This window comes from Apium graveolens, chromosome 2 (assembly GCF_009905375.1).
Source record: "Apium graveolens cultivar Ventura chromosome 2, ASM990537v1, whole genome shotgun sequence".
In the NCBI taxonomy this organism is placed as follows: Eukaryota; Viridiplantae; Streptophyta; class Magnoliopsida; order Apiales; family Apiaceae; genus Apium; species Apium graveolens.
In genome coordinates, this window is record NC_133648.1 from 175450577 (window position 1) to 175738934 (window position 288358).

At 35.7% G+C, this 288358-nt stretch overlaps 2 protein-coding genes across 5 annotated transcripts; both read left to right on the forward strand.

The window, feature by feature from the left end:
* The first annotated feature begins 21586 nt into the window (after window positions 1-21586).
* On the forward strand, window positions 21587-39069 carry LOC141707997 (plant intracellular Ras-group-related LRR protein 6). 4 transcript variants are annotated; one of them, XR_012569272.1, is made up of 22 exons: window positions 21589-21871; window positions 21975-22038; window positions 23879-24015; window positions 24099-24185; window positions 24356-24431; window positions 26104-26178; window positions 26337-26406; window positions 26538-26615; window positions 26702-26762; window positions 26860-26938; window positions 27133-27223; window positions 28791-28851; window positions 28948-29015; window positions 29202-29272; window positions 29597-29734; window positions 30050-30154; window positions 31005-31129; window positions 31225-31321; window positions 32479-32553; window positions 33054-33109; window positions 37036-37181; window positions 38797-39069. XR_012569272.1 is itself a non-coding variant. In XM_074511463.1 (21 exons), the coding sequence occupies exons 1-21, from the start codon at window positions 21807-21809 to the stop codon at window positions 38870-38872; spliced, it is 1755 nt and encodes a 584-aa protein (XP_074367564.1). In that variant the 5' UTR covers window positions 21592-21806; the 3' UTR covers window positions 38873-39069. The 4 variants fall into 4 exon arrangements, 3 of the variants coding, with proteins under 3 accessions (XP_074367565.1, XP_074367566.1, XP_074367564.1); XM_074511463.1 differs by lacking the exon at window positions 37036-37181 and having other exon boundaries at window positions 21592-21871; XM_074511464.1 differs by lacking the exons at window positions 23879-24015; window positions 37036-37181 and having other exon boundaries at window positions 21587-21871; window positions 24315-24431.
* A 3533-nt stretch (window positions 39070-42602) lies between these two features.
* Window positions 42603-185098, forward strand: LOC141695520 (uncharacterized). The gene is made up of 7 exons (XM_074499760.1): window positions 42603-43043; window positions 43183-43350; window positions 43416-43709; window positions 44264-44609; window positions 44692-44945; window positions 184281-184358; window positions 184727-185098. The coding sequence occupies exons 1-7, from the start codon at window positions 42603-42605 to the stop codon at window positions 185096-185098; spliced, it is 1953 nt and encodes a 650-aa protein (XP_074355861.1).
* The last annotated feature ends 103260 nt before the right edge of the window (window positions 185099-288358 follow it).

The following is a 288358-nucleotide window of genomic DNA, read 5'->3' on the forward strand; positions in this document are numbered from 1 at the left end:
AAATGAGTGTAGAAAGTCAGATTCCAGTAAGAAAAGGTTTGAGTCTGTGGATTATAAGCAAAAATACTTTGATCTACTCAAACAAAAGGAAAGGGCTTTTATTATACAAGAGAATGACTGGGCAGCAGATGGTTTAGATGAAAATGAAGATGTCAGCTATGTCAATCTAGCCCTAATGGCCAAGTCTGATGAAACAGAGACAAGTTCCTCAAGCAATCAGGTAATTACTACAAATCTTGCACATTTATCTAAAGCTGAGTGTAATGATGCCATAAATGACATGTCTACAGAATTATATCATTTGTGTGTTACACTTAAGTCTCTTACTAAAGAAAATGCTAAAATCAAAGAAAACAACTTGTTTTTAAGTGAGAGGAATAATGTGCTTGAGTCTTAGTTTGTTGATTTTGAGAAACTAAGGATTGAGTGTAAGATTGCCAAGGAGGAATTAAATGAGTCCTTGAAAAAGGAAGAGATTTTAAAGAAGCAGCTCGAGCGTGAACAAGAGGTGATTAAAGCATAGAAAACATCCAGGGATGTCCATGCTCAAATCACCAAAGTTCAAGGAATTGAGTCTTTTTGTGATGAAGCCTGGAAAAAGAGTAAAGAGAAACTAGAACCTAATTTGGTAGATGGTTTGCTGACAGATGTAGACTCGACGGATGATGAGGACTATCCGTCGGATAACAAAAAGTGTTATTCGTCGAAAGATGAAAATCCTCATCTGTCGGCTGTGAGCAAGCCCATTAGCAAAGCCAAACTAATCAAGCTAAATGAGAAGTATGGGTCTGTTTCCAAGAACTTTGTTTCAGGAGAGTCAAGTCAAGTTAAGAAAGGAAAAAGGGCTAATGTTGGTCACAAGATTGTCAAACAGCTAAGTGACAGACTTGAGAAAATTGAGATAAAAACAGAGACTAAAAGGAAAAACAACAGGAATGGTAAAGTAGGGATTAACAAACACAATAACTACACACCTGATAAATATGCTCCTAGAAAAATCTGTGTCAAGTGTGGTAGTGTAAATCATTTGTCTGTTAATTGCAAATCTGCCATGCCTACTCCCATGTCTGTTCAGTCTCAATTTCCTAACACGAATGCAATGCCTCCCATGCCTGTTAATGATATGCCTACACAGAACATGAATGCACAGTTTGCTAATATGCCATTTGCACCTAATCCATATTATGCTGCATACAGTATGCCTCAAATGTCATTTAGCATGCCTTACTGGAATAACATGTTTACACCAAGCATGCAATTTCCTGTTAGCCATAATATGCATGATAATTCTGTTGCATTAAATGGTTTCAAAGGCCCAACCCAAATGACTAAGGAAGAATCTGAAATTCCTAAGTCAAATGAGTTAAGACCTAAGAAACAGAAGAAGAAAGATAACAAGGCAGGACCCAAGGAAACTTGGGTACCAAAATCAACTTGATTTGATTTTGATATGTGCAGGGAAACAGAAGGAATCTTTGGTACTTGGACAGTGGTTGTTCAAGACACATGACTGGTGATTCTACCCTGCTCACAGAGTTTAAGGAGAGAGCTGGCCCAAGTATTATTTTTGGAGATGACATCAAGGGTTATACTGTGGGATATGGCTTGATTTTAAAAGACAATGTCATCATTGAGGAGGTTGCCTTAGTGGATGGTCTCAAACACAATCTGTTGAGTATCAGCCAGCTTTGTGATAAAGGTAATTCAGTATCCTTCAACAAAGAAGCTTGTGTTGTGACTAATAATCAAAGCAACAAAGTGGTTCTCGCTGGTGTGAGAAGAGGAAATGTGTACCTAGCTGATTTCAACTCAACTAAAGCAGAATCTGTAACTTGTCTTCTCAGTAAAGCAAGTCAGGATGAAAGTTGGCTATGACACAAGAAGCTATCTCATTTAAACTTCAAGACCATGAATGAGCTGGTAAAGAAAGAAATGGTAAGAGGTATTCCTCTAGTGGAGTTTTCAAAGGATGGACTGTGTGATGCCTACCAAAAAGGGAAGCAGATCAAAGCATCATTCAGGAAGAAACTTGATTCAGCAATTGAAGAGCCTTTACAACTGGTTCACATGGATTTATTTGGACCAGTCAATGTATTGTCCATCTCTAGGAAAAGATTTTGCCTAGTAATTGTAGATGATTTCTCAAAGTTCTCTTGGACATATTTTCTAAAGTCTAAAGATGAGGCTAGTGAAATCATCATCAATCACATAAGGCAAGTCAACAATCATCCTGATTTCCAAGTTAGAAGAATCAGGAGTGACAATGGAACTGAGTTTAAGAATTCCGTCATGAGAGCATTTTGTGAAGAAAATGGGATACTGCATGAGTTTTCAGCAGCAAGGACTCCACAACAGAATGGAGTAGTGGAAAGGAAGAACATATCACTTATTGAAGCTGCAAGGACAATGCTTGAAGAATCTAAACTACCAACATATTTCTGGGCTGAAGCTATAAATACTGCATGCTACACTCAGAACATTTCTCTGATTAATCAAGCAAGATGCATGACTCCCTATCAATTGTTCAAGAACAAGAAGCCAACTCTAAACTTTCTTCATGTCTTTGGCTGCAAATGCTATATCCTGAGAAATCAAACTGATCAAAATGGGAAGTTTGATGCTAAAGCAGATGAAGGAATTTTTGTTGGATATGCTGTTGGTAAAGCATATAGAGTCTACAATCTAAGAACCAACATTGTTGTGGAATCTATACATGTTGTGTTTGATGATAAAAAGATTGAAGGACTGGAAGATGGAGATTACTATGAGAGCCTCAAATTCGACAATGTTGAGATGGTTAGTAATGACAGTGATGATGAGAGTGATCAAGAAATAGTGTCTAACGATATGCAGATAAATCTACCACCAATGAAGCACAAAACTCAACATCCGTCGAGTTGCATAATGCTTCATCCGTCGGAAGGCAATCTGTGTTATCCGTTGGAAGATAACCTGCCTCATCCATCGGTACTTAAAATTCACCATCCGTCGGGTTATCAAAAGGAGCAGGAGGTCAAGACAGATCACCTACAGAAAATTCTCCTTTCTCAAATCAAAGATCCACAAACTCAGGTGGAGTTTCTAGCAATCAAAACTCAATCACACATCAAGACAATCATGAGGTCTCTTCATCTAGAGTTAATCTACCTCATCAAAGGAAATGGACAAAAGATCACCCCTTTGAGCTTATCATTGGTGATGTTTCTTCTATAGTTCAAACAAGAAGAGCAACTCAGGAAGAATGTCTATACAGCAGCTTTCTATCAAAGGAAGAACCAAAGAAGGTAGAAGAAGCTTTGTTGGATCCTGATTGGATCTTAGCTAAGCAGGAGGAGCTAAACCAATTTGAAAGGAATAATGTATGGAAGCTGGTACCCAAGCCTAAAGGAAAGAATCCAATAGACACCAAGTGGGTATTCAGAAACAAGATGGATAAAAATGGCATAATGGTCAGGAACAAAGCAATAATTGGTTGCTAAGGGCTACTGTCAGCAAGAAGGAATAGATATTGATGAGACTTTTACTCATGTTGCAAGACTTGAAGCCATCAGAATCTTCTTAGCCTATGCAGCCCATGCCAATTTCAAGGTCTATCAAATGGATGTCAAAAATGCCTTTCTAAATGGAGATTTGGAGGAAGAAGTGTATGTTAGTCAACCTCCTGGTTTTGAAGATCCAAAATTTTCAAAATATGTCTATTATCTTCTGAAAGCACTTTATGGACTGAAGCAAGCACCTAGAGCCTGATATGACACTTTATCAAAGTTCCTTTTGGAAAATCATTTCACAAGAGGTATTGTAGATAAAACTTTATTTTTCAGAAATGTTAATGGCTCTAGTATACTTGTTCAAATTTATGTAAATGATATTATTTTTGGCTCTACAGATGAGAAACTTTGCAAAAAGTTTGCCAAATTGATGCAAAGTAAGTATGAAATGAGTATGATGGGATAACTAACTTAATTTCTTGGTTTGCAAGTTAAGCAAGTTAGTGATGGAATATTCATTAGTCACACTAAATATATTTTTGATCTTTTAAAGAAGTTTGATCTAATGGATTGCACATCTGCAAAAACTCCCATGGCCATTACAACTAAGCTTGAACTAAACACTACTGAAAAGTCTGTGGATATTTCAAGTTATAGAGGCATGGTTGGCTCACTTCTATACTTAACAGCTAGTAGGCCAGATATAATATTTGCTACATGTTTATGTGCTAGATTTCAGGCTGATCCTAGAGAATCTCACTTAATTGCCATTAAAAGAATTTTCAGATATCTCAAGGGAACACCAAAACTTGGCATTTGGTACCGTAGAGATTCTGGCTTTGATCTAACTGATTATTCAGATGCAGATTATGCAGGTTGTAGAATTGATAGAAAGAGCACAACAGGAACCTGTCAATTTCTAGGAAACAAGCTTGTGTCCTGGTTCAGTAAAAAGCAAAATTCAGTTTCTACTTTTACAGCTGAAGCTGAATATATTGCTGCTGGCAGTTGCTGTGCACAGATTTTATGGATGAAAAATCAATTGCTAGACTATGGTTTGCAAGTTGAAAGGATTCCTATTTTCTGTGATAACACAAGTGCAATTGCCATCACTGAAAATCCAGTGCAACATTTAAGGACAAAGCACATAGACATCAAGTACCATTTCATAAGGGAACATGTAATGAATGGTACTGTGGAGTTACATTTTGTTCCAAGTGAGAAGCAACTTGCAGATATCTTGTAATAACCCCCAAAATTTTCAACTTTTTGTAACCCTTGTGAATAGTGTTTTAGCTGAATGAGAAAATTTTTCACGCCACACTATGTAGGGGTTCTGTTATGGATATTCTGGGATATTATTAGTACTCTATGTAGTATATAAGTGTATGTAAAGATCGTCAGAATCCAATTCCGAACACTTTGGTTTTTCCCAGAAATCCACTAGATACGGAGAGAATTGAGTATAAGGTAACAGGATAAAAAGGATTTAAATTAAAGGATTATGATAGAGGATCATAAAAAGAAATATAATGTATTGAGAAAGGTTAAGGGAACCTAAGTAATAAGATCCCGGGTATGATCCTTCAAACGATAAACGAAAATGAAAGTTAAGCGAACCGTATAACAGATCAACGGTCATTAGGCAAACGATTAGGAAGTTAAGCAAAGGGATTAGAGGGAGTGATGTCACCCAACCAATGAGAGGAGGACAAGGAGGGAAAGATGACATCACAACATGACATAGGCATGACATGGGAAGGAAGGAGGTGTGGTTGAATGAGAACCACACAAATTCAAGGGCAACAAGGTAATTGACTAAATCAAACACAAAAACAAATCAACCAAGCCAAGCAAAATCATTTTTCATCAAAATCAAAAAGAACCAAGGCATTGTTCATCTTTTGCTCTCGGCTTTTTAGCTTTTTAAAGGGCAAGAATTTCAAAATCAAAGATCCATGCTTCCTAAATTGGTAAGATAATTCCCTAATCATCTTCATACTTAGTTAGGGCTATATCATGAGTTTAAGCCATTAATTCCTTCTTAATCTTCTTCATTTAATCAAAGAAGAAGACAATGAATAGTGTTTTCAAGTTTTTAACTTGAAATTTTTCTTGTTTTCCTTGAAGATCCAAGCATTCCTAAGACTTCTCAAAGCTTCTTAAGGCTTCCTAGCTCCTCCCACCACTTCAAGGAAGGTATACCATCTCCAAACCCTAGATTCCTATGTATTATAAGATGATCTTGATTAGTAGGGTGATATTGTAGCTTGTTGTTGTGATTAGAGTTTGGGATTTGAAATGGTAGTGAAATGGAATGGTAAATGTTGTTGTTTTGATTAAAAGAACTTAAGTATGATTAAAGTTAAGCTTAGGCATAAGTATGAATGTTAAAATTGAATTTGTTGGGGTTGTTATGATGTGATAAGGATGGATATTGGTTGTATGTTGGATTTGAGGTTGAATTGGGTTGGTTTTGAATGGTTTAAAATTGGGAAATCGCGTAAACATAGTCGTCGTAACGTCCGATTTTCTTTAGACTGTTTTTGTGCATAACATTAGGACCCGAGAACCCCCTGCTAGATTATGACCATTGCCATGTTTAGATATCTCATGTTACGAGCTTCGTTTTGATATGTAGTTCTTCGATTCCGATGCACGGTTTAGGAGAAACGACCGTTTCATGTAACGGCGTTTCGCGAACGAAATTTTTCCCCTCGCCTTACTTTGAAACATAGGTTAAAGACCAAAAAGGGTTAATTAATGTATGAAACATTTATGGTAAGTGTGTTAGGCAGTTGGTAAGACACTCGCGAAGGAATCGCCTTAAAACTCGTAAAGGTTAAATTATTAAAAATGGTGGAGCCGAGGGTACTCGAGTGACTTAAGAGAATCAGTAAGCGCAGAATAAGCGTTAGAGTCTAAGTTAGTTAAAGTATAGATTTACAAGTGACTTTGGTTTAATTCCAACTTACTTGTTGTTTATAGGTTACCAAACTCGTCCCGAGCCTTTTATCACCCCAAGTCGCTCAGGCAAGTTTTTCTATCCGTTATACTGTTGTTGTGATGTATATGTGTATATGCATTATCTTGCGATAGATGCATGTTGGTTAATTAGCAAATGTTGTTATATATTGAGGCATGCTGCTATGGTATATATATATGCATGCCTATTTCGTATTCTTTCCATATACAATTGTTGATAATACCTATGCTAGAGGATAGCGGTAATTTGCATATACCCTTAGTATAGGGACCCAAAGGTGAAAATATTTTCTAAAACCGGGAGTCAAGGATCCCGAGTAGATTTTGTATATATGGATATAAATATATATATATATATATACTTATATATATATATATATGGTCATAGTTTTCAAAACTATTAATCGAATAAGGTTTATTCGATAACTTTAACTTTATTTTATTAATGAATATTATTTTGAATATTCATTCGAGGGCTTATGACTCAGTTTATATTATTATTGAATATTACTTGGATATTCATTTGAGGATGTATGACTCCTTTATTTTATGAATATTATTTATAGTATTCATTCGAGGTATTATGACTCCGCTTATTACTTAATAATATTCTTTATTGTATTAAAGAATAAGGTGTCGATAATCAAACTTATTTTTGATTATTCAAATAAAGATATTACTTTCGTATAAGTATATCTTTGATTATTTGCTATTCATTCAAGTATAAGTTTTAATACTTCTACTTCAATTATTTTTATAAAGATTATTCTTTATGGGAATATTATTTAAATAATAATATTCAGACATTTTCTAAATATTCTGGGGACTGATTTACTTCATTAAATCAGCTTTACTCCAAACACTCTTTAAAGTATTTTCGAGTCTTCAAAATGATTTTTAAAAGTTAGAGCGGATCCCAAAACTCATTTTTATATTTAAGATCTTCCTTTTTAAGGGGATTTAAATACTCGCTCAAAACCTGAGGGATCCGGCTCTGTGGTGTATTTTATATTCGCAACACGGTTGCAGTTTTGGTAAATGAATTGATTACTTACCTAACGTTCGGGAAGTAAGTCCATCTATTGAGTCGGCATAAGCAACATGGGCTCAGTGGGCGTCCATGATAGTGTAAGTGGCTCAGTGGGAGTCCATCAAATGCATAAGTGGCTGAGTGGCAGTCCAACATAAGGTCCTATTACGACCAGGGTGATGACCAGTGGGGAATTCGTCCATCTACTAGTAGAAAAGGTTACTTATGGGTATCTTTGCCTGATCAGCAAGATATCTAGTTTATGCCAAATTCTTTTCCTTTCCAAATTTATTGGATATTGCAATTCTGTTCATACTTTACATGACAGAAGTTTTCAGGAAATTGTATAAAGAATCAAATTGGTAGATTAGGCACTCTACTTTTGAGAATCAAATTATGTATAATTATAACTTATGGCAGATAATGGCAGTTAACTGTAAATTATCAAGTAATCATTTTGGGTTGTAATAACTTTTAAATTGTGGATTCAAAGACTTGTACTTATTTCAATTTCATCTCTGAGACTATAACGGGTTGTGGTGTGTGTTAGTGTGGGGTCACAGCATAAGGATATTTATTATTAATTAAGTGAAGTGATATTATGGAAAGAAAGACCGTGACGACCCGGATCCCCGACCCCGGATCTGGGGGTGTTACATATCTTTACCAAGCCACTGGATGAATCCACATTTTCAAGGTTGGTAAGTGAGTTAGGTATGCTTAATTACTCTTAAATTTATCTGAGTTATTTTGCAAGTTGGAATGCAGCCAGAAATTTAATTGATCTTTAAATCTTGGATGAAATTTTGGCTAAGTCAAAATTTGCATCTCGACGGATGACCCTTATCCATCGAGTCTAGTCATTCGTCGATATACTACTTGCTAATAAAAGTCAATTATTTTTCTGGAATACTTTATGTCTCGAAGGATATCAGTTTATCCTCATCCGTCGAATTGTCTAAATCTCAGCCATTAATTCCCTGAACATTATCCATCGAGTATACTTACAGTTAGTAAGCATTACACGACGGATAATGGGTGGAATTTTTACAGTTTATTTTTAAACGGCTATTTTAGGCGATTTCTATTGGTTAATTTACTTTACTTTATTATTTTTATCAGTTATTTTTGAGATAGTATAAAAGCTTATTTCATTGTAATTGTTTTCTTTTATCATTCTCAAATTCAACTGCTCTAATTCCATTCTCTCTCAAGCAATTACTCTCCTTCTCTTCAAGCTTTCATTCACTAACAATGGCACCTGTAGTAAAGATTATGTCTCAAACTGGGTTCATTTATGAGAATAACAATTTTACTGCATTGGTCAATAAGGGTATTCAGCAATCAGAGGACTACCACAAGATGATGGACTTCGTGAAGAATTGCAAGCTCAATTACGCCGTGCTGGAATCACCCACAATCTTCTGTGAAGTGGTCGAAGAGATGTGGACCACTGCTATATACAACTCTACTGACAAGACCATCACTTTAACTATCAAAGGTAAAGAATTTTGTATCAATAGTGATGTGATAAAAGCATGTTTTAAAATACCTGATAACAATGTGACTTCACCACACACTGAAACTGATATTATCAATATGCTTAATTCCATTCACTATGCACTTTCCACTTCAAAAATGAGTGATATTAGGAAAATGGGTCTTAGGAAGGAATGGAGTTTCATGTGTGATGTAGTTACTAAGGTCTTCTCTGGAAAAATCAGTAATTTTGATTCAGTGAATATTTCCATGCTTAACATGCTATACATGCTAGTTACAGATAAATTTTACAACTTCAGTGACCTTATCATGTTTGAGTTAGGATACAAATTAGGAGAGCTAAATAAAAGAGGGAAGAATGTTTATTATGCCAGATTTTTTATGTTATTGGCTAACCACCTCTGTGAAGAAATAGTTCTTGAGAACCCTAATAACAAACTGGATTGTTGGGTTCAAGAGAGGAGGATAATTGCAGATCTGAACAGGGCCAACCATCACAGGAATGTGCCAATGTTCTACTTTCCTGTAATGCAGGCACCTCAGGTAAGTGAGGTAAGTTCATCCATCCCTACAACTATTCCAACCTCCACTATTTCTTTGACTTCAGGAGTAGATATGACAACTGTGCCAATAACCAAACAGTTGCCTACCAAAGCCTCCAAACCCTCTATAATTTCCAAATCTAAATCAAAGAAAACCCCTTCTGGTATCTCTCAAAAGATACCAGTTATAAAATCCACAAAAGCAAAAGAGGGGAGTGTGAAGGAGGGAAAGTCAGGTGAGGGAAGGGGTGAACATCAAAGAAACCCCAAGAATAAGGATGGAGAGTTGAGTGAATCCCAGCCTAGCCACACTGTTGTTTCCCAACAAACTGCAGTGCTTAAAAAGGATAAAAGCTCACTTCTAGCTACATCCTCCCAAAAGGATGTAGTTATTGAACAAAGCTCTCAGCCAAGAGCACAGGCCAAAAGGGTTAGGGACACAAGCTCACCCCAAACTTACACAAGAAAGAAGAAATCTAAGACCTTTGGGGATGCACAGGGCACACACACAGTGCAAACTGGTGCTAAAGACACAGTCCCTGCACTCTCTCAAATTCAGTTTGATGTGGCTCCAATAAATGTGGAGTCACAGCCAAAATCTCTAATAATAGAAGCATCTGAAACACCATACTCACCAACAAACTCTCTGGAAATGGATATGATAAACACTTCAATTCCTGATTCCCCTTCGTTAACTCTGTTGGGGAAGCCAAAATCTAGTGCAAGTGAGCATCATCTTTTAGATGATTTGTTGGCTCACTTGCCAATTCTTTCAGATTCTATTGTGACATATGTGCCCCAAATATCTTCAATCAACACAGAGTCAACAATAGTTTCTCTTCCCACCTCATTCATTTTTACTCTCTCGATGGATATTGCTCATCCGTCGAGTAGTGATTATATCCCGACGGATAAGCCTAACAGCAGTTATCCGTCGGATAGCATTACCACTCACTTGACGGATATCACTTATCCGTCGAGTATCTCTGCGCAACTTCAAACCTCAATGATTTCAAGTGCAGAAGATTTAGTGGTTGTACAGTCACTCTTAGGACTGAGAGAGGAGAATGTATTGAGTGAAAGGCTAGGTTGCTCCCAGGCAAAAGAAGAGGAAAAGAGTGAAAATCAGCAATCCATTTATTCAGGATTGGCAAAAGTGAGTGAGAGGAGTCCCACCTTAGTAGGTAAGGGTGTGAGGGTGGGGAGCCAGGGTGAGACCCTGATGCAACAAAAGAGAGATTATGAGAGAAAAGCAGGTACATAAGCTATAAGGGTGGATCCAGCCATTGTTAGTGAGTCAATGATTGTGGATGATGCTGAAAAGGAAAGACAATTTCAGCAACATTACAAAGCTATAATTGATAACATTTCCTTGAATGCTGACACTTTTACTCACCCTGTGTCAGTCTATCAACTGTTGGCTGCTCAGGGCAATGTGGAGGCAGAACAGACTTTGAACTTAGTACACACTTCAGAATCTCTTCAAAGAGATAAAGCTGCTGTCAATAGGATGCCTTCTCAAGCTGGTGAGCCATCTGAAGAATTTGAAGTAAATTCTAATGATGATGACTCTGTTTCTTTGGATGGAAGCATGAACTTAGGGGGAGATGAAGGCCCAAGTTCTGTTCCAAATTTACCTGAATGGGCATATACAAAGGAATCTACACCAGGACAATTTGGTGTATCTTTAGTTAAGCAGGTTATGGCTATTCAAAAGGCCCTTCAGGAAACTTCAGATGCTGGTACCAAGGCTATTCTTCAAGCTCACCTAGACTCTCTACATCTCATGAAGATCCAGCAATTAAGACATAATCTGAGTGTGGATGAACTCAAAAAGGATATAGCTGACTTGAAGACCTACAATTCTGAGAAGATGGATTCAGTCATGCCATATGGTACCATGCAGGATCTATTACTGAGACTGATGAGAGAATCAGATTCTGAAAAGAAGCTGGCCAAGCTGGAAGATAGAGTTCAAATTATTGAGAATTCAGTGGCTACCCTTCTTCAAAATCAACAGTCTCAGACAAATCTTCTCATGCAACTGGCTAAAGCACAAGGCCTAACTCCTCAACTTGATGATAACAAAAAGGGGGAGAGAGAACCAAGTGAGGGGGAGAAACTTCAAGTTCAAATCAGCAAAGTAATTGTACCTTCAATTACTGTCTCCAAGCCACCAGTTGCAGATGGTATAGATCTAATTAAAGCAGCAGCAGCATCAAATTTGAAAGTTGCTGAGAAAGAAAAGTTGAGTTTGATCAACTGGGATAAGATTGATGAGGAGATACAGAAAAAGTTTGAACTTGTTAAGGAGCCAGTTAAGTCAGCCATCCATCACTCTCAAATCAAGCAAATCAGTGTGAATGACATGAGCATGAATTATCTGGAAAGAGGACAATCTTCAAGCATCAAGTCTACAAAGGCTGAAATAATTCTTAAACCAAGGGCAAACTATCCAAAATCATCTTTAAAGAACCCCTTGGACACTGTGTATGAGACACCCAAGCCTGATGAGAAGAAGCTTCTGTCAAGATCAATTGTCTTCTATAAAGATCCAGCTGATTTAGCTTCAAAAAAGAGAATTGCGAAAATATTCAGAAATGGAAAGGAAATTTGTGTGGTAGCTGGACATCCATAATTTGCTCAAGCAAAGAGAGAAGAAAAAGCCAGATTAAAGCAGGAAAAGAAGCAAGCTGCTCTAGATGCAAAGAAGACTAAACAAAAGAAAGAGCAAATTTCTATCTTAGCCAAACTACAGGCTGTGAATTCATCTCAACAAATTCCTTCTCAACCATCTGAAGCTGCTGAATCAAAGAAGAAAATTGAATAACAGAAGAAATCTCCAAGAAAGAAAGAATCGGCTAGAAGAACAAAAAGGAAACTGGATACTGTTGACAAAGGATTGGAAGATCAATTTCCTAAGGTACCCACACCAGTTACAACTCAAGCATCAAAGCCCTCTGTGGTATTTGAAGATATAAGGGTGGTGGATCCCTACAGGAATATTCATGGTGAACCTATTGTGCCCAAGGATGAGCCAATAGAGTGGGATAAAATACCAATTCCTGACTTCAGTTTACCAATCCTTAGCAAGCCAAAAAGGACAAAGTCAAGGGCAGTCAAGAAAGTGAAGCTGTCACCTCTCAAATCCAAATCAGTAGTTAAAGTTCAACCCAAAGTCAATAGGGGAGACTACTTGTACTTGTGTGACATCAAGGAATTTTCTGATCTAAACCTCTATCTGGATGAACTAGATGAAGTGAGGGGAATTGATGCATACAGAAACCTACCTGAAAGGTTACTGTACAAGTACAAAGGAGGAAAGAAGATTGTGTGGCCACTTCACAGGATTCTTCAAGAAAGCCAAGCTGTACCGATTAAAGTTTATTCATCCTTCAAGAAGAACTTTGGGTTCAATGTAATTGCAAGAAGACTAGTATTGAAGAAGATTGAAGAACTAAGGAGTATTATAGCTAAATATGCACTCCCAAAGACTCTAATCATCCCATACACAGGGAGAAGAGTGCCTCTACCGCCCTACTGGCTGATGGAGTTCATAGATGACAAAGGTGTGAGAAGATTCTTCAAGTTAGAAGACCAATTGAGTATCTCTAGCAATGAGACTCTCTTGGAAATGCAAGAAAAGCTAGATCTCTCAGAATCTGATGAACTGGAATTCCACAGGCAGCTCCAAAATCAGATTGATGAAAACAACAGGAAGCTTGGAAGAAGATCCAGACCTTCAAGAAACTAGAAAAATCTGCTCAGGCTAGAGGAGCATCTTGAAATGACTGTGAGCCAAACTTTGTACATTTTGATCAATTGAAACACTTTCAGTATTATCTGCTTATCTTTAAAGCTGTATGTTTAGGATGTTTTGTTATCATCAAGTATCTCATAATTTATGGCTACAATTCCAGTAGACATAAATTGGGGGAGATTGTTGTGCATATGTTGTGTACTTGATGATTTCATAAACAAAACATCTAAGTAGATTTTACTTAGTGAAATAAGTAGCACTCGACGGATAAGAATTATAGTCCCGACGGATAACTCATTATAGTCCCGACGGATGTTAACTTATTATCCATCGAGTGAGTAGATTATGTAATAATGAGTCTGTAGCACAGTTCTGTATACATCTTTGTATAGATTTTGTAGTAGCCTATAAGTCATTTTGACTTTAACTAGATATGCAGAATAGGTTGATTAATTGTATATAAATGATGTCTTGTAATTCTGCATAAGTGAAATGAAGTCAAGTGCCAAAATAGCTACCGACGGATGATTAACAAAGCCATCGACGGATGATCAAATGACTATCAACGGATGTTTAATATAGCAGTCAACGGATGATCAATAAAGCCATCAACGGATGTTCAGAAAGTCGACGGATGATCATATATCCAACGGATATTCATAAAGTCCAACGGATGATCATATAAAGAATTCAAACATCAGTTGAACAGTGAAAACTGAGCACAGCCGTCGAGATGTATACAAATCTATTGTGGAAGCCCATTAACTGGGTAATAGAGGATGAAAAGTAGCAAAGCTTAAGACTGATAGTTTTTATATTTATTTAGTCTTTTTGACTTTGTAATCTTAGTAATATATAAACCAAAAACGTAGCAAATAAAAATATATAACTGAGATACAAAAAAGAGAGAAATCTTTGTAAACAAAATCCTTAGCATTTCCCTGTATTCTCAGTAGTTCGATTTGTAAGCAGCTGTGAGCATTCTTGCACACAGAGTCCTCTCGATATATAATATATATCTATGGTGGAATTGTTTAAATCCACCAGAAAATTTTTAAAGACTCTTGTTTTTAATTACTTATGTTTTGATTCAATTAAGTTTCTATTCCGCATTGTGCTAATCAAAACACTTATATCTATATTCGAGTTGAATATTTTTATTTTGAGAAAAAGGTTCAAGAATTCCATTCAACCCCCCTTCTGTAATTCTTGCTATATTGTTAAGAGACTAACAGAAGGTGTGTATCACCAAGGAAAACTATTTTCGAATAAAACATAATTATCATATATGATGTTTTACATAAGTTATCATACAGTCATTTTCATACTGTACATTATTATGATGGGCATTATAGCTCACACTTGTTTTATTAAATTGACACAACACCATAGTGAATCAAGATGCCTGCCATGAGAACCACAGCCAGGAAACGGGTAGGAAATGGCCAGCTGTTCCGTAGATTATTTGGTGTTGTACCACAGGTAGTCCGAATAAGCTGGATTAGTTTTTAGTTGTTTTTAGTTCGGCTTATTGATAAGTATGACTTATGTAAGATAATAAATAAGAAACGTATATTTGGCCGGAGGACTAGCCTTACTTAAAGGTTACTCCCCGGTAAGACTAAATCACTTTTGGGTTGTAATAATTATCACTTGATGGTTGAAATTACTCTAGTTATGAATGGTTCGTTTCCAAGACAATAACCTAAAGTCTGTGTGTGTGATAAGTGTAGGTTCGTGAAGCGTGAGTATTTATATATTATAGTGTGAGTTGTGTGGTTGTAATAGTTTAGATGGCGTGGCCTCCGAGATTCCTGACCCCGGATTTTGGGACGCCACACCAATGATTATTGAAGGTGATGGAAGAGAAATTCCTATGCTGAAGAATTCTGCTAAGGTGGAAGTTATTCTGAAAGGAAGATGCTTATGTTATAATGAAAACTCTTCACATCCTAAGGTTATCAGACTTGGTGATGGGCTTGAAAGAACATCCATTCAAGCTCTCAGAACAGCCATTTATCAAATTGGTGATAGTAAAGAAGAAGAACTGATGCAGGTCAAAGCACAATTAGCTGAAGTTCTGAAGAAAGCTGAAGATAATCTGATAAGAGATTTTGTTAAGAATCATTATGGATTCAGATTGATTCAGTGATGCTGGTAAAGCTGGATGTTTTATAAGTTGTAATTATTTTTAGTCAAACTCTTATTGCATTTGAACTTAAATATTTATGACATAATCAAATCTATTAACTTGTACATTCTTGCATAATTTACAAGTTGGGGGAGATTGTTGAATATATTTGAGATGTCATGTCTAATATGTTTCATGTTTAGTTCTCAGATCTTAATAAACAGGAAATATCTGCTCTTACTGGAATCAGGACTTACTGGAAGTCAGAACTTAAGGATATCAGAACTTAGATTATCAGAAGATAATATCAGAAGATGGATATCAGAACTTAAGTACTGGAGAACTTACAGTTAAGGAAGGAAGCTGATTTACAGGAAAGAAAAAAGAGACTAATACAAGAAGAAGATATGCAAGGAAAGAGTTCGAGGACTAGAAGAATTATAAGATATCTGGTTAATATATTTTAGGAGACAGAATTATATTCCATATCAACTAGAAGTTATCTTGTAACTGTATGTCTATATAAACACAGACATAAGTTTACTCTATAAGAGTTACGATCATCGATCAGAAAAAAGTTGAGACAAGGTTAGATATATGAGATCACCTTGCAATGATATTTTTATACAGTTATAAACTGGAACTCTGTGTATATTATACATGTTAGAGGATTTCAAAGATTTTGAAAAGTATATATATATGTATACTGAATATTTTGCGACAAGGTCGCGTTAAGATATCAACTTGGTTCATTTCTTCTTGACCAAGACTTTCATGAGTACTATGAGAAGGCTCATATATTGTTTATTACTATACATGTTATTTTGGTGAGCTATTTTGCTCACCCTTGCTTCCTTTCTTCATCACACAATAACAGCTAGACACGATGAATAGGACCAAGCTCCAAATTTGCGAGCGGATAGGAAACGTTCCACAGTTTCCTGTAGGCGTTGATGTTGCTGTAGCTGAGGTAAGAATTACCAGTAGGCTAGGCTTTCAACTTTTGATGTACCAGACTTATGTATATTTATGAATTGTAATAATGGCAAAGAATATATAAATTTATTCAGAAACCCCCTTTTGAGGTGTAATGGCTAATAATTTTGGAATAAAATGACTTGTGTTATTTTTTTGGTATTCATCTCTGAGATTATAACTTGTGGTGTGTGTGTGTGTGTATATTATGGGGTCACAGTACACAACAGTTGGTTGTTTATTAAGATTAAGTGTTATTAATGGAAATGGAACTCGTGACAACCCAGATCCCCGACCCCGGATTTGGGGGTGTTACACCTACTTAACAGGCTGCCACATTCCTTTTGCAAACACCCAACGCATGTGACTGTGTTGTCACTGTCAACAGATATTTGAATTTGATCATCCGTTAGGCCTAGCAGCTCTTGTGATATTTGTTCATCACTGAGAGAGAACAGTTCCATTGTAACAGAGTTTATTATATCAAATACATCTGTTTTCTGTTACTTGTGCTTTAAATCGATTTGATTGTATTCTACACTGTATTCAACCCCCTTCTAGAGTTTTGTGTGACCTAACAGTATAAGTCTTTTGTGGACCTCACTCATTGCACGGTCAAATAAGCATATTTATGTTGTTTTGTGTTAGCAATAAAAGCATGAATCCATGTAAAACTCCAATATAAGAATTGAAGTGTTATAAGTTATTTTGAGTCTAGTTTTTATTCTATTTATAACCCTACGATTGCTTTATTGAGTAGTGAGTCATGATTATTGATCTAGTTATGATAGTATATCTGTAAGCATTTCCACACACGCACGTGTCTGGCTTGTAAGTTGATTTGTGGGGCTTGATTGATCTTTGTGTGAATAACTGCATTTATTGAGATGTTGCTTCTTGATTGGTTTAGTTATTCTATGAGGATAGTTACATTCATATAGTTTGCATTCATGCATTTTTACTTCTTATTCTTTGAGTCTGTTTATGCTTGAGGACAAGCATCGGTTCAAGTTTGGCGGTATGTTGAGTGGAATTTATGACACTTTATAACGCTCCGTAAAGCTTTGAATTGGTGTTCTGTACTCAAGTTGTTAGTGTTTTTAACATGTTTTTGTAGTGTTTTTGCATTTCAAGCATTTATTAGGAATACATGTGAATTAGCATTGTTGGGATGCTAATTTGGTGCTAGGATGATGTCCTGAATAAAAGCTCATGAAAAGACCAACTCAAATCAGCATGAAAAGAAAGAAGGCAGAAATTTCTCCAGAGAGACGGCGCGCCTGCGCTGAAGTAGCGCACGGCCGCGCCCAAAGAGCAGAATGTCAGTACGCCTGCGCTGGTGAAGCGCGCGGTCGCGCCAGGTCGGGAAAATAAAATCCTATTTCTTCTGGAATTTTGATCCGTTGGGCTTCTACTCTGCATGGGCTGCTATATATACATAACTTATGCTCATTTTTCATAATAAGACGTACCAGAGCTTAAGGAGAAGGCGTAAGAAGACCGTAGAGCACAATTCAACCAAGGCGAAAAAGATCTAGTTTATTCTTGTGATTCTTGTTTTAAGTTGTAACTTTGGATGCTAGTTTTCTTATTCGTGAACCTATACTCTTGTTTCGTACTTGGTTTTATTATTTATTCAGTATAAAGACTACGTTTATCATACCATGCTTTAATCAAAACCCACGTTGATGATGAGTCCGATTATGGGATAATCGTTATCGTGGGGTTCTAACGGATTTATTTATGGATTTCTTTAGTTAATTTGTTTCGATACCTTAGTGTGTGGTGATTGTATGATAACCTACTATTGGTTGTGCTTATTTGTCTTATGAGCGTCGCGAACTTATAAGATAATGTGTTAATCTTTAAAGAAGCAAAAGTGAATTTAAGGGTTTAGAACTTGCCATGCTAGCATAGGTTCATTTATGTGATATGCATGATTTGCAGGTAATTTTAACCATCTTACTTGCCCTATGTAATCACGATAGATAACTTGTGCATTAAACCATTATGTTGTCAAATTCTATAGACATATAGGGTCTCAGTATAATTGGTATCTATTCAACTTCTATCTCTTTTGTGGATGTCTGGTAGTATGGTATTCGTACAACGAAAGTTGGCGTTTATCAGTTTCGTGTTATCTGATTAGTGTCATCACCATTACATGCTAAGGTTAAGAACGAAGAGGCTATTGAATGAAGTATTTAATGAAGTTAGAATCCCATGTTTGTGTCATATATTATTCAACTCTCTTTAATCTCCTAGTTTTTGATCTTAGTATAATTCTTAGTTAATCTTGGTTATTAACAACCTCAATTTGTTATTCATCTTAGCATTGGATAATAACCATACTAGTGTTTCATAGATACATTGATTGAAATTAATCTAAACCATTTCCTGTGGGAACGAACTAGAATTTATTCTATATTACTTGGGATCACGTATACTTGCGTGAATATTAGCGCATGTTCTAGCCCTAACAGTACTTTCTATTAAAACCACATTTTCTTTGCGGTTTAGCAAACCTCATCCTTTTAAAGCCTTTCACCAGCATAGCATCCATTTGAACCACTTGGGGATCATCTATTTCAATCTCAGGATCCTCATCAATATCTGTGTCAGGATCTGATGAATTCATCAGTATTTGACTCTTCCGCAATATTCCTTCTTCTTGACCTTTCACTCATCTTTTCCTTTCCTTTATGAGTCTCAATATTTAGAGCCACATCCTTCATCTTCTGACCTTTCCTGTTCTTTCTATGTCGAATTTCCAAGTCATGGGTTTTCAGCATTTCATAGACTTCATCCATTGTCAGTAAATCAAGATCATATTAATGCCTGCTCATTGATGCTTGAGTATCCCATTCTTCAGGAAGAGCTCTTAGAAACTTGGTGTTTGAGTCTTCCCTGTCATACTCTATTTCGACCAATGATAGATCATTCAACGGTGTCAGGAATCTATCATAGATGTCAGTAATTGACTCATCAGCCTTGGTATCAAACTGCTCATACTCTTGCACAAGAATAACTCTTCTATTTTTCTTTATTGCCATTGTACCTTGGCACTGTATTTTCAAAGCATCCCTCAGGAAATCACCCTGTTGTACATCACATTGTCCAAACTGTTGTGCAGAATATTCCTGATTTTTGCATCTTTAAGCATTGCAGCCTTCTCAGGTTCTGACAATTCTGATTTTTCTTTCGTGATATAATATCCAGGAACAGTTGATGTCATAGACACAACCTTCTGAGGATAACGAGGTCCTTTGTTGATAATGTCAATATATGCATATCAATAGCCTCAAGTAACATCAACATCTTTACTCTCCATGTAGAGTAATCATCTTTCTTCAGGATAGGAACTTTCATGCTTTCATACTTACTTCCATACATATTTGATCTTTGCAAATTAACAGTTAATTTGACCGCTATGTTAAAAAACTCTCTCAAGAACAATATTCTTAAGGGCTGTTAGGTTACGAAAATACTCGAATTATGCGCGCCACAAAGTGATAACCTAATCTGTGTTTATATATCACACAACTACAATCAATTTTTATCAATTACAAAATATGTTACAGTATAATTTATTTAGTTTCTATACATATTTAAATCAGCAACCACGATCCTATAAATCAGCAAATTCTAATTTATTCTGTAGTTGTGACTTATCCAATAATATCCTAAAGTCTTTCAATCCTGATGCATATCCTGAATGCATCAGATCCTGACTGTCAGATAGATCTTGATTGGCTACACATCCTAATACCTCTGTCAGATCCTGACTCCTAGGCAGATCTTGATTCCTGACATATGCAATTTTCAACAAAATACTTGTAAAAATAACATATATATTAGCACTAACCCTAAGTTATACATATTTTAATTTTATTTAAAATTTTGAAATGACCGATATTGTATAATAAACACCTTTCATAAAATATTTTAGTTGTTCAAACCAACTCATCCCAATTCAAACCAGCGTACAATGGATCTGGTTAGTTTATAAAATAATCTTTTATGGGTTCGATTAAAAATTTTCAAACCTACATAATTGATTTGGCCCATTTGGGTTACAAAAATGCTTATAATTCGACTAAACCGAGAATGACTCGTTATTTTTAAATTTTAACCATACCATTCTTATTTTCATTGATTTTTTTTTTGAAAAAAGAATAACAAGTATTAAGTACCTCTTTCACGGTTTCACCTAGAGCTGACAATTTTGGTATATGACACGTGAACACGGTACGAAATAACACGAATAATTAGTGGTTGAGTTCGAAAATTTGGTACACAAATACAAAAGTACACGAACACGAAAAAATATGAATATAGTTAGTGACTGTTTTGGATTTTCGATATAGGTAAATGACATGAAATGAAAGTATACAGAATAAATAAATAGTTAAATTTTTTAAAAATATATATTCATACTAAATATCAAATACGAATTTCCTATTCTTATGTAACATATATAAATACTAAAATATATTATATTTTTCCTAGAATATTTAATTATATATTGCATTTTCTATATAACTATCATAGACTATTCAATTATTACACTTTTTAAATATTTTTATATATATATAATTCATGTACTTTGGTATACTAAACGGGTAAATAGAAATACATTAATTTCGAGTTCAGGTTCGGTTTAGGATACAAATGTCACTTTTTGGGATATAATGGCCCCCAATGCCATTTTCTAAAAAATTGGCCCCAAATGTCACTTCAAAATGGGGGTGCATGTTCTGTTTTGAAAAAGTGTTAAAAACGCAATTGCGTCTCCCGTTTAACATATTTTTTAATTTTTTGAAGAGAGAAAACGCAAGTTGAAATTATATTATTTCTTTACTTTTTTTTTAAAAACACAAAACACAACTTAGGATCTTGTTTTGAGGTGTTAAATATAAGTTGAAGTTCCGTTTTTTTGCCCAAAAACTAAAAACGTTATTAAGATCATGTTTTGGCAAAAAAAAACTAAAAAAAAACAAAAAAACAAAATCAATTTACGTTAATTTCAAAAACTAACTTTCATGTTACGTTTTGCCCCACCCTAACATTAATTGAAGTTGCATTTTCAGGTTTTAAAAAAAAAACAAAACGAAACATGTAACTCCATTTTTCAATAAAAAATAAAAACATGACATGAAACTTTTTAAGATGTTTTTGAAAGGGACATTGAGGATGATTTACCATCGAATCTTAGATTTGGGGCCTTTTTTCGTTTAGGATAAACACAAAAGTAAACTAAACGTTTGTCTAGTTTCACCCAACTATAAGGACAGGGACAGATCAAGGAGGGACGGAGGGACGAAGGGAGGGAGAGAGAGGAGGTTTGTGCATCTGTGAATCAGGAGAGATTGTTGTAGTGGTAGTAATAGTAGGCATGGATCGGGTCTTAAAAGCTGCCCGAGCTTCTGGTTCTCTCAACCTTTCCAATAGATCTCTCAAGTTAGTTAGTTACTATATAATTTGAACTAATTTACCATTTATATACTGCCTGCCTGCCTGCTAATTTATATATATATATATATATATGTACTTGTGTTAACAGGGAAGTGCCTGATGATGTTTATAAAAGTTTAGATGCTGTTGCTGAAGGTGAAAATTGGTGGGAGGTACTCCTACTCCTACATACCTTTTCTTTTATGCTTAATGACCTTTTCAACCTTAACGTTTGCACCAGTGTACCCATAAAACCCCGAAATTTGAAAGCGTATCCTTTGAGCCCTCGGGTATCCGAAATCTGCTTTTTTACCCTTGGGCCGAGACGGGTCAGATGACAATATATAATGGCGAGGCTATTTCAGTAATTAACCAGCCGATATTCAGACAAGTTTAAAATGTACCTTTTGAACCTTAAAGTTTGAAATTGTACCATAAGCCCCTAAAGAAATGAAAATGATAGACTTGCACTCCTATATATTGTAATTTGTTTTAAAATTTTAATTAGTTTTAGAGACTCGTTGAATGTATGTTGTGATGGCCCTTCCTTGCATATGTACAAGGATTTGATTCAAACATATATTACTTATATACAGACAATTGACCTAGAAATTAACATTTTTCAACTAGATTAGGTAGTCCAGGTTTTACCCTAGGAGACCCGTGGTGCTGTCTTTCGTCTCTACCTTAGTTTTTCTGTTCCATCTTGCCCGATGACACTTGCAGCATATATCTTTTGGCATGATGCATACAGGCTTCAATTGAAGCTGTTCCTTTATGAAGTAAAGCAGCAGCAATTATTGTCCGGTGTCCGTACCTTTTTAAAAGTTTACTCAACCATCTCTGTCGGGAAGCTTGCAACAAACATGGAAGTAGTGAACATACTTTAAGGTTAGAGATCACTAGGATTTTAGGTGCAGCTTGATATCTGGAAAATGCTAATTTTAAACTTGTATTTCATCATTTGGAAACACTTGTGTTTCATAGAATTTGCTTTAGATGCTCCCATTACCTCAGAGTCATATCAATATTCCCCTGCTTTATGTAATAGCTTGTATTAGCCAGCTGCCCGCAAACGTTTTCCAGTAGCGGTGATTCTAGAACATGGTTCAGCTCGTTTTGAGAAATTACAAATGGGCACATTCACATTTGGATGATGTATATCGCTTTCATCAAAGAAGGCAGCAAGAACCAGAGGTGTATATAGGTTATTCTCTTGAACAAACTTTGCATACCGGGCTATTGTATCCAGGTATATATGGTACCAATGATAAGAAATTCCTAACTATTACACAAATCCCACCAAGTTTTTGATCTGTCTTTCACCCACAATCTTCTCTGTTGCTGCCCTCTACTCCCAACAAAATTACACCTGCAACACCTTGTCGAGATCGTTTCGCGCTTAATTCATCAAATTTACTCACACCACTGTATTATATCACTCAAAAGGGGTCACTGAATCTCCAACACGATCAATTCAAAATCAACGATCCGAAAACATAAGCATACATACCAGGCTAAACTCATACAATACAAACACGATCAATTCAAAATCAAAAATATTGTTCAAGAGTCATACCCGGAGAGTCTCAATGGACCATGATTTCACACCACTACACACTTGTTCAAGCCCAAGATTTTGATTTTGATCCCGATAAAAGAGTGGATGAGAGGAGAGGAGGGGTTAGAGAGTTCGTATATGTGTTCGTATAAATATATTTCATGTCTCTGCTGTTAAATGACTTAAATAACCCTTCTGTTTTGGGCCTTTTTTTTAAAAACTCGGCCCAAGGTTAAAAAGATATATTTTGTATACCCGAGTGGCGAAAAGATACAGTTTTAAACTTCAGTGGCTTATGGGTATACTGGTGTAAACATTAAGGTCGAAAAGGTCATTAAGCCTATCTTTTACATTGCTAATTTTATTTCGATTACTGGTTATTGCTAAATTGATTTATCATTCCTTTTTCTAATTTCGATTATATTGCTGCTTTGTTCCGTCCCTATTTGTAGGCAGTGGAGTTACAAAAGTTAATATTGGCCCATAATGATCTCCAAACTTTAAAACAAGACATTAGAAATTTACCTCAATTAACGGTGCTCAATGTGAGCCATAACAAGCTTTCTCACCTCCCACCCGCTATCGGAGAGTATGTCATTTATTTCATTTTTATGTTTCATTTTTGTTTTCTAGCATTTTTCTGATGATTGTTTCTCAATTTTTATATAACAGACTTCAAATGTTAAAATTGCTGGACGTGTCGTTCAACTTGATACTCCATCTGCCACTAGAAGTTGGATCAGCTGCCTCATTGGTCAAGTAGGTTTCATTTATGGCTTCTTTAACATGCAAATTATAAATATTTTGTCATTTTGTTAAAAGTTTGTAATAATTCAGTGTAATTATTATACTGGTTGTTTTCATATGTCTGATAAACAAATCTTTCAGTTTTGTTATGGTTGCAAGGCCTTATGTTTTTCATACATCAGGCTGGATTGCTCAAGCAACCAATTAACGAGTCTTCCCAGCTCTCTAGGGAATTGCTTGAATTTATCAGAACTCAAGGTATCCCCTATAATCTACTTTGTGAACCTTTTAGTTATCGTTGTTATTATCTAATGAATCTAGAATCAGTATAATTGTTTTCTTCCTTAAGTATGTGGTTTCTGACAGCCTTGAAATTTGTTCGTAAATTTTTGCTTCCAGCTGCACTTTACTTGCCTTTATTATGCACTGATATAATATACCTGTGACATGGATGACATCGGGGGTAATTCCATGGAGACTTTCTTTTTACGCTCTCCTTGTTGATATTGTTGTTTCATGCTTCCAATGGTTACCTTTCAGTTATCATAATTCTATAATTTCTTCAGTACATATTCACACTTTACCAGTGTTATGATGCACACATTTTTAAAAACCAATTTTGAAGTTCAACTTGCGAAGCGCAATTAAGCGAACACCTTTTTGTCGAAAAGAAAACTAGCCACAAATTTAACAGAAGAGACAAAGCCTTCATCAATGACATTCAACATTTAATAAGCTTCTGAATCAGTTAGCTGGATTCCCGGCCCCTCAAATTCTCGCTCTTGCTCCTTATTATCTCGGTCTATTAAATTTGAAGAAAAATATCCATATATAGGTTTGCTTAAAGTCGCATTTAATGTGAAAGACTTGGGATATATGGTTTTTTTTTGCTTTTTTTAATATAGTGGTATATTTGTCTTTTAGGCACTTGTGCACTTCTTTGTGCTTTTTTGCGCTGAAGCTCGCTTCATCCACTTTTATTTGCGAATTTTGAAATTGCACATTTTAGACTCGCAGACCTCGTGCCTAAGCGTGCGCTACAATTAATCGCGCCCTTCAACAACACTCTACTTTACCAAAGGACCTTGATGTATCATGATTCATGAATTTTTTTGTTAATTCTAATCATATAAATTTAATTAGACACCATTCCATGCTGTTGTCAGTAAGCATGCATTAAGCAGAAAAAACAAGAAGATTAGTGTACCTTCATAATAAACGTCTAAACTTCAAATTAAATTTTCATTTTGTCCATTTTATTGCATCATCCACAAAAAAAGATCAATGTTGGCATCTAGATTACTCTGAGTTTTGAACCTTCGATAATTATGGTTTTAAATGCCTCAGATCGTATGAAATGAATATTTAGAAGGTATAAACATTTTATCTTATTCACAGACAGCGCAAACATATAGTGTCACTTTAACTGCTCATATTTTCTGCCACTTAAAGTTATTCATATTGCAAGCCAGTGAAACATTTCCCTGCAACAAAAACTGTGACCCATGTGCAGTAGATTCAGGTGCTGCTCCTATTTTGCAATTTTTTTCCTTTTAATGTGTAGAAATCCTGATAATTTAATGTTAAAGACAGTACGCTTACCCTAAATCTTAACAAGATTAAATATATTGAAAAAGTTCTTTTGCAACAAGTAAAAATGAAAGGGCTCTTTTACTGCCTAGATATCTTTTTGTTTGTTCCTCTTTTGAAATAGTCTGAGTTTCACCTACTCTCGTCATTCGAAAACTGCTGATACCTTTTTCTTTAATTATTTAGTTCCATATGTTACATAGCTATATATTGATTAATGATTATTAGGTAGTGTGGATGTCCTAATAAGCCAATATCCGTTTTAATACATGTATCAGTAAAGACATTACTTTATAAGACTACACTTTCTACAAGTGTTTCATGATTGTTTTCTTCCCAGGCATCAAACAATGGTTTAACCATGTTACCGGAAGATCTTTCCAAATGTTCCAAGATGATGAAATTGGATTTGGAGGTATATGCATTTGCCTTTTTATAATACTTGAGAATCTCTAATACCTGTCACGCAAGGAAGAAATTAAATATATTAAAAGTTGTTTTTGATAGAATAAATGAAATTATTGGAAGTTTCAAGCATCTTCTCTCTCTCTCTATATATATATCTTATGTCAGGGAAACAAGCTTAGTATGCTGTCTGAGAATGTGATTGCATCATGGACCAAGCTAAGTGAACTCAATGCGGGTAAAATTCTCTACTTCTTTTTTAGGATTTATCTTAATGCTTCATAGCTTAAAACATTCTAATATACTTCTTTTTCAACTTATTCCTGAGTAGATTCTTCTTTTCTATTAATTGCATAACTCGTTTTGCAGCGAAAAATTGTCTGAGCAATGTGCCGGAGAGTATAGGAGATCTTTCACGTCTGATTCGTCTTGACCTTCACCAAAACCGTGGGTTTACATATCTGATCATAAGCTGACTCCATTAACTATTGAATTCACTTTGTGTGAATAACTTTTTTGCTTGATGTTTGCAGGAATCTCATCAATCCCAATGTCAATAAAGGGCTGCTCTTCCCTTGCTGAGCTTTACCTGGGGTCATTTCTGTTTACATTGCTGCGAAGCATTTTTAGCTACTTAGTTCCTAATATTTTTCAAATTGTAATCACTTGCATTTTATTCTTCATCATACAGGAATAACTCTTTGTATATATTACCAGCTGAGATAGGGGAACTCTCTCAGCTGGGGACATTTGATCTTCACTCAAATCAGGTGCGGCAATGTATATTCTAAACTTGCTGGAAAATTTGCATGCTCATACTCTCTAATGTTCGTCACTTTTAAGATTCTATCTATAAATTACATGTGTAGAATGTAAACATGGTAAGCGTGATATTTTACTTGGCATACTAGATGCTAATAGTAATAGCCCATATCTGCGATTAATTTTTTAGTTCTGCTCGCAGTTAAAGGAGTACCCTGTGGAGGCATGCAAGTTGCATCTTTCAGTTCTAGATTTATCAAATAATTCATTGTCTGGTTTGCCTAGTGAGATTGGTAAGGGTATCTTCTTATGTTCTGAATCGTTGTTAGGTATTTTTTTTCCTAAATTTATAATTTTAAGTTTGATTTCCTTACAACTAATAAAGGCGCATGTGTATGGTTTGACTTTTGACACGTTCAATTCAATGCTCAACAGCCAAGGCAGCCTGCCTAGTTTGATCAGTTGATCACAAAGACTTAAAAATAACAGTTAGAAGTTAGGACCTATGTTACCCGGACTCGGGTTCGTATCCAAGTGTCGGACTCGGCAATATTCTGAAAAATTTACATGTTTTAGGCCTAAAATAAGTGTCCAAGTGTCCATACCCATGTCCGAGTGTTGAGTGTCCGACACGGCTACTCGAAGCAAAATGAAGAGTCTGGGTAACTAAGGTTAGGACTACAGTACGTATTTCTATCGAAAGAAAATAAGCTAGTAGGTTGAAATATATATGTATATATAAAGTGAGTTAAAATAAGAACCGGAGAACTGAGAACTAAATGTTCTGCACTTGAACACGAAATGCAGAACAGTACACAAAAAAATGAAAAGAAGTGCATAACATGTGGCTTTTCCGGCTCTCTGCTTAAGCCTATTTCATATCAGAGCCTGGTGCTTTATGTAACATATATATATATATATAAATAAATAATATCTTAAAGCAAAGTACTGCTATAACATGTGTCATGTGTGACTTTCTCATCAATTTTTTTCTTCCCTGAATACATTACTAGGCTTTACTATTCTCTTTATGTCACAGGCAGCAAGTTTTTGTACTCTGTTCCTTGAATAAAAGAAGTGAACGTTTTGTTCCATCAAAAAAACTGTCTACGACTATGTATTCAATTAGGAAACATGTTTGTAAAGTTTTATGATTTTTTTTTTAGTTTTTATGCGCATTTTAAAAAAAAAAGAGTTTATTGCCCTCTTTGTGTAACTGATAAATTAAAATAAAAAGAAGTACTTTCCATTATAGTTATAGAAAAAAACTGTATGTGTTTTATTAATTAAATACAAAATACAAAGTTAAGCTGAAATTAAATTCTACTTCAAAGTCAAGAAAGATAACTAGATCTAAAATATATTAGAAAACTAAAAATTCGGTATACAAAAATCGTATAAAGATATACGTGTATACACACACACACACACACACCCCTACGAGTATACAATATAATAGCACATATACGTGTATTATGTGTTCAGGGGAGTAAAATATTTCTTTTGTTAATTGATTTCCATTTTCCTCATTGTCTTCTCTGAATATATTTTTCCCGAACATGAATTATCTACTTTATATTCTTTCCATTTTTTTCTTTTTTTCTTCCTGTTCTCTCAGATCCTTTTTATCTATATCTTCTCTTCGGTGTTGCTAAAAATATAAAATAATAACTATAATTGCACAAAAAAATGTCTCAACCTATATGTATGAGGCTAGTGACATATTCATACATAAAGAAGAACCTGGAGGGAGGGAATAAACGAAAAACATGTACAAATCGTCTATGATGTACTCTGATGTTTGATTAAATGCAGAAAATTGACAGCCTACTAAAGATGTGTTGCAATTTTATTATTTAGGAACAATGACAACATTGCGAAAACTTTTGCTAGCCGGAAATCCAATGAGAACCCTACGAAGGTTGCGAACATTCAATCAGTATCTCAATTTAGTTAATTTAGCAAGGAGCTCATAATCTTTGACAGGGTGTTCTGACTGATGTTTCTACTCACTCAGCTCACTGCTATCTGGACCTACACCGGCTTTGTTGAAGTATCTTCGAAGTAGACTTCCATCTGAAGAAGGTCCGTGGTCATTGATTAAATTTTGTCCGGTCTATTTATGAAATTTCATTTCTGACACAAAGACTCTTTATGAATTAATCTGTATCATCTTTACAACTACACAACCATTCGAATTGAAAACATGTAAAGATGTTAATAGTTACTTTTTTCTTTTGTTCACATGAACCCAAACAAAACTTTATGCAGAGCCTGGATCCAGTTCTGCCAAAAAGGAAGATGTTGTGGATATGGCAGCACGGTTATCTATTAGTTCAAAGGTGTTAAAGTCAGCAGTCATCTCCTCGTTTATTTATATCCTTTTTTTCTTCTTCTTTTAGTAATCTTTCCTCCGTTTCCCATTTTCCTCTTATGTTGCGGTTATTTAGTCAGTCTCACTTCAGGACATTCTCATTGTAGAAAAAAGAGGCCCTACACTTATACCGTGTGTGCAGTTTTTTCTATGTATATTTGAGAAATGCAAATGAAAATATGAAATTAAACAAAATGTTTTTTGCACAATCTTTTATGCTTGTTTGAACTAGATCAAGACTTTTTCTTGCTATCTGAATTCTAATTATGTCAATCTTTAAAAACGAAATCAGGAACTGTCTTTAGGAGGGCTATCTTTGAGTGCTGTCCCTGCAAAAATATGGGAGTCAAGTGGAATAACGAAAATTGATTTATCACGAAACTTAATTGAAGAGTTACCAGTTGAGCTTTCCTCTTGTGTGTCCCTTGAGGTAATAATTCAGTTTACTTTGTTTCTTTGTGATTGTAATAAGTAGTATTAAACTGCAATGCTCATTAACTTAAATGAAAATTTATTGCTATCTCTGGGACCTATTGTTTAATGAATGGAATGTTGTCTTGGGAACTCTTCCTTTCATAAGACAAACCAAAAGGTGCTTTTAGAATTATTCATATACAGTAAATGAATTCCGTTGACTACATCATAGCTGAATCTGAGCTGCCAAAGAAGTGTCTAATTCCTGTTATCAACTTGATGGCTACTTGAAGTTGTGATTTTGATCTTGATTTATATATATCATGTGCAGGTTTTGATTCTATCAAGAAACAAGATTAAAGTCTGGCCAAGTGCAGTTTTGAAGTCACTATCTAATCTCTTATGTCTGAAGCTTGATAATAATCTACTCGGGCAGGTAAACTAATTTTTAATGAGATACCTCAACCCATTCAGAAACTTTATCAGGAATTTATAGAAGCAGCTTTATTCTTAAGAGGCGTCATTTCTTAGTGAGGGTATGATACTATGATCACATAGCTGTAACATTTGTACCTAAATAATTTATGGGATGCGTGAAGATTAGATAGTCTGAATTGTAGTTTATTTTTTCAAACAAAGCATATTTTAGGTTTAGCTCTTCTTTATTGTAGATACAATTGCGTGTTACCTAATGAATATGCTAATTATTCTATCTCCGCGGAAGTTTATTGCATGTTACCAGATTTCATGAAATTCTGCATATCAGTTCTATTTTACTTGGAAAATCATTTTTTTTGTATATATAGCTTGAAGGTTTTTCTTTCTCTGTCGCTAAGTGGTAAGTTTGTTTGAAGGCTTATCACGATGAATATATATAGACGAATTCCATCTCCTTATTGGTTATTTGGCTTCATACTAGTAGAGCCCACCGAGATTTAGCCCAATGCTCCTCTTTGTTACCAGATATGAGCCTCCACAGGTCAGAATGTCTAAACAAAAAATTACCCCAAAAAAAATTCATAACTTTTCAATGAACTCGTTATAGGATTCCAGATTTAGTATGACTATCAGTTTTTAGTTTGATGTGTTTCCTCCTGTCTTTAAATTTTTTTTTTATATGAAACCAACTTGAGTTGAGCATATTGCTTAAATGACATGATTTAAATGGGGATCATATCAAGTTGTTCCCTCAAAATGATCCTCAACTAGTATTCATGAAGTAGATATTAGGTATGTATGTATTGTAGTAATTGATAATTTACACCTAATCGTCTCTTTGATAATAGATTCCAGCAGATGGGTTCCAGGCTATATCCAAGCTGCAAATTCTGGACTTAAGTGCTAATGGGGGTGCTTTACCAGAACGAGCTACATTTTCTAGCTTACCGATGTTGCAAGAGCTTTACTTGAGGTCTTTCAAGAAGAAACAAAAAAATTATCTAATGTTCATATGTAGCTATAATAATTACTTTTCCTTTAACTTGCAATCTTCTTCATGTTGAACAGACGGATGTCAATATCAGAAGTTCCTTCAGATATAACAAGTCTACAGCAGTTAAAAATTCTTGATTTGAGTCAAAATGCCATTCAGTCGGTCCCTGAGGTAATCCTTGATTTTTTAATAACAAAACCACCTCTGTACTGGAAATCCTGCTGGGTATATGTATGCTTATTTAAAGTTAAAAATACCAAACTTGAGTTTGGCACAAAACACAATTACAATGAGTGTTTGCAGATAACTTGATTTTATACTCTTTATATGCTAAAGCAAGTGGATATATATTTCTACAGTATCTACTATGATCAAACTAGTAACTATAGCTATAAGTTGTTGCAGCATCTCGTGCCTCCTTTAATGTAGGGGGTAATGTGGCTTTGGGGGGATATTATGGTACCTGTTTATAAGCGAAAGTGCGAAACAGTTTATTAGCTCTAAAAGCTGGAAGTCCATTGTTATCTAGTAACAAATGAACTACCCTGTTAGCCTGTGTTCAAAGGAAATAAGTTAACAAATTTTCAGGGATTATAAAGAATGAGTTTGCTTCAATCATTATTAAAAACATGTTTTTACCTGTTGATGCAGCACTATATCATATATGTATAATCTTCTCTCAGGGTATCCATCTATAGCCGATGTGATTGCATTTCCACCTCAGCTCTTAAGTCTTAAGTTTTAAGCATAATCCAGTCCACTCTACTGTTATAAAGTAACTGCGTGCAATCTGACATATTATGAGTAAAGCATCTGTTGACTGTTATTTCCAGAAGCCTTAGTTGAGTACCGCAATATTATGTTACCTCGGACACGGGTTCGTATCTAAGTGTCGGACTCGGCAATATTCTGAAAAATTTACATGTTTTTGGCCTAAAATAAGTGTCCAAGTGTCCATACCCTTGTCCGAGTGTCGAGTGTCCGACACGGGTACTTGAAGCAAAATGAAGAGTCTGGGTAACTAAGCTGTAATATCTCCCACTACAAATTTCTGACGTGTTGGTAAATGGGTTGCTGATACTAATGAAAGGTTCAGAAATGACAACTCACGTTTCTAATATATAAAATGCTGTTTGTTTTTAACTTGTATTTTGAACCCAAGTAAAATATAATGCCGATTTGACTTTCCATTCATCACTGTCTATTTGCCTTCAAGTAACTAAAGACGCGATAATATCATGGTTAGACATGAGTATAGTACTACTTACTCGTTCTGGTTAGCTGCAAAAGTTTCCAACTGTTAATGTATTTTTATGATGGCAATGTAGGGTTTTAAACATCTTACTTCTCTCGCGGAGCTGGATCTTACCGACAATAATATTAGTTCACTTCCACCAGAACTGGTTAGAATGCATTAGACTTTCTATGTACAAGTATTTCACATGTGCTGTGGTAATCAGTAACCTGTGATAATAAAATCTGTGGTAATTAGTAACTTGTGATGAAAATTATCTGTCTTGATGGGATATTTTTTACATCATTCTTTATAGTTGATTTGTTACATCATGTGAGTTGAAAAGAGACATGATTTTAACCATTGACAAAGAACAAACATGTTTTAGTCCAATTCTCCAATTTACTGTTGTTTTGTACTTTTAGTAGCTTCTTTTTGCAAGTGTGCTACAAGTAGAACAATGATTCCAGGACTGTAAATTTATATCCAACATTTGACTGGATTGTGTTTCACATTTTCTTATTCTTTTCATGTTGTAGGCCAACTGAACTAGGAACTTCTATCCAAGAGTACCGTCATTGTGACATTGTTTCATATTCTCCTGCTAGAAAATTATATGCATTTAGTACTTTGTTGCTGCTATATTTAACTAGAAACTTGGTCTTGCAGGGCATTCTTGAACCAAGCCTACAGGGGTTAAGACTTGATGGAAACCCATTGAGAAGGTACTATACATAATGTATCATTGTTTTGTTTTGAAGTTTAATTATTAGTTTATAAAAATGAGAGCTTCTTTTGCGAGAACTGATTTAACTTCAGGTTGCTGAAATGATCTATTCTTGAAGAGCATTAAACAAAATTAAATGTAATACCAAATAAGATGTACACGAATCTAACAATAAAAACCTCATTCAATTATTCTGAAGTCATTGGATCATTTTCCTTATTTAGGTCACTTTCCCTTCTTCTCTTTCTTGTTGCTTGTCATTGTAAGAGTCCTACCCCTAGTATTAACTTTGGTTATCCTCAAACCGAAAGCATATTCCCTTTTATTATGCAGTAATAGTGAATTGGTAACAATCCGTAGATTTATTATAAAACAGTCATCAATTAATAATAGTGCTGGTTACAGTTATATATATTAGATATACTAGTACTTGGAAAAAAACTAGGACCTTAATAATAATAAACTAATTCTAATTGATTATTATAATTGGATACTTATCGACTAACATAAAAGTAATTTAAAATTTATCATCTAATCTTAATATTCTTAGAACTACTAAGTAGTTAGAAGTAATTTATATTTACCAATACATATAAAATAATTGACAGTTAAATACTTGATATTGTATTCCACATCATTGTTCAGCATTGGAAAAAAGATGTCCACGAGTTCTTGTAGAAATTAGGAATAAGAAAGCACTAATGGAGAAGAATATTTTTGATTGCAGTTTTGTAGTCCATGCCTAGAATGCATCACTGTAGGAATGAACTTTGAAATCTTTACGACCTAAAGGTTACCGAAACAATAATATCGATATGATCTACCACCATGTTGATCTTAAATCTCTTTCCCATGAACTAACCCATCATCACACTCTCTACCTGTACTCAGATTTCTGCTTACATTACACATCCGAACTATATGGATAGGTTCAGTTTTATCATTTCTTACAACTTTAATGTCCCACCATCCCACTCAAATTGACTTATTTTGACTTTTTTCAGTCAAATTTATCAAAGTTTGACTGCAAATTAAAGTTTAAAATTTCATAATTTCAACTGTACCTTATAATATCTTTGTTGTAATTCATTTATATTACAACAAGTATTAATTGTTGGTCAGGTCTTGGTCAATATGACTGAAAATTCAACATTGTTGGTTTAAGTAGGATGGAGGGAGTAGCTTTTTGCACTACAAGTGTAGCATTGCTGTAGTATCTATTACATTAATCTATTATCTTCTTTGTTAATGACCATGTTTAAGTCGAACCATGTTTGGAAAACAGTTTCGGGAAGGGTTGGGGTTGCGCAGGTTTGACCAAGGGTTGAACATAGTTAAATTGTAAGAAATCCAACACCCCAGATTGCGGTGTCAGGAAAGTTGAAATTTTTGTCACAAACATTTTCACCTACATCTCCTTTTCCCTCCACACCAAATCTCCTCTGTGTTCAACCGTTCTAACGCCGCTCCGCCACCTTGTACACATGCATAATTAATGTAAGGCTGTATAATAATACTATGTATTACTATAATACTGAAATTTACTTGTGTTTTTTGTTTGTTTCTTTATAATTAAAGTTTAATCATGAATGTATTCCATTTTAATTGAAAAAATTTATCTTTGTTATTATGTATTACTAATTTTTTGATTTTTCGATTTCTGGTCACATTATACCATAATCGTTTAATATAATATTTTAAAGTTTAAAGATTTCAATTTTTATTTTAGAACTTAATTTCTATTTAATAATTTTCCTAATCTATTCTTAAACTAATTTTTCTTTTTGTAAATTTCATAATTCCAACCTTACAACATCCTATTGTAACTCGTCATCCATATAAGTTAAATATTGAACTCATCACTCTTGGACCCTTCATTTCACAACCCATCTCAACCCTGTAACCTAACAAAGCCTCGGTAAATGAATATATTAATATTTATACTACTCTAGCCGAGGTCTGAGGTTCGAATTCGTAAATAAAATATCTAAATTAAGAATTTATATCATTAGACATTAGTTGTGAACTATGTTTCCCGGACTCGGGTACGGGTGTCGGACACTGGTGTAGATCCAAGCACCCGGTTCTTCATTTTAAAAAATTTAAGATACTTGGACGTGGATCCGAATTTGGACACAGGTACGGGGACTACCTCGGCATGTAAATATAGCATATGTTTAATATTTTTAGTCTCGATGAATTATCTAAATAATATTATAATTTGGCACTCGAGGCCACTTATATATCAAAATAAAAACACCTATTTAGTTCTTTTTACTTGAAAAAACTCATTTTGAAATAAATTTCCTTTTTTTAATTTTTGCGAATTTTTTTTTATATTCCAGATGTAAATTATGAAATATAAAAATGAGTGCCCATGGAAACAAGTTACAAGTTGCTGATACAAGTACAACTAATAATAATAATAAATTAAAAAAAAAGGGTTACAACTTTACATCTTCGGATCATCCACCGCCTTCTTTATACTTTGTAAACAATATACATACAATATATGTATATATATCTTCTTCGAAGCTTCGATTTTTTCCTCCATCTTCTTAGATCATCAGAAGTCTTTGTAGAGAAAGAATATAGCATGAACATGAAGTGCGTTTAAGCACCAACTTGCCACCTATATAAAATTGGGCTGGCGCATTGAGGTGTCTGATTTCAAATCGACGGAGCGGACACAGATCCTGTACTCACGTCCAGGTCTTGTTGGGTCGATACCAGTATGGGATGAATTTTAAATGGTCCCGTAACTTAGGTTGTAAACAATACATGTCATTAATCATACAACTATAACTATTACCAATAATTCAAAATTCCTAAACCATGCACAGTTATATACAAAAAAACATTATAATATTAAATAAAAATTGTAATATATTAAAAGAAACTCGTGCATTGCACGGGTTATTAGCTAGTATTATTAATATAGAAATTCATATATTTTGTAAAAGCTTGTAAACCCATACAACTCTCTAGCGTACCAACATATTATATTTAGTTTGGGTTTTTCTATTTTATAATCTTAATTTAGAAGTTTAATAAAATTTTAATAGAAGTGGTTTATTGTGAATATGTAATCCTAATATAATTCTAATGTCACAATTAGTTTCTAATTATAATAAAGTATATTGAGTTCAACATATATTTAATCAGGGGCTACTCTCATAGAAACCAATTTTAGAGCAAACTAGAAACTAAATAATATATTTTTTTTAAAATTACTTTGAAATATAACACATATGGTATGCAAATCGATCGTTGAGAGATGGAGAAAAATACAGTGACCGTTTGACGGGAAAATCAAATTAAAAACGGAGGGGAGAAGCTGAGATTGTGCGTGGAAGGGTGCAGATTACTTGGGTGTGGTGCTTTTAGAGGGGTCATTAGATTAGATTGATTTAATGACTTGGATGAGTTTCTAGTTTCTATTTTAAGTTTAGTTTCTATTTGATCATTTGCCTATTTAATTAAACATGAAAAAAAAATATTTGTTGCATTTGTAAATAATTTTGCATTACCCTAATCCTTAAAAGGTTCAATTGAACATTATATATATATATATATATGTATGTATTAAAAGAAGTAAGATTTTGATGACATACCAATTGTTTTTTTTTGAAAAGTTGAGAAATATATCTCATGTCTTATTTTAAAAATAGTTGTATACCGGGCTGATTTGTGTGTCTAAGACATAGCTCCTTCAGTTCATTAGTTGCAACATTTGATAACTTGCAATGGGTGTCCACATGATATGGATCTTAATCGAGCTCAATTATTGATTGACTAAGCCAAGGCCCAAGATCTATTGACTACAAAACTTCTAATGTTTCAGCTTTATTAACATAGTAAAGGTATAACTAAAATTGGGTTTTTTACAAGCCCTTACACTAAACATCTGGATTGAGGTTGTAGGGTGGTGGTTGATGATGGCTGTTAGGTTTGCTGGCTGGTGACTGCTGATGGTTGCTAGCAGGTGTTACAGAGGTTTGAGTGGGTCTAACAACCGGAAATTGGCTTTGATACCACTTGATGTAAGACAGGTTGAAGAGTAAAATAAGGTATTTTACCCTCTATGCGCACAAAATGGGCAAAACACATAACAAATCTGTAAAATTATTGTAAGTTACTCGGCAAATTATATAATACATTCCTAGTAATAGTGATGCTTACAATTGTACATACAGATTTACTAGTACTTGAAAAACAAGTAAGATCCTTAATAATACGGAACTATTTATTAATTGATAACTATAAGTGACGTAGGACAAGGATGGAAAAGAAGGATAGTGGAATAAAAAACAATAAATCCAATCACAGAAGAACCACCACCACCCCTAGGATTGTCAACTGTAGAAGAGAAAAATTCGCATGGTTCCCATTAAAAAAGAGAAAACAATCTCAATTATAATGATTAATGTGTAGTCTTCCAATAATGAAATATTACATCTTATATAGAGGAGTAAATCCCTAAAATTAGCCACCAAGTAAAATCTTAATAGTAAAGGAAACAATTCTTTTTTTATACTGCCAGGTTCTGGAATATCAATATATCATGTGTATATAAGCTTTATTTAAATTACAAATAAACCTTTTCTTAATTAATAAACATAAAATCTTTTCAAACCAAGTTCCCAGTTCTTTGTTCCGCATTAAATATCTAAAGACTTATCCACTATCATGATTAATAATAAAGAGAAGTGCTATTTTAACTTCATATTCTTAAAACTGCTAAATGTTTACAACCAATTGTCTTTTCAAACTAATGTATAGTAGTTGACTACTAAATCCTTGATTTCATGTTCAGCACCACCTAGCAACCATATTCCTTGGTGCATCCATCCATCTCTTTCTGTAACAAACAAAGTTGCAACTAATCTCTTGTTAATTGGAAAACTATTCATTTTTTCAAGATGTGGCTCATCAATGTCACATGGGGTAGTTTCCTTGTACTAAATATATTAGTTTTTCATAAAGCTAGAATATTTAGGTAGTTCGGGTTTTTTTTTTTTTAAAAAACAATTCTCTATATCGTAATGATCCAGTATTGCAGATGTTATGTTTTTGTGCTGTCTATGTTCATATTCCTTTTTTCCCCAATGAATTATAAATTGGTAACAGAACTCTTTAAGGGAGGCCTCAAGTTTGAGCCCTTCTTCTACCCCTGGTAATCTTAAGCAGTAGACAACTTTGTTTGTTGATCCTTGGTGTGATTGGATTGTGCCTTTTAGTGGGTTTGTTATGGTAGTTAGCTCATGCTAGTAAGGGAGAGTGCAAATGTACAAGATATGTATAGTGGCTTCTACTAACACCTTAAGGTTTTGGTCAGCTAGATGGTAACAATATGCTCAATGTGGTTGATGATGTGGCATGTGGTTATAGGGTACATGCTACAATTTCGAACTAGAAAAACCTTTTTTCTTTTGCTGTTTTATTAAAATTTATCTCTGTAAAGACGTGGATCTATATGTCGCATTATATCTTAATGGCATAACTATATCAATTCTTGCCCGCTATTGTGGACACGTTGATATTGGATAGACTTTTTACATTATCTTTAATTGGTTCCAGAATCCGGATTAGGTTAATATTCAGACAGCAGTTAATATTTATACTTCTCATTAATTTTTGAATAAGTGTTTTCACAAGTATCTCGTATATTTTTTCCTATTCTAGCATCCGTAGGACATTCCTGGATCGTGGTACGAAGGCTATTCTGCAATACCTGAAAAACAAAATTGTAGACATTTAGTTCCTAGTGTAACATTAAATTGTTTTGTTGTGAGCTGTACACATCTTGTCATTTATAAAGTGTTTTGTGTTGTACAAAAGCATATATTGGAGAGTTAAATCTTAATGGTGTTGATCTAAGAGTGCGAGTCTTTTGGAGGTATTGATGTATGCCACTCATTTGTTTGATATCAACAAATTTGTTGTACGTTTAACTTCCTTTTCTTGTTGTGAAGAATTGAGTTTGTTTGTAAAAGCAGCAGCTTTGTCAAGTCGATTCATTCTAATTCCCTTTAAGTCGTTTTGGTAATTTTCAATGTTGTTAAAATTAAATAGCATCCTAATCTATATAAATCATAGTGTGGACTTCATTTTGCACCTCCGCTAAAAATCAAAGTAGTATATGTATTTTTAAAAATTGTATTTCACATCTCTATCCTTAATACCAAAACCTGATGCTATTAGAGCAACTTCGAGAATTTAGATATTTGGAGTCTTAAAATACAACTTAAGAATAAAGAAAAAAAATTACTTTAACAGTATCCTAGTTATTATCACTAAAATCTTCTTCCAATTCTTTATCTGTAGCTAATCTTTTCCCTCTTCTAATATTTTTTATTATATATATTTAAAAGAAGTGCTTTTTTTCCTTCACCTTTTGTTATAATGATACTTTTTAATGATAAAATATTATATAAAAAATAGATATAGGAAATGTTGTCATAGGTGAAAATAGATATTGATGTCTTAGTACATCTTGAATGGATAAAAATTCTTAGCTAAAAATGTGTCAAAGATAACATAAATAAATATTATAGAGACTTTGTAGAAATTAATCTACTTCAATGGTGCATTCCTATTAGCTAAAATTTTAGTCAACCTCCCTCCCTATATTGGCAATATTTGTTGAACATTTACACACATTTAGTTACATTACACATAATCTACTTACTATATTGAAATTATACATTCTATTTATAATAACTTAAATTGATAAAAATATACTTTTTTAAAATATAACAAATGATTATAACCAACTCTGCCGGAGTAAATCTACTAATATGTTCGACAAATTTTACATAATCACTATTTAATGTCATTTTAGAGAACCACTTTAGCAACACCATTGGAGATATTCTTAAGAGTAATTCTAAGACCTTAACTATTTGGATTCTTAAAAGTATAATATAAGGAATATGAGAAAAAAAACTACTCCAACACTATTCCAGTGATTTCTTAAATCACTAAGATTTACCAGAATCTTCTTCTAATTCCTTATTTTTAGTCAACTTCTCTCTTCTTCTAACGTTTATTTTATAATATATATTTGAAGGAAATACTTTTTTTTTTCTTCACTTTTTGTAATAATGATACTTTTTAAAGATAAAATATTATATAAGGAATGTATATTTGGAATGTTGTTAAAATTGAAAATAGTTATTGATATCTTAAGTTATTAGGACCTAATATTTTATGTTAAATTTAAAAAATGAATTAAGAAACTCTTAGAAATGCCGTAAGTTGCTAGGATTTAATATTTATATTAAATTTAGGAAATAAACTAAGAAAGTCTGTGGAGATGCTCTTAAATCCCTAGAACAATGGACCAAAATGTCATTTGTGAGTATTAAATGGTCCAAAATGTCACTTTTGAAAATAATGGCCCAAAATGTCACTTCATAACGGTACTTCGTATTACGTTTTTTTAATGCAAAACGGTAGATAGTGTGCCGTTTTGGTACTTTAATTTTTTTATAATGTGCAAAACGTTAGTTGAAGTAGTGTTTTGGCTCAAAACGGTATTTTATCTACCGTTTTACGCATAAAATAAATTTAAAATTTCAAAATGTTACACGAAATACCGTTTTAGGTCTTTTACATAAACGTTCACGATATACCGTTTTGAAATAACATTTAGGACTATTTTTAATTCCAGTGACAAGTGATATTTAGGCCATCAACTGTATACATATTATACATACTCATGGATATATACGTAGCGTATATGAAAGGTTGTTATATAATGTAACAACCTTTCCTAGTTCTTCCGGGGGTATTCCCTACTACGTTTAGGGGAATCTTGATCCCGTTGACAGGGTTGTTGTGGAGGATTATGTTAGCTCTGATGAAGACAGACACTCATCAAGAGTCTCATTTGGAAACTATGGAGCGTTTGTCCGTGAATAGAGCAGCCGAGAAAAATGAAAGAGTAGAACTGATTAATTTGAGGAAAAAATGGATGGCTTTGGACTCTTTTTTCAAGAAAAATGGAATTTCATTAACTGACATAGAAAGAGAAATGATATTGGAGGACGAAAATTTCAATGGTGGTTTGGGTTCTAATGCTGTGTTCCTTAATGGTCGACAAGAGGTTTTTGGGCTTCTGTTTTCAAAGTTAAAGCCAAATGCTTCTAGAGTGTCTGAGATTTTGGCTAATATTTTGCCAAAAACTGGTCAGGTGGACAAGATGTTCTATGAAATGTCCAATCCACTTCTCGGGACAACTGTTGATTCGAGCAAGACGGATGCTGGACACTCTGGGGTAAAAGGTTTTTTCCCACCTTTGTCAAAAGGGGCTGCTAATGTTGGTGTTAATGTTTCAAAGCCTGAGGTCTCTGGCCTAAACGAAGCAAATGCAAAAGGTAATGCAGAATGTGTGGATGAGGGGAAGGGTATTAAATCGTGGTCGAACGTGGTAAAAGGATGCTCCTTCAATGATGAACAACGTGAAATTTGAGAATTTCCCCTTGCTCCTGGTTCGACTATTGTTTCTCCTCTGGATGCGGTTTTTCAAAAAGGAGTTGATAAAATGAAATTCTATGTGGTGGGTACTTTTACTAAAAGGTATCATCCGTTTAAGAGAGTGGTGGAATTGGCAAAGGAAATTTGGCAGAAACAAGGTATTCTTAAGGTTTCTCAAAAGGATTACAGAACTTTTATTTTTAAATTTGATTCTCTGGAGCATAAGTCAGAGGTACTAGCAAAGGGCACTTGGTTTTTTGCTCAATCTCCACTTGTTATTAGTGACTGGGGCACTTCTATTTCGGATCCTGTGAAATGCTTACCTCTTTGGTTTAAACTGAGTCAAGTGCCGGCTTGCTATTGGACAGAGGAGGGTTTGAGTAGTTTGGCTAGTGTTATTGGTACCCCTATTTGTTCTGATGATCTTACAGCTCAACTGGATATTCTTCCTTTCGCTAAGATGTGTACAATTGGGGATCCCCTCCTGGATAAAATCTCAGCTATGGCTTTGGATGCGCGGGGTGTAAAAACACAACTTGAGGTCCTTGTTTCCTACTTTAGTAAACCTTTAGTCTGCCCTGGCTGCAAGAATTTGGGTCACTTGATTTCATCTTGTCCCTCAACTCAGAGAATTTGGGTCCAAAAAATCAAGCCAGCTACCTGTGAGAAGTCTGAGGAGATCAATATCCCGAGTGATGGTAATTTGGATGACCCAGGGGTTTCAAGCCGTGTTTTGGACGAGGTTAAGGTGCAGGCTGAGTTGGAGTCTTTGCCTGTTAGTGCAGGATCACCCAAGAATATTCCATCTGACCCTACTGTTGAGGATGGAGGTGGCTGAACGGAGGTAAAGCGCAAACCTTCTCGCTCGCCTTCCCCCGCTTCCCCTGCTTACTCGGACACTTCTCCAGCACCTTCTAATTCTTTTAAGAATCTCAAAAGGATTGATGAGATAGATCTGGTTGAGAAGAATGATGGCAAGAGGAGCAATTCTAAGAATAAAAAGCACAAAAATGGTAAAGCTGCGGCCTCGAGGGGATCCCCCTCTTAATAATCATAACTTTATGATCATTGATTTTTGTTCCTATAACGTTAGGGGTTTGAATTTAAAACAAACTTCCGTTAAGGATTTTATTTGTGGGAATAAATTGTCTTTGGTGGCTCTTTTGGAGACAAAAGTTAATAAAGATAGAGCAGAGTTCATTGCAGGTAAGATTGCTCTGAGATTCAGTTGGAAGTTTAATTATTCTCATCATCCGGGAGGTTGGATTTGGGTTGGATGGGATAGACTCATTTGGAGACTTGATGTTTTATCTTCTTCTGCTCAACATATGTCCTGTAAGATCACTAATTTGGACAGTAATCTTCCAATGTTTGTCTCTTTTGTTTATGGACATAATACGTATACTGATCGAAAAATGCTTTGGGAGGATCTCATTAATTTCTCTACTATAGTGAAATCTCAAAATATTCCTTGGTGTATTTTGAGAGATTTCAACGCCATCTTATCTTTGGATGAAGCTTCTGGGGGGAACCCTACTTGGGATATTAGCATGACGGAGTTTAATGACTTTGTATATTCGCTGGGTGTAGGATCTCCGTGGGATTGGTTCTTACTTTACCTGGAGGGACAAGAGTCCTAATACTCTGAAATTCAGGAAAATAGATAGAGTTCTTGTTAATGCTAAATGGTTGTCGGATTTTCCTCTATCGTATGCTAATTTTCTTCCTAGAGGAGTCTCTGATCACTGTCCAGCTGCGGTTAGCCTTGGTATCTCAACTCCGAAACTGAAAAGCCTTTTCAATTATTTAACCATGTCATTCAGCATCCTCAATTCATCCCAATTGTCTCTGAAGCTTGGAACTGCAGTATTGAGGGAGACCCGTGGTGGGTTCTGACTAATAAATTGAAAAGGGTTGAATTTGCTTTGATTCGGCTAAATAAGGATATGGGCAATGTTTGTACTGCTTCTCGACCTGCTCACAATGCTCTTTTAGATTTCCAGAATAGCTTGCCTCAGCACCCTTCTTTGTCTCAAATAGAAAATGAAGCTTTGCTTATCTCTAAATATAATGAAGCAAATTGCTTAGAAGAAGAGCTCCTTCGGCAGAAATCTCGGGTAAAATGGCTAGAAAAAGGTGATGGAAATAATAAATTCTTCCACAATTTCTGTAGAGGCAGATGGAATCAGAATAAAATGGTGGGATGAGAAGATGAGCTGGGTAATATCCATACATCTCATGAAGCGATCTCAGAAGTGGCAGTTAATTTTTTTAAAGATACAATTGGCTCGGCTGGCTCGGTAGTGGATTTTCCTGAGGTTCTAGAGCTACGTCATCTTCATCCCAATCAAGCTGAGTATCTCATTGCTCCGATCTCGGACTGAGAGATTGAGAAGGTTTCCAAATCTATGGCAAAGAACCGTAGTCCCAGTCCTGATGGGTTCCCTGTGGAATTTTATGTTACTTCATGGCACATTGTAAATGATGATGTTAGTAAGGCGGTTCAAAGTTTTTCTCTACTTTGCACCTTCCCTGAATAGTGAATTCGACAGCCATAACTCTGATCCCAAAGCAAGATACTCCCGTTAATATGTCTCACTATAGACCGATCTCTTGCTGCAATGTGATATATAAATGCATCTCTAAGCTTCTCGCTACTCGGTTAAAACAGGTGATGGCTTTTATCCCGAAGCGCACTATTGGGGACAATATTATGCTTGCTCAGGCTTTGTGCCGTGATTGTCATCTTCATAGTGGGAAGCCTAGGTGTACTATAAAGCTTGATATTCACAAAGCATTTGACTCTATCAATTGGAATTTTCTGGATAGTATGCTGACTCGTATAGGATTCCCTCACCAATTCAAATCATGGATAATGAGATGTATTACAACATGTATGAGTTTTATTAAGATCAATGGATCTCTGGAGGGGTTTTTTAGCAGCAAATCAGGGCTCCAGCAAGGGGATGCGCTTTCTCCGTATCTGTTTGTGTTGGCTATGGAGGTTTTCTCAGCTTGTGTCAAGAAATCTACTGAGAACCGAGTTTAAAAATCACTGGCAAACTGAAAAACTAAAATGATCTCACATCATTTTTGCAGATGACATTTTGTTATTCTGTAAAGGTGACGCCATCTCTACCAGCATGCTCATGAATGGAGTGACACGTTTTGCCACCATCCCGGGTCTCAGGCCCAGTCTAGAGAAGAGTAATGTGTTCTATGGAAATGTCAATGAAGGTGAAATCCAAAACATCACTGCAGCTACTGGAATTAATAGTGGCACTCTCCCAATTCGATATCTGGGTCTTCCTTTGATTACTGGAAAACTAAATGTTGCACATTGCCAACCATTGGTCTGTAAGCTTTGTTCTCGAGTAGAAACATGGACTTCTTTGTTTCAATCTTATGCAGGTAGACTGCTACTGCTAAAATCGGTTTTATCCAGTATTCAAGAAAACTGGCCGCTTTACATTTTTCTTCCTAAATGTGTGCCGAAGAGAGTCCAGTCTCTTTTCGCTAAATTTCTATGGGGAGGCACAAGGGACACGAAATGTCATTATAAGGTAGCATGGGGTGAGTGCAGTCTTCCAAAACAAGAAGGTGGGTTGGGCATTCGTAATCTAATCGAATGGAACTCCTCTGCTATCTTATTTTATTTGATCAGGACCATATATATATATATATATATATATATATATAGCACATATGGTAAGCAAATTGATCACCGGGAGATGTAGAATATACAGTGAAGTCAAATTTTAAAAAGAAATCACTAATTGAGGAGTACGTGTCGGATGAACCAAATCCTCATTGAATTTTATTTTTCTACATTATATTGATGTAGGATTTAGGTTAGTTTATAGTTTTCATTTTAACGGTCGTTAATATTTGATGATATATATATATATGTGTATATATATAATGGCTAGACAAGGTCTTTTATTCCTATTTAGTAAATTATTTATGTACTTTTATGTAATACACATATAAAAAAATTTAAAGAAATATTTTTGTTGAGAATCAAATCCGTGACTTCAAGTTTAAGAAAAATGATTTTTGGGTGTATCTCAAACCGCTACATCACATGTGCTTTTTGTTAAAACATTAAAAATCATTATTTATATCCACATAAAACCCAATCTTATTTTTAACATTAAATTCATCGAGTGTAATTTGAACCGAATCAATTCGAACTCGACTCAACTCGAACTTGTTATTGAGTTCAAATTTGAATATTTTTTTTAGTTGGTGCAAAACAAAGAGAATCATTTCTTGTAATGTTTTCTCTCTCTGTAAGCCAAACTCAAGAAACTGTTTTTGAGAAGAAGCTAAGAAAAACACCATCGTTTTTTTTGGAACTGTAGCAATGATTTCTTTATATCATATATAAAGTAAATTGACCCAAATCTCTCAGTATTTTACATGCTTTATTTTCTTATACTTTTGATATTTGAGAAACCAAGTTTTAAGTTTCAAAATAGTTTGAAAAGTTTTTGAACTAGTCATTCATCCCCTACCTAGTTTTGAGATCCTTGTTTTCTAACAAGTGCTATCAGAGCAGGCTGTAAACACATATACAGTCAAGGTTCTATTCAAACAATGAGTTGTCAAAACTGAGTAGTATTAAGATCCCAAAATTTTATAGAGAGCATTGTGATCTATGAAAAAAGAAGATGATGTTGTTCATTATAGTTCTAATCCTCCGTATTTGGACATCCTGATATTTGGTCCATTTGTCCCTCAGACAGAGAATGCTGAGTCCACTCAAGGAACAATAGTCATTCCAGCAAGGTCTGTTTCAAAAGATCCATCATAATACAATGAGACCGAAAATGAGAAAGTGGATTTGGATGGATGTCTCCAGGTTATTAACTGTGATTCTACGGATGATCTGGATATGTATGGCATTATTACTCATCTTGACAGTGCTAAGCTTACGTGGAATCACATAGAAGTTCTATGTGAAGGCACTGAGGAAGTGATAATATTTCATGAAGCAGATTTTTGTCTCACCGTATGAAGCCTTCATGGCAAAGCCTAATGAAGGCATCAATAGAGTGTTTGAGAGATTCAATAGGTTGATAAATGATCAGAAGCTTCATGGCAAAATTTATGAGAAAAAAGAGTTGAACGTGAAGTTCTTGTTAACTCTTCCAAATCATTTGGAGAACAGAATCCCTTCACTCAGAGAAAGATATATATCCAGGATAAGCTATAATGTATTGTGGGGTTTTGAAAACCTATGGGCTGGAGTTGTTTCAAAAGAGATCCATATAGTCCAAGCAAGGTATTATATTTAATAATTTTTGTTCATTGTTGGTAGGGAATCCCATCAAAAGGAAAACATAGCATTCAGGAAAAGCAAAAATTGAAGACATTCACAGGGAAGAGTCGATTCTGAAAATGACAAGGGCTGTGAAGAGGAGAATAGTAATGATGAGTTCTACACCATGGAAAAAATTGAGAAGCTGAACAACAAATTCATGATTTTTCATGGCAACAAAATTCTCCAATTTAAATTTAAGAAGAATCAACTATTCAAAGAAAGAGCCGGTGAAGGTGGAAGTGGATACAAGGGGAACAAGTTGGTAAAGAGGTATGAATACAAGACAGGGAATGTTGACAGGTTAAACATCAGGTGCTTCAACTGCAATGAACTGGGCCATTTTTCCACTGAGTGCAAAAATCGAAAACAAGTTAAGAAGGACAAGGCCTATTCGGAAGTAGAAGCTAAGTTTGGAACACTGCTCTAGGAGCTAAAGACTCAGGCCTATATTTTAGAAGGAATGTGTTGGGATGACACTAATGAGAATATGAGTGTGAATATGGGAACTATGCCTTGATGGCGAAGTCAGAAGATGCTGGTGAATCTTCTAGTCACGTACCAATTCTTATTCTATTGACATGTCTCCTTCTGAATATAAGTTTACTGTTGAGAAACTTAGCGTTGAAATGTTTAACATATATACAAGGCTAACTGCTGCTAATGAAGAGAATGTAAAACTGAATGCTTAGAATGTTAAGTTAGTGAAATTGAATGATGAACTTGGTCTAATATTAGTTCAATTTGAGAGCATTAAATAAGAAGTGGAATATCTGAGGAATAAGCTTGAATGTGCTGAAACGATTGAGAAAGCTCTCAGAGAGCAACTTGATACAAACCAACTCATAACTAAGGCCTATAAGAATTCCACTAATCTTGTTAAAGCTTGTTGTGAAATGACTGTGAATGAGGAAGTTGGCATTTGCTTTGATTATTCTGAAACAAAAAAATAAGGGCGCATCCAACAAAAACAAAGGAATTTCTAATGACAAAGAAGTTCCCATTATTTTATAAAAAGTTGAGAAGCCCATCTTCAATAAATCATAAATTGAGTTTGAGGAAGACTCAGTGATCATCAAACAACAAATGACTTGATGAAGATGAGGCCAAAAAGGATGCAACTTTTGTTTATGAGAAAGAGCCAGAAACCAAAAGTAATGCCAAATAATCTGAGATCATACAAAATATTACAACGAAATTCAAGTCTAATAGGAATGGCAAGATGTGAGTCAACAAAAGTAATGACTATACCTATGTGCAAAATGCTCCTAGAAAGTGTCAAAATTGTGGCTTTAAGAACCATTAGACACATAAGTGTAAAATTCCAGCTACTCCCGACATGAATGCAATGTACTGTAAGTCTGCTCACATAAATGTCAACATGCATGATTCTTTGATAAACATAACTTAATGATATGATATGTGACTGCTATTTCTCAATGCATATCTGTTAGACAAAATCTTGATGCCATGTATTTGAATAACTTACACACAAACACACGAAATAATACAAGGGACTTATCCAATATTGGAAATGCTGGAACTTTATCCAAGTCATAGAAAACTATTTTTGAGACTAACAAAAGGATGAAGTACCCTGTGTTAAAGATTGAGCATGATAAAACCGTCTCTAAGAAATATGGACCCAACAGAGTGTGGGTACCAAAACCAACTTGAATGCTACAACATGTGCATGCTAGAAGGAAAGTAAAGAAAGTGATACAACCATGTTATCATAAAGGAAGAGAAGGAAGATGTCCTATATTTAGATCTTGAAGATGACATCAAAAGTCTAACAGGGGAGATGGCTGTTAGTGTTTGTACCTTAGAGACTACACTATAATGTTTTAGTTTAAGACATTTGAATTATTAATTATGTTCTATCGATTATTCCCTTTATAATTTATTATGTCTTAATTTACTGCGATATAAATGTTAGATAAATGTCCTTGGAATATGATGTGATTCTATATCTCTAAGTACGTGACTTAGAAATGAGATCATGAGAATAATATCAATATTCCTAAAGGTCCCTAGTCGAGTATTATTATTAAGGGGCAATTATAAGGCATTAAGACTGGTGTGTTTGTTGACTCATGATCACATCTCATTGATCATAGGTATAATGATATTAAAGTCAAAAACACAGGCAGATGTAAATGTACATGGTGCTGGACAGACCCAATGTGAGATTCCACATGTCTGTTGTGTCATAAGTAATTCTCACTGTGATAATGATGTAATGATCCTTAGACTTGAAATCATTATATTTTTTATACGAGAATTAATGTACTTTGATTACATTAAAAGTTACCTTTGGTCGGGTAATGATAAAAGTGTATTTCGGGTATATTATGAATCATATGAGAAATATGAATGATCTAGAAATGATTTAACCCTCCTAATTTAAGGAGTGATATTATTGGCCTCTTATGTGAGCTAGACTATGAAATGCGTGGCCACGCTCAAATGTTGATTTGATATGATAGTGTACTCATTGATCAAGGAAACTTGTATAACGACTCGTGTATTTTTATTTTTATTTTATACTTGGAAGTGTAATAAAAATTTAAGTAAATAAATAAAAGGTGTGTATTGATTTTGGCAGCGATTACTGATTGTTATTTAATTATTTATGACTTGTTAATATGTAAAATTGGAATTATGTGATTTATTTGCGAGTTATATGATTTTATTTCACTTGTAAAAGTGATTTTATGATAATTTTAATTCCATAAATATTTGGGTTGTCTTTAAAATTGGTTTTCCAATTTTATAATTTCAATAATTATTTTTAGGACTTTATAAAATTGAGAATTCAATATTTTGTTAATTATTTATGTTTAAATGATATTCTGAGTGTGTTAAATGCTAAAATCCATATTTAATTATGGGAATCTTTAAAAATTATGAAACTTATATTTTATTAAGTTCGTATTATTCTGAGAATTTTAGAATTATTTTGGGAATTATCGGAGTTAGTTTCACCCGTGCGTTGATTCGTGTAATTGATAAAAGCGGGTACAAACTGTATTTCAGAATTATTCTAAAATTTCAAAACCTACGTTTTAATTAAGTTCGGGATACGTATAAAACTTTGAAGTGGTTTCAATAAATTTATGAAGTTGTATTCTCGCGAACCCATTGCGTAAATAATAGCTGCGGGGTGTTATAGACCCTGTTCGGCTCGGTGTGGTGGTTATAAGGGAGTGACACGTATCCTAATTAGAAGATACGTGTCAGCAGCTGGTTTTGGGGGATTAAAAACATCAACTCTCATTTGTCTCTCTCTCTCATTTGTCTCTCTCTCGGGCCTCGGCTGTAACTCTCTTCGTTTCTCTTCGATTCTCTCTCGATTATTTCTGTTCTTCCTTCCTTCTTCCTCCTGATTCTTTGTTCGCCGGTTTCTTTCGGTTTTCCGGTGAGTTTCGGTTGTTTTAACTCCCAACTGTAGCTTCGATTTCTTCTGTTGGATGTATATATATATGCACCTGTGTGTATGTATATGTTTGTGCAGTGTTGCCTTAATTATTACAATGAATTCCGGTTGCCGCCGCGTAAATTCCGACTAGGTGGCCGGAAGTGTGTGTGCGCGTCTGTGTTGTGTGTGTGTGCGTCTGTGTTGTGTGTGGTGTGTGGCGGCTTGGCCGTGTGTGGTGGTCGGGGTTTGGCCGTGTTCTGTGCTTCCATGTTTTGCTTGTTTTGGGCTCTGTTGGGCCTGTTCATTCGAGCCTTGGGTTCTTTGTTGGGCCTGGCAGTTGGATTTGACTGTTGGGCCGAATTTCGTTGCAGTGGGTTGATTATTAAAATTTTAATTTCTATTTTCCTTTTTATGCAGGAATTATTTGATTAAGCATTCATGATATTAATAATTTCGTGCGGGAATTATGATTAATCGGTGAAATGCGCGATGGAAACCCGAAGTAGCGGGTACCCGCGAATTTTACCGCCGTCGGCGATGAGCCTCGGTGAGCCGACGGTGGGCGGTGATGACGATGTTCTGAGTCCTAAATTCTATAAATAAATAAAATAAAATAATTATGTAAAATATGTTTGGATTTGAATAATTAATTTTTATTGGTGTTGGGTTGTACATAATAATATTGTGGATGGTTAAGAATTGTTGACGTCGACTATAATCGATGGGTAGTCTTATAAATAAAGAAGTTGCTGCCAAAATTTTCTAAAAATATATTTGTAATTATACATAATTATGTTTTACGTGATATCCCTATTTATGTTCGAGAAATATAATTGCATGATTATGTGTATAATATTAATACGAGTCGGGTTGTCAGATTTGGGTTATTAAGATTTGAGGATATCAAGCATGTCGGTATAACTAATTAGGGTATTCTGTAATTGTAGATCCCAGTCGAGTTGTTCCAGGATCAAAGTCAGCGTGAAAGCTATTAGGGTTTGTAAAGCGTTGCAAGGCAAGTACCCCTGACCATTCTTTTATGGTTCAGTGTATATGAATAGCTAAATGTTTTATTCTCGTGATGGAACATAAATGTTTTAAGTTACGTATCCCCTGTAGTTATAAAATCATTGTTTTTGAATTTTTTTGGGGAAAAGTAACTTCGGAAGGTACCTGTCTCAAATGGAATGATTTGCGAAACGGATTTTATATGTGTGCTGGCTAAATAAATGATTTTGAAAATGAGATAGGTACAAGTGTTTTTGAAAACTGGATAAAACGGTCAGATATGGGATACATTGGGGCCAGAGTAGGCCTATTGAGGTGGCGTAAGAGGCTAGTTCGGTTGCGCGCATTATAAAACCGATTAGTCCAGCAGGTCAGAGACCTAGCTAGTCTCTGAGTTCCGGAACAGGTAAATGGGATGGCAGTTAGAGCCGTCTGGTGTTGATAGCCTGATCAGCTATCTTCACATATCCGCTATGTATCTGATTGGGATTTGTGAATTTTATGAAAGCATGATTGATTGATACAACGATTTTATAAAATGGTTAGCATGCTAAAATTGGACTCTGGTATTACGCAGCACACTATAATGTTGTTTTCACAAAGCATGCTAATTAGTGATATCCAGTTACTTTGATTATCATTATGAAATATTGATATCATGATTACAGCTCTGTTCCCATTATTGTTACATTACTGTTTTAATCTGTTATTCATATTTGGTAATGCTGAGCGATTATGCTCACCCTTGCAAACTGTTAAGTACATTTCGCAGATGCCTAGAAGATCAGTCAGACCGACCCATGTTCCCGCCCCTTCTAGACCCGGCTCCTCTGAGGTAGTTTGTATTAGGCCATGAGGTCTGAGGAGTTGCTGAATAAAGTTAGTGTGTCGTAGATAGTGAATAAAGAGTTTGTAATAATAAGAATCTGAATTATACTTGAACCTGGATCGGATCTTGGTTTGGGGTCAAGTTAATATATTCTAATAATAATTCTGTTGTTTATATTTTTGAGTAATTGTGTTTAGTGACGTCAACTCCTGACCCCGGGGTTGAGGCCGTCACAGTTGGTATCAGAGCTACAGGTTCAAGTCCCTGATTCAGGTTAGGGATTGTGTCAAGTAGGTTATAACGTGAGTCTTTAAGTGTGAGTCAGCAACTCATATAGAGGAGCAGACCTTTAGAGTCAGTCGAGGGTTCCGACGGCGTTACCCTGACATCTATTAAATGTTTTGATAGAATTGCCTTGACCTGGTTGTGTCTTGCCTGTATATTTATTATGTTGGCAGTGGCCTATTGCGATTTCGAGTTCTCCATCTCGGGCTTCTGATTCGGATAGCTCAGATTCGGAGAAACCCCTTAATGCTGTTGCCGAGGAGACCCCTATGCCTCCTCCCCCAGTTCCTTCTTTTATGCCTCGAGACATCTGTAATATCCCATATTTTCAGATATTATTTTTATAATTATTTGGAATTATTTATGTGATTTTTATGTGAATTTTTGGTGAATTATCTGATAAGTGCAATTGATGTTTGGGTGTTTAGATGTGACATTATTTGAGTATTTGAATTTTTATAGGTCCAGAATAAAATATAGATAATTGTGATATTTTTCTGGTAATTTTTGGACTGTTAGATAATTTTATATTGAGTTATGAATTATTAATTATTTTCTGAATAATTACCAAAATTATTTTATAAAGCCGGGAATCGTCCGACTTCAACCGTTTTTGCGTTTTTACAACCCGAAACTCTTCCGAAAACTCCTTTCTAACCTAATCTGGTAATTCCGGACATTTTCCGTGTTTTAACTTTTTCAATCCGGATTACGGTTTGACCCGTGCGCGGCCCGGCGCAAGATTTTCGATACGATAGTTATTCCGGTAATCAATAAAACCCGTATTCTCGAGAGACGGGATATTTTTACGTTATTTTCGTATATAGTATTTTATAAAAAGCTCGATTTTGATAATTATCCAATTCTGGTATTTAATTGTATCGTTTTTATAGTTACTTAGTGGCTAAGTAACTAATTTAACGATCCAAAACGATCCAGAACGATCCAATATTCCATAAATATAAATAGCCTAAATACTCATTTAATTTCATTTTTTTTTATTAAAAACAAAATAGAAAATCATAGTTTTGGGGGTGAAATTTTAAGCTTGGACTTCGATTGATGATTTTGGGAGATTGAATGAATCGTTTCTGATAATTTTTGAACCCAATCAATCCTCTCATCGAGCTCTTTCTATCCATACCAAAATCATGATTTGAGGTGAGATATTTATAAAAATCGAACTTTGGTGTTCTTGTTCATGAACATGGAATTCGGTTTTGGAATTTGAGTAATTGTTTAACGTTTTTGATTGCTGATTATGTTGGTAGAGATGCTAAGGATCATTTTCATACCCGGTTTGATTGATTTGGTATAGTAATTAGTAAAAACCGAAGTTGTTTATTTTCGTTCTATTCGTTTTTTTCATTTTTGATTTTTCAGAATATCTATTAGATGAATGTTGATTGTGATCTTAGGGATAGGTTGTAGGTAATCAGGGCTTTAATTTCATATATAAATCAATGATTTTGGTTAAGGAATGGTCGAATTCTGTTTATCACCGGAACTCGGCGATTTGGCCGGTGTTCTTCATCGATTTGGATCGGAACTTGTGAGGCAGTGATGGTTTGAATGTTGTGACGTTAGAATCGTGTCTGGAAAACTCCCTGGAATCGATTGAGATCAAAACCCGATCGAAACGGTGGTGTTTTGTGGCCGGATGAGGCTGGCCTGAGGTCCGCCGGCGGTGCCGGATTCTGGAATTTCCAGAATTTCCAGTGGCCGTGTTCTTGGCCTTCCGGTCACCTTCCCCACGAAGACCGCCGTTTGATCTGTTGGAACGAGTAATAAAGCTGTAAAACTGTTTCTGCAGAATTCCTTTTATTAATAATTCCAAAAATCTTATTTTAATTCTAAAATCATTATCTTTATTCTAAAAATTAATTTTAATTTGAATTTAAATCCTAATTATTTAATTAATTAATTTTAAGTGATAATTAATTATTTAATTAATCAATTAATTTAATTATTAATTGGTTAATTCATTTAATTAATTATTAAATAATCTTAATTGATTTAATAATTAGATTTAATTATTTATTTTGATTTAAAATTTTGAAAAATAGTTTCGAGCTTTAAAATATTATTTAAATTATTTTCAAGGCTCGAAAATTATTATAAAATTATTTTAAAGTTAGATTAGGGTATTCGAACCCTATTATTTAATTATAAAATGATTCAGACACCGTTTTAATTCCGAAAAATATTCAAAAATTTATAATAAATCAACCGTTCGTCTGTTTAATACGACACGAACGCGTACAGACTCAGAAAAATATTCCGATTTCAATAAAAATACTTTCGAGACCCAAATTCTTTTGTTTCGAAAGGTCTCTTGTTTTACAAATCATTTTGAGTCGATTTTTGATCGATAAATCATATTTTGACCCGATTTCAGTTGTAAATAAATCGAGTCGACCCTTTCGATGAACCGAGTCATATGTGATATGAATTATGTGATACGTGAGTTATAGGTTATTTGTTATGTGAATTACGTCCGTACATGGGTTAAGAGTCTTGTGTTTGACTGTTTTAATTATTGTGCGGGCTATCGTATGGGTAGACAATAGGGTATTGACGCGTAATTCGTCGAGTGATTATCGATTAGACGATTAAAGATTTTAATTATAGATGCGGATCTCTCGAGCTGGTCGGGACAAGACGTTGGATAAAGAATGAGATGGAATGGTATTGGATATTTGACTTCTAGCAATAGCAGGAGCAGCATATCAGTAAAGTGTTGAACTTAAAGGCGGTGATGTCTTGAGACAGAATGTTCGAATAGATGCGTCATTGCGGGTGTGACTAACTGCTAAAACCCAAAGGCAAGTATCCCTATCATCACTTATTGTTCAAGTGATATTTATTTTAAATCCTATTATGCAAGTATTGCTTTCCCTACTTTCAGTTCAGAATAGATAAATGTTTTACATATCACTGAGTTAAATGTTTATTATGCAAGTACTCTTCTGCTATTCTATGTTCAGAATAGTTAAGTAATTTTACTTATCAAATTAATGGATTTATAAATGTTTTGGATTTTGAGAAAAATGAGTTGGTTTTGCGAGTATTCCTGCCCAAGTAAATGGGAGAATAAAAGTTTATAAGGGTGTCGAGTATTATGACCCCTTTTAATAAAATATTTTTTTAAGATTGGATGGTTGCGTAAGAGGCCGTGGCGGAGGTCCAGCGTGAGCTATGTGTTATACGGGATATAACACCTTGCTAGGCCGATATGTGCCTTGGGTATCCCTTTGTTTAGTTGGATATGCTTCGGCATACCGGTGTTGCTCCGCGGCTGATCACCGGCGGCAACACACCGTCGTTCGAGGATTCCAATCTAAATTATTATATTGTTTTTGATAATCTTACAAGGAATAATTTATTAAGTATTTTATTTTCGGATAAAAGATGAAATATGGTTTTGATTCAGTTTCTTATTTTGAGGATACTTAGTTTGTTGTTAAATATCAAAGATGGTATTAGTACAGATGATTGGTGTTGACTTCAGTATGGAATGTTGTGAGCATCAAAGTTCGTAGTGATATCTAATTTGATATGATAACAAAATAAGTATTAATTTCAAGAGTTCGGTTTTGAGTAAAGTTTACGATTCAATCCATAATCATTGTTTCATGTTAGAATTATTTACGATATTTCCGTAAACACTGTTTTACGAGTTTTATTCTCGTCAAGATTCAAAGTAGTGCTGAAGCGTTTCGCTCACAAATATCAAAATGGTTTTGAATACGATTAAGGAATCAATTCTGGGATTCCTCAACTAAAGTTTTATGATTCAGCAATTATGATTTCTAAATGATCTGCACTGATGCAGATGTTAGTTTTTTTTTTATCAAAATGACCCGATATTTACTATAATGAACTTGCTGAGCATTTCTTTCGCTCATACTTGCCTGTTTTTAAATTTAGCCTCCAGTGAGGATTAGCTTGCGCTGTTTAGCTGCATAATTCGAGGAAGCAAAGAAGAAGCTTTTCGAAGGTGGTTGGTCCAGGGTTTGCGGTCTAGTGTAAGTTTTATTGTGTAAAGTTGTTTATATTATATTATATTATAGTTGTGTATTTTATTTGGGCCTAGTATACTTCATTTCGAAGTTATACTAGTGGGTTTAGTTTTGAGCTGGTATTTATTGAAAAGAGTTTTAAAAGAAAGTGAAAAAAATTATTGATGGAATTTGGAATTCTTGTTTCTAGAACTGTAACCTTAAAAGATCTTGGATTAGTTTGGGGTCATTTATGTTAAATACCTTCCGCTGGCATTTATTTATTGATTAAACAGGCTGATTTAGATTGAGGTTTCATAGTGACGACCAAATCCCTTGACCCCGGATTTGGGGGCGTTACAGGTTGGTATCAGAGCTGAGGTTATAGTAAACTAGAAACGAGAGTGTGTAGGAGTGTGTATAGCTATGTGAGGACGTTTGAGCTCATATCGAGTTCCTGTTAGACTAATGGATATAGTACCATCGAATAAGCTAAGATAGGCGCATTCGTTTGAGATGATTATGCTGAGCTGGATGGAACTCCGGGAAGCTGTAAACTTCTATTGTGGAATCTTCCGAGGCTACTACGATTCAACGACGATGAAGATTATAGATATCCTTGGAACATGAAGAAGCATCTAGAATCAGATGGCGAGTCAACTGGAGAGTTCAAATTGAAGATAAATATTAAGACTTTGGCAATACCTTCTTTTTCTATAAATTCTTTTGACTTCCCTTAACAAGAAATATCAGTTAGAAGACATAATCCCTAACACCAGTTTATTCATTTCGTGCCAGAATTTTGTTCTCTGGACTTCATTTCCTTCAGAAATATCAACTTTGAAATCTTTTCAATTTTATTCATTTGATTTTGGAATCCTTTGATATTCCTTTATTCTAACTGAGATGAACAACCTTAACTATAAGGGACACAAGGTATACCTGTCTGTGTGATAGGAGTTGGATGGGACGCCATCACTTGTGTGTGTTGTGAATACATGAAGGTTAACAACCTTTAGTGGTGTCTTAATTTGGGCACGCAATACCAAGTTCGTTTGATCATATTGATCTCTCAGTTATTCTTTTATTTCAACAATATCTTTCTCAAATTCAGATTTTGGTTCCGTTATGGTATCAAATTCTTTTCTTTTAAAATTCCATGATTTTATCATTCTAAATAATCGAAGGTATGCCAATTAAGTTAAGCTGAGTATCCTGGCCAAGTCAAAGTAAGGAGATCTGATGGAATTATGAAGGACGATAGTGGAGTGTAATGCGATTAAACTATCACTGGCATATAGCGAAGTCAATCTGTTCTTTTATTTCTCTCTCTATCTTTCTTTCTTTTCTTCTCTTTATCTTTCTCTCTATTCTTCTTTCTCGCAATCAGTAAAAGCGATTCTATTGAGAAACTGGTCAAAGGATATGGATAGAACAATAATGCGAAGTGAAGCTCACGTGGTAACTGTGTGGTATAAGGAATTGTAGTGTTATTAGAAATTTTGAGAAAAGTTGCGTTTGCAGGATTTGGAAAGTTGGTAACAAGACCCTTAATGCTTTCTTGTGCTGATTCCGAGGACGGAATCCTTATAAGGGGGGTAGATTGTAATATCCCATATTTTCAGATATTATTTTTATAATTATTTGGAATTATTTATGTGATTTTTATGTGAATTTTTGGTGAATTATCTGATAAGTGAAATTGATGTTTGGGTGTTTAGATGTGACATTATTTGAGTATTTGAATTTTTATAGGTCCAGAATAAAATATAGATAATTGTGATATTTTTCTGGTAATTTTTGGACTGTTAGATAATTTTATATTGAGTTATGAATTATTAATTATTTTCTGAATAATTACCAAAATTATTTTATAAAGCCGGGAATCGTCCGACTTCAACCGTTTTTGCGTTTTTACAACCCGAAACTCTTCCGAAAACTCCTTTCTAACCTAATCTGGTAATTCCGGACATTTTCCGTGTTTTAACTTTTTCAATCCGGATTACGGTTTGACCCGTGCGCGGCCCGGCGCAAGATTTTCGATACGATAGTTATTCCGGTAATCAATAAAACCCGTATTCTCGAGAGACGGGATATTTTTACGTTATTTTCGTATATAGTATTTTATAAAAAGCTCGGTTTTGATAATTATCCAATTCTGGTATTTAATTGTATCATTTTTATAGTTACTTAGTGGCTAAGTAACTAATTTAACGATCCAAAACGATCCAGAACGATCCAATATTCCATAAATATAAATAGCCTAAATACTCATTTAATTTCATTTTTTTTATTAAAAACAAAATAGAAAATCATAGTTTTGGGGGTGAAATTTTAAGCTTGGACTTCGATTGATGATTTTGGGAGATTGAATGAATCGTTTCTGATAATTTTTGAACCCAATCAATCCTCTCATCGAGCTCTTTCTATCCATACCAAAATCATGATTTGAGGTGAGATATTTATAAAAATCGAACTTTGGTGTTCTTGTTCATGAACATGGAATTCGGTTTTGGAATTTGAGTAATTGTTTAACGTTTTTGATTGCTGATTATGTTGGTAGAGATGCTAAGGATCATTTTCATACCCGGTTTGATTGATTTGGTATAGTAATTAGTAAAAACCGAAGTTGTTTATTTTCGTTCTATTCGTTTTTTTCATTTTTGATTTTTCAGAATATCTATTAGATGAATGTTGATTGTGATCTTAGGGATAGGTTGTAGGTAATCAGGGCTTTAATTTCATATATAAATCAATGATTTTGGTTAAGGAATGGTCGAATTCTGTTTATCACCGGAACTCGGCGATTTGGCCGGTGTTCTTCATCGATTTGGATCAGAATTTGTGAGGCAGTGATGGTTTGAATGTTGTGACGTTAGAATCGTGTCTGGAAAACTCCCTGGAATCGATTGAGATCAAAACCCGATCGAAACGGTGGTGTTTTGTGGCCGGATGAGGCTGGCCTGAGGTCCGCCGGCGGTGCCGGATTCTGGAATTTCCAGAATTTCCGGTGGCCGTGTTCTTGGCCTTCCGGTCACCTTCCCCACGAAGACCTCCGTTTGATCTGTTGGAACGAGTAATAAAGCTGTAAAACTGTTTCTGCAGAATTCCTTTTATTAATAATTCCAAAAATCTTATTTTAATTCTAAAATCATTATCTTTATTCTAAAAATTAATTTTAATTTGAATTTAAATCCTAATTATTTAATTAATTAATTTTAAGTGATAATTAATTATTTAATTAATCAATTAATTTAATTATTAATTGGTTAATTCATTTAATTAATTATTAAATAATCTTAATTGATTTAATAATTAGATTTAATTATTTATTTTGATTTAAAATTTTGAAAAATAGTTTCGAGCTTTAAAATATTATTTAAATTATTTTCAAGGCTCGAAAATTATTATAAAATTATTTTAAAGTTAGATTAGGGTATTCGAACCCTACTATTTAATTATAAAATGATTCAGACACCGTTTTAATTCCGAAAAATGTTCAAAAATTCATAATAAATCAACCGTTCGTCCGTTTAATACGAAACGAACGCGTACAAACTCAGAAAAAATATTCCGATTTCAATAAAAATACTTTCGAGACCCAAATTCTTTTGGTTCGAAAGGTCTCTTGTTTTATGAATCATTTTGAGTCAATTTTTGATCGATAAATCATATTTTGACCCGATTTCAGTTGTAAACAAATCGAGTCGACCCTTTCGATGAACCGAGTCATATGTGATATGAATTATGTGATATGTGAGTTATAGGTTATGTGTTATGTGAATTACGTGCGTACATGGGTTAAGAGTCTTGTGTTTGACTGTTTTAATTATTGTGCGGGCTATCGTATGGGTAGACGATAGGGTATTGACGCGTAATTCGTCGAGTGATTATCGATTAGACGATTAAAGTTCTATATTTTAATTATAGATGCGGATCTCTCGAGCTGGTCGGGACAAGACGTTGGATAAAGAATGAGATGGAATGGTATTGGATATTTGACTTCTAGCAATAGCAGGAGCAGCATATCAGTAAAGTGTTGAAGTTAAAGGCGGTGATGTCTTGAGACAGAATGTTCGAATAGATGCGTCATTGCGGGTGTGACTAACTGCTAAAACCCAAAGGCAAGTATCCCTATCATCACTTATTATTCAAGTGATATTTATTTTAAATCCTATTATGCAAGTATTGCTTTCCCTACTTTCAGTTCAGAATAGATAAATGTTTTACATATCGCTGAGTTAAATGTTTATTATGCAAGTACTCTTCTGCTATTCTATGTTCAGAATAGTTAAGTGATTTTACTTATCAAATTAATGGATTTATAAATGTTTTGGATTTTGAGAAAAATGAGTTGGTTTTGCGAGTATTCCTGCCCAAGTAAATGGGGGAATAAAAGTTTATAAGGGTGTCGAGTATTATGACCCCTTTTAATAAAATATTTTTTTAAGATTGGATGGTTGCGTAAGAGGCCGTGGCGGAGGTCCAGCGTGAGCTATGTGTTATACGGGATATAACACCTTGCTAGGCCGATATGTACCTTGGGTATCCCTTTGTTTAGTTGGATATGCTTCGGCATACCGGTGTTGCTCCGCGGCTGATCACCGGCGGCAACACACCGTCGTTCGAGGATTCCAATCTAAATTATTATATTGTTTTTGATAATCTTACAAGGAATGATTTATTAAGTATTTTATTTTCGGATAAAAGATGAAATATGGTTTTGATTCAGTTTCTTATTTTGAGGATACTTAGTTTGTTGTTAAATATCAAAGATGGTATTAGTACAGATGATTGGTGTTGACTTCAGTATGGAATGTTGTGAGCATCAAAGTTCGTAGTGATATCTAATTTGATATGATAACAAAATAAGTATTAATTTCAAGAGTTCGGTTTTGAGTAAAGTTTACGATTCAATCCATAATCATTGTTTCATGTTAGAATTGTTTATGATATTTCCATAAACACTGTTTTACGAGTTTTATTGTCGTCAAGATTCAAAGTAGTGCTGAAGCGTTTCGCTCACAAATATCAAAATGGTTTTGAATACGATTAAGGAATCAATTCTGGGATTCCTCAACTAAAGTTTTATGATTCAACAATTATGATTTCTAAATGATCTGCACTGATGCAGATGTTAGTTTTTTTTTTTATCAAAATGACCCGATATTTACTATAATGAACTTGCTGAGCATTTCTTTCGCTCATACTTGCCTGTTTTTAAATTTAACCTCCAGTGAGGATTAGCTTGCGCTGTTTAGCTGCATAATTCGAGGAAGCAAAGAAGAAGCTTTTCGAAGGTGGTTGGTCCAGGGTTTGCGGTCTAGTGTAAGTTTTATTGTGTAAAGTTGTTTAATTATATTATATTATAGTTGTGTATTTTATTTGGGCCTAGTATACTTCATTTCGAAGTTATACTAGTGGGTTTAGTTTTGAGCTGGTATTTATTGAAAAGAGTTTTAAAAGAAAGTGAAAAAAATTATTGATGGAATTTGGAATTCTTGTTTCTAGAACTGTAACCTTAAAAGATCTTGGATTAGTTTGGGGTCATTTATGTTAAATACCTTCCGCTGGCATTTATTTATTGATTAAACAGGCTGATTTAGATTGAGGTTTCATAGTGACGACCAAATCCCTTGACCCCGGATTTGGGGGCGTTACAACATCCCTGGATCTGGTCCTCGTCCCCTTTGGTACGTAGGTCTGTGTCTGCTGTCAGGGATTTCCCTCCCGGCTGCGGTCCCAGTTCTTCCATGATGAGACCTCCGGCACCTCCTGTGGCCCCTAGTGGTATTTCTTCACCGATCCCTTATCATGTGCATAGGGCGGTGAATACTTCTTTTATTAGAGAGCAGAGTCCAGAGTTTGCTGCCCAGTTGGACCAGGTACCTATTGCACCATTTCAGGGTATTTCTGCCCCTTCCCCTGAGGTGCGAGCCCGTGTGAGAGCATTGACCCAGATGGCTGTAGAGAGGGCTAGGTCTGTTGACCGTTTCATTAGTTCAGAGTTCAGAGCTGTGCAGTATGAGGACCTAGTGAACTGGCTAATGTTTGAGCTTGGTTCCATTGGTGGCAGTGGTAGAGACTTGAAAGAGTTGCAGTAGAGGGATGCAGAGCTCAGAGTTGACTTCTAGGAGTTCTGTGATGGTTTTCTTTGTATATGTACATTATGTTGTGATAGTTTGTAGTAGGCGCGGCTGTTATGACAGCCAATTTTGGCGTGTATTCGGATGGTTCTTTGTATTTGGATTTTCAGTTGTACTGGTTGGATTCTGTTGGTTATTGTATTTCAGCTGCTTTATATTATTATTCAGTTTTACATATTGTGTGTTGCTATTATTGTTGTTCATTGTTGATTCTGTTGCTGGCATTTTTAGATTATAATCATTCACTCAGGATGGATCCAATTATAATGGGGGATGAGAATATTGTCTTAGTGGCAACGCTCTCCTGATGCATAAATATAAACTGCTGGAGCAATCCATTTTCTTATATATGACTATTATGTTTCAGGAGATGCCACCAAAGAGAAATTCTCAGCCCAATAACGGATCTGCTGGGGATCCTTCCATGAGTGATTTGATGAACTTGTTGCGTCAGCAGACTGTACAGCTGGCCCAACATCAACAACAATTCCAGCAACAGCAGCAACAATTGCAACAGCAACAACAACAACAACAGCAGCTCATACAGCAACAACAACAGCAAATCCAACAGCAGCAACTACAAATCCAACAGCAGCATGAGATGAGAGGGGAAAATCAAGGTGTTAGTTTTAAGTCTTTTCAAGCAGTGAAGCCCCCAGAGTTTAAAGGAGAGGTAGATCCTGTTGCTGCCTGGATATGGTTAAAGGAAATGGAAAAGGCGTTTGCGCTCACTAAGGTGAGTGAGGATTTAAAGACTGATTATGCTAGTTATTTTCTGAGGAATGATTCGAATTATTGGTGGGAATCTACGCGAGCCCTAGAAGGAGAAGGTCCAGTTCCCTGGGCCAGATTCACAGAATTGTTTTTGGAAAAATACTTTCCAGCCTGTCTCCAAAGTCAAATGGAGATGGAATTTTTGGAGTTAAAACAAGGAAATAGGAGTGTTACAGAATATGAAGCGAAGTTTACGGAGTTGGCCCGTATAGCACCGGAATATGTGAGTTCCGAAGCCCAACGAACGAAGCGGTTTCAACAAGGGTTGAAGCCAGAAATAAGAAGTGGAGTTGTAGCCTTACAACTCAAGACATATATTTCGGTAGTTCAGGCTGCCCTGGTGATAGAGAGTAATCAGAAGTTAGCTGCAAAGGAGCAGGGTGAAAAGAAAAGGAAATTTGAAAGTGGACCTGCAAAGTCAGAATCAGGAATGGCAAGTCGAAGGTTTCAGCGTTGGTTTGGTAGGAATAAGAATAAAAAGTTTAAAGGGCAGAACTTTCCCCAAGTTAAGCCCGGTACAACATCAGTTAACTCTGCCCTGACGAGGATGAGTAAGCCAGTAGTTGATTATAAGACGTGTGGGAAAAAGCACAGTGGTCAGTGTCGAAAGAATGTTAATTGTCTTAAGTGTGGACAGAAAGGTCACTATTCCACGGAGTGTAAGTCTGAGATTCAGGAGTTACTTGTTTTAGTTGCGGCAAAGTGGGACACATAGCTAGGAATTGCAAGTTAGTGACTCAAGGTAATGCGGGAAGGAGTGTGTCTCAAGGACCAACAACCAGTACAGCGAGAGCTAGGACTTTTAAGATGACCCAGAAGTCTCCAGTTCATGATTCTGATGTGGTTGCAGGTACGCTTACTCTAAATTCCGTACCTGTTAACGTTTTGTTTGATTCGGGAGCGTCCAAATCTTTTATATCCGTGAATTGTTTGAGTAAAATGCAATTAATGCTAGAAGATTTAGATGAACTCTTAACTATAGAAGTGGCTAATAAAGATAAAGTACTTGTAAAACAATTTTGTCTTAGTTTTTCCTTAGAGATTTCGGGGTATATGTTCCCTGTTGACTTAATACCCTTCGAGTTGGGAGACTTTGATGTTATTCTAGGTATGGATTGGTTGTCTTGATATATGGAAAATATTGATTGTAAGAAAAAGAGAGTTGTTCTGTACACCTCAGATAATAAAAGGATCAGTTACCAAGGGTAGAGGCAAGATAGGAAGTTTCTCTCAGTGATACAAGCAAGAAAATTGCTGAGACAAGAATGTGAAGCGTACTTGGCTCATGTAGTGGATACGAAGAAAGAGACCCCTATTTTGGAGGACATCCCTGTAGTAAGAGAATTCCCTGATGTTTTTCCAGAAGAATTACCAGGATTGCCACCTGATCGTGAGATAGAGTTTTCTATTGATTTGATACCTGGAGCTGAACCAGTTTCTAAGCCTCCATACAGAATGGCCCCGATTGAAATGAAAGAATTGGCTAAGCAACTTCAGGAGTTATTGGATAAAGGAGTTATTCGACCCAGTGTTTCTCCGTGGGGTGCTCCAGTGTTATTTGTGAAGAAAAAGGATGGAAGTATGAGATTGTATATTGATTACAGAGAGCTGAATAAGTTGACGATAAAGAATAAATATCCTTTATCGCGGATCGATGATTTGTTTGACCAGCTTAAGGGAACATGTTACTTTTCAAAGATTGATTTAAGGTCCGGCTACCACCAATTGAAGATAAAGCCCGAGGATATCCCCAAGACTGCATTTCGAACAAGGTATGGCCATTACGAGTTTCTAGTAATATCATTTAGATTGACGAATGCGCCAGCAGCTTTCATGGATTTGATGAATAGGGTATACAAGGAGTATCTGGATAAGTTTATTATTGTATTTATTGATGACATCCTCATATATTCGAAGAATCCAGAAGATCACGCGGTGCATCTGCAGATTGCCCTTCAAAAGTTAAGAGAAAAGCAATTGTATGCTAAGTTTTCTAAGTGTGAGTTTTGGCTGACGGAGGTACAGTTTCTTGGACATGTGGTGAGTAAGGAAGGTATCAAAGTAGACCCGGTAAAGATTGAAGCCGTATCAAAATGGGAGCAACCGAAGACACCCACGGAAATAAGAAGTTTTCTTGGATTAGCAGGATATTATCGAAGGTTTGTGAAAGATTTCTCAAAGATTGCATCCCCACTAACTAAGTTGACCAGGAAGAATGAGAAGTTTGTTTGGACGGAAAAGTGCGAAGAGAGTTTCCAGGAGTTAAAGCGAAGATTAGTGACGGCTCCAGTGTTAGCATTGCCAGATGAGACGGGAAACTTTGTAATTTATAGTGATGCTTCTCTGAGAGGATTGGGATGTGTGTTAATGCAGCATGACAAAGTGTTTGCGTATGCTTCCAGACAATTAAAGCCTCACGAACAAAAATATCCAGTTCATGACCTTGAATTGGCGGCTATAGTATTTGCTTTAAAGTTATGGCGTCACTACTTGTATGGAGAGAAATGCGATATTTACACCGATCATAAGAGCCTGAAGTACATATTCACGCAGAAAGATCTGAACATGAGACAGAGAAAGTGGTTGGAGTTGATTAAGGACTATGATTGTTCAATTAATTATCACCCAGGTAAAACCAATGTAGTGGCTGATGCCTTGAGTAGAAAGGAAAGGCTGAATATGATTAAGATTGCGGAAGAGTTGGCACAAGACTTAGAAAGAATGGAAATTGAAGTTCGAGTAGCTAATGAAAGTCAGGAGCAGCTATATGAAGTTACTTTCCAGCCAGCATTGATGGAAAAGATCAAAAGGTGTCAAGAAGGAGTTATGGAACAAGAGTTGGATACTTTGACATGAGAAGAGCTGTGTACTCAAAAAGATAGTCAAGGTTTGTATAGATTTTTGTCCAGAGTTTGGATTCCTAATGTAACAGAGTTGAAGAACGAGGTATTGCAGGAAGCACATAACTCTAGGTTTTCTATCCACCCTGGTAGTACCAAGATGTACCAGGATTTGAAGAGAAATTTTTGGTGGCCAGGAATGAAGAAAGATATTGCCAATTGGGTAAGTAAATGTCACGTGTGTCAGACGGTGAAAGCAGAGCATCAACGACCGAGTGGATTGTTACAACCTTTGGAGATTCCCCAATGGAAATGGGAAGATATTGCTATGGATTTTGTAGTGGGATTGCCAAAGACGAGAGCGAATCATGATGCTATTTGGGTAATCATTGATAGATTGACTAAGTCGGCGCATTTTCTTCCGATTAATGAAAGGTATTCATTGGAAAAGTTAGTTAAGTTATACTTGGATGAGATAGTTACCAAACATGGAGTTCCTGTTTCTATAGTGTTAGATCGACACCCGAGATTTAATTCCAGGTTCTGGACTAAATTCCAAGAGTTCCTAGGAACGAAATTGAATATGAGCACCGCTTATCATCCTCAGATGGATGGCCAAAGTGAGAGAATGATTCAGACCATAGAGGATATGTTGAGAGTCTGTGTTTTAGATTTTAAGGGTAATTGGGATGAGCACCTACCTTTGATTGAGTTCTCGTATAATAACAGCTACCATGCCAGTATAGGGATGCCACCTTATGAAGCTTTGTATGACCGAAAGTGTAGGTCACCATTGTACTGGGATGAGGTAGGAGAAAAGAAAGTGTTAGGCCCTGAATTGGTTCAGCAGACTAGAGATGCTATAGTGTTGATTCGGAAAAGATTGGAAGCAGCTCAAGATAGACAAAGAAAATACGCAGATTTGCATAGAAAAGACATGGACTTTGAGATAGGAGCTTTGGTGTTACTAAAAGTATCGCCTTGGAAAGGGTTAGTACGATTTGGTCGGAAGGGTAAACTTAGCCCTAGATTTATAGGACCCTTTGAGGTTTTGAAGAGAGTGGGAAATGTCGCTTATGAGATAGCGTTACCACCGCAGTGGCAGCACATTCATAATATGTTCCATGTATCTATGTTGAAGCCTTATGTCCCTAATTCGAATCAAATTATAGAATATGAACCGATTGAGCTTCAACCAGATTTGTCCTATGTAGAACAACCGGTTCAGATCCTAGACCGTAAGGAACGAGTCCTTAGGAATAAATCAATTCCAATAGTAAAAGTTTTGTGGAGAAATCCTCGAGTAGAAGAGTCTACTTGGGAATTAGAGTCAGACATACTTGATAAATATCCTCATTTGTTTAGATGAGTCAGATTCTGGGGACAGAATCTTTTTAAGGGGGAAGGAATATAACGACTCGTGTATTTTTATTTTTATTTTATACTTGGAAGTGTAATAAAAGTTTAAGTAAATAAATAAAAGGTGTGTATTGATTTTGGCAGCGATTACTAATTGTTATTTAATTATTTATGACTTGTTAATATGTAGAATTGGAATTATGTGATTTATTTGCGAGTTATATGATTTTATTTCGCTTGTAAAAGTGATTTTATGATAATTTTAATTCCATACATATTTGGGTTGTCTTTAAAATTGGTTTTCCAATTTTATAATTTCAATAATTATTTTTAGGACTTTATAAAATTGAGAAATCAATATTTTGTTAATTATTTATGTTTAAATGATTTTCTGAGTGTGTTAAATGCTAAAATCCATATTTAATTATGGGAATCTTTAAAAATTATGAAACTTATATTTTATTATGTTCGTATTATTCTGAGAATTTTAGAATTATTTTGGGAATTATCGGAGTTAGTTTCGCCCGTGCGTTGATTCGTGTAATTGATAAAAGCGGGTACAAACTGTATTTCAGAATTATTCTAAAATTTCAAAACCTATGTTTTAATTAAGTTTGGGATACGTATAAAACTTTGAAGTGGTTTCAATAAATTTATGAAGTTGTTTTCTCGCGAACCCATTGCGTAAATAATAACTGTGGGGTGTTATAGACCCTGTTCGGCTCGGTGTGGTGGTTATAAGGGAGTGACACGTATCCTAATTAGAAGATACGTGTCAGCAGCTGGTTTTGGGGGATTAAAAACATCACCTCTCATTTGTCTCTCTCTCAGGCCTCGGCTGTAACTCTCTTCGTTTCTCTTCGATTCTCTCTCGATTATTTATGTTCTTCCTTCTTCCTCCTGATTCTTTGTTCGCCGGTTTCTTTCAGTTTTCCGCTGAGTTTCGGTTGTTTTAACTCCCAACTGTAGCTTCAATTTCTTCTGTTGGATGTATATATATATGCACCTGTGTGTATGTATATGTTTGTGCAGTGTTGCCTTAATTATTACAATGAATTCCAGTTGCCGCCGCGTAAATTCCGGCTAGGTGGCCGGAAGTGTGTGTGCACGTCTGTGTTGTGTGTGTGCGTCTGTGTTGTGTGTGGTGTGTGGCGGCTTGGCCGTGTGTGGTGGCCGAGGTTTGGCCGTAATCTGTGCTTCCATGTTTTGCTTGTTTTGGGCTCTGTTGGGCCTGTTCATTCGAGCCTTGGGTTCTTTGTTGGGCCTGGCAGTTGGATTTGACTATTGGGCCGAATTTTGTTGCAGTGGGCTGATTATTAAATTTTTAATTTCTATTTTCCTTTTTATGCAGGAATTATTTGATTAAGCATTCATGATATTAATAATTTCGTGCGGGAATTATGATTAATCGGTGAAATGCGCGATGGAAACCCAAAGTAACGGGTACCCGTGAATTTTACCGCCGTCGGCGATGAGCCTCGGCGAGCCGACGGTGGGCGGTGATGACGATGTTCTGAGTCCTAAATTCTATAAATAAATAAAATAAAATAATTATGTAAAATATGTTTGGATTTGAATAATTAATTTTTATTGGTGTTGGGTTGTACAGAATAATATTGTGGATGGTTGAGAATTGTTGACGTCGACTATAATCGACGGGTAGTCTTATAAATAAAGAAGTTGCTGCCAAAATTTTCTAAAAATATATTTATAATTATACATAATTATGTTTTACGTGATATCCCTATTTATGTTTGAGAAATATAATTGCATGATTATGTGTATAATATTAATACGAGTCGGGTTGTCGGATTTGGGTTATTAGGATTTGAGGATATCTAGCATGTCGGTATAACTAATTAGGGTATTCTGTAATTGTAGATCCCAGTCGAGTTGTTCCAGGATCAAAGTCAGCGTGAAAGCTATTAGGGTTTGTAAAGCGTTGCAAGGCAAGTACCCCTGACCATTCTTTTATGGTTCAGTGTATATGAATAGCTAAATGTTTTATTCTCGTGATGGAATAGAAATGTTTTAAGTTACGTATCCCCTGTAGTTATAAAATCATTGTTTTCAAATTGTTTTGGGGAAAAGTAACTTCGAAAGGTACCTGTCTCAAATAGAATGATTTGTGAAACGGATTTTATATGTGTGCTGGCTAAATAAATGATTTTGAAAATGAGATAGGTACAAGTGTTTTTGAAAACTGGATAAAACGGTCAGATATGGGATACATTGGGGCCAGAGTAGGCCTATTGAGGTGGCGTAAGAGGCTAATTCGGTTGCGCGCATTATAAAACCGATTAGTCCAGCAGGTCAGAGACCTAGCTAGTCTCTGAGTTCCGGAACAGGTAAATGGGATGGCAGTTAGAGCCGTCTGGTGTTGATAGCCTGATCAGCTATCTTCACATATCCGCTATGTATCTGATTGGGATTTGTGAATTATATGAAAGCATGATTGATTGATACAGCGGTTTTATAAAATGGTTAGCATGCTAAAATTGGACTCTGGTACTACGCAACACACTATAATGTTGTTTTCATAAAGCATGCTAATTAGTGATATCCAGTTACTTTGATTATCATTATGAAATGTTGATATCATGATTACAGCTCTGTTCCCATTATTGTTACATTACTGTTTTAATCTATTATTCATATTTGGTACTGCTGAGCAATTATGCTCACCCTTACAAACTGTGATGTACATTTCGCAGATTCCTAGAAGATCAGTCAGACCGACCAATGTTCCCGCCCCTTCTGGACCCGGCTCCTCTGAGGTAGTTTGTATCAGGCAATGAGGTCTGAGGAGTTGCTGAATAAAGTTAGTGTGTCGTAGATAGTGAATAAAGAGTTTGTAATAATAAGAATCTGAATTATACTTGAACCTGGATCGGATCTTGGTTTGGGGTCAAGTTAATATATTCTAATAATAATTCTGTTATTTATATTTTTGAGTAATTGTGTTTAGTGACGTCAACTCCTGACCCCGGGGTTGAGGCCGTTACAACCTGGATTAAACTATGATGGGGATGACACATTACATGACTCTAGTTTAATCTATAATATTTGGTTAAAGGGATTATATTACATTGTACATTATCACGAAAGGTTTAATCTAATCATCGATTTAATTAATATAACTTGGGTATCAATGATGTATTACTAGATACCGCTCATTGTTTATAATTTTAATATGAGATATTAAAATTATTGCCAACATAATAATAACTTACAAGGTCACACACAAAGAACGCTAGAAGAAGAAATAATTTAAACTATGAATTTAAATTAATTAAGTAATTTGTTTTATTTATGATATTAATTAAGTATGACTTAATTAATTAAATAAATAAAATAGAGAAATTATTTAAACTAATTCCGAAATAAGTTATTATTTAATTAAGTGTGACTTCATTAAATAATAAATTCGAATTTCAGATTAGTATTAATTATAATTAGATTATAACTAGAAAACTCATTCTTCTCTCTGTATAAACTTTTTGAGGGCTAATTTATATAGAAGGATACATGGTTTACAAAATCCTAGACGTTCAAGAAGAAAGAGGAAGAGAGGTAGAGATGGTGTTTTCGGGTGCTAGTACACATCAATCCTTCAAGAAAAGCGTTCGTGTGGATATCTTAGAGCGTAGATCGCGAGAGCGGGATACACGGTGATTCAAAAAGGTTTGGAACTCCATTAGTCTTCCATTAATGAACTCTGAAAACTTCTTTAAGGTAAATATTCTTACTACAAATTAAATATCTATTTTCTCATGGATCCTGCGTAGGGTTTTGATTTTGTTCTCGTTTAAATTTAATTTTACATCGATTCCGTTGTGTTTATGTGCTCGAAACCCTTCAATGGCATCAGAGCTAGTTACGAAAGTGTTTAATTTGTTTATGTGTTTAACCATTTTGGATATACAAGCATATACGTGATTTTCCATATTTTGATGTTAATACAATATGTTTGTATTTGTATAGTTTGAATAGATGATATTCATGTGAGTTGTATAATCATATAATGATTATATAATCTGTATGTATATACATGATTTATGTTTGTTCTTATTATAAAAATCGTATTAGATACGATTTTGAATAAGATGTTGCAGATTCTCTAAAATCTGGTTCTGGTGTCCGATTTTCACGAACGAATACCCTATTCGATAGGGAATCGAGCGTCTGAACAAAACAGATAGCTAAAGCTATCATCGACACGTCTGTAAGGCGTTTGACGTTTTTTACTACTTGTAAACAATGATTTAATGTTTTCAGAATTTGATTCTGATTTTTCTGATTTTTGCCAAATTTTATTTTTATGATTAGATCATGACGGGTATGATATGTTAAGATCAGATTATGTGTTTTAACATGTTCTTAAGTATTAATTGAGAATGGTGGATGGTTATGGCTTATGACCTTAGGTTAATGGTTTTGGTTTTTTAAATACGGCTTGCATGTCGTTTGATCATGTAATTATTAAATCTCGAATGTAACTCGAGTTATTCTCGTAAGTTCATTAGATTAGCTTTTATATTTTATTAATGTAATGTACATGAAGACTTAAAGATCAAGGAATGGAATTCCCACGGAGGCCATCCAAGGAAGAAATACAAGGAAGAGATAACTCAAGAAAAGAAAGCATGTAATAGTTAGCTTGTATTTACTTATCACCTTAGATTGACCTAGATCTTTGTCATTAGCTTGATGAAGATCACATAGGATAAAGCCATAACCAACCATGTTTACTTTATTGTACTTTACATATATATGCTCATATAACGAATGTATGTGTAAAGTAGTTTAATGATGCATATTTAATTAGATTAATGATGTATGTATTAGATACGCCACTCATGCCATGCTTGCTAAACAAGATAAAATCTGTAATGACTCAAGATTTCAAAATGAACGAACGTTTATGAGATTCTCGTATTTATGAAACACAGAATAAAATATAAATTTTGTTTATTTCCGACATATGGCGGTTTTGTCAAAAGCGGGTTTATAAAACTTGTAAGGTTGTGGTTTTTTAAGAGAGACCGTTGTGACTCCCTCACTACCTGGAAATCAAAGCATTGACGAATATTGATTTGAAGTATTTTGAAAAATTGGAAATATTTTTATGATGGGATCATGATCGTTTTAAAATTAACAAAACCCTAAGTTTAAATATTAAGTTGATTAGATGCCTTCTGTAATAACCCCAATTTTTGAGAAATTTTGAAACCCTTATGAATAGTGTTTTTGCTGAACGAGAAAACTTTTCATGCCACGCTATGTAGGGGTTCTGTTATTGATCTTATGGGATATTATTAGTACTCTATGTGGTATATAAGTGTATGTAAAGATCGTCAGAATCCAATTCCGAACACTTTGGTTTTTCCCGGAAATCCACAAGATACGGAGAGAATTGAGTATAAGGTAACAGGATAAAAAGGATTTAAATTAAAGGATTATAATAGAGGATCATAAAAAGGAATATAATGTATTGAGAAAGGTTAAGGGAACCTAAGTAATAAGATCCCGGGTATGATCCTTCAAACGATAAACGAGAACGAAAGTTAAGCGAACCGTATAACAGATCAGCGGTCATTAGGCAAACGATTAGGAAGTTAATCAAAGGGATTAGTGGGAATGATGTCATCCAACCAATAGAAAGAGGACAAGGAAGGGAGGATGACATCATGAGGATGACATAAGCATGACATGGGAAGGAAGGAGGTGTGGTGGCTTTGTAACCACACAAAATCAAGGGCAACTAGGTAATTTACTAAATCAAACACAAAAAAACCAAGCAACCAAGTCAAGTAAATTCATTCTTCATCAAAAAATCAAAAAGAACCAAGGCATTAGTTCTTCATTGCTCACGACTTTTCACTATTCAAAAGGCAAGAAAAATTCAAAATCAAAGATCCAAGCTTCCTAAATTGGTAAGATAATTCCCTAATGAGGGCAGAAGGAGTGGGGCCTTCCATGACCCCAATTATACCAGTATCAGACCCTCTTCCAGAGGCTCCTGTAGACATCCATGAGGTTCCACCAATTCCTGTTCCCTCCCCTGCACAGAGCCCAGCACATACTGAGGAAATGCCACCTTTATCCCCTGCACCATTGTCACCTGATACCGTGCTTGGTTATCCATTTGGATCTCCTGGGTCTGCACCACCTGCCCCCCATGGACTGCTAGATGCTACCACTCAGGCTTCTCTTATCGCTGATTATCATATGACTTTGGGTGGCCTGTCAGAGGCCCGGAATGTTAGGAGTGATCTGTTGGATCGACTTACTGCACCAAGGATTGAGGGTGGGATACTTCCGGCAGGATTATCGTATAGCATGGAAAGGATTGAGGCTACCACCCGTGTTACAGCTAGGGGCCATCTTGAGGGTCAGGTTGATCCAGCTCTACTTGCGACTATCTTAGACCTCATCACCTCTGCGATGGAGCAGGTTAGGGATGTCGTGCGTGCTCGCATCTCTTAATCCCTGGTAGTGTGCAGAGCCAGAGCAATCAAGCAAGGGTTTTATGTAGCACCGCTTTTGGAGGATTAGCCTAAGTTCTGAATGATTAGTTTTAATGACGAGATGACTATCTATGGTAGTACTTTTGGGATAGGAGCGATAAGTTCATATGATGTAATCCTCTTTAATATGTTCAGTTGTTGTACCCTCGAACAATTGGTTATGTATATATTCGTTAATTTCAGTTCAGATCAGTTTATTTGTGATAAATCACATTGTTAATTGCTCTATTAACACTTAAGAGAGTGTCATGAAGTTTATCGAACTTAAGAATTCATAATTTGCAATCGTGCAAGGACTAAACGAGGGGAAGACTTAAGCAAAGTAAGTAAGACAAATATCCGGAGATTCTCAAAATTTTCCAAGTAATATGCCCCCACAAGGAATAAGATGAAGGGCAAACCTTGAACGTGATAATCAGGGAGGTCGCAATTAAGATATAAAGAACCCGGAATATAATAAAGTGAAAAATGAAGATTTTAAATTAAAAGATGACTCCAATTATGGGGAGTAGGAAGAAATATTAGACTAAGAAAGCAAAAGTCGAGCGAGATAAGGAGATCCGAGACGGTACTCCTATACGGAAATTCATGAACCTGTCTAAACAGAACTTATATTGTATTCCCAACCACCACTTTGAGGAAATAATGTGGTGTGAAATTCTTTCATGACCTTTAAATCACTAAGCTCTCAGAGTTCCAAGGAACAGGCTGACCCAGCCGAGGCAAGAGCCTGGCTAAAGGAAATATAGGAATCATTTGAGATTCAAAATGATTGATGAACCACAAAAGACCGTTTTTATCACTTACCCTCCTAAGAGAGAGACCCCCCGCTGGTGAAAGACCAAGAAAGGCACAGAGCCAGAGGTTAGAATAAACTGATTTAAGTTCAGTCAATTGTTTTCGGGAAAGTAATTCCCAAAGATAAGGAGATAGTGTAAAAGCTTAGAGCTAGAACAAAGGCAGACGAGTATGATGAATTATGAATCTAAGATGTAAAAGTTATCAAGATTCGTTCTGAGGACACGAATCCAGAATGACGGGATGTTTGAAATCAATGCTTATGTTGTGTTGGTTCATGAAATAATGATAAGAGAAAGGAAAATAAAAAGAAATTGAAGTGGAAAGGAATATAAAGGCAACAGAGGTTGAGGAATGATAAGGGAGTTGGGTATGGGGAAACCCTAAAGACTCATATTAATAGAAATAGAAAATTTTATGATCGTCAGGATGAGGGTGATTCACCATGAGTTAAAGTTGATGGTTGAAGGCATACGAGTTATGTACATTTTATCCCCTGTAAGTTGGGAGGATTTGAGGAAACCTTGAGATAATTCGAAGGATAAATAATGAGACGCGAATAGACTGAGGAGACAAGGAAGTAAGAAATTAAGAAAATTGGATGAAGGAAGTGACCTTCAAGAAGGTGAAGTGTAAGACCGGTGGCTTGATACCCAGGAAGGGAGACGCCAGGTATGAAAGATATCCCAACATTGAGGTGACTGTTGAGATAAACAACAAAAGTAAATAAGGAATTATTAAGAAGAAGTTCACGTTGAACACGACCAATATCTTCCAGAACATCCATGTTATCATTACCAGATCAGGAAAGAAAAGCGGATGACCATTGTTATCTTTTGGAAGCCATATTGATTGACCTCAATTTGAATAAGGATGCTATTATGAAGTTAGGTATAGACTATCGAGGTGGGAATGATTGAATAAGACACCCTTATCAGGGATATATGACTTGATTTATCCATGGAAGGATGCAGGTACCTTTTAAAGGTGGAATTAAGAATAGAACATCGGTAACTTAAAATGAATCCTAGGGGAATGCATAAAGGTTAGCATTTCACCCTTAATAGGGACAGTATGAGTTTTGACAGTATGATTGGGAAAGGGTTAAGGTAACAACAACCTTTAAGAATCAGTGGGGAAATTTTGCAGAAGTATATAGACAATGGTTCTACTATTAGTAAATGGTATTGTAATATGCCCTGTATCTAGGGAATACAGGAGGAACGATTGAAGGATAACCTTAGAGGTTTTATAAGGGAAAAGGTAATATTCAAAATTCTCAAGAATAGAAATGTGGATAAAGGAAATATGACGTAATTATAATGATGCCAAGTGGGGCACGTGTTAAACCACGAAAAAGTATGGATCGAACCAGTAATGGTCGAAATTGTTCAGGGCAATTAGGACTTAAGATAAAAAAAAAATGTTCTAAGTATGATTGAGAGTTAGTCTTGACAGTGATTAGCCTCTAAAGACTGAGGCAATAACTTATGGAAAAAAAATGGTGATATTTTTTTTTCCCATCTGATTTTAAGGAAAACATCTTCACTCAAGCAGTGATCGGAAATAAGGTAGAAAATTTATTTGGAGGTGGTTAAAATGACATTGACTGTAAGGAAATTTTACTATCAGGAAAGGCCAAAGAGGTGGCCGACACTTTAAAGGTAAGTGGATAATTATAGGCGCGTGTGCCAAAAGAATACAGTGATGATGGTTAAAAATGTGAAGGTTGAATTATGGTTTGGAAGATTGACATTCCTTCTGATGACTGTGCAATACCCAACCGTAATAGTAGTTGGTAAAGGTTTAATTCATGTAATTGCCATGAACGGGCTATCTATCTTAGAAGGTCCTATCTTGAGATAAGCCAGGACCATGTTTCAAAAAGGACTAGACGAACCTTTGAGCTAAGTCTTCTATTTAAGGCATATGATTAAGAATGGTATTAACCTGCTATCGTTGCTTTGATTGAAACTCTTCTGCACTTTTATCTGCTTCATGTCATGAAAGTACGTCAGAGTTTGGAGTGTTCTTCATGAATTGTGATTGGTGGTTATGTTAACTCCTTAAGAGAATTAGATACGAGATGTATGGACTCCGTATGGTTAGCTATTAAGACTTCATGGAAAATGAATGACTACAGTAGGTCAGTGGTGGACCATAGTAAGGCAGCAATGATTCTGCGAGTAATGAGCTGATTACAACCGTGAGAGTTGTATTGGAATGGGTGTTGAGATTGAGTACCACTAATCGGGTCGTGGTAGTGTATAAGTTATCATTGATAGACTAATTAAGTATAGTATCTACCTATTGAATAATTATTCTTTCTTATCAATAGAGAGTCGTATTACTATACGAGGAAGGTTGCGGTGCAAGCATAGAATTCTAGTAACGATGATGTATAGAATGAGATCCCAGATTCGATTTTCGATGTCGAGGGAGTTTCAAAGGTGATTATGTATAAGCTCGAGGAAGAGTGTGGGTCCATAGAATGATGGACGGGATAGCGAAAATATTTAGGCATGGGAAATACGAGGCTATAATGCTTCATGTTGACTTATATATGTATATGATTTGTTCTCCTATGACAAACCTCTATAGTTCAGAGGTAGGTTCCAAGCCAGATATTTTGTGGCAGTATATTTTTTTCATATATACAATTCTCTTCAGTTCGTTCTTTTCTCTTCTTTTTATTTCATGTAAGCTGAGAAGAACAACCCTTCCAAAAGGGGAGGTATTGCCGAATGACTATCTATCTGTGTGATAGAAGCCGAGTAGGATACCAGCTATTGTTTAATTGCTTGTCAAGTACTAAAGGCTGGCCACCTTCTGTACTAACTATGCGATATAACAAGTGTTCATGATCATAGTGATCTCTCAACAAATTCCTTTACTTCTATTTGATTGATCAAATTTTGGAAAATAGAAACAACTGAAAAAAGGAGTAATAAAGTGGTGGTAGTATGCGGAATGGGAACACATTCGTGATACTAAGGTTGACGTGGTTATTAAAAGGTTATAGAACGCTAACGAGCAAAAGTATAACCCGTATAATATTAGGAGCGGAAGGTAGTAGCGATTACGAACTGGAAAAGAATGGGTATTGAGAAGCAAAAGTTCTAATGATTAGAAGTTATGATGAGAGTCTGTGTAATAGACTTGAAAGAATTTGGAATGATCACTTAATGCGGATTGAGTTATCTTACGACAATAGATCATATGTCATTATCGAGATATCGCCTTATGAGATCCTTGAGGGAAGACAATGTCGATCTCCCTTATGTTAGGATGAAGTTGTAGAGCGCAAGATGCTCGGACCCGCAGTAGCCCAAAGGGCCATGGATATAATAGATCTAATCAGAGGACGGCTGGTAGTAACCCAAGATGGACATAAGAGGTATGCTGATTTGACTCGAAAGGACAAAGAGTATAAAATAGGGGACCTAGTAATGTTATAGGTATCCCTTGGAAAGGATTGATGGGGTTCGGAAAGAAAGGAAAGCTAAGTCTACAATTTGTTGGACCCTTGGATATATTAAGACGTTTGGGAAGTTAGCATATGAGCTAGCCCTAACCCCGAACATGTAGCAGGTCGTAACGTGTTTCACGTATCAATGTTAAGGAAGTGTAATTCAGATGCCAGATAAATAGAGGCATATGAGCGCATAGATATGCAACCCGACGTAACCTATATGGAGCAACCAGGAAGGGTTATAGAGTGAAAAGGAACAAGTGCTTAGGAGAAGGATTATCAAACTAGGCAGAGTTTGGTGGTAGAACCACAATGTGGGAAAATTGACTCGATAGTTAGAAAGTGTAATGCTAAGAAAGTATCCCCATTTGTTTTCTATCTGATTCCGGGACGGAATCCTTTTAAGGAGGGGAGACTGTAATAACCCCAATTTTTGAGAAATTTTGAAACCCTTATGAATAGTGTTTTTGCTGAACGAGAAAACTTTTCATGCCACGCTATGTAGGGGTTCTGTTATTGATCTTATGGGATATTATTAGTACTCTATGTGGTATATAAGTGTATGTAAAGATCGTCAGAATCCAATTCCGAACACTTTGGTTTTTCCCGGAAATCCACAAGATACGGAGAGAATTGAGTATAAGGTAACAGGATAAAAAGGATTTAAATTAAAGGATTATAATAGAGGATCATAAAAAGGAATATAATATATTGAGAAAGGTTAAGGGAACCTAAGTAATAAGATCCCGGGTATGATCCTTCAAACGATAAACGAGAACGAAAGTTAAGCGAACCGTATAACAGATCAGCGGTCATTAGGCAAACGATTAGGAAGTTAATCAAAGGGATTAGTGGGAATGATGTCATCCAACCAATAGAAAGAGGACAAGGAAGGGAGGATGACATCATGAGGATGACATAAGCATGACAATGGAAGGAAGGAGGTGTGGTGGCTTTGTAACCACACAAAATCAAGGGCAACTAGGTAATTTACTAAATCAAACACAAAAAAACCAAGCAACCAAGCCAAGTAAATTCATTCTTTATCAAAAAATCAAAAAGAACCAAGGCATTAGTTCTTCATTGCTCACGGCTTTTCACTATTCAAAAGGCAAGAAAAATTCAAAATCAAAGATCCAAGCTTCCTAAATTGGTAAGATAATTCCCTAATCATCTTCATGCTTAGTTAGGACTATATCATGAGTTTAAGCCATTAATTCCTTCTCAATCTTCTTCATTTAATCAAAGAAGAAGACTATGAATAGTGTTTTCAAGTTTTTAACTTGAAGTTTTTCTTGTTTATCTTGAAGATCCAAGCATTCTTAAGACTTCTCAAAGCTTCTTAAGGCTTCCTAGCTCCTCCCACCACTTCAAGGAAGGTATACCATCTCCAAACCCTAGATTCCTATATAATATAATATGATTTTGATTAGTAGGGTGCTATGGTAGCTTGTTGTTGTGATTAGAGTTTGGGATTTGAAATGGTAGCGAAATGGAATGGTAAATGTTGTGGTTTTGATTAAAAGAACTTAAGTATGATTAAAGTTATGTTTAGGCATAAGTATGAATGATTAAATTGAATTGGTTGGGGTTGTTATGATGTGATAAGGATGGATGTTGGTTGTATGTTGGATTTGAGGTTGGTTTGTGGTTGGTTTTGAATGGCTTAAAATGGGGAAATCGCGTAAACATAGCCGTCGTAACGTCCGATTTTCTTTGGACTGTTTTTGTGCATAGCATTAGGACCCGAGAACCCCCTGCTAGATTATGACCACTGCCATGTTTAGATAGCTCATGTTACGAGCTTCGTTTTGATATATAGTTCGTTCGATTCCGATGCACGGTTTAGGAGAAACGACCGTTTCAAGTAACGGCGTTTCGCGAACGAAACTTTTCCCCTCGCCTTACTTTGAAACATAGGTTAAAGACCAAAAAGGGTTAATTAATGTATGAAACATTTATGGTAAGTGTGTTAGGCAGTTGGTAAGACACCCGCGAAGGAATCGCCTTAAAACTCGTAAAGGTTAAATTATTAAAAATGGTGGAGCCGAGGGTACCCGAGTGACTTAAGCGAATCAGTGAGCGCAAAACAAGCATTAGAGTCTAAGTTAGTTAAAGTATAGATTTACAAGTGATTTTGGTTTAATTCCAACTTACTTGTTGTTTATAGGTTACCAGACTCGTCCCAAGCCTTTTATCACCCCAAGTCGCTCAGGCAAGTTTTCTACCCGTTATACTGTTGTTGTGATGTATATATGTACTTGCATTATCTTGCGATAGATGCATGTTGGTTAATTAGCAAATGTTGCAATATATTGAAGCATGCTGCTATGATATATATATATGCATGCCTGTTTCGTATTCTTGCTATATATATCTGTTGATTCAGTTGATAATACCTATGCTAGAGGATAGCGGTAACTTGCATATACCCTTAGTATAGGGACCCAAAAGGTGGAAATATTTTCTAAAACCGGGAGTCGAGGATCCCGAGTAGATTTTGTATATATGGATATGGATATATATATATATATATATTTATATATATATATGGTTATAGTTTTCCAAACTATTAATCGAATAAGGTTTATTCGATAACTTTAACTTTATTTTATTATTGAATATTATTTCGAATATTATTCGAAGGCGTATGACTCCTTTTATTTATTTATTTGAATATTATTTGAATATTCATTCGAAGGCTTATGACTCAGTTTATATTATTTATTGAATATTATTTGAATATTCATTTGAGGATCTATGACTCCGATTATTTGCTGAGGTATATTCTTTATTTTATTAAAGAATAAGGTGTCAATAATCAAACTTATTTTCGATTATTCAAATAAAGATAATACTTTCATATAAGTATATCTTTGGTTATTTAATACTCGTTTCAAGTATAAGTTTTAATACTTCTACTTCAATTATTTTTATAAAGATTATTCTTTATGGGAATATTATTTAAATAATAATATTCAGTCATTTTCTAAATATTGTGGGGACTGATTTACTTCATTAAATCAGCTTTACTCCAAACACTCTATAAAGTGTTTTCGAGTCTTCAAAATGATTTTTAAAGTTAGAGCGGATCCCAAAATTCATTTTTATATTTAAGATCTTTTTTTTTAAGGGGATTTAAATACTCGCTCAAAACCTGGGGAATCCGGCTCTGTGGTGTATTTTATATTCGCAACGAGGTTGCAGTTTTGATAAATGAATTGATTACTTGCCCAATGTTCGGGAAGTAAGCCCATCTAATTGAGTCGGCATAAGCGACAGGCCGGGGTACGGTCTATTATTGTGTAAGTGGCTGGGTGGCAGTCCATCAACGCGTAAGAGGCCGGGTGGCGGTCCAGCACAAGGTCCTTATGAGGCCAGGGTGATGACCGGTGGGGGATTCATCCATCTACTAGTAGAAAAGGTTACTTATTGGTATCTTTGCCTGATCAGCAAGATATCTGGTTTATGCCAAAATTCTTTTCCTTTCCAAAATTCATTGGATGTTTCAAACTCTGTTCATACTTTACATAACAGAGGTTCCAGGAAATGTTTAAGAGATATATATATATATGGATATATACATATCGGGACTAAATAAAGTATCTCGTAACTTTATTTCATTCAATAATATTTCAAAGATTGAATCTATTCAAATCTTGTCTTGTAGTCTCATCTATGTGATGAACTTTTGAAACTGATTATAACTTGAACGGTGGTAGTTCAAGTAGTATTGGGAAAGATATAAGTATATTGGGGTATTTGGTAACCTCATCTTTTAAACTTATATCTAATTAATAATTGTCTTATGAATGACAAAGATTTTCAGAAAAACGTTGAGACAAGGTTAGATATATGAGATCACCTTGCAACGATATTTTTTTTATATACAGTTATACACTGGGACTTTGTGTATATTATGCATGGAAGAGGACTTCCGATATTTTGAAAAGTATATATGTATATATATACTGAATATTTTGCGACTTCATCGCATTAAGATATCAACTTGGTTCATTTCTTTTGACCAAGACTTTCATGAGTACTAAGAGAAGGCTCATATATTGTTAATCATTATACATATTATTTTGGTGGGCTTGCTGCTCACCCTTGCTTTCTTCTTTCATCACACAACATCAGATAGACAAGATGAACCGGACCAAGCTACCGATTCGCAAGAGGTTAGGAGACGTTCCACAGTTTTCTAGAAGCACTGATGCCGCCATAGCTGAGGTAGGAACTACCAATATGCTAGGCTTTCAACTTTTGATGTATCAGATTATGTATATTTATGAATTGTAATAATGGCAAAGAAATGTAAATTTATTCAGAAACCTGTTTAAGGTGTATGGGCATATAATTGTGGAATAAAACGACTTGTGATTATTTTTGGATATTAATCTCTGAGACTATAACTTGTGGTGTGTGTGTTTATTGTGGGGTCACAGTACAGAGTAGTTGATTATTTATTAAGATTGGGTGTTGTTAAGGGAAATGGAACTCGTGACAACCCGGATCCCCGACCCCGGATCTGGGGGTGTTACAGAAATGGTATCAGAGCTAAGCGTTATAAACCTCAGAGATGATGTGACGTTAAGATAATAAGTTCACTAAGATAATAAGAACTCTTGCCAAGTTCATAGTCGGGCTACCTAACGTAGCACTGACAGTTAAAACCCTTATGGGAACCCTTATAGGTATCGTGATAGTAACATAGTTTGTTCTCGTATAGGGCAGCGGGGCACCAAACCTTGAGGTTCAGGAGCATCAGCATGAGGATGTTTTATTACAAGTTGGAGATCAAATTGTGAATCCGATGGAGTACCCTAATGAGGGACCGGATGAGGTTCAGATAGAGAATGCTGCGGTTGAGGATGTTATTCCGGAAAGGATTGTGGCTGAGGAGGATCTCATGGAGGATCCTGATGAGAATGAAGAGAGGACCGTTGAGGAACAGATGACCGTAGTCAGGGCGACTACCAGAGCAAGAATGGCCGCGAGGGTGGCCCTAGAGGATGAAGAGTTACCAAGGGCACAAAAGTTAATGAGGGCAGAAGGAGTGGGGCCTTCCACGACCCCAATTATACCAGTATCAGACCCTCTTCTAGAGGCTCCTGTAGACATCCATGAGGTTCCACCAATTCCTGTTCCCTCCCCTGCACAGAGCCCAGCACATACTGAGGAAATGCCACCTTTATCCCCTGCACTATTGTCACCTGATACCGTGCTTGGTTATCCATTTGGATCTCCTGGGTCTGCACCACCTGCCCCCCATGGACTGCTAGATGCTACCACTCAGGCTTCTCTTATCGCTGATTATCATATGACTTTGGGTGGCCTGTCAGAGGCCCGGAATGTTAGGAGTGATCTGTTGGATCGACTTACTGCACCAAAGATTGAGGGTGGGATACTTCCGGCAGGATTAGCGTATAGCATGGAAAGGATTGAGGCTACCACCCGTGTTACAGCTAGGGGCCATCTTGAGGGTCAGGTTGATCCAGCTCTACTTGCGACTATCTTAGACCTCATCACCTCTGTGATGGAGCAGGTTAGGGATGTCGTGCGTGCTCGCATCTCTTAATCCCTGGTAGTGTGTAGAGCCAGAGCAATCAAGCAAGGGTTTTATGTAGCACCGCTTTTGGAGGATTAGCCTAAGTTGTGAATGATTAGTTTTAATGACGAGATGACTATCTATGGTAGTACTTTTGGGATAGGAGCGATAAGTTCATATGATGTAATCCTCTTTAATATGTTCAGTTGTTGTACCCTCGAACAATTGGTTATGTATATATTCGTTAATTTCAGTTCAGATCAGTTTATTTGTGATAAATCACATTGTTAATTGCTCTATTAACACTTAAGAGAGTGTCATGAAGTTTATCGAACTTAAGAATTCATAATTTGCAATCGTGCAAGGACTAAACGAGGGGAAGACTTAAGCAAAGTAAGTAAAACAAATATCCGGAGATTCTCAAAATTTTCCAAGTAATATGCCCCCACAAGGAATAAGATGAAGGGCAAACCTTGAACGTGATAATCAGGGAGGTCGCAATTAAGATATAAAGAACCCGGAATATAATAAAGTGAAAAATGAAGATTTTAAATTAAAAGATGACTCCAATTATGGGGAGTAGGAAGAAATATTAGACTAAGAAAGCAAAAGTCGAGCGAGATAAGGAGATCTGAGACGGTACTCCTATACGGAAATTCATGAACCTGTCTAAACAGAACTTATATTGTATTCCCAACCACCACCTTGAGGAAACAATGTGGTGTGAAATTCTTTCATGACCTTTAAATCACTAAGCTCTCAGAGTTCCAAGGAACAGGCTGACCCAGCCGAGGCAAGAGCCTGGCTAAAGGAAATATAGGAATCATTTGAGATTCAAAATGATTGATGAACCACAAAAGACCGTTTTTATCACTTACCCTCCTAAGAGAGAGACCCCCCGCTGGTGAAAGACCAAGAAAGGCACAGAGCCAGAGGTTAGAATAAACTGATTTAAGTTCAGTCAATTGTTTTCGGGAAAGTAATTCCCAAAGATAAGGAGATAGTGTAAAAGCTTAGAGCTAGAACAAAGGCAGACGAGTATGATGAATTATGAATCTAAGATGTAAAAGTTGTCAAGATTCGTTCTGAGGACACGAATCCAGAATGACGGGATGTTTGAAATCAATGCTTATGTTGTGTTGGTTCATGAAATAATGATAAGAGAAAGGAAAATAAAAAGAAATTGAAGTGGAAAGGAATATAAAGGCAACAGAGTTTGAGGAATGATAAGGGAGTTGGGTATGGGGAAACCCTAAAGACTCATATTAATAGAAATAGAAAATTTTATGATCGTCAGGATGCGGGTGATTCACCATGAGTTAAAGTTGATGGTTGAAGGCATACGAGTTATGTACATTTTATCCCCTGTAAGTTGGGAGGATTTGAGGAAACCTTGAGATAATTCGAAGGATAAATAATGAGACGCGAATAGACTGAGGAGACAAGGAAGTAAGAAATTAAGAAAATTGGATGAAGGAAGTGACCTTCAAGAAGGTGAAGTGTAAGACCGGTGGCTTGATACCCAGGAAGGGAGACGCCAGGTATGAAAGATATCCCAACATTGAGGTGACTGTTGAGATAAACAACAAAAGTAAATAAGGAATTATTAAGAAGAAGTTCACGTTGAACACGACCAATATCTTCCAGAACATCCATGTTATCATTACCAGATCAGGAAAGAAAAGCGGATGACCATTGTTATCTTTTGGAAGCCATATTGATTGACCTCAATTTGAATAAGGATGCTATTATGAAGTTAGGTATAGACTATCGAGGTGGGAATGATTGAATAAGACACCCTTATCAGGGATATATGACTTGATTTATCCATGGAAGGATGCAGGTACCTTTTAAAGGTGGAATTAAGAATAGAACATCGGTAACTTAAAATGAATCCTAGGGGAATGCATAAAGGTTGGCATTTCACCCTTAATAGGGACAGTATGAGTTTTGACAGTACGATTGGGAAAGGGTTAAGGTAACAACAACCTTTAAGAATCAGTGGTGAAATTTTGCAGAAGTATATAGACAATGGTTCTACTATTAGTAAATGGTATTGTGATATGCCCTGTATCTAGGGAATACAGGAGGAACGATTGAAGGATAACCTTAGAGGTTTTATAAGGAAAAAGGTAATATTCAAAATTCTCAAGAATAGAAATGTGGATAAAGGAAATATGACGTAATTATAATGATGCCAAGTGGGGCACGTGTTAAACCACGAAAAAGTATGGATCGAACCAGTAATGGTCGAAATTGTTCAGGGCAATTAGGACTTAAGATAAAAAAAAATGTTCTAAGTATGATTGAGAGTCAGTCTTGACAGTGATTAGCCTCTAAAGACTGAGGCAATAACTTATGGAAAAAAAAATGGTGATATTTTTTTTTCCCATCTGATTTTAAGGAAAACATCTTCACTCAAGCAGTGATCGGAAATAAGGTAGAAAATTTATTTGGAGGTGGTTAAAATGACATTGACTGTAAGGAAATTTTACTATCAGGAAAGGCCAAAGAGGTGGCCGACACTTTAAAGGTAAGTGGATAATTATAGGCGCGTGTGCCAAAAGAATACAGTGATGATGGTTAAAAATGTGAAGGTTGAATTATGGTTTGGAAGATTGACATTCCTTCTGATGACTGTGCAATACCCAACCGTAATAGTAGTTGGTAAAGGTTTAATTCATGTAATCGCCATGAACGGGCTATCTATCTTAGAAGGTCCTATCTTGAGATAAGCCAGGACCATGTTTCAAAAAGGACTAGACGAACCTTTGAGCTAAGTCTTCTATTTAAGGCATATGATTAAGAATGGTATTAACCTGCTATCGTTGCTTTGATTGAAACTCTTCTGCACTTTTATCTGCTTCATGTCATGAAAGTACGTCAGAGTTTGGAGTGTTCTTCATGAATTGTGATTGGTGGTTATGTTAACTCCTTAAGAGAATTAGATACGAGATGTATGGACTCCGTATGGTTAGCTATTAAGACTTCATGGAAAATGAATGACTACAGTAGGTCAGTGGTGGACCATAGTAAGGCAACAATGATTCTGCGAGTAATGAGCTGATTACAACCGTGAGAGTTGTATTGGAATGGGTGTTGAGATTGAGTACCACTAATCGGGTCGTGGTAGTGTATAAGTTATCATTGATAGACTAATTAAGTAGAGTATCTACCTATTGAATAATTATTCTTTCTTATCAATAGAGAGTCGTATTACTATACGAGGAAGGTTGCGGTGCAAGCATAGAATTCTAGTAACGATGATGTATAGAATGAGATCCCAGATTCGATTTTCGATGTCGAGGGAGTTTCAAAGGTGATTATGTATAAGCTCGAGGAAGAGTGTGGGTCCATAGAATGATGGACGGGATAGCGAAAATATTTAGGCATGGGAAATACGAGGCTATAATGCTTCATGTTGACTTATATATGTATATGATTTGTTCTCCTATGACAAACCTCTATAGTTCAGAGGTAGGTTCCAAGCCAGATATTTTGTGGCAGTATATTTTTTTCATATATACAATTCTCTTCAGTTCGTTCTTTTCTCTTCTTTTCATTTCATGTAAGCTGAGAAGAACAACCCTTCCAAAAGAGGAGGTATTGCCGAATGACTATCTATCTGTGTGATAGAAGCCGAGTAGGATACCAGCTATTGTTTAATTGCTTGTCAAGTACTAAAGGCTGGCCACCTTCTGTACTAACTATGCGATATAACAAGTGTTCATGATCATAGTGATCTCTCAACAAATTCCTTTACTTCTATTTGATTGATCAAATTTTGGAAAATAGAAACAACTGAAAAAAGGAGTAATAAAGTGGTGGTAGTATGCGGAATGGGAACACATTCGTGATACTAAGGTTGACGTGGTTATTAAAAGGTTATAGAACGCTAACGAGCAAAAGTATAACCCGTATAATATTAGGAGCGGAAGGTAGTAGCGATTAAGAACTGGAAAAGAATGGGTATTGAGAAGCAAAAGTTCTAATGATTAGAAGTTATGATGAGAGTCTGTGTAATAGACTTGAAAGAATTTGGAATGATCACTTAATGCAGATTGAGTTATCTTACGACAATAGATCATATGTCATTATCGAGATATCGCCTTATGAGATCCTTGAGGGAAGACAATGTCGATCTCCCTTATGTTAGGATGAAGTTGTAGAGCGCAAGATGCTCGGACCCGCAGTAGCCCAAAGGGCCATGGATATAATAGATCTAATCAGAGGACGGCTGGTAGTAACCCAAGATGGACATAAGAGGTATGCTGATTTGACTCGAAAGGACAAAGAGTATGAAATAGGGGACCTAGTAATGTTATAGGTATCCCTTGGAAAGGATTGATGAGGTTCGGAAAGAAAGGAAAGCTAAGTCTACAATTTGTTGGACCCTTGGATATATTAAGACGTTTGGGAAGTTAGCATATGAGCTAGCCCTAACCCCGAACATGTAGCAGGTCGTAACGTGTTTCACGTATCAATGTTAAGGAAGTGTAATTCAGATGCCAGATAAATAGAGGCATATGAGCGCATAGATATGCAACCCGACGTAACCTATATGGAGCAACCAGGAAGGGTTATAGAGTGAAAAGGAACAAGTGCTTAGGAGAAGGATTATCAAACTAGGCAGAGTTTGGTGGTAGAACCACAATGTGGGAAAATTGACTCGATAGTTAGAAAGTGTAATGCTAAGAAAGTATCCCCATTTGTTTTCTATCTGATTCCGGGACGGAATCCTTTTAAGGAGGGGAGACTGTAATAACCCCAATTTTTGAGAAATTTTGAAACCCTTATGAATAGTGTTTTTGCTGAACGAGAAAACTTTTCATGCCACGCTATGTAGGGGTTCTGTTATTGATCTTATGGGATATTATTAGTACTCTATGTGGTATATAAGTGTATGTAAAGATCGTCAGAATCCAATTCCGAACACTTTGGTTTTTCCCGGAAATCCACAAGATACGGAGAGAATTGAGTATAAGGTAACAGGATAAAAAGGATTTAAATTAAAGGATTATAATAGAGGATCATAAAAAGGAATATAATGTATTGAGAAAGGTTAAGGGAACCTAAGTAATAAGATCCCGGGTATGATCCTTCAAACGATAAACGAGAACGAAAGTTAAGCGAACCGTATAACAGATCAGCGGTCATTAGGCAAACGATTAGGAAGTTAATCAAAGGGATTAGTGGGAATGATGTCATCCAACCAATAGAAAGAGGACAAGGAAGGGAGGATGACATCATGAGGATGACATAAGCATGACAATGGAAGGAAGGAGGTGTGGTGGCTTTGTAACCACACAAAATCAAGGGCAACTAGGTAATTTACTAAATCAAACACAAAAAAACCAAGCAACCAAGCCAAGTAAATTCATTCTTTATCAAAAAATCAAAAAGAACCAAGGCATTAGTTCTTCATTGCTCACGGCTTTTCACTATTCAAAAGGCAAGAAAAATTCAAAATCAAAGATCCAAGCTTCCTAAATTGGTAAGATAATTCCCTAATCATCTTCATGCTTAGTTAGGACTATATCATGAGTTTAAGCCATTAATTCCTTCTCAATCTTCTTCATTTAATCAAAGAAGAAGACTATGAATAGTGTTTTCAAGTTTTTAACTTGAAGTTTTTCTTGTTTATCTTGAAGATCCAAGCATTCTTAAGACTTCTCAAAGCTTCTTAAGGCTTCCTAGCTCCTCCCACCACTTCAAGGAAGGTATACCATCTCCAAACCCTAGATTCCTATATAATATAAGATGATTTTGATTAGTAGGGTGCTATGGTAGCTTGTTGTTGTGATTAGAGTTTGGGATTTGAAATGGTAGCGAAATGGAATGGTAAATGTTGTGGTTTTGATTAAAAGAACTTAAGTATGATTAAAGTTAAGTTTAGGCATAAGTATGAATGATTAAATTGAATTGGTTGGGGTTGTTATGATGTGATAAGGATGGATGTTGGTTGTATGTTGGATTTGAGGTTGGTTTGTGGTTGGTTTTGAATGGCTTAAAATGGGGAAATCGCGTAAACATAGCCGTCGTAACGTCCGATTTTCTTTGGACTGTTTTTGTGCATAGCATTAGGACCCGAGAACCCCCTGCTAGATTATGACCACTGCCATGTTTAGATAGCTCATGTTACGAGCTTCGTTTTGATATATAGTTCATTCGATTCCGATGCACGGTTTAGGAGAAACGACCGTTTCAAGTAACGGCGTTTCGCGAACGAAACTTTTCCCCTCGCCTTACTTTGAAACATAGGTTAAAGACCAAAAAGGGTTAATTAATGTATGAAACATTTATGGTAAGTGTGTTAGGCAGTTGCTAAGACACCCGCGAAGGAATCGCCTTAAAACTCGTAAAGGTTAAATTATTAAAAATGGTGGAGCCGAGGGTACCCGAGTGACTTAAGCGAATCAGTGAGCGCAAAACAAGCATTAGAGTCTAAGTTAGTTAAAGTATAGATTTACAAGTGATTTTGGTTTAATTCCAACTTACTTGTTGTTTATAGGTTACCAGACTCGTCCCAAGCCTTTTATCACCCCAAGTCGCTCAGGCAAGTTTTCTACCCGTTATACTGTTGTTGTGATGTATATATGTACTTGCATTATCTTGCGATAGATGCATGTTGGTTAATTAGCAAATGTTGCAATATATTGAAGCATGCTGCTATGATATATATATATATATATATATGCATGCCTGTTTCGTATTCTTGCTATATATATCTGTTGATTCAGTTGATAATACCTATGCTAGAGGATAGCGGTAACTTGCATATACCCTTAGTATAGGGACCCAAAAGGTGGAAATATTTTCTAAAACCGGGAGTCGAGGATCCCGAGTAGATTTTGTATATATGGATATGGATATATATATATATTTATATATTTATATGGTTATAGTTTTCCAAACTATTAATCGAATAAGGTTTATTCGATAACTTTAACTTTATTTTATTATTGAATATTATTTCGAATATTATTCGAAGGCGTATGACTCCTTTTATTTATTTATTTGAATATTATTTGAATATTCATTCGAAGGCTTATGACTCAGTTTATATTATTTATTGAATATTATTTGAATATTCATTTGAGGATCTATGACTCCGATTATTTGCTGAGGTATATTCTTTATTTTATTAAAGAATAAGGTGTCAATAATCAAACTTATTTTCGATTATTCAAATAAAGATAATACTTTCATATAAGTATATCTTTGGTTATTTAATACTCGTTTCAAGTATAAGTTTTAATACTTCTACTTCAATTATTTTTATAAAGATTATTCTTTATGGGAATATTATTTAAATAATAATATTCAGTCATTTTCTAAATATTCTGGGGACTGATTTACTTCATTAAATCAGCTTTACTCCAAACACTCTATAAAGTGTTTTCGAGTCTTCAAAATGATTTTTAAAGTTAGAGCGGATCCCAAAATTCATTTTTATATTTAAGATCTTCTTTTTTTTAAGGGGATTTAAGTACTCGCTCAAAACCTGGGGAATCCGGCTCTGTGGTGTATTTTATATTCGCAACGAGGTTGCAGTTTTGGTAAATGAATTGATTACTTGCCCAATGTTCGGGAAGTAAGCCCATCTAATTGTGTCGGCATAAGCGACAGGCCGGGGTACGGTCTATTATTGTGTAAGTGGCTGGGTGGCAGTCCATCAACGCGTAAGAGGCCGGGTGGCGGTCCAGCACAAGGTCCTTATGAGGCCAGGGTGATGACCGGTGGGGGATTCATCCATCTACTAGTAGAAAAGGTTACTTATTGGTATCTTTGCCTGATCAGCAAGATATCTGGTTTATGCCAAAATTCTTTTCCTTTCCAAAATTCATTGGATGTTTCAAACTCTGTTCATACTTTACATAACAGAGGTTCCAGGAAATGTTTAAGAGATATATATATATATATATGGATATATACATATCGGGACTAAATAAAGTATCTCGTAACTTTATTTCATTCAATAATATTTCAAAGATTGAATCTATTCAAATCTTGTCTTGTAGTCTCATCTATGTGATGAACTTTTGAAACTGATTATAACTTGAACGGTGGTAGTTCAAGTAGTATTGGGAAAGATATAAGTATATTGGGGTATTTGGTAACCTCATCTTTTAAACTTATATCTAATTAATAATTGTCTTATGAATGACAAAGATTTTCAGAAAAACGTTGAGACAAGGTTAGATATATGAGATCACCTTGCAACGATATTTTTTTTATATACAGTTATACACTGGGACTTTGTGTATATTATGCATGGAAGAGGACTTCCAATATTTTGAAAAGTATATATGTATATATATATACTGAATATTTTGCGACTTCATCGCATTAAGATATCAACTTGGTTCATTTCTTTTGACCAAGACTTTCATGAGTACTAAGAGAAGGCTCATATATTGTTAATCATTATACATATTATTTTGGTGGGCTTGCTGCTCACCCTTGCTTTCTTCTTTCATCACACAACATCAGATAGACAAGATGAACCGGACCAAGCTACCGATTCGCAAGAGGTTAGGAGACGTTCCACAGTTTTCTAGAAGCACTGATGCCGCCATAGCTGAGGTAGGAACTACCAATAGGCTAGGCTTTCAACTTTTGATGTATCAGATTATGTATATTTATGAATTGTAATAATGGCAAAGAAATGTAAATTTATTCAGAAACCTGTTTAAGGTGTATGGGCATATAATTGTGGAATAAAACGACTTGTGATTATTTTTGAATATTAATCTCTGAGACTATAACTTGTGGTGTGTGTGTTTATTGTGGGGTCACAGTACAGAGTAGTTGATTATTTATTAAGATTGGGTGTTGTTAAGGGAAATGGAACTCGTGACAACCCGGATCCCCGACCCCGGATCTGGGGGTGTTACACCTTCCAATGAGTCCAATGCATTAATCCCTAGATTGATAAGGAGTGGGTTCGCTAAAGCGAAGTACTCCCATCTATCATGGGAGATGTGTTGAAGTATATTGATACTTTTTGACTATTGGGTTTGACTTAATTAAGTTACCACAAGAGGATTGTGAACTTAGAGGCATAGATTTTGGTGAGATTTATTATATAAATATGAACAAATGTTGTTCCACCAAGCTATCCAAAAGTTATATAGTTGATATAATTGACAAATGTTATGTTAGATATATTTGATAATGTCATGTCTAATATGATTTTTGTTTAGGTTTCAGATCTTACTTAAACAGGACAAATCAGTACTTAACTAAAATCAGCACTTATACTAAAGACAAAACTTAAGTTATCAGTACTTAAGGTTCAGGAGATATTTATCAGGAGATAATATCAGGACTTAAAGGAAAATTTCAAATAAGAAAGGCGGCTGATTGAAAGGAAAGAAGATCAAAACAAACGTAAGAAGAGATATGCATGAAGAAGGAATTCTGTGAAGAATAGAATACTTGGAAGAAAAGATAACTGATTGATATATTTTAGGAAGCAGAATTATATTCCATATCAATTAGCGATAATCTTGTAAAATGTAGTATATAAACACAAACATAGGGTTTACACTATAAGTGTTATCATTATCGAGAATATTATTAAATATAACCCTAACAGCTCTCGTGATATTTGTTCATCACTGAGAGAGGACAGTTCTACATTGTAACAGAGTTTAATAAAGTTTGTTTTCTGTTACTTGTGTTCTTTGAATTCGATTTGATTGTGCTATACACTGTATTCAACCCCCTTCTACAATGTGTGTGACCTAACATGTTATCTACTTAAATAATCATATTTTAGGAGAAAAGCCAAAACTGACCTAACGCATGGTGAAATACGGATCTTGACTCACTAGAAATGATATAGAAGATATTCTTTCCGAATTAATAGTTAGGGCTATTGATTTGATAAAAATAGTGGGAGATATATATTGTGAACATATATGAATAATCACTTGAACATATTTTAATGATAATCTGTAGACTAATTCATTTATGCACTTTAACATTGTAGAGATCGAATGACAAATAACACAAATAACTTCTCTATGTAATAGTCCTTGAGAAGGACGAGCTGACATGAAATAATTTTCTCAATTGGCATGGGAACTTGAGGATTGTCCTCAGGTTTAAGGATGTCACTCAAACCTCTCCCTTATTTCTTCTAGATGAGGATGAAACATGTGCTGAACAAAATGTTTACCTGAAGCAAATTGATTATGCAACTGATGTTTCATGTCTCATGCATGTAATTATGAGTGCCGAGCTTTGGAAGCAACAAGAGCATATTGATGCTTATGATGTGATTGAACACCTTCAAAGGATGTTTGAAGGATAGGCTTATCAAGAAAGATTTGACGATAATTAGGCACTATAAATTTGCATAAATGGGAGAATGGGAGAATTTGCCTTGGAGACAAGATGCCAGGGAACTGATTCGATTAAGAAGAACAGGAAGACTATGCTCACTCAAGAGTATAAACACTTTGACTCAAAGCCTAATGAGTCATTGACTGATTTATATGACAGATTTGTCAAACTCTTGAATGATTTATCACTAGTTGATAAGGAGTATGATCTTGAAGATTCAAATCTTAAATTCCTGTTAGCTCTTCCTGAAAGTTGGGATTTGAAGGCCACAATTATAAGAGACAACTATAACCTTGAAGAAACATCTCTTGATGAAATTTATGGGATGCTCAAGACTCATGAACTTGAGATGGAACAGAGAAGCAAGAGGAAAGGAGGAAAGTCAAGGACAATTGCTCTTAAGGCCGAGGAAGAATCCCCCAAAGCAGCCACCTCAAGGAAAGGCAAGGGAAAAGCACTCATCACAAAGTCTAAAACTGAGTCATCAAGTTCTGATAGTGATGATGACTCAGAAACTGAAAGCTTGCCTGAGATGGATGCTGATGAAGAGATGATGAAGCTGTGTGCTCTTATGGTGAAAGGAATCACAAGGATTGCATACAGAAAGTTCAGGAAGGGAAAGAAGTTTTCCAGGAAAGGTGCAAGTTCTGATAAGAAGAGTTTCAGAAAATCTGAAGGCAAAGGAGGGAAGTTTGACAGAGGAGATTACACAAATGTCAAATGCTACAATTGTGGTGAGAAAGGCAACATATCTCCTGATTGCAAGAAAGTGAAGAGCTGGACAGACACTTCAGATTCTGAAAGTGAGGTGAACTATGCCTTGATGGCAAATGCTGATAGCAGTTCTGAAACTGCTGAGTTAAAGGTACCTCAAACTACTTATGCCTTTCATACTGATGACATTAATGAGTTAAGAAGATATCTTAAAACCATGTTCATTAGTTACAGAGATCAAACTTTAACATGTGAAAGATTAACTTCTGAAAATCTTGCTTGTAAAAAGAGGAATCATTATTTAGAAAAAGAGTCAGTCATGTTCCATCAAACTCAGAAAGATAGAGATGATGCTTTCTATGTTAGGGATGAAGTACTTAAAATGAATGAATCTCTAAAAACTGAGTTATAAAAGGAAAGAGAGATTATCAGGACTTGGACTAACTCTGGCTGAACAACTCAAAATTTGTTAAGTAGTGGAAACTGGAAAGAGGGCTTAGGTTATGGAGATGATAAGAATGATAAAGGAACTGTAGAAATTAAGCCTATAGTTGTTAAACAAAAGCCAAAGTTAAAACCTGTTAAGTTTGTAGCTGTAAAGTCTGATACTGAGAAATCAGAAGTTAAAGAGGAATTAACTTCTGACAAACTAAAACAGGAAAAGACAACTGAAGTTAATGTAGGCTTAATGACAAAGAAGCAGCTTAAGCATAAGCTTAAAGATGTTAAGAATGTAAACAAGGTAAAGTCACCTAGGAAAAATAGGAATGGAAAGGAAGGTATGAATAAAAACAATGATTATAAGCCTGTTCCTGATGCTCCTAGAAAAACATGTCATAACTGTGGAAGCTCTAACCATCTGGCTTCTTTTTGCAGGAAGAATAAGAACATAAACTCCTTACCTTCAAAGTCAGGAGTTAAGAGTCAGTCTGTAAGATATAGACCATAAAATCCTTGTTTTCCTTGTGGTAGTTTATGGCATTCCATTTATACTTATAAGGAATATCATAGTTTGTACTATGATTATTATCAAATAAAACCTTCTTTAAAGAAAGTTAGCATTGTTCCTTCTATTGTAAGTTCTGATACAAAGTCTGATAGTGTAAATGCTGATAAGAAAAACGTTAACATAAACTCTGATGCTAAATCCGCTGGAAATGTTAACAAACTTAATAAGGCCAAAGGATCCAAGCAAGTCTGGTTCCTTAAAACTAATCATTAATGGTCTTTGTGATTGCAGGGCAACAGGAAAAATATCCTAGTTCTGGACAGTGGATGTTCAGGACATATGACTGGAAATAAAGCCCTGCTATCAGACTTTGTAGAGAAAGCTGGCCCAAGTGTTTCTTATGGAGATGACAACATTAGAAAAACACTGGGATATGGCAATATCAATCTTGGGAATGTCATCATTAAAGAAGTAGCTCTGGTCTCAGGACTTAAACACAATCTGCTGAGTGTTAGTCAAATCTGTGATAGAGGTTATCATGTGGATTTCTTTGAAGAACACTGTGAAGTTGTAAGCAAATCTACAGGCAAAGTTGTTCTGAAAGGATACAGGCATGGTAACATTTATGAAGCCAAACTTTCAACAAGTACTGTTGGTTCTGCAATCTGTCTGTTGAGTAGAGCATCAATTGAAGAAAGCTGGGATTGGCACAAGAAACTCTCTCATTTAAATTTCAATAATATAAATGAATTAGTCAAGAAAGATCTTGTGAGAGGACTGCCAAAATCAGTATTTGCTCCTGATGGCCTTTGTGATTCATGTTAGAAGGCAAAATAAAGAAAATCTTCTTTCAAGAGCAAGACTGAATCATCAATTCTTGAGCCTTATCACCTACTACATGTAGATCTATTTGGTCCAGTGAATATCATGTCTATTTCAAAGAAGAAATATGCTATGGTCATAGTGGATGACTTCACCAGATACACATGGGTGTATTTCTTGCACACAAAAAGTGAAACTGCATCTATCTTGATTGATCATGTCAAGCAACTGGATAAATTGGTCAGATTCTGTGAAGATCATAAGAAGTGATAATGGCACTGAGTTCAAGAATTTGATCATGGAAGAGTTCTGCAAAGATCATGGAATCAAGCAGGAATTTTCTGCTCCTGGAACTCAACAACAAAATGGAGTTGTTAAAAGAAAGAATAGAACTCTTATTGAAGCTGCATGAACTATGCTTGATGAAGCAAAGCTACCAACCTATTTTTGGGCTGAAGCTGTGCAGACTACTTGTTTTACTCAGAATGCAACACTCATTAATAAGCATGGAAATACACCATATAAGATGGTGAAGAAAAAGAAGCCAAATCTGAAGTATTTTCATGTATTTGGATGCAAGTGTTTTGTTCTTAAGACTCACCCTGAACAGCTATCCAAATTTGATTTAAAAGCTGATGAAGGATTTTTTATTGGATATCCACTTTCCACAAAAGCCTTTAGAGTCTACAATTTAAGAACAAGGGTTGTCATGGAATCTATCAATGTCTCCTTTGATGATAAGAAGATTACTGGACTTGAAGATTTCAATGATCGTGTTCAGCTGAGATTTGAAAATGAAGACTTAAATTCACATACTAAAAATCCTGACAGTCTAAATCCTGATACTGCAAACTATGATGGATTAAACTCTGATGTTATTGAAACTGTGGTGACTACGCCAAAGTAAGATGCACCTGTGCAGGGGGGGCATACTGAAGATACAACCACATCTCAAGAAGCATAAGAACATGAAACTGTCTCTTCAAGTTTTGATTCATCAAGTTCTGATAAGCCAAGTTCTGATAGTTCTGATAACTTAAATTCTGAAGGATCCAACTCAGAGAGCATAGTTTCAGGGGGAGCATCAGAAAATGTTGATGAAGACATCATGGATCATGGAGGATCCTCCAGTTCTAGAGAAAACCTTCCATCTGCAAGGAAGTGGACTAAATCACATACACCTGACTTAATTATTGGAAATCCTGATGCAGGTGTTAGAACTAGAACAACTACTTCAAGTGAATGTCTCTATAATTCTTTTCTTTCTCTGACTGAACCAAAGAAAGTAGAAGAAGCTCTTCAAGATGCTGATTGGGTGCAAGCAATGCAGGAAGAGTTAAATGAATTTGAAAGAAACAAACTCTGGACCCTAGTGCCAAGACCAAAGAATAGATCTGTTGTTGGTACAAAGTGGGGGTTCAGAAACAAAACTGATAGTGATGGCATAATTGCAAGGAATAAAGCAAGGCTGGTTGCAAAAGGATATTCTCAACATGAGGGAATTGATTATGATGAAACATTTGCACCAGTTGCTAGACTGGAAGCTATAAGGATATTTTTGGCTTATGTTGCTCACAAGAAGTTTACTGTCTTTCAAATGGATGTGAAAAGTGCTTTTCTCAATGGAGAATTGGAAGAGGAAGTATATGTTGAACAACCTCCAGGCTTTGTAGATTCCAAATTTCCAAATCATGTCTACAGGCTTGATAAAACACTTTATGGCCTTAAGCAAGCTCCAAGAGCATGGTATGAGACTTTAGCTCAGTTTCTTCTGGAAAGTGGATTTAATAAAGGAACTATTGACAAAACACTGTTCTACCTCAACCATGGAAATGACTTACTTTTGGTGCAGATATATGTTGATGATATCATTTTTGGTTCTACAAATGACATACTTTGCAAGAAGTTTGCCAAATTGATGCAGTCAAGATATCAAATGAGTATGATGGGGGAACTTAGCTATTTTCTGGGCCTTCAAGTCAAGAAGAATGAAGAAGGCACTTTTATTTGTCAAACCAAGTACACCAGAGATTTGCTGAAGAAATTTGGAATGCAAGATTGTTCAACTGCATGCACTTCCATGGCCACTGCAACAAAATTGGATAAGGATACTGGTAAATCAGTAGATATTACTGATTACAGAGGTATGATTGGCTCTCTACTCTATCTAACTGCTAGTAGACCTGATATCATGTATGCTACCTGTCTTTGTACAAGATTTCAAGCAGATCCAAGAGAACCTCACTTAACAGTTGTGAAAAGAATTTTCAAGTATCTTAAGGGAACAACTGATCTGGGATTGTGGTATCCTAGAGAATCAGACTTTAAGCTAATAGGTTACTCAGATACAGATTTTACAGGATGCAAAATTGACAGGAAAAGCACTAGTGGAAGCTGCCAATTTCTTGGAGGCAGATTGGTTTCTTGGTTTAGCAAGAAACAAAAGTCAATTTCCACATCAACTGCAGAAGCAGAGTACATTGCTGCAGGAAGCTGTTGTGCACAGATTCTTTGGATGAAGAATCAATTACTGGATTATGGGCTAACATATTTTAAAATCCCTATTTACTGTGATAATCAAAGTGCTATTGCTATGACAGGTAATCCAGTTCAACACTCAATGACAAAGCACATCAACATTATGTACCACTTCATAAGGGAACATGTGGATGAAGGTACAGTGGAATTGCACTTTGTTCCCACATATCAATAACTAGCAGATATCTTCACAAAACCACTGTGTGAAGCTACTTTTACAAGATTGGTAAATGAACTTGGCATGGTTTCAGGTTCTTTCTCTAAATCTGCTTAGTTTTTGTTCTAATGCATCAGATTTTATGATCAGTATTTACAAATATTACTATCTTTGTGTATTCTGTGCTTAATTGAAAATTACTTAAGTACTGATTGTTGTATGATGTGAATTTCTAAACTCTGATAGTGATATGAATGTTTCTGTGATTATTCAATCCAGTGAGGATAACTATGCTAGATGCTGACCTAGTAGTCTTTAATATACCAACAAATCCCATGTTTGAAGTAATTGTTTATGTGGAAATCCGTTGACACAAGAAAATTTTGATATTGAGCTTAGTTAAGTTTACTTTGTCTATCTTATTACTAAGTCAAAAACTAGAATAATGCTTCTTATCTGTTAAGTTCTGATGTTAGTAAATCTGGTGAATGTACTAAGTGCTGATAAGCCTCACTTATCAAAAGAAAAGGAAAAGAAAAAGAAATAAAAATCAGGTACTCCTTTGAGATCTAGAGTAAAACCTGTGGAAGGGAAGAGCCAAGTGCATTACTGGTATTAAGTAATATGCATCAGAAAAGCAAAATAAATATTTTTCTTGGTGACTTTTCACACTCTATGATTACTGTTGAAATACTCTGATAATAGCATAAATTCTGATAAGCAGTCGTGACTCACTTACACTGAGAAGCCACTGTAAAATGGAATTTCAAAAGATGCATAAAATGAGCACAAAACTGTTGAGGTGGACTCATGCATGAACTCATTCTAAAGTAGACTTCAGAATCATGACAGATTTTGAGTAATGTTCTTAGTTTTGCCTTATTTCTAAGATATACTGAAGTGAATCAGACTTTAATCTTTATCTGATATTTAGCTTACTGCACATACACATACACTCCATATGAATGATGAAAATTACTGTGGTGTTAAATGTTGTTTTAGATGAACGTTTAAGTGCCAGTTGCATAAATTCCGAGGACAAGTAATGATGGAAGTTCTGATGATTAAGTTCTGCAGAAACGAAATCAGAATTTGTGTGAAGAATTACAGAAATGGGCATTCACTTTTCGAGTTAAGGAATTATGTTCTGATGACTGTTAAGTTATGATATAAGTCTAAGTTCTGATATTAAACTCTGATTTTTTACTTGACTTATTTGTGATTAAAATCTGAAACAGTCTTATTTAAAATCAGAATATGTTTGGGTGAGATATTAACAGTCAACATAATTTGGGTTAGTGGTACACGTCTATGCACAGTAATTTTTACTTGTTTCATGTGCGCATTAAATCTTGTTTTAAACTTACAATGGCTGTTATTATTCTCATCAGTCTAGGGAGATGAGGTATAACCATTCAATTTTCCTTGCGTCTCTTGGCATTCTATTGGCTATATAAACCAACACCTCATTCCAGCCAACATATCTCTCATTTTCTCAAACTCTCAAACTCATTTCTTTTTCACTCATCACAACCATGGTTCACTTTAACTTAGTTCTGAACTATGACACTTTTACTATCAATTTGAGGTGTCCTGAATGGCAGCAGGAATGGCATGTCACTACCATTCCTGATGATATCCGGGACTCAGTTCCCCAAGAGGTCCTCACAGACCTCTTGTTCTTCTACATGGACTACCATCGCCATCTTAAGCGTCTGGAAGAGGAACGGAGAGAAGCTCTCCGACAGCAGGAGCGAATCATTCGTCTCGCTGTTCTTTTTATTGAGAGTAGGAAGAAGAAATAATTTCTGCTATCTGTTTCTCTTCACCGTCAGCGCTGTCTGGCTTCTTAGCTTAGGACTAAAGCTGTTGATGTTAGGATTTATAGCTTAGGACAATCTTGTACTTTTCAGCATGTAATTTTAATTTCATGAAATGTATTTGCTCAATATATTAATAAAAATTTATATTTATGCAAGATTTTTTCCCTGAGTCGTTTGATATTCTGATAACATGCTAAATCCTGATACTAACCATATTCTGATGACCTTTTTAGCTCTGATACAAATCAAGTTCTGATTCTGACGTGGCAGTATCTGTTTACGTGGTTTATTAATGGTCATTCTATCATTGGTCATATTTTTACAGAATATTGGTAAAGCAGTAATAATAATTTATTAAGTAGGATCAGTTTTAAAATTTAAAATAAAACTGAACAACCTTGATTAATGGGATTACTTGGTAAGTGGAACGGTTTTTCCTTGAAAAACATGTGATAAGTAATGATTACTGAATACCCGTGCCCATTAATTATCTTTTACTGCTGCATGTCTGACAGGTGTCTCAACGGTTACTTTTTCTACCGTGTATAAGTAAAAGAGAGAAAAGATTGTAATATCTTTTATTTACTTTCATATTTTATCTCTCTCTTTTTACTTTTATTCTCTCTCATCTATTGGCGATTTTTCATACAGACATTTTCTCAAACACCTTACAGGCAATTTTCTTTCTCACAAATTCTCATGGCACCCAAAGACATAATTTTTGATGGAGCTACGTTTGTTCCTAATAACTTCTCTGTTATTCTTAGCAAGTCAGAAGCACCCTCTGAACTTCACTTCATTCAGGACTTTCTTGCTAGTTCTGATATTGAGTATGCTCTGACTGAACCCGAAGCAGTCTCTGGTACTCAAGTACTGGAGTTTTGGAGAAGCGGTGTATATGATGATGGTGGTGCTCAAGGGTCCCCAAGTATTATTTTTTCATCAAGGGAGGATGAGTATGTTGTGACATTGTCTACGGTTCGACAAGCAGTGCAACTACCTGAGAACTGTGTTTATTCTACTGTTGACGAGCCAGTTCTTCAAAACATGATGACAAGTCTGGGATATGAAAGGACATTGGCAAAGCTGGGCCAGTTGAAGAGATCTTTCATAAGGAGGGAATAGAGTTTCTTCTTTGATTGTATAACTAAAGCTTTTGCAAACAAATGTTCCAATTTTGATGCAATTCCCATATTCAGCCAACAAATCGGGTATGCTCTCATAAATCAAACTGATTTTGACTATGCAAGTGCTGTTTTAGGTTTTATTGGGGACATAATGCATGAAGATAGATCTACTGTTTATTTTGCTAGATTTTGTTAGCTTATCTATAGTTTCTGTTGTGATAATAAGCCCCAAAATTATGGTGAATTAATATCAACATTCCGAATAGCTAAAAGAGCTTTTACTAACTTATTATCTACTGATAATAAGAAGGCTGTGTTAAGACCCCTCTTAATTCCTTTATCTGTCAAACAATCCTTAATAACCTATGATCCTGTTAAGTACACTGCACTATATCCTGATGTTCAACCATCTGCACCTCATCCATCAGCACCTACCACTTCTACTCAACCACCTCAACCTTCTCCACCTCAACCTTCAGATCCTATAGTGCAGCCTTCATCTTCCAAACCTAAGAGGACTAAGAAAGTACCTCAAACATAACAGAAGAGAAGGAGATTCACTCTGCGAGATGAATCAGATGCTGAGGAACAGGTTACTATATCAGAACCTGTTATTAGAGAAGCTGAGAAGGTCTCTTCTCAGGAGGATGTTGATATTGGGAGTTCTAGGCCCCTAACAAGGCTTAGAAAGCGTAATTCTGATGATACAACTCCTAAAGTCACCTTAAAAGCTAAAAGATTCAAAACATTGGCAAAAAGGCCTGAAGATTCTGGCAAAGAAATGGAAGCAGCAGCTAAGGAAGGGGATCAGGAATCTCTGATTTCACAAGACTCTGTTGAAGCTCACAATTCTCCTAGTGCTGATCCAGACCCTCATGCAACTCATCACTCTCCACTACATGAGCCAGAAACTACTCATGTTCCTACACCTCTAGTATCTCTAGTACATGCTGATACCCAGGGGCCAAGTGATGAAATTGACTTACATAACTTAGAAGTGCCTCAGGTTTTGTATCTATAAGCTCCACCAACTCAAGTCACTCCACCAACAACACCAATTCCTGATGCTGATTTAATCCAGAATTTCCTACAACACCTTCTCTGCATCTAGATACTGAAGATCAGATTTTAGGTGAGCATCAGAATATGGATGGTGATCCGAACTTAGTTGGAGATCATCCCTTAGAGGATGATGTTGAAGCCTCCATAGCTTCTCATACTGTTCTTTTATTAGAAGATGCTGAAGATGTTGACTCTGTAAGTTCTGATGCTGTAAATGTTGATTATACTGGTAATGCTGCTACAAATTTAGATGCTGATGTAGCTGGTCCTTCTGGACATGCACCTCTACAAGCTCCTTCAAAAGCTGAGATAGTCAAAAAGTTTGTTACAGGGGAAGCACCAGTACCTTGGAGAGAAACTCCTAGAGGACAGGAGTGGACTAAGGAGTGGAACACAATTACCTTTGTTCCTTCTGAAAAGATTCTTGCTGATCACTTGCCAAAAGTTGATGAGATGTTAGTTAATGATGATTTCAAGACACAGCTCAAAGTTACTGCACTAAGTACAAGGCACCTTCAGGGTCAACACTCTGTAACTCAGGCCAAGGTGGACAAGATTCAAGAAACCTTAAATCAGCACGATACAGTTTTCAAGTTGGACAAGAAAAGGTTTTTCAAACCTTCCTTTGACAAAATTACCAACATTGAGAAAACCCAAGAGAAGCAACAGTCTCAGATTGATGAAATTTTGAAAAATCAAGCTTCTCAGCAATCTCAACTCAATGAGATCCAATCCTCAGTGGAATTGCTTCTCTCTCTTCTTTTACCCGCTAATTCCAAAAAAGGGGAGAAAGTAATTAAGTACAAATGCAAATCTGATAAGATGCTGAAGAAAAAGGATGATGGTAATGACCCGGGAAACTCTGGAATGGGTGGAGGTCATGGTCAAGTGGAGGTCTCTCATCAAGTAGAGCTGGAACTACTAGGCATAGCACAAGTTCTGATATTGGGAGAATAATAACTTCTGATACTGGTAAAAGGATAAGTTCTGATGAACTTTTGGAACTTGATGAAGAAATTTCAAGACAGTTATTTCTGAAAGAAAATCCAGGAATGGACTTTGAGAGTCTAATGGAAGAAGAAGCTAGACTTAAGTTAGAAAAGTCAACTCCAAATATGAAGCTTCTGCTGTTAAAAAGAAACTTCCTACGACTAAAGGCATTGTTATAAAAGAAAGGACAAATCCTGTGGCAACCAAAGCCAAATCACAATTGCAGATAGATCCAAGGTCCAAGGGCAAAGAAAAAGTTGGTGAGCTTGTAAAGGTTTATGTGCCTCCTATGGATGAAGAAATTTCTGATGAAGATGCTAATCTTACTCTGACTTCAAGGAAGATTTCTAAGACAACCTCTTACATGGCTCAAGTTGTTCAGAGTTAAGATATAATTAGTTCTGATATAACAATGAAGCAAGCAACCTCTGACATAGCTCAAGTTGGCTTGATATCAGAAGATAAGTCAAAGGAAACCTCTGACATTGCTCATGTTAAATCCTCAAAGTTACTCCTACCAGGATTCACTAAAGCCAAACAGACTCAACCTTTGAAGACTGCAGCAAGTGGTTTTGAAGCAAGAGTGGTTACTGGAAAGGAAGCAAGAGATAAATCTGGATTGGGTAGTGCTGATGAAAGAAGAGTGCAGAACACAACCAATGATCCAACTTCCTTAAGTTAACCAGGTATTGGAGCAACTCCTGAAAGATTGAATCAACTAGAATCTGTACAGATGGTTTACCATACCTTCTTCAAAGAACACATCTTGTTATATTTCATGACAGATGGAAGGGTTTACCATATAAGGGAAAATTCTATACCACTGAAGTATTTTGAGGAACTAGAACATGTTTTATTCTTACTTCAAGTGAAGGACAGAATAACAGAAAGTGTTGTAAATTATTTGAAGACTCAAATTCAGAGACAGAAGAAGCTTTATTCTATGAAGTCTGACAGCACATACTGTCCCAAGTACATAGATCACAAGGGTGATATTGTTGATATGAAGCCTAATACTGCAAAGATCAGAACATATCTTGGTATTAAGGGACTTGAATTCAATCTAGAGTCTGACAAAGCCTATGTCATAAGACTAGATCAGGAGTTGAGAAAAGCAAAAAATTAATGATCTCAGATATGCTATCTTCCAAACTGGTGAAGATACTGCAGAGCTTAAAGATGCTAAAAGGAGGATGATTGATGAACTCAGATATGCTGAGAGATGTTTGTTAAAGAACTATCTCAGAACAACTCCTGACATCGAAGAGATCAGAAAGTGAAACCAAGTCAAGATCTACAACTGCTCAAATTCTGATATGTATACAGACTAAAGTTGTTATCAGAAGTTAAAGTTGGTAAAGCTGTAAGGACTGTAAGTTGTAGTTATCTAGTATCTAGTCAAATTCTCATGCATTTGTACTTAATGTTTTTGACATCATCAAATATCTGTTAAACTTGTATATTATGCTAATTTACAAGTTGGGGGAGATTGTTAGATATATTTGATAATGTCATGTCTAATATGATTTGTGTTTAGTTTTCAGATCTTACTTAAACAGGAGAAATCAGTACTTAACTGAAATCAACACTTATACTGAAGACAGAACTTAAGTTATCAGTCTTTAAGGTTCAGGAGATATTTATTAGGAGATAATATCAGGACATAAAGGAAACTTTCAGATAAGAAAGGCGGCTGATTGAAAGGTAAGAAGATCAAGACAAACGTAAGAAAAGATATGCATGAAGAAGGAATTCTGTGAAGAATGGAATACTTGGAAGAAAAGATAACTAATTGATATATTTTAGGAAGCAGAATTATATTCCATATCAATTAGCGATTATCTTGTAACTGTGTAGTATATAAACACAGACATAGGGTTTACACTATAAGTGTTATCATTATCGAGAATATTATTAATTGTAACCCTAGCAGCTTTCGTGATATTTGTTCATCACTGAGAGAGGACAGTTCTATATTGTAACAGAGTTTAATAAAGTTTATTTTCTGTTACTTGTGTTCTTTGAATTCGATTTGATTGTGCTATACACTGTATTCAACCCCCTTCTACAATGTGTGTGACCTAACATGTTATCTACTTAAATAATCATATTTTAGGAGAAAAGCCAAATCTGACCTAACGCATGGTGAAATACGGATCTTGACTCACTAGAAATGATATAGAAGATATTCTTTCCGAATTAATAGTTAGGGCTATTGATTTGATAAAAATAGTGGGAGATATATATTGTGAATATATATGAATAATCACTTGAACATATTTTAATGATAATCTGTAGACTAATTCATTTATGCACTTTAACATTGTAGACATCGAATGACAAATAACAATAAAAACTTCTCTATGTAATAGTCCTTGAGAAGGTCGAGCTGACATGAAATAATTTTCTCAATTGTCATGGGAACTTGAGGATTGTCCTCAGGTTTAAGGATGTCACTCAAACCTCTTGTAATATCCAATATTTTCAAATATTATTATTACTATTAATTGGAATTAATATGTGATTTTTATGTGAATTTTTGTGAATTATATTATAAGTTGAATTGATGTTTGGGTGTTTATATGTGATATTCCTTGAGTGTTCTAATTTTTATATGTTCAGAATAAAATATTGATAATTGTGATATTTTTCTGGTAATTTTTGGAGTGTTATATGATTTTATAATGATTTATGTATTATTAATTATTTTCTGAATAATTACCAAAATTATTTTATAAAGCCGGGAATCGTCCGACTTCAACCGTTTTGCGTTTTTACAACCCGAAATTTTTCCGAAAACTCCTTCCTAACCTAATCTGGTAATTCCGGACATTTTCCGTGTTTTAATTTTTTCGATCCGGATTACGGTTTGACCCGTGCGCGGCCCGGCGCAAGATTTTCGATACGATAGTTATTTCGGTAATCAATAAAACCCGTATTTTCGAGAGACGGGATATTTTTTTTATATTATTCTCGTATATAATATTTTATAAAAAGCTCGGTTTTGATAATTATCCAATTTTGGTATTAAATCGGATCGTTATTGCAGTTACTTAGCGGCTAAGCAACTAATTTAATGATCCAAAATGATCCAAAATGATCCAGAACGATCCAATATTCCATAAATATAAATAGCCTATTTCTTATTTCGTTTATTCCGTTTATTCATTTGCAACCAGTTAAAACACCGTAAATACAGAGAAAAACTCGAGAAAACCGATACGTTCCCGAGAATCAAACACACGAACGAAGGCGTTATCGAACTCCGATTCGGGCGTGCAGCATATCAAAATGAAGCTCTCGGAATCCTCTATCTGAATCAATCATCAGTTTCCTTCCAGAAATCACAGTAATTTTCTTATTTAATTATTTATATTCGAATTATTTGATAATTAAATTACGAATTTTTGTTCTTGATGTTGTTGATGTGATTTGATGATTCCATGTTGTAGAGCATGTTTTTCTGGTCAATTTGGTATATTATATGTCAAAAATAGAGTTCAATATCATATAGAAATTAAGGTTTGATTTTCTGAAAATTTCTTGAATATGTGATCTTGATGTTCTTGAGAAATTCTGAAAATCAAAGTCAATTTTGAAGGCGTTATTGAACACCAAATTACAAGTATTTGTAACCGTTGTGAAGCCCTTGATCTGTTCTACCTATTTCAACTATCAAATCGTTTAAACGACTGGTAAAATTCAAAGTCGATTTTTAGGGTTTTTATTCGAAAATTAGGGGTTTCTTATTGGGTGATTTTTGGATTATTTTGATGATATTAACTGATTATACATGTCTTAAGCTTCATTTTAAGATGATAATTGTTGAATTTGGTTCAGTAAATAGTAAAATCGTGTTTCGACCGGAAAGAAGTCGACCTCGTCGGATTTTATGGAGGTTCTGGCCGGAATCTTCGAATTTTGAGTCGTTTGTTGCTGTTTAGGGGATAATTGAGATGCTGGGTTGTTAGTGATTCCACCGTGACTGAAAAACAGATGTAATGGAGTGTTTTTGGGGTCGTTCGGAGGTGGCCGGAGGGGCTGCCGGATTTTCTGCAGCTCGCCGGAAACTGCAGATTTTCCGGCGGTTCTTGAACTGTTCTTGAGCGACCCGTTCCTGACCCGTTTTCCAGAAATTCCCGACCCGGTTTTGATTCAAAATGTCCCTTCTCTGTTTTCCCAAACCTGTTTGTGCATTTTCTGATTTAATTAAATCAAAATTCATTTGATTTTCTAAAATTCATTTTTTTTGCAATTTCAAAACTATTTAGTTATTAATTGTGAATTTTAAAAATTTATTTTAATATAAAAATAAATCCAAATGATTTAGTTAATTAATTTTAGTTGATAATTAATTATTTAATTAGTCAATTAATTTAAATATTAATTGATTAATTAATTTAATTAGTTATTAATTAATTTTAATTGATTATTTAATTAGATTTAATTATTTATTTTTGATTTAAAAATTTCGAAAAATAGTTTCGGGCTTTAAAATATTATTTTAAATTATTTTCCAACCTCGATAATTTTTATAAAATTATTTTCGAGTGTTTGAGCCCTATTATTTAATTATTAAATGATTCGGAGATTGTTTTTATTCCGAAAAATGTTCAAAAATTCATAATAAATCAACCGTTCGTCTGTTTAATACGAAACGAAAGCGTACAGACTCAGAAAAATATTCTGCTTTCATTAAAAATACTTTCGAGACCCAAATCCTTTTGTTTCGAAAGGTCGCTTGTTTTACGAATCAATTTGAGTCGATTATTGATCGAAAAATCATATTTTTGACCTGATTTCAGTTTTAAGTGTACCAAGTCGAACCTTTAGACGAACTGAGTTATATGTGATATGAATTATGTGATACGTGGATTATGTGCTTACGTGCTATGTGAATTATGTGCATATGTGGGTCAAGATTCCTGTGTTTGGCTGATATAATTATGTGTGGGCTATCGTATGGGTAGACGATAGGCTTTTGACGCGTAGTTCGTCGAGTGGTTATCGTTTAGACGATTAAAGTTATATCTTTTAATTATAGATGCGGATCTCTCGAGTTGATCAGGACAAGATGTTGGATAAAGAATGAGATGGAATGGTATTGGGCATCTGGCTTCTAGCAATCGCAGGAGCAGCATATCAGTCAAGTGTTGAAAAGAAGTACGGTGATGTTTTAAGACAAAATTTCAGAATAGATGCGTGTTTGCGAGTGTGACTAACTGCTAAAAACCCAAAGGCAAGTACACTAACCTCACTTATCATTCAAGTGACATTTATTTCGATTCATATTATGCAAGTATCCCTATCATCACTTATTGTTCAAGTGATATTTATTTTAAATCTTTTGATGCAAGTATTGCTTTCCCTATTCTCAGTTTAGAATCGATAAATGTTTTACATATCGCTGAATTAAATAATTCTGTTTATGCAAGTATTCTTCTACTGGAATAGCTAAGTGATTTTACTTATCCAATTATCGGATTTATAAATGCTTTGGATTTTGAGAAAAGTGATTTGGTTGCGAATATTCCTACCCAAGAATTGGGGGAATAAAATTATTTCGGGTGTCGATTATTATGACCCCATTTCAATAAAAGGTTTTAAGATTGGATCATAATTGCGTAAGTGACCGGGACGGACGGTCCAGCGGAGGGCTATTTCTAAGTGCCATATGAAATATTATGACACCATTTTGCCACAGGCTAGTTATGCCTTTTTGTTTGAGTACTCGTGTTTTTGGGGTCACGTTTCTATGAATCATGACCTTGTGCTATCACACGGGCTGATCAGCATGTGATAGTACGTCCGTCGGAGAATGATCCTAATCTAAATTATCATATCATTTTTGATATTCATAGAATAAATAATTTATCAACTGATTCTTTTTGGATTAAAAGTACTGATTCTGTTTTGGATTAAAAGTGAATTGTGGCTTTGATTCAGTTTCTGATTTTGTGGATACTTACGTTGTTGTTAAATATCAAAGGTGGTATTAGTATAGATGATTGATGTTGACTTCAGTATGGAATGTTGTGAGCATCAAAGTTCGTATTTATATCTAATTTGATATAACAACAAAATAAGTATTAATTTCAAGAGTTGGTTTTTGAGTAAAGTTTATGATTCATTCCATGATCATTGCTTCTTGTTGTTGTTGTTTACGATATTTCCGTAAACACTGTTTTTACGAGTTTTATTCTCGTCAAGATTCAAAGTAGTGCTGAAGCATTTCGCTTGAAAATATCAAAAAGAGTTTATGATTCAGCAATTATGATTTTAAATGTTCTGCTCTAATGCAGATATCGATTTTATATCAAAAGACCCTATATATGCTATAATGATCTTGCTGAGCATTTCTTCCGCTCATACTTGCCTGTTTTTAAATTTAACCTCCAGTGAGGATTAGCTTGCGCTACTTAGCTGCGAAATTCGAGGAAGCAAAGAAGAAGCTCTTGGAAGGTGGTTGGTCCAGGGTTTGCGGACTAGTGTAAGTTTTATTGTGTAAAGTTATTTATATTAGATTATATTATAGTTGTATATTTTATTTGGGCCTAGTATACTTCATTTCGAAGTTATACTAGTGGGTTTAATTGTGAGTTGGAATTTATTGAAAAGAGTTTTAAAAGAAAGTGAGAAAAATTTATTTGTGGAATTTGGATATCTTGTTTCTAGAACTGTAACCTTAAAAGATCTTGGAGTAGTTTGGGGTCATTTATGATAAATATCTTCCGCTGGCATTTATTATTTGATTTAACAGGTTAGTTTGGATTGAGGTTTCATCGTGACGACCAAATCCCCTGACCCCGGATTTGGGGGCGTTACAGGTTGGTATCAGAGCTGAGGTTATAGTAAACTAGAAACGAGAGTGTGTAGGAGTGTGTATAGCTATGTGAGGACGTTTGAGCTCATATCGAGTTCCTGTTGGACTATTGGATATAGTACCAACGATTAAGTTAAGATAGGCGTATTCGTTTGAGATGGTTGTGTTGAGCTGGACAAAACTCCTGGCAGTTGCAAAACTTCTATTATGGAACCTTTCGAAGCTACTACGTTTTGACGACGGTGAAGATTATCGATATCCTTGGAACATGAAGAAGCGTCTAGAATCAGATGGCGAGTCAACTGGAGAGTCAAATTGAAGATAAATATTAAGACTTTGGCAATACCTTTTCTTTCTATAATTCCTTTTGACATCTCTCAAAAAGAAGTAATTGTTAGAGGATATATTCCCTAACACTCATTTTCAATCATAACTGTGTTTTAAATGTGCCAGAGGTTGTCATGAAGCCTATTTTTTTCAGGTTTTGATAGCTCTGTCAACTTATGGTAATTAATTCCAATTTTCTTATTTGGTGGATAGTTTCTTGATGATGTGACACCATTTGCTCATTTGGTGACATAATTTTGTTATCTGGATTTCATTTCCTTCAGAAATATCAGCTTTGAAATCTTGTCAGCTTTATTCAGTTGATTTTCAATTTCTTTCATATTCTTTTATTCTGACTGAGATGAACAACCCTAACTATAGGGGACACAAGGTATCCCTGTCTGTGTGATAGGAGTTGGATGGGACGCCATCACTTGTGTGTATTGTGAATACATGAAGGTTAACAACCTTTAGTAGTGTCTTAATTTGGGCACGCAATACCAAGTTCATTTGATCATATTGATCTCTCAGTTATTCTTTTATTTCAACAATACTTTTTCTCAAATTCAGATTTTGGTCCCGTTATGGCATCAGATTCTTTTCTTTTTGAAACTCCATAATTTTATCATTCCAAATATTCGAAGGTATGCCAATCAAGTTAAGTTGAGTATCCTGGTCAAGTCAAAGTAAGGCGGTGTGACGGAAAGTTGGTTAGAAAACCCTTAGTACTGTCGTCTGCTGATTCCGAGGACGGAATCCTTATAAGGTGGGTAGATTGTAATATCCAATATTTTCAAATATTATTATTACTATTAATTGGAATTAATATGTGATTTTTATGTGAATTTTTGTGAATTATATGATAAGTGGAATTGATGTTTGGGTGTTTATATGTGATATTCCTTGAGTGTTCTAATTTTTATATGTTCAGAATAAAATATTGATAATTGTGATATTTTTCTGGTAATTTTTGGAGTGTTATATGATTTTATAATGATTTATGTATTATTAATTATTTTCTGAATAATTACCAAAATTATTTTATAAAGCCGGGAATCGTCCGACTTCAACCGTTTTGCGTTTTTACAACCCGAAATTTTTCCGAAAACTCCTTCCTAACCTAATCTGGTAATTCCGGACATTTTCCGTGTTTTAATTTTTTCGATCCGGATTACGGTTTGACCCGTGCGCGGCCCGGCGCAAGATTTTCGATACGATAGTTATTTCGGTAATCAATAAAACCCGTATTTTCGAGAGACGGGATATTTTTTTTATATTATTCTCGTATATAATATTTTATAAAAAGCTCGGTTTTGATAATTATCCAATTTTGGTATTAAATCGGATCGTTATTGCAGTTACTTAGCGGCTAAGCAACTAATTTAATGATCCAAAATGATCCAAAACGATCCAGAACGATCCAATATTCCATAAATATAAATAGCCTATTTCTTATTTCGTTTATTCCGTTTATTCATTTGCAACCAGTTAAAACACCGTAAATACAGAGAAAAACTCGAGAAAACCGATACGTTCCCGAGAATCAAACACACGAACGAAGGCGTTATCGAACTCCGATTCGGGCGTGCAGCATATCAAAACGAAGCTCTCGGAATCCTCTATCTGAATCAATCATCAGTTTCCTTCCAGAAATCACAGTAATTTTCTTATTTAATTATTTATATTCGAATTATTTGATAATTAAATTACGAATTTTTGTTCTTGATGTTGTTGATGTGATTTGATGATTCCATGTTGTAGAGCATGTTTTTCTGGTCAATTTGGTATATTATATGTCAAAAATAGAGTTCAATATCATATAGAAATTAAGGTTTGATTTTCTGAAAATTTCTTGAATATGTGATCTTGATGTTCTTGAGAAATTCTGAAAATCAAAGTCAATTTTGAAGGCGTTATTGAACACCAAATTACAAGTATTTGTAACCGTTGTGAAGCCCTTGATCTGTTCTACCTATTTCAACTATCAAATCGTTTAAACGACTGGTAAAATTCAAAGTCGATTTTTAGGGTTTTTATTCAAAAATTAGGGGTTTCTTATTGGGTGATTTTTGGATTATTTTGATGATATTAACTGATTATACATGTCTTAAGCTTCATTTTAAGATGATAATTGTTGAATTTGGTTCAGTAAATAGTAAAATCGTGTTTCGACCGGAAAGAAGTCGACCTCGTCGGATTTTATGGAGGTTCTGGCCGGAATCTTCGAATTTTGAGTCGTTTGTTGCTGTTTAGGGGATAATTGAGATGCTGGGTTGTTAGTGATTCCACCGTGACTGAAAAACAGATGTAATGGAGTGTTTTTGGGGTCGTTCGGAGGTGGCCGGAGGGGCTGCCGGATTTTCTGCAGCTCGCCGGAAACTGCAGATTTTCCGGCGGTTCTTGAACTGTTCTTGAGCGACCCGTTCCTGACCCGTTTTCCAGAAATTCCCGACCCGGTTTTGATTCAAAATGTCCCTTCTCTGTTTTCCCAAACCTGTTTGTGCATTTTCTGATTTAATTAAATCAAAATTCATTTGATTTTCTAAAATTCATTTTTTTTGCAATTTCAAAACTATTTAGTTATTAATTGTGAATTTTAAAAATTTATTTTAATATAAAAATAAATCCAAATGATTTAGTTAATTAATTTTAGTTGATAATTAATTATTTAATTAGTCAATTAATTTAAATATTAATTGATTAATTAATTTAATTAGTTATTAATTAATTTTAATTGATTATTTAATTAGATTTAATTATTTATTTTTGATTTAAAAATTTCGAAAAATAGTTTCGGGCTTTAAAATATTATTTTAAATTATTTTCCAACCTCGATAATTTTTATAAAATTATTTTCGAGTGTTTGAGCCCTATTATTTAATTATTAAATGATTCGGAGATTGTTTTTATTCCGAAAAATGTTCAAAAATTCATAATAAATCAACCGTTCGTCTGTTTAATACGAAACGAAAGCGTACAGACTCAGAAAAATATTCTGCTTTCATTAAAAATACTTTCGAGACCCAAATCCTTTTGTTTCGAAAGGTCGCTTGTTTTACGAATCAATTTGAGTCGATTATTGATCGAAAAATCATATTTTTGACCTGATTTCAGTTTTAAGTGTACCAAGTCGAACCTTTAGACGAACTGAGTTATATGTGATATGAATTATGTGATACGTGGATTATGTGCTTACGTGCTATGTGAATTATGTGCATATGTGGGTCAAGATTCCTGTGTTTGGCTGATATAATTATGTGTGGGCTATCGTATGGGTAGACGATAGGCTTTTGACGCGTAGTTCGTCGAGTGGTTATCGTTTAGACGATTAAAGTTATATCTTTTAATTATAGATGCGGATCTCTCGAGTTGATCAGGACAAGATGTTGGATAAAGAATGAGATGGAATGGTATTGGGCATCTGGCTTCTAGCAATCGCAGGAGCAGCATATCAGTCAAGTGTTGAAAAGAAGTACGGTGATGTTTTAAGACAAAATTTCAGAATAGATGCGTGTTTGCGAGTGTGACTAACTGCTAAAAACCCAAAGGCAAGTACACTAACCTCACTTATCATTCAAGTGACGTTTATTTCGATTCATATTATGCAAGTATCCCTATCATCACTTATTGTTCAAGTGATATTTATTTTAAATCTTTTGATGCAAGTATTGCTTTCCCTATTCTCAGTTTAGAATCGATAAATGTTTTACATATCGCTGAATTAAATAATTCTGTTTATGCAAGTATTCTTCTGCTGGAATAGCTAAGTGATTTTACTTATCCAATTATCGGATTTATAAATGCTTTGGATTTTGAGAAAAGTGATTTGGTTGCGAATATTCCTACCCAAGAATTGGGGGAATAAAATTATTTCGGGTGTCGATTATTATGACCCCATTTCAATAAAAGGTTTTAAGATTGGATCATAATTGCGTAAGTGACCGGGACGGACGGTCCAGCGGAGGGCTATTTCTAAGTGCCATATGAAATATTATGACACCATTTTGCCACAGGCTAGTTATGCCTTTTTGTTTGAGTACTCGTGTTTTTGGGGTCACGTTTCTATGAATCATGACCTTGTGCTATCACACGGGCTGATCAGCATGTGATAGTACGTCCGTCGGAGAATGATCCTAATCTAAATTATCATATCATTTTTGATATTCATAGAATAAATAATTTATCAACTGATTCTTTTTGGATTAAAAGTACTGATTCTGTTTTGGATTAAAAGTGAATTGTGGCTTTGATTCAGTTTCTGATTTTGTGGATACTTACGTTGTTGTTAAATATCAAAGGTGGTATTAGTATAGATGATTGATGTTGACTTCAGTATGGAATGTTGTGAGCATCAAAGTTCGTATTTATATCTAATTTGATATAACAACAAAATAAGTATTAATTTCAAGAGTTGGTTTTTGAGTAAAGTTTATGATTCATTCCATGATCATTGCTTCTTGTTGTTGTTGTTTACGATATTTCCGTAAACACTGTTTTTACGAGTTTTATTCTCGTCAAGATTCAAAGTAGTGCTGAAGCATTTCGCTTGAAAATATCAAAAAGAGTTTATGATTCAGCAATTATGATTTTAAATGTTCTGCTCTAATGCAGATATCGATTTTATATCAAAAGACCCTATATATGCTATAATGATCTTGCTGAGCATTTCTTCCGCTCATACTTGCCTGTTTTTAAATTTAACCTCCAGTGAGGATTAGCTTGCGCTACTTAGCTGCGAAATTCGAGGAAGCAAAGAAGAAGCTCTTGGAAGGTGGTTGGTCCAGGGTTTGCGGACTAGTGTAAGTTTTATTGTGTAAAGTTATTTATATTAGATTATATTATAGTTGTATATTTTATTTGGGCCTAGTATACTTCATTTCGAAGTTATACTAGTGGGTTTAATTGTGAGTTGGAATTTATTGAAAAGAGTTTTAAAAGAAAGTGAGAAAAATTTATTTGTGGAATTTGGATATCTTGTTTCTAGAACTGTAACCTTAAAAGATCTTGGAGTAGTTTGGGGTCATTTATGATAAATATCTTCCGCTGGCATTTATTATTTGATTTAACAGGTTAGTTTGGATTGAGGTTTCATCGTGACGACCAAATCCCCTGACCCCGGATTTGGGGGCGTTACACCTCTCCCTTATTTCTTCTAGATGAGGATGAAACATGTGCTGAACAAAATGCTTACCTGAAGCAAATTGATTATGCAACTGATGTTTCATGTCTCATGCTTGTAATTATGAGTGCCAAGCTTTGGAAGCAACAAGAGCATATTGATGCTTATGATGTGATTGAACACCTTCAAAGGATGTTTGAAGGATAGGCTTATCAAGAAAGATTTGATGATAATTAGGCACTATAAATTTGCATAAATAGGAGAATGAGATCCGGTTGGACCAATTGTTCTAAAGATGATAGGTATATGTACCTTGATATTTTGGGTTTCAAGATTGCTCTAGAGACTCAGCTTGATTTGATCAAGCAATCTTTGAACAAATTCTATTCTCAGTTTGTTATGAACAAAATGAATGAGATAGAAAAATCATCAATTGAGTTGTGAGGCATGCTTAGAACTGCGGAAAATAACATGGTAAAGGCATGAACCACGTCCATATTGATGGTGTACACATGGAATGCAAATGGAAAAGGTAACTAGACAGACAAGATTAAGATTTGATTTTATTCAGTTCCAAACCAGAGTCCAATGCCAAGGGGGCTTTTGAAGCCTCTTAGCGGTGTTGCTAAAGAAGACAATTGTCACTTCTATGGTAATAAGCAGATGATTGGAAGTTAAACTGTCAAGCTTATTTGGAAGATCTAAAGAAGAAGACCATCAATGGTCAATCTTCATGTATCGGGTTAGAATTGGAGCAAAAGTTGTTGCTCTAGTTGGAGTAACCCGGTACCTAATTTTTCCTATAAGGCGAATTTGAGAACTTGGTAAATCGTTAATACGTGCCCGCCTTTAGCGGAAATATTATATTAATTTTTTGTTAGGACAAGAAAGGTTATTCATTTTAATTAAATAAATAACCTTGTTAATTCTATTTCAATGATAAGGCTTATAATGTTGCACAATTAGTTAACAATTTATATGTTTTAAGATGACTCAAATCAAACATTACCTCTAACATTATCGTTCAAGCCATATTGATGAGAAACACAATTTTTAGTTACAAATAGACGGATACTTAGATAAGTTTAATTTTGAATCATACGAAAGATGCAAAACTTGTCTCATTAGAAAATGACTAAAACTTCTTTTACTTGATAAGGTGAAAGAGCCATCATTCGATTAGGACTTATACATAGTGATGTATGCGTTCCAATGTGGACGATGGCACGGGATGGCTTTTACTACTTCATAACATTTACTGATGTTTTCAGTAGATATGGATATGTATATCTTATGAAGAACAAATTTAATTCTTTTGAAGTGTTCGAAGAATATAAGGCCGGAGTAGAAAAGCAAAAAGGGTAAAAAATAAAAGTTTTATGATCAAATTGTGGGGGAGAATACTTAAGCCTCAAATTCAAGAGTTTTTTGAAGGAGTGTGATATTGTATCACAACTTACTACTTCTGGAAAACCTCAATGGAATAGAGATTCTGAGAGGAGAAATCGTACCTTGTTGGATATGGTGCAATCGATGATGAGTCAAGCGGATTGTCCAATCAGTTTCTGGGGTTATGCTCTAGAAAAGGCTGCATATACACTTAACCGAGTTCCGACAAAAGCGGTTCAAAAGACTCCATATGAGATATGGATAAGAATGGTCGTAGCATGTCATTTATGAAAATTTGGGGACGTGAAGCGTTTGTGAAACGTTTAGCCTTTGACAAGCTTGGACCAAAATTAGATAGATGCTATTTTGTGGGATATCCAAGTGAGACTAAGGGTATAGTTTTTATTATCCTTCCGAGAACAAAGTGTTAGTTTCTCGGATTGCTGTATTTCTTGACGGAGAACTACTTTCTAAGAAAATCAGTGGAAGGATAATACATATTGATGAAGATTGAGAACCACATAATAATATTGAACCGAAGTTGGAACAAGATCGGGATCTACATCAAAATGTTGAAAGTAATCTTGTTCAGGAAACACAGGTTGTTTGTAGATCTAGTAGGATTCACCATGAGCCCGAGAAAAATTATGGATTTTTCTTGACTCAAGATGGTGATGTGATGCTTACGGATAATGTTGAGCCTCTCACCTACCAAGATTCTACGAATAGTCCAGACTCTAAGTGTAACACCCCCAAATCTGGGGTCGGGGATCCGGATTGTCACGAGTTCTATTTCCCTTAATAACACTTAATCTTAATAAACAACGAACTACTACGTACTGTGACCCCACAATATACACACACACCACAAGTTATAGTCTCAGAGATGAATACCAAAAATAACACAAGTCATTTTATTCCACAATTATAAGCCATTACACCTCAAAAGGGTTTCTGAATAAATTTACATTTCTTTGCCATTATTACAATTCATAAATATACATAAATCTGGTACATCAGAAGTTGAAAGCCTAGCCTATTGGTAGATCCTACCTCGGCTATAACGGCATCAACGTCTACAGGAAACTGCGGAAGGTTTCCTAACCGCTTGCGAATCGGGAGCTTGGTCCTGTTCATCTTTTCTATCTGTTGTTGTGTGATGAAAGAAGAAAGCAAGGGTGAGCAACAAGCCCACCAAAATAATATGTATAATGATTAACCATATATGAGCATTCTCATAGTACTCATGAAAGTCTTGGTCAAGAAGAAATGAACCAAGCTGATATCTTAACGCGACCAAGTCGCAAAATATTCAGGATATATATACATATATACTTTTCACAATCTTTGAAATCCTCTGACATGTATAATATACACAGAGTTCCAGTTTATAACTGTATAAAAATATCGTTGCAAGGTGATCTAATATATCTGACCTTGTCTCAACATTTTCCTGAAACCTTTGTCATTCATAAGACAATCATTAACTAGATATAAGTTTAAAAGATGAAGTTACAAGATACTCCAATATACTTATATCTTTTCCGAATACTACTTGAACTACCACCGTTCAATGTATAAATAGTTCATCCCATAGATTAAGCTACAAGACAAAACTTGTATAGATTAAATCTTTGAAGTATTATTGAATGAAATGAAGTTATGATATACTTCATTAAGTCCTGATATATATATCCACATATATATCTCTTTATACATTTCCTGAAAACCTCTGTCATGTAAAGTATGAACAGAGTTTGTAACATCCAATGAATTTTTGGAAAGGAAAAGAATTGTGGCATAAACCTGGTATCTTGCTGATCAGGCAAAGATACCAATAAGTAACCTTTTCTACTAGTAGATGGACGAATTCCCCACTGGTCATCACCCTAGTCGCAATAGGACCTTATGCTGGACTGCCACTCAGCCACTTACGCATTTGATGGACTCCCACTGAGCCACTTACACTTTCATGGACGCCCACTGAGCCCATGTTGCTTATGTCGACTCGATAGATGGACTTACTTCCCGAATGTTGGGTAAGTAATCAATTCATTTACCAAAACAGCAACCTTGTTGCGAATATAAAATACACCACAGAGCCGGATCCCTCCGGTTTTGAGCGAGTATTTAAATCCCCTTTAAAAGGAAGATCTTAAATATATAAAAAAATGAGTTTTGGGATCCGCTCTAACTTTTAAAAATTATTTTAAAGACTCGAAAACACTTTAAAGAGTATTTGGAGTAATGCTGATTTAATAAAGTAAATCAGTCCCAATATATTAGAAAATATCTGAATATTATTATTTAAATAACATTCCCATAAAGAATAATCTTTATAAAAATAATTGAAGTAGAAGTTGTAAAACTTATACTTGAAATGAATAGTAAATAACCAAAGATATACTTATACGAAAGTAATATCTTTATTTGAATAATCAAAAGTAAGTTTGATTATCGACACATTATTCTTTAATAAAATAAAGAATATTATTCAGTAAATAATCGGAGTCATAGGTCCTCAAATGAATATTCAAATAATATTCATTAAATAATATAAACTGAGTCATAAGTCCTCGAATGAATATTCAAGTAATATTCATTAAATAATATAAACTGAGTCATAAGTCGTCGAATGAATATTCAAGTAATATTCATTAAATAATATAAACTTATCGAATAAACCTTATTCGATTAATAGTTTTGAAAACTATATCAATATATATATAATATATATATATATATATATATATATCATATATATGGGAACATCTCCTCCCGGTTTTAGAAAAGGGTTCACCTTTGGGTCCCCTATCCTCAGGGTATACGCAACTACTGCTTATCTCTAGCATAGGTATTATGCAACTATAAGCATTTGAACCAACAGATATATATCAAGATTACGAAACAGACATGCATATATACCATATCACATGCTCCAATATATCACAAGAATTTGCTAATAACAATCATGCATCTATCACAAGATAATGCATATACACATATACATCACAACAACAGTTATACGGGTAGAAAACTTGTCTGAGCGACTGGGGGTTACAAATGGCTTGGGACGAGTCTGGTAACCTATAAACAACATATAAGTTGGAATTAAACCAAAGTCGCTTATGAATCTATACTTTAACCAATTAGACCCTAACGTTCGCTTTTGCGCTTAACGATTCACTTAAGTCGCTCGAGTACCCTTGGCTCCACCATTTTTAATAAATTAACCATTAAGGATTTTAAGGCGATTCTTTCGTGAGTGCTTTACTAACTGCCTAATACACTTTACATAAATGTTTCATACTCCAATTAGTCCATTAAGGTCTTTAACCTATGTTTCAAAGTAAGGCGAGGGGTAATGGTTCGTTCGCGAAACGCCGTTACTTAAAATGGTCATTTCTCCTAAACCGTACATCGGATTCAAACGAACCACATATCAAAGCGAAGCTCGTAACATGAACTATCTAATCATGGCAATGGTTAAAACTTAGTAGTGAGTTCACGGGTCCTAATGTTAAGAACAAAAACAGTCTAAAGTAAATCGGACATTACGCGGCTATGTTTACGCGATTACCAATTTTATTCTACTCCAGACCAACCCACAATCAACTCACAATCAACATCCCAACCAAACTCCATCCATACTTCACCATAACAGCCCCATCAACTCAACATTATCAATTTATACTATTCTCAAACATGAATTTAAACTATACTTAAGTTCATTAATCAATAATCCAAGAATTACAACTCCAAAAACTTCACAAAACCAATTAACCTCTACATACACAACAATCAAGTCTCTTATGAATTATAACAACAAATCTAAACCCAATGCTCAAGTAAAGTTAGGGTTTGGAGGGGTTATACCTTCCTTGGAGAGTGGAGAATTAAGTAATTAGCTTGGAATCACCCTTAAAAGTCCTTATCCAAGCTTAATCTAAACAAAAACTAAAGAACAAAAATTTTAGTTCTTGAAAAACACTATTCACCATCTTCTTCCATGATTTTTAGGAAGAGATTGTGAATGATTTAGGAGCTCAAACTTATAGGATAGCTATATCTATGCATAAGGAGTCCTAGATAATTACCTTGCTAATAAACAAAGCTTGGAACTCGGATTTTGAATTTCTTGCTTTGAAGAAGATGAAAAAGCCGAGAGCTTTGATGAAGAATGGTGAGATAGCTTTTTGTTTTTTGGTGAAAATGAAATGTTTTGGCTTGGTTGGTTGTTTTGGATTTGTTTTGTTTTGTTTTATTACCCTTTACCATGGTAACTTTTGTGTGGTTCTAATTCAACCAACAACACACTTTGCTTGGTCATGCTTATGTCACCATGTGATGTCACCCTCCCACCTTTGTTCTCTTCTTATTGGTTTGGTGACATCATCCCCACTAACCTCTTTGATTAGCTTCTAATTACTTGCCTAATGACCGCTGATCTGTTATACGGTTCGCTTAACTTTCGTTTTCGTTTATCGTTTGAGGGATCATACTCGGGATCTTATTACTTAGGTTTCCTTAACCTTTCTCAATACATTATATTCCTTTTATGATCCTCTCTTATAATCCTTGAATTTAAATCCTTTTTATTCTGTTACCTTATACTCAATTCTTTCTGTGTCTGGTAGATTTCCGAGAAAAATCAAAGTGTTCGGATTTGGATTCTGACGATCTTTACATACACTTATATACCACATAGAGTACTAATAATATCCCACAAGATCAATAAAAGAACCCCTACATACGGTGGCATGAAAAGTTTTCTTATTCAGCATAATCAGCAAAACACTATTCATGAGGGTTTCAAAAATTCCAAAATTTGGGGTTATTACAGTCTCCCCTCCTTAAAAGGATTCCGTCCCGGAATCAGATAGAAAATGAATAGGGATACTTTCTTAGCATTGCGCTTTCTAACTCTCAAGTAAATTTTTCCACATTGTGGTTCTTCCATCAAACTCTGAATAGTTTGATAACCCTTCTCCTAAGCACTTGTTCCTTTTTCAATATATAACCCTTCCTGGTTGCTCCATATAGGTTACGTCTGGTTGCATGTCTATGCGCTCATATGCCCCTATTTATCTGGAATCCGAATTACACTTCCTTAACATTGATACGTGAAACACGTTATGACTTGCTACATGTTCGGGGGTAGGGCTAGCTCGTATGCTTACTTCCCAATACGTCTTAATACCTCAAAGGGTCCAACAATTCGTAGGCTTAGCTTTCCTTTCTTTTTGAACCTCATCAATCATTTCCAAGGGATACCTTTAACATTACTAGGTTCCCTATTTCCTATTCTTTGTCCTTTCATGTCAAATCAACATACTTTTTATGTCCATCTTGGGCTACTACCAGCCGTCCTCTGATTAGATCTATCATACCCTTGGTCCTTTGGACCACTGCTGGTCCGAGCATCTTGCGCTCTGCAACATCATCCTAACATAAGGGAGATCGATATTGTCTTCCCTTAAAGATCTCATAAGGCGATATCTCGATACCTGACATATGATCTATTATTGTGAGAAAACTCAATCCGCGTTAAGTGATCATTCTAAATTCTTTCAAGTCTATTGCACAGACTCTCATTATAGCTTTTAGCATTAGAGCTTTTGCTTCTCAATACCCATTCTTTTCCAGTTCGTAATTGCTACTGCCTTCCGTTCCTAATATTATACTGGTTATACTTTTGCTCGTTAGCGTTCTATAACCTTTTAATAACCATGTCAACCTTAGTATCACTAACGCGTTAGAATCGGAATACCCCCGTACTGATACTACTTCCTTTAGCTGCTTCCATCTTCGAAAGCTTGATCCATCATATAGAAGTAAAAGAATTTGTTGAGAGATCACTATGATCATGAACACTTGTTCTATTGCATAGTTAGTACAGAAGGTGGCCAGCCTTTAGTACTTGACAAGCAATTAAACAACATGTGGTATCATACTAGGCTTCTATCACACAGATAGATAGTCATTCGGCAATACCTCCCCTTCTGGAAGGGTTGTTCTTCTCAGCTTATATGAAATGAAAAGGGGAGAAAAGAACGAATTGAAGAGAATTGTATATATATAAAATATACTGCCACAAAATATCTGGCTTGGAATCTACCCCTGAACTATAGAGGTTTGCCATAGGAGAACAAAACATATTTGTATTTATATCAACATCAAATATTATAGCATCGTATTTCACATGCCTAAATATTTTTCTATTCCATCCATCCTTCTATGGACCCATGCTCTTCCTCGAGCTTATACTCAATCACCTTTGAAACTCCCTCATCATCGAAAATCAAATCCGGGGTCTCATTCCAGACATCATCGTTACTAGAATTCTATGCTTGCATCGCAACCTTCCTCGTATAGTAATGCGACTCTCTATTGATAAGAAGGAATAAATATTCAATAGGTAAATAATTGACCTAGTTTTTCTATCGAAGATAACTTATACGTCAACATGATCCGATTAGTGGTACTCAATCTCAACATCCATTCCAATACAACTCTCACGGTTGTAATCAGCTCATTACTCGCAGAATCATTGCTGCATTACTATGGTCTACCACTGACCTACTGTCGTCATTCACTTTCCATGAAATTTTAATATCTAACCATACGGAGTCCATACATGTCGTATAGAATTCTTCTAAGGAGTTAACATAATCACCAATCATAATTCATGAAGAACACTCCAAATTCTGACGTACTTTCATGGCATGAAGATGATAAAATTATAGAAGAGTTTCAATTAAAACAACGATAGCAGGTTAATACCATTCTTAATCATATGCCTTAAATAGAAGACTTCACTCAAAGGTTCGTCTAGTCCTTTTTGAAACATGGTCCTGGCTTATCTCAAGATAGTACCTTCTGAGACAGATAGCCCGCTCATGGCGATTACACGAATTAAACCTTTACCAACTACTATTACGGTTGGGTATTGCACAGTCATCAGAAGGAATGTCAATCTTCCAAACCATAATACAACCTTTACAGCTTTTACCATCATCACTGTATTCCTTTGGCACAAGCGCCTATAATTATCCTCTTACCTTTAAAGTGTCGGCCACCTCTTTGGCCTTTCCTGATAGTAAAATTTCCTTACAGTCAATGTCATTTTAACCACCTCCAAATAAATTTTCTACCTCATTTCAATCACTGCTTATGTGAAGATATTTTCCTTAAAATCTGATGAGTAAAAAATAAAAAAAAAATCACCATTTTTCCATAAGTTATTGCCTCAGTCTTTAGAGGTTAATCACTATCACGACTGACTCTCAATCATACTTAAAACATCTTTTATCTTAGGTCTTAATTGCCCTGAACAATTTCGACCTTTACTGGTTCGATCCAACTTTCTCGTGGTTTAACACATGCCCCACTTGGCATCATTATAATTACGTCATATTTCCTTTATCAACATTTCTATTCTTGAGAATTTTGAATATTACGTTTCTCCTTGTAAAACCTTTAAGGTTATCCTTGAATCGTTCCTCCTGTATTCCCTAGATACAGGGCATATCAAAATACCATATACTAATACTAGAACCATTGTCTATGTACTTCTGAAAAAATTTCTCTACTGATCTTTAAAGGTTGTTATTACCTTAATCCTTTCCAATTCATACTGTCAAAACTCATACTATCCCTATTAAGGGTGAAATGCCAACCTTTATGCATTCCCCTAGGATTCATTTTAAGTTACCGATGTTCTATCCTTAATTCCACCTTTAAAAAGGTACATGTATCCTTCCATGGATAATCAAATCATATATCCCTGATAAGGGTGTCTTATTCAATCATTCCCACCTCGATAGTATATGCCTAATTTCACAATAACATCTGTATTCAAAATGAGGTCAATCAATATGGCCTCCAAAAGATAACAACGGTTATCCGCTTTTCTTGCCTAATTTGGTAACGATAACAAGGATGTTCTGGAAGATATTGGTTGTGTTCAACGTGAACTTCTTCTTAATAACTCCTTATTTACTTTTGTTGTTTATCTCAACAGTCATCTCAATGTTGGGATATCTTTCATACCTGGCGTCTCCCTTTCTGGGTATCAAGCCACCAGTCTTACACTTCACATTCTTGAAGGTCACTTCCTTCATCCAATTTTCCTAATTTCTTACTTTCTTGTCTCCTTAGTCTATCCGCGTCTCATTATTTATCCTTCGAACTATCTCAAGGTTTCCTCGAATCCTCCCAACTTACAGGGAATAAAATATATATCTCTTATGCCTTCAACCATCAATTTTTAACTCATGGTGAATCACCCTCATCCTGACGATTACATACTTTTCTATTTCTATTGCTACGAGTCTTTAGGGTTTCCTCATACCCAACTCCCTTATCATTCCTCAAACTCTATTGCCTTTATATTCCTTTCCACTTCAATTCCTTTTTATTTTCCTTTCTCTTATCATTATTTCATGAACCAACACAACATAAGCATTGATTTCAAACATCTCGTCATTCTGGATTCGTGTCCTCAGAAGGAATCTTGACAACTTTTACAATCTTAGATTCATAATTCATCATATTCGTCCGCTTTTGTTCTAGCCCCAAAGCTTTTACACTATCTCCTTATCCTTGGGAATGACTTTCCCGAAAATAATTGACTGAACTTTAATCAGTTTATCATAACCTCTGGCTCTGTGTCTTTCTTGGCCTTTCACCAGCGGGTGGCCTCTCTCTTAGGAGGGTAAGTGACAAAAACAGTCTTTTGTGATTCGTCAATCATTTAGAATCTCAAATGATTCCTAAGTTTCCTTTAGCCAGGCTCTTGCCTCGACTGGGTCAGCTTGTTCCTAGGAACTCTGAGAGCTTAGCGACTTAAAGGTCCTGAAAGAATTTCACACCACATTGTTCCTCAAGGTGGTGGTTAGGGGTAAAAGTATAAGTTTTGTTTTAGGCAGGTCCATGGATTGCCCAATAGGAGTACCATCCTGGTTCTTCCTATCTTGCTCGACTTCTGTTTTCTCAGTCTAAATATTTCTTCCTATTCCCCATAATTGGGGTCATCTTTTAATTTAAAATCCTCATTTTCCACTTCATTATATTCTGGGTTCCTTATCTTAATTACGACCTCCCTGATTATCACATTCAAGGTTTGCCCCTAATCTTATTCCTCATGGGGCATAATGCTTGGAAAGAATTTTTTTTTTTTTGAGAATCTCTGGATATTTGTCTTACTTACTTTGCTTAAATCTTTCCCTTGTACAGTCCTTGCATGATTGCAAATTATGAATTCTCAAGTTCTATAAACTTCATGACACTATTAAGTGCTGATAGTGCAACTAACAATATGAACTTATCACAAACAAACTGATCTGAACTGAAAGGAACAAATATATATAACCATTTGTTTGAGGTACAACAACTGAACACATGAAAGAGAATTACATCATTTGGCCTGATCGCTTCTATCCCAAAAGTACTACCACATATAATCATCTAGTCATTAAAAACTAATCATTCATAACTTAGGCTAATCCTCCAAAAGCGGTGCTACATGAAATTCTTGTCAGATTGCCCAGACTCTGCACACTATTATGGATCAAGAAATGCGGGCACGCACGACATCCCTAACCTGCTCCATTAAAGCGATGATGAGGTCTAGGATAGTTGCAAGTAGAGCTGGATCAATCTGACCCTCAAGATGGCCTTTAGCTGTAACATGGGTGGTAGCCTCAATCCTTTCCATGCTATAAGCTAATCCTGCCGGAAGTACCCCACCCTCAATCCTCGGTGCAGTAAGTCGATCCAACAGATCACTCCTAACATTACGGGCCTCAGACAGGCCACCCAAAGCCATATAATAATTGGCGATAAGAGAAGCCTGAGTGGTAGCATCTAGCAGTCCATGGGGCGCAGGTGGTGCAGGCCCAGGGGATCCAAATGGATAACCTAGCACGATATCAGGTGACAATGGTGCAGGAGATAAAGGTGGCATTTCCTCAGTAGGTGCTGGGCTCTGTACAGGGGAGGGAACAGGAATTGGTGGAACCTCATTGATGTCTTCAGGAACCTCTGGAAGAGGGTCTGATACTGCTGTAATTGGTGCCATGGAAGGCCCCACTCCTCCTGCCCTCATTAACCTTTGTGCCCTTGGTAACTCTTTATCCTCTAGTGCCACCCTCGCGGCCATTCTTGCTTTGGTAGTCGCCCTGACTACGGTCATCAATTCCTCAGCGGTCCTCTCTTCATTCTCGCCAGGATCCTCCACGAGATCCTCCTCAGCAACAATCCCTTCTAGGATAACATCCTCAACCGTAACATTCTCAATATGAATCTCATCCGGTCCCTCGTTAGGGTACTCTATCGAATTCACAATTTGATCTCCAACATGTAATAAAACATCCTCATGCTGATGCTCCTGAACCTCAGGGTTCGGTGCCCCGCTGCCCTATACGAGAACGAACTATGTTACTATCATAATATTTATAAGGGTTCCCGTAAGGGTTTTAACTGTCAGTACTACGTTAGGTAGCCCGACTATGAACTTGGCAAGAGTTCTTATTATCTGAGTGAACTTATTATCTTAACGTCACATCATCTCTGAGGTTTACAACGCTTAGCTCTGATACCATTTCTGTAACACCCCAAAATCTGGGGTCGGGGATCCGGGTTGTCACGAGTTCTATTTCCCTTAATAACACTTAATCTTAATAAACAACGAACTACTACGTACTGTGACCCCACAATATACACACACACACCACAAGTTATAGTCTCAGAGATGAATACCAAAAATAACACAAGTCGTTTTATTCCACAATTATAAGCCATTACACCTCAAAAGGGTTTCTGAATAAATTTACATTTCTTTGCCATTATTACAATTCATAAATATACATAAATCTGGTACATCAGAAGTTGAAAGCCTAGCCTATTGGTAGATCCTACCTCGGCTATAACGGCATCAACGCCTACAGGAAACTGCGGAACGTTTCCTAACCGCTTGCGAATCGGGAGCTTGGTCCTGTTCATCTTTTCTATCTGTTGTTGTGTGATGAAAGAAGAAAGCAAGGGTGAGCAAGAAACCCACCAAAATAATATGTATAATGATTAACCATATATGAGCATTCTCATAGTACTCATGAAAGTCTTGGTCAAGAAGAAATGAACCAAGCTGATATCTTAACGCGACCAAGTCGCAAAATATTCAGGATATATATACATATATACTTTTCACAATCTTTGAAATCCTCTGACATGTATAATATACACAGAGTTCCAGTTTATAACTGTATAAAAATATTGTTGCAAGGTGATCTAATATATCTGACCTTGTCTCAACATTTTCCTGAAACCTTTGTCATTCATAAGACAATCATTAACTAGATATAAGTTTAAAAGATGAAGTTACAAGATACTCCAATATACTTATATCTTTTCCGAATACTACTTGAACTACCACCGTTCAATGTATAAATAGTTCATCCCATAGATTAAGCTACAAGACAAAACTTGTATAGATTAAATCTTTGAAGTATTATTGAATGAAATGAAGTTATGATATACTTCATTAAGTCCCGATATATATATCCACATATATATCTCTTTATACATTTCCTGAAAACCTCTGTCATGTAAAGTATGAACAGAGTTTGTAACATCCAATGAATTTTTGGAAAGGAAAAGAATTGTGGCATAAACCCGGTATCTTGCTGATCAGGCAAAGATACCAATAAGTAACCTTTTCTACTAGTAGATGGACGAATTCCCCACTAGTCATCACCCTAGTCGCAATAGGACCTTATGCTGGACTCCCACTCAGCCACTTATGCATTTGATGGACTCCCACTGAGCCACTTACACTTTCATGGACGCCCACTGAGCCCATGTTGCTTATGCCGACTCGATAGATGGACTTCCTTCCCGAATGTTGGGTAAGTAATCAATTCATTTACCAAAACAGCAACCTTGTTGCGAATATAAAATACACCACAGAGTCGGATCCCTCCGGTTTTCAGCGAGTATTTAAATCCCCTTTAAAAGGAAGATCTTAAATATATAAAAAAATGAGTTTTGGGATCCGCTCTAACTTTTAAAAATCATTTTAAAGACTCGAAAACACTTTAAAGAGTGTTTGGAGTAATGCTGATTTATTAAAGTAAATCAGTCCCAATATATTAGAAAATATCTGAATATTATTATTTAAATAACATTCCCATAAAGAATAATCTTTATAAAAATAATTGAAGTAGAAGTTGTAAAACTTATACTTGAAATGAATAGTAAATAACCAAAGATATACTTATACGAAAGTAATATCTTTATTTGAATAATCAAAAGTAAGTTTGATTATCGACATATTATTCTTTAATAAAATAAAGAATATTATTCAGTAAATAATCGGAGTCATAGGTCCTCAAATGAATATTCAAATAATATTCATTAAATAATATAAACTGAGTCATAAGTCCTCGAATGAATATTCAAGTAATATTCATTAAATAATATAAACTGAGTCATAAGTCCTCGAATGAATATTTAAGTAATATTCATTAAATAATATAAACTGAGTCATAAGTCCTCGAATGAATATTCAAGTAATATTCATTAAATAATATAAACTGAGTCATAAGTCCTCGAATGAATATTCAAGTAATATTCATTAAATAATATAAACTTATCGAATAAACCTTATTCGATTAATAGTTTTGAAAACTATATCAATATATATATATATATATAATATATATATCATATATTCAGGAACATCTACTCCCGGTTTTAGAAAAGGGTTCACCTTTGGGTCCCCTATCCTCAGGGTATACGCAACTACTGCTTATCTCTAGCATAGGTATTATACAACTATAAGCATTTGAACCAACAGATATATATATCAAGATTATGAAACAGACATGCATATATACCATATCACATGCTCCAATATATCGCAAGAATTTGCTAATAACAATCATGCATCTATCACAAGATAATGCATATACACATATACATCACAACAACAGTTATACGGGTAGAAAACTTGCCTGAGCGACTGGGGGTTACAAATGGCTTGGGATGAGTCTGGTAACCTATAAACAACATATAAGTTGGAATTAAACCAAAGTCGCTTATGAATCTATACTTTAACCAATTAGACCCTAACGTTCGCATTTGCGCTTAACGATTCACTTAAGTCGCTCGAGTACCCTCGGCTCCACCATTTTTAATAAATTAACCATTAAGGTTTTTAAGGCGATTCTTTCGCGAGTGCCTTACCAACTGCCTAATACACTTTACATAAATGTTTCATACTCCAATTAGTAATTTAAGGTCTTTAACCTATGTTTCAAAGTAAGGCGAGGGGTAATGGTTCATTCGCGAAACACCGTTACTTAAAACGGTCGTTTCTCCTAAACCGTACATCGGATTCAAACGAACCACATATAAAAACGAAGCTCGTAACATGAAATATCTAATCATGGCAATGGTCAAAACCTAGCAGTGAGTTCACGGGTCCTAATGTTAAGAAGAAAAACAGTCTAAAGTAAATCGGACATTACGACGGCTATGTGTACGCGATTACCAAATTTATTCTACTCCAAACCAACCCATAATCAACTCACAATCAACATCCCAACCAAAATCCATCCATAATTCACCATAACAGCCCCAACAACTCAACATTATCAATTTATACTATTCTCAAACATGAATTTAAACTATACTTAAGTTCATTAATCAATAATCCAAGAATTACAACTCCAAAAACTTCACAAAACCAACTAACCTCTACATACACAACAATCAAGTCTCTTATGAATTATAACAACAAAACTAAACCTAATACTCAAGTAAAGTTAAGTTTTGGAGGGGTTATACCTTCCTTGGAGAGTGGAGAATCGAGTAATTAGCTTGGAATCACTCTTAAAACTCCTTATCCAAGTTTAATCTAAACAAAAACTCAAGAACAAAAATTTTAGTTCTTGACAAACACTATTCACCATCTTCTTCCATGATTTTTAGGAAGAGATTGTGAATGATTTAGGAGCTCAAACTTATAGAATAGCTATATCTATGCACAAGGAGTCCTAGATAATTACCTTGCTAATTAACAAAGCTTGGAACTAGGATTTTGAATTTCTTGCTTTGAAGAAGAAGAAAAAGCCGAGAGCTTTGACGAAGAATGGTGAGATAGCTTTTTGTTTTTTGGTGAAAATGAAATGTTTTGTCTTGGTTGGTTGTTTTCAATTTGTTTTGTTTTGTTTTATTACCTTTTACCATGGTAACTTTTGTGTGGTTCTAATTCAACCAACAACACACTTTGCTTGGTCATGCTTATGTCACCATGTGATGTCACCCTCCCAGATTTGTCCTCTTCTTATTGGTTTGGTGACCTCATCCCCACTAACCTCTTTGATTAGCTTCTAATTACTTGCCTAATGACCGCTGATCTGTTATACGGTTCACTTAACTTTCGTTTTCGTTTATCGTTTGAGGGATCATACCCGAGATCTTATTACTTAGGTTTCCTTAACCTTTCTCAATACATTATATTCCTTTTATGATCCTCTCTTATAATACTTGAATTTAAATCCTTTTTATTCTGTTACCTTATACTCAATTCTTTCTGTATCTGGTAGATTTCCGGGAAAAATCAAAGTGTTCGGATTTGGATTCTGACGATCTTTACATACACTTATATACCACATAGAGTACTAATAATATCTCAGAAGATCAATAAAAGAACCCCTACATAGTGTGGCATCAAAAGTTTTCTTATTCAGCATAATCAGCAAAACACTATTCATAAGGTTTTCAAAAATTCCAAAATTTGGGGTTATTACACTAAGTGATGGATGGAGGCCATAAAATCCAAAATGGAATCCATGTAGCAAAATAAAGTATTGACTTTATTTGATCCGCCGAAAGGGGTAAAACCTATAGGGGGAAGTGTTTTTTCAAGAAGAAAACTGAAATGGATGGTAAAGTACAGACCTATAAAGTGCGACTAGCGGAAAAAGGTTTCAAGAAAATTCATGGTATAGACTATGAAGACACCTTTTCACCAGTTCTTAAGGTCAAGTCCATAAGGATTTTGCTAGCAATAGCTGCTTACTTTGACGTTAAGATTCGACAAATGGATGTCAAAACCATTTTCTTAAATGGGAGCCTTGAAGAGGATGTATTTATGATACAACCTGAGGGTTTTGTCGATTCAAAGTTTGCTAAGATGGTCTGTAAGTTGATTCTATCTATTTATAGATTGAAGCAAGCCTCAAGAAGATGGAATATTTATTGTAACGCCCTCCATACCCCGGGTATAAGTCTAGGGGTTACTAACTAATCATCAAACCTGTACAACCTGTATAATAATTAAGCAGATATATATCTAAACCCCTTAACACTAACCAGGATCTTTTTAGGTTGAAGTATAAAAATAAGAACTACTATCTAACTTTATTACAAACCAAATTTAAAATCTTACAAACTCTCTTTATTAGAACCCATTGTCTAACCAGTTTTAAACTAAGTTCATCTTTATTCAAATACACACATTAAATATCTACGCTCCACCTGCTCAGGCAACTCAAAGCTTTCTTCCTGAATTGGGATCAACACCTTGGGTATGAGAGGATCCCATGGTTTGACTCGCTTCTTTATCACTCGAGTCCTAATAGGTTTCAGTTTCCTTCTTAACTGAAAATAATAAGGTGAATAACAACAAGAAAGGGGTGAGCCATAAGTTGCTCAACAAGTCCGCAATATATATAAACAATGTTAGAGTAAGTTAAATGAACCAGTAATCTGGTTACATCTGCAAAGATATAACCTCGCAAGAGAAGAATGAAGGCCATTATCGGTGACTACGAATTAACTAAACTAGACACAAGTTCGCACCTATAGCCTGCTGATCAGCCATGATATAGTGCATATCTATAGCTCACTATATAGATCCAGTCGGGTACCCAGGCTCTACGGCCCATCTCAAGGATCCAGTTAAATTCCGGTCCTTAGGATCAAGTGTAAACCTAATCCCAAACGTCACTATCCAGTCCATAGAGGAGCAACCGGAATAATCGGTATGCTTTGATATATTCCAACACCAGAATATATATCAATATGTCGGTGTAACTATTGAAATATGATTAGAGAATTTAACGGAAAAAAAGAAATTAGGAATCGAAATGAAATATGAACGAAAGAATAACAATTGTGTATTAGTGTTTATGAATAGGAATCAAAAGTGTGCAAGTGTATTAGGAATATGAAGTAATGTCACTATTCTGAAATTAGAATAGGGGAAAAACTTGCCTTTCACACGATTCACTCCAAGTACTTCACCGTCGTCTATCACCGGCTCGACTCAACTTACTGGCTTTGCTTCTATCAAAGAAATATACTAATTTAGTCATCACGTATCTCAATCACGTCTCAAACCGACTTCACATAGCCTTTATCGTCTACCCATAGGCGTATTATTGACTCGTATACTAATTATTAACAAGCAAGACTCGATTGACCACATAATACACATAAGAACATAAGCCACATAGTCATTTTAGGTTTAAAATAATTTTTAGAATCAAAATCGACTCGCTATTCGCTTAACTGATCATTATCTGACTCGTTTCCTACTTTTCCAGGGTTTATCGGACTCGCCCCTATACGCGATAAGGCCTATAATTAAATAAATATCAAAAGTCAACTAGTTTCTAAAAGAAATTAGGTTTTAAAATTATTTTTAATGAAAACAGCTCATTTTTCTGAGTTAAAGGGCTTTCATTTCGCACGAATCGGATAAACGGTTCAATTAATATCAAATAATACAGATAAATTAATTTATTATTCAATATAATTAATTGTTACTAATTATCAAACTCTAAAATATTTTTAAATAATTATTTGGGAAAATCAGAATTAAAAATGATTTTTCTATAATTTTTGGAATTAAAATAAATTTATTATGATTTATTGAAAATAATGTGATTAATTATCAAAATAATTAATCATTTTTAAATAATTAATAAATAATAAATAATTAAAGAAATAAGTAAACCTGATTTTTTTGAAAATATTTCAGATTTATTTATAATATAAATCAATTAATTAAATAATTAATTAATCAATTTATAAAATAAATAAAACTGATTTTTATAATTAATAAAAATAAAAATAAAATTCTAGAAACAATTGGATCAAAACCGGGTTGCAAAACGGGTCACAACCGGGTTAGGATGAACAAAACGGGTTAGGAAGAACTCGCCGGAAAATTCCCAGTTTCCGTGGGTTTTCCCGATTCCGTTTAGTCAAATTCAGGCTAACACAGGTATCGTTTGGTCCTTTTCTCAACGGGGATCGATTCCAAATCAGCTTAACATCTCAAACCCACAATCCAATCATCAGAATCATCTCAGAATCGCAAACTCCGATCAAACCGACTTAAAATCCGGCCAAAAACCGATCTGCTTCATCTATACATGAAACTCGACGTTCTCGAGTATCATTCGACCTAGCAGCTCTCAAGGACATCAGTATTTCTTGAGAGAGTTTTGTAATAGTTTTTATCATATATATAAAAAGCTGTTATATTTTATTACTTGTTCGAAACATTTATACAATTGTATCCAACCCCCCTTAAACAATTATATCTTCACTGGGCAACAATTGATATCAGAGCTCACTGATAAACTTACAATCAGAAACAATCTAAACATGTCTCTGAACAAGTATGAAAGTATTAAAATTCCTATTCTGAAAAAGAATGAATATTCTACATGGAATGTAAAGATGCTCATGCACCTTAAAGCTACAGATCCAGATTATCTAGATGTGATTAATGATGGACCATACATGTCAACAAAACTGGTGCCTGCAACTCCTGCTGTTGCTGAACACTATCAGCTAAAGGAGAAGAGTGAGTGGACACCAGAAGAGAAAGTAGCTATGGTGAAAGATGCAAAGATAAGAAACATTTTGCATAATAGTCTTGATTCTGTAATGTCAAACAGGGTGATAGCCTACAAGACTGCCAAAGAGATCTGTGATGCTCTTGAAACTCAATGTCAAGGAACCATGGCCATTAATAAGAACATAATGGCTGTTCTGATTCAAGAATATGAACACTTTGAGGCCAAGCCTGATGAAAGTCTCACTGAAATTTATGACAGATTTTTGACCTTGCTCAACAATCTGTATTTGGTAGGAAAGGTGTATGATCAAGAGGATTCAAACACCAAGTTTCTGAGAGCCTTAAGTGAAGAATGGGAGACCTAGACTCTAATCATACGACATCAGTATGATTTGGAAATAATTACTCTGGATGAAGTCTATGGCATGCTGAAAACTTATGATTTGGAAGTCCAGCAAAGGAAAGAGATGAAAAGCAGCAAAGGGAAATCTGTTGCTTTGAAAGTAAATGATAAAGTTTCAAAAGAAAAGTCTGTTGGAGTTATAAGAAAGAAGAAAAATTTGTCAGAATCAGATACTGATGACTCATCATCAAATCCTGATGATGATACTGATTCTGAAGTTGATGAGAACATGACAGATTCTGATGTCATGCAAATGGCCGCATTGCTGGTTAAGGGCTTCCGGAGGATGCAATTCAGGAAGTCTAAGAACAATAGAAGCTTCATGAAGAAGTTTACTGGAAGTGAAAGGAAGTCAACTGGAAGAAAAGATGGAAAGGACTCTAAAGCTGGAAAGGTAGACAGGACAAAGATCAAGTGCTACAACTGTGATGAACCTGGTCACTTTGCCACAAAGTGCAAGAAATAAAGCATGATAAAGGGAAGAACAAAGCCCTGATCAAATCAATCAAGAATTGGATAGACTCCTCTGATTCTGAAAATAAAGACACATGCTATGCACTAATGGCTAATCTTGATGATCCTGCCACCTCTGAGTCTAAGGTACCAACTTCCTTCTTCTCTTTTAATACTGAAGATATTTCTGAATTGGAATCTATTCTTAAATTTATGCATGGTAATTTTAAGAATAAGACTCTAGAAAATAATAGACTTATAACTGAAATTGAGATCCTGAAATCTAGGAATGAACAGTTAGAGTCTGACTTAATAAATCAGATAGATTTGAAGAAAGAATGTGAGAGAGCTAAACATACAATAAAAGTTCTTGAGGCTAGATACAATATGTTGGAAATAGATTTAGAAAATAAAAGAAAAACCCTTAAAGCTTGGACTGATGCAGGCAAAAAGGTTCATGAGATGATCTCAAAGAAAAACTTGAAAGAATGCCTAGGCTATAAGGATGGAGTTAAGGATGTGGATACTGAAAATAAAATTTCCCTTAAAACTCTTGTTAAGTTTATTTCTTCAGAAGCTGATGAACCCAAATCCATCTTTGAAAAGGGTTCAACAATAGTATCAAAAGAAAAACTGGTAAGTAATAAATCTCAAAGAAAGGAAAGCAAGGAAACCATTAAGTCTGTTAAGAAAGAAAAGAACATAGGACTTTTGTCAGCAAGACAATTAAAAAAGAAAATATCTGAGTTTACTGAAAAACCTCAAATAAAAAGTCCTAAAAGAAACATGAATGGTAAGCAAGGTATTTCTAAGGATTCAAATTACAAGGTTGTTCCCAATGCTCCTAGAAAAACTTATTTTAACTGTGGAAATACTAATCATCTTGTTATTGATTGCATGAGGAGTAAGAAAATTAAAACTGCTATTCCTGATTCTGATGTTAGGGGTAGATCAGTATTTTATAAACCACAAAATCCTTATTTTCATTATGGTAGTAGTTGACATTCGATTTATACTTGTAGTTCTTTTCATAAGTTGTATCACAATTATTATGAACCTTTGCCTAAGTTTAATAAAGTTGCTTTTGTGCTTAATTCTGTTGGTTTTACTAAATATGCTTCTGACAAGACAAATCCTGACAAAGAAAAAACTGTCAAAAGTACTCCTGACACACAAAGGCTTAAGTTGTCCAAAAAGAGGGCCCAACAAGTGTGGGTCCTTAAAAATCCTTCTAATTGATTATTCTTCTGATTGCAGGGTAACAAGAAAAATACACTTGTCTTGGATAGTGGATGTTCAGGACACATGACTGGAAATAAATCCCTGATGTCAGAATTTGAGAAGAAGGCTGGCCCAGATGTATCTTATGGAGATGGAAATGTAGGACACACTCTTGGATATGGAAACTTAATAATTGGAAAGGTAGCAATAGAGAATGTAGCTCTGGTGGATGGACTGAAGCATAATCTTATGAGCATCAGTCAAATCACTGACAGAGGTTATCATGTGGTATTCTATGACTCACGCTGTGAAGTTGTTCATAACAAGTTAAAGAAAATTGTCTTGATAGGATACATACATGGTAACATATATGAAGCAAGGCTACATGAAAGTATTGAAAAGGAAGCTATTTGCCTTATCTCTAAGGCATCAGTAGATGAAAGCTGGAACTGGCATAAGAAGCTCTCACATCTCAACTTCAATTTAATCAATGAACTTGCCAAGAAAGAGCTTGTAAGAGGATTACCAAACATGCTATACTCAAGTGATGGTCTTTGTGATGCTTTCCAAAAGTCTAAAAAAAGAAGAGTATCTTTCAAAAGCAAAACAAAATTTTCTATCTCTGAGCCATATCACATTTTACACCTGGACCTTTTTGGACCAATGAACATAATGTCCATCAACAAGGAAAGGTACACACTCGCAATTGTTGATCATTTCACTAGATATACTGGGGTTTATTTTCTACACAGGATGGATGAAACTCCAGAAATTCTTCTGGACCACATAAGGCAAATTGAAAATGGATCTACTCATAAAGTGAAAATCCTGAAAAGTGATAATGGCACTGAATTCAAGAACTCAAAAATGGAGGAATTCTGCAAGTACAAAGGCATAGAACAACAATTCTCAGCTCCTGGTACATCTCAGCAAAATGGTATTGTTGAGAGGAAGAATAGAACCTTGATTGAAGCTGGAAAAACTCTGCTAGAAGAAGCAAAACTACCCACTTACTTTTGGGCTGAAGCAGTAAACACAACATGTTATACTCAGAATATCACTCTGATAATTAGACATGGTGTTACTCCTTATCAAATTCTAAAAGAGAAAAAGCCCAGTCTCAAACATCTTCATGTATTTGGATGTAAGTGCTTTGTTTTGAGAACTCATACTGATCAGCTTGGAAAGTTTGAATCAAAGGCTGATGAAGGAATCTTTGTTGGATACTCGCCATCAAGAGCATACAGAGTTTTTAATCTGAGAACAAGCACTGTAATTATCTCCATCAATGTATCTTTTGATGATAAGAAGATTCTTGGTTTTGCAGAAGATACTCATGAAATTCTAATCTTTGCAAATGAAAATGCATTATTGGAATCTGGATCAAACTCCAATGAACTGACAAATCCTAATGATCCAAATCCTAACACTTCTTCGGATCCTGAAGATAATCATTATACTAATGAACCTGCACATATTGAGGGGGAGCAACTGCAATGGTCAGCTGATGGCACTAACACTGAAGAATCATCTCAAGGTTCTTCTCAATCTAATCTCTTAGAATCCAATGCTGATTCAACATCAGATGAACATGAGTCAAGTCCCAATATCTCATCAGGAGATAACATAACAGATTCAGGGGGAGCCTCAAATATATTTGATGAGGCATACAATTCAGGGGGAGCATCTAGCTCCAGAAGGACACTTCCCAGTGCCAGAAAATGGACTAAAGATCATACTCCTAATTTGATCATTGGAAATCCTGATGATGGTGTAAAGACAAGAAGTACAACTCAAAATGAATGTTTATATCATAATCTACTTTCAAAAGAAGAACCAAAGAAAGTAGAAGATATACTTAAGGATGCATATTGGGTCATGGCCATGCAAGAAAAATTGAATGAGTTTGAAAGAAATGAAGTATGGAAGCTGGTGCCTAGACCTAAGAACATGTCAATTGTAGGCACAAAGTGGGTCTTTAGAAATAAGACTGATTCTGATGGAATGATCATCAGAAATAAGGCAAGATTGGTGGCTAAAGGTTATTCCCAACAGGAAGGTATTGACTAAGATGAGACATTTGCTCTTGTTGCTAGGCTAGAAGCAATCAGAATCTTCTTGGCATATGCTGCTCACAAGAAGTTCAAGGTCTTCCAGATGGATGTCAAGAGTGCATTTCTCAATGGAGAACTTGAAGATGAAGTCTATGTTGAACAACTACCAGGGTTTGTGGATTTTAAACATCCTGACTATGTTTACAGACTTGATAAAACACTTTATGGACTGAAGCAATCACCTAGAGTATGGTATGAAACCCTTGCTCAGTTTCTACTTGAAAGTGGATTCAAAAGAGGTACAACAGATAAAACCTTATTTTATCGGAATAAAGGTAAAGATTTGCTTTTAGTTCAAATTTATGTGGATGATATCATTTTTGGGTCAACTAATCAAACACTGTGTGATAAGTTTTCAAAGTTGATGCAATCAAGATATCAGATGAGTATGATGGGAGAGATGAGCTATTTCCTAGGCTTGCAAATTAAATAGACTGATAATGGCATCTATATTAATCAGTCCAAGTACACGAGAAATCTACTGAAGAGGTTTAATATGCAAGAAAGTGCAACTGCAAGACTCCTATGGCAACTGCTACAAAACTTGATCCTCATGAAGGTACAACAGTTGATGTCACAAGCTACAGAGGTATGATTGGTTCTCTTTTATACCTAACTGCTAGTAGGCCAGACATTATGTTTGCCATTTTTTTGTGTGCAAAATTTCAGGCAAATCCAAGGGAGCCACATATTATTGCAGTAAAGAGAATTTTCAGATACCTCAAGGGTACTATTTCACTTGGACTTTGGTATGCAAGGGAAGCTGATTTTGCACTATATGGTTATTCAGATGCTGATTTTGCTGGATACAAAATAGATAGGAAGAGTACATCGGGAAGCTATCAGTTCTTGGGAGGCAGATTAGTCTCATGGTTCAGCAAGAACCAGAAATCTATTTCTACTTCAACTGCTGAGGCTGAATATATTGCAGTGGGAAGTTACCGTGCTCAGTTGTTATGGATGAGGAATCAGCTCATGGACTATGGATTATCATTTTCAAAAATTCCTATTTATTGTGATAATCAAAGTGCTATTTCCATGACAGGAAATCCGGTGCAACACTCTCTTACAATACACATCAATATCAGATATCACTTCATAAGAGAGCATGTCATGGAAGGAACCATAGAACTTCATTTTCTTCCTACTGATCAGCAGCTGGCTGATATCTTCACAAAGCCATTACCTGAAGCAACATTTTATAAAGCTTGTGAATGAACTTGGTATGGTTAATTGGGACAAGTAAATTTATTTCAATTTATATTTGATCAAATCCTGATGTATACTGATCAAATCCTGATATGTCCTAAATGCTATGTTTTTAGATATTAATCAAGAAATATTTGATGTATTTCATTTTTATATGCATTATAAATTAAATGGATTTGTTTGCTAAGTGTGCATGTACGAATAAATATATAATTGTCATCACTGCACATCAGTCTAGGGAGACGCGCCTTCAAAAGATATCTTTTGGTTAATTCATTAAGTTAACTCTTCACTTAATAATTGGTCAATCTCTTAGTCTCTTGATATTCCTTCTCTATCTCTCTCGGTTATTTAAATGACCACTCATCATTAAGATATTTTAACACATCTCTTCACTTTCACTTCTCACACACAATGGCGAATTCTAGTTGGTTCTACTGCTACGGCACAAATAGTGTGACAATTTTTCGAAATGGAATCCAAACTCAATATCCCATCAACAACATTCCACACGACATCTGGATTCAACTTTCAGACATCATCAAAAATGATCTTCTATTTTTCCAAAGAGAATTTCATCTCCACAGCTGAATTCAAAAGTGTGAAAAATACTATCATAGATGTTGTTAAATCTCAACACAGCATGGCCTCTCGAATTTCCTCCTTAGAAGATAAGGTCTCTTCTATAGGTGACAAACTGGATGCTCTGTTTTCTCTTCTTTCAAATACTGATGCCACAAAAGGGGAGAAGATAGTTGCTACAAAATGTACACCATATTCTATCCAGACAAAGGATAAAAATATTGATGATGATGGTGATAAGAATAATATGGTTACAGATGTTCAAATTGCTTCTACTGCTCAACAACCTCAATATTCCAAGAAGACTCATTCTTCAGGACAAAGGAAGGAAGTCTACTGGTACTCACAAAGCCAAACACAAGACTACTGCTGGTGTTCCTGAGGATGATAATATTACAATCTCTAATTTAGCAGATGCTAAAGGATTATTCTTTCCTTACAGGCATAAGGAAACATGTGAAGAGATTGTCTTGTACTACAAAGACAAGAGGTTTGAGAAAAAGACTGCTAGGAGTGCTCTTGGGTATATAACTAAAGAATTTCCTGATCTGACACCTGAAGAAGCGGTTATGCAACAAAAGGAGCTAATGGCTCAGATTGAAGCTGAAGCTAACACTTCTAAGGGAAGAGGAAAAAGAGGTGGTAGATCTACAAGAGCTAGAGGAAGAGGAAGAGGAGGAAGAATTTCTAAATCAAGTCAAGTGACTACATTTAACTCTACTTTTCTGAATTTTCTATCCAGAGAAGGGTATGTTCCTGTATAAGGACATGAAGGACATGAAGAAGATGAAGAAGTTCAGAAGCCAGAAGAGTTGATTATACCAAGGAAGAAAAGATCGGCCACTGACATTGATCAAGCTGATACATCAAATCAGAATATAACTCCTGATGTAGACACACATCCTAAGGTAAAAGCAGATCCTGATGCTATGAACCTGATAACTGATTTTGACTCTGATGAAAAGGTGATCGAAGCATTAAAAGATTCAGCCCTTACTCCAATAGTCACTCCTCATTCTTCAGAGGTTGATGAAAAAGAAAAGGTTGATAGGAGGAACACTGATCAGGCATATAAAAAATATTTGCAGAGAGTTTTAAAATCAAAGAGAGAGCTATGTTATAAAACAAAAGGGAAGATTAATGATTTGTCTACAAGTTATGCTCCTCTCAGCAAGAAGGATAAAAGATGGAAAAATATTTATACATTTGACTATCCTAAAGGATTCAAGCATGTTGAATTTGTGTCAGCAGGGTTAAGAGATTCTATTCCAGAATAGAAAGATGTTGATAAGTCCATCAAGAAACCTTCTTGGGTGGAATACAATGAAAAAATGAAACTTATCAAATTTCGAACCAGAGGAGGGATTGGTCATTCTGATATGGAGATTCTAAGATCTGATCTGCTGGATACAAATACTCTGACAAAGAATCTTGGTGAAAAAGTCTCCTTCACATCTTGAGAAAGTTGAAGTTGTGAAGATCGTCTATAGAAAGATAAATGATAATGATATCAGAGAAGAGATTCTGTACTTTTTTAGGGATGGTAAAGTAAAGAACTTTATATTACAGCAACTCTTAATGAATACTGTGATAGAATTGAAATACATTCACTATCTTCTTAGAGTTGAGAACAATGTCACTAGAAACTGGTCTTCTATGATACTTGAAGTCATCATAAGAAGAGTCATGGCAAAAGATGATAAATACAATGGTGATTATGTTCCTGAGTACAGAACTTATACTGGTCAAGAAATGAAGATGAAAAAGGGAGCTGCAGTGCTACAAATTTTTCTCAACAGTCCTCAGTTATCCTTCAGTTCTGATCATGAAGATGTCAGTTTAAGCTACATGTTGATTGGTGATCTTGAGATAGGCAAAAGCTCAATTTCTAAATTGAGATCAGCTATCTATCAGCTTGGAGAAGACTTTGAAGAGAAGAGAGACTTGAAGAAAAAGCTTGTTAAAGTCCTACGAGATAAGGAGGAAGAAAGATTGAAAAACTTTCTGGAAACAACTGTCAGGTATCTGAAGATACTGAAGTAAGCTTTACTCTTTGTACATTTTGTAGATTGGTTCTAGCATCATTGATAATGAAATTTTTGCTTCATTACATTAAGCATAAATTGGGGGAGATGGTTATATATTGAATTCTCAACGTTTAGAAGAAGGTCGGGATCTGGCTGTTCGGGTGTCATCAGTATCTGATGTGTCATCAGAATTTGACACATCATCAGTATTTGGATGACATCAGTATTTAAAGACAGTCAGCTTATAAGATTTGTTCTGTTCCTTATATTGTGGAGCAGATATCTTTTAAGTCTGAGTTATAGGACTTTATCTATTCAGTTGAAGATATGTGTCAGTTTTAGTTAGCTTTTGATAATGCTTATCTTAGATTGATTTGTTGTAGCTGTGTAGTATATAAACACAATTTAGGTCATCACTTAGTGTATCGATCTCGAGTATCATTCGACCTAGCAGCTCTCAAGAACATCAATATTTCTTGAGAGAGTTTTGTAACAGTTTTTATCAGATATATAAAAAACTGTTATATTTTATTACTTGTTCAAAATATTTATACAATTGTATCCAACCCCCCTTAAACAATTGTATCTTCACTGGGCAACACATTATATTTTTATACGAGAATTAATGTACTTTGCTTAAATTAGAAGCTACCTTTGATCGAGTAATGATAAAAGTGTATTTCGGGTATATTATGAATTTTATGAGAAATATGAATTATCTAGAAAGGATTTAACCCTCCTAATTTAAGGAGTGATATTATTGGCCTCTGTGTGAGCTAGACTATGAAATGTGTGGCCACGCTAAAATGTTGATTTGATATGATAACCTACTCATTGATCAAGAAACTTTGGATTAAACTATGATGAGGATGACACATTACATTCCTCTAGTTTAATCTATAATATTTGGTTAAAGGGATTATATTTCATTGTACATTATCATGAAAGGTTTAATTGAATCACCGATTTAATTATTATTACTTGGGTAAGAATGATGTATTACCGGATGCCGCTCATTGTTTATAATTTTAATATGAGATATTAAAATTATTGTCAACGTAATAATAATCTATAGGGTCACACACAAAGAACACTTGAAGGAGAAATATTTTAAACTATGAATTTTAGTTAAATAAGTAATTTGTTTTATTTATTTAATTAATTAAGTATGACTTAATTAATTAAATAAATGAAATAGAGAAATTATTTAAACTAATTTCGAAATAAGTTTTTAATTAATTAAGCGTGACTTAATTAAATAATAAATTGGGATTTTGGATTAGTATTAATTATAATTAGAAAACTCATTCTTCTTTCTAAATAAACTCTTTAATGGCCGATTTATATAGAATGATATATGATTTACAAAACCCTATCCGTTCAAGAAGAAAGAGGAAGAGATGGAGTTTTCGGGTGCTAGTACACATCAATTCTTCAAGAAAAGCGTTCGTGTGGATACCGTAGAGCGTAGATCGCGAGAGCGGGATACGTGGTGATTCAACAAGGTTTGGAACTCCATTAATACTCCATTGATGAACTCTGAAAGCTTCTTTAAGGTAAAGATTCTTACTACGATTTAAATATTTACTTTCGTATGGATCCTGCGTAGGGTTTTGATTTTATTCTCATTTTAATTTGATTTTACATCATTTTTGTTGCGTTTATGTGCTCAAAATTAATCAATGGCATGATAAGAAGCTGGGAATTGTCATCTTGAAAAGAAGCCAGTCTGCAACTCACCACAAGGCTGCAGACTAGGACATAGTGGAGATTCATCAAAAGAATGACGGTTCTAGAATACTGTGCTTATCCAAATGCTGAAATGGTCGAGAAAATATGAGTGAGATTATAAAAGACTGAAGCTGGAGCCAATCATGAAGGTGCTTGCATGAAAATTTAAAGTATCCAAGGAAATTTAAGAAGAAAACAAAGAAGTCACTACATCATGCGAGTCAGATGGATTTCACCTATGCTCATTCCTAATTAGCATATGGGGATCATTAGATTCAGAGGGAGTATCAACTTAGGGGGAACATCTATCTTAGGGGGAGCCTATTATGCTGAATGATTTAAACATGATTTGTTGCCTCAAAGAAACTTGTGAACCACTACTTCAAGAATGCAGAATAAATGACCAACTTCGTATTCCAGAAGACTAATATGATACTTCGTAATGGAGCAATGATCAACAACAATACTCATTAGTCTTAGAAATTAATGAATATTGGTGAAGATTCATTGAACATCATTTTTTCTCTATGAAACTAGTAGAAAATAATGCCGAGACAATTGTGTTCCACACTTGAGAAAATTTTTGAAGAATTTATTAAGTTACAGAATGAAGACAATCTTCACAGATTGATGAAAAGCTTTATAACAATTCAGTTCTTTATTTTGATTTAGATACATTCATTAAGAAATTTTGTTGTAACAATAGATTTTCACTTGCTTAAATGCTCAATAGTTTTGAGGTTATAATTGGCTAGATTTTGGTTCTTAAATTTTGCATAATTTTTCCGAGATATATAAGAATCATTATCACAAGCTTGGAATTTATTCTGAGGACTTTTATTATGAGTTTTCAGACTACTCGATAATTGTAGTTTTGGAAGTTCACGATATTAGTCAAAATAAAAGAAGGATTGTCAAGAAGTTTTTGGTTGTAAAAATTCATGATATAGGTCAAATCAAGAACCAGTTGATGATATGAACTATGTCGTGAAGTTGACAAACCAACATGATTCGAGTTAATTATTCGATTAATTAATCAATTCTCAAAATTATACTTTGACATTTTTAATTATGAATTATTATGAGTAATCATAATATATTTGTGATAAATAAGAATTCGTTGAATGAGAATTTTGGACTTCTCGACATGGCATATCTGAGTGTACACGAACATGGTACATTGGGACTTCATGGTATAATACATTTTGGACTTCTATTATTTTGAAAAAGTTCACGATATACTAATCTAATATGTTGAACAATTCAAAATTAATAAAATAATTTATTCAGCTCAAGTTTTAGAAAATTCTTAATTTATTTATTCAATATTAATTCAGTACAAATATTTTTCTTGAAAAAATAATATGAATAATCGTAGATTCAAATATTCAATGATTTTCAGATTTATGATATGATTCACTAACAAGTTGTTTAGAAATTGTTTGAGAAAACCTTACAGGGTTGAGAACATAACAAGCCAAAACAAGAAAAATAATGAAGACTTGTCAAAGTAAATTTATCTGAGATTGGATAATCAAGATTTAAAATCTGTTGCTTAGATAAGTTTTCTTTACTTATACACGTCTTGTAGTTTGTAATGATGAGTTGATGAATATATGTCTTGATAAATTTTTTGCATGATATGTGTAACTTGATTTTTCTTGAGTTGTGTGCACTAGCATTATGATCAATTAATTGTTTATTTTATTTTTGGAGAAAAATAATTAATCATTTTCAATTAGAAATTTGATTGGTTGTTTCTCTTTAAAAACTTGGGTGTCTCTTCATATTTCCCTCAATATCATCATGTTATAAAACAACCAATTTACTCCACTTCTCTTCACATTCTTAAAACTCACTTCTTCTTACTTCTAAATCTCTAATCCTCCATCCAGACAAAAGTCAACAAAAATGGATTTCAGCATTTGCAATGCTACATTTAGAACCCCATCGTTGGTATCATCTATCACATCACTGAAATTCCAGTGAATGTACTCAACTCCATCCTTTATGAACTCCTAGCTCAACTTTTGTTCTTGAAAATGGATCTTGATATCCATGAAGAAGGGAAAAAAGAGAGAAAGGGAACATATAGCTCAACAAGAAAGGATCATCAGGCTTGCCATTCTTGTGGAGGGAAGCCATAAGGTGACAAACAAGAAGAAAGTGTCTTAGATTAGGATTTTCTTTTCCTTATTTTCTTCTTGTAATATTTTTTTTAATATGAATGGAATGAATCTTTTCTGTATCTATGATTGATGTTTTAGTTATATTGAGCTTAAATTTCTGATTTTACCATGTTTGTCAAATTTATATGCAATTAACTAATATCACATCACTATCACATAACTTGATTGTGTTTTATACATTTCTCTAAACTGATCTCACATTCTGGGTTTATGAGTTTTTTCCATCCATGATTTTACTTGCTTAATCCATAATTATATGTTCAAGACACTCATATTCTTAAAATGCTAAATTAAGATTTAAAATTGGATTAATCTCAAATCAACTTGTTGGACTTAAATGGTTAATTTTTCTAAATAACTTGCAATGATCTCCGATTAACATGAGCAATATGTCTTAAATCTAACATGATTAACATTGTGATGTTCTACTTTGAGCTTATGTTAACAGATTCAAAAGCAAAATAAATCCTTCTCAAAAAGTGATATAACCATAAATGGTATTACTTCGAGTGGTCTCTTAACAGTTCAATGGTCATTGTGGAAGTCATAAATAAGTAGCTTGACCTTGAAGGGAAATAAAGGTTTGCCATAAGCTGCTAATCCAATTTCTTGATTCTTCTTGAACCACATGTGACCAAATGACAAAAAATGTAAACCAAAAAATAGAGCCAGTGAGTTAAGTGAAACATGAGTTAAACAAGTGAATCTCTCTACTACTTTAATCAAATATCAAACCTCGAATCATAACACTTCTTATCTCCCAAAAGACAACAATAAACCAAATAGTTGATTGAACAAGATTCATGGACTCACTCCATGAAGCAAAGGAGTTAGTAGTGGATTTACACAAGAGAGAGAGAGAGAGAGAACACATCATTTGAAACTTCTTCTACTTGCAGAAGAAGTTGCCAAAACTAAAAATATGACATAACTCTTCTAACAAAACTATAGAATTTTTTTATGATCAAGAAGTTCAACTTGTTGAACTACTTTTATTAAATTGACAATAATTCTCTCTATTGCTAAGCAAATTTACTCATGTAACATAATGCTTACATAATGTTTTCATTGTGCTTACCAGCTCAGAACTCTCATTTAATTTTGATTAGAGGCTACATGTTGAGGTAGACTTTGATGATATCAATTTAAACCCATGAGATTAATCACTATTTAGTGAAGACTAAGGGAATATGAGCACATTTCAATTGCAAGTAGACCTGCAATTGCTACATGGTTTGAGGATGGTACTTCTGAGGGGAAGCCATTCAAACCCACTCCAATTAAAATGGAGGTTCAATTTGACTGAAAAGATTCCCTCAGAACTATTGTCTAAGATGCACTTTCTTTGTGTTGAGACAATAAGTTAAACTGTCTTAATTTAACAATGACAATAAATTCACATCTGTGGTGGTCTCTTTCCTAGGGAGCCAGGGTTTGAGAATGCTATCTGTGTGGAAGGTGCATTCAAATTCCCTCTAGGTTATTAGAGCTTCATGAAAGTGAAGAAAATATCCACATAACCATAAGTGTACTTCAGTATTCAACATATTATTCTCCTTGTGAGTTAAACTGTTCCTTTAGAACATGAGGCATCACTTAGTGGGCCCTTTTGAAATTCTCTTATTTTATAAGAGAGTTTCCAAAATTCCACTTTGTGCTTAAACAGTCAAACACAACTTTCAGTAAACAGAAATTGATTTTCTACTCTTTTTTCAGTTGATGAGCCAAAATTTTCAAGTGACTTGGTGCATAACCCCTTGTTCACCACTGAGAACCACACTTTGATGGTTAGAAAATGCATGTTGAGGCATTATCCAATGATACCATCATAAATATGGAAGTTTCACTAGTTTTTACTGGAGATTCTGTGATTAGGAAGACCTTTATCATCCTGATATTCAATGGTAAAGAACTAAGATGTATGTTAGCCAAAATAGTTGAAACTAATAATATATGTCCACCTTTGACATCACCAAATTTCACGAGTCATTCAAGTTGTGAAGAACTAAAAGTCGGTACCTCATATATATTCCTTTCAAATATGTAATTAGAGTTCAGAGTTTGCAAATAAGACTAAGGGCTAAGTTACGAAAAGAAGCATTTCTAGAAAGACTCTGAAATCAATCTAAGAGAGAAAATTTCAAAGTGTACTTATGGCTCTAGACTTTCAAGCTAGTTATCTCAAATTGAAGTCAAGATTAATCAGGGAAGAAATCAGATCTACTCAATCTGAAGATGGAACTTTAATGATCAAAGAAGTTTAAGTGCCTCAGAAACAAAAATAACAAGTGAAGTCAAGTGGATCAAAGACAGACAAGTAGACAAGCATCAGATATTCTCTCAAATACTGAAACATCACAACATTCCTGGAGAGACCACTGTTATAAAAGTTACTAACAAGCCTAATGGGGAGAGATAAGAAGAAGAAGAAAGATGAGAAAAATGGGAGAGAAAAAGAAATGGGTATAGCAGAACTAAAAGTGGGAGAAAAATAAAAAGAAGAGCGAGCTGAAGTTGAGTAAACAAATGGAATAAGATGTTATATACAAAACCAATCAGTCAATTACCACCAAATATAGATGGAATACTCAGGCCAAGATTTAGAAAATAGTTAACTTAAATAAATATCATGATGATCTAGGATTTCGGGATATAAAATGCAGTGAAAATAAATAATAAAAATTGTAAAAACCTGAAAAATCCGAAACACACCACAATATCTGTGACGCCCTCCAAACTCAGGTCAGAAGTTTGGGGTTCGCAACACACACACACACCAAATATATATAAACCTGCTTATAAAAGTAATATATGCAATGACCCTACTTACCATAACCACGGATCACAACAGGTTAAAGTATGAAAACAAGCCACCATCTCAATTTTTATTACATCATACCAAATCCTAACTAGTTTAACTTACAATTGATAGTGAAAGAATTCTTACAAGCTTACATAACTCAAAACTAACATAAAGCTCCTGCTAGCTCGATCCAATTTAACCTGGAATTCTAGCTCGCACACTGGACTGAGAATCCTCACTACCATCCAGTTCTTTTTTAACTATAGAATAACATAACCATATTTGCAAGAGTGAGCTAACTAGCTCAGTAAGTCATAATAGCAATAAGTGAGGTTAAACAATGATCAATTGTAATGATTTTGAAGAATCAAGTTTCTTGTCAAGTAATCATTAGAATTGGATATTTATTTTAACTTTTAAAACCAAGGTTAGGCTGCTGATCAGTCATGCACTAACCCCGAGCAAGGCACACAACTCTACTCTCTATACTAGACCCAAGGAACACATTGGCCTAATATGACCATGAATCTGGCCTGACCACGAATCTGGTCCACATTTATAAAACCATCCAATTCTAAATCAATTCAATATGATAATCATTGTAATTCAATAAAACAAATTCATAATTAGCAATGATAAAGCATTTATCTCGGAGCATAAAACATTTCATAAGTATCACCAGGGTATATCAAGGTATTTATATAAAGAACAACTTCAAGCCTGTTGAAGAATCAGGTATCTGATGAACAATGGTTCAATGATAATACAAGGTATAGATCTTTGATGTCATAGGGTATTGTAGGGTATATAAGCTTCTGTATGCTCAAGTAATCCTGTTTCAGTATTTGGTATACAGTGTATATGTATTTGTGGAGTAGTATTGTATTTGTGTGGTTTAATATCTTGGAATATCAACAGTCGGTGGTTTACAAAGAATAAGGCTTACAGCTCAAGTTCAATGATGTGACCAGGGTTCAAGGTTGAATAATTTAAAGCACTTACAATATGAAACATGACTATTTTGTATACTAGCAACATGTTATGAGGAAGTTCAGAAATATTTGCAATATGTCTCAAGGAAGGTTCATAAGTACTTGCCTTATCACAGATGATTTCCATCTTCACTTGCATTCGTATAACATTTTTACTCAACAACCACTTATCTTCTTTTTCAATGCCTCACCTCTTCTCATTGATCACTTGCATTCTTTTTCTACGCCTCAGTTCTAATTATTGATCACCTGTTTTCCTTTTCTATGCCTCGTTTCCTCTGCTAGGCATTATAAGCATTTATTAATACTCAATCTTATATTATTCTAATCGTCACATAGATGTTACCAGCTTCTATCTACCCTTCGTTTCACCCAAATCCGATTTACGGATTGAAAGTTATGACCAAAACAGTCAAACAACACACACATAGGCTTATAACACATTTATCAGATAACATATAGCACATAACACGCAAGGTATTTGATAAAAATAATTTTTTTCAACGAAGATTCGGGGTTAAAATGATTTTTCGGGTATTTAATACGAATTTTGAACATTTTTCGGAATTAAAACAGGTCAACGAATCTTTTTATAAATAATTACAAGGTTTGAATACCCGAATCTGACTTTAAAATCATTGAATAATAATTTTCGAGCCTTGAAAATAATTTAAAATAATATTTTAAAGCTCGAAACTATTTTTCAGAATTTTTAAATGAAAAGAAGTTATTAAATCTAATTAAATAATCAATTAAAATTAATTAATAAATAATTAAATTAATTAATCAGTTAATATTTAAATTAATTGACCAATTAAATAATTAATTATTAACTAAAATTAATTAACTAAATAATTAATATTTATTTCTGAATTTTATAAATAATTAAAAAGTATTTTTGGAATTAAAATAAAAAAATTAAAATAATTAAAATCAAAAGGTTTAAAGTGTACATTTTTAAAACTGTGGGGGTATAAACTGTAATAATAACCTATAGGGTCACACACTAAGAATGCTTGAAGAATTATTTAATTTAAATTGGATTTAAATTATATTAAAGTAATTCGAATTATTTATAATATTAATTAAGTATGACTTAATTAAATAGATAAATATTGATGTTCGAATTTACTAATATTAATTATGAAATTTATTTGTTAAATAATTAAGTGAGACTTAATTATAATACAAATAGGAATTTCGAATTAATAATAACTCCTAATTAGTTAAGAGTTCTAATTCGTTTTTCTACTCTCTATATAATATCTCTTGTGTGGCTGATTTTGCAAGCAAGACTTATACTAAAACCCTAGCCACCAAGAGAGAAGATGGAGAGAGAAAGAAGAAACGAGTTTGTGCTAGTACACATCCAATCCTTGCGTTCAAGCATTCGTGTGGATACCGATATAGCGTAGATCGCGAGAGCGGGATGTGTGGTGATTGAACAAGTTTTGGATCTCCATTAGTCAACCAATTTGTAAAGCTTCTTAAGATAAACAATCTGATCTACGAATTAAATATCTATTTTTCGCATGGATCCTGCGGTGGGTTTCAAAAATTCTGATTTTTCACGTTTATGTGCTCGAAACCCTTCAATGGTATTAGAGATACTTGCGAAAAGTGTTTAATTCGTTTATGTGTTTACTGGTTTTATGATGATAACATGTATACAATATTTCATGACTGTTATGTATGCAATTTTGTATGTTTTACATGTTGTTATATTTATATATGCGTATATATATATATGTTTTGAATATATGATATTCATGAGAGTTGTATAATCATATAATGATTTCTGCATATATACTGATATATACATGTTTTGTATTTGTTCTTATTATAAGAATCGTATTTGATACGATTCTGAATCGGATGCAGCGAATTTGCTGAAATCTGTGTCTGGTGTCCGATTTTGGCGAACAAATACGCTATTTCATATGGAATCGAGCGTCAGAATGTAACAGATAGCTAAAGCTATTAACGACTGATCTGTAAGGCGTTTGACGTCATTTAGGCCCTGTAATATGCGATTTAAGGTTATCAGATTTAATTTTGAATCATCTGATTTTTTCAATATTTGGTTTTTATTATTAGATCATGATGGGTATGATATGTTAAGATCAAATTATGTGTTTTAACATGTTATTTTGTGTTAATTGAGCATGGTGGATGGTTATGGCTTATGACCTTAGGTTAATGGTTTTGGTTTTTCAAATACGGCTTGCATGTCGTTTAATCTTGTAATTATTAAATCTCGAATGTAACTCGAGTTCTTCTTGTAAGTTCATTAGATTAGTTTTCATATTTCATTCTTGTAATGTACATGAAGACATGAAGATTTGAAGATCAAGGGTAATCCCACACGGAGGCCATCCAAGGAAGCAATACAAGAAAGAAGACATGTAATAGTTAGCCTGTATTTATTTTCCACCTTAGATTGAACTAGATCTTTGTCATTAGCTTGATAAAGATCACATAGGATGAAGCCATAACCAACCACGTTTATTTATTTTACTTTACATATATATACGCATATGATGAATGTATGTATAGAGTAGTTTAAAAAGACGCATGCTTAATTAAATTAAGGATGTATGTATTAAATACGACACCCATGCCATACTTGCTAAACAAGATAAAATCTGTAACGATTCAAGATTTTAAAATGAATAAACGATTATGAGATTCTCGTGTTTATGAAACACATAATAAAATATAAATTTTCTTTGTTTCTGACATGGGGCGATTTTGTCAAAAGCGAGTTCATTGAACTTGTAAGGTTGTGGGTTTTAAGCGAAACCGTTGTGACTCCCTCACTACCTGGAAATCAAACCATTGACGAATATTGATTTGAAATATTTTATTCAAGGAAAAATTGGGAATCTCTTTATGATGGGATCATGATCGTTATAAAATTAACAAAACCCTAAAGTTAATATTAAGTTGATCAGATGCCTTCCAATGAGTCCAATGCGTTAACCCCTAGATCGACCAGGAGTGGGTTCGCCAAAGAGAAGTACTCCTATCTATCGTGAGAGATGTGTTGAAGTATATTGATACTTTTTGACTATTGGATTTGACTTGACTAAGTTACCACAATAGGATTGTGAACTTAGAGGCATAGAGTTTGGCGAGATTTATTAGATAAATATGAACAAATATTGTTCCACCAAGCTATCCAAGAGTTATATAGTTGATATAATTGACAAATGTTGTCTACCTAAATAATCATGTTTTAGGAGAAAAGCCAAAGATGACCTAACGCATGGTGAAATATGGATCTTGGCTCACTAGAAAGGATATAGAAGATATTTTTTCCGAATTAATAGTTAGGGCTATTGATTTGATAAAAAATAGTGGGAGATATATATTGTGAATATATATATATATGAATAATCACTAGAACATAATTTAATGATCATCTGTAGACTAAGTCATTTTATGCACTTTAATATTGTAGATATCAAATGACCAATAACACAAATAACTTCTCTATGTAATAGTCCTTGAGAAGGACAAGCTGGCATGAAATAATTTCCTCGATTGATATAGGAACTTGAGGATTGTCCTCGGGTTCAAGGATGTCACTCAAACCCCTCCCTTATTTCTTCTAGCTGAGAATGAAACATATGTAGAACAAAATGCTTACCAGAAGCAAATTAATTATGCAACTGATGTTTTATGTCTCATGCTTGTAATTATGAGTGCTGAGCTTTAGAAGCAACAAGAGCATAATGATGCTTATGATATGATTGAGCACCTTCAAAGGATAGGCTCGTTAGAAAGATTTGACAATCATAAGGCACCATACTTTGCGTTAATGGGAGAATGATATCCGGTTGGACCATATGTTCTAAAGATGATAGGTATATGTACCTTGATATTTTGGGTTTCAAGAATAGTCTAGAGACTCAACTTGATTTGATCAAACAATATTTGAACAACTTCTATTCTTAGTTTGTTAAGAACAAAAGGAATGAGATAGACAGAACACTCACTGAGTTGTTAAGCATGTTTAGAACTGCTGAAAATAACACGGTAAAGGCATGAATTACGTCCATATTGATGATGTACACATGGAATGCAAATGGGAAAAGAAAGTGGACAGGCAAGGTGAAGATTTGATCTTATTCGGTGCCAAACCAAAGTGCAATCCCAAAGGGCTTTTGAAGCCTAATAGTGGTGTTGCTAAAGGAGATGATTGTCATTTCTGTGAAAATAACTGGATGAATGGAAGTTAAATTGTCGAGCTTATTTGGAAGATCTAAAGAAGAAGACTAGCAATGGTCAAGCTTAAGGTATCGGGTTAGAATTGGAGCAAAAGTTGTTGCTCTAGTTGAAGGAACTCGATACCTAATTTTTCCCATATAGGCGAGATTGAGAACTTGATAAATTGTTATTACGTGTCTGCCTTAAGGGGATACATGAAATCAATTTCTTGTCAGGACAAGAAAGGTTTTTATTTTAATTAGATAAACAATACTTGTTTATTCTATTTTAATGATAAGGCTTATAATGTTGCACAATTAGTTAACAATTTATATGTTCTAAGATGACTCAAATCAAACATTACCTCTAGCATTGTCATTAAGCCATATTAATGAGAAACACATTTTTGAGTTACATATAGATAGATACTTGGATAAGTTTGATTTTGAATCATATGAAAGATGCGAACTTTGTCTCATTGGAAAAATGACTAAAGCTTCTTTTACCTGATCATGTGAAAGGGCCACCGAACGATTCTGACTTATACATAATAATGTATGTGGTCAAATGCGTATAATGGCAAGGGGTGGCTTATACTACTTCATAAAATTTACTGATGATTTTAGAAGATATGGATATGTGGTTCTTATGAAGAACAAATCAGATTCTTTTGAAATGTTCAAAGAATATAAGGCTGAAGTAGAAAAACACACAAGGGAAAAGTATAAAAGTTTTACGATCAGATCGTGGAGGAGAATACTTAAACCTCAATTTCAAGAGTTTTTTGAAGGAGTGTGATAGTGTATCATAACTTACTCCTTCTGGAACACCTCAATGGAATAGAGATTCTGAGAGGAGAAATCGTACCTTGTTGGATATAGTGCGATCGATGATGAGTCAAGCGGATCTTCCATTCAGTTTCCAGGGTTATGCTTTAGAAACAACTACATATACACTTAACCACGACTAAAGTGGTTCAAAATACTCCGTATGAGATATAGGGTGATAAATGTCATAGCATATCATTTATGAAAATTTGGGGATGTGAAGCGTTTGTAAAACGTTTAGCCTCTGACAAGCTTGGACCAAAATTAGATAGATGATATTTTGTGGGATACCCAAGTGAGACTAGGGTATAGTTTTTATAATCCTTCCGAGAACAAAGTGTTTGTTGCTCGGGCCGCTGTATTTCTTGAGGGAGAAATAGTTTCTAAGAACATCAGTGGGAGGATAATACATCTCGATGAAGATCGAGAACCACATGAGAACATTGAACCAGAGTTGGAATAAGAACAAGATGTACATCAAAATGTTGAAAGTAATCCTGTCCAAGAAATACAGGTTATTCGTAGATCTAGTAGGAATCACCATGAGCCTGGGAGAAATTATGAATTTCTTTTGACTCAAGATGGTGATGTGATGCTTACAGATAATGATAAGCCTCTCACCTACCAAGATGCTATGAACAGTTCAGACTCTGAGAGATGGCTAGAGGCCATGAAATCCGAGATGGAATCCATGTATCAAAATAAAGTATTGACTTTAGTTGATCCACTCGAAGGGGTAAAATCTATAGGGTGCAAGTGGGTTTTCAAGAAGAAAACTGACATGGATGATAAAGTACAGACCTATAAGGTGCGACTAGTGGCAAAAAGTTTCAAACAAATTCATGGTATAGACTATGATGAGACTTTTTCACCAGTTGCTATGGTCAAGTCCATCAGGATTTTCTTAGCAATAGTTGCTTACTTTGACTATGAGATTTGGCAAATAGATGTCAAAACTGCGTTTTTATATGGGAGACTTGAAGAGGATGTATATATGATACAACCTGAGGGTTTTGTCGATACAAAGTTTGCTAAGATAGTTTGTGAGTTGCTTTTATCTATTTATAGATTGAAATAAGCCTCAAGGAGAATGAATATTCATTTTGATAAAATGGTCAAAGAGTTTGGCTTTATTCAAAACGAAGATGAACCATGTGTTTGCAAGAAGGTTAGTGGGAGCCATATGACATTCCTAGTATTATATGTAGATGACATATAAGACTTGGTTGAGAAATAGTTTCTTGGTGAAATACTTAGGCGATGCTACCTATATTGTAATACTCAAATTTTTGAGACCTTGTAAAATGTTTAATGAATAGTAACCCTCACGGACGGGAAAAACTTTTGAGCCCACACTATGTAGTGCATGAGAAAATGAGTTCCGGAGTTGATTTTATGATTATACATACCAAATGAGTGTATGTAAACGCTATTAGTTTTCGAAGAAAACGAACTTTGAAAAATGACCATATTTACGAATCATCGAGGATTACGGGAATCATAATATAAATACGAATTTAAAACCCTACGGATTTATACCCAAGTATGATAATTCAAAACATAAAGAATAAATACGAAATGAATTACGTCGCGAACCATTTACGAGGAAGTATTACGAAAATGTTAAAGCGACCGAGCGAACGTGTAAACGATTAAATAAATGTAACGCACTAACTAACCATGGTAAGAAAGTAACCATGGTTACTTTATCAAATAGTGAGCTAGAGATAGGATGATCAACCAACGCTAATAGAATAGTAAGCTAGGGAAGCTAAGCAAGTGGCTTAGCTTGTAATCTACCACAAGCTAGTTAGATTTGTCCATGGATTTGGAAACAAGAATAAAACCTAGGATTCTAAACTAGAGAATATCAATAAATATAAGATATCACAACCTCATTTCCTAGAAGGAACCAAGGAGCAAGCATAAAACTCTCCCTCTCTCCCAAAGAAGCCCCATTCGGCTTTCTTCTTCAAAGCCAAGAAATCAAAATCAATTCTTCAAGTTCTAGCCATGGATAAATCCTCCCATTAATTCTCAAGCTTCCTAACAACATAAATAAGGTAAGATAAATCTTTGATCTTTTTTATCAATGTTTGATGGGTGCAATAAAATCAAGAAAGTTGAGAATGAATAGTATGAATAATAACTCTTATTTGGTTTCTTGATTTCAATGGTTGTTTTAGGTTCCAAAAACCATACTAAGCACTCCCAAGACTTCACCATCATCAAGAACATATCTAAAGATCTCAAGAAAGGTAAAAATCTTTGACCCAAACTTATTTAAGATTTAAGTTCAAGATCCTTTTAGTATGTAGTTGTAAACCTAGTTTTGGTAGTGGTATTGTTAAAATCTTGATGTTTAGTTAAGTAGATTTAAGGTTAATTGTTGTTGCCTCAAGAACATGATGTTATTGAGGGGAGTTAGTGTGTTGATGATGATATGTTGATTGTTGGTGGTAGTATAAAGATCTAAGGCGTAAACGAAACTCCGATCGTAAACGTAATCTCACTAAAACGAACAAAACATAACTTTAAGTTTCTGCAGAAAGTCCCAAAGATGTGAACTGTAGTTTCTTAAAAAGTAACCCTTTATTATTATAGAAAATTTTATAAGGATCGTTTAGGCGCTTAAATCGCTTGATTCCAATTTATAGATCAAAAGTTATGGCCGTTTTACTAAAAGTGATTTACGCGACAAAAACTGCTACGAATTACGAACTTTGAAAATATAAAGGATCGACTTAAGAAGGTTCATAAATCTTGAAATTTTTACAGAGAGTAGAATATTGAGTTTCCTAACTTCCATAAATATTTCAAGTGAGAATAATGATTTTTCAATTTTATAAAAATATCGGAGCCGAGACCGCGCGATTAGAAACCGTAGAATCCATAAGCGGAGCCGACGGCGAAAATGAAAATGAACTTAAGATATTTTGAAAAAGGAAGCGACCATGATGTGAATAAGGACATAAAGAAATAATAAGGATGAAATAAGTTGGGAGGGTGCATAATAATTAGCGCATGAGTGCGGGTAGCCATAAATTAGAACGGGACCTAACGAAATGAATTGTGTTCATGATTATAGATTTCTGAGCCGAACCTAGGGCATCCTCCACCTCGGGATACCCAGGAAAGTTTACGAACCCAACTCCATTTACTGTTGTGTTGTGAAAGGATTATTTTATTATCATTGCATAAATACCATGCTTTCCATGATACACAATAATTGATTTTTTTGCACAATGTAGCAATGTTGTACGATAAGTATATATCATCAAATATTTAATTCCGCTTTAAGCTTGACGTATAATTATAAGACCGAGAGTCAGTCGGAATTTAAGATGAAAACCCGGGAATCATTCCAGTGATATTATAGGACAATTACAAGTCCATAGTAGTACATTTTAAAGGGACTCAACGTCCACTTACGAAACATTAAAATACCTCGAACTTTTATTAAAAATATTATATACCTATTCATTTATTATGGGAGAAGTATACTCCAACGATTATTTATTTGAAACCCGATTAAACATTAAAGATTGTTAAATTTCGTAGACATAAATTAGTTGAGGAATGTTATTTAAATATTCTTTTAAAAGTAAACTCATTCGAGGTTTAATTATTCATCGAGTATCATTTAATTAATTATTATTTATTAAAGGGTTTATTTATGATTTAAAAATCGTAGATACTGATTTAAAATACTTTCTGATTTTCGGAAAATCATTCGAATAATTACAGATCGTCGGAGAATATTATCTCGACTTATTTTTTTATATTTTGACTACAGTTTCAAAGAGAAACTCCCCCCTTATTTAATTATCTGTTGACAACGGTCAACTCACATCCTTAGTACTTCCTCCGAAAACTTTAGGAAGTACATATATATATATGAAGTAAAGCTATGCCTATCAACAAGCAAAATGCTTGGGGGAACTTCGATGTGGTTCGAGTTCTCGAGATATGATAGGATTTCCTAAAGGAAAAGGGAGGGTGAGGATCCTAGTACTTCGTGTATTGGATAGACTACTGGTACCGTAGGAGACGGTACAATATGTACCTAAGGACCTGCGAAGTGTGTGTATACCCAAAATGAGGACACATAGCCCGTATGCGGCAAGGGTGATAACCGGGATACGAAGGTGTCGTCCTTCTACTAGTAGAAAAGGTTTCTTTTATCGTAGTTCGACTGATCATCGTATGCGGTGGCTCCAACAAATGTCCTATTCTTCTAATTGGAATTGTGATGCAATACTGTAACCCAAGCCTTGGTGCTGGGTTTACTATTAAGGTATTCGCAGGTTAATAAAATCCACCAAAGGATTGTTTTCGTGAAAGGTGTGTATCACCAAGGGAAACTATATCCGAATAAAATGTAATTATCATATATGATGTTTTACGTAAGTTTATCATACAGTCATTTTTATACTGTACATTATTATGCTGGGCATTATAGCTCACTCTTGCTTTCTTTTAAATAACACAACACAACAGTGAATCAAGATGCCTACCATGAGAACCACAGCCAGGAAACGGGTAGGAAATGGCCAGCTATTCCATAGATTGTTTGGTACTGTACCGCAGGTAGTCCGAATAAGCTGGATTGGTTTTCAGTTGTTTTTAGGTCGGCTTATTTATAAGTATGACTTATGTAAGGTAATAAATAAGAAACGTATATTTGGCCGACGGACTAGCCTTACTTAAAGGTTATTCCTCGGTAAGACTTAATTACTTTTGGGTTGTAATAATTATCATTTTATGGTTTGGTCTACTCTAGTAATGAACGGTTCATTTATAAGATAATAACCTGTAAGTGTGTGTGTGTGTGTAATAAGTGTGGGGTCATAAAGTGTGAGTATTTATATATTGTGGTGTAAGGTATGTGGTTTACAGTGGTTTAGATGGCGTGGCTTCCGAGATTCATGACCCTGGATTTTGGGGCGCCACAGAAATGGTATCAGAGCCTTAGGTTATCAAATCTTGGAAATGATAGGATATAAAATATGTAGATATAGGAATAATAAATAATCAATTAGAGCTCAAGTCGAGTTCGTCGTCGGACTACACGGGTAGTCTTGAGAGTTTTACCATCAAGGGAATTCCGACTCTAAGTTAGTAACACCTTACCTATTGTGTCAGGTACCAGTGGAGCCTATGAGGGAGGTTGACCCTGTTGATGATGTTATGGTTCCTGAGCGTGACCCTACTCCCGAGCTGGAGACCCACCCATTGATGACTCAGAAGATGACCCTACTGAGGATGCCCCGGAGGAGGAGACTGACCTTCCTGTCCCCATAGCTAATGATGTAGAGATGCCCCAGGGGGATGAATTAGGATTTAGGGATGTAGAGATGTACCCTCTCCCGACTATTCGCTCTCCTACACCATACCCAGGGATGCAGAGCCCTTTGCCCTATACTGATGATGATGAGGAGGACGGGATATATGCACAGGTCTACGAGGCTTATGACATATCCTTTAACGACCTAGACTCACCTCTACCACCCTCGGCGACCATACATGTAGCTGTACACGACTGGATGGTGGCTCAGCTTAATGCTGAGATCACTGCGGCATCTGCCCGCATTGTGGAGTTATGCCAGGCACTGACAGCTGAGAGAGCCATCAGACTAGGATACCCAGGGGTCTTTAGAGCTGCTTCCCCCGTCATAGCCCGCAGGGAGATTGATGGGATTGAGCTCCGTACCCGGGTTCAGATGAGGATGACGACGATTGGAGGATACATCCCGGTAGTTGATGCAGAGCTGATGTTGGCAGGAGCGATGAGGAGGCTGCGTGACCTCATGCGCAGTGACAGTGACTGAGGGACTAGTGACTAATTATGGAACTTAAAGAAGGCTGGGTGACTTCTCACCAATTTTGATAGGATAGCTAGTAGTAGATAGCGTTCCTAGCCCTTAAGGGTATACGGCTTATGTATTTGCATTTCAGTATTCAGGACAAGTAATGATGTATTATAATCAGGCATGTATGAACTCAGCTAGTTGTTTTGTCCCCCGGATATAAGTGGGAGACCCTATGATATATATATCTAGCAGTTATTTAGAAATGGATTTCCACATTATTGCACCTAATAAAAACATGCTAAATAGTAAATAACATGCTTACATATGTATAAATTAATCCAACTGTAATAATTGCAACTATATTGACAAATTTTCCTTATCTAAACAATGCCACCCCGTAGAAGAGGAACCAGGGCACAGCCCGCAGAATCTATTAACCAACAACGGAATGAACCTGACCCTGTAGTGAATGTATAAAGTGAAGAGGACCTAGACTATAATGAATATGATGAGGAAGAATATGTAGAAGAAGAGGCTGAGGATACCCATCAGGGAGGGAACCCCATGAATGAATTTATGGAACTATTAAGAGCAAATCTGAACCAACAACCTATTCCAACACAACCACATATTGCCCAACAGACTGCAACCACTGTCTTCAGGGCTTTCAAATCTCTCAAACCCCCAGAGTTTCTAGGATCTGCCGACCCCGTTGAAGCACGGGCCTGGCTCAAAGAGATAGAAAAGTCCTTCAAGATACTAGGTATAGAGGAACGATACCAGACCATTTTCACTTCTTGCATGCTGAAAGGAGAAGCTAATTATTGATGGGAGTCCAAACGAAACCTAGAGACTGATGTTGTGATTCCTTGGGATAGATTCACCCGACTGTTCTTAGAAAAGTATTTCCCTAGGTTTATGGAAACCCAGATGGAGATTAAGTTTCTAGAGTTGAAATAGGATAAGATGACTTTGGCAGAGTATGAGGCCAAGTTTACTGAGCTATCACGATTTGTGCCTGAGTTCGTGAATACCGAAGAGAAGAAGACGCGAAGGTTTCAGCTTGGTCTGAAATAGTGGATTCAGAACCGAGTGGCAGTACTAGAGCTAACAGATTATGCCACCTTAGTGCAGAAAGCCTCGATTGTTGAAGCTGGCAGTGAGCAGAGTGTGAAGGAAAAAGAAAATAGGAAGAGGAAGATAGGAAGCCAAGGCGGAGGAGGAGTAGGAACCGGGAACAGGGGCCTTCCAAGCAGGTTCGTCAGGGGAGTGGTGTCCCAACCTGCAGGATGCCCCGGATTCAGAAAGGCCCCAAGTGAGAGTGTTGGCCAGGGCGGCGGACAATCTAGGGCAACATTTCATAGCCAACCCCGTGCCCTAATACCCGAATGTCAAACATGTGGAAAGAGACACCTTGGAGTGTGTACCCAGGCTAAGGCCCCTCTGAAATGTTACCGGTGCGACCAACCCGGACACCTTGCCAACAACTGTCCCCAATACAGCAAGATATGTTTCTAATGTGGGAAGGTAGGGCATATGAGGAAGGATTTCCCAATGTTGAAGCCCCCAGCCTCAGGGATGAGCAGAGCTGCATCCAACCGACCCCCAGCTGCTAGGACCTTCAACATGACCGTTCAGGATGCTGTCCGAAACACTGACGTGATAACAGGTACCCTTCTGTTAAATTCTGAACATGCAAATGTCCTATTTGATTCTGGAACAACCAAGTCATTTATATCTCAATATTTTGCTAAAAAGTTAAAACTTAACGCCATACCCTTACGTGAGATATTACAAGTGGAAATAGCAAACAAAGAAATAATTCATTTGAGTCAATTACACCCTAAATGCAAGTTGAAATTATAAGGGAAGGTCTTTGAGGTTGAGCTAATCCCATTTGCGTTAGGAGAATTTGATGTAATCTTAGGAATGGATTGGTTATCCAGTAATGGAGTGCAAATAGATTGTGAACGGAATAGGGTAAAAATAAGAGTGCAAAATGAAAAAGAAGTAGTATTTAGAGGTCAACGACATAACCATAAATTTCTGACCATGTTATAGGGAAAAAGATTGTTAAAGAAAGGTAACGAGGCCTATTTGGCTTATGTGGTAGATACCAAGAAGGAAGTTCCTAATATACAAGACATACCCATAGTGAACGAATTTGAGGATGTATTTCCAGAGAAATTACCAGGGTTACCACCCGACAGAGAAATAGAATTCGCTATAGAATTAGCACCAGGAACGGAACCAGTATCCAAGGCCCCATATAGGCTAGCCCTAGTTGAGATGAAGGAACTAGATTTTCAGCTGCAAGAATTATTAGATAATGGAATGAAAAGACCCAGTTTGTCGCCATAGGGAGCGCCAGTACTGTTCGTAAAGAAAAAGGATGGCAGTATGAGATTATACATAGACTATCGAGAATTGAATAAGCTGACTATTAAGAATAGGTACGCTCTCCCTAGGATTGATGATCTATTCGATCAACTCAAGGGAGTTGTGCATTTTTCCAAAATAGATTTGAGGACAGGATATCACCAGTTGAAAATCAAACCTGAGGATATACCGAAGAATGCTTTTCGCACTAGGTATGGACACTATGAGTTTTAGTCATGTCATTTGGGTTAACCAATGCACCCGTAACCTTTATGGATCTGATGAACAGAGTGTTCAAAAAGTACCTAGATATATGTGTGATAGTTTTTATAGATGATATTTTAATCTACTCAAAGACAGAGCAAGAACATGCAGAACAATTAAGGATAATCTTAGAAATCTTGAGGAATGAGAAATTATATGCCAAATTCTCGAAGTGCGAGTTTTGGTTAAGGGAAGTTCAGTTCTTAGGACATGTGGTGAGTAGCAAAGGAGTTTCAGTTGACCCCGCCAAGATAGAGGCGGTGTCCAATTGGGAAAGACCAACTACTCCAACAGAGGTTAGGAGTTTTGTGGGTTTAGCAGGATATTACCGAAGATTCATGCAAGACTTTGCTAAGATAGCCGGTCCACTGACTAGGCTTACCCGGAAGACATAAAAGTTTGTATGGACAGAGAAATGCGAGGAAAGCTTTCAGGAACTGAAAAGGAGGCTGGTGTCAGCACCAGTGCTCGCTCTCTCTGATGGAAAGGGAGAGTTTGTGATATATAGCGACGCATCGCTTAAAGGATTAGGATGTGTACTGATACAGCATGGCAAGGTTATAGCGTATGCCTCTCGACAATTGAAGGAGTATGAGATCAAATACCCGACGCATGATCTAGAATTAACAGCCATAGTGCTTGTCCTGAAGATATGGAGACACTACCTATACGGTGAGAAATGCGAGATTTACATAGACCATAAGAGCCTCAAATATATTTTCACTTAGAAGGAACTAAACATGAGATAGAGGAGATGGTTAGAGTTGATTAAGGACTACGACTGTGAAATTTTGTATCACCCGGGTAAAGCCAATATGGTGGCTGACGCCCTTAGTAGGAAGGAAAGACTCAAAATGATAATGATATATGAGGAATTGATTAAAGAATTTGAGAAAATGGAAATTGACGTGAGGACGATCGGTAAAGGAATAAAAAGATTATTTGAGATTAAGCTAGTGTCGGAACTGACTAAAAAGATACGAGTATGTCTGGAAAAGAAGATGAGCGAAGAAAGAGGAACATTGACCAGTGAGGAAGTGAGATGCGAGAAGGATGAGAAAGGGATCATGAGGTATGTGTCCCGAATTTAGATTCCAAATGTGCAAGAGTTAAAGGACGAGCTGCTGCACGAAGGGCACAACTCGAGATATTCAATCCACCCAGGAAGTACGAAGATGTACTATGATCTTAAGGAATATTATTGGTGGCCTAACATGAAGAGAGAAGTAGCAGAGTGGATCAGCAAGTGCTTGACATGCCAGAAAGTGAAGGCTGAATATAAGCGACCTAGTGGACTATTACGGCCCCTGGAAATTCCAGAATGAAAATGGGAGCATATAGCCATGGATTTTATGACAGGCTTACCAAGGACAAAGACCAATCACGATGCCATATGGGTTATCATAGATAGATTGACCAAGTCCGCACACTTCCTACCAATCAATGAATGGTACACTGTAGACAAGCTAGTGGATATTTACTTGCAAGAAATTGTAGTGAGACATGGCGTTCCTGTAGCCATAGTGTCAGATAGAGACCCAAGGTTTAATTCCCAATTTTGGAGAAGCTTTCAGGAATGCGTAGGCACCAGACTAAACATGAGTACCGCTTACCACCACCAGAATGACGGACAAATCAAAAGGACTATTCAGACCCTAGAAGATATGCTACGAGTGTGTGCCATTGATTTAAAAAAAAACTGGAATGACCACTTACCCCTGATCGAATTTGCTTACAACAATAGCCATCACGCTAGCATAGAAATACCTCCGTATGAAGCTCTTTATGGAAGGAGATGTCGCTCTCCCCTATGTTGGGATGAAGTTGGAGAACACAAGATAATATGACCAGAGTTAGTCCAACAGACCAGGGAAATGGTAGGACTCATCAGGAAAAGACTGGTAGCAGCTCAGGACAGTCAAAAGAAGTACGCCGACCAGACCAGGAAGGATAGGGAATATGAAGTAGGAGAATTAGTTCTATTGAAGGTATCTCCGTGGAAAGGAGTGATGAGATTTGGGAAGAAAGGGAAGCTGAGTCCCGGATTCATAGGACCCTTTAAAATTTTGAGGAGAATAGGACCTCTAGCTTACGAGCTCGCCTTGCCTCCTAATCTGCAATAAGTGCATAACGTGTTCCACGTGTCTATGTTAAGGAAGTACCATGCAGATGCACGATACATAATAGAATATGAGCAGGTAGATTTACAACCAGACCTGACTTACATCAAGCAGCCAATAAGGATAATGGACCAAAAAGAACAAGTATTGAGGAACAAGATTGTGAAGCTAGTTAGAATCTTATGGAGGAATCAAAATGTTGAAGAGTCAACTTGGGAACTTAAAGATGCAATGAGGAATAGATACCCCCACTTATTTTCTAATTGATTCCGGGACGGAATTCTTGTTAGAGGGGAAGACCGTAATAACTCAAATTTTTGAGACCTTGTAAAACGTTTAATGAATAGTAACCCTGACAGATAGGAAAAACTTTTGAGCCCACACTATGTAGTGCATGAGAAAATGAGTTTCAGAGTTGATATTATGATTATACGTACCAAATGAGTGTATGTAAACGCTATTAGTTTTCGAAGAAAACGAACTTTGAAAAACGACCATATTTACGAATCATCGAGGATTACGGGAATCATAATATAATTACAAATTTAAAACCCTATGGATTTATACCCAAGTATGATAATTCAAAACATAAGGAATAAATACGAAAGGAATTACGTCGTGAACCATTTACGAGGAAGTATTACGAAAATGTTTAAGCGACCGAGCGAACGCGTAAATGATTAAATAAACATAACGCACTAACTAACCATGGTAAAAAAGTAACCATGGTTACTTTATAAAATAGTGAGCTAGAGATATGATGATCAACCAAGGCTAATAGAATAGTAAGCTAGGGAAGCTAAGCAAGTGGCTTAGCTTGTAATCTACCACAAGCTAGTTAGATTTGTCAATGGATTTGGCAACAAGAATAAAACCTAGGATTCTAAATTAGAGAATATAAATCAATATAAGATATCACAACCTCATTTCCTAGAAGCAACCAAAGAGCAAGCATAAAAACTCTTCCTCTCTCCCAAAGAAGCCCCATTCGGCTTTCTTCTTCAAAGCCAAGAAATCAAAATCAAATCTTCAAGTTATAGCCATGGATAAATCCTCCCATTAATTCTCAAGCTTCTTAACAACCAAACGAAGGTAAGATAAATCTTTGATCTCTTTTTATCAAGGTTTGATGGGTGCAATAAAATCAAGAAAGTTGAGAATGAATAGTATGAATAATAACTCTTATTTGGTTTCTTGATTTCAATGGTTGTTTTAGGTTCCAAAAACCATACTAAGCACTCCCAAGACTTCACCATCATCAAGAACATATCTCAAGCTCTCAAGAAAGGTAAAAATATTTGACCCAAACTTATTTAAGATTTAAGTTCAAGATCCTTTTAGTATGTAGTTGTATACCTAGTTTTGGTAGTGGTATTGTTGAAATCTTGATATTTAGTTAAGTAGATTTAAGGTTGATTGTTGTTGCCTCAAGAACATGATGTTATTGAGAGTTGTTAGTGTGTTGATGATGATATGTTTATTGTTGGTGGTAGTATAAAGATCTAAGGCATAACCGAAACTTTGATCGTAAACGTATTCTCACTAAAACGAACAAAACATAACTTTAAGTTTCTGCAGAAAGTCCCAAATATGTAAACTGTATTTTCTTGAAAATTAACCCTTTATTATGATATACAATGTTATAAGGATCGTTTAGGCGCTTGAATCGCTTGAATCCAATTTACGGATCAAAAGTTATGGCCGTTTTACTAAAAGTGATTTACATGACAAAAACTGCTATGAATTACGAACTTTGAAAATATAAAAGATCGACTTAAGAAGGTACATAAATCTTGAAAATTTTACAGAGAGTAGAATATTGAGTTTCCTAACTTCAATAAAAATTTCAAGTGAGAATAATTATTTTTCAACTTTATAAATATATCGGAGCCGAGACCGCGCGATTAGAAACCGTAGAATTCATAAGCGGAGCCGACGGCGAAAATGAAAATGAACTTAAGATACTTTTAAAAAGGAAGAGACCATGATGTGAAAAAGGACTTAAAGGAATAATAATGATAAAATAAGTTGAGAGGGTGCATAATAATTAGCGCATGAGTGCGGGTAGCCGTAAATTAGAACGGGATCTAACAAAATGAATTGTGTTCATGATTATAGATTTCCGAGCGGAACCTAGAGCAACCTTCACCTCGAGATACCCATGCAAGTTTACGAACCCAACTCCATTTAATGTTGTGTTGTGAAAGAATTGTTTTATTATCATTGCATAAATATCATGCTTGCCATGATACACAATAATTGAATTTTTCGCATAATGTAGTGATGTTGTACGATAAGTATATATCGTCAAATATTTAATTCCGCTTTAAGCGTGACGTATAATTATAAGACCGAGAGTCGGTCAGGATTTTAAGATAAAAACCCGGGAATAATTCCGGTGATATTATAGGACGATTACAAGTCCATAGTAGTACATTTTAAAGGGACTCAACGTCCACTTACGAAACATTAAAACACCTCGAACTTTTATTAAAACGATTTCCCAAGATCATATTCCCTCAACTATATTTTATTGTTTGAATAATAAATATTATATAACTATTCACTTATTATGGGAGAAGTATACTCCAATGATTATATATGTCAAACCCGATTAAATATTAAAGATTATTAAATTTTGTAGACATAAATTAGTTGAGGAATGTTATTTAAATATTCTTTTAAAAGTAAACTCATTCGAGATTTAATTATTCATCGAGCATTATTTAATTAATTATTATTTATTAAAGGGTTTATTTATGATTTAAAAATCATAGAACCTGATTTAAAATACTTTCTGATTTTCGGAAAATCATTCGAATAATTACAGATCGTCGGAGAATATTATCTCGACTTTTTATTTATATTTTGAATATAGTTTCAAGTAGAAACTCCCCCCTTATTTAATTATCTGTTGACAACTGTCAACTCACATCCTTAGTACTTCCTCCTAAAACTTTCGGAAGTACATATATATATAAAGTAAAGCTATGCCTATCAACAAGCAAAATGCTTGGGGGAACTTCGATGTGGTTCGAGTTCTCGAGATATGATAGGATTTCCTAAAGGACAAGGGAGGGGTAGGATCCAAGTACTTCGTGTACTGGATAGACTACTGGTACCGTTGGAGACGGTACGATATGTACCTAAGGACCTACGAAGTGTGTGTATACCCGAAATGAGGACACATAGCCCCTATGCGGCAAGGGTGATATCCGGGAGACGAAGGTGTCGTCCTTCTACTAGTAGAAAAGGGTAGTTTTATCGTAGTACGACTGATCATCGTATGCGGTGGCTCCAACGAATGTCCTATTCTTCCAATTGGAATTGTGATGCAATACCGTAACCCAAGCCTAGGTGTTGGGTTTACTATTAAGGTATTCGCAGGTTAATAAAATCCACCAAAGGATTGTTTTCGTAAAAGGTGTGTATCACCAAGGGAAACTATTTTCGAATAAAACGTAATTTTCATATATGATGTTTTACGTAAGTTTATCATACAGTCATTATCATACTGTACATTATTATGCTGGGAATTATAGCTCACTCTTACTTTCTTTTAAATGACACAACACAACAGTGAATCAAGATGCCTACCATGAGAACCACATCCAGGAAACGGGTAAGAAATGGCCAGCTATTCCGTAGATTGTTTGGTGCTGTACCACAGGTAGTCCGAATAAGCTGGATTGGTTTTCAGTTGTTTTTAGTTCGGCTTATTTATAAGTATGACTTATGTAAGGTAATAAATAAAAAACGTATATTTGGCCGACGGACTAGCCTTACTTAAAGGTTAATCCCCGGTAAGACCTGATTACTTTTTGGTTGTAATAATTATCACTTTGTGGTTTGATCTACTCTAGTAATGAACGGTTCATTTCCAAGACAATAACCTGTAAGTGTGTGTATGTGTGATAAGTGTGGGGTCGTAAAGTGTGAGTATTTATATATTATGGTGTGAGGTATGTGGTTTATAGTGGTTTAGATGGCGTTGCCTCTGAGATTCCTGACCCCGGATTTTGGGGCGCCACATATATATTATGGATCAAGATCTATAGAGAAAGATTGAAAAGATTAATCGACCTAGTCGGAGTACATATATTTATAAAGTATTACATCTTTTTATGATGCAAGAGACAAAGAAAGGATATATTTCGATGTCTCATGGGATAGTGATCTCAAAAGATAATTTTCCCCTAAATCATTAGATGATAAGGGCCATTTGAGAAAGTTCCAGATGCGTCAGCAATTGGATCTATAATGTGTACGATGATATGTATTTATCCTGATGTTTCGTATGCTTTGAGCATGACGATCAGATACTATTCTAATCCAGCTGAGGGTCACTTGATAGTTTTTCAGAATATTCTTAAGTACTTAAAGAGGACTAAAGATTTATTTTTGGTGTATGGAGAAGATAGGGAACTGGTTGTAAAGGTTACACTGATACTAGTTTCTGAACCTAATTTTTGGACAGACAAGGATGATTGCGAGTTTGTCTGTTTTGTGTTTTTTCTAAATATAATTGATATTAGCTTGAATAGTTCACAGCAAGAACATTGATGATTCTATGGAAGCTGAATATATTGATATTTTTTTGAAACAACCATGGAGACTGTTTAGGCATGTCCTTAGGCAATATTACCTTATTAATGAGATTAATGATTAAGGTGATATAAATGTAAAGTGCATAATAATGATAGTGTTGCAGACCCACTGACTAAGGCTTTGTCACAGCAGAAGTACGAGCTAACCGAGAAAGAGAAAGGGAGGACAGGTTGGTTCGAGGACCGTTGGTCAAAGGAAAGGGGGGTCTATTTATTTTACCGATTGATGGCATCTATCTCATATCCCTTTCTTGTGCAAAGAGCTTTGTGGTAATGTCTCAAACCACCAGCAATAGGTTGAGCTCCTACGATCACACCTTCTCTTACAATATTGAATTGCAGATACAGAAATGATAGAATCGTTTATGATTGGACCAAATGCGGGTGTGGATTTTCTATAGAAAATGAAAGAGTATTATTATTAAGGGACAATAATAATGCATAAAGACTGGTGTGTTTGTTGACTGATGATCACATCTCATTGATCATAGGTATAGTGATACTAAAGTCAAAAACACAGGAAGATGTATATGTACATGGTGCTGGACAAACCCAATGTGAGATTCTACATGTCTGTTGTGTCATAAGTAATTCTCACAGTGATAATGATGGAATGGTCCTTAGACCTGAAGTCATTATATTTCTATATGAGAATTAATATACATTGATTCTATTAAAAGTTATCCTTGACCGGGTAATGATAAAAGTGGACATTGGTTATATTAGGAATCGTATGAGAAATATGAATGATCTAGATGAGATTTAACCCTCGTATTTTAGGAGTGATATTATTGGCCTCTTATGTGAGCTAGACTATGAAATGCGTGGCCACGCTCAAATGTTGATTTGATATGATAGTTGTTAGATATATTTGATATGTCATGTCTAATATGTTTCATGTTTAGTTTTCAGATCTTAACAAACAGGAAATATCAGTACTTACTGGAATCAGTACTTACTGGAAATCAGAACTTAGATTATCAGAAGATAAATATCAGAAGATGGATATCAGAACTTAAGTACGGGAGGACTAACAGTTAAGGAAGAAAGCTGATTTACAGGAAAGAAGATCGAGACTAATACAAAAGAAGATATGCATGGAAAGAGTTAGAGTACTGAAAGAATTGTATAAGATATCTGATTGATATATTTTAGGAGACAAAATTATATTCTATATCAATTAGAAGTTATCTTGTAACTGTGTACTATATAAACACAGACATAGGTTTACACTATATGTGTTATCATTATCGAGAAGATCATAAATTATAACCTAACAGCTCTCGTGATATTTGTTCATCACTGAGAGAGAACAGTTCCATTGTAACAGAGTTTATTATATCAAATATAGCTGTTTACTATTACTTGTGTTCGAAATCGATTTCATTGTATTATACACTGTATTCAACCCCCTTCTACAGTGTTGTGTGACCTAATAATAGTCTACTCATTGATCAAGGAAACTTGGATTAAACTATGATGAGGATGACACATTACATGCCTCTAGTTTAATCTATAATATTTGGTTAAAGGGATTATGTTATATTGTACATTATTCACAAAAGGTTTAATCGATCACCGATTCAATTATTATTACTTGGGTAGAAATGATGTATTACTAGATGCCGCTCATTGTTTACGATTTTAAACTAGATTTATAATTTGTTGCCAATGTAATAATAACCTATAGGGTCATACACTAAGAATGCTTGAAGGATTTTTAATTTAAATTAGATTTAAATTATTTTAAAGTAATTCGAATTATTTATAATATTAATTAAGTATGACTTAATTAATTAGATAAATATTGATATTCGAATTTACCAATATTAGTTATGAAATTTATTTGTTAAATAATTAAGTGAGACTTAATTATAATACAAATAGGAATTTCGAATTAATAATAACTCCTAATTAGTTAAGAGTTATAATTCATTTTTCTACTCTCTATATAATATATCTTGTGTGGTTGATTTTGTAAGCAAGACTTTTACTAAAACCCTAGCCACCAAGAGAGAAGATGGAGAAAGAAAGAAGAAACGAGTTTGTGCTAGTACACATCCAATCCTTGCGTTCAAACATTCTTGTGGATACCAATAGAGCGTAGATCGCGAGAGCAGGATGTGTGGTGATTGAACAAGCTTTGGATCTCCATTAGCCAACCAATTTGTAAAGCTTCTTAAGGTAACCAATCTGATCTATGAATTAAATATCTATTTTTCACATGGATCCTACGGTGGGTTTTGAAAATTTTGATTTTTCACATTTTTAATTACTGTTTCCGTTGCGTTTATGTGCTCAAAACCCTTCATTTAGGTTTTTCCCAGTTGCGCATGCAATCTTATTACTACATAATTTGCTCATCAGTTAAGGTTCTCACATGGCATAATGTGTATCATCACAAAGATGTTTGATCATGGTTACTTGGAAAAACAGGATACTAAATATGGTTGCTGGGAAACATAATGTGCAGAATAGTTTATGAAACTCAAAGGTACATAATGTAAAACAAGATGCATGATTTATTTAACGATCCAAAGGTACATAGATAACAAGGTTCAAGTACAATAGGTGCTGACATAAGGTACAACAATGAAATAGGGTTAAACAGAGGAAGAACTGGAAAATATCTCTATCTACCCCTAACTTCTACCTAGCTACTGCTACCCATTAAGTTCTGAAATATTATACAACATAAAAGAAAAAGGGATCTCGGCATCTGACCAAGTATCCCAAAGCCTACCGGAGCTGAAAAAGAACCACAAACATAACAACCACGGGCTTCATCAGATGTCCCGTCTGACCTCACAACCTAACCATCAAAGTCCAGAATCTCCCTCAATACTGACAGCATCCAACGAATGATCTTATGCACTCTTCGGGCCTCAGTATCTGCATCACTAGAAGATGGTCCCTCATCTAACCTCCTCAGGGCAACCTGCTCCACTATCTGAATACGAACTCTCCACCCATCCTCCAGCACCGACGTCTGCTACCTAGACTTAAGAGCTAGCCTATCCACCAAAGCTCCCAACTCAGGAATACTAGAGTAAACAAAATCTCGATTCGGGGCCTACTTACCACCAACACTGACAGGCACACGCACAGGCATAGCAGGCTCTCGCTCAGGGGCTAAGGTCTCTGGATCTGGTCTCAGGGGAGAAACATGCATAGGGGCCTCACTGCTCTCAGATGGATCCTCCTCAGGTTCTGAACTAACATACATGGTTTCCACTAAAGGGGTGGAATAGAGTCCACTAAGGAACCAGACAAACTATGCTCAGAGTCTGAATCGGTACCACTACTAGGGTCCTGAGATAAAACAAAAACAACAGCCAAGAAACATCATTAGGGTTAAATAAGACTAACTGATTGCACACCCTAACGCCAAATGCTATCTTGACCTATTTACTTTCCTTAGACTATACCTAATAGTCTAACTCAACTCTATGTGAGTCGAACACTCTTGCAATATATATACCCAAATACCCTTTTATCCTAACTTGTCTCAGAAACTAGATCTTATAGCTCTGATACCAACTTGTGATGCCCTCAATCTCGAGGTTAGGAAATGAGGACCCACAAACTACTAAACTAATTTACCAACAGCAGATATAATAAACTCCGATTAAATAATAACAGGATCTAAACAAGATTAAGTTTGAGACAAGATTACAACTACCAACCAGAATAAATATATAACAACCCAAAATATAATTAAATTCAAATTCATTAGATTTCGACATGGAACCGACAGATAACCCATTATATCTGAACCAACTTAAAAAGCCCTTCAAATTAACATGCTTGCTCACACACACAACAACTACCTGCTCTGGCATCTGGAAACCTACAACCCGGTATGGACCGCCAGGAAAGCTCTTGCGAGCGGTGCGCCTAAGTCTGGATAAATTCTTGCTGAACTTCCATGGTTAGATCAAAGCAAATAAATGAGCAAAGAAGCTCAGTAAGTAACTATACAAACATTTCTACATCATAATATCAATATCAATATCTGAGGTATTTTACATTCATTCTCTAGGTGGCAGTTCTCTGTGATTGGCTAAGTAAAGGTTATGAAAAGGTTTCGGGCTTTCAGGATTTAAGGCTCAAGATTGGGAGAAAGCTGACATTCATCACAAATCATTAGCAGGATTATAAAAGAGTTTCTCAATTGAAAGAAGCTATTAATCGAGCTTCGAGATTCAACAACTAATTAAATTGTCAGGAATCATTTCATTTTCTCTCATTAAAAGAAAGAAATTGCGTAAGGGATTATAACATTTTCTCTTTTACAAAACATAAAGAAACCCTTGATTAGAATATCCATCTTTTAAAAATAATACAGATGATCAACCCGTACCGACCTCCATCTAGTCATTATGGTACCTATGGCATTATTCCAGTCTTATGTTGGACTAGTACCGCTAGCCTCTTATGTGACTTGACTAGTCCCACTAGTCTCTTACGTCTCTATCCAATCCATCAGGAATTCATTTGGAAAACCTTTTTGTCAGAAGTGGGAAAAGTTGACTAAGTTCATTTTATCATTACAAAGAATATGAAATCATTCAGACTCACTCAAGTCGAAAATCTTTCTTAAGTTCAATTCAAGATTTCAAGGAAAAGTGAACGAATCAAAAGTAAACAGGGATCAGAATAGTTCCAAAAGATCAATATAATCAAGGTATACGGGTTATCGAAGAATCCATGTTAATCAAAACAATACATAAGGAGATTCATAAAGGTTCTCTTAGGTTTACGAGATAAAAAGGTAACAAGGTGATAAGGCAAAATAATAAATGCTAGGATTAATAGGGTTATTATAAAGGATCAGTAGGGTTTGATAAAAAAGTTCTTACAAGGATCGATATCAAGGTTTCTCAAAAATCAATAATAGGTTTATCACAGTTGCTATAAAAGATCACTACTTTATCATGGCACTGATAATATGCTCTCTATAATCAAATTTATAAGAGTAGGCAGAGTTACTTGCCTTAAATAGCTTTCTTGCTTTACGGTATACGAGCTACTTCCACCTACGACTTCTTTTCCTTTACTATCCTGAATGCCTCCGCTATCCAAATCTATAATTTAACATAAAACCCTAATTAGATACTTGATCGATTCTTGACGTTTCTCCAGACGTCTAATCTTCCACCCCAATCATAATAAAACTTTATCTTAATAACCATATGTATACTCATATAGCACATAATACGATATACTTTTATACTCGATGCATCACACCTAGTTTAATGCTTTACACTTAGCAAGTAATCGCACATTCGTATAACTTGACACCAACACAACTTATCCCTTTTTCTTATATCAAAATTTCGAACCAAAACAATAGGACTAAACCAAGAAATTTAACATGCAACCACTTAACATTATCATGCATACTTTATAGATTAAATCCAAACGAATCATCAACATAATATCGATCTTAAGTATGCCATGTAATTAAAATCGTGAATCATAACAAATCAACCAAATAATTCGAACCATTTTCTTTTTAAACTAAAGCACCATTTGACTTTTTCAACCAAAATCACATGTAACTACCCATATCGACATGCAAGGTCAAATATCAAGAATCAAACTTAATCTAAACCGAAAAAAATTGATTAACAATAACTTGAGCACTTTTCTTTTAAAATTGAAACTTTATAATGAGTTTTCAAACCACAATTCAACATGCACTCATACCACTTAACATGCACACCTCCAAATCATAATTAAATCTTAATCTAAATCAAAACTATGAACATTCATCAAATTCTTCAAGTTTAACAAACATTTCCGAACCAATTTCCTTAAAAACCGAAAGCAACAATCAAATTTTTTTAAAAAACAACACATGTAATACTCGAAACCAGGTTTTTCAGAGATTATAGAACTCAGGCTAGCATCATCGTTCACCACCGGTTTACCGGAGTTCATCACCGATGCCGGGAAGGGTTCGGGGTTGCCAAAACTCGGCCCCCAACTCGAAACCTCACCGATTATTCAAGAAAACCACAACAACTAATCATGAAATCACTTAACAACAACTTTTTGCAGAGAATCAATCATGAAATCGGATAAACAACAAGAATCGAGAGGGTCTCCCTCTAAATCGAACACCAACACACACAAACACACACATGCAGACATGTATGTATCTATATATGATATGAGGAACTCAAATCTTAAATTAAGATTGAGTGTTAATGGAAGAATCGATGAGAGTAAGGGAGAGAGAGTAAATACCGAGAGTAGAGAGAGTAGAGAAAGAGAGAAAAGAGAGAGACGGTGGAGAAAGAAAGAAAAGGGGGAAAGGGGGAGTATATATATAACATTTTAAGGGTATTTTGGTAAATTGCAAAATCACCTTTATTTTTCTATTTTAATTTACAAAACTAAATAGAATATTGTAATTCCTCTCCATTTAATCAAAAATAATTACACTTTCCTTTTTATAAAATAAAAACACAAAACTAACTATCTTCTTATATTTTAAACAAATTATTGCACAAATAGATTATTGCATATGGATTTTACACATAATTCCAAATAATAGAAGTAAACTTCATAAAATTATTTTTAAATCTCAAATCATCAAAATAAAACCAACTATTATTTTTACAAAGTCCCTTGGACTATTTTAAATATAATAAAGCAAATCTTGTACCTTGATCATATTTTTTTAATTTTATAAAAATGATTAAAGATCAATAAAACCTTATAAAATCATTTGAAATACCACCGAGCGCAAATTTAAACACGCATACATCAAATATCAGGCAGACACACAAGATCATCAAATATAATTCACATTCGCACTCTTAAACACTTTAATCTCCTTTTTAATACGGGTTTTGTTAAACTTGACGGCACGACAATACAGCTTAATCCCTTAGCTGACTCATCAAACTGGAACGAGTTACATTACGTTCCCAGTTACTATTATACAACAATGACAATTAACCATGAAATCATTTATCCTTCAATTAATTCACATAATTCCACACAAATCATAATTATAGCATAAAACTATACTTTATTCATTTAATTATATCTCGAAATTCCTAATCGCTACAATAAGCTTGAGTTTTGTGATGTTATATGGATGTTTAAATGTTTGATGATGAATGAGATGTCTTAAAGCATGTTTAGATCTATGTATGTTAAATTGTGTGGTTAATTGTTGAGCCGTAATTAGTACTTGTTGGGTTTCATTTTTTTAAAGAGATTTTGACTTAGTTTAGTTGTAAAAGATTAGACCTTGAGTTGTTGTTGGATTGATGATGATTTGGGTTGTTTAAATATTGGAAATCATTAGTTTATAGCCGCCGTAATGCCTGATTTTATAGTACCCCTGTTTGTGTGTAAATTTGGAGGTGAAGACCCCCTTTTGAACATCACCACTACTATGGTCAGTTAGTTCATGTTTAAGGTTCGTTTTGACGTATAGATCGCGTTAATTAGATTTGCGGTTTAGGAGAAACGATTGTTTTACGTAAAAATGTTTCGTGAAACCACCCTTACCTTATATGTAACTTTGAAACTATTTTTGAGTCCCCCAAAAGACTTGTTGGATCATGAAAGTTTTATGTAATGTATTATAGGCAGTTAGTAAGGCCATCGTGAAGGTTTCACGTTAGAAAGATTAATTTTCGATTCTATAAAAATGATAGAGTCGAGGGTGTGTAATCGAGAATGTTAAGGAATGACTTGAAATGATTGTTATTATATATGAGAGTTAAGGCTTAGTTTCATAAGCGATCAATGACTAATCCCGAGTAGTGGTATTGTTTATAGATTATCGAACCAACCCAGGACCCTCGCAGTCACATTTGCATTCGCATCAATGAGGCAAGACTTATATCCTTTAACTCTTAACTTCTTGGCTTTATAATATTGTTCGTTATAAAGTGTACATATGTATGTGTTTATATATGTATATACTAGATATGAATTGAGAATTATTTCGAGGTATGAATGACTGCCCTAAGTTATGTACGTTTAAGGACTTGTGAATCCCTAGAATAGGGAAGAGTAATTAAGTGAAGTGGATTCAAATGAACGAGAAAGTTATTATCTAATTATTTCTATTTTCGTTATATTGACTAGAAGCCGACCTTTCTTCTGATAGTAGACATCTTAGTTCGAAGATTGTTCCCTCGAATATTATACGATTGTATATTATTCCTTTATTGATTATCAGATGTTAAAGTATTTAATCTTATTAAATACCAGAACAAGGATACCAAATAATTTACTCATAAACTAAACTCGTAAGGATGGTGTGTTTGCAATTTCATTATCTATCTATTCTTCGAAACATTTTGGGATTAATGAATGATTTAAGATGGATTTTGGTAAATAAAGATTAAATGACAACAATTATTTATTTAATTATTATTTAAAATTCCATTGAAGGATCAATTTATTATTTAAATAAAATATTTTTTTTAGTTTAATTACTTTGAAATATTGGTTAAGAAATCTTAATTGATATTCCAATGAAGGCTGAATTCTAAATATCATATCCCAAACCAACAACACACACACGAAACATATGCGAACCATAATTATATTACATACTTATAAATCCAAAAGATGATGATAACCCGATTACAAACCCAACCAAAAATAATAACAATCCCAAGATCTTTACAAGTTCAGAGTTTGGAACAACCCTTCTAACTAATACAAAATTACATAATGGCGGATTTTGCCTAATCTATATATATAGTCTACCTGCGCCCTCATATAATTCTCGGCGTATCCGGTAGTCGACTTATGAGCGGTTTACTTTGTGCGTACCATGGTTGCTAGCTGTAGAACAGGGTTAAATACGAGAAAATGAGCTAAAAATGTTTAGCAAGTACTAACAGTCCTACTATACATGGCATTATCTCAATATCAAGAGTTCATAAATCAAGAGGTCATGGATACTTGATAAAAATGACAATAAGAAACATGAAGTCATATTATAAAGGCATGGTAGGATCATAACAATCGATGTGACAACCAGTAAATATTTGAACTATTTTATAAAAGCGATGTATATATTCATAAATATTCTGTGATATGGCAATTATGCGGATTTGTTATATATTATATAATTTTGTCGTATGGCATTACAAATGTTGCTTGTGTGATTTTTAATGTGTTAATTATATTTTACATGACTTATTTATTAGTATGATAATATTAGAAAATTCTTTTAATATAAAAAAAAATTTGTTCAAATTTTTTTAAAACAATTTTATTAAACTTCTAAAATCTCATAGTATTTATGGTATTAATTTGGTGATTTATGAGTTTGTATTTTAATTACTAAAAATCATTCTTTTAAATTATACTTTAAATAGTTATTGAATTACAAGTGTACCCTTGCATGCAAATTCCACCCAAATAGAGATCAAGGGAAAGACCGTCATTTCACCCTCCACTAACTCCATTTGACCAAACAAATGACCAATAAAGCCTTGCATGCAAAAGCTTGCTATTAGTGGATGAAGGATAAAATAGTAAACTCAAACTCCACTTCCATTTGGTGAGACAAAAACTAAGTAAAACATTCATCTCACATCATTTTCTTTTCCACCAAAACATCACTCCACTCTCACTTCTCCCTACTCCCTCTCGGCCGCACCTAAACCTCCCCCACCCCTCTCATTTTTCTTCCTCATTTCTTCATATTCTTAATACCTTTCAACTCACCTAAGCAAGGGATATTTACACTTAGTGCTACATCTTCATTTAAGGTTAGTTTCTTAGTTGCATGTGGCTAAAGCCAAGGGTCCAACTTTGATTCTTGTGAATCTAGAGTTGAACCTAATGTGGCTTATAAAACCTGAGCAAGAGATGGTCTTGATGAAGTGTTTTGCTTCTATTTTCAAGCCATGATCTTGGCCTCAAGCATTCGGCAATGACTCCCAAGGAGCCGAATGGATTTTGTTGTTTGTGTGATAGTTTTATTTGTTTTCAAAAAGAAAGAGGCTTTGCATGTGGCTTTCAAAGAACTTATGATCTTTTAAAAATATATTTTAAAAAGTTTCCATCCTTGCATGCTATGATTTTTATGATAAAATTAGAAATTAGTACTTGCATGTCATGATATAAGTGATATTTTGGACAAATATGTTATGTTATTTAAATTTGAGTTTTTGTGCAATGCATGCCATGATTTTTGCTCTTAAATGCTAGTATTCTATGTTCCTTGATAAGTCATGATCAAATTTTGTAGCCATCAATTTGATACCATGTATTTTGGTTCACAATTTTGCTTAAAATTTGCATAAGTAAAATCTGCTCTGCTATGCTCTCTATTTTTGCCTCGATAAATAGCTTATCTGGCTAGGTTTATGCTCGTATTTTTCCAAAAAATGATAGTTAATAGGGTTATGTACACTGTAGGATAGATTTGTTGGCTTACATGTTGGTTTTGGTGTTGAAATGGGAGTTAAGGTGGAAGGAGGTACACTAGGCCCTTTATAGCAGAATTGTTCACCATAAGTATAGGTTATTTTAGGTGAGTTTTGGTGACGCATTGCTAGGCCTGAGTTTACTCGAGTTAGGACTTGAGTTGTACTTGAGTCCAGTGGCTTTGATTCATTGAAAAACTTATATTTAGGTAGGTGCACACACACATTTCTGAGAGTAACTCAGAACAGGGCAGGTCTGCGTAAACTTGAACTTTGGTCAATTATAATCATTCCATAGGTTAGGCCTTCACGGTGACTTGGCTTAAATAAGAATAATACATCCTTAGGAATCTTAAAAAACCATTACAATTAAAAATTGAGTGAGAAAAGTGAGTTTTATGTAAGTAAAATTAGAGTAGAGTGAATTCGAGGGAGGATGGGCAGTGTCAACTTTGAGCAGAAGCCTATGTGAGGCTTTGCCATGAAACCAAGTCTGAGAGTTAGTTTTAGGTCTTAAGAATCCATGAGAATTAGTTTTGTTAGAAGTCCCCATGTAAAAATCAATATTTCTGCCAAAGAGCGCGGGTATTGCAAACTGGTGCTAGCAGGAAACCTTTGTGTGAGTATTGATTTTTGTAAGCCTATAGGAGTGAGGCCCTTGAGTCTCACCAACTTTAGAAGTTATTTTAGAGTCTTAAAAACCTTTAGGAAGTGGTTTAGAGTGAAGGCCCAAGGTGGAGACATCCCATTTCCACCAAGAAATCCGAGAGCACCTTTAGAGTGGCCTTAGGAAAAATTTAGCGGTATTCATCTTAATTGGGACTTTGTGGTGAAGAGTCCGAGTGTTGCACATCATCTTTAGGTTTAGGTTAAGGTCAATAATAGTTATTATGTGTTACTTGCTTATGTGCTTGGGTATTTAGGTAATATTATAGTATAAATAACTAGTAGTATATGCCATGCCGTTATGTGATTATATGACTATGTGGATTACTTGAATTGTATATATGATTAAGTTATTTGTATTCTTATAATCATAAGTTCTTATGTGATAAAGGTAATAGTGAGTCTAGTAGCTTATAGGTTTATGAGGTGTTAAAAGGTGAATAGTAATGAAGTTAATATAATGTGTAGGTTCCGAAGCGAAGGGGAAGATTCGTGCCATCAAGATCGAATAATCTTAGAACTGTTGGAAGGAAAGTTACTTACCTGCTTATGCTTATAATTGTTGCAAGTATACATACTTTTTCGTGAATGCGTAGTTGTGATAATCACCATGTCATTAATTAATTCAAATACTTCCGTTAATACCTCTTAATATTGTTAGTACCTTACCTTCAAAACATCCCTTATCCATTAGACCGTGAATACTAAACTCTCTACCAAATTCCCCAAAGCAAACCTCATTAGTGAACTTGAATTCTCTTATTACAATTCCATTAAAGTATACAAAATCTTTCCCCGGCATCCATGTTATAAATCATTAAAAATAAAATAAATGTTTTCTTGACTTAGTGGATTGGACTAGACGCAAATCCTTTTCACACTTATTGATAGGCTCACATATAGCCTAGGGATCCTATTATATTTGAGAACCCATCGCGGTTCGGGACTACTTCGTGGCTGATCATTGGCTGTAATCCGTAATGTCCTAAAATGAATTTTGATGATTTGATATTTAATTGATTATAACATGTTTTCCGATGCCATTATACCATATGTCATGTTTCAGTTGCTATAATTCTACCATGTCTTTATATTAAAACTTCATGTTTCTTATTGTCATTTTTACAAGCATCTATAACCTCTTGATTCATGAATCCGTGATTTTGTGATAATGCCTTGTATAATAGAACTGATAGTACTTGCTGAGCATTTTAGCTCATTTTCTTATATTTAACCATGTTCTACAGCTAGCAATCATGGTTCGTACCAAGCAGACCACCCGTAAGTCAACCAGTAGGCATGGTGTAGACCATTTGAGGGCGCAGGTAGAATATATAGATTAGGCGAAATCCGCCGGTTTGTAATTTGTGGTATAAGTTAGATGGGCTGTTCCAAACTCTGAACTTGTAAAGATCTCGGAATTGTTATTATTTTGGTTGGGTTTGTGATCGTATTATTATCATCTTTTAGTCTTATAAGTTTGTAATATAATTATGGTTCGCTATTGTTTCGAGTGTGTGTGTGTTGTTGGTTTAGGGTGTGACAGAGTTGGTATCAGAGCCTAGGTTTAGAGTCCCCGGACAACCCAATTAGGACTATAGGAAGTATGAGTATATAGTATAATATCGGGAGTACTAATGCGCGATATTCGAGTAAACCGTATCTAACCTTTTATATATATATTACTTGACAGCAACGTGCACACTCGTCATCTTCGGCCCTGCAGAGCGACACAATTCCTTTTTCTATCTATGCTGACTTAATGCTGCATCATGACACTCTCCAAGGAAAGTATGTCAGGCTGATGGAAGGTCTTGAGGAGCTCTATGCAAGTAAGCAAGTGATGGGTAACGGACCTAAGGCGAAAACAATTTCAAGGCTCGAGTCGCTGATCCAAGTAGCCACATCAAGATTGGAGGAAATGCCCGTGCATCGTGACCGGACCAGTCAGATTACTGTGCAGATGATAGTGGATGAGCTTGGGAGCATGGTCGAGATGCTACATGAGGACACTACCCCCGACACCGCAAGGACCCGCGAGGAGGAGTCCGAGGAGGAGGCTTAGGAAAAGTTCTAGGGGACTTGACTTTTAGTTGCTTGGATTAGGCTGCTTCTTTTTATTGACCATGTAATTTGTTTCTGTTTCTAGACTTTCATATTATTTTAATTCGGATCTGTATTCGTATTGGTACCTGTTGATTCGTACCTTTTGTGGCGCCCTCCAAACCCGGTCAGAAGTTTGGGGTCCACAACACAAACACATTATATTAACCTGTATACGAAATATTATTTATAATGACCCTGCTTCATAAAACCACAGATCGCAACAAGTTAAAGTATGAAAACAAGCCACAACCTTAACTTTTATTACAACGTACCAAATTTCCCTTTAATTTAACTTACAACTGATAATAAAAGTATTCTTACAATTTGACTAATTCTCTATCCCATGAAGCTTCTGCTAGCTCGATCCAACTCAACTGGAACCTTAGCCCGCACTTTGGACTGAGAAACTTCACTATCATCCATATCCTTTTCAACTATAACATGTATAAAAAGATTTGCAAGAGTGAGCTAACTAGCTCAGCAAGTCATGATATCGATAACTGAGGTTAAACAATGATCAAATGAGATGATTCAAAGGAATCAAGTTTCTTTTTTTTACTAATCATTAGAATTGGATATTCATTTTATGTTTTAAAACCAAGGTTAGGCTGCTGATCAGTCACGCACTAACCCCGAGCAAAGCACACAACACTGCTCTAATTACTGGATCCAAGGCGCACATTGGCCTAACTTGACCATTGGTATGGTCTGACCACGAATCTGGTCCACATATATAAAAAACTATCCAATCCTAAAGCAGTTCAATATGATAAATGATATAATTCAATAAAACAAGATCATAATCAATAATGGTTAAACATTTGCATAAAAATGTAAGGAAACTCATGGATATCACAAAGGTATATCAGGTTATGTATAAGAACAGTTTTCCAGTTTGTAAAATGATCAGGTATTTGACTAGTAATGATTTTTCAGGATATGGTTCTTTGATGTTATAAAGAATGGTTGAGATATAGAAATTTATATGTTCTTAAAACAATTTTGTTCCAGTGTTTGGGGCTATACCTTTGGGGAGTAGTATCATATTTGTGTGATTTGGTATCTGAGGTGCAACAAAGGATAGTTTACAAAGAACAAGGCTTACGGCTCAAGATTAAGAAAATCAGGGTTCAATGGTAAATAGTTTAAAATACTTGCAATATAAAACAGGAGTTGTTTTAAATAATAGCGACATGTTATGAAACAGTTCGCAAATAATTGCAATATATCTTGAAGAAAAGTTCAGAAGTACTTGCCTTACAAGGCTTTACAACTATTACTGATCAACTCTGAGCCAATTCTGCTGCTCAGGCTCTAACGTCCAACCACTAGATCCCATTGGATTCGACTTCGACACTCAGGTCTTTCTGTTGAAACTCTACTGAGCTCGTTGACTGACCACTAGGTTATCTTTAGTCCATCGTCCACTTTCAGGTTCCCGACTATAACCTATAGGGTCGAAATACCCTACGTTAGACGTCTAGGTATGCTTGACATATCCTCGATACTAATTCTTATCCAACGTTATTCAAACCCGACTCGTAATTATTCATCTTAGAATAACACAGTCAACAATTAGGGTTCACATTCTCGAAATCAATCCAGTGTTCATTTTTAGAAAATACGTATACTCGTCATTTTTCAAAATTAGGGTTACTGTGTTTTGGACAAAATATACAACACAACATACAATCAGGTTTCTGTATAAAACATACCTATATGTATCTACTTATACTCGCTCAACGTTCCGATAATCCTCGGATACGCTTCCATATTTACGTAATTCAGTTTCCGAAAATCGGGCAGCGTCTCCTTTGTTTATTGAACTACCCGTCGAAACATCAATCGACGTCAAACCACAAAGTTCACAACATTAACAACTACAATAATTCACCACTCCATTCTAAAATTCCCAATCACCGATACAATTCGATAATCACTACTAACTCAATCATCCCGATTCAACATTTACTAATTAACTAATTCAATCCAGAATAAAAACACAACACGAATTTTATTTGTTAAAAATATTAGGACTCAGAATCGCGTAATCACAGCCCACCGTCGGCTCATCGCTGACGGCGGTAAAATTTGCGGGTACCCAATTAAACTCGTATTTCCAACGCAAATTTCGCCGATTAAAAGAAATAAATTTCCCGCGCATACTTATTTTATTTCACGAAATTAATCAACTAATATCATAAAATTCAATAGTTTCAGGAAATAAGAATCCGGCCACCCGAACCACTACTCGGCTTTCGCCCGAAAATGGAACAACAGCGAGCAGCAAGAACAAAATAGCAACAGTCACAACAGCACAGCAATAATACACGGAACAAGCCAGAAAAATAAGCACCGGCCGGAAGAACAGATCGGGAAACAAAGAACCCAGGTGGCAATTCGAAAATAGCCTCCCTGGCTTCAACACATGCACACACACGAGTATATACATGTATATGTAAGCAGAGGACATAACCACACACCACCGAAACCTCACCAGATAAACTAGAGGGGCGGCGGCGATTTGATCGGAAAAGAAAACACCGGCATCGGAACTTACCCAAACCGAGGGTAAAACCAGACACGAATCAGAGAAACAACGAGAAAAAGAAAGAGAGGGAAGAGATCAAAATTGAAAGAAACTGAGCCAATGGAGATTGCACGCGAGAGAGAAGACAGACAGAGGAAGAGAGTTTTCTGTTGTTTATATTTATTTAATTTTTTTTTCATTTCTGTTTCCCATTCAATGCACAACACGTGTCTGCAGAGTAATAAAATGTGGACACGTATCAAAAGAGATTGATATGAACTTCCCGTGACCCGATTTTGTCCCGAACCTTGTGACTAAAACGATAATTCATGGTTAAAAATTTACCCGAAAATTACCAAAATAGTTTTAAAATGTCACAAATAATTCAAAGTTATTAATTATAAATTTTTCAAAATTTTTAAATCATGTTTGAAATGCCACTTATACCCGCTTTTAACGATTAAACGAAACATCGCGCGGGTGAATTTAATCCCAAAAATCTCCAAAATAATTTTAAAATTCTTGAAATATTTAAAACTTAATAAAATATGAATTTCATAATTTTTAAAGAATTTTAGAATTAAATATGGATTTTACCATTAAACATACTAAAAAAAATCATTTAAAGATAAATAATTAATGAAATATTGATTTCTCAATTTTATAAAATCTTAAAAATAATTATTGTAATTATAAAATCATAAAAACAATTTTAGAAACATTCCCAATATTTATGCAAATAAATTTGCACTAAATCCACTTTTGAAAGTGAAAACAATTCAATACGATCCCATAATTAATCGCGCGGACAACCCGGTACACTATAAATCACATATGGATAATAATCACACAACACATAGCGGTCAAAACCAATACACATATTTTATTTATTTAATAATTCCCATAATTGCACAATTAAATAATTCAAAAAGAATACACGAGTCGTTATATCCTTCCCCCCTTAAAAAGATTCTGTCCTCAGAATCTGGTCTAGTTACACAAGTGAGGATATTTGTCAAACATATTTGACTCTAATTTCTAAGTAGACCCTTCTACTCGAGGGTTCAAACGTACTCACATTAGGTATGCACTCATTTCCAAGGACTTGCCTTTGACGATCAAGAATTTGGATTGATTACTATATGCAGAACAACTTGGACAAGAGCCCCACTGGCTCCTGATCAATCACTTAATTCAAACCCAATACTTATCACTTTAACATTGACAAGTAAAATACATTAGGTGTACACACTGGTGTGATGGTCATATCATTTATGAACAACTTTATCTATATTTATCAATACCTTGAGTGGTTCACTAATTTTAGGACGTACCTTGTCTCTTCTACTCAAACTTATCCAATCTCTTTCAAGAGGACACTTTTGCTAACACTACTGGTCCTAATTCTATACTCATACTTTCTCTCAATACAATTTCGTCTTCTTTCTTTGTCTACTCCGAGCTGCTTCAACTAATAGCACTATGCTCTTGGTGTGTCGAATTAACTTAGAATTTAATAACTTCCTTTCTCTCACTTTATCTCAATAAAAATGGGAACCTACACTCGCGTTCACATGAAGCTTGGTAAAGTAGCATTCCAAAGCTGACATCCATGATAAATAATCATTCCAGTGTTTTCTTAAAAACTTAATCTCTCAATATATCTTACAGTTCCTGAATCACTTTCGTACTTTGACTCTCCGTTTAAGGATGGTAGGCGGTGCTCATTTTTAACTTAATTTCCAAACATTTGAACATCTCTTACTCTTTTCCATCAGTTAAGGCTGAAAAGTAATCTCATATTTTCATGTACTGTTATTTTTTAAATATTTGAACTTTAGATTTCACTCTTTTCAATTCGTTTATTAACTTCTTGGTGGTCTTAATTACATTCAATCCTTTCTGTCTGCCTAAAACATCCGTTACCATACGGTTTTGCTTAGGTGGTTGTTAATGGATTAATTCAGAATCTTTTGTTAACCTTAGTCAAAATTTCATTCTTGAAGACTCAACGTATAGTTTCTTTCCTTCTGATCTTTGGAGAAAAATCCTTGGGCATCCCACGCAGACTTTCTTATTCCTTGAGTAGCTGAGGATGTTATCAATAAATAGAGTTTGCTTATCCAAGTACTCCTTATACACCACGTTTCTTAATTTCTTATAGCCACCTAATACACTCATCATTTCACATAATATCACCAGAGCTTGCAATGCTCTTAACTCACTTTAATCGTAATCTCTAATATTTTCTCAAGTTGGATCTTAAGTTAATCCTTGAGATATAATATATTGCTCGAATTAGGTCTCGTAGGAAATTAATTCTTTATAGGGGTCACTTATTCTTATTCATGGTTTTGCTAAACTCCCACTTCATGATTCGCCTCTTGTAAAGTCACTTCCTGGGTCTTCTTTATCCACTAGGCCTTCCAATACTTCTTCTTAACTTTTTGACATGTCCAACACCTCCTGATCTATCTTGAAATTTCCTTCTTATACTTGGTTATCACTATTTTTCTTTAAATTTCCATATATCTTGGCATCTCTTCAATAACTTAAATACTTAATATTATGAATTCCCTTTGGGATCTCATTATTCTTCTACTTGTAGCATCCAAGTGTTGGAAGAAAATCTGGAGATATCGTGATCGTTCTCCTAGGTGCATAAATTTCATTTTTCTAACTACTAACATCGTGATCCATTATCTTCTCTTGACATCTTATTTTTCCCTTCACAACTTCAACTGAAAGGTTACACTATCCATCTTCCTTCCTTTTGGATTATGAACTTTAGCTTCCAATTGTAACTTCCAGAATTCTATAGTTAATTCCTCTGGTGCAGTCTCTCTGTTCTTCTCTCTCTTTTTTTATCGCTTGCCACTACATTTGCTTTTCTCGTGAATACATACTTCAAACTCTTATGGTCCGTATAGATCTTACATCTTTTTCCATATTTATCATGTTTTTTTTCCCAATCTTTTAAAACAAATATTGGTACTGTTAGTCCCAGTTATTATTAAATGCTTTGCATGGTCCTCCATTGACTTTAAATGTTACACTACAGCTTATTCAAATATTCTTTAGATATCCTATCCATTAAGTTCAAATATTACTGGTATATTGGTTAATGCAAATGATAATACAAAAACAGTACTTGGTTCTGAAAATTATCTTTGATACATCCATAGGTTTAATCTTTAATTGGTGAAATACCAAGTCTTAAATCAGTCTTATAAAAGTACTTTGCTTCCTTCGTTTGATCAACAAATCATTGGGTCAAGGTAACAGATACTTGCTTTTGATAGTAAACTTGTTGAGCTTTCGCTAGTCGACGCGTAATCCCATACTTCCATCTTTCTTATTAATAATTAATTTCGGTGCATCTTATGGGGTACACTAGGTCTAATCGCTCCTTTTTCTAACATCTCTTGCATCTGCTTTGCTAATTTCCTCATTTTAACTGGTGCCATTTTGTGGAAGGCCTTGGTCACTGGCTTCGTCTCAGGTGATACGTCAATCGCGAGCTTCATTTCTCTATCTGGAGGAATTGTTGATACTTATATGGAAACATATCTTCAAACTCTTTAATTGCTATAAAATCTTCAATTTTTGTTTGCCTCTAACTTTTATTTATCTCATAATTACCGTAATACTCACATCTTGATCATCGTAATCATCGTTAACCAATTCTTTACCTTCCTTTTTCCTTTATGCCTCATCCTATTCTCATCTGACGTCTTCAGAGCTATCTTTTCATCATGACGGTTTGTTTGGGCATCATGCTTCCATAGTCAATCCATTCCTTAGAATAATGTCAAGTCCTCTTGTCTCAAATGATATCAATTCTTCACAACTTATTGCCAGAAATCCCAATTCCATTATTGGTATTCACTTATGTAACAGTTACACGTTCTTGACTTGCTAGTCCTTTAATCATAATCTTATCAATTCAACAGGGTAATTTATATCATCAACAAAACCTTGAGAGATAAACAATTAAGTTTCTCTCACATCTTTTAATACTCTAACACATAAGGTATTCACCCTACTCATCCATGTCGTCACAGTTTCTTGTTCTTGGAGACGTATTCCTCATTGGAGTAGATTCCCTTGACTCTTAGTGCATCTCTGACTGGCTAGTGATTTGCAATTTTCGTCATATGCCTTTGTTTGCTTTTCATACGTGATAAGTGGATGGAACTTTGCCCTCTTGGTCCATAATACATTGATTTTTATTTGAAAAACTCGGGCAAAGAACGACAGTACAACGAAGCAACTAAAAGGATTCATAATTTAACAAAATTTAGAGTTGGAAAGAAAGAAGAAACAGGGATTTGAATAGGAATGAGACAACCACATTGGTACTTAAGATGGCCAGTCTTTCATACCATGTAGCATACAACACATGATTAGGTGGCGTCCCACCCGACCCTACGTCATTCTGACAAAGTGTCTCATCATAACACTGTTTGTCTCAATCAGAAAGCAAAAGTTGCGGGGAACAATTAAATTTGAAAGGAATGCAATATCCTCCTTTTTGATATCATCATAAAGAGTTTATTGAAGAAAAGAAGTTCATACTTATTTAGGATTCAAAAAGGAATTTATGATGTAATATTGAAGAAAAGAATGATACCATTAGTCACCATTCACATTTCATTTGTATTCATCTTTCGAGCTTGATCAATCATATCCCAATTGCGTCATATAACCACTTTAGAAGGTACATTGAAATGCCTTCGCAAATTAAGCATTATGGTAGATTCCTACTTGTCACGTCCTGCATCTTTAACATCGCACCTACACGTATAATACTTTAACAATTTGATCATACTGATGTTCTTACCAACTAACCTCGAGTGTCCTCCATCTTTAATGCAGAATAACCATGAATTGTTCAAGATAGCGATCCTTTTGCTAATAATAATTTTTTTTTTTGGAAAGGTCTGTAAATCTTTCCAATCTCCTTCGATCACGCCCACGCTCTTTTTAAATCAATGAATTCTTTAACTCTAATGGTCTCTGCAACTAGATAAATAATTACTCCATACGCGGGTTCTGTTATTATCCTTGTCAAACAATATTTACACCTTGCCGTTAGGAATAATCAGCTTCTTTATAATCGCGGCTCACTTTATTCTCTGAATTAAAAATACTGGGTCTAAAATAAGTATCCTTCCACATAATCTGGGTCTTTTAAAGAACAGGAAACTCAGGTAGTAACTTGACAACCAATGTTTAAAAAATCATTTTATTCAAAAAGGCTTTTAGAAATTTGTAAAAGAAAATCTTTTTCGAAAACTTGTTTAAAAAGTTTGGAAAATCATAAACCTGGTTGTCCTTACTATATGAGTTGGTTGTTATCCTTCTAACCTATAACAACGTACCAAATTAATGGATCGATCATATAAAGGTCCATTCGCTTCACTCTACCTTTTCTTCTTCATCGTGTCCACTTACCTTCCTTAATCGACGAAACTTCAATTGTTGTCGCACATTATCTTATTCGTAGCTTCATATCAAGGCTCCCATACTGGTGATACTCCCGACATTATCGTTGCAGTAATTAAGTAGATCAGGCTATCCAATAATCAACAAGTCTATTTCATAGAACAAAGTTTGCCCGTATCACATCACATCACTACTTTACATATCGCATTTATCATAGCACCATCATTTAATTCCACCAAAAATTCCAGATTTATACCTTTCTCTCTAACTATTTCAAAATTCATCTAATTCATCCCATAATTATTCACGGGTGGCTTAGTCACTAATGACTCCTTTTAACCCGATAACAGCTATTCTCTGAAATACTTAAATCTTCTCTCTAAACTTCTTCTCACCTTTATTTATATCTCAAGTGCTCACCATTTACTGTAACTCTCAAATCCATCCTCGTAGGTACAATCGCTTCATAGGACAAGTTCTAAACTGGGGGGTATAAAACATGATGTAGGGTAAACTAAAGGGATATACTCACAATCGAATGTTCAATAAAATAAAATTAAACAGAGGGAGGTTCTTGAATAGGTAGTCTCATATTAAAAGGTAGTAGAATAACGTATAATAGCTTGAAGAGGTGTAACTGTCATAACGGAAGGTAGTGCCATTAATATCGATGGAGGAACAAGGTGCAAATCCAATCTGAGAGAAGATGATGATCCTCGAACGGAAAGCTCCAAACGATCAAATGACATCGGGAAATCAGGATCTGCCATTGCCGTTTTCTGGAAATCACGTCGCAAGCTGAGAATCCCGAATCGCAATACGAACTGTGCCGGAGACCTACTATACCATCGCACTCAACCTCACAATGTCTTATCTTTTTATTTCCTATTCCTAATCCTAACCCTCTACCCAATCCCGACAATCTAGGCTTGTTTTAGTGACTTATAACCTGTAGCTCTGATACCAACCTGTGGCGCCCTCCAAACCCGGGTCAGAAGTTTGGGGTCCACAACACAAACACATTATATTAACCTGTATACGAAATATTATTTATAATGACCCTGCTTCATAAAACCACGGATCGTAACAAGTTAAAGTATGAAAATAAGCCACAACCTTAACTTTCATTACAACGTACCAAATTTCCCTTTAATTTAACTTACAACTGATAATAAAAGTATTCTTACAATTTGACTAATTCTCTATCCCATGAAGCTTCTGCTAGCTCGATCCAACTCAACTGGAACCTTAGCCCGCACTTTGGACTGAGAAACTTCACTATCATCCATATCCTTTTCAACTGTAACATGTATAAAAAGATTCGCAAGAGTGAGCTAACTAGCTCAGCAAGTCATGATATCGATAACTGAGGTTAAACAATGATCAAATGAGATGATTCAAAGGAATCAAGTTTCTTTTTTTTACTAATCATTAGAATTGGATATTCATTTTATGTTTTAAAACCAAGGTTAGGCTGCTGATCAGTCACGCACTAACCCCGAGCAAAGCACACATCACTGCTCTAATTACTGGATCCAAGGCGCACATTGGCCTAACTTGACCATTGGTATGGTCTGACCACGAATCTGGTCCACATATATAAAAAAACTATCCAATCCTAAAGCAGTTCAATATGATAAACGATATAATTCAATAAAACAAGATCATAATCAATAATGGTTAAACATTTGCATAAAAACGTAAGGAAACTCATGGATATCACAAGGGTATATCAGGTTATGTATAAGAACAGTTTGGGGAGTAGTATCATATTTGTGTGATTTGGTATCTGAGGTGCAACAAAGGATAGTTTACAAAGAACAAGGCTTACGGCTCAAGATTAAGAAAATCAGGGTTCAAGGGTAAATAGTTTAAAATACTTGCAATACAAAACATGAGTTGTTTTAAATAATAGCGACATGTTATGAAACAGTTCGCAAATAATTGCAATATATCTTGAAGAAAAGTTCAGAAGTACTTGCCTTACAAGGTTTTACAACTATTACTGATCAACTCTGAGCCAATTCTGCTGCTCAGGCTCTAACGTCCAACCACTAGATCCCATTGGATTCGACTTCGACACTCAGGTCTTTCTGTTGAAACTCTACTGAGCTTGTTGACTGACCACTAGGTTATCTTTAGTCCATCGTCCACTTTCAGGTTCCCGACTATAACCTACAGGGTCGAAATACCCTACGTTAGACGTCTAGGTATGCTTGACATATCCTCGATACTAATTCTTATCCAACGATATTCAAACCCGACTCGTAATTATTCATATTAGAATAACACAGTTAACAATTAGGGTTCACATTCTCGAAATCAATCCAGTGTTCGTTTTTAGAAAATACGTATACTCGTCATTTTTCAAAATTAGGGTTACTGTGTTTTGGACAAAATATACAACACAACATACAATCAGGTTTCTGTATAAAACATACCTATATGTATCTACTTATACTCGCTCGACGTTCCGATAATCCTCGGATACGCTTCCATATTTATGTAATTCAGTTTCCGAAAATCGGGCAGCGTCTCCTTTGTTTATCGGACTACCCGTCGAAACATCAATCGACGTCAAACCACAAAGTTCACAACATTAACAACTACAATAATTCACCACTCCATTCTAAAATTCCCAATCACCGATACAATTCGATAATCACTACTAACTCAATCATCCCGATTCAACATGTACTAATTAACTAATTCAATCCAGAATAAAAACACAACACAAATTTTATTTGTTAAAAATATTAGGACTCAGAATCGCGTCATCAAAGTCCACCGTCGGCTCGCCGAGGCTCATCGCTGACGGCGGTAAAATTTGAGGGTACCCAATTAAACTCGTATTTCCAATACAAATTTCGCCGATTAAAAGAAATAAATTTCCCGCGCATACTTATTTTATTTCACGAAATTAATCAACTAATATCATAAAATTCAATAGTTTCAGGAAATAAGAATCTGGCCACCCGAACCACTACTCGGCTTTCGCCGGAAAATGGAACAACAGCGAGCAGCAAGAACAAAATAGCAACAGTCACAACAACACAACAATAATACACGAAACAAGCCAGAAAAATAAGCACCGGCCGGAAGAACAGATCGGGAAACAAAGAACCCAGGCGGCAATTCAAAAATAGCCTCCCTGGCTTCAACACATGCACACACACGAGTATATACATGTATATGTAAGCAGATGACATAACCACACACCACCGAAACCTCACCAGATAAACTAGAGGGGCGGCGGCGATTTGATCGGAAAAGAAAACACCGACATCGGAACTTACCCAAACCGAGGGTAAAACCAGACACGAATCAGAGAAACAACGAGAAAAAGAAAGAGAGGGAAGAGATCAAAATTGAAAGAAACTGAGCCAATGGAGATTGCACGCGAGAGAGAAGACAGTAAGAGGAAGAGAGTTTTCTGTTGTTTATATTTATTTAATTTTTTTTTTCATTTCTGTTTCCCATTCAATGCACAACACGTGTCTGCAGAGTAATAAAATGTGGACACTTATCAAAAGAGATTGATATGAACTTCCCGTGACCCGATTTTGTCCCGAACCTTGTGACTAAAACGATAATTCATGGTTAAAAATTTACCCGAAAATTACCAAAATAGTTTTAAAATGTCACAAATAATTCAAAGTTATTAATTATAAATTTTTCAAAATTTTTAAATCATGTTTGAAATGCCACTTATACCCGCTTTTAACGATTAAACGAAACATCGCGCGGGTGAATTTAATCCCAAAAATCTCCAAAATAATTTTAAAATTCTCGAAATATTTAAAACTTAATAAAATATGAATTTCATAATTTTTAAAGAATTTTAGAATTAAATATGGATTTTACCATTAAACATACTAAAAAAAATCATTTAAAGATAAATAATTAATGAAATATTGATTTCTCAATTTTATAAAATCCTAAAAATAATTATTGTAATTATAAAATCATAAAAACAATTTTAGAAACATTCCCAATATTTATGCAAATAAATTTGCACTAAATCCACTTTTGAAAGTGAAAAACAATTCAATACGATCCCATAATTAATCGCGCGGACAACCCGGTACACTATAAATCACATATGGATAATAATCACACAACACATAGAGGTCAAAACCAACACACATATTTTATTTATTTAATAATTCCCATAATTGCACAATTAAATAATTCAAAAAGAATACACGAGTCGTTATACCTTTCGACTTGAACCATGTTAAATTCAGTTATGTACTTTCCTTGATTCCTATAATTGTTCTTTTGAATTCTTGCTCATAACCATGCATCGCCTTTATTATTATATTGAAAATTGTATACCATGCTGAATATAAATAATACCCTAGTTTTTACATCACTCAAACTGTATAACTCTTATTTCAGAAAATGGCACCTAGAAGAGCCCGAGGAAGACCTACAAATAGCCAAGAAAATGAAGGAGAAAACCAAAACCCCAATATAGCACAACTTATGGAATTGGTACGCCAACAAACTGCTACTATAGCCCAATAGCAACAACTTCTTTAACAAATGCATCCACTTCAACCACCCCCAGCAAATGTCATTACTTTCAAAATATTCCAATCAGTAAAACCCCCAGAATTTAGAGGAACTCAAGACCTAGTAGAAGCTCATGCTTGGCTTAAGGAATTGGAGAAGGCCTTTGCCTTAACAAATGTTGGAGATTATCAGAAGGTGGAGTATGCCACTTACTTTCTTAAAGGCGAATCGAACTATTGGTGGGAGTCGGCAAAAGCTTTAGAAGCTGCTGAAGTTATTACTTGGGATAGGTTTAAGAGAAGGTTTTTAGATAAGTATTTTCCTCGCTATATGCAAACATAAATGGAGATGAAGTTTTTCGAGTTGAAGAAAGACAATATGACAGTCGGAGAATACGAGAAGAAGTTTACAGAACTTTCTAGGTTTATGGGAGAGTATGCTAATTCTGAAGAGAAAAGGGCAAAAAGGTTCCAACAGGGATTGAAGCCTTGGTTAAGGAGTCGTGTAGCAGCTTTTGAGTTGACTACTTATGCTGAAGTGGTTCAGAAAGCGATGGTAATCGAAGGCGAGAGTGAGCAGAATCAAAAGGAGAAAGGCAACAAGAAAAGAAGATTTGAATCGGGAGAAGAAGGCTCAAGTTACAAGGGTCAGAATCAGAGAACTAATCAAAGGTTTAAACCTCAGAGTGGACTCGGGAACTTCAGGAAGAAAGAATTTGGAAATAAATCACAAGAAACAAGATCTCAATCAACTAGTGGACAGAAACCCCCGCAAGGATCAGTTCCGGAATGTAAGGTTTGTACTAGGCGACATACGGGAATCTGCAACAAGGCGAATGTAGTTTGTTTTAAGTGTCATACGAAGGACCATTATGCTCATGAATGTAAGAATCAGAAGGCCAACATCACGTGTTATGAGTGTGGGAAAGCTAGACATGTGTCACGAGAATGCAAAGGAGTGGGTAACAATCAATTGCTGCAAATGACCACTATACCCTACCCTGTGAATCAAGCAGCTCCTATGGCAGCCTTATCATTCCCAATGTCTTTCAATCAACCTCAGATAGCATCATCTTCAAATCATCCAGCTTTGACTTATCCAGCTCAAGCAAGAACTTTCAACATGAACGTGAAGGATGCAATTCAAACCTCCGATGTGGTGTCAGGTACGCTTTCTGTGAATGCTGCTAGTGCTAAAGTACTGGTTGATTCGGGAGCCACCAGATCATTTATTTCGAAGTCTTTTATTGATAAGTTGAATTGCAAAACCTAATTGATGCATGAGCCCTTATCCGTTATCTTAGCTAATTAAGATAGAGTATCTGTACATTATATATGCCCTTATTGTGCAATAGGGATAGCTAGACACGTTTTTCCTGCGAACCTTATTCCTTTCCAATTAGGGGAATTTGACGTGATCTTAGGGATGGATTGACTGACAAGTTTTAGCGCTCAAATAGACTGTAAGGATAAAAGGGTAGTATTAAGTACACCTCAAGGTAAGAAAGTGATATTCAAGGGCCAAAGGCAAACTCAAACATTCCTCACCTCGATGCAAGAAAAGAAGTTGATTCAGAAAGGATGTGAAGCGTATTTGGCGTATGTAGTCGATAAGAGTAGAGAAGTTTCTAATCAGTAGTAAGGGATTTTCTAGACGTTTTTCCTGAAGAGCTTTCTGGCTTACCCCCGCACCGACAAATTGAGTTTACAATCAATCTGGCACCCGGCACCGAGCCTGTTTCGAAAACAGAGATGAAGGAATTAGAAAAGCAAATACAAGAACAACTAGACAAGGGATTTGTAAGACCAAGTGTTTCACCGTGGGGCGCACTGGTTTTGTTTGTGAAGAAAAAGGATGGAAGCATGAGACTTTGTTTAGATTATCGAGAATTGAACAAGTTGACGATTAAGAATAGATACCCTTTGCCTAGGATTGATGATCTGTTTGACCAACTCAAAGGAGCCCCTTATTTTTCAAAGATTGATATGCGATCGGGATACCACCAATTGAAGATTAAGTCTGAGGATATATTGAAAATGGCTTTTCGAACAAGATATGGACATTACGAATTTCTCGTTATGGCTTTTGGGTTGATGAATGCACCGGCTGCTTACATGGATTTAATGAATCGTGTATTCAAGGAGTACTTTGACAAGTTCGTCATAGTTTTCATCGATGATATTTTAATATATTCAAAGACAGAAGTTGATCATGCGATACATCTAAGAATAGTTTTGGAAGTATTGTGAAAGGAGAGATTGTATTCCAAGTTCTCGAAATGTGAGTTTTGGTTAACCAAAGTAAGATTCCTAGGACATATTGTTGGAAGTGAAGGGATTAGGGTAGATCCTGAAAAGATTGAGGCTGTAATGAATTGGGAGGCACCGAAGATGCCTACAGAAGTGAGGACTTTTATGGGACTAGCGGGATACTACATAAGATTTGTAAAAGACTTTTCGAAGATTGCCGTACCACTGACCAAATTGACAAGGAAGAATGAGAAGTTTGAATGGACGGAGAAGTGTGAAAGTAGTTTTCAAGAATTGAAGAAAAGATTGGTAACTGCTCTGGTTTTAGCATTACCACAAGGAAGATTTTGTGATATACAGTGATGCCTCTTATAAAGGACTTGGATGTGTATTGATGAAACATGGGAAGGTGATACCATAAGCTTCAAGACAACTTAAACCACATGAACAGAAGTACCCGACTCATGACTTAGAATTAGCTGCGATAGTGTTTGCTTTGAAACTATGGAGACACTACTTATATGGGGAAAAGTGCGAGATAAACACGGATCACAAAAGTCTAAAGTACCTCTTTACTCAGAAGAAGCTAAATATGAGACAGCGTCGATGGTTGGAATTGATCAAATACTACGATTGCTCGATACAATATCATCCGAGAAAGGCCAACTGTAACACCCCCAAATCCGGGGTCGGGGATCCGGGTTGTCACGAGCTCCATTTCCCTTAACAACACTTAATCTAAATAAACAACCAATTACTGCATACTGTGACCCCACAATATACACACACCATAAGTTATAGTCTCAGAGATGAATACCAAAATAACACAATTCATTTTATTCCACAATTATAAGTCATTACACCTCAAAAAGGGTTTCTGAATAAATTTATATATTCCTTGCCATTATTACAATTCATAATATACATAAGTATGGTACATTAACAGGTGAAAACCTAGCCTATTGGTAGTTCCTACCTCAGCTACAGCGACATCAACGCCTACAGGAAACTGTGGAACGTTTCATATCCGCTTGCGAATTGAGAGCTTGGTCCTGTTCATCTTGTCTATCTATTATTGTATGATGAAAGAATAAAGCAAGGGTGAGCAACAAGCCCACTGAAATAATATGTATAATAATTAACAATATATGAGCATTCTCATAGTACTCATGAAAGTCTTGGTCAAGAATAAATGGACCAATTTTGATATCTTAATGCGACGAAATTGCAAAATATTCAGTATATATATACATATATACTTTTCAAAATCCTTGAAATCCTCTGACATGTATAATATACACAGAGTACCAGTTTATAGCTGTATAAAAATATCGTTGCAAGGTGATCTCATATATCTAACCTTGTCTCAATGTTTTTATGAAAATCTTTGTCATGCATAAGATAATCATTAACTAGATATAAGTTGAAAAGATGAAGTTACAAGATACTCCAATATACTTATATCTTTTCTGAATACTACTCGAACTACCACCATTCAAGCTATAATCAGTTTCAAAATTTCATCACATAGATGAGACTACAAGATAAGACTCGAATATATTCAATCTTTGAAATATCATTCAAAAGAAATGAAGTTACGAGATACTTTATTAATCTCGATATATATATACACACCTATATATATATACATTTCATACATTCTTCTACTATGGAAGTATGAGTAGAGTTGTCATTCCCAAGAATTTTGGAAAGAAGAAACTTTGGCATAAACCTGATATCTTGTTGATCAGGCAAAGATACCAATTAAGTCACCTTTTCTACTAGTAGATGGATGAACTCCCCACTGGTCTTCACCCTGGCCGCATTAGGACCTTATGCTGGAGTACAACTTAGCCACTTACACATTGATGGACTCCCACTGAGCCACTTACACTTTCATGGACCCCCATTGAGCCCATGTTGCTTATGCCAACACATTTCGATTGGGCTTACTTCCCGAATGTAGGGAAAGTAATCAAACTCTTTTATCAAGTTAGCAACTTCGCTGCTCCAAAAATACACTATGGAGTCGGATACCTTAGGTTTTGAGCAAGTATTTAAATCCCTTTCGAAAGGAAGATCTTAAATCTGAAAATGTGTTTTGGGATCCGCTCTAGCTTTTAAAATCATTTTGAAGACTCGAAAACATTTTAAAGAATGTTTAGAGTAATGATGATTTAATAAAATAAATCATTCCCGATATGTAAGAAAATATCTGAATATTATTTTTTAAATAATATTCCCATAAGAATAATTTTTATAAAAATAATTGAAGTAGAAGTTTAAAAACTCATACTTGAAATGAATAATAAATAACAAAAGATATACTTATACGAAAGTACGATCTTTATTTGAATAATCGAAAATAAGTTTGATTATTATTCAAAACTATCGAATATACCTTATTTGATTAATAGTTATAGAAAACTATATATATAAATATATATATATTATACTCGAGAACATCGACTCTCGGTTTAGAAAAATGTTCACCTTCGGGTCCCTTATACTAAGGGTATAAGCAACTACTGATTTTCTCTAGCATAGGTATTATGCAGTTTATAAGCATTTGAATTGATAATAAAATATCAAGATTATGAAATAGGCATGCACATAAATATCATATCAACATTCTCCAATATATCGCAAGACTTTGCTAATAATAACCATGCACTTATCTCAAGATAATGAATCAATATATTACATCACAACAATAGTATAACGGGTATAAAACTTGCATGAGCGTTCCGGGGTAGACTTAAGCTTATAGGGGGTCCGGTAACCTATAAACAACAACATAAGACGGAATTAGACCACGGTCACGTAAGAAACTAGTCAAAACTCACTCATACCCTAACAGTCGCTTTCGGTCGCTTATACGCTTAATGATTTGCGTTAATCGCTTGCGTACCCTCGGCTCCACCAATTTTATTATTTTAACCGTTATAAATTTTAAGGCGACTCTCTCGCGAGTACTTTACCAACTGCCTAACCCACCTTACATAATTGTTTCGTAATCCAATTAGTCTTTTAAGGGCCTTAAACAAGGTTTCAAAGTTAAGCGAGGGGTAATGGTTCGTTCGCAAAATGCCGTTACTTAAAACGGCCGTTTCTCCTAAACCGTACATTGGATCTAAGCGAACTACATATCAAAACGAAGCTTATGACACGATCTATCTAAACATGGCAAAGTTACAGATTGCTCAGAGAGATTTCTGTCCCGAACACTAAGAACAAGAAGTTCAATGAAAATGGGTATTACGACAACTATGTTTACACGATTACCACAACCCAACTCATAACCATCAATACAACCAAAATTCATCTAAACCTCACCACATCAGTCCATAACCTCAATATTTTCCAACTCATTCAATCACAAACATGAGCTATTAACTTTACTTAAGATTCATTAACCAATCACCAAAATTCATAACCCAAAATCACTACAAATCCAACCAAACTTTAAACAAACAAGAATCATGCTTCTCAAAACTATATCAATCAAAACCACTCCTAAATAATCAAAAGTAAAGCTAGGGTATGAGGTTTTACCTTCCTTGGTGAGTGATAAGTTGCTAGGAAGCCTTAAGGAGCCTTGATCTAACCTCCTACAAGCTTGATCTTTCAAAGAAATCAAGAACACAAAAATTAATTTCAAGAAAGTACTATTCACCATCTTCTTGAATTTATAGGAAATGCTAGGAAAGGATTTTGAAGCTAAGATTCCTAGGAAGTATGTAACTTAACTAGGAGAAACTAGGATAATTACCTTGTAAATTAGCAAGTGGAGGAGCTTGGACTTCCCTTTTGTTAAGAAAGAAGTCGAGAGCTTCATGAAGAAAAAGAGAGAGAAATGCTTCTTTCTTGACTTTAAATAATTTGTGGAGGCTTTGTTAGCTTGGTTAATTAAAATTTACCATGGTAAATAATGCTTGGCTAATAATCAACCAACCAAACAAATCTACTTGTCATGCTTATGTCATCTTCCTTATGTCATCCATTTGCCACATGTCTTTGTCTTATGGTTTGATGATGTCATAATACCTTGGATTCTTGTTCAAGCATGTCTCTTGGTCGCGTATCTGTTTTACGGTTCGCTTAACTATCGTTCTTGTTAATCGGTTGAGGGATCATATCCGGGATCTTATTACTCGGGCTTCCCTGAACCTTTATTAATATCTTATATTCCTTTAATGATCCTCTGCTATAATCCTTAAATAAAATCCTTTTAATTATGTTACCTTATACTTAATCCTTTCGGTATCTGGTGGATTTTCGGGAAAAATCAAAGTGTTCGAATATGGATTCTTACGATCTTTACATACACTCATTTACTTTATGGAATACTAATATGATCTCAGAATTTCCATAACAGTACTCCTATATAGTGTGGTCTGATAATTTTCCTTAATCAGCATAGTCAGCAAAAGTTACTAGTCATCAGGGTTTCAAAAATTTTCAAAAATTGGGGTTATTACAGTCTCCCCTCCTTAAAAGGATTTCGTCTCGGAATCAGATAGAAAACAATTGGGGATACTTTTCTAGCATTGCAATTTCTAGCTCAAGTCAATTTTCCCACATTGTGATTCTATTAGAAAACTCTGATCACTTGTTCCTTTTTGATTCATAACCCTCACTGGTTGCTCCACATAGGTTAAGTCTGGTCGGAGATTTACGTGTTCATATTCCCCTATGTGTCTTGCCTATGGATCATACTTCCTTAACATTGATACTTGGAACTCATTGCGAAATTGTTGCAGATTCGGGGGTAGGGTAGTTCATTTGATATATATCCAAGGGTCTAACATATCGTGCACTTAACTTTCCTTTATTTCCGAACCTCATCAATCATTTCCAAAGGAATTCCTTTAACAATACTAGTTTCCCTACTTTATACTCTTTGTCTTTTCGGGCCAAACCGACATACTTTTATAGTCGATCTTGGGCTGCTACCAGCCATCCTCTGGTTAAATCTATCATAACCTTGGTCCTTTGGACCAGTGCTGGTCCGAGCATCTTGGGCTCTACTACTTCATCCTAACATAAGGGAGATCGACATTGTCTTCCCTCAAGGATCTCATAAGGCGACATCTCGATACTGACATACGATCTATTTTCGTAAGAAAACTCAACCCGTGTTAAGTGATCATTCTAAATCCTTTCAAGTCTATTGCACAGACTCTCATTATAGATTCTAGCATTATAGCTTTTACTTCTCAATACCCACTCTTTTCCAGTTCGTAATCATTACTATCCTCCGTTCCTAATATTATACTGGTTACACTTTTGCTCGTTAGTGTTCTATAACCATTTAATAACCGCGTCAACCTTAGTATCACGAATGCATTAGATTCGGAATACCACCGCACTGATACTACTCCTTTCTAGCTGCTTCTATCGTCGAAAGCTTGATCCATCATATAGAAGTTAAATAATTTATTAAGAGATCACTATGATCATGAACAATTGTTACATCCCATGGTTAGTACAGAAAGTGGCCAGACATTAGTACTTGACAAGCAATTAAACAACATGTGGTATCCTACTAGGCTTCTATCACACGAATAGATAGTCATTCGACAGTACACCCCTTTCTGGAAGGGTTGTTCTTTTCAGCTTACACGAAATGAAAAGGAGAGAAAAGAACGAATTGAAGAGAATTGTATAAAAAATATACTGCCATAAAATATCTAGCTTGGAATCTACCTCTGAACTATAAAGGTTTGTCATAGGAGGACAAAACATATATGTATATATATCAACATTAAGTATTATAGCATCGCATTTCACATGCCTAAATATTTTTTCTATCCCGTCCATCATTCTATGGACCCATGCTCTTGCTCGGGCTTATACAAAATCACCTTTGAAACTCCCTCGACATCGAAAATCGAACCTTGGATTTCATTCTAGATATCATCGTTACTAGAATTCTATGCTTGCACCGCAACCTTCCTCGTATAGTAATATGACTCTCTATTGATAAGAAGAAATAAATATTTAATTGGTAGATAATTGACTTAATTAGTCTATCAATGATAACTTATACGTCAACACGACCCGATTAGTGGTACTCAATCTCAACATCCATTACAATACAACACTCACGATTGTTATCATCTCATTATTCAAGGAATCGTTGATATATTACTATAGTCCACCGCTGACCTATTGTAGTCATTCGTTTTCCTTGGAATCTTAATAGCTAATCATACATAGTCCATACCTACCGTATCAAAATCTTCTAAGGAGGTAACATAATCACCATTTGTGATCCATGAAGGACATCTCCTGACTTGACGTCTGTAAGACTCAAAGAAGATAAAATTACAGAAGAGATTGAATCCAAGCAACGATAGCAGGTTAATACCATCAGTAATCATATATCTATATTAGGATACATGAATCTCAAAGGTTTATTTAGTCCTTTTATAACATGATCCTCGCTTATCTCAAGATAGGATCTTCTAAGATAGGTAGCCCGTTCACAGTGATTAACATGAATTAAACCCTTATCAAACTACTATTAAGGTTGAGTATTGCACAATCATCAGAAGGAATGTCAATCTTTCACACCATAATACAACATTCACGACTTTAACCATAATTACTGTATTCCTCTGGCACGAGCGCCTATAATCGCTCTCTTACACTTAGAGTGTCGACCACCTCCTTGGCCTTTCCAGATAGTAATAGTTCTTTACAATCAATGTCTTTTGAATGATCTTCAACTAAATTTTCTACCTCATTTCCAATCACTGCTTGTGTGAAAATTCTCTTCATTAAGCTTTGGTGAGGAGAGAGAAAGAAAAATATATCACCATTTTTCCATAAGTTAGTGCCTCGGTCTTTAGATGTGAACATTGTCACAACCGACTCTCGATCATACTTAGGACATCTCTTATCTTGGGTCCTTCTTGTTTTCACCAATCTCGACCTTCATTGGGTCGATCTATTCTTTTTTATTGTTCAACACGTGCCCACCTTGCATTATTATAATTATGTCATATTTCCTTTATCAAAATTTCAATTCTTTAGAATTTTGAATATTACCTTTCTCCTTGTAAAACCTCTAAGGTTATCTTTGAATCGTTCCTCCTGTATTCCCTAGATACAGGGCATATCAAAATACTATTGACTAATACTAGAACCATTGTCTATATACTTCTAAAAAATTTCTCCACTGATTCTTAAAGGTTGTTGTTAGTTTAATCCTTTCCAATTCATACTGTCAAAACACATACTATCACTATTAGGGTGAAACACCAACCTTTATGAATTCCCCTAGAGTTCATCTCAAGTTATCGAGTATCTATCCTTAATTACACCTTTAAAAAGGTACTTGCATCCTTCCATGGATAAATCAAGTCATATATCCTTGATAGATTATCTTATTCAATCATTCCCACCTCGATAGTCTATACCAAATTTCACAATAGCATCCTTATTCAAGTTGAGGTCAATCCATATGGCCTCCAAAAGATAACTATGGTTATCCACTTTTCTTTCCTGATTTGGTAATGATAACAGGGATGTTCCGGAAGATATTGGTCGTGTTCAATGTGAACTTTTTAGTTCTAACTATTCATTTATCTCCATTATTTATCTCAACCGTCATCTTAATGTTAGGATATCTTTTATAACCGGCGTCACCCTTTCTGGGTATCAAGCCACCGGTCTTACATACCCTTCAAATTCTTGAAGGTCACTTCTTTCATCCCATTTTCCTAATATCTTGTTATCCTGTCTTCTCAGTCCATCCGTGTTTCCTTATTAATCCATCGGTCTATCTCAAAGTTTCATTGAATACTCTCAACTTAAAGGGGATTAATTATATGTATCATTTACACTTTCAAAACTTGACTTTATCTCATGATCAGTCACCACACCCTGATGATGACACACTTCTCTATACTTATTGCTAGGGTTTCTTAGGGTTTCACATACCTAACTCCCTTATCGCTTTTGAACTCAATTTCCTTTAAATCCCTTTATACTCCTTCCCTTTTCAGTCTTTTATTTTCACTTTATTACAGCCAATTCATGAACTAACTCAACATAAGCATTGATTTCAATTATCCCGTCATTCTGGATTCGTGTCCTTCAGACGAACCTTTATGACTTTCACAACCTAGATTCATGATTCATCATTCATGCCCGCCTCTGGTCTGGTTCTAAAAATTCTACACTATCTCTCTATCTTCCTTAGCCTTCCACCAGTGGGTGGCCTCTCTCTGGAAGGTAAGTGGAAAAAATAGTATTTTCTGCTTCGTCAATCATTTAGAATCTCAAATGATTCCCTATTTCCTTTAGCCAGGCTCTTTTCTCGACTGGGCCAGCTTATTCCTTGGAACTCTGAGAGCTTAGCGACTTAAAGGTCCTAATAGAATTTCCCACCATATTATTTTCTCAGGGTGGTGGTTGGGGATAAAAGTATAAGTTTTGTTTTGTCAGGTCCATGAATTTCCCCATGGGACTACCATCCAGGTTCTCCCTATCTTGCTCGACTTTTGTTGTCTCGGTATGAAATGTTTCATCCTTGTCCCATAATCGGGGTTATCTTATACGTTAAAATCCTTGTTTTCCACTTCCTTATGTGATGGTTGCTTCTATCTTGATGGCGACCTCCCTGATTATCACATTCAGGGTTTTCCCTAAATTTTATTCCCCAAACTATGGCTTTTATCTAAGATCTCGTCTTTAAGCTCTTGAACATTGAAACCCAATTTCTGTCGGAATACCTCATTATTCCCTTATCATCTTTCTCGGTATTAATCTCCTCTCCAGTTATTCGCTCTCTGCCTTCATTCATCACTTTTTCATGGAACAATATGATCTTTTCCAATAATTCAGGCTGCATTACGATCTCAAACAGCTTTTCGGTACCGACTCCGGTTACCTTCACTTCTATTTCCATTTTCTCAAAATCTCTCAATAACTCACCCGAAGACATTATCATCTTGAGTTTCTCCTTTCTACTAAGGGTGCCATCCACTATATTGGATTTTCTTGGATGATAAATAATCTTATAATCATAATCTTTGATTAGCTCTAACCACCTCCTCTGGCGCATATTGAGCTCTTTCTGCGTAATAATATACTTGAGCTCTCGGGGTTTGCGGAAACCTCGCACTTCTCTCCGTAAAAGTAGTGCCTCCAATATTTACGGTTAAACTATTTTCGTTAGCTCAAGATCATGGGAGGAATATCAAATTTTATATTCCATTAATTGTCTTGACACGTACATGATTACCTTACCGTGTTGCATAAGCACGCACCTTAATCCCTTGTGCGAAGCATCACTATAAATCATAAAATCTCCTTTTTCCCTCGGGCAAAGCTAACGCAGGGTCGTCACCCATCTTTTCTTCAGTTCTTGGAAGCTGTTCTCGCATTTCTCTGTCCATTCGAACTTCTCAGTCTTACGAGTAAGCCGCATTAAATGGGCTGTGATCTTTGCAAAAGTTTTGAACGAACCTACGGTAGTAACCGACAATTCCTATCTCTTGTAGTCGCCCTGACTACGGTCATCAATTCCTCAGGGATCAAATTTTTTACTCTTATCATGATCCTCCTCGGGATCCTCCTCAGCAACAATCTCTTCTGGGACAACCTCATCAACGGCTACATCCTCAATATGAGTATTATCCGGTCCCTCATTAGGACGCTCTATCAAATCCACAATCTGATCTCCATTAAGTAATAAAACATCATCGCGCTGTTGCTCCTCAACCTCAGGGTTCGGAGTCCCGCTACCATATACGATAATGAACTACGCTTCTGTCACGATATTCATAAGGTTTCCGGTAAGGATTTTTAATTGTCAGTACTACGCTAGGTAGTCCAACTATGAACTTGGCAAGAGTTCTTATTATCTTAGTGAAATTATTATTTTAACGTCACATCATCTCTGAGGTTTATAACGCTTAGCTCTGATACCATTTCTGTAACACCCCCAAATTCGGGATCGGGGATCCGGGTTGTCACGAGTTTCATTTCCCTTAACAACACTTAATCTAAATAAACAACCAATTATTGCGTACTGTGACCCCACAATATACACACGCACCACAAGTTATAGTCTCAGAGATGAATACCAAAATAACACTAGTCATTTTATTCCACAATTATAAGTCATAACACCTCAAAAAGGGTTTTCGAATAAATTTACATATTCCTTGCCATTATTACAATTTATAATATACATAAGTCTGGTACATTAACAGGTCAAAACTTAGCCTATTGGTAATTCCTACCTCAGCTACACCGACATCAACGCCTACAGGAAACTGCGGAACATTTCCTACCCGCTTGCGAATTGGGAGCTAGGTCATGTTCATCTTGTCTATCTGTTATTGTGTGATGAAAGAAGAAAGCAAGGGTGAGCAAAAAGCCCACTGAAATAATATGTATAATAATTAACAATATATGAGCATTCTCATAGTACTCATGAAAGTCTTGTTATTCCTAGTGGACTAACAATGAGATTTACAGAAGGGGGGTTGAATGTAAATCTCAAAACTTTTTCAAGTTTTGAGCAGTTTATGAAAGTTGTGTGTTCAAGAAGAACAAGTGTGTGAATTGCTTTAAGCTAATACAGACAGATATTTATTCAAGCACAAATGTAAAGAACACAACAGACCTTAAAAACTTTTCTGGTGGATTTGTTGTTCCACCAGAGATGGTATTTTTGAAAATCTGTGATTAAACAATGTTGATCACAGCTACATCCTAGTACAAACTAGATGAATTTTCTCTCAATATTTTTCTAAACAGCTCTGGAAAATGTCTCTTCTAATTACTAGCTTCTACTTGGTTTATATATTACCAAGTGTACAAGTGAAGAACAATATAAAATACAGTAATAAAATAAGATCTTCACTTGCTTCTTTTCCTATTCACTCCAGTACTTTGTTGACTATTGCATCTTTGTACTAGAGAAGAACGGCTGCTTTTTCTGTTGTTCCTGAAATTCGGCTACCACATCTCAGTTGTCTCTATCAACCCATGTGCCTCTGTTTGTAGGTACAACTACCCCTTATCAACGGCTAATCATCAGAACATCCGTTGAAGCTTTCATCCGTTGATGCACTCATCCGTTGAAGGATGTTATCCGTTGAAGCTTTCATCCGTTGATGCACTCATCCGTTGAAGGATGTTATCCGTTGATGACTTTATCCGTTGAAGCTTTAGAGACATCCGTTGAAGCTTAGCTTCTCATCCGTTGAAGGTCTTTAAGTCATCCGTTGATACCACTTCACTTATACAAAATTACAAGGCATGAAGTATTTACAATTGGCCTTCCTATCTGCATATCATCTAGTAGTCAACATGACTCATAGTTTCTCTCAACTTCCAAGAATTACATTTTAAATACAGAGACTGAAATATGCTACAACACTAGACTTATTTCTAAGTAAAGCTACACCATCAACGGATAGCCAAAGTGGTCTTATCCGTTGAGGCTACAGACACTAAATTTCTACTTAAGTATTTTGTTAAACATATCATCAAACTAATGCACATACATTCCTAAAAATCTCCCCCTATTTATGTCTATAAGAATTGTAGGCATAAATTCAGGGTTAACTTGATGATAACAAAACACTTAACAGATATATGAATTGAAACTAAGTAGAAATTTAAAAATGCTGCAAAAGTGTATGTACTAGGAGGTAATTGAAGATTTACAGTGTTTCCAAGGACACTCCTTTAGTCTGAGCAAATCATCTTTTTCTTCTTTGTTCCCTGGTTTTCTTTCCTAGCCTTTTGTCATTTTCCTCAATTTGGAGTTGGAGTTGTCTGAAGAATTCAGCTTCATCTTCAACACTGACATCCAACTTAGATTGCATTTCTTTGAGAGTTTCATTGCTGGCAATCTTGAGTTGGTCTTCAAGTCTGAAAAATCTTCTGACTCCTTTATCATCTCTAAATTCCATCAACCAATGAGGTGATTTGTGAATTTTCATTTCCCTTTCTTGAATGAGTAAAGTCCTGGGTAAAGCATTGGGCTCCCTCCAAGTTTTCCTTATATTGGCTATCTTGTTGAGAATTTCAGTCTTGGCAGTTCTGGTAAAGCCAGAATCCTTTTGTATAGCTGAATAGACTCTAATCAAGGTAGAGTAGCCTTCATCCAGAATCCTCTGGAGAGGCCATGTTCTTTCCCCAGCTCCTTTATATCTGAACACTAATCTCTCTGGTAGCTGTCTATAGGCAGCTATTCCCCTTACATCCTCCAGCTCATCCAGATAGAGTTCAATGTCTGAAATTTCTTTTATGTCACTGATGTGAACATAATCATCTTTAGAAATGGGTGACTTAGGCTTAGGTTTTTGTTTTTGAGTGAATTTCTTAGAGGTTATGGGAGGTGTAGATTTTGGTTTTCTTTTCTGTTTCTTTGGTAGTGAAAGAGTGGTTAGAAAGGTAGGCAATTTGATAGTGTCCCAATCAATAGGTTCCTCTTTTGGAATGATTGGTTCACCATGGATGTTTATTGTGGGATCAGCAACAAGGGGTTCAGGTATGGAAGGTAGTGGTTTAGATATAGATTTGGTTACTTCAGTGTTATCTCCACTCCTTCTATGTGCCTTGGCCTTTCTTCTGTTTCCCTTCTGCCATTCCTCTCTTTCTTCCACACTCTCACCAAATATACTCCCTAAAACCTCATCTAGATTTGTAGTCTTGTCTTCACCCCTGACTTCAATCCCTTTTTCTTTTTCAACTAGACTTGACTTTAGCTGTTGTTCAAGCTTTGCTTGTGCTCTTTTGTCAGCCTTTAATTGCTTGTCTTCTTCCTTCTTGGCTATTGAGAATTTGGGATGTCCTTGCATCACACATATGCTCTTTCCCTCTCTAATGATAATAGCTCTATTTCTCCTTACAGCCTCATCCATGGTCTTTTTGAGATAAGCAATACTCCTGCCTAAAATCTTGTTCTCATCAGCTTTTGGAGGAGGAAAGTCCACTTCTTTTAAAGGATTCTTTGTTGAGTCCTTATTGGATCTTTCATTGGGCTTGAGAATTATAGCTTGTAGTTCTTTGGAAGAAGCTTCTCCATCCTTATGACTCCCTACTGGCATGAGCTCCATGTTGATTGGTTCAATTTTTGTGCTGTATTTCACAGATGTTGATTTGTCTTGTGTAGAACCAAACAACAGTTGCAACCTTTCATCAATTCTCCTCCTTTGTTCTTTCACTTGAATTTCAGCTGCTGCTAGCTGAATCAAATCAATTCCATCAGGCTTGCCCTTGATTTGAATGATTGGAGAAGTAGTGATGGCAGGAACTAGCACTTTAGATATGTTGACTTTTGTAGATGGCTCTCCTTCCCCTTCCCTTTTACTCTCCCCCTTTTTGTTATCATCAAGGAGAGGGGTCAAGCCTTGTGCTTTTGCCAGCTGCATTAGGAGACTGGTTTGAGATTGTTGATTGTGAAGAATGGTGGCCACAGAATCTTCAATAACTTGAACTCTGTCTTCTAACTTGGCCAACCGTTTTTCAGTAACAGATTCTTTCTTCAATCTCAAAACCAAGTCCTGCAATGTACCATAGGGCATGACTGAATCCAATTTTTCTGAAGTATAGGTTTTCAAGTCAGCAATATCCTTCCTGAGATCATCCATACTCAGATTCTGCTTCACTTGCTGCAGCTTCATGAGATGCAGTGAGTCCAGGTGAGCTTGAAGGATAGCCTTGATACTTGCATGTGAAGTATTCTGAATGGCCTGTTGAATAGTGTTGATTTGTTTGACTAAAGAGACATTGAATTCCCCTGATCTATACTCCTTAGTCAAGGCCCATTCAGGTAGTTTTGGAATTGAACTAGGGCCTTCATCTCCCCCTAAGTTCATGCTTCCATCAAAAGAAATAGAGTCATCATCATCAGAATTTGCTCCAAATTCCTCAGATGGCTCACCAGCTATAGAAGGCATTTTGTTAATGGCAGCTTTATCCCTTTGAAGAGATTCTGTTGTGTGCACTAGATGTAGTGACCTTGCTGCCTCCTCATTGCCCTGAGCAGCCAACAGTTGATAGGCTGTCACAGGATGAGTAAAAGTGTCAGCATCCAAGGAAATGTTATCAATTACAGCTTTGTAATGTTGCTGAAATTGTCTTTCCTTTTCAGCATCATCCACAATCATTGACTCATTAGCAATGGCTGGTTCCACCCTTGTATCTACTGTACCTGCTTTTCTCTCTTTTTCTCTATGTTCTTGCATCAGGGGCTCCCCCTGGCTCACACATCTCACTCCCTCACCTTCACCTACTAAGGTGGTACTCCACTCACTTACTTTTGCCATGCTGGAAGAAATAGCATGCATTTTTGAGCTCTCAATCTCTCCTTTTGCCTGGGAGCAACCCAGCCTCTCACTCAAATTGTCACTCCCTTCCCTCAATCCTAAGAGTGATTGCACAGTATTCATGTCTTCTACACTTGGAATTAATTCAGTTATTTGTGTAGAGACTGTCAACGGATGTGGAATATCCGTTGAAGATGAAACTGATGTTATCAACGGATAACTGCTGTTAAGCTTATCCGTTGAAGAACAACCACTTGTCAACGGATGAGTGATATCCGTTGAAGAAGGAAAAGAAGTTGAAATTGAAAGTGATATAACTGTTGAATCTGTGTAGATTGATTTGAGATGTGGTGACACAGATCCTTCAATTATATCTGAAAGAATTTGCGGGTGATCCAACAAATCATCTAAGAGATGATGATCACCTGTATTTGAGTGGGGCTTCTCCCTGAGTTGTAAAGAGGGAGAATCAGGAATTGATGGGAATAACATATCCACATCCAGAGATGGTGATGAAGTGTTTGGTGATTGATGTGTGATTATTGTGAGAGAATGGGGCTGTGACTCCACATTTATTGGAGTCACATCAAACTGAGTTTGAGAAGGCATAGATACAGATGGATGTATCTGTGCAGTGTGTGCACCCTGTGTTGAAGATTGGGTTCTGGCCTTCTTTCTTCTAATAAAGGCTTTTGTTGGTGAGTGTTTGGCTTTAGTGTCCCTCCCGCTTTTGTTCTGTGTTCCTGGTTTGGAACTATTTTCAATAGTAACATCCTTTTGGGAGGATGCTACTAGGGATGTGCTAGATACCTTTTCAACCACCACAGCTTTTTGAGAAACTGTGGCTTGGCTAGCTTGGGAAGCACTCAACTTTCCTTCCTTATCCTGGGGGTTTCTTTGATGTTCACCCCTCCCCTCACCACTCACACCCTGTTCACTCACCTCAGGGTTAATAGTTGGTGTTACAACTGTTGTCTTTTGAGAAACAACAGAGGTGGATTTCTTTGTCTTGGATTTTGAAAGTTTAGTTTTGGAGACCTTGGTAGAAATCTGTTGGGGCATCACAGATTTCATGGCCACACTAGAAGATAAAGAAATAGAGAGGTTGGAAGAAGTAGGAGTTGTAGAAGCAATTACCTCACCTACCTGAGGTGCATTCATGATTGGTAAATATACCAATGGCACACTGCTGTTAAGATCCATTCTCTTCAAGTCTGCAAGAACTCTTTTCTCTTGTGCCCAGCACTTGAGTTTATTATTCTCATTGATTATGACTAAACCTTCAGCAACATGGTTAGCCAATAACATAAAGAATCTAGCATAATAGATGTTATTAGGTCTATTAGCTTTGTTACCCAATCTAGTACCTAATTCTAGCATCACGTAGTTGCTAAAGTTAAAATACCTATCAGAAACAAGCATATAGAGCATATTAACCAGAGATGAAGTTATGGCATCAAAATTACTAATTTTCCCAGAGAAAACCTTTATAAAGGCATCCCCAAGGAAACTCCATTCTTTCCTAAGGCCTTTTCTTCTAATACTCCCTAAATTAGCAGAGTTAAGAGAATAACCTATGGAATCTAACATGCTGGATACATCACTATCAGTGTGTGGTGTCATGGCATTGTTCTCAGGCAATTTAAAACATGCTTGTAAATCATCACAGTTAATACAGTGAGTTTTACCTTTGAGAGTGAAGGAGATAGTCATATCCATGGAGTTGAACTCAGCAGTTGTCCAAATCTCCTCAACTACTTCACAGAAAATTGTTGGGGCTTCCAGCATTGCATAGCTAAGTTTACAGTTTTTGATGAAGTCCATCATTTTGTGATAGTCTGAGTGGGCTTCATTCTTTTCTACCAAAGCTATGAAATTGTTCTTTTCATAGATGAACCCAGATTGAGACATAATCTTCACGACTGGTGCCATTGTTGTGAGTAGAAATTGCAGAGAATAACTTGAAGTTTTTGCAGAGAGAAAATGGTAAATGCTTGAAATTTCAAGAAAGCGTAAAGTAAAAATGAACAATCAGAAGGACTTATATGCTTTCTCAAATTAATAAACAAAAATATAAAAGAAAGATTTATCAATAAATATGCGTTAGTGAATTTCAGCCGTTTAAGAATAAACTGTAAGTATTCTAAAAACTACCTTTAAAACCAATACATACAGATGTATGTATGAGTATCAACGGTTAAGAGAATAGAATCAACGGCTGTTAAACACCTGAATCGATTGATGTGACATTTCAACGGATAAGGCAAATTGTCATCCGTTGAAAGGTACTTCAGTTTTATCCGTAGACGGATAAAAATTCCAGAAATGTATTTGTCTTTCAACGGATAATGACTATCCGTTGATAGAGCAATTTTGACTTTCAACGGATAGGGAACATCCGTTGATGGAATAAACTATGTTAAAAGTCAAATTTGTTCTTAGCAACTAATATATTTCAGGCTTCAATTCAAATTGCAATAAAGACATGAATTTTAAGAGTAATTAAGCATACCTAGCTCATTTACCAATCTTGTGAATGTTGATTCATCAAGTGGCTTGGTAAATATGTCAGTAATTTGTTGTTCACTTGGAACAAAATGTAGTTCCACTGTACCATTCATGACATGCTCCCTAATGAAATGGTACTTGATATCAATGTGCTTGGTCCTTGAGTGCTGCACAGGATTCTCTGTTATGGTTATGGCACTTGTGTTGTCACAAAAGATAGGAATTCTATCAACATGAAGTCCATAGTCAAGGAGTTGGTTCCTCATCCATAACACTTGAGAACAGCAACTTCCAGCAGCAATGTATTCAGCCTCAGCTGTAGAAGTAGAGACTGAATTTTGCTTTTTGCTAAACCATGATACAAGCTTGTTTCCCAGGAATTGGCAGGAGCCTGTTGTACTTTTCCTATCTATTTTGCAACCTGCATAGTCTGCATCTGAATAACCAATTAGATCAAAGCCAGATTCTCTAGGATACCAAATACCTAAATTTGGTGTACCCTTGAGATATCTGAAAATCCTTTTGATAGCAATTAAGTGAGACTCCCTAGGATCAGCTTGGAATATAGCACATAGACATGTAGCAAACATTATATCTGGTCTGCTAGCAGTTAAATATAAAAGTGAACCAACCATGCCTCTATAACTTGTAATATCCACAGACCTTTCAGTCTTATTTAATTCAAGTTTGGTGGCAGTGGCCATGGGAGTTTTTGCAGATGAACATTCCATTAAGTCAAACTTCTTTAAAAGATCATAAATATATTTAGTTTGACTAATGAAAATTCCATCACTAACTTGTTTAACTTGTAAACCAAGAAAATAGGTTAGTTCTCCCATTAGGCTCATTTCATAATTACTTTGCATTAGCTTAGCAAACTTTTTGCAAAGTTTATCATCTATAGAGCCAAATATTATGTCATCTACATAAATTTGAACAAGTATACTAGAGCCATTAACATCCCTAAAGAAGAGAGTTTTATCAACAGTACCTCTAGTGAAGTGATTCTCCAAAAGAAATTTTGATAAGGTTTCATACCAGGCTCTAGGTGCTTGCTTCAGTCCATAGAGTGCTTTCAACAGATAATACACATAGTCTGGAAAATTTGGATCTTCAAATCCTGGAGGTTGACTTACATAGACTTCTTCCTCTAATTTCCCATTTAGAAATGCACTCTTGACATCCATTTGATAGACTTTGAAATTGGCATGGGCTGCATGGGCTAGAAATATTCTGATGGCTTCAAGTCTTGCAACAGGAGCATATGTTTCATCAAAATCTATTCCCTCTTGCTGAGAATAGCCTTTAGCAACCAGTCTGCTTTATTCCTTATGATAATGCCATTTTCATCCATCTTGTTTCTGAATACCCACTTTGTGTCAATAGGACTCTTGTTCTTTGGTTTGGGTACCAGCTTCCATACTTGGTTTCTCTCAAATTGGTTCAGCTCTTCCTGCATAGCTAATATCCAATCTGGATCCAATAGAGCTTCTTCCACTTTCTTAGGTTCCTCCTGAGACAGAAAACTACTATACAGACATTCATCTTGAGTGGCTTTTCTTGTTTGCACTTTAGATGATGCATCACCAATGATCAGTTCAAAGGGATGATTCTTGGTCCATTTCCTTTGTGGTGGAAGATGCTCTCTAGATGAGGTGGCCTCAGTATTGTCATGATGTGAGACAGAGTGTTGACTAGTTGAAACTCCCCCTGAGTTGTTGGTCCATTGCAGGGAACTTGGAGTTCTATCAACTGATGATGTAAATCGATTATCCGTTGATGAACTATGATCAACGGATGCTTCATTTTGTACTTCAACGGATGATGCACTATGTCTGTCAACGGATACTGCATTTTGTGCATTATCCAAGGGCATGTTTTGAATCCCTTTTGAGGTGACATCTCCATCAGTCTCCTCTTCACTATCATCACAATATATCTCAATGTTGTCAAATTTGAGTTTCTCATTATGTCCCTCATCTGTTAGTCCATCAATCTTTTTATCATCAAACACAACATGCACAGATTCCATAACAATGTTGGTTCTTAGATTGTAGACCCTATAAGATTTTCCAGCTGAGTAACCAACAAATATCCCTTCATCAGCCTTTGCATCAAACTTCCCTTTATGGTCAGATTGATTCCTCAGTATAAAGCATTTACATCCAAAGACATGAAGAAAGTTTAGAGTTGGTTTTCTTCTCTTGAACAACTGATAAGGAGTCATGCCTTTAGCTTGATTGATCAAAGAAATATTCTGAGTGAAGCAGGCACAATTAACAGCTTCAGCCCAGAAATATGTTGGTAACTTTGATTCTTCAAGCATTGTTCTGGCAGCTTCAATTAAAGATCTGTTCTTTCTTTCAACAACCCCATTTTGCTGAGGTGTTCTTGGAGCTGAGAACTCATGCATGATTCCATTTTCTTCACAGAACAGCCTTAATGTCAAATTCTTGAACTCAGTTCCATTGTCACTCCTGATATTTCTAACCTTCAAGTTAGGATGATTGTTGACTTGCCTGATGTGATTGATAATGATTTTACTTGCTTCATCCTTTGATCCAAGAAAATAGACCCATGAGAACTTTGAGAAATCATCTACAATCACTAAGCAATATCTTTTTCTTGCAATAGACAATACATTGACTGGTCCAAACAAATCCATATGTAGCAGCTGTAATGGTTCATCAATTGTTGTTTCAAGCTTCTTTTTGAATGATGCTTTCCTTTGTTTGCCTTTCTGACAAGCATCACACAAACCATCCCTTGAGAATTCAACTAGAGGGATTCCTCTAACTAAGTCCTTTTTGACTAGATCATTCATTGTCTAGAAATTCAAGTGAGATAGCTTCTTGTGCCATAGCCAACTTTAAACTGTGCTTGCTTTGCTGAAGAGACAAGTAATGGATTCTGCATCTGTAGAGTTGAAGTCAGCTATGTACACATTTCCTTTTCTAACTCCAGTTAGAACCACTTTGTTGTCTTTCTTACTAGTGACAACACAGGCTTCAGAATTGAAGGAAACTGTATTCCCTCTATCACATAGTTGACTGATGCTCAGTAAATTGTGCTTGAGACCATCAACTAATGCAACTTCATTAATGATGACATTCCTTGTTGAAATCAAGCCATATCCCATAGTAAACCCTTTGCTGTCATCTCCAAAGGTTATGCTAGGGCCAGCTCTCTCCTTGAACTCTGTGAGCAGGGAGAAATCTCCTGTCATGTGTCTTGAACAACCACTGTCCAAGTACCATAGATTTCTTCCATTTCCCTGATTGCTTGATGAACTAACTTCATTTTCTTCAGAATCAGCCATGAGAGCAAGGTTGACATACTCCACATCTTCATCCTCTTCATCTCCATTAGCTGCCCAGTCCCTTTCTTGAGTAATGAAAGCCCTCTCCTTTTGCTTGAGTAGATCAAAATATTTCTTTTTGTAATCTACTTGTTCAAATTTCTTCTTTTCAGAAGTTGGCTTTCTGCACTCACCTGCAAAGTGTCCACTTATACCATAATTGAAACATTTGAACTTAGATTTGTCCACAGTGTTTTTGTGAGGTTTAGTGGCTCTAGTGTTTTTCTTGAATTTCATCTTTGCAAATCTTCTGGACAGAAATGCAAGATGCTCATCAATACCATCTGAGTCATCTTGGCTGGAGTTGTCTTCATTTTCAGCAACTTGCTCTTTCCCCTTGCTTGATTCCTGATTTCTTATACCATCTTTGGAATTTGATGTAGATCTCACAGTTTCTTGTCTGCATTTCCTCTCATCTTCAGCTACCAATGCAACTGAACTTCCTTTCTTTCTCTCCTTCTCCAATACCTCATCCTGTTCCAGCTCTAGTTCATAAGTCTTCAAGATTCCATACAATCTTTCAAGAGTGAAGTCCTTATAATCTTGAGAGTTTCTTAAGGAGACAGTCATGGGTTTCCATTCCTTTGGCAAGGATCTTAAAAATTTAAGATTTGAATCCTTCACCTGGTACACTCTTCCATACAGCTTCAGTCCATTCAACAGCTTTTGGAACCTATTGAATGTTTCATTTAAAGATTCATTTTCTTCAAAATGAAAGTATTCATACTGTTGAATGAGAAGCTGCATTTTGTTTTCTTTCACTTGTTCTGTACCTTCACACAGTAGTTGAACTGTGTCCCAAACCTCTTTGGCAGTTGTGCAATTTATCACATTATCAAACATATCCATGTTAAGACCATTAAACAAAATGTTCATAGCCTTCTTATCCTTGTGGACTTCTTCTGTGTCTTCCATTGTCCATTCTGCTCTAGGTTTTGGAATGGATTGACCAACAGCAACTGTGGCTGTAGCAACTGTTGCTACTTTGTGGGGAATGTGAGGACCATTCTCAATGCAGTTTACATAACCTTCATCTTGGGAGAGTAGATGAAGGTGCATTTTCACCTTCCAATGGTGATAACTGTCTTTGTCAAGAACTGGGATCTTTACTCCAATATCCTTCTTACTCATCTTTGTTAGATTCCAAGATCTTTAAACTCTTTGTATGTCAAGAGCCTGCTCTGATACCAATTGTTATTCCTAGTGGACTAACAATGAGATTTACAGAAGGGGGGTTGAATGTAAATCTCAAAACTTTTTCAAGTTTTGAGCAGTTTATGAAAGTTGTGTGTTCAAGAAGAACAAGTGTGTGAATTGCTTTAAGCTAATACAGACAGATATATATTCAAGCACAAATGTAAAGAACACAACAGACCTTAAAAACTTTTCTGGTGGATTTGTTGTTCCACCAGAGATGGTATTTTTGAAAATCTGTGATTAAACAATGTTGATCACAGCTGCATCCTAGTACAAACTAGATGAATTTTCTCTCAATATTTTTCTAAACAGCTCTGGAAAATGTCTCTTCTAATTACTAGCTTCTACTTGGTTTATATATTACCAAGTGTACAAGTGAAGAACAATATAAAATACAGTAATAAAATAAGATCTTCACTTGCTTCTTTTCCTATTCACTCCAGTACTTTGTTGACTATTGCATCTTTGTACTAGAGAAGAACGGCTGCTTTTTCTGTTGTTCCTGAAATTCGGCTACCACATCTCAGTTGTCTCTATCAACCCATGTGCCTCTGTTTGTAGGTACAACTACCCTTATCAACGGCTAATCATCAGAACATCCGTTGAAGCTTTCATCCGTTGATGCACTCATCCGTTGAAGGATGTTATCCGTTGAAGCTTTCATCCGTTGATGCACTCATCCGTTGAAGGATGTTATCCGTTGATGACTTTATCCGTTGAAGCTTTAGAGACATCCGTTGAAGCTTAGCTTCTCATCCGTTGAAGGTCTTTACATCATCCGTTGATACCACTTCACTTATACAAAATTACAAGGCATGAAGTATTTACAATTGGCCTTCCTATCTGCATATCATCTAGTAGTCAACATGACTCATAGTTTCTCTCAACTTCCAAGAATTACATTTTAAATACAGAGACTGAAATATGCTACAACACTAGACTTATTTCTAAGTAAAGCTACACCATCAACGGATAGCCAAAGTGGTCTTATCCGTTGAGGCTACAGACACTAAATTTCTACTTAAGTATTTTGTTAAACATATCATCAAACTAATGCACATACATTCCTAACAAGTCTTGGTCAAGAATAAATGAACCAAGTTTGATATCTTAATGCCACGAAATTGCAAAATATTCAGTATATATTTACATATACACTTTTCAAAATCCTTGAAATCCTCTGACATGTATAATATACACAGAGTTCCAGTTTATAACTGTATGCAAATATTGTTGCAAAGTGATCTCATATATCTAACCTTGTCTCAACGTTTTTATGAAAATCTTTGTCATGCATAAGATAATCATTAGCTAGATATAAGTTCAAAAGATGAAGTTACAAGATACTCCAATATACTTATATCTTTTCCGAATACTACTCGAACTACCACCATTCAAGCTATAATCAGTTTCAAAAGTTCATCACATAGATGGGACTACAAGATAAGACTTGAATATATTCAATCTTTGAAATATCATTCAAAAAGAAATGAAGTTAAGAGATACTTCATTATTCCCGATATATATATACACCTATATATATACATTTCATACATTCTTCAGCTATGGAAGTATAAGTAGAGTTGTCAATCCCAAGAACTTTGGAAAGAAGAAACTTTGGCATAAACCTGATATCTTGCTGATCAGGCATAGATACAAATTAAGTCACCTTTTCTACTAGTAGATGGATGAATTCCCCACTGGTCATCACCCTGGCCGCATTAGGACTTTATGCTGGAGTGCAACTTAGCCACTTACGCATTGATGGACTCCCACTAAGCCACTTACACTTTCATGGACCCCCACTGAGCCCATGTTACTTATGCCAATGCATTTCGATTGGGCTTACTTCCCGAATGTTGGGCAAGTAATCAAACTCTTTTATCAAGTTAGCAACTTCGCTGCTCCAAAAATACACTATGGAGCTGGACCCCTTAGGTTTTGAGCGAGTATTTAAATCCCTTTCGAAAAAAGATCTTAAATCTAAAAATGAGTTTTGGGATCCGCTCTAGCTTTTAAAATCATTTTGAAGACTCGAAAATATTTTAAAGAATGTTTAGAGTAATGAAGATTTAATAAAATAAATCATTCCCGATATGTTAGAAAATATCTGAATATTATTATTTAAATAATATTCCCATAAGGATAATCTTTATAAAAATAATTGAAGTAGAAATTTTAAAACTCATACTTGAAATGAATAATAAATAAAATAATATACTTATACGAAAGTACGATCTTTATTTGAATAATCGAAAATAAGTTTGATTATTATTCAAAACTATCAAATATACATTATCCGATTAATAGTTATAGAAAACTATATATATATATAAATATGTATATTATACTCGGGAACATCGACTCTCGGTTTAGAAAAATGTTCACCTTCGGGTCCCCTATACTAAGGGTATACACAACTACTGCTTTTCTCTAGCATAGGTATTATGCAGTTTATAAGCATTTGAATTGATAATAGAATATCAAGATTATGAAATAGGCATGCATATAAATATCATATCAACATTCTCCAATATATCGCAAGACTTTGCTAATAATAACCATGCACTTATCTCAAGATAATGCATCAATATATTACAATACAACAATAGTATAACGGGTATAAAACTTGCATGAGCATTCCGGGGTAGACTTAAGCTTAGAGTAGGTCTGGTAACCTATGAACAACAACATAAGCCGGAATTAGACCACGTTCACTTAAGAAACTAGTCAAAACTCACTCATACCCTAACGGTCGCTTTTGGTTGCTTATACGCTTAACGATTTGAGTTAATCACTTGCGTACCCTCGGCACCACTAATTTTATTAAATTAACCGTTAGAAATTTTAAGGCGACTCTCTTGCGAGTAATTTACCAAATTCCTAACCCACCTTACATAATTGTTTCGTAATCCAATTAGTCTTTTAAGGGCCTTAAACAAGGTTTCAAAGTTAAGCGAGGGGTAATGGTTCACACGCAAAATGCCATTAGTTAAAACGGTCGTTTGTCCTAAACCGTACATCGGATCTAAGCGAAACCCATATCAAAATGAAGCTTACAACACGATCTATCTAAACATGGAAAAGTTATAGATTGGTCAGAGAGATTTCTGTCCCGAACACTAAGAACAAAAAGTTGAATGAAAACGTGTATTACCACAGCTATGTTTACGCGATTACCAATGTTTATACTACTCCAATTAAACACAACCCAACTCATAACCATCAATACAACCAAAATTCATCTAAACCTCACCACATCAGTCCATAACCTCAAGTTTTTCCGACTCATTCAATCACAAACATGAGCTACTAACTATACTTAAGATTCATTAACCAATCACGAAGATTCATAACCCAAAATCACTACAAATCCAACCAAACTTTAAACAAACAAGAATCATGCTTCTCATAAACTATATCAATCAAAACCACTCCTAAATACTCAAAAGTAAAGCTAGGGTATGAGGTTTTACCTTCCTTGGTGAGTGAAAAGTTTCTAGGAAGTCTTAAGGAGCCTTGATCTAGCCTCCTACAAGCTTGATCTTTCAAAGAAATCAAGAACCTAAAAATTAATTTCAAGAAAGTACTATTCACCATATTCTTGAATGATTTATAGGAAATGCTAGGAAAGGATTTTGAAGCCAAGATTCCTAGGAAGTATGTAACTTAACTAGGAGAAACTAGGATAATTACCTTGTACATTAGCAAGTGGAGGAGCTTGGACTTCACTTTTGTTAAGAAAGAAACCGAGAGCTTCATGAAGAAAAAGAGCGAGAAATGCTTCTTGCTTGAATTTGAATAATTTGTGGTGGCTTTGTTAGCTTGGTTAATTAAAATTTACCATGGTAATTCATGATTGGCTAATAATCAACCAACCAAACAAATCTACTTGTCATGCTTATGTCATCTTCCTTATGTCATCCATTTGCCACAAGTCTTTTTCTTGTGGTTTGATGATGTCATAATACCTTGGATTCTTGTACAAGCTTGTCTCTTGGTCGCGTATCTGTTTTACGGTTCGCTTAACTCTCGTTCTTGTTAATCGATTGAGGGATCATATCCGGGATCTTATTACTTGGGCTTCCCTGAACCTTTATTAATATCTTATATTCCTTTAATGATCCTCTGCTATAATCCTTAAATAAAATCCTTTTAATTATGTTACCTTATACTTAATCCTTTCGGTATCTGGTGGATTTTCGGAAAAAATCAAAGTGTTCGAATATGGATTCTTACGATCTTTACATACACTCATTTACTTTATGGAATACTAATATGATCTCAGAATTTCCATAACAGTACTCCTATATAGTGTGGTCTGATAATTTTCCTTAATCAGCATAGTCAGCAAAAGTTACTATTCATCAGGGTTTCAAAAATTTTTAAAAATTGGGGTTATTACAGTCTCCCCTCCTTAAAAGGATTTCGTCTCGGAATCAGATAGAAAACAATTGGGGATACTTTTCTAGCATTGCAATTTCTAGCTCAAGTCAATTTTCCCACATTGTGATTCTATTAGAAAACTCTGATCACTTGTTCCTTTTTGATTCATAACCCTCACTGGTTGCTCCACATAGGTTAAGTCTGGTCGGAGATTTACGTGTTCATATTCCCCTATGTGTCTCGCCTATGGATCATACTTCCTTAACATTGATACTTGGAACTCATTGCAAAATTGTTGCAGATTCGGGGGTAGGGTAGTTCATTTGATAACTTCCCAATACGTCTTAATATATCCAAGGGTCCAACATATCGTGGACTTAGCTTTCCTTTATTTCCGAACCTCATCAATCATTTCCAAGGGAATTCCTTTAAAAATACTAGGTTCCCTACCTTCGTACTATTTGTCCTTTCGGGCCAAACCGACATACTTTTATAGTCGATCTTGGGCTGCTACCAGCCGTCCTTTGGTTAAATCTATCATATCCTTGATCCTTTGGACCACTGCTGGTCCGAGCATCTTGCGCTCTACTACTTCATCCTAACATAAGGGAGATCGACCTTGTCTTGCCTCAAGGATCTCATAAGGCGACATCTCGATACTGACATAACATCTATTGTCGTAAGAAAACTCAACCCGCGTTAAGTGATCATTCCAAATCCTTTCAAGTCTATTACACAGACTCTCATTATAGCTTCTGGCATTATAGCTTTTGGTTCTCAATACCCACTCTTTTCCAGTTCGTAATCGTTACTATCCTCCGTTCCTAATATTATAGTGGTTACACTTTTGCTCGTTAGTGTTCTATAACCTTTTAATAACCGCGTCAACCTTAGTATCACGAATGCGTTAGATTCGGAATACCACCGTACTGATACTACTCCTTTCTAGCTGCTTCTATCTTCGAAAGCTTGATCCATCGTATAGAAGTAAAAGAATTTATTAAGAGATCATTATGATCATGAACACTTGTTACATCGCATGGTTAGTACAGAAGGTGGCTAGCCTTTAGTACTTGACAAGCAATTAAAAAACATGTGGTATCCTACTAGGCTTCTATCACACGGATAGATAGTCATTCGGCAGTACCCCCTTTCTGGAAGGGTTGTTCTTCTCAGCTTACATGAAATGAAAATGAGAGAAAAGAATGAATTGAAGAGAATTGTATAAAAATATATACTGCCACAAAATATCTGGCTTGGAATCTACCTCTGAACTATAGAGGATTGTCATAGGAGAACAAAACACATATGTATATATATCAACATTAAGTATTATAGCATCGCATTTCACATGCCTAAATATTTTTTCTATCCCGTCCATCATTCTATGGACCCATGCTCTTGCTCGGGCTTATACACAATCACCTTTGAAACTCCCTCGACATCGAAAATTGAATCTGGGATTTCATTCTAGACATCATCGTTACTAGAATTCTATGCTTGCACCGCAACCTTCCTCGTATAGTAATACGACTTTCTATTGATAAGAAGAAATAAATATTCAATAGGTAGATAATCGACTTAATTAGTCTATCAATGATAACTTATACGTCAACACGACCCGATTAGTGGTACTCAATCTCAACATCCATTACAATACAACACTCATGGTTGTTATCATCTCATTATTCAAGGAATCGTTGGTGTATTACTATAGTCCACCGCTGACCTATTGTAGTCATTCCTTTTCCTTGGAATCTTAATAGCTAATCATACAGTGTCCATACCTGCTGTATTAAAATCGTCTAAGGAGGTAACATAATCACCATTTGTGATCCATGAAGGACATCTCCTGACTTGACGTTTGGAAGACTCAAAGAAGATAAAATTGCAGAATAGATTCAATCCAAGCAACGATAGCAGGTTAATACCATCAATAATCATATGTCTATATTAGGAGACATGAAGCTCATAGGTTTATTTAGTCCTTTTATAACATGGTCCTCGCTTATCTCAAGATAGGACCTTCTAAGATAGGTAGCCCGCTCACAGTGATTAACATGAATTAAACCCTTATCAGACTACTATTACGGTTGAGTATGGCACAATCATCAGAAGGAATGTCAATATTTCACACCATAATACAACCTTCATGACTTTAACCATCATTACTGTATTCCTCTGACACGAGCGCCTATAATCGCTCTCTTACACTTAGAGTTTCGGCCACCTCCTTAGCCTTTCCAAATAGTAATAGTTCCTTACAATCAATTTCTTTTGAACGATCTTCAACTAAATTTTCTACCTCATTTCCAATCATCGCTTGTGTGAAAATGCTCTTCATTAAGCTTTGGTGAGGATAGAGAAAAAAAAATATCACCATTTTTCCAGAAGTTATTGCCTCGGTCTTTAGATGTGAACATTGTCACGACTGACTCTCGATCATAATTAGGACATCTCTTATCTTGGGTCCTTCTTGTTTTCACCAATCTCGACCTTCATTGGATTAATCTATTCTTTTTTATTGTTCAACACGTGCCCACCTTACATTATTATAATTACGTCATATTTCCTTTATCAAAATTTCTATTCTTTAGAATTTTGAATATTACCTATCTCCTTGTAAAACCTATAAGGTTATCCTTGAATCGTTCCTCCTGTATTCCCTAGATACCGGGAATATCAAAATACCATTGACTAATACTAGAACCATTATCTATTTACTTCTGAAAAATTTCTCCACTGATCCTTATAGGTGGTTGTTACCTTAATCCTTTCCAATTCATACTGTCAAAACTCATACTATCCCTATTAAGGGTGAAACGCCAACCCTTATGAATTCCCCTAGGGTTCATCTCATGTTATTGAGGTTCTATCCTTAATTCCACCTTTAAAAAGGTACTTGCATCCTTCCATGGATAAATCAAGTCATATATCCTTGATAGATTATCTTATTCAATTGTTCCCACCTCGATAGTCTATACCAAATTTCACAATAGCATCCTTATTCAAGTTGAGGTCAATCCATATGGCCTCCAAAATATAACTATGGTTATCCGCTTTTTTTTCCTGATTTGGTAATGATAACAGGGATGTTCCGGAAGATATTGGTCGTGTTCAATATGAACTTTTTAGTTCTAACTATTCATTTATCTCCATTATTTATCTCAACCGTCATCTTAATGTTGGGATATATTTTATACCCGGCATCTCCCTTTCTAGGTATCAAGCCACCGGTCTTACATACACTTCAAATTCTTGAAGGTCACATCCTTCATCCCATTTTCCTAATAACTTGTTATCCTGTCTCCTCAGTCCATCCGTGTTTCCTTATTAATCCATCGGTCTACCTCAAAGTTTCATCGAATACTCTCAACTTAAAGGGGATTAATTATATGTATCATTTACGCTTTCAAAACTTGACTCTATCTCATGATCAGTCACCACACGCTAATGATGACACACTTCTCTATATTTATTACTAGGGTTTCTTAGGGTTTCACATACCTAACTCCCTTATCGCTTCTGAACTCAATTTCCTTTAAATCCCTTTATACTCCTTCCCTTTTCAGTCTTTTATTTTCACATTTATTACCACCATTTCATGAACCAACTCAACATAAGCATTGATTTCAATTATCCCGTCATTCTGGATTCGTGTCCTTTAGACGAACCTTGATGACTTTCACAACCTAGATTCATGATTCATCATACATGCCCGCCTCTGGCCTGGTTCTAAAAATTCTACACTATCTCTCTATCTTCAATAGCCTTCCACCAGTGGGTGGCCTCTCTCTGGAAGGTAAGTGGCAAAAACAGTCTTTTGTGCTTCGTCAATCATTTAGAATCTCAAATGATTCCCTATTTCCTTTTAGCCAGGCTCTTGTCTCGACTGGGCCAGCTTGTTCCTTGGAACTCTGAGAGCTTAGCGACTTAAAGGTCCTAATAGAATTTCCCACCATATTATTTTCTCAGGGTGGTGGTTGGGGATAAAAGTACAAGTTTTGTTTAGGCAGGTCCATGAATTTCCCCATAGGAGTACCATCCTGGTTCTCCCTATCTTGCTCGACTTTAATTGTCTCGGTATGAAATGTTTCATCCTTTTCCCATAATCGGGGTTATCTTATACGTTAAAATCCTTGTTTTCCACTTCCTTATGTGATGGTTCCATCTATCTTGATGGCGACCTCCCTGATTATCACATTTTGGGTTTTCCCTAAATCTTATTCCTCAAACTATGGCTTTAATCTAAGATCTCGTCTTTAAGCTCTTGAACATTTAAACCCAAATTCTGTCGGAATACCTCATTATTCCCTTATCATCTTTCTCGGTATTAATCTTCTCTCCAGTCATTCGCTCTCTGCCTTCATTCATCACTTTTTCCTGGAATAATCTGATATTTTCCAATAATTCAGGATGCATTACGATCTCAAACAGCTTTTCGGTACCGACTCCGGTTACCTTCACTTCTATTTCCATTTTCTCAGAATCTCTCATCAACTCTCCCGAAGACATTATTATCTTGAATCTCTCATTTCTACTAAGGGTGTCATCCACTATATTGGCTTTTCTTGGATGATAAATAATCTCATTATCATAATCCTTGATTAGCTCTAACCACCTCCTCTGGTGCATGTTGAGCTCTTTCTGCGTAAAAATATACTTGAGCTCTCGGGGTTTGTGTAAACCTTGCACTTCTCTCCATAGAAGTAGTGCCTCCAATCTTTAAGGTAAAACTATTGTCATGAGCTCAAGATCATGGGGGAATATCGAATTTTATATTCCCTTAATTATCTTGATGCGTACATGATTACCTTACCGTGTTGTATAAGCACACACCCAAATCCCTTGTGCGAAGCATCACTATAAATCACAAAATCTCCTTTTTCCCTCCAGCAAAGCCAACACAGGGGCCGTCACCAATCTTTTCTTTAGTTCTTGGAAGTTGTTCTCGCATTCCTCTGTCCATTCGAACTTCTCAGTCTTTCGAGTAAGCCGCGTTAAACGGGCTGTGATCTTTGAAATTTTTTTGAACGAACCTACGAAAGTAACCGACAATTCCTATCTCTTGTAGTCACCCAGACTACGGTCATCAATTCCTCAGAGATCAAGTTTTTACTCTTATCAGGATCCTCCTCGGGATCCTCCTCAACAACAATCTCTTCTATGAGAACCTCCTCAACGACTACATCCTCAACATGAGCATTATCCGGTCCCTCATTAGGATGCTCCATCGAATCCATAATCTGATCTCCAATAAGTAATAAAACATCATCACGCTGTTGCTCCTCAACCTTAGGGTTCAGAGTCCCGCTACCATATACAATGATGAACTACGCTTCTATCACGATATTCATAAGGTTTCCCGTAAGGGTTTTTAACTGTCAGTACTACGTTAGGTAGTCCAACTATGAACTTGGCAAGAGTTCTTATTATCTTAGTGAAATTATTATTTTAACGTCACATCATCTCTGAGGTTTATAACGCTTAGCTCTGATACCGTTTCTGTAACACCCCCAAATCCGAGGTCCGGGATCCGGGTTATCACTATTTCCATTTCCCTTAATGACACTTAATGTAAATAAACAACCAATTACTGCATACTGTAACCCCACAATATACACACACACCACAAGTTATAGTCTCAGAGATGAATACCAAAATAACACAAGTCATTTTATTCCACAATTATAAGTCATTACACCTCAAAAATGGTTTCTGAATAAATTTACATATTCCTTGCCATTATTAAAATTCATAATATACATAAGTCTGGTACATTAACAGGTGAAAACCTAGCCTATTGGTAGTTCCTACCTCAGCTACAGCGGCATCAACGCCTACAGGAAACTGCGGAACGTTTCCTATCTGCTTGCGAATTAGGAGCTTGGTCCTGTTCATCTTGTCTATCTGTTGTTGTGTGATGAAAGAAGAAAGCAAGGGTGAGCAACAAGCCCACCGAAATAATATGTATAATAATTAACAATATATGAGCATTCTTATAGTACTCATGAAAGTCTTGGTCAAGAACAAATGAACCAAGTTTGATATCTTAATGTGACGAAATCGCAAAATATTCAGTATATATATACATATATACTTTTCAAAATCCTTGAAATCCTCTGACATGTATAATATACACAGAGTTCCAGTTTATAACTGTATAAAAATATCGTTGCAAGGTGATCTCATATATCTAACCTTGTCTCAACATTTTTATGAAAATCTTTGTCATGCATAAGATAATTATTAACTAGATATAAGTTGAAAAGATGAAGTTACAAGATACTCCAATATACTTATATCTTTTCCGAATACTACTCGAACTACCACCGTTCAAGCTATAATCAGTTTCAAAAGTTCATCACAAAGATGAGACTACAAGACAAGACTTGAATATATTCAATCTTTGAAATATCATTCAAAAGAAATGAAGTTATGAGATACTTCATTAATCCCGATATATATACACCTATATATATATACATTTCATACATTCTTCTGCTATGGAAGTATAAATAGAGTTGTCATTCCCAAGAATTTTGGAAAGAAGAAACTTTGGCATAAACCTGATATCTTGTTGATTAGACAAAGATACCAATTAAGTCACCTTTTCTACTAGTAGATGGATGAATTCCCCACTGTTCATCACCCTGGACGCATTAGGACCTTATGCTGGATTGCCACTTAGCCACTTACGCATTGATGGACTCCCACTGAGCCACTTACACTTTCATGGACCCCCACTGAGCCCATGTTGCTTATGCCGACGCATTTCGATTGGGCTTACTTCCCGAATGTTGGGCAAGTAATCAAAGTCTTTTATCAAGTTAGCAACTTCGTTGCTCTAAAAATACACCACGGAGCTGGATCCCTTAAGTTTTGAGCGAGTATTTAAATCCCCTTCGAAAGGAAGATCTTAAATCTGAAAATGAGTTTTAATACCTGCTCTAGTTTTTAAAATCATTTTTAAGACTCGAAAACATTTTAAAGAATGTTTAGAGTAATGATGATTTAATAAAATAAATCATTCCCTATATGTTAGAAAATATCTGAATATTATTATTTAAATAATATTCCCATAAGGATAATTTTTATAAAAATAATTGAAGTAGAAGTTTTAAAACTCATACTTGAAACGAATAATAAATAACAAAAGATATACTTATACGAAAGTACGATCTTTATTTGAATAATTGAAAATAAGTTTGATTATTATTCAAAACTATCGAATATAACTTATCCGATTAATGGTTATGGAAATATATATATATATATATATATATATATATATATATTATACTCGGGAACATCGACTCCCGATTTAGAAAAATGTTCACCTTCGGGTCCCCTATACTAAGGGTATACGCAACTACTGTTTATCTCTAGCATATATATTATGCAGTTTATAAGCATTTGAATTGATAATAGAATATCAAGATTACGAAACAGGCATGCATATAAATATCATATCAGCATGCTCCAATATATCGCAAGACTTTGCTAATAATAACCATGCACTTATCTCAAGATAATGCATCAATATATTACATCACCACAACAGTATAACAGGTAGAAAACTTGCCTGAGCGTTCCAGGGTAGACTTAAGCTTAGAGTGGGTCCGGTAACCTATGAACAACAACACAAGCCGGAATTAGACCATGGTCGCTTAAGAAAATAGTCAAAACTCACTTATACCCTAACGGTCGCTTTCGGTCGCTTATACGCTTAACGATTTGCGTTAATTGCTTGCGTACCCTCGGCTCCACCAATTTTAATATAACCGTTACAAATTTTAAGGAGATTCTTTCACGAGCACTTTACCAACTTCCTAACCCACCTTTCATTATTGTTTCATATTCCAATTAGTCTTTTAAGGGCCTTAAACAATGTTTCAAAGTTAAGCGAGGGGTAATGGTTCGCTTGCGAAACACCATTACTTAAAATGGTCGTTTCTCCTAAACCGTACATCGGATCTAAGCGAACCACATATCAAAACAAATATTACGACACGATCTATCTAAACATGGCAAATTTATAGATTGGTCAGTGAGATTTCTGTCCCGAACACTAAGAACAAACAGTTGAATGAAAACGAGCATTACGACGACTATGTTTACACGATTACCAATGTTTATACCACTCCAATTAACCACAAACCAACTCATAACCATCAATACAACCAAACTTCATCTAAACCTCACTACATCAGTCCATAACCTCAATATTTTCCAACTCATTCAATCACAAACATGAGCTACTAACTTTACTTAAGATTCATTAACCAATCCCCAAAATTCATAACCCAAAATCACTACAAATCCAACCAAACTTTAAACAGACAAGAATCATGCTTCTCATAAACTATATCAATAAAAACCACTCCTAAATAATTAAAAGTAAAGCTAGGGTATGAGGTTTTACCTTCCTTGGTGAGTGATAAATTGCTAGGAAGCCTTAAGGAGCCTTGATCTAACCTCCTACAAGCTTGATCTTTCAAAGAAATCAAGAACACAAAAATTAATTTCAAGAAAGTACTATTCACCATCTTCTTGAATTTATAGGAAATGCTAGGAAAGGATTTTGAAGCTAAGATTCCTAGGAAGTATGTAACTTATCTAGGAGAAACTAAGATAATTACCTTGTAAATTAGCAAGTGGAGGAGCTTGGACTTCCCTTTTGTTAAGAAAGAAGCCGAGAGCTTCATGAAGAAAAAGAGAGAGAAATGCTTCTTTCTTGACTTTGAATAATTTGTGGTGGCTTTGTTAGCTTGGTTAATTAAAATTTACCATGGTAAATAATGCTTGGCTAATAATCAACCAACCAAACAAATCTACTTGTCATGCTTATGTCATCTTCCTTATGTCATCCATTTGCCACATGTCTTTGTCTTGTGGTTTGATGATGTCATAATACCTTGGATTCTTGTTCAAGCCTGTCTCTTGGTCGTGTATCTGTTTTACGGTTCGCTTAACTATCGTTCTTATTAATCGGTTGAGGGATCATATCCGGGATCTTATTACTCGGGCTTCCCTGAACCTTTATTAATATCTTATATTCCTTTAATGATCATCTGCTATAATTCTTAAATAAAATCCTTTTAATTATGTTACCTTATACTTAATCCTTTCAGTATCTGGTGGATTTTCAGGAAAAATCAAATTGTTCGAATTTGGATTCTAACGATCTTTACATACACTCATTTACTTTATGGAATACTAATACGATCTCCGAATTTCCATAACAGTACTCCTATATACTGTGTTCCGATAATTTTCCTTAATCAGCATAGTTAGCAAAAGTTATTATTCATCAGGGTTTCAAAAATTTCCAAAAATTGGGGTTATTACACCAATGTGGTAGCAGACGCTCTGAGTAGGAAGGAAAAGCTAAGTATGATAACAATGCCAAAGGAATTATCTGATGAAGTTGAAAAATTACAGTTAGAGCTTTGTGAGCATGGAGGAACGGAAAAAATGTGTTGTGCCATTACTTTTCAACCAACACTACTAGAGAGGATAAAGAAATGCCAAGTTGAAGTAATGACTCAAGGGAATAATCAGTTGACATGGGAAAAGATATGTACACAAAAAGACAAATAAGGTGTGTTAAGATTTTCGACAAGAATTTGGATCCCAAATGTGACTGAATTGAAGAAGGATATTTTGCAAGAAGCACACAACTCAAGATTTTCAATTCACCCGGGAAGTACCAAAATCTACCATGATTTGAAGAAGAGCTTCTGGTGGCCGAACATGAAAAGAGAAATTGCAGAATGGGTTTCAAAATGCGACACATGCCAAAGAGTGAAAGCAGAACGTCAGAAACCAAGTGGTTTGATTCAACCATTGAAGATTCCAGAATGGAAGTGGGAAAATATTGCCATGGATTTTGTAGTGGGTTTATTGCGAACACGTTCTGGACATGACATAATTTAGGTGATAGTTGACCGCCTTACAAAATCGGCTCATTTTCTTCCAAACAATGAGAAGTCTTCGTAAGACAGACTAGTTCATATGTATGTACGCGAAATTGTGTTACGCCATGGTGTATTTATATCGATAGTTTTAGAACGAGACCCGCGATTCAATTCGAGGTTCTGGAGGCAATTTCAAGAAAATCTCGGAATGAAATTAAACATGAGTACGACATATCATCCACAAACCGATGGCCAAAGTGAACGAACAATCCAAACCATTGAAGTTATGTTACGAAGCTGTGCAATTGATTTTTCAGGAAGTTGGGACGATCATCTACCATTCGTAGAATTCTCATACAACAATAGTTACCATACAATTATGGGCATGCCACCATACGAAGCTTTATATGGGCGAAACTGTAGAACACCAACGAGTTGGGATGAAGTTGGGGAAGGAAAGATTTTTGGACCTGAATTGATTCAGCAAATGAAAGACACTATCACTGTGATCAAGAAGAGACACATTGCTGCACAGGATAGATAAAAGAAATACGCGGACCCCGCTCAGAAGGATATGAAATTTGGAATTGGGGAAGCTGTATTGCTAAAAGTATCACCATGGAAGGGTTTGACCCGATTCGGTAAGAAAGGGAAATTAGCTCCAAGATATATCGGACCTTTTGAAATCTTGAACCAAGTAGGGAAAGTTGCTTATGAGCTAGCCTTGCCGCCACAATATCAGCACGTGCATAATGTATTTCATGTCTCATTGCTAAAGAAGTATAATCTGGACGCCAGTCATGTGATAGAGATTGAGCCAGTTGAAATTCAAGCTGATTTATCATATGAAGAGCAACCCGTGCAGATACTGGATCGACAAGAGAGAATTTTTAGAAATAAAGTAGTAAGTTTGGTGAAAGTTTTGTGGATGAATCCTAGAGTTGAAGAGGCCACGTGGGAATAAGAATCTCAAATGCGGAATCGGTATCCTCAACTATTCTCCTAGATTCTGAGGACAGAATCCTATAAGGGGGAGAGGATGTGACAACTAGTAAATATTTGAACTATTTTATACGTGCGATGTATATATTCATAAATATTCTGTGATATAATGGTGTTATGGATTAAAACTACTATATATAATTGCTGTATTTAATACTAAGGAACGTGAGCTCCAAGGCTCGATTTGACTGCTCTTGTGTTTCGTGACTCAATCTGCCTTAACAAGATGCCTACGTACCTTGCTGATTGCCAAGGATCAAGTCAAAAAACGTAGTTCTGATTTGTGGGGTGAGGCCCCTTATATAGATGTGGGAGTCCTTGAATTGGACTTGGTATAGGAGACTTGGTGGACAAGCCTCTGAATTAGGATAGACTTAGGAGTCCTAGGAAGTAGGAAGCTGATTCCTTATCCTTTTAGGTCCCCTTGAGGCTAATCTATAAGGATTTATATCCTTATCGGGACTCTTCTCAATAACTGATTTTTCCCTTATTAATTAATTACGAAATTAATTAATAATCAGGGCTTTTGGGCCTTTTTTATTCCACCAGGCCTGATCTGGTCCATCAGGCTTAACCTTTCTGGTCTGAATATTATACATCTTATTATTGGGCCTATCAGCCCATTAATTATAAAATCAGGACTTATTTATCCCTATCATTTGCCCCCCAACTTTTGGGAAACATTGATTAGGTTTCGCAGAAGTTATTCGTTCCCTTTCAGGGTTTCGTTTTTGCGTAAAGTGTGGAGCGACCTACACATTTACAATGAATCTTCCTTTTATTCAGAAATTATCTTAATTTCCAGGAATTTTTCCCTAATTTTCTGGGATTTTCCCTAATTTCTGGATTTTTCCTTTAATTTCTGGGATTTATCCTAATTTTCTGGGATTTTTCCCTAATTTTCTGGGATTTTTCCCTAATTTCTGGATTTTTCCCTAATTTTCTGGGATTTATCCTTAATTTCTGGATTTTTTCCCTAATTTCTGGGATTTTTCCCTAATTTTCTGGATTTTTCCCTAATTTCTGGGATTTTTCCCTAATTTTCTGGATTTTTCCCTAATTTTCTGGGATTTTCCCTAATTTTCTGGGATTTATCCTTAATTTCTGGATTTTTTCCCTAATTTCTGGGATTTTCCCTAATTTTCTGGATTTTTCCCTAATTTTCTGGGATTTTCCCTAATTTTCTGGGATTTATCCTTAATTTCTGGATTTTTTCCCTAATTTCTGGGATTTTTCCCTAATTTTCTGGATTTTTCCCTAATTTTCTGGGATTTTCCCTAATTTTTTGGGATTTATCCTTAATTTCTGGATTTTTTCCCTAATTTCTGGGATTTTTCCCTAATTTTCTGGATTTTTCCCTAATTTTCTGGGATTTTCCCTAATTTTCTGGGATTTATCCTTAATTTCTGGATTTTTTCCCTAATTTCTGGGATTTTTCCCTAATTTTCTGGATTTTTCCCTAATTTCTGGGATTTTTCCCTAATTTTCTGGATTTTTCCCTAATTTTCTGGGATTTTCCCTAATTTTCTGGATTTTTCCCTAATTTTCTGGGATTTATCCTTAATTTTCTGGATTTATTCCTTAATTTTCTGAAAATATTAACATTTTTCAGAAATTATTTAAGGAATTTCCTTATTTTTCTTTTTTTTTTTTATACAGATTTCGACCAGGAATCCATTCGGCCAGGATCCTGGTCGAATTAACTTTCAGTATGCCTTGGTCGCCTGAATTTCGAGCAGGTTCTATTCGATCAGGAATCCTGGTCGATTTTCGGCCAGGATTTTCACCCCTTCCCTTTTTTTTTTTTTTTTTTTTTTTTTTTACAGTTTTCGAGCAGAAAATTTTCGAGTAGGAAATTTCAATTTCGGTCAGGATTTTCGGTCAGGAGTCCTAGTTTTGACCGAATTAACTTCCCTTGGTTGCCCAGGTCGATAGAAATTCGGGCAGGATCCATTCGACCAGGATTTGGCCTTGCTTTCTGGTCGACAATCTTCTCAGGGTTAAGAAAAGAGGATCAGGATTTTCGGTCAGGAGTCCTAGTTTTGACCGAATTAACTTCCCTTGGTTGCCCAGGTCGATAGAAATTCGGGCAGGATCCATTCGACCAGGATTTCTATATAATTCTTGGTCGAATAGGTTTAAATTCTGGTCGAAATAACCATTTTCTTTAGCCCTTGTCAACAGAATTTCGACCTCAACTCTTTGGATTAGGAATGTATCTGGGTTTATCTGGGTTTTGCATTTGGGCCCTAATTCTTTAATTAACTGGGCTTCTTTGGGCCTGGGCTAGTTCATGTCTTTCCAATCTGGGCCTTTTTCTGAATCTGGGCTTCTTGTACCCACAGGCCCAATAATTCTGGGGCTGGTCTAAAAAGAAAAATTTTAGAACCTTCTGGAATTTTCGAGGTTTTTATGGAATTTCCAAATGTTTCTGGATTTTTCTAGAGAGTTTCCCTTAATTCTTTCAATTCCTTGTAGAACATTCCAGAATATTCCTTACTTTGGGCCAAAATGGGCTTTTTAAGGCCCATTATCCACTTATTTCTCCTATATATAGGTGGGATGAGAGTGTGCTTCTTCACACCTCTCATTTCATTTCTCTTCATCTCAAACTTCCTAATCTTCTCCTCTCTCAAATCCACTCCTTCCTCCTCCCAAGTCTTTTCCAGTCTTTACTAGATGGCTGACAAGAGTTCCGAGAGGGCGGCCAAGATAGCCTCGGCTTCAAAACGAGGTAAGGATATCGAGATCCGCTCTTCATATATGTCTTTAATTGATATGATTAATACTAGGGGGGATGAATATCCTTCCACTGCACATCTCGACTCCTTTAATCACTGTAATACTTGGCATAACATAGATTTCAATAAACTAAATGCTCGTTATAACGTCCCTCCCCCCTTTAGACTAGTTCCAGTCTCTGGTGGTGACCGTACTTGCCACTGGAGGCCCGATACTCTCTTCATCTACACCGACGCCCTTAATGCTGGGCTTAGGTTCCCTTTCCATCCTTTTATCCCTCATCTTTTGGCTGACTTACAAATCAACCCGTGTCAGCTTCCTCCAAACGCCTGGAGGAATATTCTATGTTTTATGGTTTGTTGTCTTAGGGAGGGCTTTCCTCTTTCTGTAGCCGTTTTTAGGAAAGTCTTTCAATGTTACAATAGTTCTTCCAATATTTGTGGCTGGGTTTATGTCAAACAAAGGCCCAAAAGCAAACATATCTTTAATAGCGCCTCTATTCCTGATAATAATCCAAATTGGAGGAATAGTTTCGTTGGGTTACGTTGGGAGAATGGCGACTGGGGCACGCTCTTTCGATCTTCCTTCGGGAAGGTCAGTGATGGTAGCCTCAAATCCATTCACTTAACTCCTGAAGAAACTATCATTTACAATGGGCTCACTCAGGATGATGGCACCACCACCAGCTGGACTCTTTTAGATGAGTTTTCCCTGATTCATGTGGGACTATCCTCTGTTTCTCAACAGGGTATTTCTCTTCCCTTCTCAATTTTTCTTTATTTCATGCATTATTAACATCACTTATTTTGTCTTTTGCTTTGTTTCAGCTGCTAAGGAGATTAACGAGGACAATGTCCCCTTGGTCGAGGAAACAGCTAGGATGAAGAAAGCTCGGTTAGCAGGCCTAGACACCCGAGGAAAGGCGACAGAGCCTATCTTCTTGAGAAAGCACAAGGAGCCTATGGGGGAGGCTTCAACTGAAGGAGCTGAGGGCCATAATGCTCCTATCACTGCTGCTGCCCCTGCTGCTGCTGCTACAAGCGCCTTTCAGCCTCTCTGGGGATTCCGCCGAGGGGATACCGTGGTTGGTTCCACGAAGCATGCTTGGGATTGGTCCTACCATAGCGTGACTCCAAAGGACTTTACTGATGTGGTGGCCACCCCTGACCTTGAGAGGATTAAGCTCATGGGAGCCCAATCTCTGGCTTCGGTATGCCTTCTCTTTTTTAAACTTATTTCTCATTCTTGTAGCACTTTCTTGCCTTATACTTTGTTAATTGTTTTGTTTCAGTCTAACGCCTACTTTCAAGGCGCTGTGAGGCAAGCCGAATCATGGAAGCGGGCTTCTGATAAGGCCGATAATGCCCTCAGGAGGCAGCAGAAGAAGTATGCTACCCTGGAGAAGAAGCTCAAGCGCAAGGAGGAAGAAATCGGAGAGTCTAACGCCGAGCTGGTGGTACTTCGGGCGGATAAGGATAAGGCTATAGACAACTATCTGGACTCGGAGGAGTTTGCCCAATCTATGAGGATTAGGGATGATTCAGTCTTTCCCGAGTTTTTTAGGACTGGTTGGGACACGGCCCTTGGGACCGTGAACGGGGCTTGTCCTGATATTAACCCGGCGGACTATATCTGCCCTGATGACGAGGCTTTGCTACAGAGGTTTCGTACCCGAGTAGTTGTCTCAAACCATGTTCCTCAGGATCCACTCCTTCCTCCTCCCGAGTCTTCTTCCAGACCTGCTGAGGACGACAGCTCTTCCTCCTCCTCCGAGACGACAGAGACATCCAGCGAGAGTGGAGAGGACGATGATATGGATGCCGAGGGTACTTCAGCTCCTTAGAGCTTTTTCAGCCCTGCGTGGCTTTTTTTATTTTCGAGACTTTATTTATCAAACTTTTGTAACATCTATCAGATCTATTTCATTTATCACCTTTTATGCTTGCATCCATGCATTTGATTTTTATTTGTTAGGCCACAAACATACTTTGAAGAACTTATGAATTTCATAAAATTGTCTGGGATTCGTCCCTTACACAAGTCTTAATAAATTTCGTAATAAAACTAAAACATATAAATCCTAAGCAAGCAAAGCTTCAAGGTGCTTTTCAACCTACTCGCCATCCTGACGAGTGAGAATCGTACTTCGATCATCTCACACGTAGTAAACCTTCAGGTTTTGTGCGTGCCAGGTTCTCGGGACTTCAAAACCATCCATAGTCTCCAGCTTGTAGGTTCCTCTACCCTGAACGCTCTTGACTCTATACGGCCCTTCCCAATTTGGGGCAAGCTTTCCTTTCTGTCCGACACCAGAAGCCTCTATTTTTCTCAAGACTAGGTCACCTTGTTTGAAAAACCTCTCTTTAACCCTTAGGTTGTAGTAGAATGAAGCCTTTTTCTGATATTCTACTATCTTTGCGTGTGCTTTATCTCGCACTTCATCGATTAAATCCAGGGCTAACTTCTGCCCTTCCTCATTTTCTTTTTCATCAAAAGCCTGAATCCTTGGAGAAGAATGTGATATCTCCACGGGAACTACTGCTTCCGCCCCATATGCCAACATGAAAGGAGTTGCATTTATCGTGACTCTACAGGTAGTCCTATAGGCCCACAATATGGGAAGTATCTCATCCACCCAGTTATTTCTTGACTTTTCGATCCTCTTCTTTAGTCCATCCAGGATTATCCGATTTGCTACCTCCGCTTGCCCATTGGCTTGCGGGTGAGCCACAGAGGTGAACCGTAACTCAATTTCATTTTCTTCGCAATACTTCTTGAATTCCTCGTTGTTGAATTGTGTTCCATTGTCAGTGACGAGGATACGGGGAATTCCATATCGGCACATAATGTTTTCCCACAGGAATTGTGCAACCTGCTTAGTTGTGATTTTGGCCAAAGGTTTGGCTTCGATCCACTTGGTGAAATAATCAATGGCTACAATCAGAAACTTCCTTTGTGCTGTGGCCATAGGAAAAGGCCCTAGAATATCCATCCCCCACATAGCAAAGGGAATAGGTGAGTTGATAGAGGTCAGCATCTCGGGGGGTTGTCTGGCGACTGGTGCATGCTTCTGACAACGATCACACTTCTTTACATATTCTTTGGCATCAGCCATCATTTCTGGCCAATAGAAGCCTAAACGAGTTATCTTATGAGCCAAGGCCCTGCCCCCCAAGTGTTGCCCACAAATACCTCCATGCACTTCCTCAAGAGCTAAGCGTGCCTCATCGGGCCTGAGACACCTCAAGTAAGGAACCACGAAAGATCTTTTATATAGAATCCCATCTATCAAAGAGTACCTTAGTGATCGAACAGTTAACTTCCGTGCCTCAATTGTATCGCTTGGCAACCAACCGGTCTGAATGTGAGCCTTGATGGGATCAATCCATGACGTCCCCAAGCCTACGGGAGCCACAAGCTTAATATCTATGCTTCGTGTCTTCAAAACACGGAAGTACACACTTCCTGAACTTTCTTCAATCTCAGATGAAGCAAACTTTGATAGCGCATCTGCTTTAGCATTTTCTTCCCTTGGAATGTGTTCAACATGGCATTCATTAAATTGGGTCATCACAGCCCTTACTAGGCGAACATACTTTGCCATCGTATCATCCCTTGCTTCAAATTCTCCCTTTACCTGGGATATGATCAACTTCGAGTCTCCACGGACCTTTAAGTTTTTGACTCTAAGTGTCCCAGCTAGACCAAGGCCAGCAATCAGGGCTTCATACTCTGCCTCATTGTTTGTGGTTGGGAAGTCTAGCTTCATGGCATACTCAATTAAGAATCCATCAGGGCTTTGCAAAACCAACCCTGCTCCACTGGAATTTGTTTTTGATGCTCCATCAAAATAGAGAACCCAATATTCTTTCTCCTTGTCCCCATTGTCGACTCCCTTGTCTTGAGGTGTGGTATCTTCCTGCCCCCCGACTTCTTGGTTGGGTATGGTACATTCCACCACGAAGTCAGCTAGTGCCTGGGCTTTTATGGCCATACGTGGCTTATACTTGAGATCGAACTCTCCCAACTCTATTGCCCACTTAATCAGTCTCCCACTTGCCTTGGGACTGTGAATGATATTTCTCAGTGGCTGATTTGTTAGCACTTCAATTTGGTGAGCTTGAAAATAAGGACGCAGCTTTCTTGAAGCCATTACCAAGGCTAAAGCGAATTTCTCAATGGCTGAATAATTCAACTCAGCACCATGCAAAATTTTGCTGACATAGTATACGGGTTTCTGGACTTTTAGTTCCTCCTTAACCAACACCGCGCTCAAGGCGCTTTCTGAAACAGCCAAGTACAAGAATAAAACTTCACCCAGAACTGGCTTGGCCAACAACGGGGCCTGGCCCATATACTTCTTTAACTCTTCAAATGCCTTCTGATTTTCCTCACTCCATACAAAGTCTTTAATGTTCTTTAATGACTTGAAGAATGACAAGCACTTGTCTCCTGACTTGGAGATGAATCGTCCTAGCGCAGCAACCCTTCCTGTGAGTTTCTGAACATCCTTGACAGTTTTTGGGGGTTCCATGTCCAGGATTGCCTTTATTTTATCGGGGTTAGCCTCAATTCCCCTCTTTGAGACCATCAATCCCAAGAATTTTCCAGATCCTACTCCGAAAGCACACTTCGTGGGATTCAACATCATCTTGTGGTACCTCAGGACCTCAAAAGCTTCCCTCAAATGGGTTATATGATCAGTCTTTACTAGACTCTTGACTAGCATGTCATCAACATAGACTTCCATAGTCTTCCCAATAAGATCCTTAAAAATTTTGTTCACCAACCTTTGATAGGTGGCTCCTGCATTCTTGAGACCAAACGCCATAACAAGATAACAATAAACACCAAAGTCAGTGATAAATGATACCTTTGGAATGTCATCCTTATGCATTTTGATCTGGTTGTATCCGCTAAACCCATCCATGAAACTCAGCATCTCATGTCCAGCGGTGGCATCAATCAAAGTATCAATTCTAGGCAGCGGAAAACAGTCTTTGGGGCATGCATCATTCAGATCGGTGAAGTCTATACACATCCTCCACTTTCCATTAGCCTTCTTCACCATTACAGGGTTTGCTAACCACTCCGGAAATTGAATCTCCTCAATGAAACCAGCCTCTAAGAGCTTTTCCACTTCCTGCTTTATAGCCTCTTGTCTTTCCGGGGCAAAATTTCTTTTCTTTTGTTTCACTGTCTTCCGGCTTGGATCCACGTTTAACTTGTGGGTAATTAACTCCGGGTCTATGCCTGGCATATCAGCTGCTGACCATGCAAACACATCACTATTTTCTTGCAAAAATTTCACTAACTTCCCTCTAAGGGGCTCCTCTAATGTAGCTCCAATGAAAGTCATCCTCTCAGGATTCTTGGGATCTAAAGGAACCGAAACCAATTCTTCTGCTGGCCTTCCTCTATTCTCATCATTTTCTCGAACATCCATATCTTCAATAGGAAGAACCTGCCCCCCGACTCCATCTGCCCTCAAAGAGGCCACATAACAGCTTCTAGCCATTTTTTGATCTCCTCTCTCTTCTCCAATCCCGTTTCGGGTGGGAAACTTCATGACTGAATGGTAGGAAGAGGGGACTGCCTTGAAGGCATGTATCCCTGTTCTCCCCATGATAGCATTATAAGTTGAACTAGCCTTTACCACCACAAAATCCAGCATCTGCGTTGCTTGCCTTGGCTCCGTACCTATGGTGGTTGGCAATTTAATTATCCCTTCCACAGGACATTCTACTCCAGCAAATCCATATATCGGCATGTCGGTTGGTGTCAACTGGGAGTCGTTATACCCCATCCTTAGAAAGGTGTCGTGGAGCAAGATATCCACAGAAGCACCATTATCCACAAGGACCCTCTTAACCGGGCTATTTCCTATTATCGGCGTTATGACCAGCGGGTCGTCATGGGGAAACTTCACACCCTCTAGGTCGGAATCATCAAAAGCCAATGTTACTTCTGTCCTGGCCCTCTTCGGGGCTTCTCCAACAATATGCATAACCTCTCTAGTATATGCCTTTCTGGAATTTTTGGACAATCCAGCAACAGTTGGACCTCCAAAGATCGTGTTTATCACAGGCCCTCGAGGTCTCGGCCCTCCATAAATGGTGTTTATAACTGGTCCTCTAGGTTGGGGATTCCGCCCCTGATCATCTTGGTCCCTCCTACGATCTTCAAAGTTCTTCCTTCCATTATTATTTCTGTCTCCTCCATCTCCAGTATACTTGTTCAATCTTCCTTTTCGAATCAAAAACTCAATTTCATCTTTCAACTGCCTACACTCATCGGTGTCATGGCCAACATCTTTGTGAAACCTGCAATACTTGCCCTTATCTAGCTTGGCGGGATCAGCCTTCAAGGGCTTAGGCCAGCGAATATCTCTGTCTTTCTCAATCTCCATCAAAATCTGACTTCTGGGAGCATTCAGCTTAGCGTATTCAGTGAACTTTTGCCCAGGTCCTCCCTTCTTGGGGGTTGAATCAGGGTTTTGTTCAGTTCTAGGATATTTATCCTTAGCGATATACTCCAAATCAGTTTTTCGTTTCTTGCCTCCAGTGGGCTCATTACTTACTACGGTCTTCCTCATACTTTCTTCAACCTTGATATACTTCCCTGCCCTCTCTTGGAGCTGCAACATGCTCTCAGGGGGTCGTTTGGCCAAAGACATCTTGAAAAACTCATCCCTAGTTCCTTGTTGCAGTGCTATCATGGCTACCTTATCATCAAGGTCTGGGACTTTTAAAGCCTCCTTTGTAAAACGATTTAGGTAATCTCTTAAGGATTCTTTAGCTCCCTGCACAAGACTCATAAGAGATGCTGAACTTTTCTCATGGACTCTTCCACTGATGAATTGCTTAATAAAAGCCTGACTTAATTCTCTGAATGATCCAATAGAATTTGGGGGTAGGCGACTGTACCATCTTTGAGCCATACCCGACAGGGTTTGAGGGATGGCCCGACATTTTATAGCATCATTCACGGGTTGCAGCAGCAGTGCATTAGAGAATGTCCTAACATGATTAGCGGGGTCTCCCGTGCCATCATAGGCTTTGATAGTGGGCATCTTGAATTTTCTTGAGATATGGGCATTCATTATCTCTTCTGTGAAGGGTGGAGTTGGATCATCAGGATCTCCAAGGGGAAGGAGATTGCTTGGATCAGTTCTTGGGACAGCAGCCCTTCTTCTTACCGGACCATCCAGGTCTATGATAGGAGGAGGATTTCTCCCCCTAGGAGGTATGTGGGGTCTGGTGGCTTGGTGAGCCTCCAAATCACGCCTCAGCCTTTGGATTTCAGCCTCATGAGCCCTGATCTTTTCCTGCACTTCTTGGGGATTCGCCCCTGGGGTGCTTTGGGGGCGTTGCCTTCCATCGGCCATTGGCTCTTTTCCAGGACGCCTCCTTCTCGGGGCCACTTCATCATCCGAAGATTCGGAGTCTCTCTCAGTGTATGGACCAGAAAATTCCCGATCCTCAGGGATAGGATCCAAACCTCGTATATAGGGGGGCGACCGCCCTCGTGCTTCGCTTCGCCCAGCATATCCACTTCCTCCAACCTCAGGGTGAAGGGGCATCCCATAAGGGGGGTTAGTAGTAACAATAGTTGAATATTCATACCCGACGGGTCGAGAATTCACAGGTATATGTATTTGTTGAACTTGAGGATTCGTACCTTGAATAGTCGGGGGAGTTGTCCCTTGTGGCTGAGGATGAGTTGCCCCTGTCTGGGCTTCCCCCTGAGTAGATGCATAAGTTGAATGGGGAGGAACCTCCACGGTTGATGAAATCACCTGGGTTGTCCCTGATGGTGTTCCCTCCTCCAGAGTGCTGGTTGTTCTCCGTGTTCTCGCCATGGTTGTTGTTCCGTTTTTCCCACAAACGGCGCCAAATGTTATGGATTAAAACTACTATATATAATTGCTGTATTTAATACTAAGGAACGTGAGCTCCAAGGCTCGATTTGACTGCTCTTGTGTTTCGTGACTCAATCTGCCTTAACAAGATGCCTACGTACCTTGCTGATTGCCAAGGATCAAGTCAAAAAACATAGTTCTGATTTGTGGGGTGAGGCCCCTTATATAGATGTGGGAGTCCTTGAATTGGACTTGGTATAGGAGACTTGGTGGACAAGCCTCTGAATTAGGATAGACTTAGGAGTCCTAGGAAGTAGGAAGCTGATTCCTTATCCTTTTAGGTCCCCTTGAGGCTAATCTATAAGGATTTATATCCTTATCGGGACTCTTCTCAATAGCTGATTTTTCCCTTATTAATTAATTACGAAATTAATTAATAATCAGGGCTTTTGGGCCTTTTTTATTCCACCAGGCCTGATCTGGTCCATCAGGCTTAACCTTTCTGGTCTGAATATTATACATCTTATTATTGGGCCTATCAGCCCATTAATTATAAAATCAGGACTTATTTATCCCTATCAAATGGCAATCATGCGGATTCGTTATATATTGTATAATTTTATCGTATGGCATTACGAATGTTGCTGGAATATTTTTAATCGTATAGCTTTCGTACGCAAGTAAGATTTTCGTTACACGATTAATTAAGTTGTGTAATTTGATATTATTTGAATAGTTGCGACTATGCAATTAAGTAATAATTGAGATTCTCGCGATTTAGTGATATTTGAATAGGTTCCGATTAGGCGATAAATTATGTTCTAATATTGTGGAGTAGAGTCAATTTATTTGCAATTGCTTGTATGCTTTTTAATGTGTTAATTATATTTTACATGACTTATTTATTAGTGTGATAATATTAGAAAATTCTTTTAATATAAAAAAAATTTTGTTCAAAATTTTTTAAAACAATTTTATTAAACTCCTAAAATATCAAAGTATTTATGTTATTAATTTGTTGATTTATGGATTTGTATTTTAATTACTAAAAATCATTCTTTTAAGTTAAACTTTAAATAGTTATTGAATTACAAGTATACCTTTGCATGCAAATTCCAACCAAATAGAGATCAAGGGTAGGACCGTCCTTTCACTCTCCACTAACTTCATTTGACCAAACAAATGACCAATAAAGCCTTGCATTCAAAAGCTTGTTATTAGTGGATGAAGGATAAATTAGTAAACTCAAACTCCACTACCATTTGGTGAGACAAAAACTAAGTAAAACATTCATCTCACATCATTTTTGTTTTCACCAACACATCACTCCACTCTCTCTTCTCCCTACTCCCTCTCGGTCGCACCTAAACCTCCCCCAACCCTCTCATTTTTCTTCCTCATTTCTTCATTTTCTTAACACCTAACTCACCTAAGCAAGGGACATTTACATTTAGTGCTATATCTTCATTTAAGGTTAGTTTTTTAGTTGCATATGGCTAAAGCCAATGGTCTAACTTTGATTCTTGTGAATCTAGAGTTGAACCTAATGTGGCTCATAAAACTTGAGCAAGAGATGGTCTTGATGAAGTGTTTTGCTTCTATTTTCAAGCCATGATCTTGGCCTCAAACATTCGGCAATGACTCCCAAGGAGCCGAATGGATTTTGTTGTTTGTGTGATAGTTTTGTTTGTTTTCAAAAAGAAAGAGACTTTGCATGTGGCTTTCAAAGAACTTGTGATCTTTTAAAAATGTATTTTACAAAGATTCTATCCTTGAATGCTATGATTTTTATGATAAAAGTTGAAATTAGTACTTGCATGTCATGATATAAGTGATATTTTGGACAAATGTGTTATGTGATTTAAATTTGAGTTTTTGTACAATGCATGCCATGATTTTTGCTCTGAAATTCTAGTATGCTATGTGCCTTGATAAGTCATGATCAAATTTTGTAGCCATCAACTTGATACCATGTATTTTGGTTCGGAAATTTGCTTAAAATTTGCATAAGTAAAATCTGCTCTGCTATGCTCTCTGTTTTTGCCTCAGTAAATGGATTATATGTCTAGGTTTATGCTCGTATTTTTTCATAAAATGATAGTTAATAGGGTTGTGTACACTGTAGGATATATTTGTTGGCTTGAATGTTGGTTTTGGTGTTGAAATGGGAGTTAAGGTGGAAGGAGGTACACTAGGCCCTTTGTAGCAGAATTTTTCACCATAAGTATAGGATGTTTTAGGTGAGTTTTGGTGAGGCCTTGCTTGGCCTGAGTTTACTGGAGTTAGAACTTGAGTTTTAATTTAGACCAGTGGCTTTGATTCATTGAAAAACTTGCATTTAGGTAGGTGCACACACACATTTCCGAGAGTAACTTAGAATAGGGCAGGTCTGCGTAAACTTGAACTTTGGTCGATTATAATCATGCCATAGGCTAGGCCTGCACGGGGACTTGGCTTAAATAAGAATAATACTTCCTTAGGAAGCTTAAAAACCATTATAATTAAAAATTGAGTGAGAAAAGTGAGCTTTATGTAAGTAAAATCAGAGTAGAGTGAATTCGAGGGAGCCTGGGCAGTGTCAACTTTGAGCAGAGGCCTAGAGAATCCTAAGTGAGATTTTGCCATGAAACCAAGTCTGAGAGTTAGGTTTCGGTCTTAAGAATCCATGGGAATTGGTTTTGTTATAAGGCCCCATGTAGAAGTCAATATTTTTTCCAAAGAGCGCGGGTAGTGAAAACTGCTGCTAGCAGGAAACCTTTGTGTGAGTATTAATTTTTGTAAGCCTATAGGAGTGAGGCCCCTGAGTCTCACCAACTTTAGAAGTTATTTTAGAGTCTTAACAACCTTTAGGAAGTGGTTTATAGTGAATTCCCAAGGTGGAGACATCCCATTTCCACCAAGAAACCTGAGAGCACCTTTAGAGTGACCTTAGGAAACTTTAGCGGTATTCATTGTAATTGGGACTTTGTGATGAAGAGTTCGAGTGTTGCACATCATCTTTAGGTTTAGGTTAAGGTCAATAATAGTTATTATGTGTTGCTTTCTTATGTGCTTGGGTATTTAGGCAATATTATAGTATAAATAACTAGTAGTATATGCCATGACGTTATGTGATTATGTGACTATGTGGATTACTTGAATTGTATATGATTTAGTTATGTGTATTCTTATAATTATAAGTTCTTGTGTAATAATAGTTATGATAAAGGTAATAGTGAGTCTAGTAGCATATAGGTTTATGAGGTGTTAAAAGGTGAATAGTAATGAAGTTAATATAATGTGTAGGTTCCGAAGCGAAGGGGAAGATTCGTGCCGTTAAGATCGAATAATCTTAGAACTGTTGGAAGGCAAGTTACTTACCTCCTTATGCTTATAATTGTTTCTAGTATACATACCTTTTTGTTAATGCATAGTTGTGATAATCACCATGTCATTAATTAATTTAAATACTTCCGTTAATACCTCTTAATCTTGTTAGTACCTTACCTTCAAAACATCCCTTATCCATTAGACCGTGAATACTAAACTCTCTACCAAATTCCCTAAAGTGAACCTCATTAGTGAACTTGAATTCTTTTGTTACAATTCCATTAAAGTATACCAAATCATTCCCCGTCATCCATGTTATAAATCATTAAAAATAAAATAAATGTTTTCTTGACTTAGTGGATTGGACTAGACGTAAATCCTTTTCACACTTATTTATAGGCTCACATATAGCCTAGGGATCCCATTATATTTGAGAACCCAGCGCGGTTCGGGACTACTTCGCGGCTGATCACCGGCTGTAATCCGTAGCGTCCTAAAATGAATTTTGATGATTTGATATTTAATTGATTATAACATGTTGCCCGATGCCATGATACCATATGCCATATTTCAATTTCTATAATTCTACCATGTCTTTATATTAAAACTCCATGTTTCTTATTGTCATTTTTACAAGCATCTATAACCTCTTGATTCATGAACCCGTGATTTTGTGATAATGCCTTGTATAGTAGAACTGATAGTACTTGCTGAGCATTTTAGCTCATTTTCTTATATTTAACCCTGTTCTACAGCTAGCAATCATGGTTCGTACCAAGCAGACCGCCCGTAAGTCAACCGGTAGGCCGGATGAAAACCATTTGAGGGCGCAGGTAGAATATATAGATTAGGCGAAATCTACCGGTTTGTAATTTGTGGTATCAGTTAGATGGGCTGTTCCAAACTCTGAACTTGTAAAGATCGCGGAATTGTTATTATTTTGGTTGGGTTTGTAATCGTATTATTATCATCTTTTAGATTTAAAAGTTTGTAATATAATTATGGTTCGCTATTATTTCGAGTGTGTTGTTGTTTTACGGTGTGACAATCGAAACTTCGAATAGGGCATCATGGCATCGTGGCAACATGTTATAATTATTTAAATATCAAATCATCAAAATTCATTTTAGGATATTACGGATTACAGCCGATGATCAGCCACGAAGTAATCCCGAACCGCACTGGGTTCTCAAATATAATGGGATCCCTAGGCTATATATGAGCCTATCAATAAGTGTAAAAAGGACTTACGTCTAGGTCCAATTCACTAAGTCAAGAAAACATTTATTTTATATTGATTTATAACATGGATGATGGGGGAAGATTTGGTATCACTTTAATTGAATTATAATAAGGGAATTCAAGTTCACTAATGATGTGTCAAACGCATATTAGAAATTCCTATGGGGGTAAGTTCCAAGGTCGAATAAAAGTCAACTCTACATTGTATCAAGGGTGGTATTTTGATATTTATGAATATGATTTTGTTATGAGCTTCATATTAGGGAATTTGGTAGAGAATTTAGTATACCCGATCTAATGGATAGGGAATATTTTGAAGGTAAGGTACTAACAAGGTTAAGAGTTATTAACGGAAGTATTTGAAATAATTATTGACATGATGGTTATTATAACAAAACATTCAACAGTTCTAATATTATTCGGTCTTGATGGCACGAGTCTTCCCCTTCGCTTCAGAACCTACACATTATATTAACCTCATTACCATTCACCCTTTAACGCCTTATACGCCTATAAGCTCCTAGACTTAGTATACATAACTATGTACTAATATTTACCCTTATCATAACTAATATTATACAAGTACTTATGATTATATGAATACACATAATTTAATCATATGTATTTCAAGTAATCCACATAGTCACATAATCACATAATGGCATGGTATATGTTACTTAGTTATTTATACTATAATATCACCTAAATCCCTAAGCACATAAGCAAGTAACACATAAGAACTATTAATAATGCTCCAATCTATCTAATTTGACCTTAACTTAAACCTAAAGATGTTGTGCAACACTCAGACCCTTCACTACGAAGTCCCAATTACAAAGAATATCACTAAAGCTTCCTATTGCCACTCTAAGGGTGCTCCTCGGGTGCCTTGGTAGAAATGTGATGTTTCCACCTTGGGCCTTCACTCCAAATCACTTCCTAAAGTTTTTTAAGACTTTAAACTAACTTCTAAAGTTGGTAAGACTCAAAGGCCTCACTTCTATAGGCTTACAAAGATCAATACTCATACTGAAGTTCCCTGCTAGCACCTGCTTGCACTACCTATGTCCCTTGGCAGAAATATTAATTTCTTCATTGGGCCTTCTAACTAAACCAATTCCCATGGATTTTTAAGACCTAAATCTAACTCTCAGACTTGCTTTCATGCCAAGACCTCACTTAGGCCTCTCTAGGCATCTGTTCAAAATTGACACTGCCCAGCCCCCCTGAATTCCCTCTACTCTGTTTTTACTTACTTAAAAGTCATTTTTCTCACTCAATTTTTAATTCTAATGGTTTTTTAAGCTTCATAAGGATTCATTACACTTATTTAAGCCAAGTCCCCATGAAGGCCTAGCCTATGACATGGTTATAATCGACCAAAAGTCAAGTTTACACATACCTGCCCTGTTTTGAGCTGCTCTCGAATATGTGTGTGCACACCTACCTAAATGCAAGTTTCTCATTGAATCAAAGCCGCTGGACTCAAGTAAAGCTCAATTCCTATCTCCAATAACTCAGGCCTAGAAAGGCCTCACCAAAACCCACCTGAAACAGCCTATACTTATGGTGAAAAATCTGCTACTTAGTGCCTAGTGTTCCTCCTTCCACCTTAATTCCCAACTCATCACCAATACCAGCAATCAAGCCAAAAAATATAACCTACAATATACACAACCCTACTGACTATCATTTTATGGGAATTATGAGCCTAAATCTAGCCATATAAGTCATTTACCAAGGCAAGAACAGAGAGCATATTAGAGCATATTTTACATATGCGATTTCAAGTAGAATTTTGAACTAAAAATACATGGTATCAACTTGATGACTACTAAATTTGATCATGACTTATCAAGGCACATAACATACTAGCATTTTAGAGCAAAAACCATGGCATGCATTGTACAAAAACTCAAATTTAAGTCACATAACACATTTGTCCGAAATATCACTTATATCATGACATGCAAGTACTAACTTCAACTTTTATTGTAAAAATCATGGCATGCAAGGATGGAAACTTTGTGAAATACATTTTAAAAGATCAGAGGTTCTTTGAAAGCCACATGAAAAGTCTCTCTTTTTTTACCAACTAACACAATGAAGTCCATTCGGCTCCTTGGGAGTCATTGCCGAATGCTTGAGGTGAAGATCATGGCTTGAAAATAGAAGCAAAACGATTTGTAAAGACCATCTTTTGCTCAAGTTTTATGAGCCATATTGAGTTTAACTCTAGATTCATAAGAATCAAAGTTAAAACCCTTGGCTTTAACCACATGCAAACTAAGAAACTAACCTCAAATGAAGATATAGTACTAAGTGTAGATGACCCTTGCTTAGATGAGTTGATAGGTGTAAGAAAATGAAGAAATGTGGAAGAAAATGAAATGGGTGGGGAGGGTTTTTGGGTGCTGCCAAGAGGGAGTATGGAGAGGAGGGAAGGGAGTGGTGTGTGGAGAGAAGGAGTGGTGTGTGGTGAGAAATGATGTGAGGTTGAGTGCTTTGACTAGTTTTTGTTTCATCCAAGTAGTAAGTGGAGTTTGTTTTTACCAATCTATCCTTCTTCTACTACTAGCAAGATTTGCATGCAAGGTTTTATGGGTCATTTAGTTGGTCAAATGGAGTTAGTGGAGGGTGAAAAGTCGGTCTTACCCTTGATTTCTATTTGGGTGGAATTTGCATGCAAGGGTTCACATGTAATTCAATAACTATTAAAAATATGATTAAAAAGAATGAATTTTAGTAATTAAAATATAGATCCATAAATCACAAGATTAATACCACAAATACTATGAGATTTTAGAAGTTTAATAAAATTGTTTTCAAAAATTTCGGACTAGAATATATATATTAAAACAGTTTTCTAACTTTATCACACTAATAAATAAGTCATGTAAAATATAATTAACACATTATATATCATACAAGCAATTGCAAGTAAATTGACTCTATTTCACAATATTAAAATATAATTTATCGCCTAATCGCAACTATTCACATATCACTAAATCGCGAGAATCTCAATTATTATTTAATCGCGTAACGAAAATCTTACTCGCGTACAAAAGTTATACGCTTAAAAAAATTCCATCAACATTCGCAATGCCATACGACAAAATTATACACAATATATAACGAATCCGCATAATTATCATTATATCATATAATATTTATGAACATATATCATACTTATAAAAATAGTTCAAATATTTACTTTTTGTCACACTAAAAGTATTATTTTAAATCAGAGAGTAATAGATTATTATATAACCTAGCAATTGTTAAGGTTACCTGGTCAAATCGAGAATGTTCTTCGATTAATAATATTCCTTAATGGATAAAAATTAATGTGATGACTATTGAGATAAATAACAGTAATAACCATAATAAAGAGATAAGAATGATGTGATTGATATAGAAAAGATTTAGAGGTAATTGTGGATTGTGAAACATGGAATGTTTTGAATGGACTAAAATGAAAAGTAAATATTTTTGATAATTCATGGGACTATGTTAGTGCATGGATCATTGTACATGATACCCTAACAGATGCGACCGAATTGGTCAACGTACTATTAAAACTAGATTACGATCGACATGAATGTCGGTATCGCGGATTGAGAATACCGGAAATGCGGTACTTCTTCGTAAGTTGTCGTGTCTGGTCAGTCCAGCCATTTTATTTCAGGCCCAGGTGCTGCCAAAAGATGATGACAAGTTTTAAAAATGATCTTGTCCATCATAAGGGCAAGTATGAAAAGTGTTCTTGTTCTGGTCAAGTACGAAAAGTGTTCTTGTCCATCTACTAGTAGTAAAAAGGTTCCTCGAAAGGACATGATTGAAACGACTGATCATCATTTAATCATATTCAGTTGGTTCCATTCCAATGATAAAACATAAACACGACCCCTTACCAAGATCTTTTCCAGGTTTAAGTATGACTTATGTTACATCTATTACAAAACCAACTTAATACAAACAATCTGAACAATACTATCTTAGTATAGCAACTCGCCAGTAATTGTGGATTGTGAAACATGGAATGTTTTGAATGGATTAAAATGAAAAGTAAATATTTTTGATAATTTATGGGACTATGTTATTGCAGGGATCATTGTACATGATACCCTAACAGATGCGACTGAATTGGTCAACGTACAATTAAAACTAGATTACAATCGAAATGAATGTCGGTACTGCAGATTGAGAATACCGAAAATGCGGTACTTCTTCGTAAGTTGCCGTGTCTGGTCGGTCCAGCCATTTTATTTCAGGCCCAGGTGCTGCTAAAGGATGATGATAAGTTTTAAAATTGATCTTGTCCATCATAAGGGCAAGTATGAAAAATGTTCTTGTTCTGGTCAAGTACGAAAGGTGTTCTTGTCCATCTACTAGTAGTAAAAAGGTTCCTCGAAATGACATGATTGAAATGACTGATCATTGTTTAATCATATTTAGTGGGTTGAAATTCCCAGTCCCTCGGAAAAGAAATGTTTTTAAATTGAAATATCACATATAAATGTTGATAATAAATAGAATAAATAAATTTCATTATATCTAACAATATATTGGATTGTCATGATTGTTTGATAATGGAACATCTTGGAACTGATATTGATTGTTGAAATAGGGAATACGTAGTTGTTATTATTAAATTATATTATAGTTTAAGTGCTGGAAAATGTTATATTAATGATCGATTGAATGAAAAGTATATCTTATAGTAACTTGAACTATTGGAGAATTATAAAATGGTTTGAGGTTAATAAAAGATGTTGAGATTGAGGAATAATATAAAGGGTATAAAGGTTTGATTCTTTTCCCTATTACTCCTATTGAAGTATATTCTATTTTTTATAAATTGATAGTTATTGGTAGAACTTATTGGGCACAATTTGTTCATTCTTGTTGTTTCATCTTCCAACCCCACAGATAGCAATGTGGCCATACCATCGCCGAATAGCAAGGAAGTTAGTGATATCTATTAGTCCATATGACTGGCTTGAGGTGAAGGATTAAGCTGGTAGGCGGCTAGTTATCCTAGCATGTTTAGTTTTAGTTAAATTATGTAAATTGTTATAACCCTTGGGTTAAGTCTATATTTCACTGCTGATTTTACTTCATCTAGAAATAATAATCAATAGCATATCTAGAAGAGATATTTGGAAGAATATAATAATTATTGGATCATTGTATTATTATGGTTCAGTATTGTATGTGTGCGTTCTCTGGGACTATAATCTATGTGTATGAAAGGTAGGGGTCGAGATATGAGTAATTGTATGTTGATAAGAAATATAAAGGAAATGTTTTCAAAAAGAATTTGTAAAATTGATCGTGACAACCCGAATTCCTGACCCCGGATTTGGGGGTGTTACAGAATGGTATCAGAGCAAAGGTTATATTACTCAGAGACGTGAACATAAGGAACTTAGTTATAATTAAGAGGACTGAGAATCCATATCGGATTCATAGTCGGACTACTGGATGTAGTATTGACAAGTGAGAGAAAGATGTGAAACATTGAGGGAAGATTTATGAACAAGACCTATTAGGCTTCTTATTATATTATAGGTGACCCCAAATGACTATGTCTCAATAGAGTGAGACATAGAATTGATTGATATGGATGATAGAGGGCTTATAACAATGTTAGAGACTGAGATTCATATTGATACATTTACTTTGGCCCAGATAGAGGGGCAGTGAGAAAGTTTGATAGAGCAAGAATCAAGCATCAAGAGGGAGATAAGGTGGCTATTGTGCCTTTGTTCCACTTCTGACTAGAGTACTATATAAGGCCGACCCTTCTAGGGAACAAGGCGAGGATTTTGAGAATGAAGAGAATAGATTTTGAAATTTTATGAATTATCCAAGGAATTAATGTGACGGCCTCAACCCCGGGGTTAGGAGTTGACGTCACCAATAACAATAATAACAATATAATATAATCCATTCCAATGATAAAACATAAACACGACCCCTTACCAAAATCTTTTCCATGTTTAAGTATGACTTATGTTACATCTATTACAAAACCAACTTACTACAAACAATCTGAACAATACTATCTTAGTATAGCAACTCAACAGACCATCTTTGGTCTGATACAACCACCTCAGAGGAGCCTATAACGGAAGGAACTGGAACCCTGCCCTGACTAAGACGGAAGAGTCTCCTAGGCATCTGCAATACATATATACAAAATATTCTGCAAGGGTGAGCAATCAATTGCTCAACAGTACCACTATATGAATAACAAGTAAAAAATTTATGGTAAAACAATTATCGGAACAGAAATTATAACTTGTTACAAACCAAGTAAAACATGTATAAACTGGATATTCAAAACTAGCATGCTCTATAAAACAGTAACATCAGTTGTGTGCTGTGTATAAATACCAGAGTCCAATTTTAGCATGCTATTTTCATTTATAAATCCACTGTTCCATTACAGGAAACCCAAAATCATCTGTTCCGTTACGGGAACCACTAAACCAAAATCAGATATATAATTGGACGAATCCTAGGCACAGCTAATCAGTCTATCCCACCACAAACCTGTTCCGGAACTTAGAGACTAGCTAGGTCTCTGTCACGATGGACTAAGCGGTTTAAATAGGACGCGCAACTGACTTAGCCACTTACACAAACCCGTTGGGACGTTATGGGCCTCTTAAGCAACCATCCAATATCTGATCCATTTTATCCAGTTTCCAAAATTAGTTATACCTATCTCTTTAAACAATTATATCACATCACACTTTTCAAAACCTTTCCAATTTTAATCATATTCTAGAGATAGGCATTTTCAGAAGTCACTTTTCCCCCAAAACATAAGTTAATAAAATATATTTAAATACGGGGGATACGTAACTTAAAATATTTTGTTCCAGTACGTAAATTAAATCAACAATTATTCATATATACTGAACTATAAAATATTTGTTCAGGGGTACTTGCCTTGCAGAGCTTTACAACTATCATCGACTGATTTTGGATCAACTCAGACGTTCGGCTTTATCACCTAATTAGTAGACTATCCTGGATCCGACTTCAATGCTCAGGTCCTTCGCTTGGAATCGCTGCGCTTGCCGACTGATCACTAGGTTAACCTTAGTCCAACGTCAACTTTCGGGTCCGCCGACTAAAACCTACAGAGTCAAAATATCCTACATTAGACGATGAATTATGCTTGACATATCCTCGCTATCAATTCTACCCGAATTATTACACATCTCGACTCGTAATTATACGTACTAACTCATTACACAAAACCGATATGGCTCATGCACTTGGATATTCGGCTCAGTAACTATTTTTAGAAAGTACATATGTATAACTCTTGATACAGATAGTAGGATTTTAGAATCTCTTTTTGCAACATATATCATTAACTGAATCACATATCACTAGCTGTTTGGAACCTTGGTCTTGACTTTTAACTTTGATTGGCGGACCAGTATTTACATTTAATTAATCGTTAATATGAATAATCGACCAACTAATATTAGTAAGTTTATCTGAGTAATGCTTAATCAAATAAAATTCAGGGTCGCACCAATCCGAGTTAGTCCTCATATCAGGATTTAAATTTATAAAGCGATTCATATATAATAATATAAATAAATGAATCGATTGGTAATTTCGGTAACTATAGGATTTTTTCCCGAATTTCCAAAATACTAATTTCTCGAAATTCGGGCAGCACCTCCTTTATTTATCGGACTGCCAGTCGATATCATATCGACACTAAAACCCAATCACAATTCAACATCACTTCAATCACATCCTAGCGATTACAACCCAAATTAGTTCGCACAATTATCGACTAAATCATTACAACTGCTAATTACACTTCGTACTAATTATACGAAATAATATTTATTTTTTTTAATAATTATAGGACTCAGAATAATCATCACGGTCCACCGTCGGCTCGCTGAGGCTCATTGCCGGCGGCGACAAAAATTCACGGGTACCCGATTATTTCGGGTTTCCAACGCGAATTTCGCCGATAAATCTCTGAATAATTACAAACAGATAATTCGAGTCGTCATCACAATTTGATTCGGGTATTTTTAAAGAAAAAAAATTAATTCGAATAAATCGAATTATTCAATCAACACAAATACGGCAGTAATAGAATAACAGGACAGCCATGCGTGTACACACGCAACATCACCGCCATCTCGCCGGAAACTGGCGAAAGGCGGAAAAACAGCGAACAAACGTAGCAACAGAAAGCAACACGGTAACACTATAATCTAGGCAGCACACACACACACACACACATATATATATATATACTTGACATATACATACATATACACATGCCTTAATCAAGAAATCGAGCAGAACCATGATACCAGAGTAACGCCGGAAACGGAACGGCGGTGGATAGCTCAGGGAAGCTGAGAACAAGCGAGGGAGAGGAGGATAACCGAGAGAGTCGAACAAAGGAGAGGAAATCACCTAAATCGAGCCCCCCCTCCTGCTTTGATCACTCCCTTTTTTCTGAGTTTTCTGTTTTGTTGTTTTGTTTCTTTTTTTATTTCCCACAGTTAGCAACAAACACGAAGTTAAAGGATTGCTGGAAATTCAACACGCGTCCCTCTATTGTTTATAGGCCCGATCTTTAATCCGAAATTCGATTTTAACGAACCGATTCACACTTAAAACAGATTCAGAAACTCACGGAAACAGTCTTAAAACGTTATAAAACATAAATTTCGTAATTTTAGGACAATTTTTGAAACGCAATTTATACCTTCTTTTAACAATTAAATGAATCAACACGCGGGTGAAATTAATCCCAAAAATTCCCAAAATAATTTTAAAATTCTTAAAATATTCCAAACTTAATGAAATATGAGTTTCATAATTTTTGAAACTTTTCTGGATTTAATACTGATTTTACAAATAAATGAAATCAGAAAATCATTCAAGAATAAATAATTAATGAAATATTGATTTCTCAATTTTATAAAATTCTTAAAATAATAAATAAAATTATAAAGCAATAAAAATAATTTTAGAGATAACCCAAGAATTTGTGGAAATAAATCTTGAATAAAATCACCTTTAAATATAAAAAAAAACAACACAGCTTCACAACGAATAACACAATGATACTCGAACACCAACGATCACACATAATTAACAACAAAATATTATCCAGCTGACAGAACTCATACACATATTTTATTTATTTGATTATTCAATAATGACATATTTAAATAATAAAAATATATGAATCGTTATAATTGATATAGGATATGGAGCAGAATATCAAGAGGCAATTGAGGTAGAGACCGTAAGTGCCAATACTATTGGATGACTTAAATAACATAAAGTTTATTGCACTTAGTCCTGAATAGTTTATAATGACCTGGACTTTTTAAAATTTGTTTATTATTATAAAAGTATTTTTTTAAAAAGAAAGGAATAAACTTTAATATTTTATTCCAGTTTAAAAAAGTTTTCAAAATTTTATATTTAAATTTCGGGTTATTGTATAGTCGATGTGTAAATTTCTTTCCAAAATAAAGTTCATATATTGTTTCTAAAATCTGGACTTATTGGTTATGCGAGTATAAGTTTAAGCGATTAAGTGGTACGCATGGTTTCGATCGTATGATTAGTTGGGATAATTTATGAATATTATGTGAGTATATGTGAAATTTCTGTGAAATTATTTGTGAATTTTTTTCTGAAATTACTATTTATATGTGCCAGAATTGTGAATTTTGATTATTAATATTCTCATAATTAGTCAAATATAATTTATATATTATCAAGTAATCTAGTAAGATTTATATAATTTTATAAATTAGTTGCAGATTTATTTGATAATTTTTCTAATTAACTATTAATTATTTGTGATTATTCAGAAAATAGCAACTTTAATGGTGTGGGGAATCTACAAAACAAAATATTTCCAAAAAATGATTTCCAGACTAATTTGGTAATTCCGAGCACTTTTCGTGTTTGGACTTTTTTGATCTGGAGTACGGTTTTAGCTGCAAAGATTTCAGGTCGTGATAAGGGATAAAATAAACCCTGATTACGTCATTAATATTGCATTAATTACACCTACGACTGAAGGGCCTATTAAAGAAGGCCGTATGTATCACATTCAAACCTAGAAGGTTAACACATTGATAAGGCCTGATGGAACAAAGAAGGCCCAATAACCCTGAATATTAATTAATTTCGTAATTAATTAATAGGGTATAAATCAGTTGATCAGTAAAGTCCAAATAAGGACAAAATTCCTTGGAGATTGGGCTCCAAGAAATCTCGTAGGATAAGGTATCAGTTTCCTACTTTCTAGGACTCCGAAGTTGTTAGTCCCTAACAATACAACAAGAATTACAGAAGGGGGTTGAATGGAATTCTTGAACCTTTTTCAAAAATATAAAATGTTCTATCTTAATAATATACAAGTGTTTGATTTGCAAAGTGCGGAATAAGAAGTTAGTAAAATTAAAACACAAGTAATTAAAAACACAAGTCTTCAAAAACTTTTTGGTGGATTTGAATGTATCCACCAGAGATATATATTATATCAAGAGAACTCTGTGTAGCAAGATTAGCTCACAGCTGCTTACAAATATGAACAACTAAGTTTACAGAGAAATGCTAAGGATGCAGCTTACAATTGTTTCTCTGAGATAATGTTCTTAGTCTTGTTCTTGTTGTTCTATTTGCTACTTCTTGGTTTATATATCACCAAGATTACAAAGTAATAAGACAAGATAATAAAACAAAACCTATCAAGTCTAATATTATGCTGCTTCATTACTCTATTCCAGTATCTTTGAATATCTTCATAATAGCATGGAAATGGCAATGCTTTTTTGTTCTCTAAAACCCAGTTGAATAGGCTTCCACTGTAATAACCCCAATTTTTGGAATTTTTTTTTTTGAAACCCTTATGAATAGTGATTTTGCAGATTATGCTGAATAAGAAAACTTTTCATGCCAAACTATGTAGGGGTTCTGTTATTGATATTCTGAGATTTTATTAGTACTCTATATGGTATATAAGTGTATGTAAAGATCGTCAGAATCTAATTCCGAACACTTTGATTTTTCCCGGAAATCCACCAGATACAGAAAGAAGTGAGTATAAGGTAATGGGATAAATATGATTTAAATTCAAGGATTTTAAGAGGGGATCATAAAAAGGAATATAAAATATTAAGGAAGGTTTAGGGGAACCCAAGTGATAAGATCCCGGATATGATCTCTCAAACGATAAACGAGAACGAAAGTTAAGCGAACCATATAACAGATAAGCGGTCATTAGCCAAGTAATTAGGGGTTAATCAAAGAGGTTAGTGGATGATGATGTCATCACACCAACAAGAAGAAGACAAGTGTAACAAGATGACCTAAGCTTGATGACCTAAGCATGACAAGTGGAAAGGATTGGTTGGTTGATTGTGAGCCACATATTTTTTACTATGGTAAAAATTTAATTTATTTTCAAGACAAAAGGAAGCAACCAACCAACAAATATCATAACACAAATACAAATTGAAAGTTGACTTTCCCATTTCAAGAAGAAAGCTCTCGGCTAAAACAAACCCAGCAACTTCAAACTGCCATATCTCCTTCAATACTCACTCAAATGTTGTGTTCTATAGCTCGTGGGAAAGGTATTGAGATGGCCTAAAACTCTTGTTCACAAGTCTCGTCCAAATAAGCTTGGTAAGACCCTCATTTTTACAGTTCTTTCAATCGGACTTTTAGAAACTTTAAATCCTAACTTTGTATTCTTGATTTCTTTGGAAAGATCAAGCTTGTAGGAGGCTCCATAAGTCTTCCTAGTAACTTTCCACCCTCCAAGAAAGGTATAAATGTTCACACCCTTTAGTAATAAGTTTGAATGTTGAAATTTGGAGATGGTTTGGATGGATGAGTAGTAATTTGAATGATAAGCATGATTCGAGCTTAATTGTTAAGTAGTTTAGTTGAATTTGGAGATGTTATAATATATGATTGGATTGAGATCCTTGAGCTTATTATGACTGAAATCAGTAGCATTGATGTGTATCTTGAGTTGTTGTTGATTGGTAGTTGGATTGATATGATTTGGAATGGTAAAAATTTGGGAAATCGCGTAAACATAGCCGTCGTAATGTCCGATTTACTTTAGACTGTTTTTGCTCTTAACATCAGGAACCGAGAACTCCCTGTTAGGTTTTTACCATTGCCATGATTAAATAGTTGATGTTACGAGCTTCGTTTTGATATGTGGTTCGTTTGAATCCGATGTACGGTTTAGGAGAAATGACCGTTTTAAGTAACGGCGTTTCGCGACCGAACCATTACCCCTCGTCTTACTTTGAAATCTTGGTTAAGGACCTTAAATGACTAATTGGGGTATGAAACATTTATGTAAAGTGGATTAGGCAGTTGGTAAGGTACTCGTGAAAGAATCGCCTTAAAAAACCTTAATGGTTAATTTATTAAAAATGGTGGAGCCGAGGGTACTCAAGCGACTTAAGAGAATCAGTAAGCGCAAAGCGAGCTTTAAGTCTAATTTGGTTAAAGTATAGATTTACAAGTGACTTTGGTTTAATTCCAACTTATATGTTGTTTATAGGTTACCAGACTCGCCCCAAGCCATTTATAACCCCCAGTCGCTCAGGCAAGTTTTCTACCCGTATAACTGTTGTTGTGATGTATATGTGTATATGCATGATCTTGTGATAAATGCATATTTGTTATTAGCAAATTCTTGCGATATATTGTAGCATGTGATATGGTATATATGCATGTCTGTTTTGTATTCTTGATTTATATATCTGTTGGTTCAAATGCTTATTAGTTGCATAATACCTATGTTAGAGATAAGCAGTAGTGGTGTTTACCCTTAGTATAGGGGACCCAAAGGTGAACATTTTTCTAAACCGGGAGTCGATGTTCCCGAGTATAATATATATATATATAGATAGATATAGTTTTCAAAACTATTAATTGAATAAGTTTTATTCGATAACTTTATTAATGAATATTATTTGGAATATTCATTCGAGGACTTATGACTCCGCTTATTTTATTTAATGAATATTATTTGGAATATTCATTCGAGGACTTATGACTCCGCTCATTTTATTTAATGAATATTATTTGGAATATTCATTCGAGGACTTATGACTCCTCTTATTTTATTTAATGAATATTATTTTGAATATTCATTCGAGGACTTATGACTCCGCTTATTTTATTTAATGAGTATTATTTGGAATATTAATTCGAGGACTTATGACTCCGCTTATTTTATTTAATGAATATTATTTTGAATATTCATTCGAGGACTTATGACTCCGCTTATTTACTAAATAATATTCTTTATTTTATTAAAGAATAATGTTTCGATAATCAAACTTATTTTCGATTATTCAAATAAAAATCATACTTTCGTATAAGTATATCTTTGATTATTAATATTCATTTCAAGTATGAGTTTTAAAACTTCTACTTCAATTATTTTTATAAAGATTATTCTTTATGGGAATATTATTTAAATAATAATATTCAGATATTTTCTAATATATTGGGACTGATTTATTTTATTAAATCAGCATTACTCCAAACATTCCTAAAAATGTTTTCGAGTCTTCAAAATGATTTTTAAAAGTTAGGGCGGATCCCAAAACTCATTTTCAAATTTAAGATCTTCCTTTCGAAGGGGATTTAAATACTCGCTCAAAACCTGGGGGATCCGGCTCTGTGGTGTATTTTACATTCGCAACGTGGTTGCTGTTTTGAGAAAACAATTTGATTACTTGCCCAACGTTCGGGAAGTAAGTCCATCTAATTGAGTCGGCATAAGCGACAGGCCGGGGTACGGTCTATCAAAGTGTAAGTGGCTGGGCGGCAGTCCATCAACGCGTAAGAGGCCGGGTGGCGGTCCAGCACAAGGTCCTTATGTGGCCAGGGTGATGACCGGTGGGGGATTCATCCATCTACTAGTAGAAAAGGTTACTTATTGGTATCTTTGCTTAATCAGCAAGATATCAGGTTTATGCCAAGGTTTTCTCCTTTCCAAATTCATTGGATATTGCAACTCTGTTTATAATTTTCATAACAGAGGTTTTCAAGGAGTGTATGAAATGTATATATATATAGGTGTGTATATATATATCAGGACTTAATGAAGTATCTCGTAACTTCTTTATTTATAATGATATTTCAAAGATTGAATCTATTCAAGTCTTATCTTGTAGTCTCATCAGTGTGATGAACTTTTGAAACTAATTATAACTTGAACGGTGGTAGTTCAAGTAGTATTCGGAAAAGATATAAGTATATTGGAGTATCTTGTAACTTCATCTTTTAAACTTATATCTAGTTAATGATTATCTTATGCATGACAAAGATTTTCAGAAAAACGTTGAGACAAGGTTAGATATATGAGATCACCTTGCAACGATATTTTTATACAGTTATAAACTGGAACTCTGTGCATATTATACATGTTAGAGGATTTCAAAGATTGTGAAAAGTATATATGTACATATACTGAATATTTTGCGACTTGGTAGCGTTAAGATATCAGCTTGGTTCATTTCTTCTTGACCAAGACTTTCATGAGTACTATGAGAATGCTCATATATTGTAAATCATTATACATATTATGTTGGTGGGCTTGTTGCTCACCCTTTCTTTCTTCTTTCATCACACAACATCAGATAGACAAGATGAACAGGACCAAGCTTCCAATTCGCAAGCGGTTAGAAAATGTTCCGCCGTTTTCTGGAAGCGTTGATGCCGCCGTAGCTGAGGTAGGAGCTACCAATAGGCTAGGTTTTCAACTATTGATGAAACAGATTTATGTATATTTATGAATTGTAATAATGGCAAAGAAATGTAAATTTATTCAGAAACCCTTTTAAGGTGTATTGGCATATAATTGTGGAATAAAACGACTTGTGATTATTTTTGGATATTCATCTCTGAGACTATAACTTGTGGTGTGTGTGTTTATGGTGGGGTCACAGTACAGAATAGTTGATTATTTATTAAGATTGGGTGTTATTAAGGGAAATGGAACTCGTGACAACCTGGATCCCCGACCCCAGATTTGGGGGTGTTACAGAAATGGTATCAGAGCCAAGCGTTATAAACCTCAGAGATGATGTGACGTTAAGATAATAAGTTCACTAAGATAATAAGAACTCTTGCCAAGTTCATAGTCAGGCTACCTAACGTAGTACTGACAGTTAAAACCCTTATGGGAACCCTTATAAATATCATGATAGAAGCGTAGCTCGTTATCGTATATGGTAGCGGGACTCCAAACCCTGAGGATGAGGAGCAACAGCGTGATAATGTTTTATTACTAATTGGAGATCAGATTGTGGATCCGATAGAGTGTCCTAACGCAGGACCAGATGATGTTCATATTGAGGATGTAGCGGTTGAGGATATTGTCCTAGAAGGGATTGTTGTTGGGGAGGATCCCGTGGAGGATCCTGACAAGAATGAATAAAGGACCACTGAGGAATTGATGACCATGGTTAGGGAACTACCAGAGGTAGGATTGGCCGGTCATTGCCGGAGGTTCGTTCAAGTTCGTAAAGATAGTAGCCACTTTAACGCGGCTTACTCGTAAGACTGAGAAGTTTGAATGGACAGAGAAATACGAGAACAACTTTTAAGAACCGAAGCAAAGCTTGGTGACATTCCCTATGTTGGCATTGCCGGATGGAAAAAGGAGATTTTGTGAATTGTAATGACGCTTCGCATAAAGAATTAGGGTGCTTCTCATACAGCACAGCAAGGTAATCGCGTATGCGTCAAGACAATTAAGGGAATATAAAATTCGATATCCCCACCCATGAGCTTGGGCTCGTGGTAATAGTTTTGCCCTAAAGATTGGAGGCACTACTTGTATGGAGAGAAGTGCGAGATTTACACAAGCCATAAGTGCTCTAGTGCATTTTCACGTAGAAAGAGCTCAATATACGCCAGAGAAGGCGGTTAGAGCTAATCAAGAATTATGATTGGGAGATTCTTTATCATTCAGGGAAAGCCAATGTGGTGGCTGATGCCCTTAGTAAAAAGGAGAGACTCAAGATGATAATGTCTTTGGGAGAATTTCTAAGAGATTTTGAGAAAATGGAAATAGATATGAAGGTAATCGGAGCCAGTACCGAAAAGTTGTTTGAGATTGCAATACAGCCCGAATTATTGGAAAAGAACATATTATGCCAGAAAAAGTGATGAATGAAGGCAGAGAGCCAACAAATAGATAAAAGATTAATACCGAGAAAGATGATAAGGGAATAATGAGGTATTCCTACAGAATTTGGGTTCCAAATGTTCAAGAGCATAAAGATGAAATCTTAGATGAAAGCTAGTTTGAGGAATAAGATTTAGAGCAAACCCTGAACGTGATAGTCAGGGAGGTCGCCATCAAGATAGAAGGAACCCATAACATAATGGAGTGGAAAATGAGGATTTAAAACATGTAGGATGACCCCGATTATGGGGAGAATGAGGGAACGTTCAGACTATGGAAATGGGAGTCGAGTAAGGTAAGGGAACCCGAGACGGTACTCCTATACGACAATTCATGGACCTGTCTAAACAGAACTTATACTTTTATTCCCAACCACCACCTTGAGGAAACAATGCGGTGAAAAATTCTTTCAGGTTCTTTAAGTCGCTAAGCTCTTAGAGTTCCAAGGAACAAGCTGACCCAGTCGAAGCAAGAGCCTGGCTAAAGGAAATATAGGAATCATTTTAGATTCTAAATGATGGACGAATCACAAAAGACTATTTTTGTCACTTACCCTCCTAAGAGAAGGGCCACCACTGGTGAAAGACCAAGAAAGGCACAAAGCCAGAGGTTAGAATAAACTGATTAAAGTTCGAAGGATAAATATTGAGACGCGGATAGACTGGGGAGACAAGGAAGTAAGAAATTAGGAAAATTGGATGAAGGAAGTGACCTTCAAGAATGTGAAGTGTAAGACCGGTGGCTTGATAAGGGAGACGCCAGGTATGAGAGATATCCCAATATTGAGATGATTGTTGAGATAAATAATAAAAGTAAATACGGAATTATTAAGAAGAAGTTCACGTTGAACACGACCAATAACTTCCAGAACATCCTTGTTATCGTTACCAAATCAAGCAAGAAAAGTAGATTACCGTAGTTATCTTTTGGAGGCCATATTGATTGACCTCAGTTTGAATACAGATGTTATTATAAAATTAGGCATATACTATCGAGGTGGGAATGGTTGAATAAGACACCCTTATCAGGGATATATGACTTGATTTATCCATGGAAGGATGCATGTACCTTTTTAAAGGTGGAATTAAAGATAGAACATCGGTAACTTAAAATGAATCCTAGGGGAATGCATAAAGGTTGGCATTCCACCCTTAATAGGGACAACATGAGTTTTGACAGTATGAATTGGAAAGGATCAAGGTAGCAACAACCTTTAAAGATCAGTAAAGAAATTTTTCAGAAGTACATAGACAATGGTTCTAGTATTAGTAAAGGGTATTTCAATATGCTCTGTATCTAGGGAATACAAGAGGAACGATTCAAGGATAAGCTTAGAGGTTTTACAAGGAGAAAGGTAATATTCAAAATTCTCAAGAATAGAAATTTTGATAAAGGAAATGTGACGTAATTATAATGATGCCAAGTGGGGCACGTGTTAAACCACAAGAAAGTATGGATCGAACCAGTAAAGGTCGAAATTGTTCAGGGCAATTAGGACCTAAGATAAAAGATGTTCTAAGTATGATTGAGAGTCAGTCGTGACAGTGATTAACCTCTAAAGACTAAGGCAATAACTTATGGAAAAATGGTAAAAAAAATTTCTCTCACCAGGATTTAAGAAAAACATTTTCACATAAGCAGCGATTGAAATGAGGTAGAAAATTTAGTTGGAGGTGGTTAAAATGACATTGATTGTAAGGAAATTTTACTATCAGGAAAGGCCAAAGAGGTGGCCGACACTTTAAATGTAAGAGGATAATTATAAGCGCTCGTGCGAGAGGAATACAGTGATGATGGTTGAAGCCGGGAAGATTGTATTACGGTTCGGAAGATTGACATTCCTTCTGATGACTGTGGAATACTCAACCGTAATAGTAGTTGGGTAAAGGTTTAATTCATGTAATCGCCATCAGCGGGCTATCTATCTTAGAAGGTACTATCTTGAGATAAGCCAGGACAATGTTTCAAGAAGGACTAAATGAACCTTTGAGTTAAGTCTTCTATTGAAGGCATATGATTAAGAAGGGTATTAACCTGTTATCGTTGCTTTAATTGAAACTCTTCTGCAATTTTATCCACTTCATGTCATGAAAGTACGTCAGAGTTTGGAGTGTTCTTCATGAATTATGATTGGTGATTATGTTAACTCCTTAGAAGTATTCTATACGACATGTATGGACTCCGTATGGTTAGATATTAAGATTTCATGGAAAGTGAACGACGACAGTAGGTCAGTGGTGGACCATAGTAATGCAACAATGATTCTGCGAGTAATGAGCTGATTACAACCGTGAGAGTTGTATTGGAATGGATGTTGAGATTGAGTACCACTAATCGGGTCGTGGTAGTGTATAAGTTATCATTGATAGACTAATTAAGTAGAGTATCTACCTATTGAATATTTATTCCCTCTTATGAAAAGAGAGTCGTATTACTATACGAGGAAGGTTGCGGTGCAAGCATAGAATTCTAGTAACGATGATGTCTAGAATGAGATCCCAGATTCAATTTTCGATATCGAGGGAGTTTCAAAGGTGATTGTGTATAAGCTCGAGGAAGAGCATGGGTTCATATAATGATGGACGGAATAACAAAAATATTTAGGCATGTGAAATACGATGCTATAATACTTGATGTTGATATAAATACATATATGTTTTGTTCTCCTATGACAAACCTCTATAGTTCAGAGGTAGGTTCCAAGCCAGATATTTTGTGGCAGTATATTTTTTTTTATATATATATACAATTCTCTTCAATTCGTTCATTTCTCTCGTTTTCATTTTATGTAAGTTGAGAAGAACAACCCTTCCAGAAGGGGAGGTATTGCCGAATGACTATCTATCTGTGTGATAGAAGCCTAGTAGGATACCACATGTTGTTTAATTGCTTGTCAAGTACTAAAGGTTGGCCACCTTCTGTACTAACTATGCAATAAAACAAGTGTTCATGATCATAGTGATCTCTCAATAAATTCTTTTACTTCTATACGAAGGATCGAGCTTTCAAAGATGGAAGCCGCTAGGAATGAAGTAGTATCAGTGCAGGGGTATTTCAATTATAACGCATTCGTGATACTAAGGTTGACGCGTTTATTTAAAGGTTAAGAATGCTAGCAAGCAAAAGTGTAACCAGTATGATATTAGGTACGGAAGATAGTAACAATTACAAACTAGAAAAGAATGGGTATTGAGAAGCAAAAGCTCTAATGCTAAAAGCTATAATGAGAGTCTGTACAATAGACTTGAAAGAAATTGGAATGATCACTTAACACGGATTGAGTTTTCTTACGATAATAAATCATATGTCATTATCGAGATGTCGCCTTATGAGATCCTTGAGGGAAGAAAATGTCGATCTCTCGTATGTTAGGATGAAGTTGTAGAGCGCAAGATGCTCGGACCTGCAGTAGTCCAAAGGACCAGGGATATAATAGATCTAATCAGAGGATGGCTGGTGGTAACCCAAGATGGACATAAGAGGTATGCTGATTTGACTCGAAAGGATAAAGAGTATGAAATAGGGGACCTAGTAATGTTATAGGTATCCCTTGGAAAGGATTGATGAGGTTCGGAAAGAAAGGAAAGCTAAGTCTACGATTTGTTGGACCCTTGGAGATATTAAGACGTATTGGGAAGTTAGCATATGAGCTACCCTACCCCCGAACCTGTAGCAAGTTCATAACATGTTTCACATATCAATGTTAAGGAAGTGTAATCCAGATGCCAGACAAATAGGGGCATATGAGCGCATAGACATGCTACCAGGCGTAACCTATATTGAGCAACCAGGAAGGGTTATAGATGGAAAGGGAACAAGTGCTTAGGAGCAGGGTAATCAAACTAGACCGAGTTTGGTGGTAGAACCACCATGTGGGAAAAATTGACTTGGGAGTTAGAAGGTGCAATGCTAGAAAAGTATCCCCAACGGTTTTCTATCTGATTCCGGGACAGAATCCTTTTAAGGAGGGGAGACTGTAATAACCCCAATTTTTGGAAATTTTTTTTTGAAACCCTTATGAATAGTGATTTTGCAGATTATGCTGAATAAGAAAACTTTTCATGCCACACTATGTAGGGGTTCTTTTATTGATATTCTGAGATTTTATTAGTACGCTATATGGTATATAAGTGTATGTAAAGATCGTCAGAATCCAATTCCGAACACTTTGATTTTTCCCGAAAATCCACCAGATACAGAAAGAAGTGAGTATAAGGTAACAGGATAAATAGGATTTAAATTCAAGGATTTTAAGAGGGGATCATAAAAAGGAATATAAAATATTGAGGAAGGTTTAGGGGAACCCAAGTGATAAGATCCCGGATATGATCCCTCAAACGATAAATGAGAACGAAAGTTAAGCGAACCGTATAACAGATAAGCGGTCATTAGCCAAGTAATTAGGGGTTAATCAAAGAGGTTAGTGGATAATGATGTCATCACACCAACAAAAAGAAGACAAGTGTAACAAGATGACCTAAGCTTGATGACCTAAGTGGGAAGGATTGGTTGGTTGATTGTGAGCCACACATTTTTCACCATGGTAAAATTTTAATTTATTTTCAAGACAAAAGGAAGCAACCAACCAACAAATATCATAACACAAATACAAATTGAAAGTTGACTTTCCCATTTCAAGAAGAAAGCTCTCGGCTAAAACAAACCCAGCAACTTCAAACTGCCATATCTCCTTCAATACTCACTCAAATGTTGTGTTCTATAGCTCGTGGGAAAGGTATTGAGATGGCCTAAAACTCTTGTTCACAAGTCTCGTCCAAATAAGCATGGTAAGACCCTCATTTTTACAGTTCTTTCAATCGGACTTTTAGAAACTTTAAATCCTAACTTTGTATTCTTGATTTCTTTGGAAAGATCAAGCTTGTAGGAGGCTCCATAAGTCTTCCTAGTAACTTTCCACCCTCCAAGAAAGGTATAAATGTTCACACCCTTTAGTAATAAGTTTGAATGTTGAAATTTGGAGATGGTTTGGATGGATGAGTAGTAATTTGAATGATAAGCATGATTCGAGCTTAATTGTTAAGTAGTTTAGTTGAATTTGGAGATGTTATAATATATGATTGGATTGAGATCCTTGAGCTTATTATGACTGAAATCAGTAGCATTGATGTGTATCTTGAGTTGTTGTTGATTGGTAATTGGATTGATATGATTTGGAATGGTAAAAATTTGGGAAATCGCGTAAACATAGCTGTCGTAATGTCCGATTTACTTTAGACTGTTTTTGCTCTTAACATCAGGAACCGAGAACTCCCTGTTAGGTTTTTACCATTGCCATGATTAAATAGTTGATGTTACGAGCTTCGTTTTGATATGTGGTTCGTTTGAATCCGATGTACGGTTTAGGAGAAATGACCGTTTAAAGTAACGGCGTTTCGCGACCGAACCATTACCCCTCGTCTTACTTTGAAATCTTGGTTAAGGACCTTAAATGACTAATTGGGGTATGAAACATTTATGTAAAGTGGATTAGGCAGTTGGTAAGGTACTCGTGAAAGAATCGCCTTAAAAAACCTTAATGGTTAATTTATTAAAAATGGTGGAGCCGAGGGTACTCAAGCGACTTAAGAGAATCAGTAAGCGCAAAGCGAGCATTAAAGTCTAATTTGGTTAAAGTATAGATTTACAAGTGACTTTGGTTTAATTCCAACTTATATGTTGTTTATAGGTTACCAGACTCGCCCCAAGCCATTTATAACCCCCAGTCGCTCAGGCAAGTTTTCTACCCGTATAACTGTTGTTGTGATGTATATGTGTATATGCATGATCTTGTGATAAATGCATATTTGTTATTAGCAAATTCTTGCGATATATTGTTGCATGTGATATGGTATATATGCATGCATGTTTCATATTCTTGATTTATATATCTGTTGGTTCAAATGCTTATTAGTTGCATAATACCTATGTTAGAGATAAGCAGTAGTGGCGTTTACCCTTAGTATAGGGGACCCAAAGGTGAACATTTTTCTAAACCGGGAGTCGATATTCCCGAGTATAATATATATATATATATTCATATATATATATATATAGATATAGTTTTCAAAACTATTAATCGAATAAGTTTTATTCGATAACTTTATTAATGAATATTGTTTGGAATATTCATTCGAGGACTTATGACTCCGCTTATTTTATTTAATGAGTATTATTTGGAATATTCATTCGAGGACTTATGACTCCGCTTATTTTATTTAATGAATATTATTTTGAATATTCATTCGATGACTTATGACTCCGCTTATTTACTAAATAATATTTTTTATTTTATTAAAGAATAATGTTTCGATAATCAAACTTATTTTCGATTATTCAAATAAAGATCATACTTTCGTATAAGTATATCTTTGGTTATTAATATTCATTTCAAGTATGAGTTTTAAAACTTCTACTTCAATTATTTTTATAAAGATTATTCTTTATGGGAATATTATTTAAATAATAATATTCAGATATTTTATAATATATTGGGACTGATTTATTTTATTAAATCAGCATTACTCCAAACATTCTTAAAAATGTTTTCGAGTCTTCAAAATGATTTTTAAAAGTTAGGGAAGATCCCAAAACTCATTTTCAAATTTAAGAGCTTCCTTTCGAAGGGGATTTAAATACTCGCTCAAAACCTGGGGGATCCGGCTCTGTGGTGTATTTTACATTCGCAACGTGGTTGCTGTTTTGAGAAAACAATTTGATTACTTGCGCAACGTTCGGGAAGTAAGTCCATCTAATTGAGTCGGCATAAGTGACAGGCCGGGGTACGGTCTATCAAAGTGTAAGTGGCTGGGTGGCAGTCCATCAACGCGTAAGAGGCCGGGTGGCGGTCCAGCACAAGGTCCTTATGTGGCCAGGGTGATGACCGGTGGGGAATCCATCCATCTACTAGTAGAAAAGGTTACTTATTGGTATCTTTGCCTGATCAGCAAGATATCAGGTTTATGCCAAGGTTTTCTCCTTTCCAAATTCATTGGATATTGCAACTCTGTTTATAATTTTCATAACAGAGGTTTTCAAGGAGTGTATAAAATGTATATATATATAGGTGTGTATATATATATCAGGACTTAATGAAGTATCTCGTAACTTCATTATTTATAATGATATTTCAAAGATTGAATCTATTCAAGTCTTATCTTGTAGTCTCATCAGTGTGATGAACTTTTGAAACTAATTATAACTTTAACGGTGGTAGTTCAAGTAGTATTCGGAAAAGATATAAGTATATTGGAGTATCTTGTAACTTCATCTTTTAAACTTATATCTAGTTAATGATTATCTTATGCATGACAAAGATTTTCAGAAAAACGTTGAGACAAGGTTGGATATATGAGATCACCTTGCAACGATATTTTATACAGTTATTGTTATTCCTAATGAACTAACAATGAGATTTACAGAAGGGGAGTTGAATGTAAATCTCAAAACTTTTTCAAGTTTTGAGCAGTTTCAAAGGCTATGTGTTTAAGATAAACAAGTGTATGAATTGCTTTAAGCTAATACAGACAGATATATATTCAAACACTAATGTAAAGAACACAACAGACCTTAAAAACTTTTCTGGTGGATTGTTGTTCCACTAGAGATGGTATTTCAGAAAATCTGTGATTCAAGAAGTTGATCACAGCTGCGTCCTAGTACAAACTAAATAATTTTTCTCTCAAGATTTTTCTAAACAGCTCTGGAAAAATTCTTATCTAATTACTAGCTGCTACTTGGTTTATATATCACCAAGTTTACAAGTGAAGACAAAGATAAAAAGTACAATAATAAAATAAGTTCTCCACTTGTTTCTTCTCCATTTTACTCCAGTGCATTGTTGACTATTGCCTCTTTATACTAGAGTAGAACGGCTGCTTTTTCTGATGTTCCTGAAATAGGCTACCACATCTCAGTTGTCTCTGTCAACCCATGTGCCTCTGTTTGTAGGTACAACTACCACTTGTCAACTACTATCTAACAGAACATCCGTTGAAGCCTTCATCCGTTGATGGCTTCATCCGTTGATGTGTTAGCAGTTGAAGCTCTATCCGTTGATGCACTCATCCGTTGAAGGATGTTATCCGTTGAAGCTTTAGAGACATCCGTTGAAGCTTTGTTTCTCATCCGTTGAAGGTCTTTAAGTTATCCGTTGACACCATTTCATTTATACAAAATTACAAGGCATGAAATACTTACAATTGGCCTTCCTATCTGCATATCCTCTAGTAGTCAACATGACTTATAATTTCCATAAACATTTAAGAATTATATCTCAAATTTAGAGACTGAAATGTGCTACAACACTAGACTTATTTCTAAGTAAAGCTACACCATCAACGGATAGCCAAAATGGTCTTATCCGTTGAGGCTACAAACACTAGATTTCTACTTAAGTGTTTTGTTAAACATATCATCAAACTAATGCACATATATTCCTAACAATCTCCCCCTATTTATATCTATAAGAATTGTAGACATAAATTCAAGGTTAACTTGATGATAACAAAACACTTAACAAATATATGAACTGAAACTAAGTAGAAATTCAAAAGTGCTGCAAAAGTGTATGTACTAGAAGGTAATTGAAGATTTACAGTATTTCCAAGGGTGCTCCTCTAGCCTGAGCAAATCATCTTTTTCTTCTTTGATCCCTGGTTTTCTTTCCTAGCCCTTTGTCATTTTCCTCAATTTGGAGTTGGAGTTGTCTGAAGAATTCAGCTTCATCTTCATCACTGATATCCAACTTAGATTGCATTTCTTTGAGAGTTTCATTGCTGGCAATCTTGAGTTGGTCTTCAAGTCTGAAAAATATTCTGACTCCTTTATCATCTCTGAATTCCATCAACCAATGAGGTGATTTATGAATTGTAGTTCCCCTTTCTTGAATGAGTAAGGTTCTGGGCAAAGTATTGGGCTCCCTCCAAGTTTTCCTTATGTTGGCAATCTTGTTGAGAATTTCAGTCTTGGCAGTCCTGGTAAAGCCAGAATCCTTTTGTATGGCTGAAAAGACTCTGATCAAGGTAGAGTAGTCTTCATTCAGAATCCTGTAGAGAGGCCATGTTCTTTCCCCAGCTCCTTTGTATCTGAACACCAATCTCTCTGGTAGCTGTCTGTAGGAAGCAATTCCCCTTACATCCTCCAGCTCATCCAGATAGAGTTCAATGTCTGAAATTTCTTTTATGTCACAGATGTGAACATAATCATCTTTAGAAATGGGTGGCTTAGGGTTAGGTTTATGTTTTTGAGTGAATTTCTTAGAGTTTAGGGGAGGTGTAGATTTGGATTTTCTTTTCTGTTTCTTTGGTAGTGGAAGAGTGGTTAAAAAGGTAGGCAAATTGATGGTGTCCCAATCAATAGGTTCCTCTTTTGGGATGATTGGTTCACCATGGATGTTTATAGTGGGATCAGCAACAAAGGGTTCAGGTATGGAAGGTAGAGATTTAGTTTCTTCAATGTTGTCTTCACTCCTTCTATGTGCCTTGGCCTTTCTTCTGTTTCCCTTCTGCCATTCCTCTTTTTCCTCCATACTTTCACCAAATATACTCCCAAAAACCTCATCTAAGTTTGTAATCTTGTCTTCACCCCTGACTTCAATTCCTTTCTCATTTTCAACTAGACTTGACTTTAGCTTTTGTTCAAGCTTTGCTTGTGCTCTTTTGTCAGCCTTGAGTTTTTCAGCTTCTTTCTTTAACCTTTTGGTTTCTTCCCTCTTGGCTATTGAGAATTTGGGATGTCCTTGCATCACACATATGCTCTTTCCCTCTCTTAAGATAATAGCCATGTTTCTCCTTACTGCCTCATCCATGGTCTCCTTGTGTTTTATGATGCTAGCACCCAAAACTTTGTCTTTATCAGGCGTTGGAAGAGGAAAGTCCACTTCTTTCATCTGAGCAAAGTCTAGAGGGTTCTTTGTGGTGTCCTTGCTGGATCTAGTGTTGGGCTTGAGAACCATAGGTTTTAGATTCTTGAAAGAAGTCTCTCCAACCTTTGTGCTATGTTTCACAAATATTGATTTATCTTATGTAGAGCCAAACAACTGTTGCATCCTTTCATCAATTCTCCTCCTTTGCTCTTTCACTTGAATTTCAGCTGCTGCTAGCTGGATTAAATCAATTCCATCAGGCTTTCATTTGATTTGAATGATTGGAGAAGTAGTGATGGCAGGAACTAGCACTTTAGATATTTGGATTTTTGTAGATGGCTCTCCTTCCCCTTCCCTTTTACTCTCCCCCTTTTTGTTATCATCAAGGAGAGGGGTCAAGCCCTGTGCTTTTGCCAGCTGCATAAGTAGATTTGTTTGAGATTGTTGGTTGTGAAGAATGGTGGCCACAGAATCTTCAATAACTTGAACTCTGTCTTCCAATTTGGCCAGCCTCTTTTCAGTATGTGATTCCTTTTTCAATCTCAACAAAATGTCCTGCATTGTACCATAGGGCATGACTGAATCCAATTTTTCAGAATTATAGGATTTCAAGTCAGCAATATCCTTTCTGAGTTCATCCACACTCAGATTCTGTCTTACTTGCTGCAACTTCATGAGATGCAGTGAGTCCAAGTGAGCTGTAAGGATAGCCTTTGTACCAGCATGAGAAGTTTTCTGAATGGCCTGTTTGATAGTACTGATTTGTTTGACTAAGGAGACATTGAATTGCCCTGTTGTAGACTCCTTTGTTAAGGCCCATTCAGGTAGATTTGGAATAGAACTAGGGCCTTCATCTCCCCCTAAGTTCATGCTTCCATCAGAAGAAACAAAGTCATCATCATCAGAATTTACTCCAAATTCTTCAAATGACTCACCAGCTGTTGAAGGCATCTTGTTAATAGCAGCTTTGTCCCTTTGAAGAGATGCTGTTGTATGTACTAGATGTAGTGACTTTTCTGCCTCCACATTGCCCTGTGCAGCCAATAATTGATAGGCTGAAACAGGATGAGTAAAAGTGTCAGCATCCAAGGAAATGTTATCAATTACAGCTTTGTAATGTTACTGAAATTGTCTTTCCTTTTTAGCATCATTCACAATCATTGACTCACTAGCAATGGCTGGATCCATCCTTATATCAGCTGTACCTGTCTTTCTCTAATTTTCTCTATGTTCTTGCATCAGGGGCTCCCCCTGGCTCACACAACTCACTCCCTCACCTTCACTTACTAAGGTGGTACTCCTCTCACTTACTTTTGCCATGCTGGAAGAAATAGCATGCATATTTGAGCTCTCAATCTCTCCTTTTGCCTGGGAGCAACCCAGCCTCTCACTCAAATTGTCACTCCCTTCCCTCAGTCCTAGAAGTGATTGTACAGTAATCAAGTCTTCTACACTTGGAATTGTTTCAGTTGTGTGTGTAGAGACTATCAACGGATGCAGAATAGCCGTTGAAGGTGAAACTGATGGTATCAACGGATAACTGCTGTTAAGCTTATCCGTTGAAGAACAACCACTTGTCAACGGATGAGTGATATCCGTTGAAGAAGGAAAAGAAGTAGAAATTGAAAGTGATATAACTGTTGAATCTGTGTAGATTGATATGAGTTTTGGTGACACAGATCCTTCAATTACATCTGAAAGAATTTACGGGTGATCTAACAAATCATCTATAAGATGATGATCACCTGTATTTGAGTGGGGCTCCTCCCTGAGTTGTAAAGAGGGAGAATCAGGAATTGATGGGAATAACATATCCACATCTAGAGATGGTGAAGAAGTGTGGGTGATTGATGTGTGTTAATTGTGAGAGAATGGGGCTGTGACTCCACATTTGTTGGAGCCACATCAAACTGAGTTTGAGAAGGCATAGATACAGATGGATGTATCTGTGCAGTGTGTGCACCCTGTCTAGAAGATTGGGTTCTGGCTCTCTTTCTTCTAATAAAGGCTTTTGTTGGTGAGTGTTTGGATTTATTGTCCCTCCCTCATTTGTTCTGTGTTCCTGGTTGGGACCTATTTTCAATAGTTACATCCTTTTGGGAGGATGCAGCTAGGGATATGCTAGTAACCCTTTCAACCACCACAGCTTTTTGAGAAACTGTGGCTTGGCTAGCTTGGGAAGCACTTATCTCTCCTTCCTTATCCTGGGGGTTTCTTTGATGTTCACCCCTCCCCTCACCACTCACACCCTGTTCACTCCCCTCAGGGTTAATGGTAGATGTTACAACTGTTGTCTTTTGAGAAACAACAGAGGCAGTTTTCTTTGTCTTTGATTTTGAAAGTTTAGTTTTCGTGACCTTGGTAGGAATCTGTTGGGGCATTGTCACAGATTCCATTGCCACACTAGAAGATAAAGAAATAGAGGGGTTGGAAGAAATAGGAGTTGTAGAAACAATTACCTCACTTACCTGAGGTGCATTCATGATTGGTAAATATACCAATGGCACACTGCTGTTGAGATCCATTCTCAATAAATCTGCAAGAACTCTCTTCTCTTGTGCCCAGCACTTGAGTTTATTATTCTCATTGGTTATGACCAAACCTTCAGCAACATGGTTAGCCAATAACATAAAGAATCTAGCATAATAGATGTTATTAGATCAATTAGCTTTGTTACCTAATCTAGTACCCAATTCTAGCATAACATAGTTGCTAAAATTAAAATACCTATCAGAAACAAGCATATAGAGCATATTAACAAGAGATGAAGTTATGGCATCAAAATTGCAAATTTTCCCAGAGAAAACCTTGATAAAGGCATCCCCAAGAAAACTCCATTCTTTCCTAAGGCCTTTTCTTTTAATACTCCCTAAACTGGCAGAGTTAAGAGAATAACCTATGGAATCTAACATGCTGGATACATCATTATCAGTGTGTGGTGTCATGGCATTGTTCTCAGGTAATTTAAAACATGCTAGTAAATCATCACAGTTAACACAGTGATTTTTACCTTTGAGGGTGAAGGAGATAGTCATATCTATTGAGTTGAACTCAGCAGTTGTCCAAATCTCCTCAACTACTTCACAGTAAATCGTTGGGGCTTCCAGCATTGCATAGCTAAGTTTACAGTTTTTGATGAAGTCCATCATTTTGTGATAATCGGAGTGGGCTTCATTCTTTTCTACCAAAGCTATGAAATTGTTCTTCTCATAGATGAATCCAGATTGAGACATAATCTTTACTACTGGTGCCATTGTTGTGAGTAGAAATTGCAGAGAATAACTTGAAGGTTTTGCAGAGAGAAAATGGTAAAAGCTTTGAAATTTCAAGAAAGCGTAAAGTAAAAAATGAAAAATCAGAAGGGCTTATATACTTTCTCAAATTAAAAAGCATAAATAAAAGATTAAACAATAAATATATGTAAGTGAATTTCAGCCGTTTAAGAATAAACTGTAAGTATTCTAAAAACTACCTTTAAAACAAATACATACAGCTGTATGTATGAGTATCAACGGTTAAGACAATAGAATCAACAACTGTGAAACACCTGAATCGACTGATGTGATATTTCAACGGATAAAGTAAACTGTCATCCATTGAAGAGCACTTCAGTTTTATCCGTTGACGGATAAAAAATTCCAGAAATGTATATGTCTTTCAACAGATAATGAACATCCGTTGACAGAACAATTTTGACTTTCAACGGATAGGGAATATCCGTTGATGGAATAATCTGTGTTAAAAATCAAATTTGTTCTAGCAGCTAATACATTTCAGGCTTCAATTCAAATTGCAATAAGGACATGAATTTTAAGAGTAATTAAGCATACCTAGCTCACTTACCAATCTTGTGAATGTTGATTCATCAAGTGGCTTGGTAAATATGTCTGCAATTTGTTGTTCACTTGGAACAAAATGAAGTTCCACTGTACCTTTCATCACATGTTCCCTAATGAAGTGGTACTTGATATCAATGTGCTTGGTTCTTGAGTGCTGCACTGGATTTTCAGTAATGGCAATGGCACTTGTGTTGTCACAAAATATTGGAATTTTGTCAACAGTCATACCATAGTCAAATAACTGGTTCCTCATCCATAGTATTTGTGCACAGCAACTACCAGCTGCAATGTACTCAGCTTCAGCTGTTGATGTGGAAACAGAATTCTGCTTCTTGCTGAACCATGATACAAGCTTGTTCCCTAGAAATTGACAGGTGCCTGTTGTGCTTTTCCTGTCTATTTTGCAACCTGCATAATCTGCATCTGAGTAGCCAATTAGATCAAAACCAGACTCTCTAGGGTACCAAATTCCTAGATTTGGAGTCCCCTTGAGATATCTGAAAATTCTTTTAATAGCCACTAAGTGAGATTCTTTAGGGTCAGCTTGAAATCTTGCACAGAGACATGTAGAAAACATTATATCAGGTCTACTAGCAGTTAAATATAAAAGTGAGCCAACCATGCCTCTATAACTTGTAATATCCACAGACTTTTCAGCCTTGTTTAATTCAAGCTTAGTGGCAGTGGCCATGGGAGTTTTTGCAGCTGAACAATCCATTAAGTCAAACTTCTTTAAAAGATCATAAATATATTTAGTTTGACTAATGAAAATTCCACTACTAACTTGTTTAACTTGTAACCCAAGAAAGTAAGTTAGCTCTCCCATCATGCTCATTTCATATTTACTTTGCATTAATTTAGCAAATTTTTACAAAGCTTATCATCTGTAGATCCAAATATAATATCATCTACATAAATTTGTACAAGTATCTTAGAGCCATTAACATTTCTAAAGAAGAGAGTTTTGTCAACAGTACCTCTTGTGAAATGATTATCTAGAAGGAACTTTGACAAAGTCTCATACCAGGCTCAAGGTGCTTGCTTTAGTCCATAGAGTGCTTTCAACAGATAATACACATGGTCTGGAAAATTTTGATCTTCAAAACCTGGAGGTTGGCTTACATAAACTTCTTCCTCCAATTCCCCATTTAGAAATGCACTCTTGACATCCATCTGATAGACTTTGAAATTGGCATTAGCTGCATAGGCTAGAAAGATTCTGATGGCTTCAAGTCTTGCAACTGGAGCAAATGTTTCATCAAAATCTATTCCCTCTTGTTGAGAATAGCCTTTAGCAACCAATCTGGCTTTATTCCTTATGACAATGCCATTTTCATCCATCTTGTTTCTGAATACCCATTTTGTGTCAATGGAACTCTTGTTCTTTGGCTTGGGTACCAGCTTCCAAACTTTGTTTCTCTCAAATTGGTTCAGTTCTTCCTGCATAGCTAATATCCAATCTGGATCCATTAAGGCTTCTTCCACTTTCTTAGGTTCCTCCTGAGATAGAAAACTACTATACAGACATTCATTTTGAGTAGCTCTTCTTGTTTGCACTTTAGATGATGCATCACCAATGATCAGTTCAAAGGGATGATTCTTGGTCCATTTCCTTTGAGGTGGAAGATGTGCTCTAGATGAGGTGGCCTCAGTATTGTCGTGATGTGAGACAGAGTGTTGATCAGTTGAAACTCCCCCTGAGTTGTTGGTCCTTTGCAGGAAACTTGGAGTTCTACCAACTGATGATGTAAATCGATTATCCGTTGATGAACTATGATCAACGGATACTTCATTATGTACTTCAACGGATGATGCACTATGTCTTTCAACGGATACTGCATTGCCTCTTTCAACGGATACAGAATTCTGTGCATTATCCAAGGGCATATCTTGAATCCCCTTTGAAGTGTCATCTCCATCAATCTCCTCTTCACTATCATCACAATATATCTCAATGTTGTCAAATTTGAGTCTTTCATGGTGTCCCTCATCTGTTAGTCCATCAATCTTTTTATCATCAAACACAACATGCACAGATTCCATAACAATGTTGGTTCTTAGATTGTAGACCCTATAAGATTTTCAGCTGAGTAACCAACAAATATCCCTTCATCAGCCTTTGCATCAAACTTCCCTTTATGGTCAGATTAATTTCTCAGTATAAAGCATTTACATCCAAAGACATGAAGAAAGTTTAGAGTTGGTTTTCTTCTCTTGAACAACTGATAAGGAGTCATGCCTTTAGCTTGATTGATCAAAGAAATATTCTGAGTGTAGCAGGCACAATTAACAGCTTCAGCCCAGAAATATGTTGGTAACTTTGATTCTTCAAGCATTGTTCTAGCAGCCTCAATTAAAGATCTGTTCTTTCTTTCAACTACCCCATTTTGCTGAGGTGTTCTTGGAGCTGAGAACTCATGCATGATTCCATTTTCTTCACAGAACAGCCTCATTGTCAAATTCTTGAACTCAGTTCCATTGTCACTCCTTATATTCCTAACCTTCAAGTCAGGATGATTATTGACTTGCCTGATGTGATTGATATTGATTTCACTTGCTTCATCCTTTGATCCAAGAAAATAGACCCATGAAAACTTTGAGAAATCATCTACAATCACCAAGCAATATCTTTTTCTTACAATTGACAATACATTGACTGGTCCAAACAAATCCATATGTAGCAGCTGTAATGGTTCATCAATTGTTGTTTCAAGCTTCTTTTTGAATGATGCTTTCCTTTGTTTGCCTTTCTGACAAGCATCACACAGACCATCCCTTGAGAATTCAACAAGAGGAATTCCTCTAACTAAGTCCTTTTTGACTAGATCATTCATTGTCTTGAAATTCAAATGGGATAGCTTCTTGTGCCATAGCCAACTTTCAGCTGAACTTGCTTTGCTGAAGAGACAAGTAATAGATTCTGCATCTGTAGAGTTGAAGTCAGCTAAGTACACATTTCCTTTTCTAACTCCAGTTAGAACCACTTTGTTGTCTTTCTTATTGGTGACAACACAGGCTTCTGAATTGAAGGAAATTGTATTCCCTCTATCACATAGTTGACTGATGCTCAGTAAGTTGTGCTTGAGACCATCAACTAATGCAACTTCATCAATTATGACATTCCTTGTTGAAATCAAGCCATATCCCATAGTAAACCCTTTGCTGTCATCTCCAAAGGTTATGCTAGGGCCAGCTATCTCCTTAAACTCTGTGAGCAGGGAGAAATCTCCTGTCATGTGTCTTGAACAGCCACTGTCCAAGTACCATAGATTTCTTCTTTTTCCCTACACACCATAAAATCAATCAAGTTGATTTTGGTACCCAAGTTTCCTTGGGTCCATTCTTGTTAGCCTTTCTCCTAGACTTCATTCCTCCTGCATCTTTAGACTTAGGTAACTTTGAGTCAACCTTGATCTAAGATGTAGTTGGTTGAGGTGTAGGGTTAGTCACAGAATCATTTAGCACATTTGGAATTTGATAAGGCATGGATTGTGCAAGCATGTTATTCCATATTGGCATATTGTATGGCATTTGAGGCATACTAAATGCAGCAAGATAAGGATTGTTAAAATATGGCATGTTTGCAAAATGTGCATAAGGATTCTGTTGAGACATAACAGGCATAGCATGCAGAGGTGATGCAGACATATTAGGCATGGAAGAGGGCACAGGTATGGGAGTTTTCTTAATAGATTTGCAATTAGCAGATAGATGATTAACACTACTACAATGCACACAGCTTTTTCTAGGAGCATACTTATCAGGTGTGTAATTGTTATGTTTGTTAACCCCTATCTTCCCATTTCTATTAGATTTCCTTTTAGTTTCCTTTTTATCCTCAACCACTTTGAGCCTATTCTTTAACTGTTCTAATGTCATGTGTCCTATATTCACCTTACTGAAATCTTTGGATGTGCTTGCTTCTTCTTTGACAAAGTTCTTGGAAGTTGAACCAAACTTTTTGTTGAGTTTCTTTAGATTTTCACTTTTAGAAACATCTGCCTGTTTTAATTGAGGAACCTTCAACGGATGCTCCTTTTCTTCCTTCAACGGATAATTTTCATCATCCGTTGATTCCACATCCGTTGACAGCCCATCAATTAATTCCATTTTCTTTTTGTTTTTATCCCAGGCAGTCTCACAGAATGATTCAATTCCTTGGACCTTGGCAATTTGAGCACTAACATCCCTAGATGTCTTCCAGGCTTTAATCACCTCTTGCTCTCTCTCTAATTGATTAGAAAGTATTTCTACTTTCTTAACAGATTCAGCTAGTTCATTTTCAACAGATATACAATGTAGCTTAGTTTTCTCTAGGTCAATCAACTTATCTTCTAACACATCATTTCTATCACTTAAAAACAAATTATTCTCCTTAATCCTACTATTTTCTTTAGCAAGAGATTTAAGAGACACACGCAAATGATACAGTTCAGTAGACATGTCATTAAAAGCATCATTGCACTCTTCTTTAGTAAGCTGTGTTAAATCAGTAGTGATTACCTGGTTGCTTGATGAACTAACTTCATTTTCCTCAGAATCAGCCATGAGAGCCAAGTTGACATATTCCACATCTTCATCCTCTTCTTCTCCATCAGCTGCCCAGTCTTTTTCTTGAGTAATGAAAGCCCTCTCCTTTTGCTTGAGCAGATCAAAATATTTCTTTTTGTAATCTACTTGGTCAAATTTCTTCTTTTCAGAAGTTGGCTTTCTGCACTCACTTGCAAAGTGTCCACTTATACCACAATTGAAACACTTGAACTTGGATTTGTCCACCATGTTCTTATGAGGTTTAGTGGCTCTAGTGTTTTTCCTAAATTTCATCTTTGCAAATCTTCTGGACAGAAATGCAAGATGCTCATCAATACCATCAGAGTCATCTTGGCTGGAGTTGTCTTCATTCTCAGCAACTTGCTCCTTACCCTTGCTTGATTCTGATTTGCTTGTGCCATCTTTGGAGTTTAATGTTGATCTCACAGTTTCTTGTCTGCATTCTTTCTCATTTTTAGCTACCAAGGCAACTGAACCTCCTTTCTTTCTTCCCTTCTCCAATACCTCATCCTGTTCCAGCTCTAGTTCATAAGTCCTCAAGATTCCATATAATCTTTCAAGAGTGAAGTCCTTATAATCTTGAGAGTTTCTCAAGGAGACAGTCATGGGTTTCCATTCCTTTGGCAAGGATCTTAAAAATTTAAAATTGGAATCCTTCACCTGGTACACTCTACCATACAGCTTCAGTCCATTCAACAGCTTTTGGAATCTATTGAATGTGTCATTTAAAGATTCATTTTCTTCAAAATGAAAATACTCATACTGTTGAATGAGAAGCTGCATTTTGTTTTCTTTTACTTGTTCTGTACCTTCACACAGTAGCTGAACTGTGTCCCAAACCTCTTTGGCAGTTGTGCAATTTATCACATTATCAAACATATCCTTGTCAAGACCATTAAACAAAATGTTCATAGCCTTCTTATCCTTGTGGACTTCTTTTGTGTCTTCCATTGTCCATTCTGCTCTAGATTTTGGAATGGATTGACCAACATCAATTGTGGCTGTAGCAACTGTGGCTACTTTGTGGGGAATGTGAGGACCATTCTCAATGCAGTTTACATAACCTTCATCTTGGGAGAGTAGATGAAGGTGCATTTTCACCTTCCAATGGTGATAACTGTCTTTGTCAAGAACTGGGATTTTTACTCCAATATCCTTCTTACTCATCTTTGTTAGTTTCCAAGATCTTTAAACTCTTTGTGTGTCAAGAGCTTGCTCTGATACCAATTGTTATTCCTAATGAACTAACAATGAGATTTACAGAAGGGGGGTTGAATATAAATCTCAAAACTTTTTCAAGTTTTGAGCAGTTTCAAAGGCTATGTGTTTAAGATAAACAAGTGTATGAATTGCTTTAAGCTAATACAGACATATATATATTCAAACACTAATGTAAAGAACACAACAGACCTTAAAAACTTTTCTGGTGGATTGTTGTTCCACCAGAGATGGTATTTCAGAAAATCTGTGATTCAAGAAGTTGATCACAGCTGCGTCCTAGTACAAACTAGATAATTTTTCTCTCAAGATTTTTCTAAACAGCTCTGGAAAAATTCTTATCTAATTACTAGCTGCTACTTGGTTTATATATCACCAAGTTTACAAGTGAAGACAAAGATAAAAAGTACAATAATAAAATAAGTTCTCCACTTGTTTCTTCTCCATTTTACTCCAGTGAATTGTTGACTATTGCCTCTTTATACTAGAGTAGAACGGCTGCTTTTTCTGATGTTCCTGAAATAGGCTACCACATCTCAGTTGTCTCTGTCAACCCATGTGCCTCTGTTTGTAGGTACAACTACCACTTGTCAACTGCTATCTAACAGAACATCCGTTGAAGCCTTCATCCGTTGATGGCTTCATCCGTTGATGTGTTAGCAGTTGAAGCTCTATTCGTTGATGCACTCATCCGTTGAAGGATGTTATCCGTTGAAGCTTTAGAGACATCCGTTGAAGCTTTGTTTCTCATCCGTTGAAGGTCTTTAAGTTATCCGTTGACACCATTTCATTTATACAAAATTACAAGGCATGAAATACTTACAATTGGCCTTCCTATCTGCATATCCTCTAGTAGTCAACATGACTTATAATTTCCCTCAACATTTAAGAATTATATCTCAAATTCAGAGA

Bases quoted from the DNA above. Each gene is read 5' to 3' on its own strand.
- LOC141707997 (XM_074511463.1), top strand. From the start codon at position 21,807: ATGGATCGGGTCTTAAAAGCTGCCCGAGCTTCTGGTTCTCTCAACCTT. The intron at 26,179-26,336 runs GTATATGCATTT...ATCTTATGTCAG, and splicing joins TGATGAAATTGGATTTGGAG to GGAAACAAGCTTAGTATGCT. The intron at 28,852-28,947 runs GTTGCGAACATT...CTACTCACTCAG, and splicing joins CCAATGAGAACCCTACGAAG to CTCACTGCTATCTGGACCTA.
- LOC141695520 (XM_074499760.1), top strand. From the start codon at position 42,603: ATGGTAAAGCTGCGGCCTCGAGGGGATCCCCCTCTTAATAATCATAAC. The intron at 43,351-43,415 runs GTTAGCCTTGGT...CATGTCATTCAG, and splicing joins CTGATCACTGTCCAGCTGCG to CATCCTCAATTCATCCCAAT. The intron at 44,610-44,691 runs GTGTCAAGAAAT...TCATTTTTGCAG, and splicing joins TATGGAGGTTTTCTCAGCTT to ATGACATTTTGTTATTCTGT.